Source organism: Calliopsis andreniformis, chromosome 9 (genome assembly GCF_051401765.1).
Source record: "Calliopsis andreniformis isolate RMS-2024a chromosome 9, iyCalAndr_principal, whole genome shotgun sequence".
NCBI classification, from domain to species: domain Eukaryota; kingdom Metazoa; phylum Arthropoda; class Insecta; order Hymenoptera; family Andrenidae; genus Calliopsis; species Calliopsis andreniformis.
Window position 1 is genome coordinate 9,603,384 of NC_135070.1, and position 241,909 is coordinate 9,845,292.

A 241,909-nucleotide genomic window follows, 5' to 3' on the forward strand; every position below is an offset into this window, starting at 1 on the left:
AGGCCTCGACAGAAAGGCCGTGTCGTAAACGCTGAAACGTGTCAGTTGGCGTCGAGAAACGCATTATAGTATAAGCATCCTCCCGCGAGGACCACGCCGACGAGAGTCCATTCACTCGGACTGTGCTAAAGGAAAAGACGACGGCTGCTGAAACGATTGCGGTTTGCAAGACGGTTGGAGACCTGTGGTGGGGCAAGGATTTGTGGTAGGTTAGCCGAGTGACAGGTGAGAGGGGCCAGTGGTAGGAGAAAGAACGGGTTGTAGAAGCGAAGAGAAGCTGCAAGATGTCGGGGAGGATCGACATCGAGAAGCCTTACTGGGATCAGAGCACTTACGAAGGAAGGGCGTTGCACTTCCTTACTGTCACCAACCCTCTGAATCTGTTCGCCACTACCCAACAGCTGGAACGTGCTCGAGACATCGTCACTAAATACAGGTATTTAACACGTATGCGTATATAAATGACTGATATAAATAGTCGTCATGGTATTACTTTCATCCGAGGTCGCGCTCCAAATTTTGCTTTTTCTTCTTTCCTCGTACATTACACTTTTCCAAGTCGTTGTGATGGTTCTTCTTAATCGTTACATTAATACAGGAAAGGGGCCTCACTGGAGCAGCTGGGGGTCACAGAAAACGAACTATGGAAAAGCAAGTACCTGTACGACAGTGCTTATCACCCCGACACAGGGGAGAAGATGTTACTGATCGGACGCATGAGTGCCCAGGTTCCCATGAATATGATGATAACTGGCTGCATGTTGACGTTCTACAAGTGCGTAATCCAGACGTTACGTATTTCGTTAGACAGTGCTCGGTCTAAGGAACTGACAGCGGTTTATCACGACCTTGAACCAATTGTACCAACAGTTGATACGATAATCAGTTCACGAGAGACCTTTCACCCCGTTGTATTTCAAAATCCGCTCACGCGTGCAGCTTGCTCGCTTCATGGACTAACGATCGGGAGTCACGTTTTTAACGAGAACAGATAAAAGTGAGAGCGAACGATGGCGAAGAATTTAATTAACTCTGTGCAATGTTATCACGGAACGCGTACCCTAGGCACCGATCTCGGTAGATGAAATCGCGTAATGAAAATCGATGTACACGTGCAAATCAAGGTCGATAGAGACTGCGAGGGTAATTGTTATTCACGGAGACAGTCCTGAGAGGGGATGGGACGCTGTGACGAATCTGTAACCGAGACGACGCTTCATTTATTATTCTGCAGGACAACAGCGCATGTGGTATTCTGGCAATGGGTCAATCAGTCGTTCAACGCCATAGTCAATTACACGAACCGCAGCGGTTCCAGCCCGATCCCAACGCAAACGCTCCTGGCGAGTTACGTCGCCGCGACGGGAGGGGCTGTGACAACTGCGTTAGGTTTGAATCGACTCTTCTGCAACGCACCCCCGCTGGTCGGTAGGCTGGTGCCATTTGCAGCTGTGGCTGCTGCGAATTGCGTTAACATTCCCATGATGAGGATATCTGAGCTACAAAATGGCATCGAATTGCAGACGGAGGACGGTATGAAGGTTGGCAATAGCAAACTTGCTGCTAAGAAAGCTATTGCAGCTGTAACCCTATCTCGTATCCTTATGGCCTCGCCTAGTATGAGTAAGTAACGCTGGTTTTGCTCCTGAAAGAACTTCAGTTTGAAGTTTTTTCAAGATTAAAAAAGAACTGCCCAGAAATTAGTTTTGTTTTACGTTATGTTTGGTGTCTGTTGCAGTATTAGCGCCCGTTATAATGAACTACGTTGAACGAAAACGGTACTTGTGCAGAGCTAGATGGGCAGTTGTACCTTTACAGGTTTTGATTTGTGGTATCTGTTTAACTTTTGCTACTCCTCTCTGCTGTGCCCTGTTCGTCCAACGAGTACCCATCTCGGTGGACGCCCTGGAACCAGCAGTACGCGATGAAATACGCTCAAAACACCCCTCGGTTCAAACGGTGTACTATAACAAAGGACTTTGAACGATTGGAAAGACTGAAAATACAAAGAACTATATAGGTGAAGATATCATAAGTTGCAGTTCAAGATACGATGGTTCTACAGAGTCGCAACAGTGTACAATTTCTTCCAGAACATATCTCTCATGTTTTCTTTGCTAATTCAGCATTATAGTTGTAAGAGTAATCCAAAGGATTGATTACCATCGACGAGTCAATAACAAAGACAATAAAATGGTACAATAAAGGAATCATTTATTCTATACAGAGTTGCATTTCGGTTTAATTGTTCAATTCTGATAAATTTAACGTGAGGGATTGCTTTTGTGATGAGGTCGCATAAACATCGAATGCTCGTACTGGACGCGGGGGCTTGATCTTTCGACCATGTCTACCAGATTTTCTTTGCCAGAGACCACTTCTCGGTCGATTTCCCAGCTCTCGATTCTTCTGCGCGCTGCCGATAGGTGTCGATCCGTGTTCCACGTTTGACAGCCTGCCGACCGTCGCCATACACGTTTTGTGCAAGCTGAATTCCTTTTTGCTCGGCATTTTAACAATCACGCGGTCATTGTCGTCTTTTCTCAGTACTGTTCCAAAAGTTCCAGCAGCATGGATAAGAAAACCTCCTAAACCTGGATATTTCTCCACGCAATGAACCATTGTTCCAGCAGTTAATGCACCCAGTGGATAAGCATCACCATCATAGGCTCTGACAGGATTACGGGGGATGCCTTGATGGGTTTTAATTATATCGCCCACTTTTAAGTTGGCAGGTGCTAGGATATATTTCAATTCTTTACCATGCCCAACCAGAGCGACATAGGAAGTCCTGCACCCATCTTTGAAAATCTCCAAGACCCTTTCCTCTTTTGGTGGCTCATTCAAATCAGTAGGACCATCCCTGACCCACTTGATCCAATGGTATTTGTGTTTAATACCACCACCAATGCCCTTTGCTACTACTCTTCCTGTTTTGTGATACAAAAAAATTTATGTTTTAAGTTTCAATAGTACGTATTTAAGTTTTCTCACAATTCGCAATACAACCATAAACACAACTCGCAGAATTATGTACAGATTAACCAACAAACATTATTTGTTGGTTTATGTCACATATGAACTACCATCAAAAACTTCTTTTACCGACTGTGCTGCTATCACAATACTAAACAAGCATTTAGATTACACGTTTTACGAATATGAATGAAGTACTAATCTTTCCATATAAATTACTGTGAAATTACTAATTCTATCAATAGACAAAACCAAAAACTACGACAGAAGTTAATTTAGATATACCTGTAACTGGATCTCTGCCTCCTAGGTTTGTAACCTTCAAGGGTTCAACGGTATACTCATCCTTAAAATGGACGATTCTTCTGTAGCTTTTACCATCGACTCCTGGCTTAGGAAGCTTCACGAGAGTCCATTGTGTTCTTGTTTGTTGTACTTGAAACGACACCAACGCATTTGTGTTACAAATGTCTGTAATTTGCTTCACGAAAACACGACGGATCAATGAGATAGCAGACATTTTGATACAGTCTGATAGTGCTGCCATCTGAACACATTTCGTTTCTCACGAGGTCTGTTGTTAAAAGCGCGTTTGAATCGCGCGCGGTTACATAGATGTCGTTCGATATATTATTAGCGATTTTGATTGTCGAATTTTAGAGTGCGTTTGGAAACGTTTCGTTCTCTGTTAATTTTCATTTTTGCGTCGCGTGTTATCAGTTCTACTGCGTGGTAATTATTCAAAGTGTTTCAAATAGCTTCGTTACAACATAATAAGTGAACTGACTGCCAATACAAGCTCGTTTAATAACAATTTCGGTGCTAAGAAATGGAAATCTTTGACTGCGTCCAAACGATACCTCAAAGGCAGCGCAGTGCGATTGGTTATATTTGAATAGAATATGGAAACACTTGAAATGAAAACTAAACGGCAGCAAATTTGCAAGGTATGTTACTACAGCTATTATATTTATATGAAGGTAAAATATTCTTATTGCAAATCAATACATTTTTATTTGTGATATGTTGACTAGTCATGCATTAGTCTTTTATGTTAAGTTTTTTTGATACATGAAAGATAGATGGCAAACGTAGCCAACGCGCGTGCTCAAAGTCGATTTCATGTCATGACTTCCATTTTGAATATTACAAATTTTGATTTCTCCGTTTGATATTATAAGTGTCATATTTACTTATTAAAAATATTAATAATACCAATATCTTCTGCCGATATTTTCAATATTGAGAGTATTGAGTATTCTAAATACAAGGTGTTAAAAAAAGGGTTTAGAGCTCTAATAAGGCCATGGATTAAAAGTTTGGGAGAGACTATCATAAAATTAGTACCGAATTTCGCTTCAGTAATCCGAATAATTGTGAACAGCAAACGAATCTATAAACTCAGATTTTTCCTTATGTAATATAGGAACAGAAATAATTATTAAATAATTTGTTAAATCTATATTATTTAACGATTTATCACATGGATCGTCGATGATTCTTAATATTTAACTGAACTACAAATTTGATTATTTTGAAATCAGTAAAGGTATTCCGAAGTTCAAAGTCGAGACAAGATAAAGAAGACAATAACAAAACACGTAACCCAATTATTGTCTTACAAGTAAATTGTACAGTCGTACTATTTTGAAAAAAATTATTTCTGAGGTACATGAAAAACAAAATTTTATTTATTATCCTCTCTCAAGACTTTACCCTTCTTATTTTAACACCTTGTAAAAGAGCACAGTAAATTCTCCATACTTCATTATCACTATTGCACTTCCCCAAGAAGTACACATCACCTAATTACTGAACAACAAGAGTAAACATAACCAGAGCTCCACGAACCCAAATACGTGTCCGCTCTTTCTCTCTCATTGATCTCAGCAATCAAAGCTCCACTAGTCACACACATAAACTGAAAAAAGAATACTTGAAACAACTAAACTAACAAAAGAATACTTCAAACAACAAACTCAAGTAAACCGACCCCGCCAAACAATCTCGAAACCACTACCTCCCTCGGCCTTCGATATCCCTCTCTTCAATCGCATCCCCGTAGAGGCGAGCTCTTTAAAACGCACCTGACAACTAGTAAAATGATCGTAGGACGAGCGAAGTAAGTAGTTCAAAGAAGGCCGCGGTCCCTGAAGGAGTAGAAACGCGGCTACGCGGCCGTCCCTCGTGACGAGGGAAGAACGCTCGTGGGGCGCGCGGGTATGCGAGGGGTCGTCGAGAGGGAGGGGCGGAGAGGGGACGCTTAATTGGCCTGGGGTAATTATTTTATTAAGTGAGAAGATGGCGGATGGAATGCTAAGAGAGAGCATGCTGGTGCGGTCTGGCGGGTAGGCTGGCGGTTGAACAGAGGGGCGGGGAGGGACTGGCTGGTAGAGGGGGCGCGGCGGGGGTGGCGGGCAGGTGACGGTGTGGAGAGCGTTTAAAATACCTCTACGCGGACGTGAATACCGCGGAGCCAGTTCCCCGTGTGTATACGCGGTCGCGAAACTTTGCAGCGTGTTCGTGTGCACGCGTGTGATTCTCTCTCGCTTCGTGTCGCGCACGTTCATGCGCGCCTCCTACCACGACCCCCGCGACGCTGGAGCGAGGGCGATGGAAAAGCCGCGAGGAGGGCGGAGTGGGAGGAAGACAGAGAGAGGGAGAGAGAGAAATGGGGTGGAGAAGGGTGCTTGCGCGCGCGTTCAACGTTTCTCTGTTGGTCGCGAAGGAGGAACATCTATTATCCTGGTACATAGGCAGGCGGGGGATGAGGGGTGGCTCGTCGAGGGAGGGGTGCGGGCAAGAGTAGTCGAGCGGCAAATTGTCCGCCATCTTACCCACCTTATACCTTATCTCACACCCTCGCCGTAACCACCCTTATCCCCCTTCCTCCGCGGTCTCCTCCTCCAGCCGGTTCTTCTCATCCTACACACCGCTCCCAACCCTCCCTCCCGCCATCCCCCGAAACCTCCAGCTTGCTCGCTCTCTCGCGACGCTCCCCGCCGCGCTGCCGCCTCGAAAGCTTTAGATTACCTACCCCTTATAAGCGCTCGTGTTGCCCATTTATTACCACGACTCTCGCGACTGCTACGAGAGACCAATCACCTCCTTGCTACCCTCCTTTTTTGCTCTCTCTCCCTTTTCTTTCCACCGTTCCTTCGTCGGTTCACGCTCCTTCCGCCCACCCCCTTCCCCCACCGTGCACCCTCCTCCCTAGTTGTTCGTTTATTTCCCCGCGCGCGTCACGCCACGGTTCTCGTTACACTTAACAGCGTCGCGCAGAAGTCGGGTAACGCGATTAGGCGAATTTACAGGAAGCGGGAAACTGCGCGTCGCCGCGACTCCCGCCGCCGTGAGACGTGCCAGGAATATTTAAGTTCGATGTCAGGATTTCGCGAGGAGCACTCGAGAGTGTCTTACCTCCTTTTCCGTCTCCCTCGCGCAGCTGATCCAGAAACGAAAGCGGGACAGGGTTCACTCGAGGCGTTATAAACGGCTACGAACACGCCTCGCGTTTAAAACTACCCTCTGTCCCCGTCCAAGGGAGGAGGCGTCCGTTTATCAGGTCGACGCGGGGCTTCTCACCGCGGCTGAGACACTTCTCAATATTGGTCGCGCGGGGAAAGTTCCCGGGTGCCGGGGGTGGAGAAAAAAAGCCCGAGGGAGGACGCGGAGGAAAAGAACGATGGTCTCGGTCGATGAAACGTTTCCGCGGGGACGAGTTGCGGATGAACTGCGCGTCGGGAGAGAGGAAAAAAGGCGGGAGAGACAAGAGGCGGCGGGAAATAAAAAGTAAAACGGTCGGAAAAAAAGACGAGATAGGTGGGAGCAAGGGGGTGTGGGGGGTGGTTGAAAAGTGCGCGTCGCGGAGATGGCATTTCACGTCGTAAAGTTTCGCAAGCGACCGCGGAACGGATACGAGGGAGGAAGAAGGGAGCTGATAGAGCGCGCGAGATGATTCCGAAGGAGAACGAGCCGATTGGGAAGCGGCACGCTAAAGAGAGAAGCTCCGTTGACGGGTGGTTGCCTCGGACCTGTTCTCGTTCGTTTCCTCTCAATTCGTCGGGCGTAGGAGCGCTCCTACGGAGCTGGGCGCGGGAGGAGGGAATCGAGTCTGATCGCGGGGATGAGTGAGGAGACTGCTAGAGGGAGAAAGGAAGAGAAAGAGAGAGTGTAGAAGCATCGAGGGTGAACGGTGGAGGCAGAGGAAGAAAGACAAGGAAAGGGGGAGAGAACAGAGTCGACAGGGTGAGAGGATCGCCACGAGGAGGTGAGGAGTCAGGAGGATGCGGTCGAAGGAGGGTGCAAATAATAACAATAATCATATTTCCCGGCAACATGGCCGCTGAAAGAGGGTGGCCGCGCAGCCTGGGACGCGTAGGAGGGAAACGAGGTAGGGATGAGGCAGCCAGCCAGCCAGCCAGGGAGGGTTATCATAATATTACAAACCACCGCCGCAGGGATGTATCTATACAACCCCTCGCCCTCGCCATCCACCTCTCCCTCTCTCTTCCTCTTTCCATCTTTCCCTGTCCTATCGCCGCCCGTGTCCTCTTGAATCCGCCGTTTCGCTCGCTCCTCGCGGATATTCACGTATTCATCGGGGCTACCTAAGTCCTCGCGCGCGATTCGCGCGAATCCTCGCGATTGTCACGTTATACACCCTCTCACACCCCCCACCACCTGCGGGTCGGTTGTATCAGCTCGTTCCGCACACCCCACGTCGTCGTCGTTCCCTCTGAATACGATCCCCGTAGAAAATGTACATCCTGCGACACGATCAGCTTTTAGTTTCCACGCCCAGCGCCAGCTCTCGTTCGTCGAAGATACCCGCTTCGACGGAACCTGTCCGCGGCTACCCCCGCCCACACCCTCGCGGCCCACCGGGCTCGACACGCTCCGAGAAAAATAATTACCTATAAATCCGACGGGGACGGGTTCGAACGGTTTTCAGCGCGTTCGCCCGCGGCTTCGCGCTTTTCATCCGCCGCGAAGGCATTGTCCGCCATCGACGCCGCCGACTCGATTGTCCTCGATCAGGGAACCGAATTAGGATTTTTTTCCCCGCCTGCCCGCCCCCACGACCGGCTGGATTTTAAACATTCCTTCCGCCAGACCCCCAACCCTGTTTTTGGTTGGAACTTTTTTTTCACGTCGACCGCTTCCCAGGGAAGTTTGAATGTAAAAGTTTTAACGCTGGAAATTCCGCTGACTCGCTCGACGGCTGTTTTTAAACATTCATCGGAGACGAGCACCGATGAAGATGCGTTTCAAAGGGGAGGGTTTGTGAATTCTACTGAAGTACTTTTGTCTTTGACTTTGGATTTAGGAGATTGTGTGGTTTCGTGGTTTTTCGTTTTGAGGTACGTGATAGGTGGTTTGGTGTCTGAATATTTCTGTGGGAACTTTTTGAATATTTTGATAATGGTATGTGTGTACTTAAATAAGTGTACAGAATATTCTTTGAATATTCTAGAATTTGGAGTTACTATGCGGATATAAAATATTGGAATACTTAAATTACGAGTAATCTAGGCAGTAATCATCTACTTAAAGATTTCTCAGACTTTCTTGATATTACCTACTCTACTGATGTACCTCTTGAAATTAGATGACCAAAATAATCTTAGAATGATCCACTTAACAATCGAAGATCAAGGTCCATCTCCATGGCCATAGAAGTGTTCTACAATCTTGTGTTTTAAATATTAAAGTCAATTACATTTAAATCGACAATTACCACAGACGAAAAAATCTACTCAACTTACGTTTATCTTAATATTTTTTTAACTTCCCATCTACCACAATTTCAATCTTTTCTTTGACCTCTGACATCCCCTTTTGAACATCCCAGTCGCTTAATCTTCAAACCATTGGTCCGTCAGCGTCAACCGAAAAATTCGTGTAACGTCCTCAAAGGACAACACAAATATCTCCTGGCAGACAGACTGTCTGCGGAAGAGCCGGTCAACTTAATTTCATCCAGATGTTCAGGAACCTTCGAACGGTTCGTTGACTTTCCCGTGCTAGGCATCACCCCTTTTAACTGCTTCCTAGACGTCCTTGTCGACGAAGTCGAGAGGATCGTCGAGCAAATCGCCTGGCTGGGAGCTGCGCGAGCGAACGAGCACGCCCGTGTTCCACTTAGGATTATTTCGTTCACAGCGAGCGGCCAGATGCGGACACTTTCGAGCGGAAAACTAGGTGTTACGAAGTAATTTCGCCGCGGCGCGGGTCTCCGCGCGATACGGCCGCTCATTCAGCGATAATTATGTCATTTACCGGCTACGGCTGCGCCGCGTTACGGAAATTACGAGTCTCGCGGCGCGGCGATATTATTCTAATTATGGAACACGCCCGTTTCAAATTGCGAAAGTAACGGTCCTATTTGCGCGTTACTATCACGAGTAACGAGAGTACAGACTGCTGCGCGCTTGAATACGATAGAACAACGAGCAAGGGTTGATTGATAAATAAGGCGCTCCACTACGGTATTCTAGCGAGGGAAAACCCATGACTATCATTATGCGGTAGTCTAGATTTCTAGACTGTTGGACAAATTTCATGTTTGTTATAAAGTATGATAATTAAGTTTTTAAGAGTACTAGTGACACTATTGATCGCATGTTGATATTTTATCTATGGTACATTTTACCATTCGCACCTTTTAGCTTCATGAAGTTTATACCTTTATTTAGTAAGTTAAATTTAAATTGAAGCGCTAGTACGAAATATATAGTGTGTCCCAGATCTGGTAGTCCAAGCGGAAAGAAGGTTATTCTACATTAAAAAATAAGTTTAAAATATAGAATAAAATTGTTTGATATCGTGCTTTGTTTTCGAAAAAAATTGACTTTGAATTTTAGTCGCGTACAAGTGCACTGAAGTACAGTTTTAGGTATTTCAACGATAAATGAGGGAAAGAAAATGCTTCTCTTGTACCATCAGTTCTGGGACACCCTGTATAAGTTACACAAGAGTATAAAATACGAACAGAAAGTAAATGTAGGAACGAATGCTTAACAAAAGTCATATTAATCGACCAGATTTACTCGAGTCTTAGATTTAAATTGTTTCTCACCCTTCTTAAGATCCAAATGTGGCACCCTCGTGATTGTTCCCAAAATTAAAGGAAGTGTTGAAGGATTAACGCTACCCATCGGTTAAAATTCGAGCTGCTCTAAACGAACCGAGAAAAGACAGAATGTTCTGTCACGAATGAGATATCAAGATGAATAGTACACACAAAAAAATAGTATTCATTATTTCTTTACAAAACGCTTCCTCCTATCTCTTCCCAAAATGAATATCAAAATCAGATCAACTTTTCTCTTTCGCTTTCTCTAGACCCATCATCATCAATCTTCTCTAACATTACACAATTACATCAACACAAATCATAGCGAAATTCCAAGAGAAAATAGTACCGCCGCTCAGGTTCCCTTTGATCCACGATCTTCTTCAATTTGGCGCCACCTTCCCGAGCATCGATCCTCGAAGGTAGGCCACGCGCCAACTCCGTTCCGTCTTCCTCCTAATAGATAATTAATCTACGGAACGACGTCAGGCGTCCATTCGAGCCTATCCGATTATCGAATGCATTAAAGTCGACGCATCCAGCTCAGCGACAACGCTTAACTTCGCGTTAAGAAGATTAAGTGGGGGTGCCTTTACTCTCGCGAGCTCTCCGAGGTGTTCTGGCGCGAGCCAGGGGGTGCCGAATGCAAGACGGTACACGCGTAAAATTGCTGAAAGCCTTCTGGGACTGGCTGCGGAGGATCGCGAGCTATCGAAGACGATGGCGGAAAAAGAGGCTGATGCCGAGGATCCCGAAGCGAGTAGTACCGCGAGCGCATCGGTCTGATGGGTGGCCCATGGAGGCGGGGGGGGGGGGTTAGGTCGAGACCGAGGATCGACCCCCCGGGTAAGAGTGGCGAGATCGGAGGCGGCGTGAAGGGGGAAAGGAAGCACTTAAAGAATTATCCGAACTCGCAGGAGGGATGGGATTCCTCGCAAGCACGTGCAGCCTTTCCCAGGCCAACACCTAATACCTACTAATACCGTGCCGTGTATCTATCTACCCTTTTACCGCTCTGACGCGAGTCCTACGAGGCCAGGACTACGGAAAGAGTAAGTAGGGTCGTGTTTAGAAGTGGATACCTACGTAGCGGCGAGCTGCGGACCAACCCCGGACCACCGAAAGGTCGGCCAGCATCCACGAATCCTTGAACCACACAGAGGGGGTACACCTTTTCGTGGGAGCAACGATTGGTCACTGGTAAAAAATACTTTTGACCGTCTTTTGGCTTTTCCTCGCGTCCCGTGGCTGGCCTACCATTTGGAAGTCTCTGGCCTCTGCTGTTGGCGAACCCTCCAGAGTAGCGTTTCTTTAATTCTTTGTAGAGGAGTTTACTTAGAAATTAGTAGTAGTAGTAGCAACAGCTATTGAAGTGTTGGTTGATAGTTAACTGTCTTTTAAAAAAGAGATAGGTTTACTATAGTTTGAGTATGTGGTACAAATTGATATTTATGTTTTACAATGTTTTTGTATACATTTGTTCTTCTTACCTCACTTGAATTCATATTATTTTATGAAATCCCAGATATACTGAAATTAGGGAAAATATTTGCAAGTGAATTATTTGGCTACATTCTATATTCGTATCTTAGAATTAGCATTACCATATTTTAAGCAGTTAATCATAATTTAAATGAAGGAAATTTGTATAATGGTGTCAATCGGTGATACATTTACATACTCATTTCAAAGCTGATCTTCTTAAAAAGAATCTGGTTCAAGTTACAGCCTCTCTCCGCTGACACATTGATCTCCAAAACCTACAATAATTCATCTCTGTACTCTCAAACAGAGCTTTACCGCCTCTCAAAACTTTAGCCGCGCTCGCTCCGCCCGCAATACTTCCTTCAGCAACGACAAACCGAAGCATTTAGAGAAGCATGCAAATTAAATCGGACTCGTCCTCTCGCCGACGATTCCCTTTTTCCTTTTACGAAAGTCGCAACTCCAATCCGTTTACATTTACTTCCAAGAGATATCCCGTGGCCCGAAACTCGGAGCACCTGGCACACCGAGCGATCCTTCCTCTTCTAAGCGTCCAAGAGGCCTCCCTAATCTTCTAATTTTTCTCGAACAACGTAGAGGCAAATTATCGCGGTAGCCCCAACACACATGTTGCCTCGCATCTGGAAATTCCAGGCGACCGAGAGTCTAGAGCCAAGCTGGGTTCCCCGATCGGGCTAATTGTCTAGCTTCTTCGTGGTATTCCGCGTCCCTCGCGGTATCTCGAGTTTTTCGACAGCGAAGCGAAAAGAGGGACGCGCTCGGGCGACGCACGTGTTGCCGACGCATTCTCCGACAAATTGACTTCAGACCTCGACGCGGACCGTGCGTCCTTCCCCTTGCCACGGCAAGACGTGGCACCCTCTGAAAACGATTCTCTCCTCTCGACCCACCGCCGACCCATGCCCACGGCGACGCCTTTATTATTAGCCGCGGCGAAGCTAGTTAACCGAGTTAGTTAAGTGAGAATTATTATTTAGCCGTCCCGTCCCTTCTGGCCCCCCCCTCCACACCATCTTGGCCACCACGTCACGAGCGAGTGAATGGAGTCGAGTCGACGAAGCGCTAGCGTAAGCGTCCCACTCCGTCGTCGCGCTTGTCGTCGCCGCTTCGTCTTCTCCACTCGGCGTCTTATTTGTCCAGGAGGGCCGAGGTGTCGAGCACTTTACGATTTCCGACTACTTTTCCATGCCGTTTCTTTCGCGCGTCCTCGACCGTATCCACTACGGTGTCGAGCAGCCGACTATCAGCTGCCCGATGGAACCGTTTCTTGGGTATTTAGGGAGCTGGAATTGTTGTTATATTCGGTACGGGCAGGATGAAGGTTTCTGTGTTTTCGCTTGTCTTTCGTCGATTGGTAGTTATTGGTTGTAATAGGGACGATTGAGTTTGAAGGGTGGTTGGTGAGCGGTGTTCGTCGGAGGGATGGGATTGGAGGCTTTGGGAAACGTAGTGTGGGAGTGAATAGAGTGTTTGGAAAGAGAATAGTGAGAAAGAGGAGTTTGTTGAAGGAAAAATTAGGAGTTTAATTGACACTGTAATCAACATAGTAAGAGGTAAAGCTTGAGTTCTTTTCCATTCGGTTACTACTGTTTATACGAAATGGAAGTGTGTATTTGGATTCGGGTGTGATACGTTTTGAATGAAAACTCACTATTGTGCAGTCTTTTATAGATTTATATTCTTTATTGTAGATACTAAAATTTTAAAAATAATAGGTATAAAGTATAATTATGAAGTTAAATATTTTTTACAAGTAAAGAAGTTATTTTAAAGCTGTCTAGAGAAAGTACTATTCTTCTACTTCGACTCATTCTACATCATCGATTTTCCATAGCTCTATTAATTTAAGAAATAATGCTATTAAATTTAAAAGATACCTATACTCAAAAAGGCCTAATTGTTCTCGCGCCGTGCTTGCACTCAACAGTACAAACTGACATTTAGATCTAATACTTGTAACGTAGATTTCTGTACACCTTTTTCATCAAGAGATAAGTTATTTCCTCAGAACGTATAGCACGTCGTCTATAGCGAAAGGGTTAGCGGTTCACTCCCAGTGTTAGTTTTTGTAGAGTACCCATCCATTAAGTCTCATTTAATGCTCAATTTAGGACCTGTTTCCCAAATCAGCTAAACGGTTTGACTATCACTACTCTTGGCGAATCACTATCCCCTACTAAACCTTCGTCGAAGGAAATTCCACAAACCCCATCCTAATATTTTACCCCGTTCTCAGTAATTCCCTCCTCCCAACCAATCAAAGTTCCTTTTGCCCACTAAAGCTACCCAATCTCGCAAACACCAGGAAAGAAACCTCACGAGGAATCCCAGAGAAAATAGAAGCAAAGTCCAAGGTGAGAATTGAAGTCTATCCCCATTAGATTCGCCTTCTGTTATCCCGTTTCCCGAGAAACGCCTTGAAACGCGGAAATACTTGTACCCACTCGCTTAGTTCCACAAAGTCTCAGGCAACGTTCGCATCTGAGGAGTTCACGGTGGAGCGAGCCCGAAAGGTTACAGATTTCCCTGGTAACGATCTCGTTGCGGCATCGTGGCACGATTCAAACTTCACGTAAACGTTTAAAACACCGACCACGAGAAGTTTGCGCTTCGGCTTATATCTGGCTACAAATTGCCTTTCGCTTAAGAGCTAATTAAGAGACGGTCTGGTTGCCCGTCGGGAGACGGTTCCGCAGCCGGAGCAAAATATCTCTAAACTCTGGCGAACGTGTCCTGACCCTTGGACTCGAGAGTAGTAGAGAAAGACCCTTCGTTCTACCTATACAGACGGACCGAGTAATCGTTACGACGTACCCCCGTAGACAGATAAGAGCATCGACTGCTTCCGCCTCGAATTCCTCTCCCTCTGTTCAACTATCCTCCCCTCGCCTTCACCCCACCTGGTTCACCCGCCTAGAAAGCATAGAATCCTCTCAGATTTCCCGGAGTCGACTTATCCCACGTATATTCCTAAAAGGGCGGGGTGATCCTCGATGAACCGTGATCGGTCAGGCGGATCCTGGGAAGAGCAGCGACCAGCCTCGACTCATTGAAAGCGTGTTACGTTCGATTTAAGAGTTACGAGCGACCCGGCGTTTAGAGGACCGTGAACCGTCGCCTGGTTTCTGCTGAACGATCGGCTACTCCCACGCGAGTCGCCTCCCTATGCCGACTAATCTGATAGATTTGTGAGAGACTCGCTTCAAGGTGCCTGTACCGAGAGCAATTTGCTGGTTATTGGCGAATCAGGATTCTGTTGGATCGTTGCGATTACAGGGTCTTTTATAACATGGGAGGTGACTTTGGGGCTGAATTCAGCAGAAAGGCGTAATGTAAAAGTTTCTTTTGAGTGAAACCTGTGTTTTAGTTAGGCGCCATTTTTAGGTTTCAGTAAGGGTTCGTTATACATATATCTCAGGGTTGACTACATTATTTTTAGAGAGGTTAATTTAATTTGGAGTAGCTGCTGGAAGGGTGATGATGTTAAATGGTAATTTAAACGACACGGAGTGTAGATATGTTTTAATCTTCAACTTACAACTAGACATAGTTTTTGCTGCTTGCAGATGTTCATGCCAGGTTTCTTTGTACATACTTCTCCAAATTTGGTGTTTTGTTTGTTGGTGTAGATAAATTTAGATAAGTGGATCTAGAATGCAAGTTCATACTACTTATATTTTTCACAAACAAGTTCCTAATCAAAATCGCACAACTTTAGGGACTCTGATTATAGAAGTAGTTCAAAAAACAAAATTCGTAATTTTTAGTTATTTAATTAATTCAAGGTTCTTACCTCATATCATACATACATAGGTACTTCTCTCCCAGTAGACACTAACATTAAACAGCATCTGCCAATCACAATTCTATAAAACTTGGCTTCTTTCACTCGAACTAAAAATACGTTCACAATCATGGAGTAACAAAGAATTCTAGTACAAGTATATGTACTTCCCCTCTCGACCAGATAATGTTTCCAGCTTCTCTAGATCTCATAAGAACGGTTTCCTCGTTCTATCGAAATCAGATACTTCAGTGATTTCGATCAAGTTTCCATCCAGATTACCCCCAGAAAAAAAAAAACTAAAATTATCTCGTGAAAAATCCTCGAGTTACACCCCCCGAATGAAAGCAGCGAACAAGAATAGCGATCGCGGGAGGCGAACGGATAAATTACCGGGCGAGATTGTCCGGAATGAAAACAGGCAATAAAGATATCGCCCCGTGAAAAGGGGTGGGAAATGACGCTCAGTCGGGGAAGCGTATCCGTGTTCCCTGTTCGCGGGGGAAAGGAAATTTTCGCATTCATACGAAACGTCGTTGCGATAAAAAAATTCGTGCTCTGGGCGGGTACGGTGGCGCGATGATGCGAGCAGAGGCGCGCCCGTACACCGGGGCTCATATCGTATTAATAGGCAATCCGGACAGCCGAGGGGTGTCATAAACTCAAACCCCTAATACTCGCCTAAACTACCTCGGTTAAATAATGGAATCCCTATTCCCACCCGCCGCCAACGCCTCCGCGTTTCTCTCCTCCTCTAGCTATTCCCTTGTTCCTCGCCTACCAACGGGGCGGTGGGAGGCTTTGTGTTTCTCGTTGCGGCTTCCGAGAATATCCACGGGATATCGTGTCGCAGCGGCGATGATCACCGCGCAAATTAGTCGCCAATGCTCGATTACTCGAGCGTCTTGATTCACCATGATTGACATCGCCGATTCACGGAAACACTGTTGGTCGTTCAAATTCGTGTCTTCTCTAGTTGTGATATTTTAGAACATATGAAAAGTTGGATGATACATAGATGGAGAATGTGAAATTGGAAATTAGAATACTGGGTAATGATAATGAGAGTGCAAATTAATTGTTGATGTTATCCAGATAATTATGATTATTGCATCTTGATTGGTTGCAGATTGATTTCATTTCTATTGGGAAATAGGTGTCTTCAGTTTGCTATAGACTTTCTGCATTTAATGACAGTCTTAGGAATTGTTTATTTTTTCATAATTAGAATAAAATAAGAATTATTTTCGATAAGAAACAATAAACGTACTCAAGGAAATAGTTACCTGTTCCGTAAGCACCTAGATACCTATCACTTTATAAACAGACAAACTACTCTACAAATTCAAAGACATTGAGTACATCATATCACCTAACACGTGTCCTCTTAAACGAATAACCCGCATCAGTTTAGCTCTGATAATACAATCAAACAAGGAGACTCCACAGTAGTGCAGTAAGGGGAACTTTACGACTTCGCAGGCAACTAAATACAGAAACAGAGATTAGGAAAACAGTAGTACATACACTTTCGAGTTTATCAGAAACAGTCATTCGTAAAACAAGACCCGACCACGAAACACAAATCCCCGCAAACCCGCGCAAAACATTCTCAATGTCCACCCCCTGCGAGTCTTCCACTCGGCACGAGCGATTAGCTAGCCGCGTCTGGACAGGGACCCATGGCGAATTCGACGATCAACGCGTTAACAAATGCCCCAGGAATCTACATCGTATTAGCGAGCAATTTCGGGCCGCGTCCTCGTCCCCGTTTCGTCGTCCCCACGTACCAAACAACCCCCTGGCTCCCTCCGGCGAGTCGATCGCCGATCGTTTTCTAATTTGTCGAGCAAACACTCGCGCCGAAACCGAATAGGTTAGCGGGTACAATCGAGGAGCCGCGGCTCGAAAGGGGGATGCGTCCACGTGGAAAGGGGAAGAGGCAGAGGGGTTGGGAGCGTCCGAAGTAAGTACCACCGAGAGTCGCCCCACTCCAGCCCCTCATTTGCACGCATCTGTGCGAGTAAGAGTTGGCAGTTTGTGTGTACGCGTGACGAGTAAACGACCACCACCGAAAACAACGAAGGATGGTCGTGTGTGCCCTACGCTGCCAGGGGGTTGCTGCAGGTCGACGTCGTCGTCGTCGTCGTCGTCTCGTTGACGTGGATGTGTACGCGGGCCCCACTGCACCACGGGTAACAGAAGGCAGATCTCTCCCAAGAGACTCGACGCTTGTTTGCGCTGCTTATCATCAGTTCCCATTAATATTAAACCGCATTCAACGAACGAACAGCCCGCCCCAGCGGCCGCCGGCCGATGTGTACCTAGCTTGAACATGTACATACGCGCGTGGTTTACATATATTAAACGCGTGCGCGAACCCTCGACAAACCGTTCCTGCGAACCTAGCGTTTGTGGAAAGGCAGACCAACTTACACTCGATGATGGTCATTAGCACGAGATTAGGGACGATTGTTCCTTTGGCCAGGGCTATTTCGTCCGCCGTGGAAGAATTAAGTGCGGGGGATAGTGGAGGATATAATTGTGGATTTTGGAGTAAAGACAGCTTATGTCTGTATCAAGTGTTTGAATATTATTAGTATTACTTCCCACCTAATTTTTTAAAGTATCTACTTCTGGATCTATTGTCTACTTAGATAAGACATAAGTAGATATAGAAAAGTAACTACTTGTAACTTATAGAATTCAAGGAATTAAAATGTTACCACTGTACATAAACATAAATCCAGCTACTCTTCTCAAAAACAAAAATAACAACAAATAATGAATGACTTAAAAAAGTAGTAGCGATACCAACAAGCGTATAGCGTAAAAACTCTGCAAATATAAATCATCGAACCTAGTCGACAATGGGCTTCAGTTCAAGCACAGAATAGAACGCTACATAAAGCAGATAGAGAAAAAGTTGGGAAACTATAATGAAAAATGAGAGTGAACGGATGAAAGGAAGTGTCCATGACGGAAACCGCACGTTACGAACGATCGGGCCGGGAAATCGCCAGGGGGTGGGTGTAGTCGATGCTCCTGTTCGAGGCGCGTGTGCTAGCCAGCGAGGGGGGTAGGACGGTGCTCAATTTTCACCCTTTGTTTAATCGCCGGCTACGGAGTCGACTACATTAATTTAATACCCACGCGTGCGCGCCAGCCCACTCGATCCTGAAAAGGGGTGGTCGTCTTATGTACAGCACCGAGGGGCAAGGGGGTGGATTGGATGGTCGACTGGCTGGCTGACTGGCTTCGAGCGTTTTTGCCCCGCGATCACGGGGCACCTGTTTGGCCCTTTGTGGCGCTCGATGATTTGCTTCACCGGGGGTGTACAAAGCGTCGAGATCCAGAGGGTGGGGAAACGTTTTATCGACGCACGGACGAAATTAAGTCTCGACAGGACGGAGAGACAATTCTCGAACAGCTTTTTAAAAATAACGCTTGAGCAGAGCGCGAACCTTGCTGCTGGATTCTGTGGTGGCGTGGGTGGAGAAGGGACCAAGCGTATGATTTGTCTTTCTAAGTTTTGCGTGAAATTGCTGCTGGTACGTTTGGGGGAAGCTATTTGGGAAGGAATGATTTTTTAATGACTTGTGGTAGGGACCTCGAGTCACTATGAATAGCATTAGTAGGTTTTTTAATTGCTTTGGAAAGATGGGCGGGAGAGCTGATTAATGGTTTCGTATGATAAAGTATAATTAACAATTATAGATAGTCCTAGATATAGGTGCTGAGATAATGAAACATTTGTTTAATATAGGAAGCTGAACAATATTCAAAAGAATACTATGTCCATTAAAACTTGCGCAAAGTTATTTTTCCAATACACCTTCTTCTGTGAATCATGGTCTTTCCTTTGACCATTTCTCCATATCTTCAGATGCAGCAGAGGCAATCAAATGTATTCTTCTCAGTATTACATTGCATGTAAAAATGGTCAACCTTTATCAACTCTAAATTCTGTTCATCAAAAACTCCACACATTTCCCTTGAAAATTATTATAGTACACATACTCAAAGAATCCCCCAAGCTCCACTTTTTCTCCGCCATTTTTCCACTTTACCCGAACGCAGCGTCTCACCCGACGGCAATTTCCGTTTCGGAAAATTAATTCTCAAGCAATTATCGGCAACGATGGGTCCCCGGCTCGCAGAACGGAAAAAACGATGGCGCAGCGGATCGCGTCTAAAATAAGGCGAGTCATCTGCTGCGGAATCCGTGCTCCGAAACGCGTAATAGAAACCGTGGAGGCTGGGAGGATCGGACGTCTCACTCGTCAGCAGCGGTGGGCGGAACTGCGATCGCTTAGAGGCCAAAGGACGATTCAATTAGAATCGACCAGAGCAATCCTGTACTCCAACTGCTCCCATTCACCGTCCTTCATCCCTCTCTGTCCGTATATACCGTGTTACTCTATTCGATCGAGCTAGCAGACTCCCTCGCGACGATTAAAACGCTGCTAGGGATACGCTCGTGGGGAAAAAAGCTGCGGATAATGACGGAAAAATAGGAGAACCGACCTCGACTGCAATCGCGGCTGACGGAGACAGAATCTGTTTCGCAACGCAGAGGCTCGTTCGACACTGATGCGTTCGATAATCAAGAATCGACCGTATCGTTCGATAATGCTCGGCCCCTGGGGTGAATATTTCACGAGCGTTAATCGTATTTTCATAACCGAACGTGGGATCCCCATTGTTCGCTTCGTCGCTTCCGTTCAACGTTTTCGCAACTATATCTCGCGATTTCACGGCCTTAAACGTTTTCGTGGAGCCCCACGGCGCGTTCGCCGATTACCGAGTAAAAGCGCGTAAAATCGACAGCCCCCCGATGCCTGGCAGTAAAAATCTCCCTGGCGTTTAACGAAACCGGCCCTCGTGAATAAAAACGAGCGACATCAATTTTTTGAGATGCGGAAAATCGTTCATGAACTTCTAGTCATAGAGTCATGTGAATGACTGGACATGCGGTGTCGGAACATGAACTTTTTTGTAATTAACACTGTGATTAATATTTATCTTAATTGCATTTTGATAGTGGTTCTGGATTGGAGGTTCTAAGTATTTCTGGTTGTAAGTGAAGTAGTATCAAAATTATGTTTTGGTGTTTTAAAGGATTTTTCACATTCAATTTTGTGGTTTCATTTTACTCATTTATTTATAGGTACTCTGAGTTTTTGCTTCAAGGATAAGTATATCATCTACTTAAATATACATTGAAAAATAGAAATGAAAATTTAAAGTTATCCATACATTTTTAAGAAAGTTTGATAAAGTTTGATAAAGTTGGTTGTTCTCTGCTTGAAGAAAGTTATCTCTTTTTAAAATTTTTGTTGTATTAATGTAATTTCACATATTCTATATTTCTATACAAATTTGGGAAACATCTCACAGACAGACACTGGACAATAAAAAGTTCATATGCATACATGCCCTAAAATATATACTTGTTAAATTACACACTAACAAGAGGCGACAAAATGTTCCTCACGGTTGCCTTAGTGCAAACATACCTTAATACTCCAAACTTCGCTTATCCTAGTATACGAATATCATAAAGTACTTTCATCCTATCAAATCAACCCAGATCAAACCTCTCACATACCCATAATTTTGTGATCTGGCTCATCCCTAAAAAATAATCGTCCCAAGTGGAACGCGTCGACCATCCTTTGGGCGACGACGGAAAAAAGGAGATCTCAGTAGCCGCGGTTTCTTGGTCGTAGGGCGGCACAAAGGCCGCTGCTTGGCACCGTGTCTCGTAACTTTCAATTCGTCCTCGCGTGTCTGAGACGCCGCCACGCCGGAGACGTCTGAATTCTTAACGACTGTACGCGTATTAACGACGCGGTCGGTGGCAATTTCGCGCGGAACTTACGGCCGCGGCCCATCGCGGCTCGTTAGTAAAAATAATCCCTGCCTCTGGAGGGCAGAGAGGCAGAAGCAGAAAGAGGAGGTGAACGGTAGATTGGTCGCGATGCTCGTCGGTCGTTGAGGGCCTCGAAGGGGGAGGGAAACGCGAGCGTGAAAGGACGCGGGGCAAAAACGCTCAAGATGTACGCGAAACGTAAACGAACGAGTCTATAAGTCCGCGTCAGGTCGCCGGGCGCGAATAAACTTGGACAGTTCTGTCTTAGCGGCCGACTCCTCGGCCTCTTCACCCCTCGGCTCGCCCGCTCGAACCTCCACCTCCTCAGCTTCCAGTTGGACGTTCGCCTCTTCAAAGTGTCAAGTGACAAACGGTCCCGCTACCGAGTAGGCGTAGTCGTCGGGGTGGATATAATTTGTCAGGAAATCACCCAATTAGCCTCCCAGTTATGCGGCCCAACAGATTTAACCAATTAGTTTAGCTATGCGAGCCCTAATACATTTCCACGCCGCCGCCGGCTACCAGCCACAGCCGTTTCGCTCTCCCCTTTTCTGCTCGCGCCTCCCTCTGTCCTCCTCTGCGCTATTCCGTACCTACAGCCATCTCTCGCCCCCGTGTGCGCGAATATTACATCGCTCTGTCCCCCCGCCGATCCGCGAAGACCTCGGGGGCAACCGCGAGTGTGCAACCAGCCGACGGTGGAGACGTATCCCGAGTATATCGGCTCGATCGAATTGTCCCGTTGCGTTCACGCGTTCTGCACATTCTGAACGCGTTCCGTGCGCACCACGACGCAGGGGAAAGTGGTTAGTATCTATTTATAGGGTATCGTCGCGCTCCTGTGCGTCACAGGGACGCAGGGCAAGGGAGAAGGACGGTATACAGAGTCGAGAGGTGAAGCAATTTGTCTCCCTAATGAGATGTCACCCCATCCGCGCCCGCGCCCGCACGCGCGACTGTGCAGCCCGTGGCCAGTAAGGAGACGGTCCACGGCGAAACCGATCGAGCAGAAATTACCCAGGTTCCTGTGCCGTCCTTCCGCTTTTTCTCCGAGTCCTTCGTGCCACTTGGCTGTAGATGACCTCTTGCTGGTGAACTATGTTGTCGAAGAAGTTATTTCCTTTGGTTTTCTTTTATGAGTTGAGTGGACGTGTTACAAGCGATTTTTTAATTTGAAAGTTGAGGTAACTTGAAGTCTTCATATGGATGTTCAAACGATGTGACGTCTAATATTATATGGTTTTTTATTTTTATTTTTTGTTATCTTCTGGCGTTACTCAACTAACTGAAGGCTTTCTGTTTCTCCTTTGGAAGGGTTTTATTACTTTATTAGGAAGGAGTCTTGTAGTGTGTATTCGTTTTTCTATCTTCATTTACTTTTTCTCTCTTCAAATAGGTTCTACAGACATCACACAAGGTGAAGATCTGAGAGACATATATGAAGTGAATATGATGGATGTTATACCATTTCGTAGTTGTGTGCAAATAGATTCTGCTGCATTTTCCTTATGTCGTGCGATCCTGTAGTGTCACAGTGAATAGAGTTCAAGAATCACATCTTTCACATCACACCTCAAAAATGGAAAAAATATGACAAGAAAAACCTGTCGAATATATATTATACAACTTCAATTGTAATATACCACCAAAGTTGAAATCTATTCATGTGAGAAGATTTAGATCCCAACTCATTCCTCCCTTCCACATTTAGACAAAATACAACGAATAAGATTATCCTACAACTATCTATAAATAACAACTATCCCTTTCTACTGTACGTATAAATAGACACCAACGATTGAGGTATGAAAGTCGTAACTTTATCCACTAGAATAGCCGCTAATTGGATCCACGATAAACTTTGAAGACGGTCATCAAGTTCGCGATTCCCCATCTTAAATTTCAAACTCAATTTCCACACCACTCTCTGGTCTGCGTGGCTACGAGATACGACAATTTTTTCCTGGACTATGCGCGACTGGGCTCACTCGTTACCGTGATTTATCGAGGATACTCGAGATTCGAACAGGGACTCGTCAGGGTGAAGGCGCTCGAGGAGCCGTCGGCCGCGCATAAATATCCCGTCATGTGGCAAATCGGCCCGATAATAACGGCCGATTAGCCACAAATCGTCGCCAGAATTCGAACGGCGTTCCTGGTCGATCAAAACGGCCACTTTGCGCATTCCTCGGGAGAAATGATTCTGGCAATGGTTAGATGGCTTAGTATACATCTTAGCGTTGGTTTCTGTGACAGTGAAACAATGTATCTTTTGATGAACATATATGAGTCTTTGAATGATTGATAATGTTGATTTTAAATACGTAATTATAATTGCATAGTAGTAAGAATGTCTGAGATTAATCGTATATGATTGAACGTAACACAGACCGATATTTAGGGATTAGTTTAGGCTTGGAGATTGATAGAACTTGTCGCATAATTATTTTTCACTTTGGTATTTTAGGTATGCATACTGATTACCCTTTGAAAGTTACAGTCAGTATTCTCCTTTTATAAACCCTGCATTAGAGAACTTTTATAAACAATAACTCTAAGACATCTGGAAGCCATAATATACATATGAGTAGCTGATTATGACTATTAGCACATGAATTTCTTAATTAATTTATTAATCGAATGTTACAACTAGAATACTTTAACGCACAAGTTTATTGTAAAAATAATTCATATAATTCTTAATTTCTTACAATATGTTATTTAAAAATTCTACTAAATACTTTGTATATAATTCCACGCGTAATTCGAGAAAATATTTCGAAAATTATCATTTCTAATATCTATACTAAACTTGAAATATTTTACAAAATTTTGTAATTTTTAATATATTTGTGCACTTCTAATCTCATCTGAAAATAAAATAACCACAGAATTCCCTCTTAATTCTCCCTTATTTTATAGACTTGAATAAAAGCTAACAAGCTGAGAGTCACAAAATATTCTGCCTCAATTTGTGTCATATATCACAACTTATTCTGCATACGAGCAAACGCTCGAAGTTTTTAAGCTACACGTTCTGGCCGTATAATAGAGACATTTTCCACTCGAAGGGGAAGCCACGGCGAGAATTAATGAAGGAGAACGCCGTGTGACACACTGGCGCAGCGTTAGCGCTAGGAAAATTAAACGGATTATCTTGAATCGCGGTGTGTTTCAACATCACTCCGTTCGTTTAACCTTCGCGGGCAATTCTGTGATATTTTGTAGCTCTTCTTATACTGTAATCTCCGTGTCCCTGTAAAAGCAGCCATTTGATCCTCTCCGAGATCAAATACGCCAATCCGTTCTCGCAAAAGGCCTCTTCGTCTGTTTTCTTCTTGAGCTGAAGCACTGAGTATCTCTGTTCTGGGTCAGACATCTGGAATCACTTGTTTGGCACACAAGAGAGATATGATACTCTGCTGAAACTTTGTTGTGCGGAGAAGATAAATTATCGTGGTACTTAATTAGATCAAACACTTGTCGTTTCATTTCTCCGACTAATTCTTCCGCAAATATGAGAGAATTTCAGTGAGAAGTTTGCCTTTTGAACATTCTACATATAGAATTTGGAGATTTGTTACAGGGTATTCGATATCCCTTTGTATTCTTTTAGAAACTTACGTTAATTGTTTTAGTTTTAATTATCATAGCACAAATTTTGCATTTACTCGTATTGCATGACAAATACATACAGATTTTCAATAATTAATCATGTTGTCAAATTGTTGGACCATTGAACTTAAATTTTACTCAAAATTTATTAGGTTCTCTGTTAATGTCATATTAAATACAGACCAGGATTATAAACCTAAATAAACTTACACATTATCTATATTAAAATTACAAAAAAATTTTAAACAATTCCACTAGTGTAAAGGTTTCGCTTTTTGTCTGTCACCGAGTTTCCATCGACCACTGAACTTACCCTATGGACGTACTATTACTGTAGAAGATCCTCCTGATTCTCGTTTACAAATTACCCTCGAAATGAACCCAAAAGCCAAATCAGCCCGCAGAGGCTCAGGAGCACCGAAACCCAAGTAGCATTCACGCTCTATCGAATTCCAGACTCCTTCGATCCGAATCGCTCAAAACGCGCTTCATTAGCGACAGATTAAGGCTCGCCATCGAGCACAATCTCCGATGGTCGAATCCGAATTGGGAACCGTGAGATATACAACGCGTTTAGCTGAGCCGTAGCCGAGAGCCGTGCAAGTGGATCAGATCGCAGTTAGGGAACGCAAAGGAGGGAATCTTTTAATTTGACGCACCATAAAGCACGCCTAGCCAGTTTCCATGGGATCCCCGTGCCTCGCCAATGGTGTGACAGTTGGTACCTACATTGTATATGATATGGTGCCGTGGACCCCCATGGGAGGTCACGGGTGACACCGTAGCGTGTCGTATCGCTGCAATAATAACGCGTAAGCGATACCCTGGCCCTGTCTCTCGCCCCCTCCGCCCCTACGAGGCGACCCCTAATGCGATATATTATATATGTACCATCGACGTCCCTTTTACCGCGTTCTACGCGCGTAAGCGAGCACGTGGGTGTCCCCGCGCGTTCCGACCGCGTAATCACCTCCTTTGGGCCCTATTCGCACGCTTCGTCCTTTCCGAATCGTCCTCCTCCTTGACATCGAATTACCCGGAATGCTGCGCCGTCATTAGGTCCATTATGCTCCCCGTTACGGGTATTGTTCGCGATATCCCGTGCATAAGGCCGTTGGTAGATCCTTGGACGAAGTGGAATGAGAGGGAGAGAGGGGGTGTAAAGTGCGATACCTTGGCGGATTGACCTATTAATCCTTCCACGGATAAAATCTAAATTACTGGCATTAAGGGGTTCCACTTGCTGATAAAGTTTGCTGGGGGTTCTTTTAATATGAGGTGATGAAAAGGGCGGATCGGAGGGAAAATTTCAAGGGTAGATAAAACAATAGGTGCCTAGTGTATTATTTTTTACTAGTCTACGTAGAATGCTTTACAAAAGCTGGAAATTAACTGGTTGAACGAAATTTAAAGAAAAATTGAAGATTGGTGAAGACTATTTTGTGAATATAATTCATTAGGAAACAACTTTCTAGAATTGTTATTAAAATTCCTTAGGAAGCAGACAATAGTTTAATTTTATTTAAAGTGATATTATAACGTTGAACAGTGGGGTTAACGAGCTCAAGAAAATGTGATTTGCCTAATTCTCCGTTTTCCCTGCGACCATGTGTTCATTCTCGCACTATCCCCTAATGATGTTAACTCGATAAGCTGTGGCGCAATAATCGCTCGCAATCGAGCTTTACTGAACAAAGCAGGGCTCAATAATTAACATTAATCGCCAGCCAATAGTCTATAGGAAATGTTAATTGCGAGTCAGTAATCTGCAACAATTAACGTTTACACGATTATACGTCAAATGTCATCGTTATTCTACTGCTACATCGCGAATGTGGAGAAATCTTCACGAGAATACGAGTAGCTTAAAAGTCGTAAAGGTTTATAGAATACTTGTATCTTCTTTTTATTTCGGCGCAGAAAAAAGATTTTTCTTTCCTTCAAGGAATTTTCTATTACAAAGAAAGTCAAATGTAAACGAAAACTATGCTTCCAATTAAGAAGATAATTAGCCAGTATCGGAAATAAAGCCACCACTAGGCACACGAGTATCTTAGCGCGCTTGTCGCTACGGTTACTGAAGTATAACGCTCATACATCATTCTGTTCTCCGCGAACCTAATTTCCGCTCGTGTCACGCGTAATTTCATCTACTTTTTCACGACTTCCCCGATCTCTAATTAGGGGTAAACGATCAATCACTCGGCTTTGGAATGAATCAAAGTGGAACATTCTTAATGAGACATACATCACGGATCGCGCGGCTTGTACGTCTCCATCCGACTCAGTTACCGTGTTCAGACGATCCTTGATTGAGTAGAAAGTAATTACTAAATGAAAAACTGAGACCTTTTCACGATGGACTGAAGGAAATATCCAGGCATCGAGTCTATCTTATTTTTCGTACATGAGAAACATGGCTTCCCATCTCAATATCTTCTCAGACACACATGTAATCCTAAATATAAATGAAGAGGTACATGTTTTATTTACTATTCCATGTAACTTTATTTTATGATAAGAGGTGAAGGAAATTCTGCGATCGTCTACTCACAAGAAACATAAATATCTTATGTTCAATTACAAAAATTTCGGATTATAGTTAAGCTTCCTATCTCGGTTCACAGAATTCCTGATTTTCAAGCTCTCAAATATTACAATTGCGAAATCTCACAAATTCTCGAAATTTCTAAACTGTATTAAATCATTAACTGTTCAAATTCTCAAATTCCAATCCAATTCTTGAAACAGAGCCACCTATCTGCTCATGAATTCAGCTGCCAACTCGAGAAACGTAACTCCAACCAGGCGTGTCTGTGCTACCAATTAGTAAAACAACCGAATGTGCCAAGTATGTAAAACCCTTAAACACGAGTGCTCTAATCTCCAAAGCTTGAGAATGTTCAATTAATGCCGAAGCATTCGATCTCACCGTGCCACCCCTTCAGCGGAATCGAGCGCCATTGTATCGACACCTGGAAAACGATTCCCGGTAAACAGACCGCGGATGAACGCGGAGAACCGAGGAATATTCCAGTCATGCGTCACGGGGTTAAGGAGAGGGCGTGCTGGCCGCATTGATTTACGTGGAAGAGGACAGGACGTCGAGAGGAAGACCATTCGGTGGGTCGTGGGGGGGTTAGCGGTGGGTGGCGGGAGGGACGAAAGAGAGAGAAGCAGGTGGAGAGAAAGGGAATCGTAGAATCCGAAGCCACGTAATCGGAATAGTCGATTCCAACCCCCCTGGTTCCTCCGTAGGCAACCCTCCCCCTCCTTCGGCTCGGATCCTCCCTTCGTCCAGGAGGGAGACCCTCTCCCTTTCCCGACTGCCCCCTTGGTCGCGTGGATACGTGGTCGAACCACCGCGAGGATACCGTATAATTATCGGATGCCAGGTAACTCGAACGCTCTCGGCCGGTTTTAATTGGCCAATTATCGTGGCGCGAATGGAGGCGGCGGTGCCGTCGGTCCAGATAGGCGTGAAACTTTTGGGGTGGCCACGCACACAACGAGCGACAACACAACGCGACTTTCCTCTCTGACGAGTATCTTTTGGCATCCCTGGGCCCCTGCCTACGGGGCTCGTGCAGGGAAGATCGACATCGGCACTGTTTCTATGTGCCACCGTGAGGCGTGTACGTGAACAAGGGTCGTGAATGTATGCAAGCAAGAGCGAACGGAATCGGGATCAGAATCGGGAGCACGAACGGGCGCAAATTGGTCACGGCTGGTCTGTTCGATCTCCGTTCCAAACTACCCCTCCAGCCACCTTCTATCGTCCGCCCTCTCTGTTTAGTCTATCGCCTCTTATTCTGTATTTACGTCCTCTTCTATTACCCCCTCGATCGGCATGGGTTTATCTTTGTCCTTCGGTGTCCCTGTGTCTATCGACCTATCCTCCTCTAGCGACACGATAGTTCTGTAACGCTGTCTCGCTTCCACCCTCCTCCTTTCGACGGTCTAGCCATCTATCTATCCGCCTAGCTTGCTCCTCGACTCGTGCACCGTTTCGGAGCTATTAGGAACGCTCGCCTAAACCCACATCACTTTGGCAGGTAGAGGGTAATCCGGCGGTGTGCTCACCTGCAACCTCGCAACCCTTCCGCCTCGATTCCTCGATACTTACCGGGCGGTCTCTTTTTTCCTCTGACGACGATCAAGCGAGACGATGAGTTTGAAAGTCGTAGGTCGAGCGTGACGCGAACGGGGGATTTTAAGTTGCTGGTTACTCTTCATCCACCCCCACCGTTTCGACGCCCCCTTCTCTGCGCCTCTGCATGGAGAGGAGATTCGAGGTGCATTCACACATTTTGCAGCCTTTTATTCTTCGTATGACTCCACTGCGAGATGCACCTTGTTCGCGAGACTTTTTACGATGCAGTTTATTTTCGAGATTCAGATCATTAAGAGAGCGTTGCTGTAGGTAATTTTGAGGTAGTTTATATGCAGTACTGGATTTGTAGCTGGAAGTAATAGAGAATTTTAGTGGAAAAGGATGCGTAGTAGACTGAAATTGGAAAGTAAATATGTAATACTTTTTATCAAATTCTGAAAGATTCTCATTATCTTTCGGACCTGTGACATAAGATACATTCATGTTTATTCGAAATATTACACCTTACTCAATACTTTTTTGAGAAAACAAATTCAAACTGCTAGTCTAAGAACAGAGCTCAGGGAGCAATTTTTTATATCCTATACACTTCTCACTGTGAATCCAAGTCAGTCACTCATATCGAGGTAATATAAAAATTTGTAACCTCGCTTTCTATCACAAACTTTGAAATCTCCCATAAAACAGTGTCTTCTACTTTTAATCCCAAAAGAGGAATCACAATTGTCAACCACTTTCCCGATCCCCCATCTTGTATACAAATTTATAAAACCCCTATACGCGTCGACAGGAAAGCATTAACGTATACACATTTATCCAACCCTTTCTCGTCTGCAGAATGAGCAGTGCACACTCGTAAAGTTAGATTTGCCATTTCTGAAATACATTGTATATTATTAATTATTTATTCACGCTACTCCGCGAAAGCTCCTCGTCCGAAGAAGGCCTTTGTCAGCGACAGTCGAAGCGAGCAGCGGCAGGCACGCGAGCAGCTATGCATCAACGCGAGCGCGCACGAAGTTACATTGTCGGTGTAAATTTTTAATTAAGCCTCTGGTGGCCGGCTGCAAATTGAGCTGCAGCCGGCGCAGCAGCATTCAATGCAGTAAATGCACCGTGCACGCCATACGTGTCATTTACGAATTAAATTAATTTGTTAGTTCTTATGCGGTGGCCGGGCCGGGAGAGCGAAATAAATTTACGATAATGCTCATTAGCCCCGGCCGCGCGCACGCGAAAATTAGTGCGCGTATACTGTACCAGCGTGAAAATCACGAGAAAGAGGAAGGGAGAGAGAGACGACGCGATTACGGCCGACGTCGACGCCGGAACATCTGTATTTCGAAGTAAAACGTGCCCGATAAACCAGCCTCGAGGATTATAAATATTTGATCTGCTTCATTATGTTATCGATTTCTCCGTGCGCGGCGAGAGAGAGAGAGAGAGAGCTGCACACGGACCTATTATTACAGCTTATTAACGGGGTGGGAGTTACCGCGGACGGTCGAACGATATCCCAGCCGCGTTTTCACCTTTGCTTTTAGTAACGGATATCGTCAATTTTTTATTGACTCTCGCCAATTCATAGTGCAACTCGGAATGACTTACTGCTGGGATATGGCTTGCTGGTGTATTGAATGTACCGTGCATGGCTACCCGATACGGAGGAGAAAAACAAAGAGTTAGAGAGGATATAACAACTAAATACAATGAAGTCATAACGCATTGATTGTTAATCCTCAGTTTGCAGAACAACAGTACTATAGAAAAAAGTTGTCATAAAATACATAAATATTATCTTATTTCTACCATCGCTTTTAATTAGTAAAATATTCGATTGTAGGACTGTGTACAAAAATCGCTCTCCTCCAATTTAAAAAATTTTGCAATATTAACAAAGAAAACACTAAAGTACATCAAAATTTACGAAAATAGTCCTTTTGCTAAAAACGGAGCTTACCGGTTTTCGCACCGAGCTTTTTAATTGCTCGAATATAAAATACAGCAGTAGACGATTTCAGTCACTAGCAGCGAAAGGTTACCCAAATAAATCGATAACTCGAAACAGAATTAATTATACAATACCTTAACTAGGCTCACTTAGACTACGTGACACCGCGATATCATCAGTTCCAAGAGAGGATCGATATTGGATTCCCAGGAATTACGCAATTTTAAGACAACGAGGCGCGATCAAGGGTCCTCCTCCACCGTCTAGTCGTTAATTGGATCCCTCCTAACAGGGAGGGGTTTGCGTAACCTTTCCGACGAGTCGAACTATTAATACACACCGCGTCCCGATCGTCACGTTTGATCGGCCATTGAACGATCGGTCGACAGGTCGCCGCGCGGCACACGGAGGGGGTTGCTCGTCAATTTCGTGGAAAGAATCGATCATCGACGGCGGGAATAGCGGCGTCAATCTCGCCGAACGATTGGCCCTGAGCTGACTCGATGATGATCGAAGGGTAGCCTGGACAAAGACAGAGAGGGCAGCGAAAGAGAGAGGAAAAACAAAGGGTGGGGAGGGGTGGTGTCGCGCGATGGACAGAGAGAGAGACAGGAGGATGGGGGGAGGAGGAGGGCTCGGTATTGCAGGCTCATCCGCCGGTTACGTTCGATTGGCTGGCAGGGCGGTAGGCCAGCAATTACCTAAATGGTCGGGTAAACAATATCCGGTGCGCGGAGTTAAGAGCGGTGGCGGTAGCAGCAACAGCACCACCGAACGCGAACAGCGGCAGGAACGTCGCTGGCTCCTCTATCCATCGTTCGGTCGGCTGGTCAGTCGTTAGTATTGGCCCCGGTTCGCCTCCACCCTGAGCCTAAGAGAACGAGGAGGAAGCCAAGGCGCGAGAAGAAGAGAAGGAGTAGCAGGGGACAGAGGGGGATGAGAGAGTGAGAGCGGTAGATACCCAGCCGTAGCCAGCACGATTATACTCCCGGCACGATTACTGTACACAACGATCCCGGAGGCGAACGATGCGCCGCCCCCACCGAGCGTACACGCCAAGATCATCGACAAACCCGGCGGCGTTTCACGATCACTAATGCCACGGAGCGTGCGGCTCCTCCACACATCCTCGGGAAACGTTGAACGATGGCAACGTGCGTGGAGGGAAAAGCGTTCCTCCATCGACAGAGAGTCGGTGGTGGCGGTGGTGGTTAAATCAAAGACAAACCACTTTAGCCGGTCGGATCGCGGGGGAGTGGGGTGAGAGTGGGCCGGATGAAGGAGGAGAGGGAGGAAAGGTAGACTCTGTGTGTACATACCCGAGTATCTGGCGAAAGCTCACTCGTGGGGCCGCGAAACGTCTGCACGCGGCTCACGGTTACGTGTTCGTGCTCATCCATTCAGCGGAACAGCTCTGTCTGGGTGCGCCTCCGTGATCGTGTACGTTCGCGGGCACGCGAACCCACACAGGAACGGTCGGCCTGGCTCGGACACCCACCACGAATAAGGGTAGCACGTGTGTGCGCGCAACCCCCGGCGATACCCGACCGTGCACGCCCATTGGACCGTGGCAGAGGTTTCTGGTAAGCTACCAGGGGTTGGACACGCCCATCCGAGGCGGAACAACCCCCCACCAGATGGCTTCCGTGCTCTCCGCTGGCGAGACTACGTTCCTACGACGGCTCCTCGGTACTAATAATACGCCGATATACCACCTATTCAGCCACCATGGCTCTACGTGCAAGTCCCGAGAGCAGCTTTCACGGGACGCGCGCGGCGTCTGACTGCCAAAGACGCTGTTAATCGCGCGACCACGCTCGCTCGGTCCACCCTTAACCGATGTTTTCGCTCGATCGACGCTCGTTATTGTCTTAGTGCCCGCACCGACGACCCAGTGAAACGGAGACGCAGTACTGTTGTCGATCGTAACCACGAGAGAACGTGAACCGTCGGTGTGCCAATCGAACTGGAACAGTGCGAAGGATCAGTGATGTTTGGGGGTGTACAGTGGCACGACCGCGCGGTGTTAGTGATGTCCCCTGTTGGGGTGCTCCTCGGCCAGCCTCTCTGAGCGTCCACGGTGTGCAGAGAGAACGACGCCGACGGTGCTCCTGGTACGACGCGGAATGGAGCGTCCAGGGGTGAAGTAAAGAGGGATCGCGGTGTTATGTGGAGGATGCAAGAAGGCAGGACCGTGTCGCCTTTAGGACCGGTCGTCCTACCGCGCGAGGAAGCCGAGATGCGTGCGGGCCTGTCGCTGCCGCCTCAAGAAAGGAGGCACGTGTTGCTCCACGTACGCGCCGGCGAGCCTTTCGTGCGATACGACAACGTGCGCCAGCAACACTCGCCGTCGACCTCGCCGATCCTGCGGCCTGTGGACAAAGACCAGTTCCACGAGATGGAGACCCAGGTCAGGGAGAAGCGGATGGAGACGGAGGTCGAGGAGGAGGAGGAGCAGGACGAGGAGGAAGAGGATGACCCCGAGAGGAACGCTACTCCTAGGAGGAACATCGTCGAGGACGAGGAGGACGAGGAGGAGCAGGAGGAGGAGGAAGAGGAAGTGAACCCGGGTAGTCGAAACGGGAATTACCAGGAGGACGAGGACGTGGAAGTAGACGTCTGTCGCGACGAGGTGGACGAGAGCAACCCTAGTAGCCCAGTGGACCTCACCGCCCCATCGTCCAGGGGCACCGGGTCGGAACAGTTCCTTAACCCTTTCGCGGGCCGCGGCGTGCACCCTTTCTCCTGTGTTCAGAGCGGTGGCCAGGCCGCTGGCCACGGGACTCCAGTGTACATATCCGCGCACGCCGCGGCTGCCTCGACCGTGATGACTGTCTGCACGTCCGCTAACGCGGCCAAGACCACTGGTACTGCGACCAGCAACATCACCACCACGGCCAGCACCGTTCAGGGCAAGAAGAGGTGTCTGGCCTTCTCGGTGGAGAACATTCTGGACCCGAACAAGTTTACCGGCGGCCGCGTCGTTCACAACTCGGTTCAGCATCGGCGGCATCGGCGGGCCGATAGCGTGCACGAAGGTGAAACCCTTGTTTCTTTTACCGATTTGGATTACGCTGATTGTTTCTCTTCCCAACGGGACTGTTGAACGTACCATGGGAAACAAGGTTGATAGGGTTCTTGATCTGGTAGGTGGTAATCTGTGTTTGGTAGAAGTGAGTTGGTGCTGCTTTCCTTGCTTTCGTTGCTTTGAACGAGAAAAGAAGTGGGGTTTGTAAATGACTGTGGGTGGAAGGAAGCATGATGAGTGGAAACATGTTTTGTATCTGTAGAGTGCTCAGTGAGGAATAGAAACCATATTCTGCGGTCTTTGACTGTCAAACAGATCTCTCACTGCGTTCCTTCCACCCTTGATAGAGTCTAATGCCTCCAAATTTGGACAGAGCATTGGAACACTTTTTTTATTCAATTATTATGAACCCAAGAACTCCATGAAAATAGCTTCCATACAATAAAGTAAGTAGTTTTGCTGATTACATTAGTCATCTTCAAAGCAAACATTAAAGTTCACTGTCACTATACATCTGATTCTCTCATAGTTTCATCAACTTTACTCATCAGAATAATTTCTGCTAACAATCAACTAGAGTTCAAAAGTCCTCAAAATATAATGGATTAGCCACTGATTAAATCATATACGTATAAAAAAGCCACTGATCGATCATTTCATATTTCATCAGAAACACTGCTTCGGACAAGTGTCCCCGCCAGAATGTCAACTTCGAAGAATCTGTTGCTTCCGAATAACTTTAGATAGTTTCGCAAAGTCCCCTAATCCCCGGGGTTTTTTCTCCTCGAAACCGCAGCTCGCATCTTTATTGCTTCCTCCTTGCTCGCGCGTCTTCCGACGTTGTAACCGTTCGCCAAAACACTGGGCCGCCCTTCGTCTCGTTCATTTGCGAACATATGGGCCTCGTCTCGCGCCCAATCCCGTGATCTTGAACGATATTTTTTCGTCTTCGAGCCTGCGCTCGCTCGCACCTCGACACCGCTCTCTCGCTTCTTCCTCGTTCTAACTTTAGACACTAGAAGGATGGCTTCTTCCCCGAGCGACCGCACGATTTCGGCCGTTTCGGAGTTATTTGCGTGTACGGGGATTCCTACAAAAGTGACGATGTAGATGTGCTACTCGGAACACGGCCACCGCAGCCACTAAAGCGATCCATTTGATCACGAGCCGCTTAATCCTCTCTTCTTACGGTTCTCGTAAGTTGCATGTGCTGGGACCAATTTGTGTTAGAGAAAAAATATCTTGCATCGATCAGTGATTAAATAGTTATTCGAAAATCGGTGAATCTGTAGTTGTTAAAGAGCTGAGCTGTTTTCTAGTAGTTTAAGAGTCGATTAATTAACAGGGGAAATATAATAATTCTCTTTACTCAATTTTGTGGGAAATTTGTATGAAATTTTTACGAAATACCGTATATCAAATAAATCGAATTTTAAAGAAAGAAATTTTGTATAATAGAAAGTGAGAACTTATTAAGATAGTAAATTACTCTTTTTAGGTTATTATTATTCCCGCAATTAACGCATGTATCCAAATTTTAGACTTACGCCACTTGTCAATTAAGGAACTCATATATAGCTCCCTTTTAGCTCGATATAATAACGTTAAATGACTGTCCTAATTAATTAATTTTGCCTAATGGAGAAGTATCTCTGAGTAATGAATTGATTCGTCTTTCCTGGTTAATAGATTAGACCTCAGAAAATCAGTACAAATTACCTACAGTTATCTACACACAGTGATTGAGTATCTCTCAAACTTAACTCACTACCACTGGTTTACAATCACAAACTACCATATTCAATATAGTTATCCAATCATGAAAATAATTTCTCGTAACTTTTCCCAAAATCATAAATTGTTTTCTGAAAAGCGCCCAGCGCAAAAGAAAAAGATGTCACGAAGTCGTTTATTAAATTCTTTCCCGCAAACGATCTGGTCTAGCGTCTGCCGCGAAAAGCTTATCTCCTCGCGATGATCGAATCCGTGGAGTCGTACCGCGCGCTCCCAATTTCACAGTTGACTTTCAAATTTAATGGAGTCTGGCGGACAGATAAGAAGCAGGAATCCCGTCCGCCGATAAGGCCGAAGGAAGAAGCATCCGACGAAGGGGGTGAAACGACGTAGAAACAGAGCGAAGGAAGCTCCAGGGGGTGAGACGGAGGGGGTGGTGGGTCGCGGGGGTGGCCTGTCGGAGCGTGACAAATTGGTCCGCTAATCTGCGTTAACCAGTCCTTGAACCCCATCATTATCGTCCCTTTATCCCGGTACGGGACACTGGCTGCAAACCAAATCAACCGACAGCCTCGCGTCTTCCGTCATCGAGGGAAGAGGGCAGGGAAAAAAATCTCGTATCTGTTCAGCCGTGGTCCGAGCAGTCGCGGGAACCTGAATCGAGAGGCGAACGAAACTGGCGTGGCTTGGAGGATCGATGAAATCGGGATTACACGATCCTCGAGCCATCCATCTTCCCAGGGTGGTCAGGCAACCCCTATTAAAAGTGCATCAGAGCCAGGCGCCGATCGTCGAAATCCGTTTCGACTGCTTGCGAGTCCTCCAGCCGACTCTTCGCCCCCTCGATCGCGGCAAATCCACCGACGGAATAATATCGTCGGTTGTTATGATAATCGCGCAGCATCGCGGCGTATCGCGTCGCATCGCGCCAAGCCGCCCAGAAAATTGGCTCTTCTGCATCATAATGACTTCTCTCTCTCCCTCCTCGTGCCCGCCGCGCCTGCTCCACGCTCTTCCACGCCGCGCCCCCTCCATCCCATCCCTCGCGCCACGCTGTACCCCCGCTCTGGTCCCGGAGAAATTCACCCCCTCGGGTTCACGGTTCGAAATCTCCCGGATTTTCCGCTAGGTTTCTGGAAAAATTGTAATTACCGGTCGCCACGGCTCGAAATATCGTTAAACGTTGGGTACTCTTTTTACGCTTCTGCCAGTGGCGTTTTTCTTATCAGAGAGGGCAATGATATTGGGTTCGCTGGTTGAGGGAACGACTCTACGACTGTGACGAGTCTTATTGTTCCGATTTTTTATGATTTCGTTGGTTTTGCTTGTAGACTGTTGATAGAATGATAATTTGGCGTTGTTTATTCTTGGGTCTTTTTTGTGAAGATGAATTGATGAGAAGTGGATGAGAGTTTGAAGGAAGATAAGGTACGAGTAGATAGGAGAGGGATAAGAGGATATTTATAGGTGTTTGAATACGTTGTTTTTATGATATATTTGATAGGTTATGTAATTGGGGAAAGTTTCTTCAACTTGTTCCCAAAATTATAGGTACTTTCAAAAGTTAAATACTCTTTAAATAGAAGATGATAGGTAACAAAATATAATTATAATTTGAAGAATCCTAGATTCTCAATCAACTCCAGTAACTCAGGAACCTTATCAGGTTATTGATATTCCCCCAAACACTAATAAAACGATTCTCACCCCTCGATTCATCCCCTCAAAATAGTGACCGCTTTCATTCGATGATAATCTTCATACATACGACCATATGCTTCCAAATTGCGAATTTTTTGTCACACAACCAAATATACTAAAGTATGTAGGTCTATACTTGATCCTGTTCACACTTTTCACTTCATTCCATAAGCGACACCCGTAATCCCCACGAACCATTATGACCAAAACAATAAAATACAATAGCCCAATCGCCTAAAACATTCAAATTTCATTTTCGTCCCGCCGGCAGATCGCTGAAAAAGAAACAAAGGTCATACAATATCGCGGGAAGATTAATAGCTCGGTCGCCCGGTGTGTTTATTCCTAGAACAACTTTCATCCGCCCATTAGATCAATCAGAGTCGCATCTCTCATTAAATCCCGTGAGCGTTTTCTCTGTCCGCCTCTGTTATTGCTGGCGAAGGGCCGTTCGTCTCGAAATCGCGCATCATTCGTACCTCTATTAACGTTTCTAGGCTTCGATCCAAGCGGGCGCGTTCTCGCATGCTTCGTCAACGTCACCGACGACCACGGGGACACTGTTTACCGACCTATTCCCTAGCCGCGCCACTTGCCGTCGAACGTCGTCATTGTGCTTAATGAGGAAAACCGAAATAAGTATTCGTGACTGCATCGACCGGGCATGTTCACGAGCCGACGTCCCCTGTGCGCCCTTAGCGTGGCTCCCTGGGGACGAGCGGTCCCTGGATCGTTTCTCTCGCACAGAAGCCCCGCGATCGAGTTTAACGGAGAAGAACCTGAGCGAGATAAATGCCTGGGACCGGGTTCGACACTATAAAAAGGCGATGGAAGCCGATAAGGGGCCATTATGGATATGTCGACACTTAATTGCCTGAAACATTTCATGATTGAGTCTCCTGGCTATTGTTATATTATTAGAAGAGACGAATGTGTCTCTAGATCGCGGGACTGGAGTCTCGAGCGCAAGTATCTTTTGTAAGGAGCAAAATTAACTTTTGTACGTAATATGGGACATGAGCCATATCTTTAAAAAATGAAACACGACAAAGTGGTCAATTGTAAAAGCAAAGAGAAGATTCTTCTCTATTACTTTTGCAGTTTGGCCACTGTGAGGCGTTTCATTTTTTAAAGATGTAGCTAATGTCCAATTTTAGGTGCTGTCTGACGCTAGGATAACTCCCTCTACTTTGCATACTCTGGAGCAACCTACAAATAACATGATCATATTCATTTTTTTTGCCTTGATAATTCAAATGAAAGAAAAGAGAAATTGGTAAACGACAGTACTACCCCTGGTAAAGAGTTTTCGATCAAACCCAACAATATACAGTTATTAAAAAATATTTCAATTTCTGAGATGTAAAATGCTATTCTATAAATATAAAGCATATGGGAATATTAGATAAGTATGGTACACTAGTATTTAACATTTCCAAAACTACGATATTTTCAACTAACTTTCCATTGTTGCGTCTGATCGAAAACTTCCTGCCAGGGGTGGTAGGCTCACCTCTTACTAGAAGGATCTTGAGAACCCCCTAAAGAATACTATCATAGTCGATTCATCGCACAGTGTTTCCCAGTAAATACATAAAACGTCATTCACTAAATACACGCAAACTTGGGTACCCACTTCCCACACTCACCCCACGATATAAATTACGCGATTCAATTAGAAGCAATCAGTGCAACACGCGTGGTCCGGTCGGAAGGGCTGAAAGGTAGCCGGCCAGCGCGGCGCGACAGCGGAAATGGGCGAAGAAAGAGGAAGCAGAATAAGGAGAGAGGGGTAGCCGTTCGGCGGCCTGTACGATGGGGCAAGAACGATCGCGCGTTAACGAGATACAAATCCCATTACGGCGTAAACCTTCTCGATCCGTCGCCCCCTACGGACTTGCAACCCCCGGGCACAGTGCTGGGCTACGGGCTATGGGCCACGAGCCACGCCAATTCGGATAAAGTCCCATAGCCGTTCTCTTTCCTGCTCTGTCGTTGCTTGTCCTTTAACCCCTCTCTCTCCTTCCCCGATATACCGCGTCCTATCCTCTCTATCCGTCTCTTTCAATCTCTGTCTCTTTTCGATTTTATCCGCCAGCCTATCTCCCCCCTCTCTCTCGGCCACCCCCTTGGCCTCCCAGGGGCGCCCCAACCTCCACGGACCGGAGCCAGGGAATATCTGTCCCCGGGACATCTGCGTGCTGATTGAATCTCCAATCTCCTCTCTCATTGAGCGAACGATTGGCCGCTCTTTCTCTCTCCCTCGTTCCGCGGCCAGGATCCTCTCTATGGTTCGCGCGTTTCAATCGGCTCGCGTTTGGCTTGGTCGACACCGGTCTGTCGATCGGCTGCTCGAACCGTTTCCGCCTACCTTTTCGCGATTACCGCGTCTCGAGCAAACAAAAATTAAATTAAATGTGCCTCGATACCGCGCCGCTCTGGCGTTTTTGGGGGCTCCGCGCCGACACGCTCGTTAAACCGATTGCGGCGGTCTTGGCTGCCCTATCTGAGGCCTGCTAGTGTGAACCTATAGGTATGATTAACTGTGATAGCTGCTGATCGTAATTTACTTTTCTTTGGTTTCGGTTTTTATAGCCTTACGATTAATAGGGAATATATTGAATAGAGTGAAGACGTGTACAGTGATGGTAGTGAAATATTTATTAATTTTTGTATTTCTTTCTTCTATATGCTGTTTCTTTAATTCGTGGTGGGTTTGTGTTTGTTTTACTCGTGCAAGTAGAATAGTAAAGTCTGACTTTAGAGGAGTAAACATTTCATGTGAAGGTGGAGGTATAAGAACATTCTTTACCTCAACAGAAGGTGTGAATCACAAGATGTACAGTAGGGCTATTAACTGGATCTCACTTACTCGCTGTCGTTTTTATTTAAGGCTACGACTATGCTTTATGTAGACATCGACTGAGACTTAAACTGTGATTTAATAGTTATCTAATAATCTACTAAAAATAATACAATTAGCTAGTAAAAGGATAATTTAAGTTTAAGCATAGCCAGCTCCTAATACTAGCCATGCTAATCAAAAACAGCAAGACAGAGACACACAATGCTGCGTACTCTTTGTATCAAGTGTAAAATCGGACTCTCGCAGTGCTGCTCTTTTTCATTCAGCATGCCTAGTACTAAAATCGGCTGTGGTTTAAGCCTCTTAAGTCTTAATTAAGCTAGTCAATCGGGACCCTATTGTACAGAATGTTTGAAAGCTATAGATCAAAACTTCATCAACGAATGGACCTCCATTAGTTCTGTGTCCCACAGACTTAGCCGACCTATGTACATAAATTCACTGGTTCTACCAATCCAAAGCAAAATCAACAAGCCCAGGAATCCTAGATTCACTAGTAACCTTAGTTCCATCAAGTTTACAACACCTACTCTCAATAGCAACACATTAAATCACAAAGAACATACCCAAGCATATTCCAGCGATGAACGCGAGTGCTTCCATTATCCTCCACGCTTCCAGCAGGGCGTGAAACAGCGGCTGGGTTCGCGTTACCGTTCCGTCATAGGTAAACCGACACCCACCGCGCAATTTTATCCCCCAGTATAATCAATTTTCGTCACACAACACCGTATCGCTTTCCTTAGCCACTTATCTCCAGCGCCGAGACGCGATTTCGCTGATCCCTCGGTTATCATTTTCAGATGGGGACTCGCGGGGCGAGTTCGCCTGCGGCAGCGGCCAGGAGGACGAGGAGGGCACCCCAGACACGGGGATGGAGGACATGGACGAGGACCCCGAGGAAGAGGAGGAGGACGAAGACGTCGAGATGAGGGTGACGGATCAGGAGTCCTCGAACGCTGCCAGAGACGGTGGCGCTAGCGGCGCCAACAATGTCTCAGCTTCGAACTGTAAGAAGAGACAGTCTTCCTCTTCCTCGTCGTCCTCCAGCAGTGTCCAGACGCAGGGGTGCCAGGGTCAGAACCAGAGCGGACAGAATGGCAACGGCGGTAGTGGTAGCACAGGTGGCAAGCCTAGAAGAGCGAGGACAGCGTTCACGTACGAGCAGCTGGTCGCCCTGGAGAACAAGTTCAAGACCACCAGATACCTGTCTGTCTGCGAGCGACTCAACCTGGCGCTGTCCCTCTCGCTGACGGAGACCCAGGTGAAGATCTGGTTCCAGAACCGACGAACCAAGTGGAAGAAGCAGAACCCTGGTCTTGACGTGAACAGCCCCACGGTGCCTACCACGCCGCCACATCCGCCGCCGTACGCGCCAGCCTTCCTCTTCGCCACGCATCCTCATCAGCACCCGCTGCCGCACTCCCACACCCACCCACACCCCCACGCCCACGTTCATCATCCACCGCCAGTGCCACCGCCGCCACCTGGCTATTATCACCCAGCAGCGCCACCTTATCCACCGACTGGCCCGACATTCTTCGGCCACCACCTGTCTGCCACCCCCGCGACGGCCGCTGGCCCTCCACCCACCAGCACGCCATCCTCGACGGGCCTGACGTTGTCGTCGCATCCACACCCGCACACGCACCCACACGCGTAGCAAACTCGACAATCCTCCGCGCGGACGTCGTCTTCGCCTTCGTAGTCGGCGAGGAGAGGGCTCACATCGACGGGGAGAAGTATGGATTGCAAGGAGAGAGAGAGAGAGAAAGAGAGAGTAGTTCGTATGAGAGTTGATATGTTGTTAGTATATTGATGCTGCTGTCTCGGGTGGTTCAGAAGCGGCAGGACTTCTCGATTCTTGATGAGGGTGAGATTGGGGATGAATGCTGGAGGTACGTTTTTAGTTTGAGTTGATACTGTGGTGGTGGTGTAATTTAGTGTGATGGGGTTGCTATGATTTTGTTATGAGAAAATGATTTATAATAGTGTACAGTCTACAAAAAATTCAGGACATCTTAGCTTACTGATTTCTGTAAATTGAATATTTTAGAAATCAAACTTATCAACTCCGATTTTTTGAAACTTTTCGTTTTATCGCTGAAGCACTGATTAATTGTGGATTTTTCGCAGAACAAACAATTTACATTTATAATTTTATTTAGTCTTTTGAAATGATAAAATTATATGTGTAATATGCAGAGCCACTTTAAAGAATTTAAAGTTCTTCATCTAGGAATCAATATCTCGGGAACAAAATTTATTATCGCTTGAGTAATTCACTGTAGGTACTTTGCACTTCTAATTCAATTTTAAAATTCACTGTTTATCGTATCACCATTTTTCTCAACTTGTTACTTCATGGAGTTGATCAATTTGTTATCTGATTGAGTAACTCAGTTATGCATAGATATTTTTCGTGAAGAACCTACAAAATTGAGTTAGTATGAATACTGTTATTGAAGTTCAAACATCTTTGCACAACTGGTCCCTCTGAGTAATGGTTTTCGGTAATCAAGTACAGAGAGTGCGCAAACACATTCATTGAACAGTAATATCTTTACCTATAAAGGAGATTTAGTTGTCTATAAAAACATAGAATTCTTAGACTCTTGAGAGTCCAGTTGTGTAAACCTGTTTTGAAACATCATTAAAAGATTCATATAGTTCTACTAATGAGAGGATACACATATTTCCGAGTTTAAGGAGGGTCCAAGAATCGAGGGAATACTGCACAGAGGTATATATACCGAATTACTTCTGGAACACCCTGTGTAAGTATAGTTTCCTTACACAGGCTTCGCGATAAAATCGTCGAGCTGCTGAATGCACAGAAGTTGTGTTTGTTAATTATTATTTCATGTGAGAAATAATGATTTCGTTAATTTTAAGTATTAACTCTGAGGGAGTCTGTAAAGGAAGGGTTGCGAAATGTTTTACGTCGAAACTGATGGAACTTAATTTGATTCAGCCTATAAAGAAGCAGTGTAGAACATTAAAAGAATATTAGCCTTTGATCACAATGCTCTAATTTCCTATTTAATTGAAACACAGATTATTTTCCTACAAATCTCTCCATAAAACACACTCCTACAAATTTCATAAAAAGTACCAAACATAAAACATTTCGCAAACATTTCCATCAAATGTAAATACCCTTTAAAAATAACTTCCAAGTATCTGCCTTCACGCAGCTCGACTAATCTGCACCCCTCTTTAGTTTCACAAGAACAATATTCCTCGCTCTTTTGTCTTTCACTTATTCGCACTTTTTTCATGACATTCACCCCCATCTAATTTATTTCGAAAACCAATGAAAGTTCGTGCCACGACAGCTCAACAACAGCGACACCGACGCGAACGTTATCGTCCAATGTACAAAATGACGGTGTCGGCTGTCTGTTCAAGGCGTTCGAGAACTCGTCGGGGCTGTTGATCGTCCCACGAACGTGGGTCGCTTCGATAGGGTAATCGGTTTACGCGGGGGTGACGTGCAGAAAACGAGCGTATCTCTTGGAGGATATTGTTGGGGCATTTAAATTCTCGCCTGCAAAGGGAGAGGGGAATCCGTCGTCCGAGCGGAAAGATAAATACGCGGTGATACGTAAACGAAGAATAACAAGCGCTCGATTGCAAGGACCGCCCGTAAACCCCAGCACGTCCATTCGGATATAATTAAAAAATTAAACGGGCAGGGTGACGGCGTAAAACCCGCCGAAGCACCGCGTTCCCGTTTATATCGCGTTTCGATCCAATATCCCCGATGACGAAACGCGCGTGCGAGCAAAAAACTCTGCGTATATGTGTACATTCGTGATGTGAAAATCGTACTTCTCTCCGGGCGAAAACGCGGCGCCGAGCCTCGTCGTTCTTTGCCACCATTGTAACATATTCCGTTATGGTCGCTACGAAAGATGGATATCGTTCCAGGGACGAAGTAGATTTTATCGGGAGAGGAAAAGAAACGCTCGTAGCTGTAAGGTGTGAGTGGGTATCGAGGAGAGGGTGCAAGTACGTGAATGCGTGCAGAACGAATGAGCGCAGAACGGATTTAGCCAGCAATTTTTTGTGCTGAACGCAAAACTGAACCACCACGTCGGAACGCAGTGGTACGTTCCTGTGTAAAATAAATACCGTACGTTACACTCGTAAGCCTTTTGCTGGTAAATGCACGTTGATAATCCTGCAGCATACGCACGAACGAGACGGAAGATCGATTTTGATCGCTGGACCTACATAGACGCAGCCTGAATTTTTTATTGTTTGTTGATGCTAAACGTTGCTGGTTTATCCTAACGATTTCGAGATAAAAATAATTCTGGTTCGATTGGATGCTGTTGCTTGTTCCCTCGCTGATTATTTATTCGGAGTGCTCCGTGGTGCAGATATTCCATTTTCAAACATTTTTAGTTTCATTGAGTTACTGTTTATCGAAGTATTCCTCAATCCTGCAGCATGTTTTAAGTTTCTCCTTCCTGGGATTCTTCATGATAGTCTAAAGTAACTCATAGTTTTCTTTAAAATTTGGAATACTTTTTACTCAGGGTGTTCGACAACAGGGATTAGAAATTTTAAGGAGTGAGACTACATGCAAAAATAGAAGGAAAATGAAGATTAATAAAATTATGTTTATCGTGTTGATTTAGAATTATAAATAATTATTGAAAAAACGCCTACAATATGCTTGAAATGTGTCTGACTTGGAGCTTATTCTACTGCCGACGTATACTAACCAGATAAGATACAGAGAAATCAGTAGAATAAGTCTTAAGTCAGACACAACAAACTCAAGAGATATAGTGCAAAATCAGTAGAATAAGTCTGAAGACAGACACAGTGAAATTAGTAGAATAAGTCCCAGGACTGACATTACATGAATTTTAAGTGTTTTCTCAATAATTAACAACTCTCGTATGAGGCCTCGAACACATTTCTATCATTCTTAATTCTCCTCTTATTTTAAAATGTAGAATCACCCCTTAAAATTTCTGATACCTATTATCGAACACTCTGTATACAAAAACTCTTACATATAATTACCGAACCTCCACTCAAATAATTATCTTCTAAATGCACACCATTCCAATCATAGACGTGTCTCAAACTTTCAAATTTTTGTTTCCTTTTCAGGATACCCAACTTTCTACAATTTTTAGAAACCACCATTGCATTAGCAACCTCACCCAGCAATGAGAGAATCTTCTCTCTCAAGATCCTTCACCCTTTACTATTCCCATTCTTCTCCACAAACACCTGCAGATCCGCAAATAACTACTTACAAATAACTTAACAAGAGTTCTCCTAGACTCCCTAATTTTCGAAAATCGTCCCTAGTGTCGAGCTCGAGGCGATCCACCATCGCTCAAGGAACACCCCAGTGTCCAGGGACTCCGTTCACAGGATTACAATCCTAATTGTCCTCCAGCTACGACCACTTTCGTCCGCTTTTTCTTTATCAGCCCACGGGGTTGGGATCGTTCTCCCGTGCTCTGGCGCGGCGCACGAGCAAAGTAGTCGGACATTTTCGTGGAAGTGGCGGAGGAAGGAGGTTGCTAAGCGAGCTCAGCCATTAGACGGCCGGATGCCGCAGGAATATTCCTCGCTTTGAGACTCGTTTAGCCTTCCACGCGTGGTTCGCGACGCACAAAGCTGCCCTGTCGTCGGTCCTCCCAAAGCCAGCCACGTTCAATTGACGGAAAATCGCTCGCGCCTTGCTTTGATGCCGAAATTAGAAGCTTGCCGAGCGAGACGGCCGATCTACGAGACGCGCCAATCTCGCCCGTAAATTACTGACCAACTGAGATCTTCTCTGGAGACAATGGAGACTGTAATAACCATCCAGAAGTCACGGATGCACTTGTGATTGGGTTACTCTGTATTTCTGATTTGCAGGTTTTGGTACCGAATGAAGATGAGGTTTATTTAGGTATGAATAATTGAGGAAGATGCAAGTAGGGAATAAAATTTGGAAAAATAGTTCAGGATTGAAGAAGTGGTAGAAAAAATATAGTGATGGAACTGAAATCTATTTACAATGTGACTGAAAATTAAGAAAAATTTACATCTAGGAAGGAGAACACTACAACGTTTTAAGGATAATTTTTGTTTTATTTTGGACTTCGAAGATAAATATTCGTAGATCTATTTTTTTGCCACTTCTGCAATATCTATGCAGTAAGATATCACGTTTGTGAGGAACCTAGAATCTCAATGTGATAACATTTGAAAATTGCATTGAATTGGTTCTTGAACTCTTGACCCCTTACGGTTTTTCAGCCTTTTTATATCTGTTTTACCTACTATAAAGCAAGCTGACAAATGACTGACTCGGATGGATGACGTTCCGACGCTGGACACGTAAAATATAACCTGATGCGTTCCTATCATCGTCGAACATCCATCAATGTTAATGAGAAGGATGTTTAGAACGTGACCCAGTGTTGTCACGTTGATGTCCTCCCGCAGAGAATTTTTATCCTCATTTTTCGGTTGTCTGGCATGATACCTGTCGATGTGTCAGCTTGAAATATTTTTATCAATGATAGTCCAAAAATATGGCATTTTATTCAGTCACCACATCACGAAAATAAAAATCTATCGATTGAATTATATTCATGAAAACGTTTACTTCGGGATAAATGGAGAAATATTTTTATTTTGGAAAATTGAATGAGAAAAGACAAAGCACCTATCACTTTTCTATAAAAATTTCCAGAAAAGTATATTACAGTAAGAACACTCCTCAAGTTCATTTTTGAGAGTGCTTCCTTCTGACAAATTGAGCTTAATTATAAACAGACATTATTAGATATACAAGATGTTCGACGATAGGTGTCAGAAATTTTAGGAGGTGATTCTACATGTTAAAATAAGACGAGAATGAAGGTAGACGAAATTGTGTTTGAAGTTTCATTTTCGAGTTATTAATCATTTAAAAAACAGATGAAATGTGTCTGACTAGGGACTTACTTGATTCCCTTCGTGTGTTAGTCAGATCAGACACAGTAAAATCAGTAGAATAAGTCTTAACCTAGACACAACAAAGTCAGTAGAATAAGTCCCAAGCAGATACAACGAAATCGGTAGAATAAGTCTCTAGTAAAACACAGCAAAGCCAGTAGAATCAGTACTAAGTCAGACACCACGAAGTTGCTAAAATAAGTCCCACGTAAAACACAGCAAAGTCAGTAGAATTGGTAACAAATCAGACACAACGGAATTAGTAGAATAAGTCTCAAGTCAACCAATAGAATCGAGTCAAGCACCCCTTAAGCGCCTTCTCACCAAATAATAATTCGGAAATAAAGCTCCATACATAAATTTGTCTATCTCCATTCTCCTTCTATTTTAGCACATAGAATCACCCCTTAAAATTTCTGACACCTGTCGTGGAACACTCCGTATGTAGTGCATCAATATGCACCCTGCTGGACCCCTACATTTAACATTACCCCCAAACTAAAGATGGAACAGATGAAACAATCTCGTGGAACCATCCCACGTCAATCTGTTAATCGTCGAAAGGTAGAAGAGGAAAGCCCATCATCGAAGGATCCTCAAGCGACGGTTAAACTGGATCGCGGGGCGCAAAAATTAGCCTTGAGAATCGGTCTTATCGTCCGTTCACCCGGAGACAATGAGAAAGCGTGTCCCCGCTTTTAAGGACACTTCTGGTCCCCCCCTCCCGTTTGGAATTCAGGCCTCCTTTATCTCGACCCTTCGAAACGATTGCGTTATCAAGACCCGAGCCAGGAGGAAGTTAGATCGACGCGAACGGTAATGCGAAAGGAGAGTCGAAAAGAAAGATCCTGGAAAGGGGGCCTAGGGGAGGGAAGAGATGATCCTGAGTGGAAGCAGAAGAGGTGGCTGTCGCTCGGCCGCCGGACGATTCTCTCGAATTAATTCTTAGGGGTGGATTTGGAAAGGGGCTGCCACCGCCGTCGCCTGTAAGGGGTGTGAGTGGAGCGAGTGGACCGTGAAATAACCAACCCCCGCGCGACACTCACACTCCCCCCCTGTTCGGGACCTACGAGACAGTGGCGTAACCTCGTCCTGGACGCCTTCTGCACCGTCCGAGATTCTTTTCGAGGACGCTTAGCCTCGCTGAGAACATGAGGGGCGCTAATTAACGATCTGTCTCGGGAACTCTTAGTGCTCGGGAGCAGTATTTCTTAACCGTGGCTCATTAGCATCGCGAATTAACGATCACGACCACTGGCGACCCTGGGTCTAGACTGAAAAAGTTGGAGCAAGGATGGTGACATTAAAGAGAGGAATTAGGATTATTTCTCTGTTAATACTAACATGATTTTTGTTTGTTGTTAATGCTTGAGGACAAGAAAGGTATGTCAGTGTTTCTAGATGAAAGTATCAGGTATTAAATGGATACTTATATTGAGGAAACCTTAAATACACTGATGACAGTATTATACCATAATATGGTGAAATCGTTACTATTTCATTGGAAAAAATTATTTATAATAATATACAGAATATTCACAATTATTTAATGTTTTAATTTCTGTATGTTTTTTGGTTTTTTTTCCTTCTAAATATTTTATTATATTTTAAAAAACTCATCATACTAAGAATGAATATCCTTAATAATGGACTACCTGTCTCTGATATCAAAGTATACGCTAACCATTCAAGATAAAGCCACTTGAAGCTTATATTCTCAGGATTTTTTCCTTAAAAATATATAAATTATCCATATCAAAGTGTTTACAATTACATTATCAGCACTTAATACTTGAATCAAGACTGAAAAATAGTCAATGGATTCATGAAAATTTTATAGTAAAGAAGATTAGCTCTTCAACAACAATTAAATCTTTCATAATCCTTTCATCATCGCCAAACAGGAGAAACAGCCACGAAAATCTTCGAGAACGAGACTTTAGAATCGAAGTCACTGATTATCCACGGTCAACCAACTATTCCCTTTGTACCAGCTCTCTCCTTCATCCTTCCGCTGCAGCGACCTCCGCCACCGCTCGAACATCGCGCAGTCCTCGTACTCGTGCACGGATTACCAGTTTGAGGTCGTGGCGTAGCACGCATCGGAAGCAGCAAGGCACGCCACTGCAGTCAGGTTGTTCCATTTAAACGTGTAATAGCTCAACGACTGTCGATCCTGTCTACGAATACGACGATGGTCACCAGTACGTCTATATCGAATACTGAGAACGCAATTCTAGGGGATGTCGAGAAAGGGGACAAGCAATCATTAAAATTAATGAAGGAATCTCGGAGACTAATGAAGCATGATTCGTTATAACAAACCAAAGAGTCATAAAAAGACCTCTATTTTTACTTAGAATTAACAGAAATATTATAGGATTTCCTAAGCCACACCAGTCGTCAACATACATTTTTATCGTTTCATTAATATCAGAACATATTCTGCCACCAAGCTTGTATATCCCAACATTTTTAGCTCCTTTTTCCAGAGCACATCTGTACAATTCCCCTTCGAAGAAATCCGGTCTTTCATTAAGGAAACGACGCATTCGTAAACAAGCGAAATCCGAGTGGAAAATCGAGCAATATTTTTCCAGGATCCGTTCACAGTGGAGGGTCTTTGGCGATAAAGTCGGTTCTTACCGTTGCCTCCATCGAGCGTTCGTAGTTAAATCGGATAGCGGGACTGTAGACGAACAAAAGCCTCCGCGAATCGATCGATTGGCTGGCAGCCGTTATCTTTCGCGTCCGCGCTTCTCTCTTTCCTTGTTCAGCCCGTTCCGCTTGTACCCCGTCGCGATGCGAACGCATCTCGGTTGTCTCGTGCTCCTAACGAGATCATCGAGGATTACGGACCTCGGGGAACTCGCGTCTTTTCTTCTGAACCACAGAACCTTCGGGGGACTCGTGGCAGGGCACAAATTGGCCAAACCCGACTAACAGTCGGCGATGGTCGACGTAAAGTGTTGGTAATAACTTGGATTTGAAGTACAGTACCGCTGGTAAGTATTCGAAGGATTTCACAAATTTGGAAAATTATAGATTTATTGGTAGCAGCTGATATTTGTTGCTTAGACTAACCATTAATTACTGGTAAAAATACAGTGACTGTAATTATTGTGTTCTTAATTTTAAGATGTAATAAAAGTACAAAACAAATGTAAAGAATGTACGTCAGTTACTACAGAGGAACTTGTATTTTTCTCAAGATGTGATACTGTTTGAATATTTATGAGCGGTACTGTACGAACAATTATAGTGAATGTAAGCAGCAATTATGTAGTAATAGTCTATCTCTTCGATCGTGGGAAGGATTTGTGTATCAAATGCGTGGATTTTAAGTTGAGTGTGGAAATGGTTGAGACGTGGTAGGTGGAGTGTTGCCTTAATACTCAAGTTTGCTAATCTCTTCCTCTCCGGCTGGAGAGTTTAACTTAGTTCCGTAGGACATGATGAACTAGCTAAATTTATTGGATGATTAGGGAAAAGTAAGGCAAATAGTTGGTTATATAATAAACTTCGAATATACGTCTGACTAGTTCGTCCGTTCGAGTCGTAATCTACTTCAGTAGCAGAAACTCTGACTGATACAAATTAACTGAACTCCACTAAGATTCAATCATTGATTTAACAGATCCCAATCTACAAATAGAGATATAAGTCGAAAGCCATTCAAACAGGACACTAAGGGTTGCCAAAATAAAAAATATCAGGGTACCAGTTTCATCACAGACACTTTGAACTACAATTTATCTAGCAATTTCGATCTACCAAACGCCAAGGTAGATACTTCAATTACACAAAGTCACAAACAAGTCCAGCCTACTTAACTATCAATAACATCTATCTAAATCAATCATCCACGATCATGAAATCTAAACGTCGAAGGCTCTTCAAACATGCACGAACACAGCACAAAACGGAAGGCAGAATAATTAACAGAGAGCCTATCGTGACCCAAAGTTGCAGGAAAAATCGGCAAGGAAATTGGTAAAATGGACGTGTGCAAGCGTCTATGTGCACTTTCACCTTAGCCAACGGTAGCCCGTGTCGGTGAACGTTCCCGTATCTGGCTGCACGCACACAGGCCGAATCCGGCCAGGCAGGAACGGAATTCGGTTCGACCTCAACAGTGCAAACAGAAGCATTGATTTCACCGCTTTCAAACACCCCCTAGCAAAGCGTCAGTCGCTCGAGGGGGGTGGCGGTGGCTGTGGCCCCCATCCCAGGGCGTGTGCACGTGTGCGTGAGGGACCTGCGCGTTTAGACGCGGCACAGCGTCGGCTGTGTGCACGACGACGAGGACGACGATCGACGCTCCTCGTCGCCGATGCGGTTCTAATAATAATGCTAATTGAAATCAGCACGCCTGCGAAAATCGACGGTGCAGCCCTTCGGGTTTCCACGCTCGAGTAGCTGCCGCCTCGGATCGCCTAGCCGTCTTTTCGATCTCTCTGCCGCGTGTACATTCAAGAGCTTCCCAAGGACGAATGTCTGCCGCACAAATTGATGTAACGAGGTATATCCTTAATTATCCTATTTGAGGGAGCTTCGGTACCCGAAGACTCGTTGTTGGAACACTATCAGGAGTTAAATTATAGTAATTAACTTGCTCAGTTTTCGTTGTAGTGTATCAGTTTTGAATGCTCTTGAAATGATTCATTCGGTACTAATTGATTTTAGGAGGACCCTGATTTAATTAAATTATCTGATTGTTAGTGTCGCCAAGGTTAAAGTAAGCACTCAAATTTATTCATTGGGGCTAGGGAACATTGGAAGCTAGTAGGCACGAACTATGAGTTTTTTTAGAGATATATACTTCACAGAAATAACCCTTATTTATATATTTTTCTTATTTTATTTACCATTGACTGAAAAAAAATAAGGCTCGTGAAGAATAAAATTTGTATAAAGAATAGTACCATTTTGTCTGTTCTGGTAGTTTTAGTGTTAACGCTTCCTTTTCGTCCACAGCCTTCCAAGTCTATAAGCCTATATAAAAAGTATCAAGAACACAGAAAACGAGCCTTGGTTTCGAAAACGTATCAAACTGCAATCTACAAAAAGTGCACACGAATACATCCCAAAGTTTAGATCGCAAATCTAAGTAATCTCCAGCAGCACAGGATACACCGACGAATGTATCTGCATATACTATCAAAAGCTCCAGAATATCTACCGTGGATCTCGCAGCTTACACCGAAGAGCCTCACCCAACATCAACAGAACAGCAATCCTCGATTACATCATTCCACCCCGCTCCATCCCCGAAAACTGACCCCGATTCCGAAAATTCCTTAGTCCAGCGATTATCAAGCTCGAAGAACGTGCCGCGCGATTATCCCCCAGCGTAAAGCACAAGCTCAGGCATTCAGCTAAAAACGACGAATGGAGCCGCGGGTCGGCGAGTATCAAGCATGTCGACAAGCCTTGGCCAAGAACAATGAGCCATGGGACCAGGCGTCGCAACCCCCCGCGCACCTTGCCGCGAAGAAGAGAGCAGTCAGGGGTGGCAATAACCCGGCTGGCTACGGGGGTGGTGTGTGGGGGTGTTCCAGCTCGGATAGTCGAAGCGGCTGGCGGACGAGGGGCGAGCGGGGGCGAGTGGAGGGGCGGCGAAGCGAACGTTTAATAAAAGATGCGCAGAGATAGCGCCATTACCCCGGCTTGCATTATTTACCGGTGCGAGGCAACTCTCTGGCCGCGTTCCGCCGCAGTCGCGGCGTTAGGTAGGCGTGTCGAGTGTCCGACGTGTGTACACGAACCATCGCCAGTGTGTTCGTAACGATCACGGATGTGTATGCAGCCGCGTACCTGCCGCTTCATCTACAACGCCGCGTCGTCTTGGTTACATTGCCAATGGGAAGAATAGGGGTGCAGGGGTGGCCGATGACGACAACGATGCTGCAGGATCGTAGGAACAGCGGTGATCGTTGATTTCTGGAATGATCGCGATGAATCTGCGGTACTCGAGGACAGAATGGTGGATCGAGGATGGGATAGGATTCTTCAGAGCGTGGATAATATTCAGGGCGGAAATTTGGATATTTTGGGACTTGAAGGGAATTTGGGACACGATTGGGTAACTATTGTGGAATTTTGAAGAGGTCTGTGAAGTCTTCCAATGAGGTGTTGATTTGATGGAGTTTAAGTGAGAAAGAAATATTTAAGGTAATTTATAAGAGTCTACTGTCTACGAAAGGATAAACCTGTACTACTTACAATACAATATGAACTTGTTTTAGATAATGCAGGTAATTTAAAAGAAACTTTGGAAAAGAAACTGGCTAATTGGAAGCTAAAAGTAACTTGGTGCATAAAAATGAGTCATTATATCATGTAATGAACACATTCGAACTTGATTTGATTTTTGTCAATACTCAATTGTAGGAAGATGCGAAGCGTTGCGTATAGATGTCAGAAAATTAGGTGAAGATGAGATCCCAAATAGGTTAGCGGTAATTCCAGGAATAATTATTGAGTTTACGTGACTTTAGGGTTGTAGAAGGGTGCGGATTATAAGGACGATTCTCGGAAACTGTGAGCAACTTTGAGGGTGGGTACTTTGTGTCCTCTGAGGGTGGTTAATGTGTTCTGGTAACTATTATCACTGAAATCATAAATAACCTTATAATATTTATTCCACACCCTGTAATACAATTTCAGAACTAATTATTCTCTTAATAATCCTTAGATAATCCTGTATAAAACATTTCTCAATGATACTCAAATATAACAGATACAAATAAAAATATCGTACACTCGCAATAAAATTTTCACAAATCAAAAACATGAAATTCTTAAGAGACCATACCTTAGCTCTAATTTATCTAAAACTGTATTGTTTATAGGCTCATATCATCAGCGAATAAGTATGTTAGGACAATTTATCTAAGCAATCTTCCATAATTATAGACTGCACATTCACTATGTAGTTCAGAATAAACAAGCTTTCTAGTGATATAATCCGTTTGCTTCAGCAAGTGAAAATGCATCCTTGGGGTACATTTTCAGGTGACATTAAAAGTCACAACTCTTGCTGCCATGACACTGTACAACAATGTAACAACACAATAATATTAGCATAATAGCATTACTCTCATGACCAGAAAATATCGCAATTTACTGTCACGTGAAATCGTACCTTTATTACAGAATTAAAATTAAAAATGATAGTAAATCAGCGTATTAAATAATACTCCACACAATTGCCTGAAAATTGAAACAATTTTACTAGTGACAGTTTTCTCGCCAAGGTGTGATGTGTTCTCAAGCCCCAGACTCAAAATCCCCTTTCTCCCTCGACTTTCACTTTACCCAAAATACCACCAAAAGCGATGGTAAAAAAATTCCTTAGAAGGGAATGGAATTAAAAAAAACAGTCCACACAATTACATAACAATAAAAACAACTTTACTAGTGACAGCCTTCTCGCTAGAGTGTGATGCATTCTGAAGCTCCTCAAAATCTGAACACCCAAAATCCCCCTCCTGCCTCCACTTTCACTTTACCCAAAATGCCCCCAAAAACGATGGCCGAAGTTCCTTAGGCAGGAGTGGAAGAAATCCCATCCCCAGTCGCTCGAGAACCGCCGTGGTGTTCTACGGCCAGAAACCGTCGTAACGAGGAGCATTACTCCGAGGGATGGAAAACACCGTTAATTACCTCCCGCTGGGCCGTTCGTTATCTGCCGGACCTACCCCTGTGCGGCGGTGGTGTGCGGTTCGCCCAAATTGCCTTCTCACTTCCTGGGCGAAGATCGCCGCGATTACGCCAGGGATCGTTGTTTCTCTTCTCTCTGCACTTTGTTTGTTGTTTCGCCGCGGAGGAACGGACGAACGGGGGAGGAACAAAGCGAGGGGACGGAGAGCATAGCGTGGGTGGACGTGGGAGCGCGGAGGGTGAGCGAACTGCGAGCGTGCTCGGGCAAGGGGGGGGAGTGGAAATTCGGAAGGAGCTGCGGAGGGAAAATTCGACGGCGAGGCGGGAGGGGGTGGTAAGTAACGACAGAAGCCGAGGGTGAGGGAGGAGATACAGAGCTCCCGTCAAGGGCAACGAGAGGGCCGAAACAACCCTCGGTGATGAAAGAGAAGGGGCGGGAGGAAGGGGGAGGAAGGAGGTTCGAGTGGAAAGCCGAAAGGCGAACTTGACATTTATATCGGGGATTCTCGGCTTTACACCGGCGAGAACCCTTTCGAGGAGGTTACTGGGCTGGAGGGGTCGCGGGAAAGGGGTGAAAGTATGGGGTGCTCGAGGAGATCCTTCCTCATGGGCTCCATCGCTTCTTCCTTTCTTACTGCCCTCAAACTCGGGGAAATTATGCCCGGACAGTTCGCAGTCGAGGGAGCTTCAATCGAGCGTGACGTCGACTGGGCGCCATGGGAAGTTTCCGTGTCGATGGCGATCCTTGGGAACACGGTTAATCGCGGTCCTCCCTTCTGTTCGTGGCTTTCTCTAATCGTATTTTGTCTTTCACGAATTATACTCAACTGATTCCTTCTAGTTGGTCATTCTAGAGAGCACGTAATTGAAGTGTATTTTACCGAGGGTGAATATTTTTTAACTGATCGTTGATAATAAACTCCTATGCAGCTTTATGTAGTTGAATTTTATCTTGAAATAAGGAAACGAGGGATACACAAGTACAAATTCTCATAGGATAACAATACGCCTCGTTATCAACCTTAAATTTTATTTTCTATGTTAGGTAATATCGAAAGCAACCTTGTTTATATAAGATATACATATGACTAAAATGTGTACCTTCCATAGAAAATGAAATTTACGGGAGAGTATTATTAACTGTAGATAATACAAAATACTGTGTTATGGGGTAACGATAACTACCAACAGTCAATGATTTTTAGGCGCTGATGTCACCACCATTCAGTATGGACGAGGTATGTACTTCAGCGAAGCTACTGTGGCTAAGGGGGTTGCAGGTTGAAGCTGGCTGGTGCTGCCATCTTTAAGGGTGAGTTTGCTCTCATGGTTACTCTACTAGAGGGGTGTTTTACCCACAGTCAATATTCATATACTTTGTCAATGGTAATAGTCTATCATTAGAAGCACAGACGAGAAGGCGAGTATATGAGATAGACTAAACAAGCAGTGCTTTTTTCTATCCCACACTTTTGGGTCTCTAAAGTCCCTTCACATACATAGATATAACTGCATATTTAAGAAGTGATAAATTTCAGAATAAGTGAATGTACCTTAGTATTTTTGCGTAGAAATCTTTACTCCACTAAATTTAGGCATACAAAATGAAACATCTCATTTAGAATATATATTGTCAGTCTGCTATAAGCTTTTTTGCAACGATATATCTTTTATAAATACTATTTTCACTTATTACTCGAAATTATAGGAGATGAACAAGGAGGATATTTTAGTAGGACAATTTGTATATTAAGTGGTATGGTAGAAATATTTTCTCCTTTGCTGGCATTACCAGCGCCAGTGATATAAATGACATATTTCCTACAGTCACTGCTCGAAAATCGCAGAGGGCGTTCGAAACCCAGTAGTTTTTCGAGAAGTCGGTATTTTAGAACGTGAGACTGACTACTGTGAGACATAAAAGTCTATTAAATGTTCGACCTATCCTGTATGATCATCTGTGGTTAGAATTGTTAGAAGATAACAAACTCGTAAGATAAAATACGACTGCGTTGCTTATCGACTTTTTGTGGTTGATTTCTCACGCGTTTAACTTGCCCACTGTAGAGTGGCGTTAGGTGATAATCTTCTAAAACCCTTGATTTGCACCTCACCCCCAAAGTACATAGAAAGTGCAGAGAGAAACGGTGAAATTCCAACAAGCGTTAAATTTTGTGCGCAGACGGCCACGAGGACGTATTTTTCTCGCTCGTGCTCGCGAGGATTTATTTACCCCAACCTCAATAAATTACATTTAAAAAATATCGTATCGCTGCACTAGCCTCTAAAAAAAGTAGAACGTAGAGGAAGTACTAAAAAAAGTTTGAAAAAGTGCTTAATGCACTTTTTCCACTAGTGCTGGGACTATTTGTCAGATTTTTTCTATTCGAAAATCCCCAATCTCCAATACACAAGTATTTGCAAATTTTTATTTTTTAAAAACTATCAAATTATTCAAATTTTATAATTTTTGTTTTTATTATTATTTATCATTTCCAAATCATTGTTTCTTTGAAATTGTTTAAAAGAAATTAGACCGTCAAAATTTTTCTTCTTAATAAATATAAGGAATAGACATATAAATTTTATTTTCTCTGGTTGCGTAGAAAATGGTTAAAAAGATGAATCGATTCATTTTATTCTCAATGATTATTCTTTATGATTTAACATTATACCTTATACTAGTGGTTGTAAAGCGAAACAAGATAAGTCACATATTTATATTTCCGAGATATCGATGTTTAAAGTTCTGAATCTTAATTCTGCAAATATTGTGAATTTGCATTCTATTACATTTATTTTTTCTAAAGAAATAAGGTTTGTATAATTCAATTTATTTCTTTTTAAAATGTGAATTCTATCTTGTTGCTTCCAGTCAATGCAAAACCTCAAATTTTTTCCAAGTACAACATATAACGTTCTGCCCTGCAGAGACAAAGATTTCATAAGTTTTCTTAATTTTAGACTTATTTTTTACTTATCAATACCTTTACCGATATAAATTACACTTAAAAATACACTTCTAAAGTAACACCTTTACACTTCTTGTTATTGTGTATACAAAATGGCTCCCCCATTTATCTTAACAAATGAAATTAAATTTTCGCCGTGAAATAAATTCCATTTCAAGTGGTTCTTTCGAGCAAGTCAACCTTTCACTCCACAAAGAGCAGATCCAGCCAGAAGTTCCACGAAATGGTCAACCGAAGGTTCCCCAGTATCCATAGAGCCCGATTATGGAATTCGAACAGTCCAAGTCACAGCGCCGATATTCGCCGAATGCAGCAATCGCGCAAAGCGAACGCGTCAACTTTGCCCTTTTTCGTTTTATTCCGATGCGTTCGCGTTTGAGACGTGCCCCCGTCTCTGTCCTCCTCCTTAGTCGCAAATTGGCCCCGGCATTCTTTTCTTTATCATTGAAAAAGTTTCCATTATACGAGAGAATTTCCCCGTTCCGCGCGATACCGTCCTGAATAGGCGATGTCTCCGATAATAAAAGAATGAAACGGGACAACGGGTCGCGCGACCGTTACAGAGAAAGAGAGTTGCATAACAAGAGGCACTGCGGCGGTATCACGGAAAATCACGAACGGGGAACAACAAATGCATTTGGCGTACCTCCTAATGAGGTCGTTTAGCACACGCCTCTACTCGTCGGTCTCTGGAGGACAGTATTAATGAATCGAGAGGGAGCGTCGACGGGGGAGGGACGCAGGAGATACGAGGGGGGAGGGGGGAGGGGTGGAATTGGTGCAGTGCGTCGCTAGAAGTGCATCGCACACGCGACCTGGCAAAGTGAGCGCGTTAAAGGCGCACCGTTTTCACGTGCAATTAGCCTCCTTCATCGGCGACGGATCGATCCGCGGAGAAAAAGGAAAGCACGAGCTCTTTTTCGACCTTCGACGTCTCTGTTTCTGTCCAAAAGAGCACCCTCTATTGCTCCGAGACAAACGCGTCGCGAGAAAGAACTGGTTTCGCGTTTACTCGAAATGCGATCCAATTTCTATGGGGAATTGATTCTGTTTGTTACGAGAAATAGTGAGCTTATTGCACGCGATGGTTTGAAGGATAATTCTGAGTTAAACGATTGTTAGAAGCGGTGGAATTCTGCTTTCTCAGTTAAGCAATCATTTCTGGAACAACTGGGATTACAGAGAGCAGACCAATTTCACTTTTTGTTTAGATATCGTACCTTTTACCGAGGGAAATGCAAGGTACAATACATTATCTTAAATACCATTCTAGCTTGTTCCAAAATAACTGTAGGAAATTACGTACACTTCTGTTCAAAAGTATTACGACACTGGATCACAACGAATGCCTAGAAAACATTAGAAAAGTATTAATCAATTTTATTAAATATGAAGTCTTTTGTTTTGTATCACAGTGGAGTATGTATTTGACAAATATATGTACTCGTGAAATGTGTCTGACTAGGATACTTATTCTACTGGCAGCGTGCATTACGTCTGACGACGCGCGACGTAGCGAAATAAGTAGAATAAGTCGTCAAAGTATGTCAAGTCAGACACATTTTATTTTAGATCTTTTTTGAACAATTAATACTTGGAAAACGGAGCCTAAAATGCAATTTTACTGCTCCTGATTTCTGTCTTATTTTATCTTCTAGAATCACCCAATCAAATTTCTAGCACCTGTTATCGATTACACTCAGTGTATTTTCGTTTTGATTTTATTATACATACTCGAAAATAGTAAAAAGAGAAGATTTCACAACAATCCTTCATATTGCAAAATTCATTGCAAATAGACGTTCTAATACTTCCAAACGAAGGTGTACGCTTAAAAAGTTCTAATCATCAACCACCAACTCATGCTCCGGAGCACAAATCAGCCTCCTTCAAAGCCATCCAATCTAAACCACCAATTTCCTTCGATAATCGAATCCCAACCCTCCGCGCGAACGAGCTTGACATCAGTACCGCGACAAAATGGCGGGTTCGGGAAAAATTCATAAGAATCCCGTGGGGGATCGTGCCGAACGAGCATGGACGAAGCTTCATCGCGCGATCTCCCCCGTTTTCATCTTCTTCTCGGCTGCCGTCAGCGGGATAGGAGTCCTCGGGAATCCGCGGGAGCCATATCGCCTGGCGAACCAACAGATTGGAGCTTGCCGCCTTAATGCTTCTGGCCCGGGTAACGCGGCGGGTGACAGGGCAAACAAATTTATAGGTCTCTTATCCGAAAGATACACGGGATTATCCCCCGGGTCGCGCGCACTGCGGCTCGCCGTAGACGCCGTCGTGGGGAGGGTAGGGAGGAGGGTCGACTCGAGAGCTCGAAAAATCGTAAAAACTTTATATAACTCGGCTGAAGGAGCGGAAGATATTCAGCTGCGGGTGGCGAGAGGGAAGGGTGGTTGGAAAGGGGGCGAAGGAATAGCGACGGGGGTTGGCCGCCGACGGATCCCCGTGGAGGGGTGGAAGGAAGGAAAGACGGTTACCAGAAGCCAGCAGCCAGCGGGGTTTGCACGCGAGGGTGGTGCTGAAGCGTTTCAGAAAGAACGGGAAGGAAAGTCACGGAGAAGGGAGGGCCCCGATTTCAGAAGGAGAAACGAAGATTATCGGGGAGAGAGGGAGCGCGAGGATGGAGGGAAGAGACGAGGGAGAGGAACGGAGGAACAGAGACGGAGAAGGAGGTCGCAGGACGGCAGGGGAGGGTGAAAGCGGCGCGTAGAGAGAATAAAACCACGGGAGGAGGCCGAGAGGGAGCAGGAGGCAAGGGTCGATTCATTCTAATTCGGTTGTGAAGGCTACAGCTTGTCCAACAGCTCTGTAGTATCTGTGGGGTGGCTGCTGGCTGCCACTGTTGCTGCCAATGTGGCCGGTGTACTCACTGTTCCTCCATCTCCGCCCCCGTTGTCCTCTTCGTCCCTCTACCCCTCCGCCCCTCTACCCCTCGCCGCGCGGCTCTATCTGTCTCCGGCGCCGTTGACTTCTCGCCCTTCGGGGAGGGAATATTTTTCAGGAAATTTCCGTGCCCGGATGGATAACGCCGGCGATGATACTTGCCGCCCCAACACGTACCACAGAACTTTCCGACTTGACAAATTGCTGGCGTCGTTGTCGCCCCTATTAGCAGAGCGAATGAGGATTTCTGGCGGGGATGTTCTTTCGTTCGCGAGACGGCTGCTTCCGCGATGCGCATTACGGTCAATCATTGTTTGAATAATTCTACACGATGGGCAGACCTCAGACCGTGTAGCCGACGCTGAACTTATCGGTACTTGCTGCTTGATGGGGCGAAGGGAGGTATTAGATTTAATTGGATGATGAGGACAGATTGTTTGGAGATATTTGTTACTTTTAGTGTTTAGTAAACACTGATATTAACTTAAGCTAATTTTAGGTTTTCGAGTGGAAGTACGAGTGGGCGATATTTCTTTTTCAAGAAGCTTCTGTTTAGGAACCCCCGCTGGGTTAAGGATACGGTTAATACTTTTGGAAATTGATCATTTATTTACCGTGTTTGAGTTATATCGATGGCATGAGGATTCAATACTATTGAAGGTTTGATATCATGTAATTCAAACGTTTAGATTGAAGGGGATTGACAAAATTATTGTTAAATTTAATTAACAATATTATTATCGATAATACCTAGTGATCGTGTGTGGATTCCTTCTGAGAAAATGTATACATTACAAATTCGTGGTACGTCTATAGAAAAGATTAAATTGAGTATGAAGCAGTAACGAAAAGATTCGTTTATAATATACTCATCCTTAATGCGCACATTTCCGATTCCATTTTGCACAACGATCGAGATCACAATGCAAACCTTCATCCCATCGCTTTTCGTTCCCCAAATCTACAACCAGCAGAGATAACCCTATCTCACATGTTACGTAGCTGATCTTACATAATTTTTCATCCAATGATATCAGAGGGTCGAAGTTACAGGCAATAGTAATCCCATGAATATACAAGCAGTATCGTGAAGCCTGGGAAAAATTGAGAAGGAGCGAGGAGGCGACGGGGCAAAGTATTCTCAAAGCATTCCGCGAGACCGAGAGCGTATACGTTGGCTGTTTACGTCGATACGGGGCACAATGTAGCCTCTCGCCGCTCGTTTCCCCCGTTCCTCCAATCTATCGGGAACTTCTATCCCGTCGACTTTCCATTCTGCGCGGAAAAACATTCCCAGGGAAATTTCAGCGACCGAAAGCCAGCGGCGGTGACAAGTAGCGCCATAAATAGAGCCGATACGACGGATACGCGACTCGTTCCCCGTTCGTTCCACCGCGTGCCTTTACCAGTCACCCCCCCGATATCTTTCTCTGCTTTACACCGCGGCCTGATCCCTGTGAAAATCACCGTCGACCATCAATGGCCGGGTATCACCGCCTTGCAGCCCCTGTTCCGCCTACGCGTCGACGAGCCCCGCAAATAAACGCGCACTAAATAAAAATTACAAGCGAACCGTGGATCGTGCTCAGCTCGGAACGAACTCGAAACCACTCTATCTGCGATATGACAGCTTGTGCGAGACGTATTTTTTTGCATTTTTAATGCCACATACTTCGCGCAGAGCTGCCATGATCGAACAGCGGCTCGCGGATCGTTTAACCCGCGATTCCGAGCAATAATATTTCGAGTTTTTATTATCGGTCAACTATCGAAAATACGATGTATTTTTATTTCTCGTCCCTCGAAAATCGCTATCCACCCACTGGCCAGTGTTTTTTTATACTAACACGATTTACAAACCATCAAACCGAGTGATCGTGTAACTACTGGTATACTATTTTTTTTCCATCGTTTTTCCCCCCCGACGTGAAACACCGTCGAGTGATCTTGTTATTGACAATCAACTGCAAACGTTAAACTGACCGGCTGCGCGGCAATTATCGCGCGGTAAAATATTTCGTGCGTGTTCCAACGAGCGTGCTAGAAATGGGATGCCTGGCTCGCCTATTGCTGTCTATCATGCGATAACTGATCAAATTTTGATCCGAATTCGATTTCATCGAGGCAGGAGGAAAATGGAAATTATTGCTCTATAGATGGCTTCAGAGAAGAATTATATATAATTCAATTTACTATTATTCAAATTTTTTGTGTTAGATGCACATTCAAATCCTACCTATTTTGCCTCGAATTTATTCTTCACAGTGAATGTAACTTTAAAAATCAATCAAAATACCACCAAAAACATCCTAAGTCCTAAAAGAATAAAAGGAAATACTGTGCATTTATTATAATCTTGAAACCAGTTCAACTCGAGCCAAACACCCACAAAAATAAAACTTTTTTTTTATTTCCGATTTTTAGGTTGGTCGTGCGTCCAAAACCGATCCAATTGAAGAGGCACTAAGAGCGACTCAAAGCAAAATCGAAGAATCAAAACATAGAGAGGGGGGTCATCGTCATTCAACAAAGGTTCCTGTAGTTAGAGTTGATCGATCGCGACGATGGCATCGTACGATGATCGTGGCGTCGAAAAAGCGGCGAACCGCGTAATACGGGGGTGGATGTCGAAAGGATGCCCGGCTGGTGGACCATTAAAAGGACGAAAAGGAGTCCCAGAAGGGATATTGTACCGGGCTTTACGCCGGCCTACAGATAGATGGATGGATGCTGTCGCACCTACGACACCCACGGCTCCCGTGCTGGTTTTGCTTCGGTGAGCCCACATGTCGTCGACAACGGCCAACCCCCAACGAGATGGGAGCACGAGTCGCGCCCCAAATGGACCATACAGGGAAATGTATAGAGATGGTCTAATAGGAAGCAACCGAGCGCCAAGTGGTTTCCCGCCACCCGGGGATAGAAGCAGATGGAGCACGGGGGCCAACTATCTGTCGGCATTTATCATCGATTAAATTGTAAACGCCGGCTAGCTGCGTCCATCGAGGCCATCGACTGTGATACTAACGCAAGTTGTCTTCAGGGTAAGTGGCAAATCGCATAATAATGTACCCCTTCAATTGTGAGACGCCATTATCTGGTGGTTTTTGGGTGAGGCGAGTGATGGGCAATGATGGAGAAGTTTCTTTTAGTTTTATATTTTTATTCCGAAGGATTTTTGTAGTGGCTACGGAAAATAGTTTATTAATACTTTGAATGCACATTCTCAATCTACTTTTTTTTTTTTTTTAATTGTCGATTTGGAAAATGTATCGCAATTATTTAGTTACACTGCACAGAAGTTCACTTGAAAGGAACGCAGTGTAAATGCATTTACCATTGCACTCTGAATTCCCCTTGGAGCTACTTAATTGGTTCACCCAAGTTTCCTTCTCCACTCTAGAACACATATCTTCAAATTTCAGTCTATTAATCCAAATATCATGAAAGTTACAAAACTCTATATTAAACATACAGTTTCACTAAGTTCGCAAATTCCATTCCAAAAATCGCCAGCCATCATCCCCAAAGTAGAGCACAATATAATCTCAAGTACGTGGGTTTCAATTGTTCACAGTCTTTTATCCACTCAGGATGAATGTTATTCAGATCATTATTCAGAATGTTATTTATTATAATAGTAGTTTGCTGAAGATAAGCAAATTAACCATCTTAAGAATGCTCTCACTTTAACATCCTTTTCATTATAATATCTACCTCATTTTAATAAGCCAAACCAATCGAGTTCAAAATCATCTTAAGTTAACACGTTCAGTACTGAAAGTGTCATAAGAATCATCAAGCGTGCTGAACCATCCCTACGTGTCATGTCTAAAGCTGGGTCTACACTACATGTTATATGACACACTTGTATAACTTTTTAGAAAATAGAAAAGAGAAATATTATACATATCTCTCTTTTCTGTTTTTGGCAGTTTAAAGGCCTATTACAGCCTCAACAAAATTTTATATATCAATTGTCTGCTTATCTATTAGATAGAAAAAGGAGGATTGTCCAATCTCTAATCATCCTTTAGTTAAACCGACAAAATTGTCAGTCGTGCGCGCCTATCCATAAAACACCACAAAACAAAAGAGAATAAAAAGCAAGAAAAGGTTCCACTACACCAAGTAGAACTCTCTAAAATGTCCCCTACTGAACCTGTTAGCCACAAACCTATTTCTCCAACTTAACAAATTCAAATAGCGACACGATAACACCGTATCGAATTTGCCGCGAAAATCCCGTGAAAACGATATCCAGCTCGTGAAACGAGCAAACCAAGCGCGTTTTACAGCGGTGAAATTACAAATTACGCCGTTGAATCGCGGCGAAGATCGATTCTGACGTGCGGGAACCATGGAAAATCGCGGAAATGATCGAGCGTTGCCTCAGGGGGGTTGCGCGGAGGGTAATGGAAAAGCGCGAACGATCGTTCCGGTAATGACGGTAAATGTTTTAAGTATATAAAGGGTTTCGCTTCAATATCGTTTAAGCCGGCCTATACTGCTAAAGTGCAGTTTACCAACGCGCATAGAGAGAGGTCAGTTTCGCGTCGAAGCTAACCGCTCTCTCTCCGCGCTATATCGCTCCAGGCTGGTGTATACCCGTGTGGTTTCGCTCGTTTCTTGTTTCGCCCCGGCTAACTCGGGCACACGGACCGTAAACTGCGCTTCAAGCATCCTGCCAGGCCGTCTAATAACCGTGGAGCAACGTGAAGGAGCGAAGGAAGTGAGGGGGGACGGGAGGGGGTGGATAGTTCAGATAAAGCGTCCCTCGGAACCGCGGGAAATGTTTTTATCCGTGGATCGCGTTACGCTCGCCGCTACTCTGCTCCGACGCTCGCATCTCGCTTCCGTTTTCGGTCGTTAAGGTGGCCTGAAGGGTGTGCATGGCTCGTCGACGGCTAAGAGGGTGGAATCGCCGCGCAAGGTGGATGGTGAATTTTTAAACGATACTCTAGCTCTTGATACGATATTCTTTTTACGCGGAACCTGTTAACAAGACGCTCTCCGAGACACAGATTTTTCGGGAGGGAATTATTTTCGAGAGTGCTTGTGTCCTTTGGTGATAATGTGAAAAAATGGTTTAGATGTGGGGGTTCTTTTATTTTGTCGGAATGTGAGTAGTATTTTGAGGATTGGGAAAGTGTCGAGTGTATAGGATGCTTCTGATAGACTTGAATAATGTGGAGTAAGTGTAGCTAATACTGGACAGCACCCACTGGACGTGTCTTTGAAAGATGAAACGCAACAAAGTTGGCAAACTGAAAAAATGATAGCAGAGAATCCTCCCTTTATCTTTGCTGTTTGGCCATTTTGTTGCATTTCATTTATTAAATATATAGCTAATGTCCAATATTTGCTACTGTCCAGTATTAGATACACTTACCCTATTTGATAAAAATGTGGTACTTGACTGAGGATTTCTTGAAATTTTTAAAAACTGCACAAATAGTAAATATATAGAATTCTTTATCCTGTATGCGTTATAATGCTTCGTTTATTATTTGACAACTTTTTTATCTATCTAAATTATAACATTATTCATTGTATTTTGGAAATGTTTTTCGAGGTATTATAGAATGAATTATTTTATCACAATCAAAAAATATTTGAATTTAAAATATATTATACATGATATTCACTACACAGTACATCTCCAAAAACAAAATCTTTTGTTTGATATACATTTTTATATTACAAAAATTTCGATTAAAATGAAATACTTCGCATTGTTACATTGGGTTAAGCGACAGAGTTTTATACGTACTATATTTCCTTCGAAACCTCGTCGGGGAGAAATTTTAGGACAAATATTGTCCAAATATTTTCTACTTAATATCACGCGCTGTTATTACACTTCGGCAACGCGCGGTAATAACTAAAATAAAAAACGAAAGAAACGAGTAATCCCGGAAATATTTTCAGCTGAATTTGGACATGGATGGACAGATTTTAAAAACAGAAATGATTTATATTTCTGCAGATCTTGATTCGTTACAATCGCTCCAACCATTCGAAACATTACAAATCCCTCGAGAATCTGTAAACGCTACAAAATACCATTTCGAATTGTTAATCATTTTATTGATAAAAATCTCTCTATTATTATTGCACAGTGAAAGAGAAAACAACAAACCAGAAGTGCTAACAAAATAGTTTAATTTTCGTAAAAGCTATAAGAAAAAGAAGAAATTAATTAAGTAAGACAAATCGAGAGAATAAAAACCCCGCATGAAAAATGTAAAAAAATGAAATCTAAGAAACGCCAAAGGTCCACTAAACGAACTTTAAAAAAGCTCACATAAACTTCACGCGTCCTTAAAAGCAATTTTCCCTAACACCGAAGCTGGTACGAACAAAAATTAGCTACCTTCTTTATCCATTCTTCCGAACAAAATCGCCTTCTGTACTGCGGCACAGCGCTTTCAGTTCTCCGAGAATGGGCCAAAAGCGAGTCGGGGTTTGTTAGAGGTATCAGATACCAATACACGGTACAAATGCCTTCTCGTTTGAGTAAAGGACTCCCTGTGAGGTGTAAGTGGTGTAACTCGCCAGTTTCAAGAAGCTTTGGAAGCGTATAAGGTTTCTAATATTGACGGCGTGTAGATGGAACAGAGGAAAGCGACACGGTGCGTCTGTTTACGCGTGAAACAGCGAACAGTTATCGCAAACTAAGGACGCGAGATGTTTGCGTTGGGTTTCGCAAGGCTGACGCCCACGATCCCCCGTGACACGTTTTCCTGTTTACCGAACATCCACGAATAAATATATTCGCAGAAAATGCGCGTAAAAAGGTTTCCACGACTGTAATCAGTTCGCGTTGCGAAGCTGCCGACGTTTCATTTTTCATCCCCACGCGTACCCATTGTTCCTGGAACTGCCTTGGATCGTTCCTGGTAAAAAATGCGCTCTGGAGAGCTCATATTATTTACACGCAACTCTTCCCTTGAATTTTGCAACCCTTTGCTTTGCCTCGATTCAATCTCATTCCGTCTTACTTGGTCAGAGTAACGTAGGTGTATCTCGGATTTATCTGAAATTTTTTTGGTGCTTCTTCCAGAGTTATTATTTGTTCTAAAAACGTTTAAAATTCGTGTGAAATGTGTCTGACTCGAAACATATTCTACTGTCAGTGTGCATTAATCAGACACAGCAAAGTCAGTAGAATAAATCTTGAATCAGACACATTTCACGCGCATTTTAGGCATTTTCTCAACAATTCATAAGTCGGAAACTAAGCTTGAAATGCAATTTTGTTTATCTTCATTTTCGTCCTATTTTAGCATGTGGAATCGCGACTTAAAATTTCTGACACCTATTATGGAACACCCTGTATAGTACAGCAACGTCGAATAGAAAATGATTAAATATCTCTGTTCAATAAACAATATACCGTATAACTAATCATAGACCAAGTATATATTCACTATCCCCAATTCAGGGGTTAATCTAAACGATCTACTAATTTTACTTTATAGATTTCATAAAATTTTCACACTCCAGAATTTCACAAAATATTTCGTAACCACTTACAATTATTCAACTCAATACCAACAACAACCTCCAAAAAGAATAAAACCCGAAAGACACTTAGTATCCCCCAATCACTCAAAGCGTCGCCGAGAAATCAAACTACAGAAACAACTACCAAAGATCATCCGCGGAGCAGCTTCCCTAACAATATCTCAGCCACCCTACGAGCCAAAAAAAAAAAGGAGAGAAAGTCGTAATCACCCCTCCCAAGCGAAACTCGAAGCCTATCGCCCGGGACGCTCGGGATTCCAGTAGAAATCAGTCCCAACCGAGCGTCCCGTAATACACTCCAGCTGGACAAAAGCAGCAGCAGCAAGAAACAAAGGGGAGACGATCGCGCGAGGACGTTGAATAGGAGAAACGGCAGCGCGATCGTTAAGAGTAGTAGGAGGAGGCAGGATCGTGGGACGTTTAGTGGGCATAGAACGGGAACAATCTCGCGGCGCAAAGTAAGCCTCGACAGTAGGAACGTCGACGGAGGACGTTGCATACACGCAGCGGCGAAAAGGTACACCACCGAAGGTGTAGAGGCACCGTCGGTGGGTGTGCGTTTGTTTTCTTCTGTGTCGGTGGCGCGGAAACCGAGCGGAGGCGATGGAGAAGACGAGTGGCAGCCCCGGGCGGTGGTCGTTTCCCGGGCAAGTAGCCGGAGTGGATGGATAACTTGGCCATTGTGACGAGCGATGGCCTCCAGCAAGAGTAAATGATTGCCGGGGAAACGGATACGGCGGAGAGGGTGCCGGCGGGTCTTTGTTGTTTCGAATAACCGAAGGGTTCTTCGATGGGGCCCATCGAAACCACCCCCTCGCCCGCGCCCTTCCTCCCTCGCTCATCCCCCCCAGCCTCCTCCCCTCTCCTGACACTTTGGCCGCTCTCTTTACCGCTATTATCGGTAATTAGAAGTACCCTCGTGGCCACGCGACCATTTCGGCCCGATGAGAAGCCCCGCCACGCGATCGGTAACTACTTCGCTAATTCGGGGGAGGAAATATCGGTGAAACATTTGCCGGATGGACGGACTCGCGGGCGAATTAATTGGAGGGCGATATCGTGATTTGTTTGCGCTGTTGCTGGAGATTGCGATGCTGTGAGAAGGGGATGTGTACTTGGATTATATTCAATTTTGTGGATGTATCATTGGGGGGCGGTGGAAATGACGTAAGTTGCATGGTTTTGTTTTCGAGATATTGGCGCTTAAAGTTTTCAACTTCAATAGTGTCTTATGGACTTGTGTCATTTTGAACCCTTATTTTTAATTGAAAACTTTTTTTAATGCCTTTTCTTCTTTCTAAAGATACAAATTCTATATTGTGAAACTGAATTAAAGCGTTAATTTGAACTTTTTGAAAATGTAACATAAGTCGTTTTGCATTACAGCGTTCAGATATATGGGGAGAAGAATGTGTAAAGGGAAACAAGTATCGTATTTTGCTTATCGGGAACATGGAATTTTAAGGAAAATCTGTGTGTTCTGACCAAAACGTTTTCTAGTAAAACATTCTTATAGTATGCTCGAATATCGAATTACTGCTTTATCACCCTTCATACGCTATAGTACCATCCCTAGCAAAAAGTTTTCGTCCAAACACAACACTATGAAGTTATTTTAAAATACAGTAGTTTTTCAAACGTAAAATGCTATCGTATGAAGAGATGAGTTTGGTACGATAGTACCTTACATTTTCAAAAACAATATTTCTAAATAATTTCGTATTCTTACGTTTGACAAAACTTTTTGCCAGGGATAGTAAAAGACAGAGTGGGAAAAATACCACACCTCCAGTGAGAATTTCATACAATTCAATTGGCCAAAATTTTAATAACCTTTCGTGAGCAAAATGCGTATTTATCTGTGAGAGTAATTCATTTCGAATTTTTCGTTTCCTCATCAATTGAGATGCAGAGAAATGCCAAATTATTTAACACCCAATTCAGAAATTAGCACATGTAATTCCTAATAATACTCTACTTCGAAAAAGCTACATACGCAAAGGATTATCGTGGCAAATGACATAAACTAATATCCGCGAAACGCCCACAATGCCGTCGGCGATGAAATTCCTTTATCGGAAAAAAATTCTGTTTCTGAGGCTAGAACGTTAATATTCGAGATGAAAGCTCGACGCGATTCCCCCACAGGATACAGACAGCTTTCGTTCAGTCACGCGACAATTATCTGAACCTCGCTGAAATTGCATTAATGCGTCCACGCGTTTCATTTGCATGATGGGTAAACTTATCGCCGATACACGTCCTTCGCTGTAATTGGAAGCGAAATGTACAGGATGATGCACTTTGTTCGATCGTTTCAAACGAACATTAAATTGCATATTATATAAATAAGAGATAAACAACGCGATATTCGCTAAATAAAGTGTTATCTCCACCAAGTTCTGAGGATCAGTCACATAATATGAAACCCTCAGTAATTTCAATTCGAAGTTACAAAAATATCATAAATCCCAAATCATCATAGAACTCAGAAAAAAATAGAACCTCGTGTTAAAAAATCACTTTACTCATACAAAAAATTATATTCCACCAATGTTTATCACTCAAAATACTTTTCGAGCCTCTTCTTCAAGAACTTCTCTTTCGATCTGAAATATTAGGCAAGTCGCTTTCTGAGTGACCTATTAATACAGTCCCAAAATCATCCCCCTGGGCAGCCGCGGGGCTTTCATCAGAAATGATTTTCTTTATTCCACAAGTTTTCCCTTCGGACGACCTCAACGGCGTGATCAAAATCCCGAAAGAATTCCTCCCCCCAATTACCCTGGTTTTCAAAAGAGCTCCACTGCCGCAAATACGAAGTTAATATCCGAGATGCAAGGCCGCCGCGATTCCAGCAAAAAGGGCTGCGCGGACCGTTTCAGAAACGTAAGACCGCCGCTCGTGGATTCGCGAAATCGCATTACTGGCAGGGGCAGCCAGCGTTCCTCTTATCCGGGAATACGCTCGATGTGTTGTGTTATCGATAGCGGCCACAGCTGGCGCAAAGGGCGGCGAATACTTTGAGCAGCAGCGAGTCTTTGATCAGGATCTATCAAAAGGATTGGCCGGCCCATTGTGGCCCGCGTTCCGCATCGGTATTACTTGCTATTGCGATCAGAACGGCGGCTGCCTACGAATATTAACGTTCCGCGGGATGCAGCCCCGGTTGCACAATGCGCCAGCCAATCTCTCTGATAGTAGCACGAGAAACCTTTCCCGATCCGATATCAGGCTAACTAGTTATCGAGCCTCGGCTTGTCTGCCTTAACTCGCCCTCTACCGCGCCCGCTTTTATCCACTCCTCGACGAAGCGTCGCGACTCGAGTCGAGGCGGAAAATTGCAAAGTGTCCTGCATGTCCCCTGCCCCTAATGAATCGCTCGTCTGCGCCGTAGACGCACTTTTCGCAATTGCGTTCGGTGAATGCGGCGAACCGTCGAGGAGAGCCGCTTGTCTGGCGCTTTGAAGATGCTAGTCAATTTCGAAGTCGACAGCGTTCAGTGATCATCGTCTTCGCAGAGAAGTTGATAACGCTGTACGTATAGACTGTCTTTTTAGTTTTTTTAGAAAGATGATCGACCTTAGCTTTAAATACAAATTTGGTAAAATAGATGAAAAAATAATGACACATTGAAAGGTTTGAGGATATATCGGTGTTTTTTTTCTTGAAAAATTTGGATTTTTGACTAAAGGTAGTTTTCTTGATTTGAGGAAAGTATGAACTCCTTCGTGTTTTAAGTCTCAAATTTGTACAGCTCAGCCTCGTTCAGTAGGCTTCGTTTGAGTCGAGCTTGTATATCACAGCTGTGAGACAACAGAAAATTGTAAACTATTGACTTGTTCACATTCCCAAATTGCATAGAATTAAAAAAGCTAAATACATAGATATACTATACGACATACAGGTATTCAGTAAATAAAAATTGTTCTGTGCAACCCCTTCATTCATGAATTAAAGTAATAATAATATTACTAATAATAATAATAATAAAAGATTTTATAAAAATATAGAATTTATAAATATAATAATACAGAACTTCAACCTACAGAATAGGTCCTTAAAATAGGCCCAAAGTCCACCATTGAAGAATTAACGCTGTTAACATTAAAAGACATCAATCTTTATATTAATAAATCGTATCGATTCTTCCCCGCAATCCAAGCTGAAAATTCTAGACCACCGATCCCACTATAAAAATGCTTCGACATCATTCCGCTCCGAGAACCGCGTTCCACCTTCCCTCGAAGCAGCTTATCGACATCGCTATCAGGCGCGATTGTGCTTCACAGCTCCTGACCACGACCCTTTCGCCCGCAACTGCCCCTACAAGTGGAGATTCCGATACGATGCGCGAACGAAGTTTAAAGAAAAGGGAAACAGAGCGATGGGGCGGTGACCCGGAAGGGGCCGCGGAACCACGAAGGGAACAAACAGCCAAGAGGAGCCATGTTAATCCAAAAAATCGCGGATATCACCGGTAACGCCGACCGAACAAAAGAAGGAGAAGAGCAAAAGGCAGGAGGGTCGTGGCGCGGGGGAGGGGACGGTGGAACACCGACGAGGAGGGTGAAGAAAAAGGAGGACATCCTCTCTCCCTTTCTCAGTCGCCGGCATAAAGAGCGTGGAAACGCGGCGCGGAGATGGGAACGCGGATTGTGCGAGGCGAGAGAAGGTGGAGCAAGAATCGAAACTCGGGGACTTTAAGATCCAGTCGATAAAGCTATTAGCATTTAGACGAGCTGTCGCCCGGCGTCTCCCTCGTCCCTCGCACCCCTCCGCCCCCGACGAATATCTGTACCCCTACTTGGTGGTCCTCGGTTCCCCGCCCTTTTTCCCGCGTCCTCTTTCTCGCTTTTCCAACGCTGGCTCCGCCGCTGAAATGCATACCGATGTATCACCATCACCCGCGCATTCCACCCTCCAGCCGCCGAATCTGCCCGTGTGTACACACACCACATCGCTCTCCTCCCTTTCCTGCCCTCCCTTTCCGTCCTCCTCTCTCACTCTTTCTCTCTCTCTCTCTCTCCCTCTTTCTCTATCTCTTCCTCGCTCTCCATTCGTCAGCCGCGGTATCGGTACGAGGACTCGCGCACACCCACACGCAAGCGAGAACCGCAGCGACTCCACCACCTTCTATTACCAGCGGATCGCGACGAGTAAATGGTAGAAGAAGAGGGCCGGTCAGGGAGAGATGGTTTAACGCACGAACCACCCCCTCGACCGACGCGCAAAGGTGGTGCGTTACATCCTGTTGCCGGCGGACCACGCGCGACCGCGCGCCTCCTCCCCCCTCCCCAAACACGTTCACCGACGAAAGCTGGCTGGTCCATCTCCGACCAGAAGATACTTATTAAAGGCATCTCTGCCGCGAGCACCACGGCCGTTGCCGTGGAAACCTGACTCGACCGCACGCGTGTACGTGTACGGAGGGGGCGAGGGTGTGCACGCGATATGACGCCGCGACCGTGAGCCCGGGACACGTGGAGGGTGGCCTCGGTGTGCGTGCTGATCACACGTTGCGGAGGAACCGAGGGAGGACAAGACGAGGGAGGAGGACGAGGTGGAGGAGGAGGAGGAGGACGTGCACACGTACCCACACAGGGGCGCGCGTGCATGCGTGTACCGCGGCGTTTCACCGTCGAGGTAGGGGTGAAACAACCCTCTAATAGCCGGGGCGGCGCCTATACCCAACCCTAATAGCCCTATCTCACCCTCCTCTATCGAGCTCCGTTCCTCCTCGGAGCCATCCTCCGCCGCGCCGACGTCTCTCTCGCCCCCTTCTGTAATTTTCTCCTCCGTCCCCATCGCCTCCTTCCTCCGAGTGTCTCCTTTTTCCCTCGGTTTCTCTCATCTTACTCACCCACCCCTCCCCCGCGACGATTCTTCTCGCCAGATCCCCTTCGTTTTCTGGCCAACCTCTGGGCCCCCTCAACCCACCCTGTCCTTTTCCTCCTTCCGTTTCCTCCGAGTGTCGTCCTCTCGCTATCTCTCCGCCCTCTCCACGAGCTCTACTCCCCCCTTGCTGTTTGTTTATCCGATGCCTTTTCACTCTCTATTAGTCTCCCGCGCTCCTACATTTTCTGATTAGCCGGATGTCGCGCGTATACACGCTTTACCTACCGCACCCGATTCCGCGCGCCGGCTTTTCTTTGAACCGGAGGCAACCAGAGCCATCCGATCGATCGCGCCTCCCTCCAAACACCCCCGCTCGACCCCTCTGCGCCGAGCCGCCACTCACCCCTTCCATCTCTTCTTCTCTCTTTATCTCAGTCGCGTTCCATCTCTTCTGTCCCTCCCCTCGACCCCCTGGGTCCCTTCTCTTTCTTTCTCTTTCACTCTCGCCCTCTGTCTCTTTTTCTCTCTCCCTCTCTCTCCCCCTCCCTCTCTCTCTCTCTCTATTTGTCTCTCTCCTTCCCTGTCTCTCTTTCGCCACGTAGCAGAGTGGCATGTGTGCGGCTCGGTTTTTGCGAGGCTCGCGTTCAACGATTCGCGTTTTCGTTTTCCCGCAATGAACGGTCCTTTGGCAACGGTCAACCGCGCTCGGACGGCCAGAGAATGGAGCGGCCAGGGCTCTCTCCACGAATGTCTTTATCTCGCGCGGGAACCGGAGCGGCGCGCGGCGCGGGCCTTCCTCTGTCCCTCGCAAAGGAGAAAACTTGATCGCCGCCCTTTCACCGGCCCCGGGGTGGCGAATAAAAATGTAAAACGCGCGAGGATCTTTTTTCCCTCGTTGTTTTCCTTTTTCCCTTTCTCTCTCGGGCGCTTTTTTTTTCGAGAGGAACGGTCTCTTTTAGACTGATCGCCTCGTTTGACGAACCTCTGCGCCCTTCGTTCTGCTATCGCGCGGTCTTCGAAATTTTTTATGACGGAGCTGCGGTGGTTCAGCGTGAGCACGCGAGAACTGGTACCGATGGATGGGGGGAGAATTTTAGAGTGCTCTTTTTATTGGGGAAGTCTGGTAATTGGATCTTTGGTCTGGGTGGCGGGGGTTGCTGGTGATGCTTATTTGTCAGGGCTCTGAGATTATTTGATCTTCCGATGTGGTAGTTTCTGAGAAATTATCTTTGTGGGAGTAAAGAGTACAATAGGAAGTTCTTTACTTTAGGTGAGGTGGTTTTATTAAAACTGATAGGGACGTTTCATTCTCTTCTTCAATTGTAGTATGGATATTATTATAATTTATTATTGTTCAATATTAATTGAATTTAAAATGAAACTCTGAAAGCGGTTAAGTTAATGAGATTAGTCGACTTCAATTCTCATCATTTATAATATAAACACTTAACAACTATTATGCTTTAATTAAACGAAAGCCTATTGAGTAAATTTTGTATGTTAATTTACTCCTAGTGTATTAGAGAAACTATTCTAACGACTGATTAAATCTCTCTGAAGCTATTGTAAGAACCTATTTCATATTATATCCACACTTTCAGTAGAAGTAGTCAACGCTTAAGAGGACATCCAAGTTCAGTCAAAAATTACGACACCTGGAACAAACGGTTCAACCTCCCTTTGCATCTGGCAGCTTTCGAAATCTCCAGATGATGTTTACCTTCCTAAATGGAAGTCGATTTTCTTTTCACAACAGATAACATTCAAACGCGTTCGGCCGTGCGCAAATAACGCAGTCACAAACCACCCCTTTTAGAGATACGATCAAGGGATCGCAAAGTCGAACTGAAAAGGGTGTTATTCGAAAAGACATCGTATAGGGAATGTTTTCTAACTACCCTTAGCATTTTTGCACTGTTCTTTTAAAGCAGAGTGTCTATTTTGCGAAATTCAAGCACACATTTTCAGCTAATTAAGCTATAAGTTTATCAGTTTGTGAAAAACGTGTGTGTAAACTACTTCTATAATAAATACTTTTCTTAATTAATCTGCCAATCCATGTATTTACATGGGTGGGCAGTTTCCTCTGGCAGAGATTTAAATCATCATTGGACCTTAATTAAAGGAAATTAAGAGAAAAACTTCAGGAAATGTATAACTCACAATTCATATAATATCTTGTAGGTAATAATAACTTGGTAATTATCAAAATTAATCTTCGCAATAATTCGTTCCTCCACAATTATAAATGTATTTACTGCAGAAAAATTCAAACTCCATATTTTTAACTTCCTCGTAAATATCCATAGAATATCCGTCTACATCAAAATTTTATCCATGTTTAACTCTTAACTACTAAACCTATTAAAACTTATGTAAGCACTATTAGCGATCTCAAACCGCTAACGTTTATTGCATTAATATTAATATAAACTTTTCAAATAAAAAGTCAAAATCAACTGTCCTGCATTGAACATCAATAATGAAAGAAGACAAATGAATATAAATAAGTAATTAATAGTACTCTCACAGGTGCAATAATAGTTAAGGGTTAAAGTACACCCGAAAACCCGCAACTCTTATCTCCAACAAAAATTTTCGAGCGCGTCGACGTTTCATCAGCGGTCACGAAACAGCAAGTTAATCTAGCGATCGATGAAAGCGTCGAGGCTCGCGGAAAATCGAGCTCGATTTAGCCCGTCCGCATCCCAGAGCGCGTAGGTTGGAATTTTCCGAATCGCGGCGGGGCAGGAGGGGTCGCGGGAGGAGGGCTGGCAGCACGGAGAAAATCGAACGAGTAGGCGTCGGGACGACGATTCGCCGGAGCGTCGACGAGCCGCTCTCTTGCACCTTTCTCCCGGCGTTTTTTCACGTGCGGTTTCATTTAGCCGGGCGGCAATATCACCGAGACCCAGTCGTACCTTCTTTCTCCCAGCCTCTTCCTGTCTCCTCCTTCCATTCATGCCTCCTCTTTGTTCCACTCTTTCTTTCTTTCGCGCGCGTAATCATCGCGAGCGCAAGACTCCATTTCAGGCGACCAAAGAAGAAGAGTTTCCAACCCCTGCCCCAACCCCCGCTCGCCCCTCCCCCGGTCGTCCCTGTTTCTTGCTCGGTTTGCCCGAAACGGCCCGAAACGCAAATCCACCGGGGACTACCTTTACATAAGCGAGCGCGCGCGCGAGTTCTCTCGCGAGCACAGGGAGCGAGCGTGCACACAGACGCTGCCTGGTGACGTTCAAAAGTTTCCACGAGCACACCCACGCTCGCAGTTTGCGGATTAATGCGAAATGGAGCCGGGAACATTTGACCGTTCCTCGAGTCGAGGGCCGGGAAGGAAGAGGAAGAAATTCACCGTGGCCTGATGACACACGGTCATTCCTCCAGTTACTCTTGGGAACAAAGTGGATGGAGACGCCGGGGAAACAGTATCCGATGGCGGTGTTTTCGAGGAATTATGGTGGGGCGAGTCGATGGATTTATCAGGCGACCAGGATGTGGGTGAAGCGTACCTAATACTGGACGTTAAGCTGGGTCTACGCTACATGTTATGGAAAAAGGTTATATCACTTTTTAGGAAGCAGAAAAATTACATATGTATAAAGGAGGGTTTACACTATGTGTTGTATAATAAGGTTATATAACTTTTTGAAAAACAGAAAAATAATATGTGTATAAAGCTGGGTCTACACTACATGTTATGTAAGAAGGTTATATGACTTTTTAGGAAGCAGAAAAATTACATATGTATAAAGGTGGGTTTACGCTATGTGTTGTATAGTAAGGTTATATAATTTTTTGGAAAACAGAAAAATAATGTGTGTATAAAGCTGGGTCTACACTACATGTTACGTAAGAAGGTTATATGACTTTTTAGGAAGCAGAAAAATTACATGTCTCTAAAGCTGGGTCTACACTGCAGAAGTGATAGCAAGGAATCCCCTCTTTACTTTTGCAGTTTGACCGCTTTGTTGCGTTTCATTTTTTAAGGATATAGTTAATGGCCAGCATTAGGTGTCATAAGGTATTAGATGCACTTACCCTGGTGCTTTCTCAGATTTTCAAAGTTTGTGAGCTAATTTAAGATTGATTCTGAGATCGTTTTAGTGGACCAGCGTTTGGGTCTCCAAATGGGAAGTTTGAGAAGTAAATTAATTTGCTAAGTGAAGAATTTTGGTTTACAGGAGTACTCATGTTGAAGACGTACCTAATTATAGGTATACGAGGATGGTTAAATTAACTCCTCGGGTAATAGGTTAACTAGAATCCAGGATGATTAAACTTTTTATACGCAATTCACGTAAGTTGTTAACTTTGTTAGATAGCATGGACTACTTCGATAGGAAAATTTGATTAGGACTGCCAACTAATGCCATTGAAACTTAGTATGCCTTTCGACTATCCCAGTAATGTAGTGTAAGAAAATAAATAATGTCGAAAAGGCATAAACGGATTAGGGCTGGGACCCCATAATAGTTTTATGATAGGGCCTTGTGATAATAAAATGGAGTGGTGGTTCTTGGGTGAGTGGAGCGCAAAAAGATCGATCAACGCCATTCCTTCGCTAGACGTTGTAGTGAACGCAAACAGTGTATACACTATAGTGATCGTGAAATCATTTGGTAAATTCTTATGGCATCGAATTTATCATTCTTTTTAAATTTTATAAATCTGTAAAATATCCTAAATTGTATCATCGGTGAACTTTAATATCCACCAAAAATCTCTTGTAAGTGTTAAGCTTGAAACACAATTGCCATCACAAATTTTATTGAAAGATTATTGAAACTTTATAAACATCCACTTATTATAGTGGATATTTCAAAACATGCGAACATTATTCCAGGGAACAAGTAATGATATTAGATAAATAAAAGTGATTTTACTATCTCAGTTTGTAACAAAATATTATCACAACATTACAAAAATGCATATAACTTAGTAACAAAAGCAATTCGAATGAATATTTATACGTGTAATTAAATTCATAATGCCTTGCAACACACTGTACAAATATCGAGCATTACAATTTCACTTATTTTTACTAATTTCTTTAAAAAGGAAGGAGTAAAAGTAATCGAAAAATCAAGGGTAGATTTCTTACGCAGAACAACCCTGTGATTAAAACGTCGACAAAGTGAAACATATTCCAGCAATGGCTCGAAAATTTACAGACCTTTCTGGTCAGCGCGTCGAGTCGAGGTTTCGTGCGACAATGTGCGTGTATCGCGCGTAAATAGACAGCATCGAGACAGAAAACGCGTCTGACCGAGGGGTGTGTGTCGAAGCCTCAAGTCCCGTGGCTCGAAACTACGACTTTTCGTGGGCTCCCGTGGCCAAACCTCCATCCGAGGAATTTTTCTGGCTTCGTCCCGGTCCAGCTCGAGAACCGTCGGGAATACACCTGGAAAATGTATGCGGAAAAAGACAATGGCGACGCGGAGGGGGTGGGGGATGCGTAGAAACTCCACAGTCACAGCGACTGGGGTGGCTGGAGATAATTTGTCGGAGACGGTTTTTGGGGTGATTTGTCCCTTTGCGACCACTGTAATTCTGATATCCCATTCAACTTTGTATGATGCCATTTTAATCCAAATGCCACTCGACCAGAACACAGATGTTTAAAAAGAAAATTTATTTAAATATCGATCTATTAAATATCGAGTATTTTAAATATGATTTCGTTACTAAAGAAAACTAAAACTTCTGTTTTGGTTATCATTTGCATTAAGGGAACGAGACGCATTCAGTATGAATCATTGTCTATTTCAATCAATTTGAGCTTAATTACGGCGCGATTCGTAACAGGCTGATGCATGAAACTGCAAAGGGTTAAGGGAAAAACGTGGCGCGCTCTCAAACGGAAAATCGTCTCGAACGAAGCGGATCAATCTGAAACAGTGCGGGAATAGCTTCTCTTGCTTTTATTCCGCGTTTTTATTGCTTTTACACGAAATGCACGCGTTCTATTATGGGATGCGCCGCAGTGTTTCCCCCGTTCTCGCGGAACGAATATTGAAGATTGCAATTTTTTTTTCTTCTCTTTCCGTTTGTCAAAAAGCCAACCCCTCCCGCGTGCTCGTTTCTTTTACATTCAAGGCAGGGCTTTTTTGCTCGATGGACTTTTTAATTAATCGCACGACGTATCGCGTATAATTATTATTCGTTTATAATACAGGGGTAAGGAGAGAAATGTGGGTGTTTGTTGCTCGACATGAATCGAAGCATCAAGCATTTTGATGGGTGCTCGCTTTCACATGAAATGATAACGCGCTCGTAAAATGTTGGGAAAATTTTTGCTTTCCTTTGTATTAATATTATATTCGCATCGCGGCGTTAACGAGCCACGGCCTATTTTGTAACGAGTATTGTTTATTTAATTGCGCGACTCATAAACGTACCGCTGCGTATTTTTCGTTAAATTCCCCCTTTTTTCGCCATCGAATCACCTGGCAACCGACCCTCTATTAAAATAATCATAATGCACTCGTTGGTAAATAAATCCACAGCCACTGTACCGTCGCAGAATAAGAAATGTATAATTTGTTCCTGCAATAGCTCGTTTTATCCCAACGATGAATCGCGGCTGGACTTTTACGTTTTAATTACACAACTTTTATTATATGCGCAAAATTTAATTATTGACACTTTCAATTTGATACCAATTACTTAAGAATACCCTATCTAAGTTAAATTATTCAAATTTCTACCTACAAGCTTCCTTCTTAAATCTATTCTGTTATTTCACAATTGTTCTGCACTTGTATTATTTGGAAAAACCAACCCTCTTGTAAGAAATCTTATCTTTATCAGCGTCCATAAAACGCCAGAATTATTTCAACCTCTCGAACTTCACGAGCACACCTACAGGGAGGAGAAAAAAGCACGCTCGAGCAACCCTTAACTCTCGGCGTCTCCTACCCCGAACCACACGGAGGCTATTTACGAAAGTTACCTAATTTGACCGGCACGATTGTCCTTAGGGGATACGCTCGCCCTCGTCCATTAACACTACCCCCCGGGTGGTCGTCCCCGAAATTTAGATCGCATCCCCCGCGTCGCCAGTCAAAACGTGAAAACGCCATTATTGACCGCAACATAGCGCGTGGACCCTTCACACTGTATCGTCCTCACGATTTTAATTCATCCAGCTTGGGCCGTCCCTCCTGCTTAAAGCACTTCATCAGATTTGCTTGATCTATAGATTTGAAGAGGCAATACATATTATCATTGAAATACTAAAATATCAATCTATTAGTTTATAGAATTCTTATGAGCCACTTAAGATACATAGAGAAGCGCCTTTGTGAATCAGACAAAGATATCTTAGAATACCTAAGATATTATATTATAACTTATATTATCTAAGATATATGTAAGATACATGTTCTTGAATATTTAAGAATATAATATAATATATCTTAGATATCTAAGAATATTTTAACACAAAAATATTAACCTTTAACTACTACACCTATTAAAACTTACGTAACCTCTATTAATGGTCTAGATAATGGGAAATATATACCGACAATAGTAATTAAACACTCGTCTATTTATTTATTATTTTCTGCTAATTGATTGCTTTCTAATCTTTCAAATTCCCCGAGCTCCAAGAAGAAATGGAACGCTCAAGTGATCTCTTTTCTTCAGCGAACCCTAAAGACCATTTCCGTATAGAAATTAGTAGACTGACACTAATTTCCCTCGAATCGAATGCTCGAGAGAGCTCCGTTTTCCCGCTGACTCTCCGGACCCGTTTCGATCGATCTTCGCATGAAGATTAGCCCGACGGAAGTGGCCCAAGGGCGAGGGGTTGCTCCGCCCGGACGGAGACAAAGCGTCGACGAAAATGAGCCACCGGTTCTTCTTTTAATTCGCGTTTACTGTGAACGGCGTCAAGTAATTAGTCGCTTACTCGCCGGTTTTAATGTAAGGTATTAAAGCTGGCAACTCACCCGAGGCTTTTCTTCTCCGTTGCCTTGTTCCACGACCTTCTGGGTCTCCTCGTTTACCTCCGTCGCCATTATGTACCTCTCCCTGCCGCCAGTTTTTAAGCTGTGACCGTCGTTAATCGCTTGTTATCTAACTGCTCCTCCGATTCCTCTTCCCTCCTTTTCCCTTTTTCTACCTGTCAACGGGCGTAGCTCCCTCGTTAAATAGGTATTATGTCACGGTTGTTAAGCTGATCGATCTTTCCTTGCCTCCTCCTCATTCTCCTCCACCTCCGTTGTTATTTGCATTGTGCGCGCGCGGGTGTCGCGTTATGAGTGTTCGATCACGCGATTCAGAGCTTAGACTCGAGCGCTGTTACGGAATTTGGACGGAGTGAGAGGCACGAGCTAATCGGCTGGAGCAAATTGGTTAGACCATTAAGCTTGGCTGATCGATACACTTTGTGTTGTATATAAGGATATTTTTATGGAAAAGTTAAATTATTATTATTATACTATATAAACGAGTTACAGACTTTTGACTTACACATTCACTTACTCACTCAAGAATATAAATAATAATTTATGGATCTTAATTAAGGGAAACCACTGACGTTGTTTTCATAATATGAATTAGGTATCTAACTAATACGATCGACGCAATTATTTTTTCCAAAGAGGATACGATGTGCTTTGACATTAAAAAGATTTTGCTTTTTTAAGTCTCTGAATGGAACATGGAAATTCAGTTGCATCATATTTTCTAAGCAATTCATTCTGCCGTTTAGTATACTCAAAGATCATATTACACACAATTCTCCTCTTCTCTAGAGTTATGTAACCTAATCTGGACAAGCAGGGTTGATAATTACGACAAATAATTCCTGTTTATAGAACGATCTTGATTATTAGATAGTTGTCAAGGGAGCGACCACGCTCAACCATCACCGCCGTTCGACAGTCATCGATCGAATTTCGGACGTAGAAACGTCAGCTCCAATATTTTATTCATTATTATTATTCATTTTTACTTTATTTTAGTAATTATTTTATGTAAAATAAGTCAGACATAAAGTTGCAATACAAAAATTCATACATTAATATCTAAATTCACAATCCATATTAAACTCAAGTAGTATAACCCGAAATAAAGCCGACGTAGACGTAATCCTGAATCTACCTCCCAATCCAATTCGATCACAAAAATTGATCTACCTTTCTCATCACACGTCAACTAGAAAAATAATCTTCAAAAACGATCTTCTACACTCCCATTTCATCCATCCAAAACGAACAGAAAACCTGCCCCCAATAGCCTCGAATAACTCCCCAAAAATATCCCAAAAATCAAGTCCTCCAATTTGGAACGTCCCACAACCCCCGCGATCCATCCCCAAAGAACGTCCATGGGACTCCCCAGCCAGGCGACTCCAGATCGATTCGAAATCGATCTCCAGGTGCTCCCGTTCGAGTAAAGCGAGCCGGCGCACGGTCTAATTACTCTGGCAAAGGAGGCTCGCGCGCATAAAGCCCTGTCGGAACGCTAATACAAATCGGCCGTGCAAAAACGCGGCGATCATTGTTGCGGCTCAGGGTAAGAGTATAAATTTCACAGCAGGTCGGCGGCAACAACCGATTCTCGTCGGCAACCGTTGAGTCGGGCTGGCGCGGCTCGTGAAGGAGCGGGAGAAGGAAGAGGCGGCCAGCCATCGCGAAAGAATACCGATTTCCGCGTGAATCGAACGAGGAACGAGGCGGACGGATCGACAAAGACGGACAGAGGACACGCTGCGAGGGGATGCTCGCAATATTCAGCGGCAGAGAGAGAAGGGGGGCAAGCGAGACTCACGCAGTTCGCGGATGAGTGAGTAGTTCTCCCCGGGAGTATAATGGGACCCCCCGCGGTAGCTTACCTGCATCATCGACTAATCACGCTGGATAATAGGGAACAATGGCGCCCCCGTGAAAAGTGAAGCATACCCACCACTTACCTCCCTTTTCACCCTGCCATTTCTGTCTCTTCTTCCGCTATCTTCTTACCCCCTCGGATCTCTCTATCGCCCCGACTCGTCTCTCCTGAGATCGCTACCGTCGTCCTGTCTCCCTCGACCCTGCCACCTCTCTCTGTCGCGCGCCCCCCTGCCACACGAAGAGGATATAATCCTCTTACGCACCGGGCACAAAGTAAAATACGGACAACACAAGGCGGCCCGCTTGGCTACCGTCCCTGGTATTACGCGTAGGCATCAAGAAAAAGTGTTTCTCCCTGCCGCGGAAGAGGGAGGGACGTAGCGAGGAATCGACGCGCGGAATTCTTCGACCAGTGGATGCTGCACCCTCCCGCGAAATCTCTTAAGCGAATAACCGATTTGGGTGTGCGAGCTGGAAGAAGGTGAAAGCAACGAAATTCTATTGAAGAAGCGGCGCCCGTTCCTGGGAGTGCGAGATTAGAATTTCGGTTCATTTGAGCCTTGTTGTTGCGTTTATTTTTTAAGCAGTGGCTTTTTAGAATCTCAAATATGTTTTTCTGGATTTGTTAATGGGTTGGTAGTATTTTTGGCTCAATTTTAATTTGAGCGCTACGGTTGGCTGGTCTGTTTCTTTCATCAGTTTTCTCACATTAAATTCTAGGTCACTATTTTTTTAATCTTGCAATAATTCAACTCTTCTAAGTCTTTAATGACTAATTTTGAGGAAATTTATCAAGGATGTCTCTTTACTCCCTACACAAGGATAAGTTTGAGTACATGATTTCGTCTCTTCTTTCTCCATCCTTATACTTACTTTTTTAAAAGTTTATCTTCAATTTTTTTACGAAATTCTATTACACCCATCTCAAACTAAATTTGAGCACATTATTAGCTTTCTCATTCTGTTTGCGCTTCTACGTCTTCTTAGCTATGTTCTCAAAAAATTAAGCTACTTTCTTTTACTTAACATCATTATCAACTCAAACTAAATTCTAGATCTCTATTTTTTTCTTTATTTTCTTTGAACTTCATTCTCGTGCTCTTATTTGATTTTCTTGAGCTGATCAGTGGTATCTCGTTATCTGTCGCTCAAAGGTTGACAGAAATGTATAGCTCGCATAGAAGAAGTCGCGGCTCCCTTTGTCGTTCGCATTTGACCCTTCTGCCGCTGGCTGTGTAATCCTACTTTTGCGCTACTTTCCCTCGGTTCCGCGCGAAATCTAGACGCTTTGAGGCGCTTTTGTGGGCTTCCGGCTGGGTCCGCGAGCGTAGCAGTCCATTATGCCACGCACTTTGCGCGTTTTGTCAACTCGACTCCTAGAGGATCGTTAAGGGAGCTCTACGGTCTCGTTAGCGTCCTCCCTGCTTCAAGTATTGTGGGCACGGCGATCGTTTTATTAAAGATACAAAGGCTTTCGTGTTAGAGGTTCTACTTTATTAATTGTCACGTTTGCGCCGAGCAATTTGCGACTTCAAACTCAATACCACGTGAAATATCAATTCTATCCAAAAAAGAAATAAAAAGAAACTCTTCAAAGTAGAGCTAATCTTAAAAAAAAATGTGCAAAAATTCTTACACAGCTATTTTTACTTAAAAACATCTTACTCGTCTCCTTTGTAAGTCCTGTTGACCCTTCAAACCTAGTCTTTCACAACCTCAGACTATTTTCTACATCGACAAAAAGTATGAAACTAAGCTTACCTCAAACATTTTCCAAGAATTCGCCACAATATTATTCTCCATCTACAAGAACCTGATCTCAGCGCTACGATCGAGTCCTTCATTTTCCGAGAAACCGGAATTCTATCAGATACTACACGCCAAGACAGAACGCGTGCATTCACACGGACACCTGTCATTCTTCAAAGAACCGATATCCAAGAAATGCTCTTCCGCCCCCGCGGGTCGATAAAACCTCGGCGGCGAGGAAACAACGGGGAGGCGAAGGAAAGAGCGACGCGGCGGGGGCGGGTATCGCGACAGAATCGCGCTGGTCCACTCTTAATTTCCGTCACCCCAGCGCGTATTTAAGCTCGCGCGAGTAGCAGCGCAGGAGCAGAAGGCGGTAGGGGGGCAGAGGGATTCCGGGGTTCCTGACTCGGAACGAGAAACTCGTCTCCTCTCCCTCCCCTCCCTCCTCTGTAGGCTACGTGCTCGAGGTACTTGCACGCACGAATACGCGGCTTCTGATACACCGACGCGCATAATGCATGTGGTTATGCAGGGTGAGCGAGAGGGGGCGAGCCCGAAGGCGAGAGAAAAAGAGGGAGCGCGATGGATGGAGGTAACTAGAGAGAGGGAGAGAGGGTGAGAGGAAGGGGGAGGCAGAGAGAACCAGTAGATTAGGTGGGTACATCGCGCGACTGTGGCGAGGACGTTGGTATAGAATACGGATATAGGTGGTACGGCAACTGCCATCGTGCCACCAGAGGGGGGTAGCTAGGAAGAGGAGACGAGCTAAAATGGGCGAGGAACGGAGGGGTGAAGCGAGGAGGGAGCGAGGGGTGTCGAGGGGGGTAGGCTATAAAGGCTAATTGGTTAAAAGCTCACCGCTGGCTGCAGGCTTAAATCAAGATCTTGGAGTGTTATAATGGATAAGTAACACGGCCAGGCACGGCCACCACCGGCGAAGTTGTGTGTTATCCCCACCCCCCCTCGGGGGTAGGGTAGCCTCGCTGAACCGCCGCAGCCACCCCTCCCAGCCGTAATCCGCGGGATCGTCGAGGGCGAGTATCTTTCGAGTTAAGGACGACGCGGCTCACGCGATTGGCCCGCGCCCACGGCTACCCCCGTGCAGAATACTCTCTGCCACGAGTCATCGATCGCGCCTCCACCCTATGAGAAATCGCGAGATCCATCCCCCACGGAGGGCCGTTTGCTCCGCCCCGCCCCCTGCCCTTCCAACAACGACACCCCTTCCGACAACTTGCAGCTTAGCCGTCCTCCGCCTCCCCTCTACGCGCGCGACCACCCTTCCATCCCCCCGTCCTCGTCCCTCTCCTTCCAACCACCCCTTCGTTCGTCTGTCCCTCGGTAGTCTATCTATCCGACGCGCAACTACCACCCCGTGACTCTCGAAGCGTGACTCCACGCGCTCCGTCCTCCTTCCTACCCCCGTCTCGATCTTCTCCTCTCTCTCGCCCCCTATATCCCCTTCCCCTTCGTCCCTCCACCCTACGCACCACACACACTCTCTTTCTCTCTCTCTCTTTCTCTCTTTCAGTCTCTTCTCCCTTGGTCCTTCCTTCCTTCCCTCCTTCTCGCTCCCTCTCCGTCTCCGATGTCTCTCGGCGCGCTGCTCTAGCTGCATGCGCGAATGTTCGAGTAAGGCCCTCGTTCGTGTGACCTGCGGTTTCTCCGGCGTTTTCCTACCCTTAGTGCGAGCACAGTGCCCATCCGCAGTCCATCATACCTCGGTCGCGACACGCGAGCTGTCCGCCTCGTCGCCGCTAGTTCGCGCGAGTGACTCCATCGCACCGTCCTCTGGCGGGCCTTCCACGGTCAGCCGTCGCGTACCATCGCGTGCCGTCGAACCAACGGTGGTGACACAGAGCCGCGACGGACCGTGGCCGCATAGCGACAGTCGCGGGGTGAACGAACCAAGGAGCGATCAGGATTCGGTTTGTCGAACGAGAGGAGCCCCGATGTGTGATTAACGATTCAGTGGAGGAGAAAGTGACTCGAGGAAGTGGCACGGTGTGTTGCTCGCGGCGGTTTTACGCGCGACGTGCTCGCGGACAGACGGCCAGAGGGGAGGTGAGGCCGAGCTCGGGCAAGAGAGCACACGGGTGTGCGTGTCGGGCTAGTAGGCGGCGGTAGAAGGAGGCATCGCGGCGTACAGACACACACGTTCCTCCGAGAGGGGGTGGTGGTGGTTGAGGAACGAGAGGGGTGGCGAGAAGGGTGACTCTGGAAAGGGTGGGCCCTCCAAGTGTCTTGTCTCCTATCATCCTGTCGTCCAGGCTATCGCTTACGAATGTCGCGCGATCGAGCGATCCGTCTCCGATCCAGGGACGTCCTGCCGACGGAGGCGTCGCGATCAAGAGTCTAGTCTCCTGTGAGAGCCAGCGAACGGTGGACTCGGCCTGATATGCGGCGCCTGGAGTCGCTCCGCGTGTCGGATAGACTCTCGACGTCCGTCGGATCGTCGACGGTGCAACCGACGCGCTTCTGACGGGACGGTGGGACGCGAGGACGCAGAACGATCGTGTGTGAGAGAGGTGAGCAGTCGAGTGTCTTTGGTGAAGGGACAGGAGCAGTCGGGAGCCACAGTGCAGTGCTCGGCGATCCGTGAACCGTGGACCGTTGGACGGGCGTCGACGATGTCTGGCGAGACGGAGATCGAGGTGTCCGTGGTGTCCGAGGAGGACCTGGAGCTGGAGGGCTCGAGGAGCAGCTCCACGCCCGCGGAGCTACTCCTGCAGGAGAAGAACGGCAAGGCGGGCTGCGGGCTCAACAATCACCACTCGTTCGGCTTCGACGTCGGCAAGCCGCCCCTCAGGCCCGCCTGTAACCCTCAGTACACGTCCTTCAGCATCTCCAGCATCCTCGGCAGGCCCGAGTCGCCGCCCGTCGACTCGACGTCCACGGTCTCTGGCGAGAGGCAGTCGTCAGACGTGGACAGGAACTCGCCGCCGACGCAGAACTCGCAGAGGATCGGCTCCTCGTGTGACAGCCCGAACAGGGGCCTTTCCTCGCCCACGCCTTTGAGGTTCGCTAACAGCCAACGCAGCTCGACGATCGGGCATGGGATCGAGGCCAGGAACAACGCGACCAGTATCGGTATCGGGTGTGCAACCAGTGCTACCAGCCCTGCGTCCACGTTCTCGCCGCCCAGCGACGCTGCTGCGAACCCGTTGCTGGGACACCAAGCGTCAGCCGACTTGGCGATGCTGTCGAGGTATGTCCTATTTGTAGCGATATTCTGTGAGGTAGGTCGATGGAGACTTGTGATGACGCGTGGAGGATGGAACTGAGGGAGAGTATCGTGTTCGTTGCTCTGCTTTCGTGCTGTGATCAGTGATTGGTAGAATCTAATGGTCTATTGTTTTATTCGTTCATGCTTTACGTGACTAGTGGATGTTGCTGTTTGAACAGTCTGCTAACAGCTGGGAACACTTGTTGGGTAGTGATAGTTTGCGTTGTTGCAGAGATAGAGTATTGGAAACCTTGTCAACAACTGGATGTTGGAGTACTATTCAGTGTGCATTGAATGAGTTTTTCAACTTTTTTCTAGTGATTAAGGGGAAGTATTATGGTTCGCGTGAACATGTTACGTAAAATACTGTTGTAGAGATATTTATCTTGAAACTTAGCTTTTTTAATCCGAGCGCTAGGCCGCCATGATTGCGACACAGCTGATCACAAATGTGAGCTCTGTTTCATAGAAGAGAGAGGATTATCCTTTTCAAAATGAGTTACATTGTATTTTAAATTTATATTTTGCATAAATTTCGAATACCTACTATAGCGATCGTTTTTCGAACATCGATTTTTAATTCTAAAGGAAACAAACAAGGGGTGTCAAAGGAAACACGATCAAAGTTCTTTACACGTGTTAAGAGTCTACTGAATCATTTCCTTCTGTTCTGTGATGTCGTTTATTACAAATTACTACAAAAAACAATGATTTTTTATTTAAATGTCGTATTAGCGAATCTTCGAATTGCCTATCTCGTTAATTAGACAATTTCTCTAGCACAATTGTAAACAATCTAGCAGGTGTTCCACATTCGCTATAGTTTAAGAAGATGTATGTAATTTCACAGATTGAATAACAGTAATACAAGCCAGAATAATAGTATACCTATCACATCAATTCAGTTATATATATTCTTGTACAACTAACATTTCGAATTAACGCGTAAACGTTGTTAAATGAATGCTGTCAGTGTTTACTAATAATGAATAAGCATGCACAATCAATTCTATATCTGCACCGCAACGTGGTCTAGCTATGCTATTCATGATAACTATTTCATCAATGATTCCGCACCGCTGTGTATAATCTTGAGACTGACCTCGACCTAAATTTTCACATACTTTTGACCTACACTGTTGTCCCATATTTGTGAAATTAACGTCGACTGATTGTGTCTATGAAGGCAAAGAAAAACAATTGCGCTTCGTTTCGTTGCTGACTCTGAGCAACACTGATTAGAACTTTGGTCTCAATTTATTCTGAAAGTTCCTTGTTGTGAAATTAAAAGGAGTTGATTTCAATATCAAGAATACAGATTTAATTACAGAAATTAGTGTTATATAGAATAACAAGAAATCTATCACTGGGACATAGATATTTGGCTATTAGAAATATATTTTTTAGATAATTTGATAAGTCTAATTACAAATTCAAATTAATAATCAAAATTTTACTAAGTTACTGTAAGTTCTCCAATCCTAAATCACCGATATCTTAAGCTAAATTCTGCCATTGCATCAACCGATGGGAATACAAATCCAGTCCCCTCCTCGAAGGAGATCATATTTCTCCAAACAACCTATCTGTAACCTAAGTAATAATCGCAAACACAATAATCCCTGTCTTCAAGCTTCGCACCAAACAATGCTTCAAGAAACACTCAATCATTCCCAAGAATACCATCTCTAAACACTCTGACGAACATCACAACCACGCGTGTCCAAAGCCCTCAGGAGTTCGTCGAGTCTTCTGAATGGCGCAAATCAAACCCTCGGACGTTCCCTGAAAGGGCACTATCAAAGGTCCTCGTGCACGGGCAAAGAGACCTTGTTTTCCGTCGGGCGACGCGTCGCGTTCCGAAATTAGAAAGCGAGGCGGGCAAAGTGAAAGGCGGTATACGCGGACCGCAGATGAAATTTTCGTGGGCGTGAGTGCTCTCGGATCAAGATACACGGGAGCACAGGGGCGGGGAGGTATCAGAGAAGAAGCAGGAGGGGGTGTGTGATAAAGTAGCAGGGTGCAGGCGGAGAGCGCGTGCGGTGAGGATTATATTATGTGGGAATGGTCCATAGCGAAGGGTCCGTAATGGGCCTATTAGGCTGTCTCATTTAATAACAACCGTAGCAACAACCACCCTCCTTACATTACTTACGTTACTTAGGGCCGTCCCCCGTCTCTATATCGGATATATCTGCGAGAGGAACCCGAGCACGGATCACGCTGGGGGCTGCAACGGGAGGGTTCGAGATGATTTTATCAGATTTACACTCCCCCCTTCCGATTGACGGCACCCCCCTGTAACCGGCTGCTGCTCGCTCTCTTACCAGCTCGATGCCTCCAATTGCTTGTTTTCCACCCGTTTACCATTTGATTAAGTCCCACTCGTGCGCGCCATTAGGATCCCGCGTCCTCGATCCAGGGACAGGGTAAAGACTTCCATGGGGCACCGCGGTGACACGGGTACGCAGGGGGTGAGCCTGGATGGCCAGTCTCGAGGGTCTCTCGATGAGCTCAATGGTTCTGTCGATTTCGTATCGAAACGCGATAGTGTTTTGTTTGAGGGTAGGGGGATTTTTCGTGTACGATTACTGAACAATTGGAGTTTAGGGAAATTAGAGTGTTCCCTGTTAGACTATTATAAAGCAATCTGTTTGTGTAAGATATTGAGGAATGGTCTGGAAAATTTTTTAATATTGTAAGTTAGTATGTATTGTAAGCATTATTTAGTAAATGGAAATATTCCTATTTGTATAAATTTTTGATACTTTTGAATTCTTCGAAACCTTACTTAGCACACTGTTTATTACCATCACGTTACATGTTATAAATGTAGTTAATAATCTTTTAATATAATATCAGAGCCGATTCTATCATTAGGCCTTGGTGCGCCAACCTAACTCATAAACAAAGAAAAGATAGATTGATAAATCTTCTCTATCTTCTAACTCTATCAGAATACTGTTTAATTTAATATAAACTAAATATTATCTAATTATTATAAATATATATACTTAGTACTAATTTAGTATTTAGTATCATTTTAGTTTGTGTATAGAGGCGCTTAAATCCTCTTTGCCTAGAGCCATTAAATAATCTTGCACCAACCCTGTATAATATCAAGAAATCAAAGAAATATCTATCAACAGTAACGGTTTCCCACTTCTCTCAAAATTAAGAATCTAATCGAAAGGAATAAAAATCACGATAGGATAAAAAGAGGCTGAAAAGAACCCACCAGCGTTAAGTATCTAATAATGGTTCGAATAGCAATATCGACGAATCTCGATCTCCCAGTCGCAAGATAGAGACCAACTTCCCAACAACTTCTGAATACCGCAATCTCGACGGTTCTCAACCCTAGAATAGCCCGAGCGGACCCTCGAGGCCCCAGGACATCCTCGAGGCAAGAGGATCGAGTATCGGGCGCGCACGAACCACGGAAAGTAGAAAAGAATCAATTAGGCGGCGAGTGCATAATACATCAACGGATGAAACGCTGGCATAGTCGAAGTTAAGGAGCCTAAGGCCTCTCCCTGGAGGGAAACGGCCACCTATCCCGGCCATTTCGACGCGGCCCCTTACGTCTTCCGCGGAGGAAGCTGGCAACTTCTAGGTTTGATTTATTATTCAAATCGTCCGCCTACGGAATATCCAGAGGAGTCTCGGCCCCGCGCAAGGTCGGCTAAGCACGCGAAAAGCTTACACCGCGAAATCTTGCGCCGTCTCCAGGACGCTTAACGCCCCTCCGCGTCCCGACTGCTCCCCTCAACTGCTACGGTAATAGCATTTCCCAGGGAGAAGAGATTTCAGCGGAAAGGATTCCCGTGTAGGATATTATCCGAATTAGACGCTCCGCGAATTTCACCTCGCCCCTGGTCTGTCCTACGCGACGACGTTGTGTTTGCGGAAGCGCGTTAAGCTCCGCTCGCGGTATAAGCGAGCCGAAACTGGTTCCCTCGGAAGGGGCCGCGAAGCATTGTCGAGGATACTGTTCAAGGTTGCTAATCTGGCAGCACTGAGATCTATTGGAGTAGACCTTTTTTTCTGTATGAGAAATTTGCTAGAATGGAGGGCTGCGTTTCGATTGACTCGAATCACTTTTCTGGGGAATTTCGTGAAGGTCAATATTTGCTGTTGAAGTGAAATTGAGATTGGGAGTCGAAGTGATCCTTTGGTGGACTGATCCTAGATGACATGGAAGTACTGTTAGGAGATTAGAAGTTGTCAGTGAGACGGCACAGGGGTAAGAAGAGTGTTTGGTATATGCTTGATAGGTGTGACCAATTCAACCAATAAGGGAAATGCATGTGTGCTATCTGCATGTATTTTTCTGCACAATCGAATCCATTGACAATTTCTGAGCTCCCAGGAATACTTTGAATCGCACGCAGAGGCGACTGGGTACGTTCATGTTCAGACATTTTGTCATTGTTTACTGTTGGAACTACGTGCACGTGTTCCCCTTGACACTTGCGATCTGGGCACTGATTTTGGGTTCTCGGAATTTATTCTGAGCGCACGTGTCACTCTCGTCAGTCAGTAGAATGAGTGGTTGCATGTTTGGAACGGTTTCGTACTGTGAATCTACAGGGTGAACCATTTGAAGTTTAACACGTGACTGTCTCCTACATTGTAGCTCGTTTCAAAAAATTGTTTGAAATAAAACTTATTCTGTTTCGGCGAAATATCTTGATAGTTACAAATTTTCTCTAGGTGGACGTTTTATTTCAAACATTTTTTGAAACGAGTTGTAGTTTAGGAGATAACTATATGTAAAACTTCAAATGGGTCACCCTGTATAAGATTCAACAGTTTCTTCTAACTTTCTTACAACATTTAGATCAGGATATGTCAATCTCTTTTGGCTTAAGACTCTCTGCCGAATATTGGTCCCTTTCTTTCTCTTTTTCTATCCCCATTTTTTCTTGTCCCCATCTTTCTTTCGCCGAAAATTCGATGCTACCCCTAGCGAGCTACGTCGTCCTCGTTGAGAAACCCTAATTCAGTTGCACTCGTTTTACTCAATATCACTTACCTAAATTTAGTAGGTATATATTAATTTTAGGATTACTAAATTCTTCCAATAGACCACTATCAATGGGTCTCATTCCTGCATTACCAGACCCAGTAATTGACTCGCTCGAAACGGAATCACCTGTCGCCTCGTCAGCCAGGCAACGTCAGATTCAAAGGGTACCAGAGCGAAACCGCGTTAAAACTAACTACTCGCGGCTAAATTAATCAGAACGCGCGGTGAATGGAAACGCGTCTCCCGTTTATCCTCAACATTTTTCACACGGCTCCAATCTAATTACCGCGTGTTTATTCCGAGAAGCGGGAAGCAACAAATGTAACGGCGTAGAGTCGAAAAAAAAAAAAGAGAAACTCGGGTGGAGGAGGGGTAAGAACAGAAAGATATCTCGCCGAGATCTCATTGAAACGCGAGGATGCAGGAAGGATCGTAAGAATATTTTTTTTTCCCTTTCTATTTTCGACGCTGCTCTTTCTGTTCTCGCGTCAGCAAAAGTCACGCAGGCCTCTTTTGCAAAGGGGATGCAACGATATTCAGTAACGTTACCGCGGGCGCGCGACGTCTATATGGGCGCAAAGATCCCTGGGCCGAGATAATCCGCGACAGAGTCGGCCTCGTTAATTACAGCGCCGATGAATGATTCGTTAATTAGCGTGGAATCGCGCTCCAAGTTTCAAAGGAAAGTACGATAAAGCCCATTGTGTATGATCGCCCGTTCGAGGGCGATATGGATGTTCAACGTCGGAAACAAATGTGGAATGAACGGTAGCTGGGAATAGACCACGAATAATAATCGTATCGAAACACAGTATCCCTCTTTCTCTGGTTTCCACCCCTTTCCTCTGGCTTGCGCCCGTATATGTATGTATCTCTTCGATTCCCTATCATCCCCTCTCCTTTTTCTCTCCGACTTTCGTCGAGGCTGATGACGCCTCTATTCTTTCCTCAAATCGAGAACCTCGAAAGAGACGGCTACCAGGGAAGTAGTTCAAAATAATGGAAACATGGATGATACGTTTTTTATGTCCTTGTTCTTTTAGATAATTCTTCGATAATTGAATTCAACGTTTTTAATAAGTTTTAATGGACACGCTGAATTTCTCGTCAGGTTCGAATTAAATCACGTCCAGTGGTCGAAATATCAATTACACAAAGTGATTTGATATGTAAAAATGAATGAAATGTGCGGGATACAATTTGCCTGTTTGAGCACGCGTTTTCAAGGAAATTGAGTCTGAAAGTGAGTATACCAGTATGTAATTCGATGGAATGCAATTCGACAGGTTTCACCAGAAATGGTTCGTATTCATTTTGAATCAAATTTGCTTTTTCCTCTTTTTATTAGAAATACTGAACGTTTCTCAGTGATTAGAGGTATTCGTGAAGAGTGTAGCTCGTCAATCGCGCGCGGACCACACCAATTTTCAAACTCAATTTCATCGAAAATGGAATCGTGTGTAAAAAGAAATGTTAGATTATACTTTTTATTTATTTACCATAGAATTGCATTTCTTGCATTCTATGCAATACACTATGGTTGTATAACATAAGTACACTGAACTATACATTCCCTAATTTTAGCTCAAAAATAGGTACACAAACATTTTCTAATTCATTCACTTAAAAATTTACCTAAGTGTATTACATATTTTTCCTGTTCCACCCACAAAACGTTATATACAGTTTGTATTTTAAGATTATAAAAATGTATAAAGCGGTTCGTATACATTATAGGCTACTACTTTTCTTCTTACTTCACTCCCTGTTACAGCTTCTTATCCCCTTAACAAGACTTTTTAAGATTACATAACTACCTGTAGTCTCCTTTATACTACTTAGATAAATATTTTGATGAAGTAACATTAAATCTTTAACATTTTCCTTGTCTTCTACGTTCCACTTTTGAGTTCAAATTTCATAACACTAAATCTGAATTCTTATCAAATAATTTTTCTTTCAAAAAAAAATTGAGTTCAGACATGTTCAACAATCGACAATTTTTAAAAACTTCTCAATTTTCCACTTTAATCTAATTTTGAATTCGAAAGGAAATGTTTGTTTATTCCTAATTAAGGATCGTCAAGGATCGCTTGAAACTCGTTTAAATGATTTGTCGTTTAAGGGCTGAAGCGTCCCCCTGGTCTGACAACTTTTTAATAAGAGAAGAAATTCTCGCGATGTCTGACGTAATTAATTCCCAGGCGAAGGGGTCGTGTCCTGGTCGCGTTCTAAAGCCAGCAAGCCGTCGTGTTAAAGCAATTAAGTTGTTTCCTTGAAATCCAACGGAATGAAGTTGTCTCCTGACGTGTAGGCGCGAGCATAAATCCTCCACTTGGCCTGTAACAAGCAACGAACGGAGCGAAGCCAAGCAACGGATTTAGCCGAGCACTTTGAAAGCCAATAACTCATTGTTGGGTCATCGTAATGACACTTCATGAGTCAGTACGTAACCATGAGCGTAGCCAGTCGAATCGATAAAAACAGAACCTGCCTGTGTGTCAATACGACACGATCCCGTTATTTAACTAAATGGTACCGAATATATCACCTATCGTCAGCCCTTTTAAATGTTCCGCAAAATCTGTAAAAAGCTGAATTCGGTTTCTAAATAAAAGGAAAATTACACATTTCTAGCGAACCTGTAATACGATGAAGTGCACGATATTCATCGAATTTCAAATTTCGATTAAATTTCTCCTTCGCAGAAGTGTATACCATAGAGTTCGAAACGAATTATCATTGAAATTTCGAGCGACACTAAGTCCTCATCGAGTCTTCGTCACATAATTTAACACAGAGTCTCAAAAACTGAATTATCAACCCTCCGAAAGCGAGACCCCAAAGAGACAGGAAACTCGAGCGTGCAAAGGCTTCCAAAAACGCTTGGAAATCCGAAAAGAAGCACTGCTCGCGAGCGATTGCCCGCCATCATGCGCGATCGACTTTCTCCTTCTTGTCTACGACCCGAAAGCAACCCCCCGCTGTAACGGTACACGACGAAACGTATCGTGTTACAAGCGATCGTTAACCACGGCATAAAGAGTTTATATACGAGAATGGCACTTACCGCGCGCCAAGCAACGCGAGCTAAAGGTGGAATAATAATCAATACGTGAAAAGGGATAATATGTTCTCCATTGAACGATGGGTTACGACGGGATACGGGGGGAGGTAAGAGGAGGGTGGAAGTTTAACGGACAAATTGGCCGTAGGATCCCGTGGCGAAAGAATCCAACCTCGTGCTTGACCAACGACGCTGAATCGATACAACAGCGTCGTCGGTTGACGCTTCGATTCGACTCGATATTCACCGTCGCGTTTCACCAAAGCCGTCTGTATCCGATTAGGCAGACGAAGAGCGGGGAGGTGGGGGGTAGGTTGAAGGTGGCGGGTTGGGTCGGAGTGGCTTCGTAATCAACGAGTTTCCTCTCGCGGACACTCGATCGAGCCAATAAGATCACCGAAAGCGGCGACGATGAAACCGTCTGTGAGGAAGAAGAGGCGAGGGACAACAGCGTCGCGGAGGATCCTCGAACGAAGTCGAGGACCCTCGAGGAATCGATCGAGCGAAGGAGAAGTGGCTCGAGCGAGAAAGTTGCGCCGAAAGAAAGGAGAGACCCTCTCCATTCGGCGTAGCCTCCTCGGGCCATTCATTCCGTTGGCTACCTAAGAGGAGACATAAGCCGCGCAAGAATTAGGCAGAAAAAGGTGGAGCACGCTCCTCGAGCAGAGTGTTTGGTGTTTATACCTGCTCCTTGGAGAAAGAGCCACCCTTGGATGCTTACAAACAGGCGGTTGTCAGATTTCTTTTATCTTTCCTGGGGCATCTGTGGGCTACTCCTCCTTTGCGTTTCCTCCGCTCTCGGCAGCTTTTCTTACGCTGCCACCCTCCTGGATATCGATGCAAGACAGAGGGCAAGGATCGCGTGTCGTTCCTGGATGGAGCCAAGGTGAGGAGCAATTATCGTGCGACACGTATTAGCTGGCGACTGATAGCTCCTTAACAAAGCGAGAAGCTTTTAAGCCTCCCGTTTTCTGGGCGGTTCGCTGAGGGATGGAGATTCCTGGCGAGATATTCTTTGCTCGTGGGTAATTCGCTCCCTTTTCTTTTGAGATTTCGGGACTGATCTCAGATTTCGAGCGTTTAGACTAATTTACACGCCCTGGGATTGTACTTTGCGTTTGAGGGAAAACTTTGGGCTCTAATTCCTGTGTGGATTGTATCTACAGATTTGGGGTCTGCGATGTTCTTCAGGGTAATATGTAAAAGTACCTAGTTGAAGAGGTCCTCTTTTTTCTTATAAAATATTTTAAATTATTTGAAAATTAAGAGATTTAGAATCATCGTTTGTTGCAAAAATATTAGTTCTATAGGTGTACTTTTCTTCAATTATCTTTATTTCTTTGTTCAATCGTCTCTCTGTTACCCTCAGTTGAATCAGCCTCGCCGAACATTAGTAATCGATGCACTTAGCAGGTGTTTATTGATCAGCACGGCTCAAATCAGTGTCTCGAAAAATTTGAGAAGCCTTTAGTTCATCGTACCCTTCCTTCTAATAACACGTCACCACCTCAACCAAAAAACTCATGTAATCAAACTCTGATTAACGAAATCTAGCCTTCATCGTGAACCCTATAACCAAGTCTCTTTCACCTTGAGGTTTCTTTATGTTTGTCAAATTATATGACAGGAACGTGTGAATTATTAGATAATATTATTTACAATTTATACGTAGTAGATTTATAATTATTAATAATAGTAAGATTATTATACAATTGCAAAAAATCTTAGTTTATATTTTCTCTTGTGATAATGATGCATATCCTTTTTAATTGGATTACTATCTACTATGTTTTCTAAACCTTAGAGACAATATTACATAATTTTCACTTAACTAAAGACTACTCACTGTTTTTAAACAAGAAATCTTGTTCCTAAATACCCTTGTATATCCCACTTACAATCTACCATTTCTAAGAATATCCACACTCCCTTAGACGAATATGCAAATCTAAACGATGACAAATAGTAAATGTCAAACACTATGCATTTCCTAATCATAAGAATATTTCCTCATAATCTCCCTGCAATGCTCACGACGTCCTGTAGTCACTTAGATCAACCCATTTCCCCATATAAATTCCTCATCAAATGAGTCATTACAAATACTAAGAGCGAACTCAACAATCTCAAAACTACTTTTCATTTTATTCATTTTTACAGAAAATAAATAAAAACTGTTTTTCTCGAAACTCATATTGATTCAGTTCGCCCTCACTACCCTGCCTCGAATGCAGTGTAATTGCTACGTCTTTGTAAACAGAAACATTAGCCACCTTAATATCCCTGAACTGTAGCTAGAGACAATTAAGGAATCCCACGATATCCGATGTATCAGCTCGGTCGAGGAGCTTCTGCACGGAATCGGCGACGATCGTTGTACGAGCAAGAGGAAAACGACGATCAGATCGTTGGGCTTGGTGGAAGGCAAGCGAGCCAGGAACAGGGGGGAAGCGGTACGGCTTCCGAAGCCTCGGCTTCTCTGCTTCCACCGCGTTTCACGCCAGAACCGAGCTACCTACCTACCTACATTTCTGCCGAACTAAATCGTCACCGCAAATCGGCGCTCGCGTCAAGTTGCTCCGCGTCAAGCGGTCGCAGCTGCACTTTAGCCGCTCGCTGGATCAGGAGTAACGATCGCTCGTACACGGACGTTGGCCGGCTGTTACATGCGACCCGCTGAAATGGCTGGCATAATTGAGAGCTCTGCTCGTAGATACGCGACGCTCCGCTCTCTGGGGACAGGTATATGTACTCGTTGAAAGAGCTGTAGAATGAGCTTTATTGTTTCCTTCCTCGTTCAGAGACTTCTTAGAGAGATGTACAATTATTGGACTCGATGCAATCTTTTTTAGCGATTTTTTGAGGCGGAGAAATACTCGATGGAAAAGGCAATATTTTAATTGGGGGACTAGGGGGGTTTTGGATTATGGATTAGAAGGAAATTCTGAGTATGGATTAGAATGTTAGAAATTATAGTGGTATGGATAAAGAGGAAATTAATTAGCGTAGAGCAACAGTGATTAAGCTTTTGATGAGAAAAATCTGGTTCTTATTGGGTAGGTGGAGGTTTGACCTGAAATAGTGTTTGATGAGAAAAGTAATTTAGTTGTAATTCCCATTGAATAATTATAGATCTACTTCTATTTTGTAATTTCTTCAACCACACTTAAGTTTATTAGAATTTACAAATTCTTCATTTATTATCTTCCTTCTTTTTCTTACCAACAAAACTCTACTTTAAATTATTCCACCCCTCTATCTTTCTTCCTCTAAGTACTTCAGCGTACTCTAACAATATTGACCCACAAACGAGTCACAAGTTATAAGCTCTAGTATTCTTGAATTGCACTTGCAAATACCTAGCATTCCCGCCAAGAACTCTGTCCATAACCCACCTCCCCAAGACACATATTCCCAACACCACCATTCCCATATCCCCAGAATCTCCATTTCCAGTACATTTACTTAAGAACCTCAGCAGCAGATGCCATAGGCGAGCACAACGGGCCCCAATTGGCCATAACCAACGAGCAAAAGCAGCAATTGTACCCACGACTCGCAAACACCGCCACTCGCAAGAACACCTCGTTACTTCGTTCACAGTGAACGCGTGTCCTCCCGCGGGCAGGTACAACTCGAGGATCGAGCGAGGCAGGTACGACTCTCGGTTGCAGACGTAAGCGGATTTTCGCTGTTAATAACGAGGCTAAAGGAGAGCCTGGTGTCATTGTTGCGACGCAAGCGTCGCCCTTAATAGGCATAACACTCGAAATTCCTTTGAGCCCGAGGACCAACTAGCAGATATTAATGGCTTCCAGAGGAGAGGAACGCAGGGGGTTGAAACGCTCGAGCACGCTCGCTCCAATACACGCGATTCTCTCCCCTCTCAGCCTTTTCTCTTCCTCTCAGCCCCGACTCGTCGCTCTGCCCGAAACAGAGAATGGAACTCGCTTCCGCGCGGCTGCGGACTGGATAAATGGGTTTGGAAACATTTGCCAGTTTTTCGAGAGAGAAGACAGGTTCGAGGCTGAATCGCGCTCTCGACGCCTCGGACACGGACGCGATCCGCGCAGTGAGCTCGACGTTCAGCATTCAGAACGCTACGGCCGCTGTTTTTAATCCAAGTTTTTTAGCGGTGTTTTATTTAGAGCGCGGCTTTAAACGGCTCGCCTGGAAAAACATTTCCCCTGACGGTTTCACTTTTACGGCTGCTCCCGTTGCCTCGAAACGATCCGGAAAACCCGCGAAAAATACGACCAAGTGGCTCGCTTGTTCCTGAATCCCCAGGACCGTCGATGTTAATCGAACCCCCCCAACCCCTCTTGGTCTCAGCTCCTTCGCTTCTTTTTGGAATCATCAGGTTGCGGGAAATGCAATGGAGGTTTCTTTGCATCGAGGTAGAAGGGCTCGGTCGACTGGGCGGAATAAACGTTGATCGTTTGAATTCTACGCTTTTTCCAGGAGGAAACTGTTACTGCACTTTCAGTTTTATTTACGCGACCTAGATACTAGGAATTACTAAATAGCTTTTCAGGCTATTGATCAAGGAATGTGTAATAGCTTGTTTTAGATAATTGTCCAGACGTGATGTAAAGAAAGTGGGGAATACACTGTTGGGAAAGTATTTTTGATTACTTGTACCTAGTTTTCGTTATGTGGCAGGGTAATGGAGAAAAAATGAAAAGAGTATAAGTTACGTACTCTTAATTTCAAGGTATGAATTTCAAACTTTGAATCTCAATTGTTTGTTCTTTTAAGGCAAGAGTCTTTTTTATTCAATTTTTTCGTATTTATTAACACAAAATCTATTTTACAGACTTCTATTCGAGGATAAACTCAATCTTCTTGAAATTGTAACTTTAATAGCTTACAGCCACAAATATAAGTACTTATACTAATTTTTCAGTCAATCTAGATTCTCTCTCTTTAAAATACAAAAACAGAGTATGCATCACAAAGAAACCAGAAATGGAGTAACCACAGCATCCCATCCCTGTGGTGGAGTTTGTATTTACCAACCCTGAATAACCAACACTTTCTAACCGAAAACATGAACCCACGCCCTGTGTTACCAAAGGAAATTTTAGCGCCACAGTACAACTAAACACTAAAGTTCTTAACGCATCAGACCACATCAGCCGATAGTATAAAAAGTAACAAAGAACTAAGTGGTCCCATACTTTTAACTGTACCTCTAGCTCCCTTTCCCACAACTAGCCAAAGCTACTCTCTGCTTTCAGACTGGGCCTGATGTCGTCGCTGATAGCGGGCCGCTACCCAGTGGGCATCGGCGTCGGCGGCGTCTTCTTCCCGTCGACGCTGCAGCACCTCCACCAGCAGCAGCACCACCAACACCATTCGAGGCTGGCGGCTGCCTCCTCGGCGTTGAGCAACGCTGTCCAGGTCACTGGCCAATCGGACATCGTCGACGCCGACGGCATCCGCGGCGTCCTGCCAGGCGGCGGCGGTTGGCCGTTTCCATGGAGGCCGACGCACGGCCTGCAGACGCTCGAGCATCCGTCGCCAAGCGACGTCGTCGGCACCCTGAGCCGCGTCAGTCCAGCTTCCGCTACCTTCCCGCAAAGGGGTGAGTTCTCGATGAATGGACTTTGTATATCATCGGAGGGGCAAATGATAGAGGAATCGTGGGAACAGAGGGCAGTGGGACACTTACGACGACTTGTGGGTACTGGACTACTGTACACTTGGGCGTTGAGGGTCGAGTAACCCAGAGACGCCTATTACGGGGGTGGGCTGGCAAGTTTTGCCTTTTATGTCGCGTGGTTACGGAGCGTAGTGAAAATGGGATAAAACGAGTTCCATGTTGTCACGTGGCATTGTCCTTCAATGTACGTGCCCTTGAACGAGCTGGGGAATGTTACTTAACCTTGAGGGTGTACGTAGAGTCTCTTCCTGGTCTGGGATTAGCCTCTGAGAACGAGTTGAGTATTATGTGGAATTGAGTATTCGGGTCGTTTGGTTTGATTTGATTAATCGTTGCGGTTTCGGGAGAACTGTAGACTCGATTTTTTCGAGAGTATTTTGGTTACGTGGCAGTGGATTTCGTTTTACTCTCTGCGGTTTCATGATCCAGTATGGGGTCAGGCATCTCGTTTCATGCAATTTGAAAATTGTGTGGAATAGGATTTCTATCTGGAAGCTCTTCGGAAATGATTTTAGTTCAGAAATGTTTGCATTTACTGTATAGCTTTTCTTCTCGTTCTTATTACACTGGAAGTAATTAGAGTTTTTATTAGCGAGAGTTAAAGTTTGTGTCAAATTCAAAATCGATACATCCATCACAATTTAATTCCAGTAATTGTAAATTATACAGGAAACATGCACAACAGGGGAAATTGCTAGAATATTCAAACACTTTATATCTACATAATTAAATAGAAATACTTCCAATATCGTTTCTCAAATACAATACGAATTGGTAAAATTGGTAAAGTCCTCAAAACTTAGAATCAAATAGCATCACTGTCTATTGAAAGCTCTTAACATTAGCCAGACCATGAAGAGCAGTGACCACTAGAACAGTAAAATCCAACTGTAGCAGTCTGACATGAGAATTGCTTTCTTTAATCATATTCATTTAGCACATTGTACAGATATTTTAGTACTTCTTAATTATTTCAGAACTGCAATTTAAAATATTCCCATATTTTATCCCCAATAATACATTATCATACATATAAATATAGTAATCTACAAAATTAATTATAAATTGCAAACACTATACCCTACGTTGAATCTAAAATCAGACGAAGCAATTGTCAGTCGAGCTATCAGGACTTCGTCCTTCTGTCTCAAGGTGCGAGCAATAGCCAACTACTATGTAGTTGAGTATTTTGGCGAAGTGGCAGGAGTAAAACGATCGGCGGGTAAGGCGATCGACGTTGGTTTGTCGTGGTGGAAGCCCTGGAAGCCGTACTACTCGTCGTCCACTCTCGCGTTTATACACTTACGCGTACAACGTGCACAGAGACCCTCGCCTTACCCTTCTCTCTTCATCCCTCACGACTGCACGTCTTGCTACGTCCGTCTCCATCATCTCGACCTCCCGCGCAAAGACGATTCTTTCAAGAATACCATCCCCTAGTCGTTTCCAGGTGGCTTCGAATCAAACAAGCTTTGGTCTTTTCGATTCCTCCTTTTTCTTCTCAGTGAATGGCTTGTGGTGTATTCCTTCGTTGATCGAAGAATGATTGGATTTAGTAAGAGGAAGAGGAAATGATTGTCAGACGGGCAAAATATTTATGAGTAGAGAAGTAGGGAGAGATAAGGGTGCCTAAAGTTTAGATTATAATTAGATCCAAAAGTGGTCAATACACTCCCATGAAATTGGTATCTATTAATGCTGATTTTATGTGGAAATACTTTTCCACGTGGGAAATTTCAATACGAGCGTTTTCTTTATTTTCGTAAATTATAATTATTGTGTGTCTTCGACTATGGATACTTCTTTTTGTACAGATTCACAAGTTTATAGTAAGTAAATCTGTGGTTGTAAGGCAAATTGACCTAAGTCACATATTTCTGTTTTTAAGACATTGGCATTTAAAGTTCTCATCTCCAATACTGTCTTATGGACTTGAGCATTTTTGAACCCTTATTTTTAAGTGAAATATCTAGATCTGAATCAAGGCCTTAACTCGAATTTCTTGAAGATGTGACATAAGTCGTTTTACTTTACAGCCACAGAGATATCGTATGCGAGACTTGTGAATTCGCAATAGATCTGTGAAAGGGGAAAATCGAGTTTTGAGTGAAAAGCGTAATGCAGAGGAGGCGGGAACGACAGATATTTCAGCGAGTGGTACAACACTGTTTCCACGCGGGATCCGAAGCAATTATGCCAAATGGATAAATAGAATATTAATTAACGCGACTATCAATCGACTACGTATTGAATGCAACACCATTCGAGGTGAATTGACGGACAATGTATGCATGTATCCAGTCCACGCGATACACGCTCGAGAGAATTTATTCATCGTCAATACAACAAAAGAGATCTCCTGCTCGATCCTGTGTTGGTCGACCACGAGAGGAACGCTTTAAAGAACCAAACAGTTAATTAGTGCACTTAGCTACATAACTACTACACATTCGCAATCCTGGATAAATAGCACGAAATCATGCCACTGTATTGCCTTGTCACTCACTACTGCTGTTTATCATATTGTACAACCATCCGATTAAATTCATTTAATTGTTGAAGATCGAGATGTACTTTATGAAATATTATAAACGTACCGAGTGCTTTAAAGGATGACATTAATTTTCTTTAAATTGTTAAAAAGATGGCATTTTTAATGCTGCATTTGTGTACTTCCGTCTTCTGCTTACTTTTATTTTTAAATGGAACAGGTCGTCTTCCCCTTTAAGGGTTCCTGTAAGGTTTTTTACTTCCACCAGTTTAAGGAATATTAAAGTTGAAGTGGTAAGCGAACTCAGCTTTGTAAAAAGATAATTTTTATGGACGTTACAATCTTTTTTCTTCATTTACGGAAATAATAGAGTTTAAAAGGTCCATAATGGCCAGCGGAGGTAAAAGTTGGAGCACGATCGCCAAGTGGGGGGACAATGGAACGTGATTCTCGAGGCCAATCCGCTCGATCGATGCAGCTTCATTGCTTCAGGCTGAACTGCGTTAAAATTTATAACACGCTCATGATAGCATCCATTTAGCCATCTGCATTTGCAGCAATGATCATAAACTACCGATCATCGGCTGGGATTCGAATGTTTCTACCTCCAAACATATGTTTCCATTACCTGCATGCTCGCGCGTGTATATCGACAAATTAAGACGTTAATCGATATCGATGAACCGCCATCTATTGCAATCGATATCACAGGTGAACGTGTCATACTTTATTCGAAAGACTTTTTATTGATATTTAGAGTTTTAATGAAAAATTTTAGTTGTTAGATTCTTTGTTCTTATTAGGTCATTAAACATCTTATTAGGTATGTTTAACCCTTGAACATTGTTCAAGATTATTTGACTTGATATCTTAATATCTTTTTAGTAAGAATTCAATCTAGATTAAATTCATTGACTTTTAATAATAGTATTTGAAATACACATTCTTATATGAAAATACAATTTTCAGTAAATACCCTGTTCTTGAAGTGTTAATATTGCAATTTTGGGGTTAAAAAACGTTAAAAACTAAACGTGGGTAAAACTGGAAAGGTCATAAATTTATTCACAATTTACAAAAATATCAATCTTAGATACATCTCTCAATGCGCCCTGTGATGGAGTTCCTGAATTCAATAGTTTCAGTAGTATAGTCAATGATTCCACCAACTTGGACCTATTTCTTCGAATCCATTGCATCTCTCAAAACGTAGCGCACTATTGACTGAAATGATCAGAACCTGAATCAACGTATTCCCTATACAGGGTATCCCAGAAATAGATGACCAAACTTTGGCATCGTATTCTACTCTTCCTAAAGATGAAAAAAGGTCATGTAAACATAGGTCTAGAAACTCCTTCACTTTTTGATATATAAATAGTTTTTGTTTGTGAGAAAATATTTAAAAAATACTTGTAACATATCCAAAAAAATGGTTGGAAACGTTTTTCTTATGCAATAATACATCCTTGACAGCGACGTTTGAGAGACTGTCGAAGATGCTCAAAACATTCTGGTGTACATATTTCAAACTCCCTCACATGCAGCACCTTGAAAAGGGAGAAAACACTCCCTAAACGCCCTTAAACAGGGTGATCCTCAAGCTAGAAGACTCAAACTGATACCACTGTGAAAATATCGCAATGGGACTCTCTCGTGACGTAAGAGGCTCACAGTGCCCTTATGCGCTGTCATATTCTCATGACGGCACTGTCTTTGAGTCTCCAAGCAAGAGGATCACCCTGTATTTATATAACCCCTTTTCATCCTAAACAAGAATACAATAAGATACCAAAACTTGTCCTCCTACACCTGGAATACCCTACACACAGCAAATTATTACTATATCAACATCAAAGAATCTATACTCCCTTTACTCACCAAAACCCCCCTTCGTGTTTCCACAGACGACCTGGACGACGAGAACGGCGAGGATCGCCTGCACCGGACAAGGAGTCCATCGACAGGCGACGAGGGCCACGACGACCTCGTGGAGCAGGACGACTGTCCCGAGGGAGACGGCGAGGGCGAATCGACCAACTCGACGAGCCTCCACGGCGGCAACGGCGGCACTGGCGGTGGCGGGGGTGGCGGCGGGGGCGGGCAAAACAGCGTGCAGGTCGGCGTGGACGGACGGGACTCGAGCAGCATGAAGCGAAAGAAGAAGACGCGAACGGTGTTCTCGCGGTCGCAGGTGTTCCAGCTGGAGAGCACGTTCGACATGAAACGCTACCTGTCGTCGTCGGAGCGCGCCGGTCTGGCCGCGTCGCTGCGGCTGACCGAGACCCAGGTGAAGATCTGGTTCCAGAACCGTCGTAACAAGTGGAAGAGGCAGCTGGCCGCGGAGCTGGAGGCGGCAAACATGGCGCACGCCGCCCAGAGACTGGTCAGGGTGCCGATACTGTACCACGAGGCGTCCGCAGGGACCGGGACGTCCGGCAGCGTGACGGTGTCGGTGGCGGCGACGCCTGCGGCCGCCGCTGCGCCAGCGTCGGTCGCCACGTCGGCGCTCTCGCACTCGGTCGGCGTCGGGGTCGGCGTCGGCGTCGGCACCTCCTGCCCCCCCACCACCGCCCAGCCCATCTTCTACTCCCATCACCATCAGCACCACCATCATCATCCAGCTCACGTGCAGCCGCACACCCTCCTCCCCCACCAGGTGCACCCGCAACCGCCGCCGCCCCCACCGCCCCCGCCTAACGGCCAACCACCCCAATCCTCCTCGCAATAACACCGTCCGGCTCACGAGACCGTCGGCCCGCCGCGACCAACCGACGCTCACGCCGCCCTGTCCTTCTCGAGGCTCGCCACGATCGCGTTGTCTGGTTGAGAACGAGCTACTCGCGTGGACCCTCGCTGGTTCGGAGGTTGGACGATGTATACGCTGCTTTAGAGCTTTTCTTTTTTGTTTCTTCGTCTTACTTGCGCTCGAGGTCTCCTCGCTGTCTTGGGTTTCAGGGAGGTCTGAGGGGATTAGGTAGGCTGAGGGTTGACGGAGGTTTTTAACTCGCGAGAGGTTCTGGTTCGAGGAAGGTCTTGTATATTGGCTCTTGGAAATACTGAGTGTCCTAGAAGTGATGGTACAAGCGGAAAGGGGGTGATTCTATCTGACAGAGTAAGAGGAGAATGTGGGATAGAAATTTTTGATATAACGCTTCGTTTTGAAGAAAATTGATTTTGAATTTGGAGCCAATGCAAGAATATCGAATTACAATTTTTAGCGGTTGAGGGGTAAACGAGGGAAGGGGAATGCTTGTAGTGTTCTGTATAGACAGTCAGTGGTCAGATCGAGAAAGTTGTTGTTCGATGACATCATGAGGTAGGAAGGGAACTTTTTATATGAGGTGAATATTACTACACTAATCAGTGATTGCTAAGAATTCCCACTCTGTTCGAAAAGTTCTCTTTCTAACTTGTAATGTCACTGGATAGCAGGTTTCATACCATCCTTGCTTGTGAGTTAAGATGTGCTGGGTTTCTGTTTCTAAAAAATTTGATGGGAGATACTCTGGGATTTTCCAAAAAAGTACAGTATTTGTTCAATATAAACTCGTGTCAACAGTGAGAGTACTGCATGTAGAATATAGTATTGCCAGATACCGGGACAAAATGTCTTCCAGTGACGCCATAGAGTAGAATAGTGGGGGTACCGCAGGCAACACAGTCAAATACCTTACGATTCTCCCACTCTTCTAGCCTATGACGTCACTGGAAGACATTTTGTCCCGGCATCTGGCAATACTGGGAATACTGGAAAACGCGATGTATTCATAATCTCTTGCGAGTTAAGACATACTAGGTTTCTATGTTTCTAAATAATTTGGAGGAAGATACTTTGGGGTCTTGCAAAATGGTACAGTATTTTCTCGATGTACATTCATATCAGCATTGAAGTTGTAGGATGTGAGACACAGTTTTAAGATAAATTCATAGGTTGACAGATCGATTTTGCCTTATGAGGGAATAGTTCAGAGACATTGTTTGATTGCCGATGAGTTTATATCGAGGAAGTAATGTATCGGGGATGTAAATATTAGCGTGCTTGGAACATGCTTAAATTGTGCAATATTTTAAACAACGTACAGAAATGAGGAGAATCCTAGTATTTTATTTAATCTCTTATTTAATGTTGAGACACTATCTAATCCCCTCAATTTATCAGGTCCTATCAGTAGACTAAAGACTGCATCAACAAATCTAAAACTACGAAGACGATTTAGTTCATTCACACACAGCCTCTCACTATTTTTTCCAATTATCTGCAAATACTTACAAATATTAAAATCATTTTTAATACAGTATATTCGATTAAAGAAGTAACTCGTCTTCCATGGTTGACAAATCAAATGAAACATTTCAATTTACTCGTTTAAAATATTTTGTATCAGTATCAAAACGAAGATTATCAAAATCTGTCCAACTTCCCACCACGTCTGTCCGCCAGGACTTCCGGTGCCGAGAACAACGCTCGAATCGATCGTTCGGAGGCGCTCGAGTTTCCGTTTCATCGTCTCCTCAGAACGGTCTCGTTTCTCTCACATTCCCATGACTTTCAATTCTACGTTTCGAAGCAAGCGCACGTTTCCGTTCAAGCGGGCTGCAGCGTATTCAAATGGCGAGATGGAAGAGGCGTTCGTTCGGCGATGTTTAAGCATCGCTGCGATCCAACGCGACTAGCGACTTCCGGCAAGTCGAACACTGTAATATAAGTATGTATCTAGTCTGTCAGTTGATAAGAAACTCGTGGAACGATTGTATTTAAGATATTTTGAGCGAAACGCGCGAGACAAGCACACTTCTCTTCTTTCTATCTAAAATTCTCTCTCTATCTGGATTTGTCTGTCCCTCTTCGAGTCCTTTTTTTTCTTTTTAATTCCTTGTTTCTTTCTCGTTAGACTTGCGCGCGTAGAATCGTTTCTACGAAAGATGGACGTGTTCCGCGTTCGAAAACCGGGGACGTTGCAAAGGCGAACGGAAAAGAGAAGAATGGCTGAAGTGGTCTCTCTGTAAAATTGTAATAACCGCGACATTCCGCTAAGAGATTGTAACTAATTGTTAGGTACAGGAAGTAAGACACAGGCAGGGTTCCTACGACATATTCTACCTGTTGTGATAAGCATCTAAACGATTAATTTTATTAAAGGAACGGTAGAGTCAAGAGTAACGGCGTCTCCTTTGCATTGTATCATCTCACATCACCTTATCTTATAGACGTCAATTAAAGACACGCCGTCGTCGCGCCGTGTTTTTGTACGGACATTTGTGATCCGAGATCTCGAATTATTGTACAGCCGATCGTTTCGTAATCGCTAATAATGATCGTTGAACCATACATTGTGAAGCTCGTTCAGAATCCCCTTCTGCTCAGACCCTTGTCGCTTTCACCGCCATTTCGAAGCGGTTTGATGGCCAAGACCGCGAAGTCGCCCTCTTCATCTTCGTGCATCACAATCTTGGAATAATATAAGTTCCAAAAATTCTTGGAATTCGAACTTAAGGAGGTTCCAAATCATTTTTGCGAAGCGCTTATTTTTTTATCTTCAGAAATATCTGACACAGAATGATCAAAAAATTCGAGTCTCCAAATTTAACAAGGGTATTAAAAACGGGTTGAAAATCTAGAGGAATTGGCTCAAAAAAAAATTGAGAACATTCAAGGCGCCGCGGTCAGAGGTCAACGAACCCATACCCCTGTGTCCCAAGATACCTGGAATTCCTAAACAGAATTTCCTCCCCCTTCAATAGGCTCAATAACAATTTTCGGGAAACCGATGGCTACCCACACAAAGTGACCTGACTCGAGCGAGTACAAATTCTGAATAACCTCGGCTCAGTCTACGCGAAAACTCGGTACAGTAAACATCGCAGAGCTATTTCTGGCAAAATTAACCAGTAATCTCCTGACTGTAGATGTAATCGAATCGACGTGTAGTGAACAGTGATCCTTAATCGTCGTGGTGCTCATCGCTGCGCGTATAACCGTGTTTGGCTATAGATGGAAGAAAATTTGAGGGATGATTCTAAACATCAATATAAGACAAACATTAAAAATTAATTTTTGAGTTTGAACCTTCGTTTGTTAATAATTTGTAACGATGATATGTATTGATATGATGCGTATTTTTAATACACAGCTGCTGCTGAATTCTTTTGCTATCGACTTAGACAGTAGTTCTGCTGCTAATCATTTCTTTCCATGACTTGACTCCTGACATGGACTTCGTTGACAATGGTGCTACACTATTTGCCAAATTTCAAGTGAATTTCACGAATTTTAAAATAAGTACTTATAGTTAATTTCGAATATTTCGATATTTTTAATTTTCATCTCATTTTGATATTTAAAATTTCTCCCAGAATTGTTCGCCACCTATAGCCGAATACCTTGTATAGGGTGCTAAAATCAGTGGTATATACATCCACGGGATAACTCTACGTAAAGAAATAAATCGACAAAATCTTTTGATTTGAGGTCTTATCTCTAAAAAATAGTATTTTGTATTTATTTAGAAGAAATAAAGCCTCAAATTAAAAAATGTATATTTCTGACTTATTTCTTTACATAAGTTCACCGCTTTGAAAATCATATCGGTTCTCATATTTTCGTGAATTGATAATATTTTTCTAAACAAATACTTTCGATGATTCTACTATAATCAGAGATAAATAGATTTGATAATTAAGAAAATTCAGAATATTGTGGTGGAAGTGCAAATTTTTAAAAACAAAGCAATGATTGTTTCTTAAATAATGAAAAGTAATATTAGTCAAAAAAAGAATTAAGCAATTAATAGTAAAAACAAATTACACACTTTATCATATAATGACTTACAACTTCATCTCATTAATAATAATTTCTAAAAGTTCAGACAGGAGGAATCATGCAACTGTATCGCCTAAATTTCCTTGTGAACTACTTATTGTATGAAAAAACATTTTAAATGAAGTGATTCAGTATCGACAGGAATATACCACAGAACAGAATACTCTCGATACCATACAGCTTCCGTTTGAAATATTCTTTCCTACGTCGAATAATTTACAAGAAAATTCATGTAATACAGTTGTGTGACTTCCCCTCTATACATAAATTTCAAGCTATAGACTAAAGCTTCCTATCAATAATCACATTTCACAGATACAATTTTTCCTTTCAAATCAACCCCTCTAAATTCTTTCGTAGCATCTTCAGTACAACCTACTGTTTCATTCTGATATCCATACATAAATAGCAGCAGAGTGAGACCGCAGAACAACGATTTGTAAAAAAGAAAATACGCGATGATCGAGAATCCGCGGGAAGTGTTTGGCGCGTGTCGGATGGAGCAGGTCGAAGCCGATTCAACTGCTTTGCTCGCGAAGAGGAGCGTGGAGGCGCCATTGGTGGTGCGCGCGCGACCACGAGGGAGCACGGACGACAATGCAGCGGCACCGCCACGTTTCTGCATCCGCCTACACACGGCGCATATCCGAGTAAGTACGCGCACGTAAGTACGTGCACTTCAATCATCGTTCTCACACCCCGCCGCGCGCCATCGCACCTTTCGCCTCTTTTTCCTCGCCTCTGATCTCTCCACGAGCCCTTTCATCCGTGGAGCGATTCCATCCCCCGTCGCACCCCCCTTCGACCTCCCTAACCGCCTCCGCGCGCGCCATCCCCCTCCTCGCCACCCCCTCGAGTTTCAGTTTTATTTCGCCTCCGCTGTCCTTTCTTCGCCGCCCTCTTTGCGCCGTTTACCGTCTTCCTTTCTACGACCGAATCCCCCTCCGATACACACCCACGCCATCGAGCAACGACTACGTTTAGAGGCGCCTTTTCGACGCCCTTTGGGAGTCGATCATATCGAGGCTACTGTCTACGTATCTGAATCTGCAAGCTCGCGGTCGCGTTTGAGATCCGATTGTGCACTGTTAGCAAGTGTCCTTCGGAGATGAAACGACGTGGATGGAGCTGCCGCGGAGAGGTCGCAAAGGCAATTCTGGGGAGAGTCTCTGTTGTTGATGCTGCGAGTGAGAATATTTGTGACTGTTCTCTTTTCTTTTTTCTTTCTTTTTTTTTTTGTAGTTATTTGTAGGCCTGCAGGTGTTTGTGGGGAAGAAAAGGGTGTAGTAGGGTGAAGGATTTTGAGAGGAATTTAAAGGTCTATTATTGTTGGGTAAGGTTGCTGAGGCAATGGTATTGCAAAAATTGTGAACAGTTGAGCGTTCTGAAAAAGAATTTTGAGAGAATTTTTATAATGTGAGACACGTCTATGACTGCAATGGTGTGTACTAATGGAATAATAGACGCGCTATATATCTATTCTGTAAGAAAGATACTTCTTCTATTCTATAACAAAGGTAATAGAATAAATCTTAAATCAGACACAGTGCCGTCAGTAGAATAAGTCTCGAGTCAGACACAGAAAAATTAGTAGAATAAGTCCCAGATCAGACAGAAAAATTAGTAGAATAAGTCCCAGATCAGACATAATACAGGTATTTTGCAAAGACAGTTTAAAGTTATTCAAGTATACTTAAATAAGATTAAACTAGAAAATGAAGAAGTTAATAACTTTAATAAACTTACTAAAAACATTTCATATATTCATACCTTAAAAAGCAGTGTGTATCTAAATAAGTAATAGACACAAGTGAAATAATGCCTAGACAAATAGGTACAAGAATCGTTAAGTTCCATCTAACTTCACAGAATATACCTAGACCTTAACAAGAACGTACTTCAATAGGTAGCAAAAGTTCCAACTCCCGCAACTCACATTTTACAGCACTTTCCCTTTAACAACATCAACGACGATTACCAGTTTATTCGCCACGGTCATAATCACGCATTGATCGTGAAATATTTTAGTCCGCGGAAACCCCGTGGAGAATGGAAACAACTGAACACTGAATCACATCGAAGTGTAAGCGATGTCGAAGACATTAGTTCCGCATGGTCGACGGCAACGGGTGGATTAATCGCGGCTCGACTGATTAAACACGATTTATATCGGCGTTAATAAGCGACAGCATTGGATATTTAAAGCGGCTCATTAACTCGGTAATTGCGATGAAAGCGCAGCGTCGATCGATCGATTTCAATTTCGTTGCTTTTTCCCTTGCATGCTCGCATCCGTTGCGGAGCAACGTTTTCTCTATCGCTAATAAGCCGATTGGAAAATTCAGCCGCTCGTCGATATTGTTCCTGAGAAAGCAAAAAAAATGGCAGAATAAAAACTGCTTCTTTCCATTCCATTTGTCGCGAAAAAGAGAGCTCGGTGGGGTGGATTTTACCTACACCATTGATGCATAGTCAAATGCCAAGAAATTTGTGCCAGTAACGGATTATGAAATTCTGGGACACAGTTTGTGGTAGATGTAGAGTTTAGTAAAAAATTGAAAAGGAAACTTTGGTATTAGGTGGACTGGAGAGATCTAATGAGGAGATATCTTGTAGATGACTAAATAGAATTCCTATGGAAATATATTATCCTGTTATTGAAAGATCACAGTATTAGTTGATTACTTTAAGAGCATCTTCACAGTAGAACTACCAAATATTAATGAACATTTATTCCTCACGATACCGATCAAAGTGATATCTCTATTTTTGCGAAAATCTACTATTCAAGATAATAGTATTTATCGATGATTAAGAGTAACTTAACATTTTTAGAAATAAATAGTACCCTTCTTTGTAAATACTTTAGTAGCTCAACTGTTATAATCTCTTAACAAACATGAAACTTTAAAACACCCAATGAATTCATGTATCCCCTCGAAACGATAAAAAATTGAACCCTTGAAACGATACAAAACTTTCAAAAGTTTCAATTCAAAAATTACATCTCGTTTCACTCGAAACTACAATTTTTGCGCGAATCGTTTTCCAATACTTTCAACAATTTCCAGGTGGTTTCACTGAGCAACTCGTACAAGTTAACCAAATCTCTGCCTCGCTAATAACAATACTTGTCTACTAGTTTTTCAAACTTGTAAATTGACAGAGATCGTGTAACGTCGATTCAGGTAGCTTTTACAAACTCTGATCCCCAAGCACCCTTCGATTAGCCTCTGACACGCACCCTCTTCTCAATAAAGAGTCCTCGGATTCGAAAAACCGTGTTAAGATCCTGTTTTCCTGGAATCGAAAATTTACCAGCTCTCATTGACGGCTGCAATCTAGAGTCGAGTTGCACACCTCCCCCATTGCCCTTCCTATGCGCTTGGTCCCGAGGTAATTTAACACGCGTAGGGGATGACAACGGTCTCGAAGCCCCCGTGTCCTCCTTCGAGGTCTCCCGTAAGTGACGATCGTGTTACACCGGTGAATTCACGAAATCTTTGGAAGAATCTATTCTTCGGCTGTCCCTTAAGTGATTGGTCTCATTAATCCTACCCTGAGTTCAATCTTCTTTCGAGTATTGTCAGGGGGAGGTCGAAATGCTAGCGGTGTTATTTGGAAACGATTTATCAATTCTAAAGATCTTGTAGTTTTTTCCTGGCTTGAAGAGAATGCCTGGGTTAAGTATATTAAAAACCATTTGAGTGTGTTAGTAATAAATATATATATTATATAATACAGAGTGACCAAGCTAAAGCAGGCCACCTTAGTACCTTTGTTTTTAGTAACACGAAATTTTAAAAAACTAAAAAAAATGAAGCTACACAAAAGAGTGTTCTTCCATGATATTTCTCCTTCTCCTATTTAAGTGGCCTGCTTCAGCATGGACACCCTGTATATTAATATAATACCAATATATGTTAATAGTAGACTCAAATGGTACTCTAAATAAAGTGTTTACTTGATGGAAGTTTGTAACCTGACGAGGGAATTTCTTTTATTTGATTATGTAATTATGTGAATTTCAGAGGTGTATAATGGTCTTATTGCTGGTATTTTTTCTCATTTGTTTCTAATAAAGATTTATAGAATACTTGTCTATATCTCTGTGCTCGTACCTAATTCTGTACCTTCAGATTAAAATCATTTATAGAAATAGGATTTTTACACATAAGCTGAGAAATTATTTTTTTATTCTTTATTTATTAATATGTAAGACTTAAAAAAATTTTAAGCTTTCGATAAAGATTCTTTTTTCTAACAACGATTTCAATCTGAAGGCACAGAAATATAGACAAGCACCCCAGTAATAGGATATACTATAGAGTTCTCCATAATTATTGAAATATTGCACTAATGTATGCCCTCAAAACGGGAGTACGCATAATCAAAAGGAATTTGGCCTCGATACTGGGGCTAAGTGGCCCCGTATAAATACGAAACCCCCTCAACACGGGAAACAGACCATGAATATACACTCTCCACTCGGCATCGAGGACCCCTCGTTTTTATTCCCCTTCACCGCGCCATTCTGGTGATGTTGTCTCCCAACAAATCTCATGATCGACTCAACCGTGGCATCAAAACACGAATTTCCAAGTCTACGGGGGTCCTGGACCCCCCATAGCGGCCATAGGGTCTGACGCCATCCTCGTCGAGGCGTCAGCTTGCCGAAAGAAATCAGTAATTCCTAATGGTCGAGCATTCGTCGTGACGCAAGAGGGGCTGTTCGTTAATAAATTAAACGAGATCCTTGATCCGATTGAGGGAAAATAGCGTGACCATCGAAGAGGCCTCTGCTTAAACGCACGCTGGTAGCCTGGCGTGTTCACGCAAGTGCCGCGTAATTCACGTGATTCGCGATGAAGAGCAATCGATACGGTGACCCTTAATTGCTGTACCACAGAAGGCGGCTCATTTGTTTAAAGCTTCATCGTCCAGCTAATCGAGTTAATTACCGAGCTGATAAAGGGCGACGACTTTCACGACAGCTGCGCGGCGAAAGAGGCCAGGCGATGCAGATGACGGTGTTCGAGGAGGCCACCGCCAATTTATTGCTGCCATTATCGCGGACCTGATCCCTTTCGTGACCGTTATTATCTGCTTCCGTCAGAGGCCACGACAATTACTCTAATGGAATAATTTTTTGTTTTTGGAAAATCTATCTGTCGCGACACGGGACCAAGGTTTCCGCGACCACACCCTAAACCTCGCGATCAGGAACTCGTTAGGACAGACACGACACGGCTTCTCGGGGTGAAGATGAGTGGTCTGGAATTGGAGAAATTCCGGGGAGAGGTGCGATAGCGGGAAGTCGATTCCGAGGGGTTGATTGCAGGGCATGCCGCTCGAGAGGGTGATTACAAGGTAAATCTTAGTTGACGCGTGTGGGGTGGATGAAGGGTTCGAAAGAGTGGAGAGCTTTTTCCGTAATAAAATTGAAGATATCTGATGATCAGATAATTAATAGTTTTCTTTTCATACATATTGGCACTGAGTTTCTGATACAGAAGTTTTTAGTCTGTTTAAATAAACCTCAATAATTTGTATAATTATAAAGTTCAGAAATAGAGTGGAAGAGCTATGAATAAAAATTTGAAATTTCTAATAATTGTGAAATGCAAGAATAATTATTATTACATTGACTTGAAGATACTGTGGGTTGGTTGTTATTCAGGCTAAGGACCTTCTTTTCTTAATTTACTGTGTATTGTTAATAACTGTCTTTGATTGTTATCTGCATGATAGCTATCTTATTTTTTTACTTATGCAAAGAAAGAAGATTTATCAATTAATTTGAAATAATAAAACAAGTTGAATTAAATCTAGATATAGATGCTTAAAGCATCCAATATCAGAGTAATTTTACGAGTCATACAATTAAATCTTTGAGTACTTGAGTGTATAAATACCTTAGTCCACAAGTACTCCCCATACCAGTACTTTAACATCTATGTATAGTTTCAATTTTAGAATACATAGATACTACCAAAGCAAATACTCTAGTGTAATATCACAATATTACGAGTACCAAACACTTGAATACCCAAGTACTTCCACATAAGATCACCTAGGCATTGAATACCAAATTAGCTACTCCTTAACTGCTTAGAATAATCTTGACGCTTTCAACCCTTTACAATCTTCTGGTCTTGCTCTCGTTTTGAAACCTTTAAATGCTGTCAACCCTTTGCACTCTCCCGCTGCTTCGACCACAAAAAGTCTCTTTTTATCAATAACCCAGCGAATGAAGACGTTCAAAAGCGTAAGTCTTTGAAACATCCATATAATGTGCCTTCCAGACGTCTCACGGACATAAATTTCGAAAGTCTAACACGTACACTGTTGGATATTTTTAAGACCTTCAAATTATGTCATAAAACGTTCAGCCATAAAATGGACATAAAATAGACGTCTTGAAGACATCGCGTGCTATACGTGACCGTGTCATTTAACCCCCATTCGCAACCCCACCCGCCAAATCGCGCGACCGCCGAAACATCGCGACCCTCGAAAGTCGCAAAAAAGGAGGCGAGGTCGGGTAAACGCGAAGCAAGTGGAGCGTCCGTTGTTGGACACGACGCAGTGGAATGGCCGTTCGTCCCGTATCGAGGAGAAGGTCCGAGAGCAGGCAGAGGGACTGGTTCGGGCCCTCGGTCACAGAGAAGACCGGCTCTGACACGACGACAAAGCGAAAAAAGCGAAGCGTAGAGAGAGAAGGAGCGGGAGCAAGAGCGGAGAGAGTCAATGGGTATAAGCACTAAGCGCGTAACTATAAAAGGAGCCGGGGGTTGCGAATCGTCGCTAGATTAAAAAGAGGCTCCCTTTTTCGCTTGCTCTTTTATGCCTGCGCCCCCCACACGCATCATGCGCCTACCCAACGTTTCCACCTTCCTCGCGTACTTGTACACACGCGCGCGCACACAACCGGGGTGTTTAACACAGAAACGCGACGATGAATCCGTACACAATCATCTTCTTGTGCACGCGCACACGTTCGATATCTCGCGACTGTCCGCTGTAAAAAGCAATTCGATCTGGGAGCACAGCGTAAGCCCTACTCTTTCGATGCTCTGGTCCTTTTATTTCCAGGCCCGCGAGCGAGTGTGTATCTTCCTGGATTCGACTTGCGGGCCTGCTTGTACGCGCTCAGGAAATGCAGATCGATCGGTAATACCCTCTGGAATCCTGTTTTGGCATGTTTTTGTTTTTCTTTTTTAAATAGTTAGTGGGTTCCTTTTTTGGAAAATTGCTGGGGGCTATAAATGGTTAGGTACTGATCGAGAAGGAAAATGGCGTACTAGGGTGATGGAGAGAAGGATTAGAATTTTAGAAGGTGAACAATTGCAAAGATACAATAGTAGTGGGGTCTCGGTTAATCGGATAAACTTAGGTTCCTCGAATTTTTGTAAAATTTTGCAAAAATGACAAACATGTTTCACTTATATTCCTTACAATATTTAGGGAGAAACCCTTATGGGAAAATTTTAATACAGTACTGTCTCGATACAATTTCACCGCCTGTAATCAGTTACATGCACAAGGAATGTAATGAATTTATTTCTTTTTAAGATAAGTTTACGTCTGAGCTGCTTCAATTTGCCTTCTCGAAGCCAAGCACGAGGTAAATTGAAACAATATTTCCAAGTTCGTCGAACTTGTATCGAGACAACACTGTACCTCCTCCCTTCCTCTGCTCTTTTATTTTCACTCTATACCTCTCCAACATAAATCAACACAATAAATCAAAAGTTTATTAAGATAAAGTTGAAGAACTGCGTTTAAATATTATTCACCCTTCAATTTTCCCGCGTAAAGGAAGTATTATTCGAATTAACGAGCAGCACGCTCTCTAATTCTTGCCCTCAAATGTACATCTCTTTCGCTCGCTGACGAGTGTATACTGCATACATATACGGTGAAATGTGCGCGCAGGATGCATCAGGTCGGTCGCATATGTTGAAGAGCGCGCACAATGCCGCGTGATCGTATTACAATTCACAATGCGTCCGCTGGTGGGTCCAATTCTGAGAGGGAGGAGGAGAAAGGGAGGGAGACGGGGTACTAATCAACCCTTTCGACGAAATTTCAATCGACATTCTCGCGGCTTCGCTCGGTTTTGCGACGTATCGCCGTTCCATTTTGCATTCGTTGAGCTGATTACGTTGAAGAGCGTGCACCCCGCTAATTAAATCGCGCGGAACATGAATTTTCCCCTCCTTTTATTCCATCACTGTTTTCCACGCGTTCTAAAGGCAAATCTCTATTTTCTGACTCTTCTCTTTACATTTCTTCATTGTAGAGGCATTAATTGCGGCTGTAATTACACGATGAGAAATTATGTGGCGGACCACGTCGATTTTCACTCGCGTTTTTAAATTTCTCTGGGAGCATCGACAAGGCCTAGATTTTAATTATCGTGCTGCATTTATTGTTAGTTTATTGGTTTGATGAACACGGTATTACCGTTTTCAATGAGAAGATTGTAAGAAATGAATTTTTAGGTTGTAGAAAATCGAAGTAAATAAATATTAATAATAATACATTGAATATCAATATCGAGTACCTAAATCATAAAAACGAAATGAATAATTTCATAGGCATTAGCTTAGAGTACTTTTCGATTCCTAAAAATGTAGGTATCACGCCTCTCTTGGCGAAGTGTCATTAAACGTGTCCTGAAAATTTGAAAAATCTTAAAACCAGGATATTGAGCTGCTTCATACATATTTCACAGGACAAAACGAAGGTACAAGTAACCCTTCTAAAATATTTTCGAACTTCCTCGAGATTCTTAAAAGCTTTTAAACATTATAACATTAAAATCTTTAAACATTAAATATCCTGAATCCATTAAAGATCTTTAAACACTTCGAAGCTATTGAAAATCTTGCTTAAAACGTCTCTGAGGAATTGCGATACCTCTCAACAGTGCGATAAAGATTTCAACAAAACTTTCAAGACCTCCAGAATTTCAAAGTCCGTCTATTTTAATCTAGTAAGCCAACCCTCAGCTTTTGAAGTCCATTAAAGCGCCATGGTTGCGTGCGCGGGGTCCATCGACGCTATTAAATTTTCCGCAGTGCAATCGACAATTAAAAACCCGCAGAGTGTATCGCGGTAGATAAAAACCACCCCGAAGCGCGACCTCGAGCTCGCCAAGTACTAGCATCCGTTTCCCTCGGCCGCCACAGTCTCTCTCCCTCCCTCGTCTTTTTACACGACTATAATTATCTGGTCTGCCGTTGTCTCCCGCGTTGATCCTGAAACGCGAGCGGAAAGAGATCGCACGCAGCAAGTAAATGGATGGATGAACGGGGGCGAAAAAGGGTGCCTTTGAGCCGGCCGAGTCTCGTCGCTGCCAGATTAATTAACGAAGCGCTCGCCCGGGGTCCAGAAAAGGATCAACAACACCGATACCCGAGGATACCGAGGGCTAATAGACAGGTGGTACTATCCATTTGACCATCAGTCTGCCTCTCGATTGGTCTTCGACGCTTCGGCGATCGTGGATTAATCGTTGCTCCAAGTCTAGACTATCAGACAAGCAACTCTTGTGCTAGACAAGCTAGACAAATTTACTCAAGTTTATTTGTTGATCATTCGTGTGATCTGAGATAATAAAGGAGTATTGTATTCTGAATACCTTCAGTATATTTTATGAAGTTGGCTGTAATTTTTACATACAGCAATATTTTTTAATGAAATTTAACAAAGTTATAGCTTAATGTATCTATTTTTGAATAATATTATAAACTATGTGTAACATTAAGTATCTTTCTTGAAAAAGAATTTTCAAAGTGATTAGTGATTTGTGACTAATGGTAGATTTGTCGTTAGGAGAGGAGTACGAACTTGCATCAATCGAGAGTAATTAATTTGTAGCATTAAACGAGGTTTAAACTTCTCTTTTCCACGTCTGTGAGCATTGGCGATGCAGTAGAACACATTTTATTTCTCTTTCGCAAGGGTGACCGTGTCAAAGGTTCGGACACGTCCATCTAAGTAATTACTGTAGCTTAGGAGCGTCACGGTTGGGGTCGACGATGTTGATTAAACGTGAGATAAGATACAACTGCTCCACCTTTGCACGGCTCGTCAGTCGTGGCCTCTATCCCCTCTACCGTGGCCCGACGATATTCCCTTAATCGGTTGAGTATTCGCTTATCAGAGCACGAGTCGTGTTTTGAAGAGCTTCCTGACTTGAACGTCTGTCCAATGCTGGACTCATTCTACTTAAATCGCGTTAGTACTAAAGGTACTTCTATCGTCTGTTAATTCAATGTTAATAGTTGTTCAGAGATACTGCTGTATATATAGGTGCCTAAAAAAACATAGAGAATTTGAAAACGTTCCTCAAATCCATCAAAAATTTCTTAAAAGTTACATATACGTGAGGACCTAAGATTAAATAAAATTATAGAGCATCTTGAAGCTCAGAACACTCTAATCTCATTATCTGAAATATACAATCAGTTTGTAGATTTAATCAATTCTAAACTTCACCTTAAATTCAGCCCCCTGTGATTTTCCACTTTTACACCCCCCATTCTTCCACAACCTAAATTTTCCAGTGACAATACTTTTCTTCTACAGAAGATAGAAAATAATCTCCCTTATAAACTACAAAAAAATAGCAGCCTCAATTTTTAGTATTCTTAAGTTTGCCAGTCGATCTTCCAAAACTCCACCCTCAGCGTTTAACAAGTAACCCTCCCCCGAAAGCAAACAAAACATTCAAGTAGACACAAACGACGCCCACCCAGCCCTTCGGTAAAATAATTTCTCCGCCAAAACATCCCTCTGAAATATAGAAAAAAAAAACCATAGAAGAGCGTTCAGTAGAGGGGTGATGCGCTTTTGGGGGCACAAAAGAGCGGCGCGTGCCCCGTCAATTCGTCAAGATCGGCCATGCAACCAATGACGGAGCACCGTCGAAACAATCAAGTCGGGTGGCGTAGACCGATTTCGAGGCTTCGCCGCGCGTCGACGCGAGGCAAAGACGAAAATTAAGTCGTCCGTTTCAACCCCCGCCCTGCCCACTAATAGACTCCGTCGTGTCTGTTGCTCGTGGGGTAAACTACCAGCGTTGACCCTACTCTCGGCGGATAATCGACTGAAAATAACCCCAAGAGACATCCAACAGGACCACCATCGCCACCCCCCTGGTTTCACCGACGGTCCCTCTCGAATACAGGTCGGTGCATCTGTTCCGTTTTGAAAGGAACGAATGACTCCGACAATTAGAGAGAGGAGCAGCGGCAGAAATCCCGGCGAAACGCTTTGCTCGCTTGCGTGCACGCGGTGCTTCTTCTTTTCTTGCTCATGGTATATTCACGATCGCGGAGATTGCGACCCCCTCGGTCCCCCTCCGCCCTCCCCGTATCCAATGCTGCTGGGGGCTGAATCGGGCAGATTAAATCGGACGGAGGAACGATTACGTCGCGTTTTCACGGAGGTACTGAATTTCCTGAGAACCGGGGTTCTTTTTGTTGTGGTTCTCGTGCCCCATCGTTCTTATTGAACATTTAGCTCAATCTCCTTTGGGAACTGGAGATGTGCATACATAATTTAGTGTGAAGCATTTTAGAGGTATTGCATGATTGGATGAGAGTTTGGTAAATAGTAAGATATTATTATCTGAGATACAAGGTTTATAGTTAGCTTGCAGTTTAACTCTAAATTTTGTACATCAGAGCCAGACTAACTCAGGTCCAGTTTTTTCAGAATCAAGCTTTTTACAGGATCTTATTGCTTTTTCTTCTTTTTATTAGAATAATAGGAACTTAGTGAAGTTACGTTATGAGTGAAGGAAATTTAGAAGTATAAACTACTTTAAATATTATGTTAAGCTTTTCAGCTCTCCTGAAAAACAACAAAAATGGACTTGGGTTAGTCTGGCTCTGAGGTACAGAACTGTAGAAGCACTCTGCAAGTGAAAATACGAGGAATATATTATTAGAAAGTTTGACTTTCCCAAATTAACTGGCTTCTATGCATTTTATAACTGCTGATTAAAAAACTGTTTAGAAAAATCGCCCTGATCTAGCACTTTAATTAAATCGTACAAATAACACAAATATATTCCAGGTTCAAATTAAACCTAGCTCACTCTTCAAATCGCTACTTTCAATCATTTTTCACATCGTCTCTCTAAAAGCAGTCGCGCCCTTTCGATCTCAAAGGCAATCCTCCCCCAAAAATTAAAAAAAGCGAACGATTCGCCATAACACAAACGAAACTCAAGAACCCCTATCGCGTATCCATACAATTTTACCAGAGGGAAGGGGGTCATTCCCGCGGCAAAGATACTTGTAATTAAAGGTGCCATTTAAGCGGGCTTTGACGTTCACAATGGTCCCGACGTAAACGACGCGCGTCATTGTCATCTAATTCGCGCGGCGAACGGCCAATGGCCGTCACAAAAGGTGCATTTAGCTAAATACAACGCGCTAGCTCGTTCGCCGCATTGTTTTCGCCCGGTTTGAGTGTGCACAATTAGATCACGGCTACGAGATTCGTTGCCCCGCGGGTCGGTTGGCTTCGTTTCAGGTGCACACACATATGCACGAGAGGGGGACGGGGGAGAGGGCGCAGTTTGAGAGCGTTGGAGGGTGCAGCGCGCTCGGTGGCGTGTCGCGAATCTCTTTTCATCGATCTGATGACCACCTCGTCCATTCGTGTGGTAAGTGGATAGGCAGGGGGGCAGAGTCGGTGCCTTGTCCGGGAGCCAGCTACACAGGGGGTTCGTTCGTTTAATACCGTCCCGAGCTTTTTTTTTCTCCTGTGCTGACCGCTAAACGCGCGCGGACACGCGCTGAAAACGTCTGCCCACGAACGAGGTTCCCTGTCGGCTTGCATCGGAGGTATCATACATGAAGCTCAAAATGAGAGAAACGCGTCGAATTTTGAGGATAGTTCGAACCTATATGGAGGGGTCCAGATACAGATGGAGGAAATTTAGGGGGTGATTCTAGACGTCGAGTTAAACTAAAATGAAAAGTAAAGAAATTGTGTTTGAGTCTTCGTTTGAATAGATATGTTTGCTCAGAGATGTTAAAGAATGCATTTTAGCAAGTTTTTATCTGTAGATACTGAGGTATATATACACTAACGTTCATAAGTATTTGGACACATTCACGTTATTGAAATATGTAAAATGCATCAAGTGAAATTTTGTAATATTGTTTTGGCTACGAATCTAATCTCAGACAATTGCATAGCGGTATACTTCTTAGTATGTGTGCGGGTCAAAATTGACCCATCTTTGGCAGTGACTTGTTGATAATTATAAGCATTCAAGAAGCCAGTGTCTACCACAACTATTGACGTAGAGTGACTTTATATAGGTGGTGGAATTCTACTACTTTCACCCCTAGGCAATGTCTATAACTACTTTATAATCTGATCCCTGCTACAAACTTCGCTTCATGTCATTCAATTTACATACCAACTTTCAGACGATTCACAAACACTTATAGTTACTAAATGAAGTCTCAACCACCCTTTCGTTATTCTTAATTTTCGTCTCATCTTTTTATTTATAATCACCCTTGAAATTTGTTCTCACCTACAGTCAAACACCCTCTACATTACATAATAAAGTTCCATAATCACGGGGTTCACGACCCATTCGCACAGGCTCAACTAAACCTGCCTAAGGTGGAGGAAAAGTTCCTCAAATCGATCACTAAGATTTAACCAACTATCCCAAATCGTATCCCAACCACCCCAATCCAGTTCCAATTTCCACGTAACGACGCCATAACACACAGGTTACGGGCCCTGGTCAGGCCACATCGTTAAAGGGAGCACACGTCAGCCCCCTAAGATACCGAAAGGAATTCGACGAGCACCGTCGCTGATCCGATTACACGATCGCCTTCGAATGCGCTCCGGTAACCGGAAGGCCAGCGTGAAAGTGCTAAACGAGCAATAAGAAAGTAATGGCGATGCTCAAAGCAAGAAAGCCAGCCCCTCGCAGCCGACATGGGCGAGCAGGAGGGGGCGCGAGGGTAGTCGGAGAGGGATGGAAGAACGGGTACCGCGCGCAATTACGGATTTTGAGTGACAGATGCTCGCCCAGTCGGCAGTCGGAAGATTAAAACAAGTAATCAAAGCCCCGCTAGCCACCCCGGGATGGATATGGATGGATGCATCCCCCTCCCTCCGCCAGGCAGAACCCCTCCGCCCGTGTCTCCTCGTTTTCGTGGCCGCCACGTTTCCCTCCTTCGTCGCTGCCTCCCTCCCACCCCCGTCCATCCCCTCCGTCCCTGACGGCGTCGAACCGCCGAGGGTAACCCCCAGCTACTATAATATCCACCTATCAAGCCGCGCTCTGAATGCTCCTTTAAGAAAATGTTCCTTTTCGCGAGCAGTCGCGAGCTGGGAGGTTATTAGACGAGCTCCGCGAGAGGGAAAAAAACGAGGGTGATGGTAGGGGGCTCGGCGGAGGCCAAAGAGGCTCAAACGACGAACGAGCGAGTTCTATTTCACGAGAAACGATAGTGGATCCTCTTTGACGCGCGCGCTCACTTCGATCGCCGGTCTAACAATAACCGACGAGTTGGCTCGCTCATTCCTTCTGCTTTTCCTTCTCTGACGGCGAACGACGCGGAGGGAGGCTAATGATGTTGAACCGACTCGATGGTTGTCTTGTTATTGGCGCGATAGAGTGGCTCGCTTCGGAGTCGTTTCCTTCGGTACGCGGGATCGTCGGGATTCGTGGATTAGCTTGTTAGCTGGGGATCATCGGTTAATTCGGCGAGGAAATTTGATGGGTGTTCTTCTGAAAGAAGAGGGAACACAGGATCAGAGTTTATAAATGTACATTTTGGCATTAAGGTGGAGGATTTGAGATAGAGAAATAGAAATTTTTAAAGACATTAGAATTTCAAATTATTCTTCATGTATGCGTATTCTACTTGATAAGAAGAAAGGAATTTTAAAAAAGAAAAAACATCTGAAGAATACATCGTTTTCTTGCAAAATAATATTTCAAATCCAAGGAATCAAATTGCACGAATTTCTCCTGAAGGCAAAGTATATCTCTACTTTGACTTCTCTTTAGTAAAGAGGGATGAATCTTCTTAAATAATGACAAACTTTAAAGATCTTCTGCAGCAAAAAAAATAATTCTCCAAATGTAACTCCTTCTCGTTTCATCTCCTTTTCGAGCAGACTGAAAGATGAAACAAATGTAATTTACGCATTTACTAAATCATATTAAACGATCTTTCCGTAAAACACTTCTCTTTTGTTTCTAAACTAAAGTTACCTCGCGCTCTAAAGTCATATCCTAATACAATACAGGCTAGAGAACAGCAGAGATAACAGAGACAAATGTTAAGGTCGTTTAAGCGTTAGTTACGGGCAACAAGAGGAGCAATTAGAACGGGAAGCCGTACGCTGGCAGCCCCAACAATCGCGGGGGTGGAACAAACCGGCGGCGATAGGCGACTAGGAAGTCGATTAGAACAGGAAAATCCCTCCGCCCCGGCGACGACATAATCCATGGCTCGCTCTTAATCGGACGGACATTACCGACGAATTGGCGAGCGTCAAAAGGAAAATCGATACCCGCCGTCCTGGCGAGGAATCGAGCGAAAAGGGGGGCGTAGGAGGAGGAGAAAGAGGAGGAGGGTGAGGAGGAGAAGCGTGATTCGATTCTGCAAACTTTCCGAAGGGATGAATGCGAATCAATGGAAAAAATCTATCTCGCTATTGTGGCCACGGTTTAATCCGTAAGCTCCTTTCTGCGATTCCAGCCGGTTATATTCAGCGTTTGCTGGACCCCCGTTTCCATATTTTCGCTTTTCCACCCGTCCAAAAAAAGAAGGGAATGTATCGCGACAGGAAAAATCACTATCTAACGACGATATTCGTGAATGGGGAAAAAAAATTCGGCCGTTCGCATCTCGAATCGGGGAAAAAGTGGGTGGAGAACACGTATTTGGACTTTTTTAATTATTTGGACGATGAAAACAAAGTCGTTCTGCCGATTGATGGTATCCACTTCGGGATTAATTGAATCCGATTTTTGAGTTGCAATGGTCAAATAAAAATTTCACATTGATAATATTTTTATGCTAGAAGAATGAATTTTATTCTACATTTTGTTTCCATATTAATATTGTAGTACAAATTTAGTTTGAGCAATTCTCTAACTCTACGTATCAGTAAAGAGATGTAATCCCTTCTTATAACAAATAGATATGATACTTCTATTGTTTCACTTAGATTTCAAACTTTCTTTTTTTCAGCATTATACAATAGAATCATTTATATCTGCTCATTGTCAGTATATATTCTATATGAATTAAGCGAGTACAATTTATTATATTTTTTCACAGTAGATCATGTCATTAATAAAGCAGCCAGTATAAATGGTTTCGATATATGTTGAAATCCTAGGGTTAATTTCAGTGCCCCAAAGACACGAATCGCGTCTGTTCTCTGAAATATGTTTAATCTTGAGATTTCGGCTCGCAAAGGACAGGATTGGATTTTGTAGGGCGAGAGAGGATGAGCCGTTTATCTCGGGCGTCGCTTTTCAGTTTTTCCCTCCCCATTTCCCATCTATCTTACACCGCCTCCCACACCCGCGATCCTCTTCTCCAGTTACTTTATCCCTTCCTTTGGGGCGTCACCGGCGACGGTATCTCCTTCGCGTAATAATAAGCTCTCTCTTATAAATTTATCACAAGCTTGAAAATCAGTTGCCTCTTGAACTCCTTTCCCTATCGAAACTACAACTTAATTGGACTTTCTTGTTTCTACGCCTTCAAGGCTGCAATCGCCCCCTTCCTTCTCTCTGTGAGTCCTTCAAATTTACGTAATAAACAAATTATACAATAAACTGGAAGAAGATGGTAAAATATGCGCATATATTATTCGATTAAGCATATTTCATGTCATTCTTGAATACGAATAAAACATGAAATCTAATCAGTGTTGAATATGAATAGAAAATGCAATTATGATGTCAATGAAAGGAATTGAATAGTACAAATATCGTAAGAAAAGAGTTCATAGGCAAACTATTTTACTATTGCCCAAACGATTGTAGTCAGTCTTCGTGACACCCCCTGGCCGCTCTTCACGTAAATCCAAAGGGAAATGCTTTTGTAGGGAAAACGCGGAAAGGAGAGGGAGTAATCCGGAACGGACTTTGAAAGATTTGACCCGCCGCTCTATTACTTCCATCACCACAAAGAATCAAATTAACCAGCACAAAATTGCTGCTCCCCTCCCGTCGTGGCTCCACGGAATCCACCCTTAAACCCTCTGTATCGCGCGCACATACATACTGGCGTTCACGCACCTTTTTCTATCCCTCTTGCTTCCTATTCGAGTACCGCGAGCCCTCGGTGCCCTTTGCCTCTGATTGAAACGACTCCCGCGCGCACACCCTTCCCATTGTTGAGAAAACTAAAATTCTGCATACGAAAAGCTCGATTATAAAAACGCACTTAGTTTAATTTCTGCTTTTCCTTTTAATACTAGGATATCGATTTGAAGTATTGTATTCTAAGGCAAAAACAGAAAAATATTGTAACAGTTTAGATATTTATTTATATATTAATTTATATTACAGTAGATTATATTATATAAAAAAAGATGTTACATTCTAAGCTTAATTTAATGATTCAAAGTACTCCTTGCTATCCTTTGGGTTTGGCTTGATAGTCTTCGATTTTGGTTGCCAATTAGCTGGGCAAACTTCTCCATGTTTCTCGACAAACTGGAAAGCTTTGATGAGCCTCAGTGTTTCGTCTACACTTCTGCCAACCGGCAAGTCATTCACAGTAAGTTGTCTGAGGATACCATCCTTGTCTATGATGAAAAGTCCTCGTAAGGCAATTCCAGAGTCTGGAAGGAGGACACCATAGTTGGCTGATATTTCTTTATTAAAATCACTAAGGAGAGGATAACCCAAATCGCCGCCAAGGCCACCCTGTTTCTTCGGAGTATTAATCCATGCTAAGTGACTGAAATGCGAATCTGTAGAAACGCCTATTACTTGAGTGTTCAAAGCTTTAAACTCAGATATTCTCTCACTGAATGCTATTAATTCAGTTGGGCATACAAATGTGCTGCAAATTACAAAATAAACTCAATTTTCTGATTAAAATAACTCATCTTTGACTACAATTGATCAGGAACTTACAAATCCAAGGGATAGAAGAAAAGAACCACATATTTTCCCTTATAGTCACTCAATTTTATTTCTTTGAAGTCACCGTTAACCACTGCTGTTCCAGAAAAGCTAGGTGCAGGTTTCTGTATCCGTGGACCAGAAACCTGACAACAGAAAAGCTTAGAACCAATGTGAATGCTGCGAGCACTTTCTACTAATGTTGGACTCTGAGCTTTCATCAAACCTGATGTTGCAGCAAAGGCCTGCAATTATTATAGACATGCTTACTTTAAATATTATTTTCTCATTACATAACATACACAGCTCATTAAATATTACTTAAAAGTGAAGTAAATCTTCTGCCTTCTTGCTTCTTGTCTCTAAGTAATAATTCAAATAAACTGCTACTATCTTCGGTAGGTTAGATAACTCACCTTACGGGCCTGAGGACGCAAAGACATTAACAGGCGGAACATTGTTAATGTACAAATTACTGACTATGAAAACGCAGAAATATTTTAATTAAATAGAAGCGGGACACTTGACCACGGTAAATTACAAAAATACTTTGTTTCACAGTAAATATCGAATAGAATCTTGTATCCGGCTTTGAAGGAGGTTATGTAACTCACTTTTTATGCAAATGCTGCATTTTAATTCAGTTAAACCCAAAAAATTACTGAAGTCGTTAAATCAAGAAGAAGTTTCGTTTCACACTTAATCAGTGAATTACTGAGAAAATAATTAATAAAATGTTACAAGTAGTTCGCACATCAATGCGCAACATTTGCAAAAAGATACTAATCAGAGGGCAGCATATGTCAGAATATTCAAATGACTTTGAAATCGAAAATTCGAAGATATGGGTAACGTTATCGACCAATACTGACGGACTACTAAGTTCTTTAAATAAACAAAATGTTAATCAATATAATTATATTTTATTCAAATAACAACGTTATAAGTTTTATGTTCATTCTTTGTCTTAAATGTGGGAACATATATCTATATATTTATATATAAATTCAAATATATATATAAATTCAAGTTATGAACGATAATCGCTGCATTTAAATTAGAAGTGTCTGGTTTTTCTTACAATGGAAGATATCACACTATCTATTGATAAATAGTATTTAACATTCTAATTAAATGGCGACCAATTTGTAAGTTTACTCATTGTAAGTAAAACCAGACACAAATTAGAAATATCAGATTCTTCTTTACTTCCGTAGTGTTTAAGATTTTTGTTAGATGTGACGTTAACGCTACTTTCCAATAAAAAAAATCGAGTCTTTTACCTAACAATATTTCCCGATTTCGCAAAACGAAATCAGAACACCTTAATTCTTGTGTGTATTTTCAATTAACACAAATTATTTTCATGTGTAACTGTAACATGTACATATTTCGAAGTTTTACTACAGAAACGCGGTACACAGCTCTGCTTACACCATATACAAGATACACAAGTCACATATCATACTTAACGCATCAAAATCCTTTTGATATCTGTCTGAAGACAGTTTTGTTCACAAGGAAAAAATGTGTTATCCAAGCAATGACAGAACGACCCGTGTAACCTTAACTCAAGAACCTCTTTTGTTCTTTTATCTTTTAATTGGAAGCCGTGGCAGTTACACTGGGTGCGGGTGTTGTAGCAGATGTAGATTCCTCTGTTACGATCCGACGATTCTTCTTTATCCTCTTCCATTCGCCATTTGTGTAGTTCATCTGGAAATGCGTCTCAACTAACATTGGCACAGTCGTGCCATCCGGTTGAGTCACCTCCTCAATATTTTCCGACAGCATCACCGTAACAATGTTGCCCAATTTCGGACAGGGATTATCTAGATACATAAAGTATAGAGTTTTAGATAAACATATAAACACAGACCTAATAATTTTGCAAATGAATACATACCTCTAGAGCCAGCCATAAAACCTAGAATAAGAGCTTTTTCCGGTCGTGTCACCTTATTGGCTGTCCTAAACATTTCTTGTGCTTCCAACATTTGTTCTCGCTAAAAACATACGCAAGAAATTCGTGACTTTATCATTCACGTGATTCGATGTAATATATTTACTCAATTTTTTGATGAAATGCATATCGCAAGAATCAATTATCTTAGTATCTATATTTATACACACCGTAAGGGATAATCCCTTTCTTGTGTTAGCAGCCGCATTAGCAGGTTGCGCAGTAGTTTGTATACGTATCTGCGTAACAGTCTGAGCCGGTCTGACTGTTTGCACACCTACAGGTGTACTTTCTACTGGTGTAATAACTGTTGGCGTTGTAACTGCTGCTGTTGTAGTTGGAGTTGTAGGTGTAGTGGGTGTTGTAGCTGTATAATAAAAAATGTCATTATTTACGGTATAGCAAACATACGTAAATATTTGTTGCGTATAAAAACGTACGAGTTTGCGGTGTAGTCGGTGTTGATACTCCAGTCGGCGTAGTAGAGGTATTATAAGGTTGCACAACCGCCACAGGAGTAATTGGAGTAGCAGGTGGATTGATTGAAGCCAAGCCCTGAGCATACTCTGGTGTCGTTGAGGTTTCTGTTGTAGGTGTTGCTGTCGATGCTACAGCAGCCGCTGCCGCTTGCGCTTCCGCAACTTTCTTTTGCTGTTCTTCCATTTCCAACATTTTCTTTCGTTTCTTTGCTTGAGCATATCCCAGCGGCTGCTCGTTAATATCTAGTAACTTAATACCGCGGATTCTACTACTAAGAGGCGTTCTGTTAGTCATAGAAGAACTTGTGAGCGATGGAGATCGAAAGCCACTTGTTGGAACTCTGCTAGGGATACCTTTTAAAGGTGCTGCAAATGATATAGAAACATTATCTCATAGTTCTTTGTATATGTTTTAAAAAGTAATATTTATGATAGAGATGTAGATACAACTTACTCGTATCTGTCATTTTTCTAGGCATTCCTCTACTCCTTACAGGCACTGTAAGAGCAGTGCTCTTTTTCAAATTATTTGCTGCATCCGTACTCTTCTGAAGCAACTCTGCCCTCAATGCAGCACTTTTCGGTTTTCTCTTTAGAGTGAAATGCTTAACCGGTGCAGGTTGTTGACCAACCACAGAAGTAAGTGCAGTCTTATTTAAATAATGACATTCTAATGGAAGCATAGCAGGGTCATTTTGTTTTTTCAATAATTTTCGAAGATCATTGACTAGCTCTCCAAAAATAGGTCTGTGTTCATCTAAGTCTGTGATGTCTGTATTCAATGAACCCGTAGAAGGGAAAGTTTTCATTGCTTCGGATAACATTGATACCCAGAGCTCACTATCCAGTGATGCCACTTCAATGATTTCTTCCAATTCCACTCGCCACTATACAAATTATAATTATAATTTAGGAGTTACATGTAATACTTTTATATATTTTGAAAAATTAATTATATTTTACTAACAGTACTGGTAAAAGAATTTTAGAAAATTTAGATAATATCCTTTTATACAACATAATATTAGTCTTATGTGGAACATATCTGTTTACTAAACATTCCAAAAACATCCAACACCTAAATAAAGTTAAATAAGTGGCGGGCCTGCAATGCATGCGTGATTCCGACCAAATATTTAGCACGCGCAAGTTTTCGTTGCAGATCCCGCAAATTTATGCACAAAGAAGACTCTGCTCTAGATTTTTCGTGAATGTTAAATATTTGGTACCGAACAAACTGTGCTTACCTCTTCGACATTCCGTCTTGGTATGTGGAAAAACGAAAGAAGTAATTTGAGCTTGACCTGCGTCTGTAGATCTGGAAAACAGTCTTTAATGTTCCGCAAAACTTCTGCGTTCAGTTGCGAGCAAATTGAACTTCCAGTCCAGCTATCATTTGACGTTCCAAGCTTGTTATGAAGCCACAACGACGTATCACTATCCCTCACATTCGCCATATTGGAGTCGTTTGTTTCTCACATTTGACGTACATTGCCGTGGTGCGCCACATGTTATTCCCGCCATAAATAACGCGACGTATGTTCATTAAATATATAAATCATAGAAATGTGCACGATCATCAGAAATACTTGTCTACACTTAAATTGTATACACATGTACAAAAACAAGTGGAAGAGAATTTACTTTTTCTCTAAGCGCATATTGAAATACTGAATGGAGAGTGATGCAGCAATACACAGTAAGTGCAAATCTGCGTTGCATTTGGGACGCGTCAACATGAAATATCGTATTGTTTGTCACTATTTACAAAAATGCTTTGCTATGTCGCCTTACGTTCTATGTGTCTGTGAATAATGACGCGATATCGTGTCATACACGTAATACACGACGTAAATTAAAAATTATGAAATCACAGAAGTTCGCGCGGAATCGTGTCCATTGTACTCACGGTCTAACAATAAGACGATTGTCGATATTGGTCTTCTTAAATCAGAGTTTGATCTAAGTAGAATAAATTCTGCCACAAATTACCAAATGAAAATAACGAATAAAGTGAACAATTCGTGAAATTCATGAATAGCAACTCTTTTCTCAAAAAAAGGAATAAATAAAAAAGAAAAATCAGTGGAGATGAATATAAATATAGAACATACTTATAAAACAAAGTTCATATAATTTATTTATTTCGCATAAAATCTCAATATTCTTTTCATTGTTCACATGTAACAACATTCGTCGACTATAAATTATAATAAAATATATGTCCTGTATAACCAGGAGAGTAACAGCAGTACTGTAAAAAGGTCATAAATATTTATTGACTACAACGATTGCCATATGAATCTCGATACGCAGTACGTTAAATGCAGTTAAATCGAAGGCACCTACGAAATTTTAATTCCTAGGATATTATTGGACATACCGCATAATAGCACGATATCGTAATAATAGTATACGTTCGAGTATTATGCGCGAAAAGCTCGCCTCACGCTGCTTCAAATTGCGTGCATTTGTATCTGTTATTCAGATATTAATACTCATTTGCAGTGAAAATGTTTTTTCTATTCGGTTCAGTCGGGCACTAGGGGATAGCGCGAGAAGACTTTGGTAAAGATTTTGAAGATATGATGTACCCGGTTTTCGTTGCATTTGTAATAAGATTTTTCGGTTTCGGCGGAAGTGGAGGAGGTTTTGGCGATTTCGTAGCGTTCGATATCCGACTATCGAAAGTTTCCAGAGTGTTTGTTCGGGAACGAGATCCGTTCTCTAAGATAGTAGTCCGATCTCCATCCATTAAGGACATTTCCAAGACGTACGAGCCGTCTTGAGACTTACACTGAGTTTCCTTTCCAGCTACTGACGTAGCAAATCGTTCGCCAGTGTTTCCATTTGTCGGTACGGCCATCATGTTCTGATCGTGTCCACAGTTTTGCCGATCGTTTAAAGAGCCATAAAACTTGGAGTTTGCTTCGCTACTGGAAGGCATTATCCTAGGTCTTCGAATTTTGTTGCGATCCGTTGGCTTGCCATTCTCCTTGTTCTGATCAGTAATTTCATAGCTTTATGGGTCGAATCGCAACATAATAAAAGTTTCAAGAATGGAATATATTTACAAAAGACACGAGATATTTCTACTAATAGAATATTCTATCATCAAAGCTGTAGATTTTTTATAAATAATGTGACTTTTCATTTACCTTCAAAAAATCTGGCAGCTCAAAATTGATCTCTGTTCCTCTCTGGTCTTCCAGTCTGGATCTCTGAGCACGTTTTAAACCTTCATACAAATCTATTAACAGAATATTAAACTCATCGTTTTAATGATCGTTATTAATTGCAAATGACGCAACGATTGAATATAGTTTTTTACCTTCGCCATCAAATTTTCCTGGTAATTGCAATTTTACTCCATTCCGCCATTTTGCTATTAAAGGAGGATGAGACTTAGTAGTTTCTTCAGCTGCAAAATTGTTCGAGCTACCCTTTTCGTTTAAATGACATTTGGATTTTCCCTTTGGTATGCATGAATATGTATAAAAAGGTTATAATTAAACTACGTATAAACAAATTATTAGAAACTATTTAAAATGTTGGTTAAACGTTTGGATGTAAGCGTTATGTTTCAAAATAAGGAAACAAGGAATTTTGTAACACTGTTATATTTCTCTACCAAAAAAGTATTTTGTTGTAGAGAATGTATTTCCAAATTTTTAACCAATTTTTTTGTAACACCCCAAAAACAATAACATATAATACATACTTTCTTTTTTCCATGCATCGTAGAATCTCGGAGAAAAAATTTGCTTGGTAGAATAGAAGAGCCTTCAGAACGTTGGTCGTCAGACTAAATGTGAAATTGTAAAAAATTAAAAACTAGAGAAACTTTAGCCTGTAATTTGCTTAGTTACTTAACTTTACATTTTCTATTACCTTACATGAGCCTTCGTTGTATTGGTATTTACTTGTACCTTTGCCAACTAAGAGCTCTTCAAATACTCTGTTGGTGATCTCGTCTAGGGTTGGTTGACTATGAGGTAAATCGTGCGCATACTTAACTGTGTGTAATTCTTTTTGCGAATCTGTGATAATAGAATATTATTAGTCTTAATTTCTAACAAATTATACTTTCGTACTATACCTTCGTCTTTTATATTTGTCAAAACCAATCTAGCAGGGGCGTCAATAGCTGGCATGTCCATACAAATACAGTGATTTTCACTCCACATAGTAACCGTATCCAAGTTAAAACCATATTTATTTAAAAGTGGCTTGAGTACTTCCTTCAAAGTTCTACCTTTATGCGCAACAACAGTTATCACACGCCGGGAAGGTAAATCTACTTTTAGTATTTTCGTTGGAACAACTTCTACTTCTTGTCCAGCCAGCAGTGATGATGGATATTTGACCTCTATCATCTAAAAATATGAAAAATTGAGAACTAATATAACATCAAATGGTTATTACAATGAAATGATCACGAATAGGTATTGAAAAGTTTATAATCATTAATTGCTGATTGCAAACACCACCGAATGTGAAATATACATATGCGAGAGCTTAGTTCATGTATATATATGTGTACATACAACTACGAAAGCTGTGCCAAAAATGCATGCATGAGAGTTATGACTTAAAGATGTAACTTCACGCGAGCATTTCATACCATTATCCTACATAACCATTTCCCTTCTTGTTTTTATCGAATAGTATTTATAGTTAAATATGAAGAAAGTATGAATTTAGCGAATAATTTGGTTAAATAGCAAAAATGTATCTGAAAGCAAGAAATGAGCACATTCCAGGTCCTGCGCTTACCAATGTTAATGAAACATTAATCTTGTTAGTATTGAACAGCAAGTTCAAAGAATGCGTTAAAATAAAAACGAGAGAACACACAAACCTCGTCTGTGGCTAGGATTAGAACGTCATAGTTAGAGTATTGGAGAGCTCTTTTATCAAGGAGGCGTGTAACCACATCTTTAATGCTCTCCGTTTGGCTAGTTGGTACAACCGTAGTCGATCCATCGGGTAATATTACCCGACACAAACCGGTACATTTGGCGCGAACTTCTTTCATTTCATTTGATTGTCCTTCGTAGGACGATAAGGACTACAAGTTACACATACAGCAACTTTATACATTCAACATTAAATGAATATTTAATAATTATTTACCATCTATTATCTTTATCAACGGCGCTTCAACTATATTTGTTTTACAAATACCCTTATTGTTGCAATACCAAAATAAAAAAACTACATTTACTATGCATACAGAAATAACATGTATCACAACAAATTTATATAAAGATTTCTAATAGAATCAATAGAAAACAACACTATTCTCTGGTTGCATTTAATCACTACATAGTGTAGAGAAAGGCCATACTTACATGTTTGTGAAACGATTGTCTTAAAGCCAAATCCCATGACGCTAACGAAGATCTGCTACTAGATATAGAAATACTGTCGTCATTGTTATTACCTTCTGCTTCTCTTTTCATAGTCGTGAAACTTTTATATATAGTTTCACTTCTATTAGGAGTTTTACTATATTCAGACTCCCCACGATCTTTTGATTTGGATCTAAAAATATGCTTCTGTTAAGTTACTGAGTTCTATAAAAATATTTCTTATCCAAATTAACTCATTTTATTACCTATTTTTCCTATTCCAAGGTAGAATGGATTTTCTACATCGATCTTCAGCATCTGAATGACTTTTTTTTAATTTTACGCTAGGTGAATTGGTAAGAGTTAGATCACAATCTTCTGCTCCAATTACAGAACTTCCTGTTTCTATACAACGTCGATATAGATCAGACCTTAAGAACCTTGGGTAACTGTCGAATTTCATTAAATTGAAAACTTGTTTTTGAGCCTGAAAATAACAAATATTTTAGTTTATTCTATAATTTTTATCATAATATAATAATTTACAATATGTAAGAAACAATTTCTTCACCTGTAAAAAAAGATCTGCAGGTGCTTCTGCAAGAAGATCTTGTGTTATCTGACCAGCTGCATGACTATCAACATTTACTGGTTCAGCTGCCGTATTAGACAAATGTTGTTGATAAATTTGATTAGCCAACTTGCGTCTTGTAGTAACATCTTTAGTATCTTTGTATCTTTCACAGGCAGCCCAAAAATAGATATTTTCATGACTGAATTCCTTTTTCAAGAATTCCTTTAACAATAAAGTGAAAATAAGAAAAGGTATTTAGATAAACATTTATCTTTATAGTAGTGAGATTAAATTTTTACCGCAAATGTTTGTAATCCCTTTGGATCCTCCAGTAATTTTTCAAATCCACTAGCCCATGCATGTATACTTTTGCAGTCAGTGTTCTTGTCACACAATTCTGTACTACCGTGCTGTGTTGAAGAAACATTAAAAAATTATACCTCATTGATAAACGTCGTTAATCAAAATTAAACGAGTCATAAAGGGGAGCGACAGAATGCGCGCGCGAACATAACGATATGAATTTTACTTAATCCTTCACTTGATAAATTTTTTATCATAAAGAAATTTATTTAGCAAAAAGTGTCATAGAAAAGTTGACAAATTTTTTTTATTCAGAACAGTTATTCTCCATTACTACATATAAAATAAATAATAATACTATAATTATGTTTCTTAGTAATTCAGAATTACTATAAAATTTGGTCATTTTGTTTTAATGAGAAAAGAAATTTAGCATTATATTTAATATAACAGCAACAGGGTCCATTATTAAGTTCATTACTATTATCGTTCCAATGTCTATCATTAAGGTCATCCTTTTCATACCGAGAGACAATATACATTATTAATTAATGCGACAGGAAAATCCTAAACCAGACTATACCTTTTTAATCCTCTAAGTACTCAGTTATTTACAAATTGAAAAAGGTATTTCAGAATTGTTTAAGGATTCGACCCGTCCTGCATTCAGAGTGAATAAAAGGGTAGAGACACGCATGTTTCACGATTCTCACCGATTGTTACAAACCGGACGTTTTCTACGTGCGCGTGCACAGATTTACGTACCGAAGTGTATAAAAGAGGTGGAAACAGCGTGGGAACGAACAATATTCTCACATGCTGCGATAATTTCGAGAATCTTCCTGTCGTCATCTTTTTCCGTGTATTTCGACAAAGATACTTTATCTACATGCCATTCCCACCCGTAAAAGTCAAACAATTACGTTGCATTGCAATGAGTAACTGATAGACTTTAAGGTAATGTCATATCGATTCAAAAGAACTGAGCTAAGAGGAAACGGTGGTCAATTCTTGGAACGACGTTTAAACGATGCAATAAATCGACGTATAACATCGAGTTTGCGTTATCGATCATTGATCATTAACTTCGTTAACTATTTTATTTTATTGTTAAGGCTTCGTTTTATTAACTATTTCGTTGACTAGAAGAATTCAACTAACTTCAAGAATATTAAAAAATACATCGCCAAGAAAAAATCCAAGTGGAAGACTCTGTTTCTTCTAGTTTTGCACGATAAAATATTGAACTCATTAAGACATTTTAATTTACAAAATATTCAGCATTAAACTTTGTGAAAATTTATATAGGCGTATAAGATTAAAAACAATGGGGAAAAAATATTTGAAACAATTTTCATTTAGTAGACAAGTACATACTTCACAGAGTATGCTCGGTGTAAAAGAATCGCATCGTCCTAGCTCAAATACATTAATAATCTGACCAATAGTGTGCAGTTGACAGCACCTACGAATCGTTCCACACGTTTCTGATTGCATGTGATTGATTAAATTAAAGACACATCTAGCATAGTACGATATTTCAAAGCCGATCGTACGCCATTTCAACACGAAACTGTACTTAAAAAAGCGCACCAAACCAGGCTTTGCCATTTAATATTTCTTAAAGTAACAACAATCTATGCCTAAAAAGTAATTTCAGTATTTCAAACCCTAACGCTGCGTAAATCATGGGAAAGAGTCCGCGTTACACCTGAAGACCTCTATTCATAAACCATAAAACGACGCTTTCGCGAGGCACGATATATTGACCGTCTTGTTCCCCACGTACCGATTTCACTACGGTGTCCATGTCGTGACCGAAGATCGTATTCCTTCGAGCAGCCGCGCCACGATCCCATTTATCGAGAGGGAAAGGGAAAAATACTTGGAATAGTTATTATCACGAGACTATGTTCCCTTCGAATTGTTCGTGAAAGAACAACGCTGGTGCCCCGTACACGTAATAATAAGGGCTCCGCCCAGCTGCAACGATGCACCGTTGACAATTGCGATTCCGCGCACGGTGTTCGTTGACTCGGTGGTCAGCCGAACACGGCGTACACCGACACAACCGACACGATCGACCGATCGATTCGCCGCGATCGAACCGACAGTTCGCACGATCGTTCAATAGGCGAAATTCTCTCGAACGGCGCGGTTCGACGAACACTGTGCATCAATCAACACCGTCATAACCACTTATGATCAACAACGTCACGTTCATTTCGTGCCTCAACATGTCACTCTCATGTGCACACTGTTAACTAGCATACGTGCTCGCCCGTACACTTCACTTCCTTCTCTCTCTCTTTCCCTCTCCTCGATTCGATTTACACGATCGGTCGGTCGGTTGGTTGGTTAGCTGGTCGGTCGGTAGCTCGCTCGTTCGCGCGAACCTCAATCTTCCATTCACTCATCCGCTTGCTCGATTCCTCTCCCGAGTTATTCCCCTCGCGTCCCAAGCGCTCCATAAACCCCATCGTTTCTAGCTCATGCATCCACAGCCCTACCGTCTCGTTCCTTCTTTCGATTTCTCGTTCGTTTACCCGCCTCTCGCCACAAGAACGCAAGTTCGAAACTTAACTCTGACTTGTACTGCCACATATTCATAATTTCGGTCTTTTGGTTGACTATATTGATTATTTCTGCTCACGTTATATAGGTAAATAATTGGAAAATATTGAAGTAACAGATATACGAGACAGAAAATTTCCGTGGATGAATAAAATGAAATAAATGTTAGCGTGTAGAAAGTTTATGGCGATAATATTTTGATATCATGAAATTATAAATTCTGAAAGTTTTAAATTATGAAACAGAATAAAACAGAGTTAAATAAATCACACTTTCTGTTTTTCTATTATCTCTCTGATAATAAATTCTTTTAGAGTACGATAATAAAATTCTTGAAGCGTTCGAAAAGTGTGAATAACGATCAGTGATCGATAACTTTTCACAATTTTGTAATAACATGTAATAATAGTAATATAAAATGGTATAAAATTTAAATTTTAGTACAAAAAATTTAAACGTTATGAAAACAATGTATCAGCGGCAGCATGCATTATAATTTAAAATAAAGGATAAAGTATATCTTACCAAACAAGTATCCTGCACACAAGTCCCAATGTTTCGGATTTCCTGTAGACTTCCCCATGGACGTGAGTTATCCGATTTATCCGAATAAGTTTGGCAAAGGGGGCGAGCATAATCCATGCTTGTATTTAAATCTTCAAAACTATGCACTAAAGACTTGGAAATACCAGAAAAAACTTTTGGACTGAACTTATCTCGCGTATCGTTGTCCACAGAACCCATAAATCCTAATAATCTTTTCGATCTCATAATAGTATCGTCGGATGTCTCGACGTGATCTTCCATGCCGTGTAACATCGCAGTGGTACAAACGGATGCAAGAGAACCAACGGACGAACTAACCAACCCCTGCTCAACAGTAGAAGCAGATGGTAATGGACAGGTGGGCAAAGTCCCCCTCTTCGTTCCCTTTTGTATGTCAGAATACACGTCTTGATTCTCGATCGTCGCTGTACATGAACTCATTCCGTTGCAGAAATCGTTAAAAGCAACACTTTCACGAGACAACTCGATATTACTTTTACACGTGTCTTGTTCATTTGTTTCGCTCCAACATGCGTTAGACACAGCCCGAACCGTCAATCGCAAATCAACGTTGCTGACATCGTTACAGTACATTCTCGATGGATGTTCACTGTCCTAGAAATACATTTTGAGTTCATTTGAGAAGATTCTCTTAAAACTAAGTAAACTAAATCTATTTTATTTTGTCATAATCATTTTCAAATGTTTTTATATTGTAACGAATTTGAATAGACATATTAGCTTTAATGGATTTCAAAATTTGAATATATAAAAAAATTATTCATTAAAAAACGGAATATAGCAAATATTTGCTTAAATTTAAAAAATAAGTCACTAATACAGATAAAATTGATTATATTTGTCAAGTACATACATGTATGTATATCTTTTTGTAACATAAGAACAGTTAAACAAAATACAGAATTGCAATAATCTCTATTATTAACATACCCTGTAGTCTGAAGCAGGACAGCATCTCCTTCGAGAAACATTATGCACCATATTTTTATCTGAACGACTTCCACAGTCATCTTTAAAACCAATCCCAGAATCACTATTACTTGAGTGTGCAGTCGAAGTGCTTAAATTACTTGGTTGTGGAGAAGAGGCATCCTGATGCCTCCGCATTTCATTATATGAATTTGTATCAGCACTTGTAGAATCTGATATGTACAAAGTCTGTATAGCACCAATGAGACCATTACAACTATCAGGGAATTCTTGACATACATTTAACTCTGAAGTTTTGGTGCATGTAAATCCAAATATATTACATGCACTAGAATGCACAGCATGGTCAATCAATTTATAATAAATAGTAAAAACATGGCATGAGTTTGAGACAATATTTTCCTTATCTTTCACAGATTTAGTTAGTATGCCAAAATATTGTTTATCTTGTTCCGAAAAGGAATTACAAAATATTATTCTATAAGATGGATATTCTGCTATAATACGATTCTCTGAATTAGTGAGCTTGATATTTGCTACGTGTATAGTTAAGAGCACTGTGGTAGGATTTCTTTTTTCAGCTTTTAATCGTTTAATGCATTTCCTTAAAACCTGAAATAATAAACAATAATCAATTAGTAATTTACATAACGCAGATAATTAAATGTTTTTCCAATTTTATTCTCTTTCAAAGGTAATGACAATTAATATTATTAGATCCACGTATTACCTGCATCATCGAGGACGGATGTAATTGATTTGGAATATCAATTGTTCCAAGGTATCCAACAACTGTTCTGTGCACTATCTTCTCTGAATCTCTTTTGTGTGAAGTCGGTGGCGGTGGTGGAGGAAGTGGGCTAGACATATCCCAACGATAATGTAAACCATAATAATTTGCTTGATCTTGTGATTCATTTTGTGTCCTCCCCGTTGAATCAAACATAGCACCACTTTGAAGATCTCGCACAACTTTAGCAACCCTACATTGTAACTGTAGTGCACCCATGTTACTCGTACGTGGTTTATGAGTATATTTGGGCTTACAACGTACTGTTGCTACTCCTTCTTCATCCGAAGAATCAGAATAGTAATTTTCAGCTATTTGTAATCTCAGAATACCCTTAGAGCGACCAATCAGTTGTACAACATCATCATGAGGCAGTTTGCTGACATTATGGCCATTGACAGATACCAAATAATCACCGGCACGTAATCCGGCATTTTCTGCTGGACTCCCTGGAACGATGCAGCTCAAGATACAAGGTTGTTGTCCTGAGATCGTGAAACCGAATCCTTTCGTTCCACGCAACACCTCCACTGTCCTTACGCCGTAATTCACTCGCTTTTTCTTCCTTCTGTTTTGGTGCATTCTCACGTCCTTTTCTCATATATTCTTACCGAGTCTATCGATCGATTTATCATTGAACACTTTCACGGACCAGAAAAGCTCTCGAACCATTCTCGCCTAGTTTAAGTCCATTATCGAATTCCTTCGATTTTTTTTCAGGGAGTGTACTCGAATGTTTGAAAATGAAAGGACTTTCTTCTTTCAGAGCACGATCAAGCACGTTGATCATCGATAATCAATTTTAATGCAAAATTTGTTATGGGTCGTTTACACTACACAACATTGCGACGGCGTTCTTTCAGTGTTACTGCATCTTTTTCTCCTACACTATATATCACTATCGTTAATAAACTTCGAAACATACTTTTGAATATTTTTGTGACACCGTATGTTTCCCAGCAGATTTAAAGTCAACGCCAACTGGTAGATAATTTTCATGCATAGTACAAAATTCAGGGAATTGTAAAATGTTTTGATAGTCCCTTTATTCCTTTTCTTCTATTTCCATCCTTTCACTCCCTCCACTTCTACCTTTCTTTCGTTTACAACATTGTTCGTACATACCTGTATCCATCGATTCACACACTTCCGGTGTGTACAGGCATGTACACGGTTAAATATTAGAAGTTCAATACCAAAATGTTTTTTCTGTGTGAAATATTTCAGTAATTTTATCCTCCTTTTTTTAGTACTTCAGTACGTTATTGATGTAGACAAATCAGGTACCTGCAAATTGGTATTTTCGATTTTTTCTACAAATTACTCTTTGCATTACCGTATTTTATAAATTTAGCATGTTTACTTATATTTTACTCCGAAAGGAAGACGTAAAATACATTTCGATAAATTTTAATTAAAAAACAAGACTTTTATTGTAGTTTAGAATAATTAGGGCAAACGTTTTCATTAAACTTTCAATTTGTTTCACTTTCAAGTAATAGATTCGTTTCACTTTTGTCTATTTTAATACGGTAAACTCAGGTAAGCTTGAATCCAACAGGTGTGATGAATACATATGCGATACAACTTCGATCGACGAAATCGATCGATGTAAGTATGTTTGGTTCGGATAAAAATAGATCAATTTAAAATAGTTTTATTTTAAACACGTAAGTATTATGTTAAGACAATTGAAGAAGAAACATTTTTGAAAATCGTATGTTAATTGTATACATGTATAACAACTTTTTTTATTTTGTGCTGAAGACCAGTTCTGAGGATTACATAAGATTGAGTATATTTCAAGTATAGGTTTGAATCTGTTTGAATTAAATAGGTAATTTGGAATCATGTATGTATAAATACTTTGAGAAACGAATCCCAATACTTTCAAATGGATATTATGGTTATAAATTTGACATTCTTTTATATATTTAAACTTGTGTAATGGATACTCTGTTAGAAATTTTATAGTCTTGTAATCTAAGAATCTGAAGCTTTCAATGTTAATTTTAAAAAATTAAAAATTCTTTTGAATCTTCATTTGAAACTTCATTTGAATACTTTGCAGATACAAATGTAATATATGTATAATATTGTTTTGTCAATGATATTCGAATTCGATAAATTGAAATTGAAATTTTGAATTTTACTTAAATTTGAGTATATATTATATTGAATTTATTCACAATTTTAGTAAAAATGACTATATTTCGTGGCATATTTGCTCCACAAACTGTAGATATTATGGTGCGTCATAAAAGCATGTAACAACGCAGTATGTGTATACACTAGTACAAGCCATGTGCAAAGTGGTGCTGAGACGTTTTAAATTTTAAAACGATGTTCGTGATAATATACTATCCTTAATTATTTATATTTGACTTCTAATGGATAAAAAATATTAGAATGCTATTTGTTCACTTTAAGTTGTAATATATCAATATATAGTAGAAATAATACCATAAAACAAGTTTTTTTAAGAAGGTTAGGTTAGACGATTGTACTAGAATTATTATTACGTACACGAAGAACTATTCATTTACAATGAGTGAAATTACTTGGAAGGTGGTAGACAATACTGTGGAAAGCAGAATGATAAACTCTTCTTTGATACATAAATTGGTACCATGCAGAAAGTTAAAGCGCAGAACAAAAGCTATGAACACACGGATGAAGCAGATTCAAAACATAAAAACTTATAGTCAATATATTAAAATGAAGACATCTATTCTTCGAAATGTGTCAGATGATAGTGATACAGATGATGATGAGAGTTTCACTGATGATGACTATAGCATTATATATAAATCCGATATATCTCTGGCAAATTATGTGATGAACATGTCTAAAAAAAGTGCACTTTCATGCGATGTAGAAATAAATACATCAAATAACAATAACAGTACATCTAATAAATTAACAAAGAAGGTAAAGACCAAAAACTCTAACAGTAGATCTTCTAAGACAATAAATGTAGGTTGGCAAGATGTTATTAAAAAGAAAGCAGAAGGTGTATCCTTCTCTTCAGGGACTGCAGAGGAAAATAGATGTTCATTGGCCTCTTCATCTTCTTTTCCAAGAGATGATATTCCAGAAGATCCAGGAAAGGATTTAAATATATCTAATAATAAACAATCCTTTCAAAATAATATTAAAGAAGAGAAAAATGATGTTTCAAGCATCAGTGGAACATGTATTGCAAAGGAAACTTTGGATTCACTTAATGTAGCTGATTTAAACGAGGTAGCACAGAATAATAAGGCAGAAAAAGAAATAAAAACTGATGCAAATAAATCAATAGAGCAACCAATGCTGTTGGAAACAGAAGATAATGAAGAATCACAATTGGATAAAAATCATAGTAAAGAAATAATTAAAAGTCAGAGTACACCAGAAAGTGTAAAAAGAAATTTGATATTTACATTGAATGATGAAACTATAATTCAAGAATTTAAAGAACCTTCTATTTCAAAAACAGACCCAGATCAAAATCTTACTGATCAATTTTCAGAGACACACACAGATCATAATCTTATTGCTCAGTTAAAGAAAAGTCCAAATATTAAAAGAAAATCTGTGAAAGAAGAGAAAGATAAACTATTTTCTTCAACACAGACTTTGTGTAATGGCAACACAAATCAACCAAAGGACTCAGGAATTGATGAAGATACCGAAGAAGAATTTCCTGAGCGTGAGAAAAAGATTTGCAAGAAAATAAAAACAGAGATTGAAGAAGCTCATGAAAACTCACAAAGTACTTCCTCTAGTTTGGAACATGAAAATAATTCGTTGACAGAAATTACATCATTGCCTTTTGATAGCGAAAATCATGATGGTGTTGATAATGATACATTAGACAAAGTGAACATTGAAAATACAATATCATTGCCAATTAAAACTGAAGATATAAACAAAGAAGATGAAATTAAAGATATAAAGAAGGAAGATAAAATTGAAGATATAAAGAAAGAAGATGGAATTAAAGATATAAAGAAAGAAGATAAAATTGAAGATATAAAGAAAGAAGACAAAACAGAAGATCAGCAAAACAAAAGAATAAAACAAAAATCACAGCCTAGAGTTACTCATACAGAGGTTGTTAAGAAACGATATAGAATAGTATCATGTAATACATCATTATCCGATGACTATAAAGATCTAGATATAAATACAAAACATTCTGGTGATGAAGAAGTATTGGAATTTACAGAAGCAGATCAAGCTATGGATGATAGTATGTCACCTTTAACTAAAAAGCGGTTACAACAATTAAGACGATTAAATTTAACGGCAGACAGTGAGTCTAGCCAAAGTGAAGATGATGATAAATATTGTAGCACAGAAAATATGAGAAATAAGTTACTCAAAAGATCTAAAGAATCTTCTAGCAATGAAGATGAAAACGACGATTTTAAGCTAGTACTGGAAGAGTCTTCTAAGAAACAGAAAAGATGTAAAAAATCGAAAGTAAAATCCAAGGAAGAAGAGGCTTTGTGCTCAAATACAGTATATGAGGAACATGAGAAAACATCCAGCAGTGAAACTCCTTCTAAACATATGTTAAAGTTTCCTCCTAGAAAAGATTCAAATAGGATCTTAAACCACAATGAAAGTACTGTAGAAAACTTTTTCAGATCTGTCTCTCATTCAGATAATGAAGACAACAATTTGAAATCATTTGATAATACAGATTTATATTCACATAAATTGAATCATTTAAATGGCACAGGGAATGATTTTCATCAAAGCAAAAATGAAAAGGAGTCAAGGAAAATCAATCTAGACACTGAAACTATGACAGAAATTGCAAATAAGGAGTTAAGGATACAGAGACCAAACAATGTATAAATATAAACTTTTTATTCACTTTCAGATATATTGTTTTTTGTTTGTGAATCTTTTCTTATAGTGTTTTTTATTTTTTATAGTTACAGGATTTTATAGAAGAAGAAAATCTAGTTTCTGAAACAACTATACCTTCCTTTAAGTTTAAAGATATACAAGATGAGGATGAAGTCTTTGTTGTAGATGTTCCTTCTGTGGTATGTGAATTTTACATGTTACATTATTCTGGTTAAATATGAATATATTATAGTTATTATATGATATACAGGTGTTTGAAAGTGAATTAGTGGGGAAAAGGATAATTTTAACAAGAAATAAATTAAAACTTGGGAAACAAAAATATAGAATTATACATAAAGATGTAGATCATGTATCTTGTGTTTTTGGTACTGGTAAATGTCGCAAGCCTTATAAAACAGGTACACATTGATCATTTTACAAATTTTCTTTAAAATAATGCTAAGCAAAATTAATTTTATATATCATTTAATGAATTCCCTTTTGTTTTTAGTTAATATTAAACCAATAGCAAGGATTGTGGCAAGTGAAAAAATAGCTAAACCATCATTTAAAATACCAAATCAAAGTGATACAATAAGTTATACAGAAGATACAAGTGAAGCTGAAACGGATGTAAGCTTGTCAAAAAAAAATTCTAAGAACAAACACAATAAGTCGTTTAAGGTAGAAAATTAAAACGTGATTGAATAAAACAGGTTTATTGTTCAAACGTCTTGTATAAAAAACACCAAGCTTTTTGTAACCACCTTTCTAATACCTATTGTAAATATATATATATATATGTGTATGTATCATTACAAGGAATTTTATCTATCCTTTTTTAATAAAACTTCAATGAAGTACCCTATACATTTAAACAAATTTATAAAAACAAATGAATTCGAAAATTTCTTGAACAGTTAAATGTCTCGAGAAAAAAAATAAAAGTAAGATAAATACTATTTGTAGGTGCCTTTAACCAACTTTTACCCCGAGAAATGAAAAAGTAAACGTAAAAGTGTCACGCGCTGCCGACAACAGTCGACTGTTACCGATTACTACCGACAGTATTAAAGAAACAAGGTAACCAAATAACAGCTGTCTGTTTTTATCATTAAAGGAAGATAAACGTACTTAAACGCATTGGTCTATAAATCGGAAATATATGTTTATTATTTTACGATAATTGTTTTTCTATTCATTAGATTATTAAACAAATTAATTTATCAGCCTGTCACTTAAGGTAAAACTTAAAAATGTTATGTTTGTTACTTGTCACTGTACGTATTTCTTTTTTTACAAATTTTTATAATAAATTCTAATAATGTAATAAAATACCTAAATATAATCAACTTTAATTACCATTCCTATTTGATTCATTTTATCATTTACATTACTTATGTTTCATCCTTAGATGAGACTCTATTTTAAAGTATGGTTTTAATGTTAATAACAGTTATTAATTCAGAAGGATGGCTACTGCAACTATGAAGTTAATTGAAGAAGATGTGGAAGGTGGTGGAAAGGAAATGGATATGGATGGAATTGAAAATGATTTTGCCTATAATAACAATGTTCATAATGCCAATATTAATATAAGATTAGGTAATTATTAGTATTTCACAATAAACATTAACAATATAATATAAATAAGCAATTATTCAATTTGTACAAGATACTGTTTTACCATAAATATCTCTTTAGGATTCCTTCGAAAGGTATATGGCTTGTTAAGTATTCAACTTTTGATAACGGTAGTAATAGCCGCAACATTTATGACATTTGAACCACTAAAAGTATTTATACAAGAAAAGTAAGATATTCAATAACATCTACCTTTAATATTGAAGATATCAAACAAATTTATTTTTGTATTATATAATTCTAGTTCCTGGACATTACTTTTGTCATTTGTTACAACTATGGGAACCTTAATTGCTTTATATATAAAGAGAAGAGATCACCCAGTCAACTTAATTTTGTTAACTATATTTGTGAGTACTTACCTTCCTTCTGGAATATATATTTTCAATTTTTGAACAGTAAATAATGTATATTTGGATAATAGACATTGGCAAAAGCTTACACTATTGGAATAATAGTGTCAATGTATGATGTGGCTACAGTTTTGGAGGCCCTCTTCATAACATTAACAGTTATGATAGGATTGACCATATACACATTCCAGAGCAAGCGAGACTTATCAATCTCAAGTTCTGGGTATATTTTTCATTTAATTTTGCATCAATATTGTGCTTACTATAATTATGAATATTTTATATTAATGTTTAACATTTATAGGTTGATTATTGGACTTTGGATTCTATTACTTGGTGGCTTTATGCAAATATTTATCCAAAGCACCATATTTGAATTGTTATTGTGCATTGCTGGTGCAGCATTGATGTCAATGTTTATTGTTTTTGACACTCGTTTAATAATGCATACTTTATCTCCAGAGGAGTATATATTAGCCACCATTAATATTTATCTCGATGTAATTAATTTGTTCCTTTATGTCTTAAGAATTCTTGCAGCCTCTAAACAATAGATCTCTGTTTATTTTCTTCAATTTTGAATATGCTACTTTTATTTTTTTTTAATAAAGAACTTTTAATTCAATCATTAATTTAATTCTTAAATAATTGAAGTTTTAATCGTTTAATATTATGAAAAATGTCAAATAGAAATTACAATGTTAATATTTTTATTCAAATACATAAATGGAATATGATCTACATTCACGAGGTTTCCATGGCTGCAGTTGATTCTTCTGTGTATTTTCCCTTGTCCTTACCCAATGCTGCAAGCCTACCTTTGCTTCGCCTGTCAATAATCTTTTTGCGGTCTTTATCCATCTTTAGTTTTACAATAACAGTCTGTAAAAAATCAATTAAAATTATCACATGCTCAAAAACACATCAAGGAAGTTAATATTTAATGCAATATCAGTGCCAATATTTCTGCAGTAAAAAGACTAAGCTAGACAAATCAATTGATATACAAGAGAACCCTGTATGTTAATATCATTATCTGGCTTCATGTCTTCTTCTACGTGAATGGTTTAGATCATCATTTGTTAAGAAATAATAAGTATATTTATAATATAGAAAAAATACACTTACCTTGGATGGGTCAATACCAACATATACATTAGCAGTGTTAACTTTTTCACGTTGTATTCTTTCAATGTATATGACAAACTTTTTCCTATACACTTGAACAACTTTGCCTACTTGTTGTCCCTTATAATGTCCACGAACAACCTTTAAAAAAAGAGACAAAATCAATAAGAAGTTAAATATAAATGTCTCACGAATGTAGTTAAAGCGAAGTTGTAAGAAATGAAATTCTATGAAACCATACTCCGAGATTTTTCCCAAGATTAAATTAAATCACATTTTACCTGCACTTCGTCGTCCTTGCGGATGGGCATAGAGCGAACACTGTACTTTTGGCGAAGCTCTTTCGAGAGAGGTGCTGACATAAGCCTTCTACGTATGTGAGAAGGTGCTGTAAAATGCCTCTTTCGATTTTTCCTTCGTGAAGAGGTAACGAGTCGATTGTACTTCATTGTTGCTGGTTACCTGCACACAAAAGATTATTGTTTAATAAGACAGCCTGATAGTCAATAATACAGATCATGAATTTTGGTAAACTATAGTGGAAATCACGTGTCTCTCTCAGATACAAACAACGAAGAGGTTAACAATTATGATTCAAGTTAAAATTTTTATCCGTATTTTAATATGAAAAATATTCTCATCTGTATGCTGGAGAATAAACGATATAATTCTAGCACGAATTAGACAAATATAACTGCTCGTTTAAGTCCGATTGAAATCGATTCAGATTTCATCGAACTCACCGTTGACGTTTCGGTACCACGGTCTTAACCGGAAGAATATTTCCCTTTCTGAACGCCGGAAAGGTAGGAATTAACCAGCCTCGCAGTGAGAAAATTCACTAAGTCACTAGGATTGGTTAGTTAAATGCGTAGTTCTCGTTATGTAACGAGATAACGTTAAGTTATATTCATTGTAGTCTTCATGCGGGTTCAACTTCAAACTTTACATATAACGAAGTAATATTTTGTTAAAAAATAATCTTAATATTCGTCTCGTATAGGAAATTCAGTATTGGCGTAGGGTTATATGTACATTCCCTAGGCTTTCCTAGGTTTTTTCCATTTCTCTCGAGAAGGTGAAACTTCCATCGTCGATAGAATACCTCTTACACGTTACACGGGATTATACGCTCCGCATACTTGTGTCATTCATCGTCAACAGTAGGTGATTGTATCGTTTTAAGAGCACAAGAATACCGTTTCTATACTCTGGTATAAATATTGCAGTAATGGGGCTATTCATTTCACAAATGTATTCAGCATACCATAAAAATCGAGTGAGTACATGTTCTATTTCACCAGTTTATGTATCATATTTATTGAGCAAAACATCTTGTTTATATTTCTATTCGGGGCATAGCGTCACGCCAGCTAACATTGAGCGCCATCGATGTATTCTTCTTTGGAATAATTTTTCGTTGAAACCATTCGAAATTTCCAAGCCCTGAATCGTGTTTTGTTATAACTGATGCAAAATTGTTTCTTTTCGTCTTATTTTCCTACATTTTTATCATTCGATTTCATTTGGAAGCCATACACTATACACTTATTGTTAACTGTATATTAAAGTGAAATGCATAATCGATAATTATCATATTCAGTAGTGAACAAAAAATAAAACATTCGTTATTAGCAATTGTAGGAGAAGATTGACCTTGATTGTAATAAAACATAATAAGCTGCATACTGTATCTGCTCTTTAATTTGTCGAGTCCTCTATCGCCGTTACGATAGTTTGATTAAAGTACGTTACTTTTATCAAAACGAAAATGAAAACAAATACATATGTTCAAGATCACTTCATATTGATTAAAGTAGATTCGTTAGACAACAAATGCTAGCGATCGTGGTGCTTCATGTAATCCGATTTAAGATCGGTCGCAAATAGGAGATCAGGTATTTTAACACGGCAACGGTTTAGCATGGTGTTTGAATAAGACGAAAATATCAAGCTATTTAATTAAAAGTAGAATTATATACATTTTATTTCGAATAAAAAAGGAAAGTATTAAATAAAAATAAATGTATTCTTTATTTAAAAGAATATTTAATAATTAATAAGAAGTACATTTTTATTTTAATTTGTAGAATTAAACCTACACGAGATTTAGAAAGGGAGGATTAAATGTATACCGAGTTAAATTTAAATCTAGGTTTAAGAAATAAAAATAGATGTCAAAATTAGATCTATGAAAAAGTGTTTCTCTAAATTTGTAGAATTTATTTTAGTAAAATTTATTTTATTTTAATTCTGATTTATTTCTTAAGGTATTTTTTTTTTTTTTTTTTTTTTTAAATCAATCACAGAGCGTAATCTACGCGTTCGAACTATATACGGATACATAATCCTATGGTATATTCTAACTATATCATATATTGTATAATTAAAAAATATATTATACTACATATTTCACTACGTTTTAGGAAACCGAAAATTTTTGCAGTATTTTACATTTAGCTATTTTAATAATAACAACATGTTTGGTCATTTTTTTCTTCTTTTCTACAATGTATGTTTTTTTCTTCTAGGTCGAAAGAACAACGTGCAGGCTCATCTCCTAGGGAACAGTTTGTTCTACAAGAGGCTTTTAAGGAACCGATTTTTGCCGATAATTTTTTTTCGACAATATTTGACACTCATGTTATAAATCAATAATTTGTTAGAAAAAAAAACTATCCAAGTTAAAAAATATAGTAATTCCCAATTTTCGGACAAATAAGGCAGAGTAAGAAAGTTCAGTGAACCGTGAAAATGGGATCCACGAAACAAGACAGATCGCTAGGCAGCGGGATATCTTTGCCGCAGTGGATGAAAGGAAAAATTGATAATAGGTACGCTATTCCTTTTCTAGAATCATTTTCGATATTGAACGTATACTAACTCTAGCATGTATAGAATTATAGAGCTTCACCATACTTTTTAACGCTACTGTTGACGAGCAAAGGGAAGATTTAGTCTTTAGAAGTAACACGGTTTTTACGAACAGTCGGTAAATTGAGTTCCGTCGATATGATGAACTAAGAAGAGTTGATTTTTTATCACGCATGTTCAATTGTACACTCTATCGAGAGACGATATTTACACGCGGAATTTGGCTGAAGCGAACGAACAGTTGGTTGCATTATATCTGCTATTCTTAGACATTAGAACGGCCTACCACTCTTCACATATGATGCGCCCTCGTGGCTTTCTCACACACTTTTGTTAACGTTCTTCATAGCACTTATATTGGGTTTTACGTGTCACAAGCTCTGACGAGTAACATCTCTTTTTCGTTCACGCGCGTGTGACGTACGTTGTCGCGTAGAACGATCGAGCTAGAGGATATCGCGACGATTCGAAGTCATTTTGACGTGCATATTGGTCGTCCAAAAGCTTTATTAACTTAGGATCATCGTATTGCTAGTATACCAGAGTTTTAGAGCGGCGTAAAATATGATTTTCAAATGGTAAGATATCTAAAACTCGAGGAATCTGTCAGTGACCATGAACTGCATTATACGTCAGTGAATTGGTGGATCTATAGTCACAACTTCGTAATCAGTAGTATGATTCATGGCAAAATTGAATAGTATGGAATTTTTATTGTTATTGTTATGTACTTCTAGCTGTGTTCGTTTTTATAGATATGCGAATGTATTTCCGTTAAAAAGTTACTAACTTGTAAATTTATTTTTTTGTCATAGTGGATCATAAATTTTTTGTTGATATTTGTTAAATGTTGCTTGTTCTTATTTTTTGTTCTATTTTGTGTAGATTCGATTTCGATGACAGCACGTTTAGTCCGCCGTCCCACGACGACAGTTTCTTCTATATACGATACCCGAAGACTCAAGCTCAACGGTCGGTACAGCAGGAATATCGACAAGTGAAAGAAGTTCTCAACGATCAAAATAACGCTTCGTCGACAAGCAAATTATCGGAGAAACAGTCTGATTTCGACTCAAAAAAGAAGGAGATTGATTTCAGCAAGCATCCATTGCCATGTCAACCGTTTGTACCAACCTCAGCTGCAAACAAAGGTATCAAAGCTGATTGCGTGTGTACTGAATAAAGAAAATATTTATTTGAGTTTATATTTGGAATAAAGACACACAGTGAAAGAGATTAGTGAAACAAAAAACACAAATAAAATTATAATGTACACGGTTTTTACATTCTGACATACAAAAAATATGTAGTAACTAATCTTAAAGAGTTAAGGAATTGACTATAATGTCAATAAATATTATATGAATACAAAATGCAGATTATTTAGCATTAAGTTGGTTTAAATTCTAACTTTTATTTTTGTATTTCTCGGTATTGCATTTCTTAAGACTCTTTCTGATATGTAAAAGTCTGTTGTTTTTCTCATGAGTCTCAGTCACATGTAACAATTTATTTTCATGAGTTTTGGGATATAATATCGAGGGTGTAGGTTCATCAAGATAGTGAAACTGAACATGTAGTACTTCAAGAAATTTATTTTCACTTTATTTTTAATAAACTTTTAGTTTCTTCTTATTTCTACGTTTCTTTATTTTTGTTATAGGCAATGACAATAAATCGAGTACAAAGATCCCGTTAGCTGGAACCGCAAGAGCGAAATCTCAAGGGGTGGACGATGGATTTCACAGCGAACCAGCGCTTTGCGGAAAATCAATCGTTCTCGTAGCCAATCAGATAATGTCTACCAAATTCCAGAAGCAATTAACGGCCGAACAGGCCGCAGTTCCGCCAAGAAGGGGGAGCAAATCCTTACCAGTAACCCCTATAACTTCGCCTATAGGAACTCCGGAAGGCTCACCGAAAGCTCGTCGACGCGTTCCTTCGAATCGGTATTTCACAGGTCCGTTCCTTCCCGATCGAGAAAAATATCAAGGAAGTTGGATCTTAGCTAGCATATTGGGACAATCTAGGGAAATGGTAACCCCGAAAATCGACGAAGAAGACGAGGCTAACATAGAGGTACCGTCACCTCCACCGAGATCATTGAATCGGAAAAAATCTATATCATCACAAAATCTTACATATGTGGGATCTGAAGAAAAATCTGCTGGAAAATCTAATGTAGTCTATTCGAACATATTCCAAGCAAAACCATCTGAATTAAGAGAAATGAATTTTTGGTCTCCTACTTCTATGTAAAGTTCGTCTTCTGATCTCTTAACGTATTATCTAAAATTTACATTTAAACCCTTTTCGTATTAATGATTATTTTGTCTTATTTTGATCTTAAGAGAAAATCTAAAAAAAAAAAAATTCATTTACGATATCATATCATAAGAAAGAAATTGGTAAAAAACGGAGCTATTTAGATATGCTATTGTTTAACTCTCCTTAATGTTCTCTGCTCATTTGTAGTTAAAATTTTAGAACAGTGTATTGTTTATCGTATTTTTAGTTATACCGTTACGCGAATGAATCTCGCGGTCGAGAATTACTTTTGGTAGGTATTCTCGACGTAACAAATATACCGTAGAAAAGTAGAGTTTGCGGAGCGATTGTTCATTTTTTCCTCGAACAGTGAAATTCTTGGAAGTTAATTAATTGCAATACATCGCTTACCACACTTAGCCAATTGTTTGACTTTATTTAATTTTAGATAAGATAAAAGAAATAATATTGTATTATGTAGATTAATATGTTGTTTGTCCCGTTTACGTAAAATGTGTGTTCTAGAAGTTCAGAAAAAAGGATGACAGCGACTAGGCCTGTATTTTGCCGAAATTTTATCGTTTAGAGAATTTTGTTTAAATCTAAACTATTCGAATGTATTGGTGATTGTGGAATAACCATTTATAAGAGTTTTAGTAATCGCAGCACTGTGTCCTAATATACATACGATCACAATCTTAATTATGTAATTTTAATTTTATAATTTTAATTTTTGTATTAATTCTTTATATCTGGGAATTTATAAAATTGAGAAATTCATTAAAATCAATCATTCATCAATGTCACGGCGGAATCTTTGATAAGAACAATTCAGTATGTATAACATCTAGGAAGCTATCAGTGCTGTCGATACCGTAAATAGTATAATGTCTGAGTGATATGTTACAGCAACGAATTAAAAATTATTAATTCGTTTTGTTGTAAACATGGAAACGCACGAGGTTATTAATTACAAAGTTAGTATCGGGAACTGTATCGTGTTTTATAGAAAAGCAATATATCGAAGGAGCTTTTCACGCCAGTAGACTGTCTTCAATGACAAGACATGGAATTTGTCGAAATTTGTTCAAAACATATTATAATATTTACGAGTCTCTCTGCTCAGCAACGAAGTACCTAACTGTCTTGACTCGACTTTATTATATACGATATGTTTAATTTCTTTTTTAATAATCATAAAATTTTTAATTCGTAGTGAAACAAAAAATGTTTTAGGTGGAAACAGAAGTATATCTGAAGAATAAAAAAAAGGTGGTTCAAATTTTTGATTATACTGGATTGAATTTGTAAAACTAATACACCCTATGCATCGTCATAATACACAGTTTGGCTCCTTTTAAACAAAGTATCTCAAGCTGGACAATGTATTTCATTTCGCAACGCTGTTAATCTCTCTTTTTTTATGTCGACAAGCTTCAACATAACGTTTCTGACACGTAACAGAAAAGAAAGAGCGACATCTAAAAGTGTTCTATTAGAAAACGAAAAAGAATCGACGATAACTTACCCAAAGTATAACACGTTCCTTTGCCTCCGGCGCTTATGAAATCGCGGAGCTCTTGGCCGTACCTATACTGTGCTACACTTTGCCAATGTCAATTGCGTAAGTCCTGCAACAGAGAGTCTGATCGTGTTCCCATTCACTTCACATTTACGTTCATTCCCCATGTTACTTTCCTTTTGATCTTGATCTTGAGCATCAGGATCATTTTTTTTTTCTACATGTAAAACCTCGTTTCGATACATCAATCAATAACGTACATCGATAAATCAATCGATACAAATCATTTCTCTTCATGATTATTGATTTTTATTGAAATTTGTAAGATGTACTAATTCGAGGATTTTTTAGGATTTCCATGGATTACACGTCTTAGCTCTACAATGCTCTATTTAGCAACAGACCACGATGTATGCATAAAATGTTTTATAATGTATGCGCATAAGTTTAGATTCGAATTTAGCGCAGAACAATAGTGTAATAATTTATATAAATTTTTATTGTATTTGCCTCCCTCTTAGCAGGGCTTAAAATTAGCTTAGCTTTTGGTGAAAATTGTTTTATGTACAATATTGTATTGAAACAAATATTTTGAAATTTAGTATAGCATAACTTAGCTTAGCTTTCCAGTGGATTCTTGGTTTAACTGGTTCTAAAAGTATGCCCACATATTATGAAACATACGCATACTTCTGTAGAAGATTACGAGTACAGAATGTCTCTGCAAAAAGTTTATACATTTGGTGAAAGATGGTAAGCCTTGATATACTTTCATTTGCCTGACTTTGTTCAACTCATTCAAGCCAACATTCTCTGTGTTTTATTCTTTCAGTAGAATGGAGTATGGTCATTACTGTACCTTGATTGTTCAGAAACACCTTAGCCGTCGTTTTCCGTATCGGTGATTGGGCGTGGTGTACCCAGACCTTGATCCAGATACCCAGATTTAAACCCATCAGATACCTTTACCTTCAGTTTCGTTCAATTAAAGGTATACTTTAACTTCTTACGCAGATGTGGTCATCTGCAATATACAGAAGATAAAAGATTCACTTTTGTTTAAAAAGACAAAAAAATGAAACATATTAAAATTTTTAAAGATTGATAAAGAAGTATTGCGTTCTCCGAACTTGTTTTCTAGAATATGTATAGTTTCTATATCACTTAAATCCATCGAGGAATTCACTATATTTTACACCCATAATAGAAAATATCATCACGTCTTAATTTCGGAAAGTAACATGTATGTTTAAGACTTCTCTGCAAAATTTTCCAGCATGAAGAAAATAATATTAAAGGGTATTAATTATAGATATTAATAAATTATTTTTAGTCTCAAGTTTGGTTCACAAACTGATCAACAATTAATGTGAAGAATGATGTCTATTTAATAATTGATGAGGAAAATGAACACTAATTCATGTTCAATTCATGAAACATTTAAACACACATCCTATCTTCTGGTTCACGTTGCAACTGTCGAGTACGAACGATGGACCAATATCGTCTGCGATAAAATCTGTGCACGATCCCCGTGTAGATCATGTTTATTCATCGTATGATCTTGCTCGATGATTAAATCGTAACTCTATAGCGTGCTTCAATAACGAGACATATCATCCGCAATATGAGATATATCCACGTTGAGCAATTGAGTGAGTGTATCTTCGTCCTTCAACCTGCGTTTGTCGGTGTCCATTTACGTTTGAATGGTAAAACACGACAATTTTTCGACATTTTATAATCAAGTCATCCTCTTAAGTTGTCTATTATTTCTTATTTTTCTTTACATTATATAACTTCATTTCTTCTTTCTTCCCTCTTTAAACTTTAATTTGATGATGTATGAAGATGAGATCAATTTTAAAATAAGCTTCAGGACAAAGACTTTTTTTAAGTAACAGAAGCTTCAGCTAAAGGGTTACTAAAAATGCTAAGAAGTTTTTCAAATACAAATTTCAGCATATAAATTGAATCTGGCCGTTTTCACAACGAACTCCAAAGAATCGAGTCCTTCGTGGGAAAAAATGGCATCGCGAGGCAATCAGCTCGAGTTCAGCGGGGTATCAGATACGTTCCAGCTGCGTGTCGCAATGTCGGCTCGCTATGAACCGTTCATACAATATGCTCGACACCCGATACCAAGTTTTCGGGAAAAAATATATTTCAAGTCTAGCTAGGTTTACTAGAGTTTGCATATAAATACCCTGTCGAACTTGCAAACTGCATCCAATTCATTCGTTGCTTCTGTGCAATAAAGAACAACCAACAAACCATCATGTTTAGGGTAAGTTGAAGAAGTATTCATTTAGTCTGAAGAAACTATGATAGGATACATATTCATTAATAACAAAGTTGATAGACATGCAGAAAAAAGGAAGAGAAATTTAATTGCATCAACGATAGCTATACCCTTCATACGATATCCAGTAAATCAAGAAAAATAGGAAAATAAGCTAATAAATTTAACAATATCTGATTTCTATAGTATTACTTTAACGCTTATTAGAGAATCGGATAAAAGTGTCAGACCATCAAAAGTCACAAAGATTCCAAACTAGACAAGAGAAAGGACACAGAAATATTATTAAAATACATTTTTATTCAACCAAAACGTAACACAAAATCTAAAAGATATAAAATATAATTTTTCAGTTCTTGGTGATCTGCGGTTGCTTGTTGGCCGTCTGCCAGGCTGGCGTGATCGGCGGTGGTTTGCTCGCGGCGACTGCACCTGCAGCTGTCGCAGTGCAACAAGCAGCCCTTCCTCTATCCGCGGCCACGCTCACGCTGCCCACCATTGCAACCTCCTCTTCTAACGTGATAAGGGGTATTGGTAACTTAGGTTCAACCATTTCGGCTGCCGCGAAGAGTGTAGATACGCCATTCAGTAGCGAAAGGAATGCAGACGTGCGCGTTAGCAATCCTGGAATCGTGACGGCGACCGCCGTGCCCGCGTCTGTACTCACGGTTGCAAATACCGCCCTAGCAGGTACCTGATCATTAGGTGCCGATTCACTCATTTTTAACAATCACTGCTGTACAGAGGCGCAGCCATGCCTGTACACGCATTTTACCAAATATAGGGTAAATGTACCTAAAACTGGAGACCACCTATATCTTTAAAAATATGAAACGCAACAAAGCTAAACTGAAAAAGTGATAGCAGGAATCTCTTCTTTACTTTTGCAGTTTGGCCTCTTCGTTGTATTTCCTTTTTTAACGATATAGCTAATATACAGTATTAGGTGCACTTACCATATTTGAACTGGAGAAGATCGGGCGCTTGGCAATCGCTTGCCGACACGCTTCCTTTACGCACTGGAACTCCTTGGTCCGCCTTTCTTTTTCCTTTTGTTTCGTATTTTCAATTAGTCTTAGTCCTGCCTCCTCCTGTATCTATTGCATATGTATTTCAAAAGCGACAGTACTCAAAGAAGTACCTGTGCTTTTCAGGAAAAATAGAAAGGTACTTATGAGCTTAGAAAAAAGTTACTTACTCAATTAATTTTGAAAATTGAAATTGGAAAGGACAGAATTATTTATCTAATGGAAATTATTTTATTTGAGTAATTCACTTGGGGAATAGTTACTTGTTATTTTCTGAGGCTTCTTCACAAGAAACCTATCCATCGCCACGCACCATCGCGTAATCTATCTAAATCCGTTTAACGTGAACTATGCAATTGACTTTCTAGTATGGCGTGCCATTTCACATATGTAGCGAATACGTTAAATTTATAGATTGTATTTGAAAATTTCTTTAAACAGATTTCACAATTTCATCATCAAGTGCTGTCACTTTTAAAATACATGTTCTACCTACGATGTCTTTCACTTCCTTCAGTTTACCTATTCGTTCATCCAAGCACATCACGCTTTATAGTGCGATTAGTAGTTTGAACTAGTTCTTATTTGTGACAGAAGAGTATATTAACGATTTTTGATTTTTTGTTAATTTTGTCCCACGATGATCCACGACTATCCACGATGATCTTTGGCAACGTAATTATTGGGTTCCTATCCAGCTCCATTGGCTACAGCTGCCGTTGCCGCACCAGCTACCGTCCTCGCACCTGGACTGACTACAGCGATCGCAGCCGCTCCAGCCCTCGCTGGCTTAGCTCCTATAGGACTCAATGGTTTGACGCTGAACGGTTTGGGTGCACTCAAGGTTCTCTAAAGGCAATATTAAAACGATTACGGATGTCGAAGAAATTTCGACGGAAGTCTTCGACGCTATCATTAACCACGCGTTTAGTGTTCACGGAAACTACGAGTCGTCATTGTTAACGCGGACTATCTATGTGTCACAGAATGTAATAATCGAACACCGAATAAACTTCAAATCGTTAGAATACCAAGACACAGTGCTTCCAAATGAAACCTATGTTACAGCTAGATGTGGCGTCGTATCGTTGACTAAATACACCATTAAACGGCTATGATAATTGGTATTTCTATTTTATTTATTATAAGACAAATGTCCCAGTAACTGGTTATGTCCTGGTACCTGGGCTCTAATGCTAATTTTAAGTTTAAATTCTAATAAAAAGCAAGTACTACTGATAGAAAACAAGGAATATTATCATAAAATAGCATGTTCGATTATTGGGATGCAGTTCAAGAGCTGGGAATATGCAGTTTTTGGTTCTTCACTTAGATATTGGGACATTTGGCATCTTAAATATTTTCGTTAAGCCAGCGATGTTGAACTGTACATTGGACATGAATCAGGTTTTAATTAATAGGTCTTAGAGTTCTGTATGTCTACAATGAGTAGAAATCTCCCAGTACAACTCAACAATCAGGACACCACTGCCTCTCCAGACGTCATTATTAATATTAAACATATTCCAATTCGTCGAAAGGAGTTTGAGTTGTATCAGATATTCACCATCCTTCGTTATTCACTAGCCAACTACTTGACCACTCAAAACAAATCATATCAATATTGGGACAAGGTAAAGGTTTACACAAAGAAGTACACATACATATTTAAGGTATACTATTATTTAATAAATAGTACTAGACAAAGACTTGAAATACAAAAAATTCATCATGGTAACAAACTGTGACGAATCGTTAAACAGATGCGTAGGTCCGACCAGAGAGCGAATTAGTAGGAGTAAGAGATACCAATTGGGCTGCTGTAAGTCATGTGTGAAACAGCTACTGCTGGGGAGTAAGCAACGCCGAGGAGACTGGCTGGGTGGGCGGCTGCGATCGGTGCAGCCAAGGGTGCAGCCAAAGGTGTAGCGTGTGCGGCGTATGCAATCGGAGCAGCATGTGCATAGATAGCTGGGTTCGTCACACGGATGTCAGATTTGCTCTGGCTGGAGAAGGGTGTAGAGATGGTCTTCGACTGGGTCGCGATTTGCGCCAGGTTGCCCGAGCTGCGGAGGATGTTGTCCGACGTGGACGTCAGAGCTGCGGGGGTCAAAGTGTAGGTAGGAGACGCTAGGTAGCCAGCGTTGCTCACTGCCAGAGCGCAGGCGAGGACAATGATCTGAAATAACAAGAAAATATATACAATATCTATTATAGTAAATATAATATAATATATTATAGTAAATAGTATAGTAAACTTTATGTAAATATATATAGAAATATGTGATAGGCTTCTATGAATCTATCTCTAAATCGTGATCGACGAGTCGTAAGAGTTCTCTTGCGCTGTCGTACGATAGTTCTGTATATCGAACTCTTAGGATCCAACACCCACCTTGGCGAACATTTTGAGTCGAGGTTGGAGAGGATCGGTTGATTCGTAGACGATGTACGAAAGCAAGTGCGTATCGATCGTTTCGTAGCCGAAATCTTATATAGCTCGGCTAGTGAGCGAGATACAGGGGCCACAGGTGGAACCAGGTGGGGTACAAGGGCGTGTTTCGAGCGTGGACCGAAAAACTTTCGCCATAGAAATATACGTGCAATCGTTCGCGTGTGCTTTTCTGCGCCACGCCCGTCCCTCGTTTTTTTCTCTTCCGACAAAATCATCGTACGTGTACTTCCCGACCTTGGACTAAAAATTCAAAGCCGTCGGCTGTCCGTCTCGGAAAGAAACGGCCGCGATCCCGGTTACTTTTGTCTTTTTACCCTCTTGCCAAATCCCATGACGGAATTACCGATTCGGAGGATAAGGCATCGTGTCGCATGGTCTCTATGCGAACTTTCGAAACGTGGCGTTTACTTTATGCACGATTCCTTTGTGCCGCCTTAAATGGCACGAAATTATGTTTAAGTCGGTTGTACTGAGATTTCGACTCGTTAAGTTCTCTTACATTTTTGCGGCCCACATAGCACACGACGTCTTGAAAACGTCTATTTTATGTCCATTTTATGCCTGAACGTCTTATGACATAATTTGGACGTCTTTAAGACGTCTCATGAATGTCTTTTAAGACGTTATCTTTTACTGATTTATAACTTTGGAGGTTTCAAAGATGTCTTTTGGATATTTGTAGGACTTTATTGGATGTCTTTAAGATGTTTTTAAGACTTCTCTGTGCTACATGGATTAAGCCTAGAATATAAATGCTCGTTATTTTTAAGACTGTCAAAGTTTCTGGCAATCTGGTATTTTTTATATTAAGTAATATTTACATTAGAGTTATCATATTTCATTTTCTATATAGTAATTAGTATCAAGCCAGTCACTGATAATCAAGGATTAAGATTAAGAGAAAGACATTTCCCGCCTTTTTCTTCATTTTCCCGCGCAACATGTGTCGAGAATCGAGATGTGCCGACGATTAAACGTCCTCTATACACATTTTTGGCTAACTTCCTCGTAACATACCGGTATTAGAACCACGAAAAACGTACAGAAGTGTCAATGAAACCTTTTTTCAAAAAAAGATCCTATTCAATATTGAAAAGAACACAGAAGCAACAAGTGAATCCTCGTGATTAAAACTAAAGTCCAAAAATATGCATCAACAATTTGAAAGTTTAAGAAATCGTGGGAATCGCTCAGACTTGCGCAAATTTGTTCAAGATTCGAATGTTGAGGAGGTAAACATTGAAATATAAACAATAATAAATAATTGTCATTAACAGTAATGAATATGTAAACTAAATGAATGTTAAACAGCTCGTGAAAGTAATACGCAGCAGTATTTGCAAGACAGATGCACCGAAAATATTTGACGATATTTTGCAAGCGTTTTCCGATTCAGAATCATGTCAATCGAAGCGTCGTAAATTAGTTGAATCTACACTGAAAATTTTAGCAAAAGCAAAATTATCTACAAGTCACGTGGATGCGATTGTCAATCGTATAATTTTTGATTTTCCGAGATACTCGAAGCAACATCTTGTTAAGTTAGTCGATTTTTGTCTTGCTAGTATTCGAAACGACGATGATGAGATACAGAGGTAAAATAATTTATACTTTATAATATCTTTACTCCTGAATATACTGTAATTTTTTAATAAAATCTGTTCATACTAGTTGGAAAGATTTGTTACCTGTATTATTTGAGGCATTGGAAAATGAAAAGTATATTACTCGAATAGATACAGAAGTCTCTGGAGCTGAATACAAATCATTGACTGTTAAAGAGATATGTAGTTATCATTGGAATGCAGATCTTCTACCATCTTTAGCAAAAATGTTTGGGTAAATGTTCTTGTAAGCTTAGGTAAGCAAATATGCAAAAGATTAATCTAATTTTTCCTTTTAAAGGGATATGTCTTTGGACAAAAATAATCGTAATGAGACACTCAAAGCACTGTGTCGAGCTTTACCTGACTTATCTCTAGATCAAGTGCCTCCTTTTGTATATCAGGTATTAAAATTATGTAAAGATCGAGACAGCCAATACCTCTTAGATACTTTATGTAAATATTTTGAGTCTTGTTATTCAAAAGCAGTACCACCTGAAGATAGGGATAGCTTCGATGATATTGGTATGTAAATAAAAATATATGGGTCAATAGAATAGATTATGATTCCCTTTTTATTAATATTTAGGTGTATTGAGTATAAAAGAAGTGAGAGATGTTGAAAGTACTGTTCTGTACCATGTATATCAAGCAGCACAATTAAACCATGACAATATGAAGGATTTTATTCGTTATCTTAAAAACATATCTCATGCTTCTCAATATACATTACAGCCATTTGTGCTTGCTGTATTATTGTCAATTTCTGATATATATGAAGATCAGGTAAAAATAATTTTACTAGATAGGAACTCTTTGCCTTGTTTTAAAATTTATTGTCTGTTCTATTATACTAATCATAGATGCATCTAACAGATATTTGAGATACTGAAAATGGCTATTATTAACAATAATCTTGACAAAGAAAGAAGACAAAGCAGTGCATGGCTAAGACAACTTATACCCTCTTCTTGTAACATAATTGGCGTTATTCGACAAATCATTGAGAGCAGGTGACAAGTCAATATCCTTTTCGTTACCTACATGCCTCTATTACTGTCTACTTTACTTACAGCAATAAAGATCGACATTTAGTATTGAAGGGTCTCATAGGACTAGCATTTATGCTAATGAGTACGGATCAAAAGATGAAAAATAATGCGACAGTTGTGTGGCACATAGGGACAGAAATAATTCAAGAAGTAATTAAAAAGCGCCACGAAACTGTTACAATTGTGTTACAAGAGTTAGTTGATAAAATAGTAGCAGGTGGTATACCTACAAATCACTATACAGGTACTACAAAATGAGATTCTTGCATAATTTAGCTAATAAACATATTTTCAGTGTATTTTATTTAAGCAATGTGTTTTAGATTGTTTAAAATACGCCTGTCGTGAATTATCAGTCATTGTCTTAGACCATCAAATTTGGATTGTGACTCTTCTTGAACGATTGCTGTTTTTACCTAGTATAGTTGCTAGTCAAGTTTTATATGCCATTCTTCCACTGATGCATGTTTCACCCAATATACGAGAAAATCTTCTTTTAACTTTAAGGAAAGCTTTGTACAGGAAAGGTACACAGAAACGACAAATGGCAGTTACTGGATTTCTTGAAATGTTAAAGTACTCAAAGATGCATTCTCTAAGTGGCTTTAGACTCACTCAACGTTGTAACCCTTCTAGTTATGCTATTAGCTCTAGCAGTAGATCAGCATTAACTCAGGTAGATAGGTTTCAAGTACATGTTCAGATGGCCATTATCTTTACTACAATAAAGGTATAATCATTTAATTGCATTGTACAGGTGACATTAGAATCCAATACACAACGAGAAAAGTTGCATGGAGAACATGATAAGACTTTGTGTTATGAAATACTAGATATATTGAAAAAGAGTTTTACATATGAGTTTGAAGTCAGATTGCATTTATACCAAGGTCTGGACGATCGTGTGTTTAATTTTCAAGTGAACAGTAGATTAATATTTAAATATGTATATCTTGAAATAATTTTTAGGCTTGCACAGTGCTATAGAAAAAAATCCTGAGATAACAGAAAGTGTATTGGACATGCTTCTTTCACATTTAAATCTCTACATCGAAGAAGATGACGATGTCTTACCCCCTGTTAAATTTGAATTGTGCTCAAACTCTAATGGGACAGAAGTAGTTCTAGAGGAACCTATTGCAGAATTAATATTTGCATTACAGAAAATATATATCGCTATGATTTCGAGAAAATCGAATACTTTAATCAAATTACACGATATTTTGGAATCATTATGCACAAGAATGACAATTACTGAACTGGAACACTTAAATCTGGTAATTGGAATATTAATGTCGATATCAAAATTTTTTTGTCTTTCTCACATATTGTTATTTCAGGGACATGGGACCGATTTACTGGAAGATTTTTCAAAATCGCAGATAAAATTTAAAAATCTCAGTATGGCAATCATGATCTACGAAGCTTTAATAGCATTTCGGGTGGGAGAATGGTCAAAAGGTAACAGAGAAAACTATTCCAAGATCAATGATTTATTCAAAGGATATACGCGATCGGTGGACTTTATTAAAACGGTAGAATATTGTGCTCAACTATTTTCTTTTTTTTTTCTTACATATTTAAAATTCAAGTTTTTTCTTCCTATTGCTAGCAATCAACCAAAATAAAGAGAGTTGATGGTGGTAAAGGAAAAAAGGATAAAGACGTAAATACTACAATGAGAAAGCTCATTAAATCGAACAATATTAAAATTCCTAATACTGTTATGGACTTGGAAACAATTTATCAATGCTTGTTGCTTTTATATTCGTGAGTATAATATGACATCAGTAAGTTTTTTTATAATTACTTCGACTCGTGTGTAAACAGGACACCTCCTTCAACTCAAAGTGGTTTTACTATACTTCGAGAAAACCGTAATTTTTGTCTCTACATATTTCAAACATGTGAGCAACTTTTACAACGAATGAAATCATTTATGAATGATATTTCTCAAACGCAAAACAGGCAACACGTTGATACCTATATCAAAATCGGAGGGTGAGTTAAAAAACGACAGACTAGTGAAAATAACTCATTGATACCTAACTCTTTACTATTTAGGTTACTTTATGAATACTTTTTATTAGAGTTAAACGAGACACTTGAAAATGATGAACAGGTGGCCGTACTAGCCTTGCAATGCTTTAAGGAAATCAGCTGTTGCATATGTACATCATTTTCATCGGAGTTGCCACGATTTCTCAACGCAATTTGTAAGTAATATTAATAAGTTCATTCGGTATATAATTTGTATGAGTAAACAAAATTTGCTTCTTTTTGCTTTTACTATTTCATAATGAAGTACGATTGGAAAAGACTTCAACATCAAACGTGGATTCACAACTACAAGATGTTATTTCTTCTTTAAAGACTTATTTGTTATCCTCGCTGGCTGAGGAGGAAGATGATACCAAAAAAAAAGTATCATTCTTATTATTACAAATTGTAGAACAATTTGCATATAAAATCAATTTTGAAACATATAATCCTGAAAAGGTTAATAGACTGATTAATCATAATTCATATTCTATTTAATGTGTTTTTTGTATACGAAATTAATTTCGTTTGTCGCAAAAGATTCTAGAGTACGCCAAAAAGATGACCCAAACTGAAAATGTTCAAACTTCTATCGTTCCTGCTATCGCTCAATTTTTGTTGCGCTTAGACGAGTATACACAGAGCTATGGAGAAACATTAAATGATATGTGCCTGGAATTATGCGAAAAAGTTGGTACTATCGATGGTGTAAGTGACGATGCTAAAATCATGAAATACTTTTTCTTTTATCTTTTGTTTTTAAATCTAAATTTTATTTCATTATCAAAATAGAAAGAATTATCAGGAAATGAACAGTACAAAATCATACGCGAAGATACTGCTATGCAAATTTACAACGTGTTCAATGAGTGTATAAAAGAAGGACTAAATAATGCTTCTTGGTTGCTGCTGCGATTAAAAGCAGAGGACATCATAGCCAGAGCATCTGGAACAATAAACGAAAATTGTAAGTACGAAGTGAAAATTAGAAGATTGATGTATTTAGTACAAAAATTCATTGTAACATTAAAACAGGGAACGATAACATAAGAGAAAAGGAACGACATTTATGCAAACAATTGTCCTACTTTATACAAGTGCTTCACACATTAGCTACTATATCGATCGAACCAGGGTCGTGCACGGATATTACATTTAAAAATTTACAGTCTTTATATCATTTACTTGGGAATCTTACAAAATACTTTTATGCAAAATCGAATGGACAAAACGCAGCATTTCAGGCAGTCAAGTATGTTCAACATAAGTTTCACACAGAAGTTAGAAATTTAGAATGTAATTTTATTGATTTTCTACAGATTCATTCAAGTGATACAATTAGCTGGCAAACCATTAAAATCCGCCTTTTACAATTTAGTGACATTTGTTGAGGTATTAAACTTAAACGTATTCTCTCTAATCGAAATAAACACAAAACTACAGTTTGATTGATCATTTCATTCTATGTATTTGTTTAAGGAAAACCAAAATAAATCAAATTCGAAATCTGATACGCACGCGCAAAGAAATAAAATTCTGAAGGAAACTAAAGTAATACCGCGTGTAGTTTATGAGATCGAGCAATTCAATAAAGAAGTATTGTTACTTGGTAAAAGAACGGGAGTAAGTATTTGATATGAAAGTAACATGAACTATCATTTGCTAAATATTTAAATTCTTTCATATGCTTTTGATCAGATACCACTGGAAAATTACATGAAGCATAGTGTGACAAGAGACTTTAGGATTAAGAATCCTCAACTAGTAGAGGGCCTAGAGAAATTGGATGTGAGCATGGTAATATCGCGTATTCTATTCCTATACTCTGTAGCACTGTATCATTCTGTTCATTGTGTTAAAAGATGCCTAAAGGCTGTGTATTATATAGTCTGTTAAATCTTTCTAACCTTGTTAGCTTACTCCAGTAAATTTGGAGGACACAGAAACTGAAAGTAGTAACTTGAATCTGGATGAGTCCAATGCAGATACTGATGAGGAGACACCTTCCAAGAAACAACGTATGACAGAGGATTGAAGTAATCTTAATTTCATACAATTTCTCAAAGTTTGTACTTTCAAAACACCTATGATAAACTTCATGTAAATGCATTTGTCATTATAATGTTCACTTCTTTCACCACTATATTATAATTAACATTACTCCATTTGCTTGAAAAGCTACTGATATTATTTTTTTCACTTGTGTCTTTCACATTTCACTTTTTATACACATGTTATGTAAATAAAAAACTTTGCAGTAAGGCAATATGGTAATCCTATGCTACAAAGTCCAATGGTCTGTTGAATCCTCCTTTCCTATTCATATATTGTCTGTACTTCCTTTTCAGGATAACATGCACAGCACCTACGTCATTCCCATCAACCTTTTTACCCTTAGTAGTATCAAAACCACAGAAACCCATCACTCTCATCATTTCTTGTTCCTCTGGCGTTTTCCCTTGGAGATCAGCTTCTGTAAGACATAAATTTAGAAAGTTAACAGATAATTTTCTAACTTCTACTTTGTTTCTGAACCCTTTGCTCACCTGTGATCACTGGACGTTCTGCTGTGGTAGGTTTCAATTTAGGCTTAGGTCTATCTCTTTCTCTTGATCTTGATCTACTATAAGAACGTCTATGCCTATCTCGATCTCGATCACGATCTCTTTCCCTGTCTCTGGATTTCACTCGGTCCCGCTCAACAGATCTGTAATAATCATAAATTCATATGAATTCAAATTCAATAAGGCCAGAATATTTTATAATCGATAAAATATTTTATACCTTCTTCTTCTTTCACGAGAACGCCTTCTTCTGCGATCTCTGTCACGTTCTCGTTCTCGCTCACGTTCTCGAGATCGGTCTCTCCTTCTTGGAGAAGGTGTACGACTACGTCCCATATTGTATTTAATGTTGCATTAACGTAATAAGAACATCAGAGGTCATTGAATTTTTATACAATTTTTTCCGCAAATACTTATCTAGTTTGAAACAAATACATGTATTTAATGAATGAAAACATAAATTAGAAAAAGGTTATGTTTACGTTACAAAATATACTTCAAGAAATCTGCAAGTATCGTGCAACGTTTTGTAAAAAATGTGATTATACCATACTGTATATAATAAGGAGTAATAATCAATATTTTCATATAAATTACTGAATAGTAATAGTCACTCTATCCATAATTATTTAGAAAGCACTATTGCAGACGAAGTATACAATAGATATGTAACCTAACCTATTGTACCTCGACTATCTCTATCCTTCTCTCACAATCTGTCCTTGTCTAACCCAGACCTCTACTACTATTCTGTGTTCCTAATAACAGCGGACCAAATATAATAAGATAACATAACTGAAGTTGGTGGCTACTGTACTAAAGATCTCTGAATGCAGTCTTTCCTTATCTATCAACGACCTCTGTTAGTATTCTATATTCCTACTAATAATGGACCGAATCTAATAAGCTAACATGAACAAAGTTGGTGGCTACTGTATTAGAAACTTAAAATTGGAAGACCTACAACAAGTATTCTTACCATTTTCGTGTCGCATTCAATGTTATCGACTCAGTGTAAAACAAAATTACAGCGCTACAATGGGTAGGAATTAGAAATTCTTCCTGCGATTGTTTTATAGAAAATAAATTTCAAGATAGACCTATGGTATTATACATCATCGATGAACTTCATGCAGGCTAAACAGTAGAGTTAATTTCAGTATAAGATGATCTACAAACTGGCAATTGTTATTTAATTAGAAGTTGTTTCAGTACTTGTGTATTATTGCAAGTAACTTAAACTTTAATAGAATCAAGTTTAGTCACATTTATAAAATTTTATGATATTCGTATATGAGTACACGTGTGGGTAACATTAAAAGGATCAAAAATTTAAGAGAAGCATTATTGTATTTATTCGATTACAAAAAGAAATCTGTTCTCTACATGTTCATAAAATAATTTAAAAAGTCAAGACTTACTTTCATTGTACACGTGTATAAAGCAACAGAACATAAAAATTTCTGTATATAAAGATCTCTCAAAACGATGACTATTTATCGACTGAGCAAACGTTCAAATAACGACAAGAGTGACTCGTAAAAATTACACAAGTTTGTAGAATGTGACGAAATATATGCACTTGGATATTGAAATTAGTCGAGTAGCTGAAGGTTCAGAGGGGACGTATATACTTGGATAAAAATAGAACAGAGGAATTTGCATCGCGAACTTCTTGTTCGACTGACTGCGCACGGCTTGGCTGGCTAAAGCTGCGACACGCGCTATTTATATCCGTTTATTAGATTTGATCTTAAACGCGAGCGTAACTGTTTGCAAGCGAACACATCGACATGTTTCTCGTCTGATGTCGATCCCAAGCTCGAGATCGACCATTGTAATGATTCAATGATAACGAAAAGCATGCGACAGTGTATTTCATGCGAAAAGAACTTCTTCGCGAGAAGAATACCGGGAGACTAAAATATGCTTTCCAAGATGACCACTTACAATTATACCGAGATCATTTTGAGGCGACTCGAAGCGGAGGATATAAGAGGCTGTCGACCATTCCCGAGTCGCGTCATTAAGTCGCAATCGTTCAGAGAAGCGGTGTCAGCCTTTCATTAACTGATTTTGTTCGTCCTTTTTAACGATATAATTACGTGTAATAAGTTTCGTCGACTGTAGAAAGAAGTCGAAATGGTAAGGATTTCTGTTATTGATAGTGATCATCGAAGAAAAAGTGACAAAAGTGAATCCATATCGTTGAAGTACCTGCTAGTGGTTATTAATTAAGTTCGTGTGACTTTGGAATCAGATTACGAAAGAGAAGAATTATAATTTTTCAGACCAACCTATTATCAAAATCTAGGAGAAAATGGTTATAAAGCAAATTTTTAAATATTGAATATCACCAGTCTGTTATTAACAAAATTTGTTAAGGTCTATTTTCCAAACTTCTTTCTAATTTAAAATCGTTTTCTTTAGTGATCATTTTTTCGAGTGACAGAGCATTAGCTACATTTATTCTAAAATTGGTACATTCTCTTGTCTCCTTTATTTTGCACGCGGCAAAGTTTCGTAGACAGTGAACTGGAGAAAAAGAGACATCAAAAAACATTCCACAAAGAACATCTCGTTTTTCCAGCGTGAGTGTATATCCATCCACGTCGGTCAAGCTGGCGTTCAAATTGGAAATGCTTGTTGGGAGCTTTATTGTTTGGAACATGGGATACAGCCAGATGGACAGATGCCCTCAGACAAATCATTCGGTGACGATAGTTTCAGTACTTTCTTCAGCGAAACTAGCGCAGGGAAACATGTACCCAGAGCAGTTTTCGTCGATTTGGAACCCACAGTGGTTGGTAAGATCAAAGAATGACCTTAATTAGTATTTAACTTGAACAAACAATAATATGATTTTACTCATTCGCAGATGAAGTACGAACTGGACCATATCGACAACTCTTTCATCCCGAACAACTGATCACCGGCAAAGAGGATGCAGCAAACAATTATGCACGTGGCCACTATACCATCGGAAAAGAAATTGTCGATCTAGTCATCGATCGAGTACGAAAGCTGGCTGATCAATGCACAGGACTGCAAGGATTTTTAATCTTCCACTCCTTCGGCGGCGGTACTGGCTCAGGGTTTGCTTCTTTGCTAATGGAACGTCTCTCCGTGGACTATGGAAAGAAGTCTAAATTAGAATTCGCGATTTACCCAGCGCCACGAGTTTCGACAGCGGTTGTGGAACCGTATAATTCTATCCTCACCACTCACACAACGCTCGAGCACTCCGATTGCGCGTTTATGGTTGATAATGAGGCAATTTACGATATCTGCCGGCGTAATTTAGATATCGAGAGGCCAACTTACACTAATCTCAACAGGCTAATCGGACAGATCGTTTCCTCGATAACTGCTTCGCTGCGATTCGACGGCGCCTTGAACGTCGACCTAACCGAGTTCCAGACGAACTTGGTTCCTTACCCAAGAATCCACTTTCCCTTGGTCACTTACGCCCCAGTGATATCAGCTGAGAAAGCGTATCACGAGCAACTCTCTGTGGCGGAGATCACGAACGCGTGTTTCGAGCCAGCGAATCAAATGGTCAAGTGTGACCCTCGACATGGCAAATATATGGCTTGTTGTATGCTGTACAGAGGAGACGTCGTCCCCAAAGACGTGAACGCTGCGATAGCGACGATTAAGACAAAGAGAACGATACAGTTCGTCGACTGGTGTCCGACTGGATTTAAAGTCGGTATAAACTATCAGCCGCCCACAGCTGTGCCTGGCGGAGACCTAGCCCAAGTACAGCGAGCAGTCTGCATGTTATCTAACACGACGGCTATTGCCGAGGCTTGGGCTCGTCTCGACCATAAATTCGATCTAATGTATGCCAAGAGAGCTTTCGTGCATTGGTACGTTGGAGAGGGCATGGAGGAAGGCGAGTTTTCTGAAGCACGTGAGGACCTCGCGGCACTGGAGAAAGATTATGAAGAAGTTGGACTGGACTCGGTTGATGTTGAGGCAGAAGCTCCTGATGAATATTAACGTTACATGTGCTAGTCCTCGATTCAATACTTTCATTACTCTTAGCTTCCCAAATAGCACATGACGTCTGTTTTACGTCCATTTTATGCCTGAACGTCTTACGACATAATTTGGACGACTTAAAATTTACGCCCATAAGACATTTTAAAGACACTTTATGTGAACGTCTTAAAGACTCGCGCTTTTAAACGTCTCATGAATATCTTTAAGAAGTCTTAAGAAGTGAATGTCTTTAAGAAGTCTTAAAGACACTAATTTGTAACTGGACATTTTTAGGACTTTACTGGATGTCTTTAAGGTGTCTTTGTGCTATATGGGTTTTCGCTCGTTTGTCCTGTATTTTTCTTAGATCCTCATCTTTGTTTACTATTTTTATTTTTATCAATGATTATTTTTACAGTTTTTATTATTGGTAACTTGTCGATAAACCTTAAAGATCAGACGAACGTTTTTAGTACCCAAAAAGTAACTAAAAATAAGATTTTGTACAGCCTACATTAGAGAGGGCGGTATAATGTCGCTGCCCTCTGTAGATACAATAAAGTAGAATATAAGTTTATTATGAAGGCGTTGTAACTGCGTAATAAAACTTGAACAAGAAGACGATGAAAGGAAGGCATAGGAAAAGAAAGGGAATGAAGAGCCAGCACATATAGAGATATTTAAAAAATGCTCGTTATATCGATACAATGGCGCATTTCATTCGTTCTATCGTCGTTAAATTGTAGACGTAATTTTGTTTTATTGCAATTACACAAACGGGGCTGGGGAGGCGAAATTAAATAGCGGATTAAATACATCAGCGCGACGCCTTAACAAATTAAAAACGTAAAAACATTAACAGTACAATATAGTTTCTTATATCGTAGACGTAATGCGATGGCAGTCTTGAGTCCTGGAAAGATGCTGTGATTGTTGCATGATTACTTCGATTTCCGATCGATCCTATTTTTTTCCTATTTCCCTATTTCCTAGATTTTTCATTCGTCTCCTTGTATATGCTCTTTTCGACACGCAATTGCGATCCTCGACTCTTCTGTCTCGCGTTTTAATCCTCATTCGGTACTTATTCTTCTATTTGCGATAAGCTTTTGCTCGTGGCAGTGTCTGCAAATATAGAGTAAAAAAGAAAGAAGAATTCAATAAAAGTCTTCATTCAATCATATTAAGTTGCTGCAGAAATTCTGTCCGCTAGCGTACGTTTATAAGTTTATATGAACGACGATGTGGACAAATCTTCTGCAGTAACCTAATATATTACGAACAAATTATTTAAAATTTTTCGCGCGTATAACGCGGCGACCGTTAATTGTTTTTTTTCTTTTTTTCTTTTTAAAGATGGCGAACGACGGGCGAATCACGTGAGCGAAAATGAGATCGATACCGTTGGCGGCAACGATGACTTGAACTTAACCTCTAACTGGCGACTAATAAAAACGGCCTCTAAGTTGCATCTATGCGTTTTACACAGCGCCAGCTCGTCTACACTAAGAAAAAAAAGTAATGCTCAGACGTAGAAACCCCCTGCCTACCTTCATTTCTTTGTATGGCTTCTTAGTATTTCCAGAAAGCAGGAATTAACAGTACGCCGCGAATCGACAGTCCAGACGATCGATAAGACAAGTTGTCTCGCATACTTTTACCAAATATATTAAACACCGTCTGAAGACAACTCGCTGCTCGATTGGTTGCAGAAAATTTGAATATTACCGACATCGAAACAATGAGCATTCGTGAAAAGAGGGACACTAAGAGTTTACGGGGTTCTCAAAACGAATAAAGAATTATAATTGAAGAAACACATGAAGACCGATTATATGAAAGAAAATCGACCCTAACAATATAATTTGCTGATACGTACCAAAGTTAGGACTACCTACGCCTCGACTGGCTTCTTCTTTTCTTTCTTCTTTTTTAGGAAGGACGGTGTCCTAAGGCCTTTCTTCTTCTTCTTTTCCTTCTTTGGCGATTCCTCGCTAACGCTCACATCCTGCGACATGGAACCCTTAACACGGAAGGTCCCAACCGTAACCATAAACCTTTTTGCATGCACATGCAAGCAGCCAATTTTTGCTAACATAAAAAGGAGACATACACGAAATACATGCACTCCCTCTTTCTCCCCCTCTCACGTATTCAGTTTCATTCACCCGCTCACACACACGCACATACATACCAGTTTTCCCCTCTCCCTAATCATTTAATGGTTTTACGTAATACCCATTAGGTCATCCGTTGATTCATGCAAGCGAACACTATCGGCAGACTAGCACTTCTGTAGCGTTATGAAATAGTTAATGAAAGCACCGTTTCTGCATGATTTCCAGAAAACGTACTTGACCATGAAAGATGAGACCGCGAAAATGGAGACTCGAGAGTTACTTCAGTCGAGTTTTGCGATGATTTCTCTGCGCTCGAATTGCACGGCGCGAATGAACGCGAGTTGTGCAAAAGACAAAACTGTTGTTAACAAGTAATTCAGAAAGCGTAACATCATTTTGCGAAATATCAGTCACCGAGAACGACAGTGTTTCGTGATCGCCTTCACACATATGTTTTGCGAGTCCTCGAGCCTCTTTATTGCTCACGAGCATCTCTTGCTGTGCCCTGGCTTTGTGTCAAATATGTAATTAAACTGTGGTTGCAGTAAATAGTAAATTAGGTGAATTTAACTGAACTACAGGGTATATAAATTATTTTTTAAAATATAAAAAGAATATTGTTCTTAACGTGGGCTTTGAACAAAGCTCGAGGACAAGAGTCTATAAACGAGTACGAGCAACAAACCTCTTTGCTGCTTTGAGAAAATGTACTGTGATGCGCATCTGAGTGATCGCCATTTACGGTATTTTCTCCTGAAACATAAAGCATGAGATGTTACATGTGGCTGCAAAGAATCCACGCTTGACATGGACAAACACCGCCAGGTATTATTCATAGCATCCAGGGGGGCCATTGTTAACAGTAAGAGTGCTAGTGTGCAAAAGAAAACGAATCGTCAAGACTAAAGTGAAACCTTACCTTAAGTAAGCTTTTAAAAAGCTTATATTCTTTTATATTCTTCTACGGGAAGAATATAATTCACTTCGTGGTGTTTTTCCAATTTTTAATGAACATATTTATTAGCAAACAACGTACGCCAAGCGTACAAGTGCGAAATACAAAAATAATAAAAAAATAGAAAATTGGACGATAATAATACTGTGAGTAATCTTTTCAAGAACAAAACAATAAGTGCATGGAAGCAAAACACGATATAAACAAACAGTGTCCAATGACTTACAATTAATATAATGTACTCTACATAAATACGTAAATAAAAAATAAAGAAAACAAAAAAAAATTGTTTTGCAAGCCTATAAGAATATGAGAATTATTCACTGTTATACAGCAAGAAAAGAAACGTTGTCGTAGTTTAGTCGATGTAACACGCAAGTATAAACGTCGATGCAAATACAGTGAATATTAGCTTTTTTAAGTAGTCGATTCAAAAACAAACTCCGATAAAACAGCACTTGAATCTCTGTATGAATGAATCGTCATGTTTGAGAAAAGTGCTGTTTGGCTGTTCAACTGAGATACTTCAGGGGAGAACAGTCGCTTTATATTTGCTACATCGTCGTCAGAAAGTTCTTCATCATTTGCATTGTTTTCGTCGTAGTCATCAGAATACGTAAAAGTTTCATCGCAGCAATTTTTCTCAATTTCTTCGAAAATATTTGTCTCGTTAATTTTGTCGTCGTTGAGTTCTGACAATATCCTCGATACTTCCTTTAAACTTGTACTAGTTTCAATTTCTTCAGGTATAGGCGGTAAAGAACCCTCTTGATTAGGATTTATATTAGGAACTTTTGGACAATATATACATTCATCGCATAATTCGTAAGATTTGTAAGTCTGTGCCAGATTGCATATTTCACACTCTATTGGTAATTTAATATTTCTGACATCTTCGTTTTCGGATGAATTAGTTAAACTGACATCGTGTTCCGCGAAATTTGTACTTTCGGAGCTTGAAGAATTCGATGGTAATATCGGTGATCCTAACATATTGCAACAGTAAATATCGTCTTCTTTCTCGCTTGGAATATGATTTCCAATCTTGTCTGCAGATTCTTCCACTTTTTCAATAACTGCTTCGGAGTTATTATTTGTCTCGATTCGAAAATTTAATTCAAAAGTTTCCATATCAATTTCTGTCGACTTTCTTCTTGCTACTGTACAGAATTCAAGAATAGCATCAGCTTTGGTTGCTATCTCCTCCTCATCCTCTATTTCCCTGGAAACTTTATTAATCGCTGTAATTTCAGTACTTGGACAAAACTCTTCGATCGATTCATTTTTACAGTTCGTCAAGTTGCTCGTTAATTCTGTATCTTCATTAATAATAGAAGCGTTCTGTGTTTCTTTCAATTCTACGTTAGCATTATCTTTAGCCTTCTTAGAAAAATAATCTAAGGTCTCATCACTTGAAATACTGGAACAGTTATTTTCACTCGTATCATTCGTATCTATCACGTGGTGAACGATTTCTCGTATAATGAAAACATCTTCATCAAGCTGCTTAACAGGCAAATTCTTACGACATTTCTCGTTTTCCTTAGGGTCATCGTCCTTTAAAGTAATCGGTGAAAGTGAACGAACGATCAGAGGTGACGATGAACGCAAAAATTTATACTGATCGTTTAATTTGTCATTGCAAAGGGTACAAACTCTTTGTAAAATCTCTGCCACGATACTAGAAATACTAACGTATGTATCATTAGCATTAAGCTCAGCGATGATTTCGTTTGCACTATTGCTGATTCCTGCCCTAAAATATTCATCGTTAGTTTCGGCTAACTCGAGGATCGTATCAGCAGGTAGCTCTAAAAGATCGGATCCACTATTAGAACGAGTTTCTGACTGATCATTATCAGCGGAAAGGTTTTGTGTAGGGTCAGGAGAGACTGATTTAGACAATTCATCCAATTGATCAAGCCAACTGCAGTTGAAAGTTTCATCAAATGTGCGTTTTTTTTCGTCTAATGCACGTTGTCGATCACAATCAACATTTTGTTCTTCTTTGGTTTGCGCAGGAACCTGATTACGTTCACTGTTCGTTTCTAGAGAAAGTGAGGGCAATGATTCTCGTAAAGTCTGTTCGTTGGCGTTTTCTTCCGAATCAGAATCTATAAATGGAGTTAAACTATATATTCGACTCATGTCTGCAGAATCTAAACTGTACTTAGTTGAGACCTCGAAATTTCCATTAGGCAAAGTGTACAAATTTGTCTTTGATGGAGAAACTGTTAAGTTGATACTATTCACGATTTCAGTGATCTTACTATAATCAGGTGTTTTTCTGTCCTCTATGAATTCATCAGGGGTCGCCGATAAATTGGTAACCTTATGATCACGATTATAAGATGAATTTTTGTCATTTTTCAATTCTAAATTATTTTTGCTCTCTATTTTCTTTGGTGCTTCTTTTTCTTCAAGTTGAACGGGATTCGTAATACTTTCGAAAAATTTGCGTTTCAAATTGACCAAAGAGTTACTGTTGACTGGAGGTGTGTAGGAAATTATTACAGGTGTCATGCGTTCAGCGATAACGCTACTTCGAGTGATTTCCAAGCGCGGCTCATGCAGACGAGGTTCTGAAGCGTAGCAGTCACGACGAGTACAAATAATAGGAACTTCACTTTCGTTTTCTTGATCATGTTCGTTTTCGCTATCACTGCAGTACCTGCTCGACGAATCACGATCTGTAACCACATTGTCCAAAAACACCACAACTACATTTTTTAAACGTTCTTTTAGCTTTCTTTTCTTTCGTTTACCTTCTTTCTCGGGGAGACAGAAGATACTTGTCGCGTTATGATCACGGATGCTCACACCTGTATATCTAAAACTATCGCGATTACTGACCTACACTACTAATCTATCGGCTTCTTGAAAATTTCTGCATTATTCCTATGACGATTCGTGGTTGTTAAAAAAAGCAGTACGTGATACAGTGCAAAGCGTTTATGTACATTGTGGAATAAAAGAAAAATGAAAAGGAGACGAAATTAATAAAAAAATTCTGATAAACATGAACATACGTAAGGTCAGTGAACATGCGGATACGCGGAGGTGTAAAACATGCACGGTGCAAGCGTTAGTGATCATAAATATAAAAAATTAGAATATAAAACAGTGAGTAAATGTATTAGTGAGTTACAATGGTTTTAGTATTATTGATTGAACTTTGTGCGTCGTTAAAAAGAAATTAGAAAAAGAAAATGAAACGATACAAAGTTCCCCCTTTTAACCATTTGAACCACATTCCCCTTTCTTTAAGTCTCAAGACGATTTTACCTTTGAAAAAGCAAACGATCGCTTGGAACCAAATGTTAAGGTTATGAAACTTACCATCGCTCAACACAACCTCGGGTTGGCTCGGTGCAGGCACTTGTTTTGTTTCTATTCGCAATACTCGGGGTTCTACAAGAGATTGAAGATGAAGTTCAATATATTCCTGTATATTTCAAGAGTGTAAAGAATGTATGAATGACGAAAAATTATTTATTACCGTCTCTGCTTTCTTCTTCCGTTTCAGAAGTCACTGATACTGGAGACTGGATGGGACTTTTGGCAGTGCTCGATTCGTGCGTTGCGCGGCTGACATTATACGACGACAAAGCCTCTGATTCTGACTGTGACTCATCGTCTTCAAGAAGAACACAGGAAAGAATTAATTACGATAAAAACATTTTAGATAGAGTTCTAAATAATTCTGACATCTAAAGAATTAGTAAAATAAGGGAAATCTTTATCCGTTACTCACAAGGATCACCCTTCTGTTTACGTTCGACTTCCTTCTTATATTGATCCAATTCTTGATCCGTAACAGCATCGAATGGATTTTTGGCGTATGGCGTTTTATAGACCATTGCGTTGTGTTGGAAACCTCGTTGAATGATACCTTTGCTAGCTGCTCCTACTAGAACCACCTGCTCGCCCGTCCCACTAATAGTGGCGTCCTTTCATAAACATTTAAATAAACGTTCGTATTAATTTATGAATGTAACGATTAAGTCTTTTATCTTCCTAAAGAAAAGGAAGATACTGGAATTAAACGAATAGATAATTATGACTTCAGAATTATCCAAATAAGACGTTACCTGCATCTTCTTAGCTTCTTCCCACGTGACACCTTCTAATATGTGCGACTGTGGTCCAGCCGATATCTTGTCTGCTCTACGATAATCTTTAATCTGAAAAAGAAAGTAGCTACTACCCCTGCTTTTTCCTATTTATCTTAACAATTATTAGAGATTGGACAAACGGGTACTTACTCGCTCGTAAGATACTTACCTGTTGTTGTATTTGCTTAAATTCCTTCGGATTGGTATTTTTCGGCACGAATTGTAGAGCACTGTCGATCTTCACCGGTGTACTGCTATGGGTCGGCGAGCCGTCTGATACCCACTGCACACAAAACCAGAACATTAGTCGACCCCCATCATTAAATTATCAGTAAATTCGACAACCGATTTAAAAGCATCGCAAAATTTGATTTCTCTCGTCCTATCTGCGTATGCTAATGTGTGCCTGCTCTGCTGGTCAGGTCTGGGTCAAGTCCCATTACCACTATACGTTACCACTATATGTACGTTATATGTTCTCTAGTGTAGATACGTGTGTGTAGGTGATGCCACGATTTTACGAATCGTTCGTGCATCGAATTTGAGAGTTCGAGTTCTTCGAGATGTTGTCTTCTGTTCATCGATCAGAAAGAACAATCGTTAAATGTTTTCTACTGTCTATCGATCCCGTTAGTTTCATTCTCTATTTTCCTTTTTGTAGGGTCGATCGATCTGGTTTTGTAAATGCAGTGGGACACGAAGAATCGAACGTTCGTCGTTTCGACGATTGACAGGCACACATTCATACACAGTTCTGAGCAACATTAAAAATCGCTCATAAATTCGAGAAACATGACTGCGAATTCAAACTCGTCGAATCGCAAATCCACTGAACGATAAAATTCTTATCTTTTCTAACCCAATAAAGTATCATGCTATACCAAAATAGAGAAAAGGTTTTTTTCCGAAAAATTACCTACATATACATGATGAAACAGTAGACATATATTTATTTAAATATCAAGAAGCTACAAGAAAGAGGTGCAGTAAAATTGATTACTGATGACAATGATTTTTTTGATATTTGAAAGACGCGCGATATATTATTGCAACAAGTCCTCAGTCGGAATTACGTTTTACGCTAATCATGTAAGCTGCCTCGTTCAGGATTTCTAACACTTCGATATATGCACTACATCAACTTTTCAATCGCGCGTTCACGTTCTGTTGCTCTCCTTGCTTTTCAGTGAATTACTTAACAAACAATTGCAAGCTGGAATGTACCAAAAATATAGAAGAATGTGACAGGCGTGTGTCACAGACAACAAGCGATACGATGCAACATGGAGGAACACAGTTGTTCGTTTATCAACACTATAATACATATGACAACAGATATTCGAAGAGATCCAAAGGATCAACACGATTAAAAATGACGACTCTCTTAGACAATTTTCACAAAGACAAGCAATATTTCTGAAAAGTTACACATATAATATCTCTTCTCATTTCGAACGTCGCGATAATTACTTTCCTCACTAGATAAATATTTTTTTTAAAGAATCAGGAATGTAACAACATGTGCATATGTAAAACATTTACGAAACATCGATATTGACTCTTTTAGAATAGTACTAGTTATAATATTACTTGCAAGATTCTTTTCCTCTTGCATAAACTTTAATTACTCATAAATGTATTCGTTTCTTTCCTCCTTTCTCAGAGATATATTCGATCGCGCCTATTCGTTTTTGTTCTCAAAAGTGATGACCTCTACCTTCGTGATTTTTTTCGGATCAGGAGTTCCTGTCTCGAGTATTTCGACCTTTTGATACACATTGGGTGAGTTCAACCAACGCGAACGATCCGTGCCTTTACGGCCACCCTTCCAGAGTCTGAAAGAAAAAGTTTAATAATAAAATTAATAAAAGCTTTCTTTATTTTTGTTTCGTTTTTTTCTCTTCGTTAACCAAATAAATGTACATACCCCTGTTTGTACAGTTCTTCTTCTTCGAGCAAATATCCCAAAGACGACACTGCAGGTGGTACTTCGACGTCGTTGCGGGGTCTTGGAGGTTCTCCCTTTACCAATGGATTCCTATATATGTAGCCAGTACGGAATCCCTATAAAATCGATCAAAATAGTATCACTCGAAAGTCAAACGTAATAAATTGAATAATAATAAAACTTTGAATGTTTACAGCATTATCCAACATCCGCATAAGAGCCTCAAATTCAGTTCCGCCGATTCGCCAGCGCTTTTCAAGCTTCTCAGCAAGAGCTGTACTTTCGGTAGTCTGACTTGCTTGTTGGGGTGTAGGTGGTTTTCTCGAAGCCTCAAATATAGCTTTCTTTGTTTCTTCAGAAATAAGGTTTAGGTTATCAAGACCGGCAGGCATCAACTTCAATTGCGTCTCGCATGCTAACACCATGTTGTACACGTTGAAAAACGCTTCCTCAACGCTTTCTCCACAACAAAGAGCACCGCGATTCGTTAATAGCATGACTTTGTTTATAGGTCCAAGATTTCTGGCTATTTTCTCTTTTTCCTCTGGTTCGAAGGATCCTCCCATATACTGATGAGTGCTAATGTCGCCTATCACTATGCTCTCTTGTCCGATTGGCAGTAATCCACATTTCAGTGATGAAATCTACAGAAAAAGAGCTCTCCTTTACACTCTATATTTCGAAATTAGAGGTACAAATTAACCCATTACCTATCGCAATGGTTATTAGAAGATTGAAGCTTTTTCTCAATAGTACTTCCGTTTGCTATTAACATCAATGCAATCAAGTATAATTACTTAGACATTAGTATCGAGTAAAACACACATAGGAAGGACTAATGTGGGGAAAGTATTAATGCAATGATAATGGGTTAAGTAATAAACCTATTAAGATTTCCAACAATTACTGAAAGCAAAAAAAAGATTGCTCCCTACTTACAGCAGTAACGGACGGAGTCGTAATATGAACGATGCATTTAATGTCGGGTCTCGCAGCATGAATCGTCGAATGCAATTGAAACCCTGTCAAATGCACCCCGAAATTAGTCGTCCCTTGCTCTACAACAGTTCCTTGCATATCGACTTTCACTAAACTCGAGGCGGTAACTTCGTGGTAGAGCAATCCGTACGGATTGACTAAAAAGTGCTCCTGATCCTGGTTCAAGCGCGCCGTGATTTGTCCACCGACGCCCTGGGTCCAACCGTAAAGGTCAAGCAATCTGAATACCGCCGCTAGTTTGCAGCGTAACACTTTTTCCCCTTTAGCATAGCCCATACTTTCGACACCGCGTATATCGTTAATTGGTAACACACAATTCGAATCTGTAACAAGATTGACGAATGGATTAATGAAACATCAACTTTCACGTCTAAGCAACTTACTTTTAAAAACGTTTCCATTGAATCGAGCACCTTGGGCACCCATCATGTCTGAAATTTGTTGCAAGAGACCGGATGGTCCAGCACCGTCCTTCATTTGCGTCTCAATAATTCGTTCTAATTCCTCGCGAAATAATCGCGAGTTCATCATCATCTCCACTCTCTTCCTCCTCTCCATTTCTCTCATATCCTGCAAAAACATGAAAGAATGTCGTTTTCATGTGTCCTTTTAAGAAGCGAATTCGAGGAAATCGTTTTGAGGCTTACCGCATCGATATCGGCGGGCCTCATCTTGCTTTTCTCGTCTTCCGTTAAACCGTCCACTACTCCGTTCGTGTGTGGCTCGGACAACGGTTGCTGTTGACTCGTGTCCGCCATCTTTGAGCTTTATGATACCTCTCTTTGTTTAATTTCCCTCTTCCTTTCTTTTTATTTTATATTATTTACCGCCGTTAGGTTCTTCCTCCTCCTCCTCCTCCTCCACCTTCAACCTCCGCCGCCGCCACCACCTCCGCCACCGCCACCTCCCCCTCCTCTTCCCTCTCCTTTCGTTGGACACCGACTAAAACAAATATTTTTCTTCAATTAATAACGTTGACTTATGAAAACTCTCCATGTAATCGTGCAATCAAAGCGAAAGATTACGTCGAACATAAATATAACATTTAAAAAAGAAAAAGGTAGGGGCCGTGTACGTTTACTAATTATGTAAAGAAGGCCATTTGATATTTTTATAGAAATAGTATCGATCCTTCCTCTCCTTTATGTTCTTCTGCTTTTTAACCGATGAAACGAATCACGTTTCATCCGCTGATGAATGCCTCTCAGATGTTATCCGATTTCAAGTATAAAAGGGGAATGGAACGTCGGAAAACCGGCAGAAGTCAGCAAACGATCAATAAACTCGCGGGTAACAGTCAAGTGTAACGCAGCGTCGAATGCGTAGACAGCAGGGGTGACTGACGATAAGAATCCCTAGAGCGACTGAAATCGTACCGCTCTTTTTCTCGAATTCTTCCCATGCTTATTTATATCACACTCGCATCTCTTCGTTCTACGTTTTTTTCGCCTCTCTTCCTCCCTCGTTTTACAGTCCTACGATGCCTTTCTGTTTCGATTCTTTCAGAAAATACGGAAACAAAGAGCCCCATTCACAGATTCGATTTTTTTCTTACAAAAAACTACGAAGAAATGCAGCGGCAGCTTTTATACTATATATACTAGACTAGAAAATATTTTCTGGAAATTCTATGAGCGGAATTGCATAACCAGTTATCCGATAACACATATTCTTTTCAGATAAAAAAGATTGATAACCAGGGAATGCATGATTCTCCAATATTTATTACTGCAGCACTGGTTGTAACGAGATAACGGGAACAGCAGATTGCAGATGTGTCGTTAAGCCACGTTTCTACATGTACAACCTGTGGCATAAAATATACTTTACGCCAAGTTCTTGCATGTGTGGTATGCAACAAGCTGTGCATCTTCAGCCAACTCTCACACGTGAAATGACCGATATAATGTATCTTAAGCCATTACTCCACACATGTGCGCACTCGTAATATGAAAAAATTCAATTCAAGGTTATATGTATACACCAAATGATACAGAACATACATAAGATGTACTGTGCGTTCTACGTACGCAAGCATGACTTAAATTTATTGTGCAAAGTACTTACACTATTCACTTGGAAATGTGGCTTAAGACAAATTTTCTGTGCGCGCCATATTTAAAAATCAATTAATTTGTACGGTTCCAAGTTTGGAAATTATAATTCGTATTATGTATCCTGCACGTGAAAACGTGGCTGTAAGGTCTAAGTGCTCGATAGTGATGCATTAGTGTCGGAGGTAACCGTATTTAACGTCTCTCACCTCGGAAGCGCACGCTTAACCTGAATTCACAACTTCCGCGAATTCTAATCTAAACGTGCAAATCGCGAATGCCATCGTCTCGCACAAAAATCAATTCAACCGGTGCTTCGTCATCGTTATTACTAGCCTCTCATTAGCATCGTCGAATGAACGGTTCCATTGTACGTGTGTACTAGTCAAAAAAAAAAACCCTGCTTGACAATCTTCGTTCGCTGAATGGACTCTTTAACCATTTACCTCGCTTTACTGTACATTTTCAAAAAAACTCATAGAAGTCGTTAATTTACAGTGCTAATTGGAACACAGAAAAAAGCATTTCTAAAAAGCTGTCTATCGAACCGTGAAAGTTTTTTCGGGTGACGTCATCAAAGGTTTCCAAAAGAACCGCGCAAACTCCAACCGCGGTTCAAACACCAGATTCGTGTCTTAACGAAAGCAGATAGTAGTACACCGTAACCACGAGCAGAGCGTAACGATCGATACACTTTTCGGCCATTTCTTTTCCACGACTCGCGTACCGCAGCCAGCTCGATTTTTACGGGGGATCGCGAGCTCTAGCGTGAAGCAGAAAACACCAACGCGCCACGGTCGAGGGCGTTTTTATGGTACTGCATTCGACACTCCTTGTAGGACACTTTCCGCGAAAATCAACGAGGAAAAAAGAAACAGTTCCGTATCAACATCTTTGTACCTGGTCCAGTACGTAATTCACCGTGACTAAATAGCGCAACTCCGACAATTGGTGCTCATCAGCGCTATTTAGCGGTGGACACCAATTGAACAACGCTTGTTAGATGCTCGCAATCACCGGTATTAATGACAATAATGATACCTCTTCATTGCGCTAGAAGCGCATACACAATGAGCTGAAAGATTAATTGAATTTGCTGAGAGGAATTAGAAATAAATATAGTCAGTGAATATAAATTAAAACAGATATAAACAGTCAGTCAGTGAATACAACGTCGAATGCAAGTCATACCGAATCTGACTTTTATCCTGTGCGCGCGCCTTTCGCGGAAATATACTAAATTTAATATTTTACGCATCGCCGAATAATTGTCAAGTATACGCTGACTCTGCCGTGCCCGTTTAACAGTTGAAACTATTATTCAGCGAGTGAAAGCGGTTAAAAATAGAATGCAGAAGGCATCGGTGTTTGCGCTTTCATTCCCTGGAAACGAGAAAAAAAAATGAACCGATAAGACATCGAACTACCAAGATAACGTGGCCTGAACACATATCGTGGCGCGAGCTACTTAATGCGACGCGTCCGCTGTTTCTCGACCCGATGATGTCATAACTTAAAACGTAAAGCCTCGCACTATCGTCGCGGTTGGGCGGTACCACGATCGGTCGATGGAGCACCGTGTCACGTCATATTTCCAACTGAAAGAAACCCGCGATTCTCATCGAACACAATCAGAACGATCCCGATCATTATGCTCTACTTACGTTTCACCTGAAATGCACCGCAGAAAGTTTTCTAGCCGAATGGCGGGTACGACAGTTATCCGCGCACCCCGTGGTCGTCAAATATGTAACGAGACACCAACCGCGGCAATAAAACGTTCGCGACTAATCGTTGTACATTACGTGAAAAATTGCTCGGGGTAACCGGTAAATCGAAACGAAGCGTCGTGTGTTGAGATCGGTAAGGGGGACCGCGGAGACAAACCGACACACGTATTTACACAGGCACATACACAAACGATGAGACAGTGAACGTACGCACACAGGTGAGCGTGCCTTCTATAGAACCGAAACCCGAGAGAGCAGCCAGTTTATTTCCAAGCGACGATAGATTGCGCGCGGGCGGTAGAGTTGTTGCGAGAAGATACGCTTATTACTGGGAGATGCGCTTCGTTCCTTACGGATGGACTGTAAACTAGATTTCTCGCGGGAAAATTAAAAGCAATCCGAAATTCCTTCGCCAGGCTGTGGGCGTGTAGCGCGATGGGTCACGCGCGCACGGGTCGCGTCCTACGTCGCGTATTCGAGTCTACGAAGTAATATCGAGATCATAAGGACGTCGAGACGAGCTCAGACTACGGATATTCGTGCGAATACGCCCAAATGACCAGTTTAAACGTATCGATTGACGCAACTGTCGAAGAGCATTCAAGACATGCACGAACGTCGAATAGACAAATGTATCATTGCGAAACGATGTTAACTTTTATTTCGGTTGTAGCCCCAATGGTCCAATCGACGCAGCCGTATCAACGTAGCCCGATCCACTGTATTCCACTAGCTCGCAACACTGAAAGGACCTGTCGTTGATTACAACAAAGGATATCCCGAACGGATCGATTAGACGCGTACACGAAGAGAAATTACCACAGGCGTTGGTTCGCGAATCCTGACACACTTGACTGTCGTTACCCTGCGTACTAATACTGCGCCACAAATGCACAAAATCCCTCGAACACCATAAACCCATAAACCCCGGCAGGATTTTTACTTTCGTTCCATTCTTTCACCATCGTGCACGTAATTCAATGAAAGATTACGGGAACCGAAAAAAGTGAAACAACAGAATGGCGTCGCGTTCCCGTTCGAACCCAATCCTCGCGTATTAAAGGAGGTATCCTGTCTTTCGCCGGGGGAAAACAGGAGGAAAAGAAGGTCAATGATTTAACAATGCAAATGGCGATACAGCGGCGGAGAACGATGGTTTTCGATGGCGTAACTATCGCAACAAGTACCGAAGACAATAACCTTTGGAAAGCATACGCGGGTCGATGGTAGGCGGAACGAAAGCAGGACGGTCCGATAATCGGCGATCGAACGGTAGGAACGTTCACCGACACGTAAGAAAGCATCAAAGATTGCCGCCTAATCGACGACACACCCCTTACGCTACGTCATTCCTGTCAATTATTCGGAACCGCGGTTCTCTCTCGCGTCTACGCGGCGTCGCGGCGACCCGGAATAAGTCCGCGGACGAGCAGCGGCGGTCGTCTTCGTTTGTGATTCGTAATCGCTTACCTAGCAGAAAATCGCCGACTGTCGTCGAACGTTGTGGTATATCCGTATCCGTTCGGGGAACCGTTCGACTCGCTGTTCGTATCACCGAGCGGTCGTTCCGTTCGGTGGACAGCTTCCCCGCCCCCGTCGCCGTCGATGCTCTTCCGGCGGCTGGCAAGCCTTCCCCGAGCCTTCTCCACCTCCTGATACTCCCGTACTACCACCACCACTAGGCACTACTACTTCTGCCACCTCCACCTTCGCTTCCACCTCCACCTCCTCCGTTCGTCGGTTTTCGTCGGTTCCCACTTACAAACTATGCGCCCCAACGTTTGCCCGTGCGTGGCTATCGTCGCCACCGGTTTAACCTATCGTTTTCCACTTTTGTTAGGGCTGCGCAGGAACCTCGCGAATTCTCATCGTCGAACCTGCACCGCGTTGTTAGACGTAACTGAACGCGTACGCGGACTGTTCCCGTTACTTGTCTTACTGTTACTTCTTCCTGTTCTACCCTACATCTCCTGTTCTTTTTCTTCACCTAATTCTACACGGAGTACGCGAGACGTGCGCACAACACCGCTGCGCAGCCGATTCATGAAACTTCAGGGCGAACGTAGCGAGGAGTCGATTATCGAAGCTGCGTCGTTGTTGGGGCTATTGCCTAGCGACCAATAGGAATATTCGACGTTTGGGGGACCAATCGCGTGATACGCGTGTCGTGTTATATTGTTTATATTGGTCGTAGTTGGTAAATATGAGTAATTTGATGTCGTATTGAATTTTGATTTATTTCGTACGGGAAAAATATCGAATATCAAATCTGAGGGTACGTGTCTACTTGAGAATGTAATTGGCACAAGTTGTTTTTCACAGTTTAATTTAGTTTAATTTAATTTAATGCTGTCGGAAAGTGACTATCATCCAAAAGTATAATTTAATAATATAAAGCTTGAGTAAAGTATAGAGTGGAGTTATTTTAGAAAACTCTCCGTGGTGGACACGTTTTCTCGCAGAAATGAGTTCTAAATATTCCTTAATATGAATATTATGAACTACAGAGAATTAATGAATACTAAATATAAATGAATACTACTGAAATTAGAGAATATGTGCAAAACTTTTTTGAAAGTTTAGCTATCAGGAGTTTTGCGATACGCGTCAGTCTTTAAAGCGAGTTTCCAAACGCATCTTTTAGGCATACTTTCATGAAACAATTCGCTACGCGTTGTTCCCCCTCTTCACGTTAAGTTTGCATTTGTGTAAGTAACACATACACACGTGGTACGAATTCGTACATTTACATTACCTGAAAACGTAAAAGGCGTGGGGGAATATACCTCTCGATCTTCGTAGATGCCTGGAAGTAAGCTATAAAATACCGATTTGTGTCCATTATGTTACGAAATATTATGGACGCAACTATTGCCAACGGCACGTAAAATGTCATCCTCCGATATAATTCATAAATATAACAAATTCATAGTACATGTTAAATGTATGACGTATGTATACATTTCAGAGGCAGTTTACATTATGAGACTTAACTTTTTCTTATCGTTATTGCGTATCGTTCTCGTTTTTGCATTATCACTGTTTTTTTTTTAGCAATATATCCATTGTTACGAAACCACGATAGATTGTGCAGTGCGTATATCGGTGCAATATTTTCCCTACATACATACGTGGATTCACTTGTTTACTGGAATTTCTTGTTTACTGCAGGCATACGTATACATACAGTACGCCTACATAGACATATAGTTTAAAGTATGGTAATATGTAAGGGGAGTATTTAACTATGCTCTCCCGTCGTTGTGACGCAATTTCTTGATCTAACAGAATCCAATCTATATCATTACTTATGCTAAATAAAACCACGACGACAAGACATACTGTTAAATTATTGAAACAAATTTAAATAAAATAAATTGAAGCAAATTTAGTCAATTGCTATTGTACTATATACCTGCTTATTGTTCAAGAAGACTGTAGTCCCCTGACTATCGGTTCGTATCAGTTAAGAGAACATATCTTTTCCGCAAAATTTTTATCAAACCAAACGTCAGGAACAGCCCCTTGGCACACATGCCTCAATAAAAGACATTAAAAAGATATCCAATAACGGTCAAGCGTTAACTCTTCACGATTGTGTCTGTTAAGATAAATGAACCTTTCAATCTGTATACCCGTATTCCCACGCGAATGGAGTATACGTATGTGTGCATACTTTCTCGCAGAAAAATATTCTGCGATAAAAATTTGTATACGTGAATCAACGTCGTTGAAATGAATTCATCAGTCAACCAAAACTGCCTTTTCTTTTCTTATTACATAAGAACCTGTTGGACGTCGGTACTGAATCAAACGTGAACGGAGTTCCAAGCAGTATCGATGTTCACATTGCAATCCAGTCAGTATTAGTTTAGCCTGGGACCAGACAACAACGATTTCCGTTTTTCTTAAGTCGTTAAGTTCGAGCGCATCGTTATCAGTAATAAGTAGTCAAATATAAACTTCAAAATCAGTTTGTACCACGAACCGTAATTTAAACATGAATTTATTTACATCGCTTATACGAGTATGTACGCATGAAAAACTTCTTATTCTACTCACATAGCACCTAAGGAACGTCGTTCTAATAGATTTAATCGAAAAGCTTCCATAATGTATGGAAATCGAAAGAAAGCATTTTAAAGAGATTTTACTTGATTACGTGGCATGTGGATATCGCGATTTTGATAAAGTTTTGTTTATAAAACGTAAAGTTAATGTAAAATAAAATTACTAGTATAAATATATAAATATAGTATACTAGTATAAATCACTGTATAGTATGTACTGTATTTGCAACATGCAATGTACTAACATATTGTTATTATAATTTACTGTACGATTAATAGTAATATGATATTGTATATTGTAATATTGTATTATATTATAATATTATACTGTACTAAATATAAAATAGTGTAACACTATTTAGAAATATATAATCTATTGTGAAAAAATACAATACTGTTCGTGTAACTCTATAATTAATTATGATACAGTTGGGTTAATAACAATAGTAGTGCCCATTGTTTCGTCTATTGTACATTGTCCTACTTACGAAACCGATAGAAGCTTTTATCATTTTCATATATATTAATTTTATCACATATATATACTATATTTACGATGCGTCTATATTGTCGATCGTTATTCGCTTTATTAAATAATCGCGAAAAATAATTAGTATCGTTTCAAAAACTTCAGATACCGCGGCAGGTGTACATTAAGAGACATTTGGGGACGAGTACATTGCGATTGAATAGCATTCCAAGACCATTAACTCAATTTACGGAAGATGAACTTCTAATGAAAGACAGTGGTAATTAAATTTATGTTCTGGCCAAATAATTATTTCGAACATTGAAACTGTATGTATTATTTGTCTTAAACATCAGCGTTCAAAAATCTTTTTTAGTTAGTAGATTAGCAAAGGAAGAAATCAGCCCATTGGTACGAAAAATGGAAAAGGAAGGTAAAATAGACGAGGGGCTGGTACGAAAACTTTTCGAAAATGGTGTAAGTAAATAGCGCAATTGCTTGTATCTATTCTATTGCTGCAATCCAAATTTATTTTAATCTAGTATCTATATATTATCTTTGTTTTTTCCTTGATAATGTGATCTTAACAACAACCTGTAAAAACATGCAATTAACATACATGTTTGTGTAGATATGTACAAATTTTTATTCGTAATATAATTAATAATTGATAGTTAATGGGCGTCGAGATACCAGAGAAATACGGCGGTACTGGCAGCAATTTCATGTCAACGATACTGACCGTCGAAGAAGTGGCAAAAGTTGATGGTTCGGTCGCTGCCTTAGTCGATATTCATAATACACTTGTCAATTCATTGATCTCCAAAGTCGCCACGGAGGAGCAGAAAGCAAAATATTTGCCACGATTAGCTCAAGATTACGTAAGTAAAGAGTATAAGCACATACAATGTGATAAATCGTGTCATAAACAAATACACATTCATGATAAAATACATTCTGAACAAGTGCAGCAGTATGACTTTATTTTTTAAACTTTTTCCTCTTCTTTATCTTGCAATTTGTCTTCAGGCAGGTAGCTTTTGCCTTACTGAGCCCAATTCGGGATCGGATGCTTTTTCCTTGAAAACCGAGGCGAAAAAGGATGGATCTGATTACGTAATAAACGGCACGAAAATGTGGATTTCGAATTCCGATATCGCGGGATTATTTTTGGTCTTCGCGAATGCCAATCCTTCTGTTGTAAGTTCAAAGCTTATTTTTTTGTGATTTTAAACAGATAAAGTTATGGGAGTATAATTTACGAGGTTCAAGACCACAGAGGTCTCCAAACAAAATTATCGATACGCGTAACGACAAACTTTTCGAATAGGGGTACCGAGGCATTACAACGTTCTTCGTAGAACGGGATACGCCTGGATTAACGATTGCCAAACCCGAGGATAAATTAGGAATAAAAGCGTCAGGCACCTGTATGGTCCACTTCGAGAACGTCAGGGTAAACAAAATTATTTCGTGATTGTGAAAAATTTCGAGTCGACGACTAAACTAAAAATTCCTTCACGCATTTATTATGTATTTAGGTTCCTGAAAGTAACATCTTAGGTGAGTTTGGCCATGGATACAAATATGCTGCTGGGTTCTTGAACGAAGGCCGAATCGGTATAGGAGCACAAATGATTGGTATAGCGCAAGGGTCTTTAGACGCCACGATTCCCTACACATTGGAACGGAAACAGTTTGGAAAAGATATTTTTTCATTCCAAGTATGTGGAAAATTATTAAGAACTTCTCCTGATACAGAGCAAGCATAAAATGTAACAAACGTTTCTTAGTCAATGCAACACCAAATTGCTCAAGCGGTTACGGACCTTGAGTGCGCCAGATTATTGGTCTACAATGCAGCCAGATTAGTCGACGCTAAAAAGGATGTCATGAAAGAGGCTGCCATGGCAAAACTTGTTGCTTCTGGTAAGAATTTTCTCGCTTTTCATTTAGATAAGAATTATGAATCTTTACAAGATCTGTAATAACATAATTTACAAATTTTTTAACATAGAAACGGCTCTACGAGTTACTGCAAAATGTATTGATTTTATGGGTGGTGTAGGATACACAACTGACTTCCCACAAGAAAAATTCTTCAGAGATTGCAAGATTGGTACTATTTATGAGGGTACCAGTAATATGCAACTGTCAACCATAGCCAAGTGTATTCGCAAAGAATATTCATAAATTTTATCATTTTTATTGAGAACACTTTATTTTGTACTTGATTTAATACATTTTTTTCTACTTTTCATAAAGATTGTTTTTTAGTAAACTTGTCTCTAAACATATATATATTCCTATATTAATATTTCACGTTAAGATCACTTTGGATCATCGGGTAATTTAAATCCAACAAGATCTGCAGTTTCTTGAATGCTCCTTTCACCTCTACCAGTATAACGTACTTGTATTTCTTTACATATTCTTCGAGAACTCAAATAACAAAGGTAAGTTTCTGCCAAATTGTTCAACTCCTCTCGTGCTTTACATAAAGTTTCAGAGGTTTCTCTGTGAGCATGTGCTTGCTCTAAAATATATTGCACCATAATATTGTTCTGTACCTTCTGATTCGATGCGTTTTGTCGAATTTCTTGCACAAGAGAGCGAATCAATTTTATGTTAGGTTTCATCTTTGATACAACCTAAAACAAACAAGATAAATTGCTTGTTAAATTACTTATTGAAATAGTTTACTATATATTATTATTATTTATTTAAACTTTCTTATAGAGTAGATTTAGTAGTCTTTTAGTATAGCTCAATATGTATCATAGTTCAGTAAGTGTTAAAAATTTAATAAAAAACTAAAAACATAATTACAATTTTTAACATCTGTTTCTTCTATATGCTTAGAAGCCAAAATAGTAGGGTTCTTCCCTTTCGTTCCAGAAACTCTGGGGTGCTGAATTGATACTTTGTTCAAGAAAAAAGTGAATATTTAATTCACTAAATATTTCCTCATATGTAAAACTATTCTGCAAAGTAATTTCTGTGATATATGGTCGAATACGCATTATATACTCATAGGGATTAGATTCATACTGCATATCATAAATGATATTTTGAAAGCTAGTTGACAGAAAAATGCAATTCTTTAAATTTGTACTCCAATTTGCATAAAGAAAATTGTTAGTTAACATTATTGGACAATGCGGCATATAAACCAATGTCAAATTATCTTTAATGATTCGTTTCCCTTCCTCATTTGTTGTTATAACATTGAAACCAAATCGCTTTAGAAGTTTAATTTCTGAGTTAAAAAAAGCTGGATCATATATGTATACTTGAGAACCATAGAAGTTCTTTAAAGATAGAAGTAATGCTAACTGATATTTGGAAGTCCTAAATGAAGTAAAATGACCCAAACCATAACACAGTATTTCAGGTATACCATTTGCGTTCAAAGCATTCAATGAATCATTCAAGGAATGGAAAACATCATCAGCAAATGAAGAATTTTTTAATTCAACTTCTGCTTCGAGTAGTTTTCTGAAAATTGTTTTAAAATATCGAAAAATTAGAATGCATAATGATTTATGATGAATGAGTGAATGTCTGCATACACGCAAATAATGAATTCACGTGTATACATTTTAAAATACTAGCGATATCTTACCCAAAATGTATATCACAAAATTCTGTCTCATTGTCGGAATTATTGTCATTAGATTCAGGCGTATTTAAATTATTACATCTAATTCGAACATTAGCTGCGCGTTTCTTTCGATAAGTTACAAGTTGGAACTCGTCAATGCCTGGCATTTTGTTCCTATCTCATCTATTTTCGCGTGTATATAACTTTGGGAACCTTAAGTTACTTGTAAGTTACAAAACATTTGCTGTTACACGCAATCATTTCTTGTGGGTTATTTTTTAAAAATATCACGTACCTTCGATTCGTCTGTAGATACAACCTAATGTACACTAACCACACATTTCTCTCTTGAGCTAGAATACAGATTTAGTATAGTACGCTTGTATATATATTTATTTAGTCAAATAACATTCTTATGTGTGTATAGTTACATTTTCTGATTCATGAAACGTAAAGCTCTACTCCCACATGTACCTATTGTATGCACCAAATAGAAATAAATAGGCGTTTAAAGTGTTTCTTCGCGTAAGAATGCGACTTAAATTATCGAGTCCGATAGATAGCGTTGCTGTATCATAAATGACGACAGTTGACAATAAGTCGGTTAGATGTAGAAGCTACTTTTTTCTTAGTTCTTTTATTTTCAACGTTATCAAAAGCTTAACGTATATATTATGAATAATTTTGAAATTTTGAAAAAACTTTTGTACTTATCCGAATTTTGAAATATTGTATCATTGATGAAATGTAAAATGTCAATAAATTAATATAAGAAAACTAGAATATTAATCGAATAAGCCATATAAAAAACTGTTTTGACATAGTTACAAGAGATCGAATATGTTAGTAAATGGATTCTAAGTAGTTCAATTCAACTTAAACATATACTACAATATTTCACGATATACATACAACCTTTCGTTCCATCATCTAAATTTGAATCAAGGACTTATCAGTTGAGGCAATTTATTTAGATACTTCTTGTAACGCAACGAAGCAATAGAATAAATGAATTTTTAAACTGAAGAATTACTAAAGTTATATTTCTTTATGAGCTATATTTGCATACGTAATTGAATAATATAACAAGAACTTGCTTATATGTATGTATAGTATGCAAATTTAAAGAATTTTATTGAATTATAAACATAGTTAAACAAATATCATGCACTCACGTTTATCGTACACCGTATTTAGATATTTCAAGGCGAAGGAAGGAATTTCATTGTGAATATTACAATTGCCAAGACCGAGAACTCTTATAACGTGTTCAGTAACAAGCACGCGGTGCGTGCTCACATCCCGCATGCAAGCACTGTGGTATTCGAATAACATGTAGACCGAGGAAGTTTACCTTCTCCCTTCGTTGGAAAGAGTTTCGCGCGGGTTGTCTCACAAAGCCCCTCCTAACACCAGGAGATCATGTCACGAACGTTAGCGACATCTGGGCGGTCTGGCCATTGCGATATTCCGTCATACCTTGACTTTCGCCCGTGAGGAATTTTTTCAACAGGAACACATGCGACTAACAGTAATTTCATGACGCCACCGATAGAAGCGCTAGTGTACAAAACGCATACTTCCTCACATACGTGCACATGCAGCTATGTAATACACAAGCTTTGACTGCACGAAAGGCGAGTACCCCCACCTGCATGCACGTTAATTTTAGGGGAAAGCGTAATAAGGTTTGATCCATCCAGCGAATGAACAATGGAAAGATCGCCTTTGTATACTGTATACATGTGAGAGATATGTCAATGAAACGAGCGAGCTGCATAAAAGGTGTCACCCATATGCACGCGTAAAGGAAATACGCTATTAATTTGAATTTTGGGGAAAACGGTGTCACTGTCCGGTGATTACGCTGTAATATGTACAGGTGAGGTTAGAACGATGGGACAGTGCGTTATTTAGTACAATTTCGAGGCGGCAAGACGCCTGTTGCCATCAGGGATGGGTTCAGACTGGTAGTCCTACCGAAATTTCCGTCCATGCTGGAGTCAATGAACCAATAAGCAATGGAAAGAGGTCGTTGGGGGCCAATAAGGTACTGCTACGTCACAGAGGTGCTTAGGGCCCGCGCGGCTCTTCCTCGAAATTGTGTCTTTCCAATCCGCGGCTAACATGACTCAAATGTAGGTACCAGAAGTTCCGCTGAATATCCATCGATCGTTTATGCGCTCCTACTAACGAGTCGGTTAAATTGTTGATTATGTCCATTCTACCCGCTAAATACAGATTACTGGAGGCTGCGCGTAAATTAGCATACGTCTCCCAACGTATGGGAGATGAAAGATAAACCTCGATGACGAATAGCGATTCAGAGTATTTTAAGCAGTGATCATGCTGTGTCGTGTATGAATACCAAATGCATGAATCTATTGAACATTCTGTTAGAAGTCAGTAGATGATTATATGAACGTTCTATTACGTGCAATTGTCCCTTGTTATTATATAATAGAGATAAAAATAGTTTTAAAGATTGAAAATTAATTCTAATTTTAAAAAGCATTCTTAAAATCTAACTGTAATATGAAAAGGATATCGATATGAAATATTATAAAAGTCATTGATATGATAACGCTTTGAATAAATGACAAACGATTCTCTATTTCATCATGATTCATGAACTTTACATAAGAAACTAAATAGTTAAAGAAGTTCCTATTAAATTTTAGCTACGCTGTAATTTTTATATATTATTATATAATTTCTTAAATTATTTACGAAGGTAATCATATAGAGGTGTTCCAGGATTTAATGATTAGCAATCAGAATCATTTAGGCTCAATCAGTTGGTGCACTGTAGCAGGGAAGCATGACTAGACTTGAAGTCGAGCTGAAGAAACTGCAGATAAGTCTGAGGTCTACGTAGCCAACTTTGCTCGACGATACGAACAACAAATATGTGTGAATTGAAATTCATTTTAAAAGTAATACGACAACTTATAAAAACTCAACATTAAAAAAGAATATGGAACTATAACACTTTTGTAAAGAAACTCTTTCTTTGCATAGAAACTACTAAGTACATTTTAAAGTCGAATAATAAAACGTTTGAGAATTATCAAATCATACTACTTACAATAAATTATTATTTCTATAAAGTATCTAATGTATAAGATACTTCTTGGTTAAATTATATTTTTCTTGCCATGGAGATAATCCATAATTCAGAGAGAGGCAGGAGCGACGTGTGACACAAGGCGAGTCAGCAGATACTACGGTGACTTCCTCACCAAACATGTTATGCTGATCCAAGGAGGGGCTAAATGAGACAACCCGCGCGAATGTCGCTCAACTGTACGAGAGAGGAGAAAGGTGATTCATTCATGTTATCCTGATATTTCGCGTCTTCTGTGCGGGATGTGAGCACGCACCGCACTTCAGTGCAAAGAAAACGTAGACTTGAAATAATTCTATTTCCTCCTTTTGTAATGGACAACTTCTTCACATGACTCGTGTATTTTCTATGCGTTATGATCGTACATAGAACATGAAACTGAAGTAAAGTATAATACACATATTTTATAATTTCAAAGGAAAAAAATATTGGTATAAGTATATACTTGTCAAAAGATAATATGAATAAATTGAATCAAGAATAAATAATATTTAAAATTCATATTTACAAAAAGAAGTATAAAAATTGACCCCGACGTGATTTGAACACGCAACCTTCTGATCTGGAGTCAGACGCGCTACCGTTGCGCCACGGAGTCTACTTAGTTTTCGATTCTTAATAGCTAATTTTCTGTGAACAGATAAATGTAGCATACAAAGATATAAGAAATATTTGTCCATCATTATAACATTTTTGAATGGTCAAATAAATAAATAATGACAAATGACAAGTATTTAATGCATTTAAAAAATACAAATTTGTATTCCATATAAAAATTTACTTAGAGTAGTTTATAATTTTGTAATATTGTACTTTTTTGTATAAGTATACATATTGAAAAGATAATCGGTAAATGATATTGATATCTCATGTAGGGTGTGGTTCGTAGTGGCATCTTCAGAATGAAACACGGATCAGGTTAACATGTTGTCGAGAAGCATACTTCCACTGTGCTTTTTCAAGGGTGTATGGAAATTATTATTTTTCGATTTTGCTTACCCTTTATAGAGGAATGGATGTTTAATAATCGACCCTGTTAACTGAAATGGTCAAGAATGGCTAGCCCCCAATGATAACAATAGCAACAGGACTACATCCATTTGCAGGAGCATAGAATTTGATACACATAACCTTACAGATAGAGTATTCCTATGTTTCTCAAATCTTATAATTATTTGAATCCGTATTAATTCATAAAGATATTCTTAATTTAGACGTTAAATTCTAGCATGTACTTGCATAGAAATAATCAAATGGAATTTCAAATTAACATTGTTATAGTACTCTGTAAATATATATATACACTCCTCCTAAAAATTCTTTTTGTTCTTTATATTGTGATATCAAAAATATAATCTAATGTTACAGAAAAATAAAATTTGACAAAAATATATTTATTAATACCAAATATTAATTTTAATTTCTATCACTCGTAGCGTTGCAATATTCTTTTAAACTAAGTCGATAATATTGGAAGTGACAAGAAAATGGTAAGAGAATTCGCGAGTTCTCAGGAGTGAGCCCAGTGCTTCAGCTTTATCGGTCTGACTACCGAGTGTAGACAGCTGTAACAGATGTCGTTGTTTGAAATGCATTGCGAACCTCTCATTGCAGCATGCACTCCTAATAGGTGTGAACCACGGCGCCGCGTGCCGACGCAACCCATTGAACCTTCAAAGAAATCGCAACCACTGTCTTCTTCTCCTGACTGCGCGCTACCGCATCGTGAAGGTTGCACGGAACGCAGCCACGAACTATGCACTCGCCGTTAAATCGCTGCGAATAAGTGCAAAAAGTAAATGTGGCAGCGGAGGGATTCGAACCCTCGCCTCCGAAGAGACTGGTGCCTTAAACCAGCGCCTTAGACCGCTCGGCCACGCTACCGTTGAAATCTCAGTTTATTAAATAGATTATATGTATTTCCAGTATAAAGTCGCCTCGATATATCACACGTAGCTTTATACATAAAATGTATTTAAAAGTACGAAATAAAGATATTATAAAATATAGAATTATTCTTAAGAAAATTGACTTCAGAAATACTTCCATTCGATAAATTAAATTTATATTACTGAATGCTTGATTTGATTAAACAGTTGAAACTTTCACTTTTAATAAGACTACGGATACAAATATCCTCTCAGAAGCGCAACCACAGATTTTGCTACAAGAACTTCGAGCAACATTGTACAATATTTTTGGTTGGCGTTTGAATGACTTTTTAAGAACGTCTTCCAAAAGATATCGACGGAGGTGTTCGCGTGTGAACCAGGGTGGGTGGTGAGTAAGTGATCCATATATAGAAGCGCCCCCACATTCACTAACACGAGCACACACCTGTCACGCATATATACGCAGCACGAGTGCCGAAGCGCACACTTTTTGTGCTTGAGTGGCTTAAGCTCTGCCGGCTTGACGGGTTCTAACGTTTTGAGAATCGTGAAAGAATATCCGTGAACAAATCCATCATGCCTGGACGTCCGCTTTGGCAGGTAAGCCATGTTAGACAGACTGTCAGGTTCTTTACGCGTCCCCTACATGGCTAGTAGATTTTCGCGCCATAATAATATGGCGATATAACGAGATCACTTAAGCTAGGTTTACATTAAGCGATTTACAGTCGGACAATCGAGTTGATCAATCTAAAGTCGATAAGATTGTCCTTTCAACTTCGTTGAAATTGGTTTACACAACAACTTTGATAAACTTCAGGTTGAATAATTCGATTACCCGACCAAAAGTTGCCTAATGAATACAGCATTACCGTAGCATTACCGATTGGTATAATATAACCTTTAAATTACAACTTAATTCGGTGATAGAAATTTAGAAGGAAAATATATACTGATCTTGTGAAATAATACTCATGGATGATTGAGAGCGTCTATTGCAGTTGAAATCACTAACAGTAACATCTTTTGAAATTACAATTCATACAGCGTTGATATTTGATATCGAATAGTTCTATGGCGCTATGATTTTTATTTGTGGAAAAATTGTCTGTTTACTCACGTTGCAAATTCACTGTAGTAGTTTCACAAGAAGTGTCAACTTCGCAATTTTATGGCTCGATTATAGGAAATTCACGAGAACACTATCGAAGGGTTCCGAATTTCACACACACGCGTGATATCGTGGGAGGAGAAATTTCTTCCCCTTGACACACTGAAAAGCCATCTATTTTCAACACATCTGACTCAGCATACTTCGCATTATTTTTATGAGCTTTCATTAAAGTGTTTCTAATTCTGGGAAGGTTATAAACCATGAATCACTCGATGTTCTGTTAAAATTAAATTTGATTTACACGTGGGAACACTACCAATCGCTTTAAAGGTACGAAGGACGTTCCATTTGTCGTTTATACACGAACGGTTTTAACTTTAACGATTTCTAGAGAAATTTACGCACGATATTAGCAGTAGAACGATCTATCGCGTATCTTGTTCATGGTGAAGTTAGCTACAAGCTCGATCGTAGCATTATTGAAGACTGTTTCACATCTTATAATATTATAAGTTACCACCATATAAATACTTAATATTGCAAAATTTCAAAACATTAGTATGAGATATTTTCTTCATAATAAACGTTAACACTTTATTCAATTCAGAAAAACAATTTAATTTTCAAATGTTCAAACTTTTCACAAATTTCCATCACGAAGGAATTTCAAATAAATTTCTTTCTTTATTCAGGCTTCATGACTACATGTGTTTTAATTAACATAATTATTTATCTGTGTTTATATACTTACTTAGAGTTACTAATATCAATTTTGATTCTTGCTTTAATGCAACGAGACCAATATTAAGAGTGTACGAAGAATCTAGAAATAATTTAATTGCGCTGCATCGTGCCAAGATAAGCGAAGATTTGAAGAAATTTTATGAAACGACGAATGCATTGCGTTTCGCAAAAAAGAAACGAAGCTGAAAAATTTGTGTCGCGATGACGGAACGAGTCCCACGGCAAGGTTTATTTACTAACAAGTACCTCGGTATTTCCGTGGCTGATGCGCCGAAATTAACTCGCTCAATTCGAGGGCGTGCTTCGAGGCCTCTGCGAGCGAAATGGAAACTGAAACGAACTGGAACGAGCTCTTAAAGCTGTGCAGCCCTCGACAATTCGTCTAATCTTTCAAGATCAAGATTTTATAAATATAACTTACAAATATAATTTTATAAACTTATAATACTTACATGATATTATTAACTGTACTCCTTCTAACTCAAACAAATATAAGGAAATGGCTAAAAAGATCTTGTAGTGTCTTTCCAGCAGCATTTTTCTTTCAATTTAATTTTTTTACTATTTTTTAGTAAATAAAACATTATAAAATATATTTTGATTCGTAATTAAAAGTAGTATTAGGATGAAAATATCGTTTTCATATATTTTGCAAGTCACGTAACATAATGGACGATATCGTAATACCAGACTAGTTATTGCTACATTAGTTGCGGAAAGAAATGTGTATTAATGTCTTGGGAATTTGGCAAGGGTCTATCTGACGACAGAAGAATTCTCAAATTTCACGATATATTCTTCTCCCTTATTTTTCTGACATTGTATGAAAAATAAACTTCTCGGTACGTGTTCTAATCAGAGGCGCTCCAAAGGTAGTCTTATTCTCTCACAAGCGTGGGAGTTGTGTCACATGATGTACGATGGAGGAACGTTGTCTTGAGTAACTAGTACATGCATTTTGTTTCGATTATACAAAATGAATTACATCGACAATGAGACAGATAATAGAAAATAGCAGCGCTGCTTCTTTATTGAATACACTTGTCGTTTACATTAGCAAATTACGATAAGGCACTTAGAAATTTTAGAAAAAAAAAAAGATTACCAGTTTAAGATAATAGAACAGATTTATATTTTATACTACAGGTTGGTGTAACTGCGAGACCCTGCGCTATTGCACGTTTTTCTCCCTTTTAACGAGATGATAGGTAGTGACAAATGCATTGTTGGCACCTAACATCGTGTCACATATTCGCTTCAATAAGTTTGCATGAGAAGTGTCGACTGAGTAGTAAATCTTATTATTTATACGCTTAAAAAGTGTGTGCATTTATACACCATTACAGCGTGTATGTGTGTATATGTATGTCTTGTAGTATACGTGTATGTATTTGTATTTGTACGAATGTGTTGTAATATGTCACGTGTTGTATGTAAAGTGTATAACGTGTAGTGTACAAATAAAAAATTATAGTGTACAATGCAAAAAACACTTTCTACTTGGATCTCGCAATTACATGCGCAAAGAGCACAATAATTTCCTAATTTTCACATGCCTTGTCAAGCAGAATTTTTGTACAAACTGACGACAAAGGGAATCTCGAATTGGTCAGGTTCAGAGATCGATGGTAAGAATGGTGAAAGAATATGTATACCTATGTGTCGTCAGCAACACGTTAGCACGCGTTGCATGAAAGTGTTTACATGTGTCGAGTGTTACCGAAACCACCGTGGCCAGATTGACTGGCGCCTTTGTTGAAACCCATTTGCAGATTGAGATGGCCTTCGCTCGCTCGAAGTTGTTCTTCTGTGAACTGTCGTTTGTTCTCCTCCGCCATTTTCGGACCAAGACGTGGCCCAGTGTATTCGGGATGTTTTTGCGTCTAAGTAATCGAGAAAACGATGCAATAAGCACCAAAATCTCTTTCTGATTTCAATAGATCGGAATTTTGAAGTATCATTTTATAAGCACTTACAATTCTACCAAGGGCATACAAGCACAGCGTAACTTGAGGGATGTTGCGTCTCTCGAAGAGATCGGCCGTCTGGAAGATCTCTTCCTGTGGAACTCCGTATGCCTTGATAGCGGCTTGGAATCTATTTCAAAATAAACGTGTCAGTTCATTGTCGAAGCAAGTAAAATAATAGTATTGTCCTGACTGCACTTACCTCTGAACGTTCTCCATAAGCTGGAAGTTGGTTCCTCTTTCCTGAATCTTCTTCACCGACCCTGGCGCTATTTTGTTGATAAGCTTGCACAGGATTACTCCATCCTTAAGTATGTCTTCGTAGTTTCCAGGCGGAAGTTTCTCTCCTAAGACGGCCTCGATCCAGGCCATCACCTCGGTCTCCTGTTCCTTGTTACGAGCCTACAAATAAGGGAAGTGTTAAATATTTCAATTATCAACGAAAAACGTAAATATAGTACTTCTAGATCTAGCTAGGGACTATTCGATTATTTTAACGAATATTGGTCCATTGAAAAGTCTGAGATCAATTGAATATCGAATATCGACTTCTCAAGAACTCGCGGGATCGATCCAGCGAGGTGTTGCCCTCGAGCAATTTAAAAATGTCTGGCGGTTGAACGAAAATAGATCGCGACGGTGTTACGTTACCGGGGGCATAAAACGTCGAAAATAAAATACGTCGGCCGATTCGTTGGCTTTTATTAAAACTGGCAAGAAGCGGGAACCCGTTCGATAGTCGGCCACCTGTTTCCGTGCCGTGTGAATCCCGAAAGTTTCACTGATTTTTGGTAACGCCGCCCATCGGACGAAATTACGCTTGGCAGCTTGTCAATGATTTTCTGCTTCGATGCTTTCCTTTCAGACTGTCTACGAAAACGATTCCGATTCTCTAGGATTAGAAAAGTGTTTCTTCGATTTTGAATGTGTTCTACAGGATCTGTTGACCTGGTCTGGTCTCTTCTCTCTTTTGTGTTAAAGGAAGCTGTGCAGTTCTACAGAGTCCTAATCAGGATCATACTATTAATCTAAGTTTGTTAACCTGTTTTTGGATTAATTGTTAATTCACGATGCCAACTAACAGACCAATTTTCAAATGCCATTTGGCATTCCCTTATTCTTAACAGATTAGTATTTATAGCAGAAATCAGCCTCGACACTTCGCGAAATTTGAACCGTGTACGGTTCAGCGTTCGCGTTTCATCAGCTACATTGATAAAATCGATTTCCTCTTCGCTGTGAAAGGACGCTGGAATTTCTAACGATTAGATATTTCTATTCGATGAATTGCAGACGATCTACAGCTCCTTCGCAGAGATTTCCAGCTTATCTGCTAAGTGTCAGGCCGTTTGGGAGCAACGTGTTCCTCATCGAACACACTTACGTGGTATTTTAAGCTCCATTCTCAAGAGGAGCGGCGTTTTCGTCTGTTCAGATCAGTATCCGTCTTTTTCGAGGACATTTCGTGAACGTGACACGTGGTGCAACGATTCACTAAATTTAAAGTTACGGTGATACGATGCCTAGCATCTGTGCACTGAGGATGAACCTTCAGACGCAAAGTACGAGTAAATGACTCTCTGGGTGCCCTCTAATTTATCTTGCCCAATTAGCCATTTTTTCAACCACTGTTCCCGAGTTTCGACGTTTACACGATGTCGTTTCAATGATTTATTGTTAGCTATTCGCAACGTCGTTCATGGGATAATTTTGTACTAGGATCCAGATGTTCAGACAGTGTGGATTTGAAATACAGGGAATTGAATTCGATTTAAGTGAATTACTAGAATATGAGAGTTGCTTTTGAAACTTACATCTATCTTTTGAGATATAAAGTTCGGTTTTGAAATTAGAATTTATTTTTAAATATGAACTCACACCTACTTTATCTTCTTCGAATCCCCGATATTATAATTCTGACTTCTCATTTGAACTCACTTTTTTCAGTCATCTTTTTTCATCATTAATAGGAAAATTGAATAAAATAAAAATAAAAAATAAATCTCTATTATTTAACTCTTCAATGATAGCACATTTTTATCATAAGAAATACTGTGCAAGGGAAAATGAGAATTATATTATTAAAAAGTTTGTATTTTTTAAGTTAAATGGCTCATGCATATTTTATAATTATTGACAAATTATTTAAAACAAATTTTCCCACACAGAACCATAGCACGATTCATGCTATAATGCATTTAACATTCATGTAGAAAAACAAGAGTCTATATGGTACTTAGAGCTTGTCGTCGAAGGGTCAAAACTGTAATATTCTCCAAAGAAATATTTCCTTCCTTTTACAATTTCAGTGGCTTTAGAAAATCTATCCTAGCCCACAACCCTGTAATAGCCAACCTACTAATGTGTGTCCAGACAACTTTTTAAACCACTGTTTTCGCTCGAAAACACCACGACCACAGGTGTTACGTAAGGATATTTATCTTAGGGTATAAATACTTCACTCTGCGCGTGGCAAGGAAGGAGGCACACATCAAAGTCTATCGGCAATACAAACCGCCGTTTCAGAATTGTGCCGCGGTTCCCGCTGCGTCAATGACGCCGAAACGCCGCGCATTCGCGAACCTAAAAACGGACGGTTACGAATCCACCGCGATTTCTTCGCGTTTTCAACGTTACCCTTATCGTTCTCCTTCGACCTGCAACTTTGTTCGCCCCCCTGGGCGTCAAGATTAATCCAATATTTTGGGAATACCGCCAGAACGAAATAGCCCAAGGTCTACCGTAATTAGGATGCTACGAATAACCGCGGCTTTCGGCATCGCAACAGAAAATTATTAACGCGACAGCTGGTCGTGTACTCGCTTTGTCAGGCTATTAAGCATTTACCACCATGTTACACGTGGTGTTTAGCGCGCAATTGATAAACTATCCCTTCGTTAAACGTAGACCGAGGAGTCGACGTCACGATGGTTGCTGATCGTTGAAGACGTACCGGCATGTTTCCTTCTCTCCCCTTAAGACGATCGCTGTCGAACACTCGGGGCCCGCTTTTCCGACGGATAAGCGACTTTTGAACGATGACGCTGACCAGAGACTAAGTCGGACGCCGTGCGTCGCGACGCTATATGCCGGTCTCCCCTCCGCCGTATCCTTTACGCCGACATTCAGAAACGAGTGTTTTTTGGCCTGTTGCCCATTGGGTATTCCCACACCCCCGCCCCGGTGGACAGATCTTGACACTGCAGCCCCAGTTACTGGATAGAATGAGAGGACGATTTGTAACGTATTTAGCAACTGATTGATTGTCATGTTTTGATTTCTGGTCCTTTCCTGTAAAAGCGATGACAGTCTTCTGCAAGATTTTGTAGAGTTTGATATCGTCGTTGGGTCGCTGAAATCTTTTCCTAGTTTTGATAGTAGTTGTAGTAGATAGGAGAATCCGTCTAGGAATACAGATATCGTAAAAAATTTAGTAGATAATATACACAGTGAGTATTGAGAGGACTCATGAAGAACTATTATTATGTAAAACTATAAATTGACAGATATTTTGAGAAGATTCTTGAATGGAGCTATAATAGTAACAACTAATAGTAGACAGTTATTGCTTAAGTAATTGCAAAAGTTGTTACTTCTTACTGTTTCTCACAAGCGAATTGATGTTAGCTTTATTAAAGATTTGAAACGCCTACGAATGTAATTTCACTCATCTTAGTGAAGTACAAACTGTAGTGGTGCAAGTTTCACCGTGAACGTTCTGTGAAGCTTCCAGATGTAGTTCAAAGACCCTTTCGTTACACATCATAACTGGTTCACAACCATGGGTCACGCATACGAGCCTAAGCTGCTTATTTTTGCGTCTAGCTAGCCTCTTCGTCTTCTTCTTGACCCTTCCACGCGCCATCTTCCCTTTGAAGTCAGACAATTCTCCGAGCATATAGTGTTACATTTAAACATGAACTAAAAAATCTTCTTAATTATCTTTTAAAAATTTAAGTAGATGTATGTATTCCTTTTAAACAGATTATTAGTACCATTGTTGATCTCAGAGATCCATAGAATAAATAATTAACATGTTCACTACCACCATGACGTATCGATTCTGATATAGATACAATATCTTTTGACACTACTTACGTACTTACCTACTGCAAATGTGAAAGTATATTCATTTTATAATCATATGAACAAATCAAATCTGTTCTTTACATACATATAAGTAGTAGAATTCTAGAATACATATAAGTAGTAGATTTTTCGTAATCTACTATGCTAGCATACATGTTAACTAAAATTCAAAATTAAACAAGAAGTTGAAGGCGTAAGAATTTTCCGTAGGAGTTCGATGTTCCATTAGACTCCAAGCCATTTTTGGCCTACAAAAATAGTAAACGGATGCTCGACAGACTATTTAGAGGGCGTGTATCACCGATTATAACTACTTGTCGTTATTGTTGATGCTGACGACGCGATGTGTTGGGAATTCCGTCGAAGTGGAAAAGTTCGAACAAGTGGGTGTGTTTTGCAAGAAAAGGAGAAGACTAATCTATCCCGTGGAAAGACGCCAGATGAAAACGCCGATAAGCGAGCTGCCGTAATTTCTGGACTTTGGCCACTTCGAAGGGTGAGGCCACCGCCGAGTTTAGATTCCTTCAATCGACGCCGTTTCCAAGTTTATCGTAATGCAACGTCTTCGGTCTGGAACGATTCTTCTTTTCGTCTTTCACTCGTTGAGCTCAAGTTACTTAAGGAAAACTGAAGTGATGTTGTCATAGAAATTGCTTCCTTTATGAAGACGACTTTGATGAGCTGAAAGCAAAAAGTTCAGGAGATATGATTTTGGACACCTAAGGGAAAGAATAGAGCAAGATTCCATTGTAAGGCGTCGTTGCAAGCGTACTTAAGGAATCACCTCCTTTTCTCCTGTTCTCCTGACACGATACATTTTCAGCAAATACTTAACCGATCTTCACTTACGCTCAATTGCAAATAATGTTTATGTTTCGTATCTGATGAAAGGAAATGTTTTTCTTATACATGGAAATAGGATACTGGAAACTTATATTGAAAATCTGTTGGAGTACTGTTTCAAGTTGTTAATGAAAAAATTGATTTGTTATTTGAATAGTTCTTCATGTTGACCGAAAATTCAGTTATGGCAAAAATTTACGAGTTTATAATGAAGATATAATAGATCAAGGTAACCTATCTTTAACGAGATTTAAATAATTACAGTTTTAATTCCACTGGTAGGATTTTTAGTTAAAAAATTATTTTTTCTATTAGGTTACCAATTATTAAGTTCTTTTATTATGTTTTCGCAACGTTCTCGTACCTTGTTAGATGTGAATATATATTTTTATTTCATGTGATACTTGTGCTTACTTTCTTCTTAATTTGTCGACCTGCCGCTAGGTGGACACGAGGGAAACAAGTTTCTCGCAGCTCAAATTCTTTTCTGGTGTTATTAGTAGGTCTGAGAAACTGCGTATCGTTAGCTTTGCGCAGTGGCGATATCGTAACCAATGAGGTTCTACCGAGGTGCGATTATTGCTAGTTGAAAACTTTTACCAATACCCCGCCATGACGATGTGAAATACCATCGGCTACGGCAATTTTTGAAAGTTTCTGCGGAAACTGATTATTTGAATCGAACATAAAATATCGTTGCCTTTTGTAGTTCAACATAAAAAAAAGTTGATATAAAATATTGAACTCGCCCCTCATTTTTATTTTATAATAAGCAAATCGAAGTGCAGAGAACTTCAAAATATATAATGTCTTCTTTACCCTCCATGCGTGTATGATATTAAAATGGACACCTTTTCTACACCATTTTCAAAATAAAATGATTCCATGATTGAGAATCAAAGATTCCAATGGGGAGGTCTGATGAAATTACGAAACTTAAAGAACTGCAATTATTTGCAAAATCTTCAAGATTTAACCTCTCATTGATTATAATAAAGAATCAAAATTAAAACTATGTTTCTCCTATTCTAATTACAGGTTGCTGGTAAACGAGAGGCAAGCCAGGAAGCTGAGGCTCAGCATTGGATCGAGACAGTGGTCGGGGAAAGATTTCCACCAGGTGAGATTAAGAAAAATACAATATTTGAAGAATCACCTCCCTTCTTTTTTACACCCATATACCTCATGTGATAATGTAACTGGAATTTTTCACAACATTGAATCTGTGCACCCTTAGTATATTTATTCGACAGAATCACATGATCTCATGGAAGGATCTGACCATATACTTGATTGAACTTTGTCGATGACACCACTCCCTTGATATATGCGCCTATCATGCATGAATTCCTGTTCTTCGGAGGTGGTGCGGTTCGAAAAGCGTGTCAATATCACCACCCCCGTTCAAGAACCGCGCGAAACTATCTAAAACCCTATAATTGCCGGATAGGAATGTCAGGCCGCGTGACGTCGTAAAGGTTAAACTTGTTCGGGCAGGTCAGTTATTTAGCCGTCTTACGTCTGGAGTGGTCTGTACATTGAACTCAGAAATGTATAGGAACTATTTCATGTCATGAGTACACGTGCACTTGATCAGATGTTTCTGGATTGAAAAGATAATAAGCAAAAATCGTTGATATTTATAAATAAAAGTATTGTTAATGTCTTAGCCATAAGTAAAATTTATAGATTTTCATTGTTATTTCTTTTGGGATAAAATCGTAGACACCTGAATGGAGGTTAGATTCTGGTGGAAAGAGGGTTGTCGACCGCAATTCCTAGGGGTAGTTGTACCCTTCCCGTTTTACATGTTCTCCTAGTAAAACGCGCGCTTTGTTACGTCACTCGAGCCACCCTATTGAACTGGAAGTAGGCAACAACCCCTACGTTTAACGTGCACCCCTGGTTTGAGAAATACGCCAGGCGTCGACGCAATCGTCATATTGGGGATTGCATGTCTTACTTCGCGCAAGGGTCAATCCTATAATTCTATGGTTACAGTACCTGTATAAAGAAATATATTTATACAATTACATTTTTCTAAGCATAATTTATTTTACCACAAGTTGTAATATAAACGATATGAAAGAAATATTTGTTTTCTTAAATAAAAATTGATACTGTACAAGAACTGCAAGAACCCCTATTGGAATCGGTGTAACGTTCATGTTGATTGCTGTTACCCTGGTAACATGGAGGGCGAGACGGAGGTGGTCAAGTAATGCCAGTGTTTTCGTCGTACAGACTTCCAATTCTGTCATTATCAGTCATTTACTTTAGCTTTTCACAGAACTTCCTAACTATATAGGAATTTCTTTAATCGTAATGAAGCTTCCTTGACCAAGCGTAAGTCTGATTTTTATTGATTTAGAAATTAGAACTCATTTATCATAAACATGTTGCTTCATGTAACCAGAATGAAATTAGTTAAATAGTCCAGAGTGTTGTGGTAAAATGTTTCACAAGATATATATGTGAAATTTTTCGAAGATCATTCTACTTGTAGTCTTGTACTGTTTTAATTTGGTTTGTTCATTTTTAATGAAGATCAATATGAAATTATTTTCAGAATACAACATTTTCTTGGTTGTCTTTTGTATGAAATTATTACAATTAGCGTTCTCTTAAAATTCAATGTGTCAATAATTTCACTTTTAACTTTTAATAATTGTATAAAAGTGTAGATTGCTGCAAGAGTGTCGCGCGGTAAGAGTGCTGCCTAACATATTACGCGGAAGCTCTACGCAGTGATGCGAGCCGGGTATTCGAAGCTTTTGATGTTATTGACTCGCTTAAAATTGAACTTGGACTACCGTCATTCAATTGCTACCGTGGTCAGTCATTTCTTTTTCTTTCTCGATCCCGACATCACTGACCCTAACGACATAACGTGATTGGAATGTTACATATTTCAGAATCCTCGAATGTTTCGACTGTGATGTTAGCCTGTTCCTGGAAGCTCGTGAGGCATGCTGGGCACGACCCTCGTGTGACAGTCTGCATTCTTTAGAATATTTTTTGAGAAAGACTGAAGAAGCACTCCTATCGCATTTGATCGTTTAAATTTCTTAAAAAATATTGGATATTGAATTCAAGATAAGCGAATGCATAAGGCATAAATCATAAGATACCTCTCAAGATTGATCAATATATCGAATAAAATAAAAATTATATGAATACAAATTACTATTGAAAAATTAAATTTGTAAGATATTCTAAAGTTAAGAGTAAAATCTCTGTCTTATAAATAATTATAATTAGACGTAAAGAGTTATATTTGTACTCGTAATTACTAGTTCGCTGTTAATTATGCAACAAGGGAAAGCTTCCTAGCCGAGTGTCGTTAAACGACGTTTAACAATCGCTAGCCTGCCGACGACGTGTATTGATTTAGCGTCATCTGTTCATCATGTTACGTCGTAAGGACGCCAATGTATCAGGGCCGCATACAAGACCTTAGATAGTCAAGTCACAACATCGTACCGTGTCATTTCTTCTCCCCTCCTTCTCGTCCACCCTTCGACTTCCTCCTCATGCATAGGGTGGATCGGACACTGAGATCTTCTCACAGTAATCAAACGTCTCTTCTCGTTCATTACGCCTTCTGTCCTCTTCTACAAATCATTCCCTTGTGTATCGTACTCATTCGACACAATCCCAACTGATAAGATTTATTGTGCCCTGAAGTGTAAGGTTGCACGAATCGTCTCGGAATTGTTGAAAACATAGCTTAAAGCTTGACAGGGGAAACGTTAAGGGCCTCGAGGAAGGGAAATGTCAGTCATCTGTTCGTCACGGTGGCACAAGTAGCTTGCTCGCACCAGGATACCAGCAGACGTTTGAGGGATTTATAGCTTCCCCGCCACGTCGACGTCACGTCCATAAACCTATTTTGTAGCATTCCAGACAAAAGTCCGCTTATAAATCAAATAACCCTTTCCATCCCCGTTTCGATAGATGTTCGAAAGGTCCACGTGAGCTGTCGATATGTCGAACAGCTCGTCACGTAACGTTGCGTGACGTCACGAGAGCTCGTAGCTACTAGGGTAGCAACGACGACGGGTAGTAGATGAATTTATGACCGTCTCACCCATAGGGGGCTGTTGCTCGTGTGTTCGTGCGCCCCTTCCAACGGATATGTCGAGAAAATAAGAACGCAGCTTCCTTTGAAATAAGTCTTGTCTCCGTAGACAAAATGCTCCGCGAGAGGATGTCGACGGATGACAGTTGTCCGTCAAAGGGTCGTCAATGACGTCATTCTGAGACAAGCTTACCAGGATTGCAGCCTCGGGGTAGATTTACGACCAGATGCAACAGGTGGTTGCCACTGGCTGTTTTATTGAAGGGTGTACACAGAGGGGCGTGTTCTATTTTTATCAGTAAAGTATGACTGTGTATGTACCTATTTTTGGCTGGATATTAGTATGAAGAAGAGAGAATTTCTGCTATGCAGGCATAAGTAAAAGTACTACAGGACGAAGATTCGTATTAATAATTATTTACTGTGGCACTATGGGGGGAAGAATTAGAAGATGGTGCAACGTGGAAATATCGGAAAAGCGGATTCTGCGTACAAGGAAACACTTTCCCGCGGGACCTGTTGCACACCGTTGGTCGTAAATTCAGCTCGTGGATGTTGTCCTGGTGAAAACTGTGCGTTTGACGTCTTTATGACATGAAAGTGACGTTAAATCGATACCAAGCTGGGCAAGCGCGCTCTTTGAAGTTAGAAGCGTCTCCCGCTTCCTGCAGATTCTCACTGCGACGATGTGCTCATTAAAACTGTCCACTATTTCACTTATTCTACCTATCCAGCTTCGTGTACTTCAACAGCCATTAAAAAAATTGAAATTAATTACACGTTGGATTCTGTATTGCAACAATATCAATCCCACTGAATTATGTTCCTTAATGCACAATTATCAGATAATCACCAATTGATATCCCCTGCTCAGATACGTCGCATTAAACCTGTAGCAATTAAAGTATAAACATATACGCGACATATGCGAGTGAACAAGGTGTGCCCGCGACGGTTTATCGGTTTTACGTCAAATTGTTGAGACATGACGATCATGACGTGTCAACGTACCAGGATAGTATTAGGCGTAGAAACAATCCCGATTCACCAATACATATCGTCGTAACTCCAATATTTTTTCGACGGATATCGACACGAACGAAGATAGCAATAAGACACGCAACGTCTGAAAAATATCAGGCCAGCATCACGTGACTCCGTCTGGCAATGCACGAAAGAAACGAGGGAAGAATCGCCAGGGGATGCGGGTCAGGTCTCAAAGGCGTTCTATCGATTTTCTGTCATCTTCTCGCGTTTACGACATCTCATCGCGTTTCGACGCTACCAGGAATGTATCAGCATGTCACGCTTGTTTACCGCGTCTGCCTACGTCCGATCCAGAAGCTGGATGCTGCTGTCGTGCCCGGCTGTTGCCTGGATATCGTGGAAAAGCGAGAGCTTAGCCAGACGTGTTTGACTCGTGTTGTCGAACCGAACACGTTATGTTTGAAAAGTGACGTCTCTCTCTCTGCGAAGGATTTTCATTTAAATTATTTCAACTGTAACTATTCGGTGAACTATTATCTGTATGCTTGCGAAACGATTAGTTTAGTTGAGAACAGAGAATCTAATAGAATTAGAATAAGTCTTTTTTTAATTTTTTATTATTAAAGAGAGTGGATTTTCCTGATTGTCCTTCTATCGTGTATGTGGAGTGTACGTACTTGCGTTCTAGGCAGGTATCTGCGTTCGTACTGTACTTGGCGGCTTTCTGGCTTTCTATTTCAAGTTGATGGCTATTTGTGACTTAAACTTTACTAGTTAAAAATGGATTCACGGTTAATTGAACGGAGGTTGGCAGAGTAACTGAAACGGATCAGCTGTCGAAGGCTCGTCAATTGAAAATTCAAGCACACGACCAGTTTTGTACTAGGCAAACAGATTTTGGGGTAAGCATTAGGTGCCGCCCCCTTCACTGTGAAACCACGTGACACGTCGTCCTTGCAGGATCAGGATAGTAGTCTTTTGTAACAGCTGTGTGAGCTGTTTCGTCCAAAATTCTTTCAAAACAAATGTGTAGCGCAGCGATTGATTTGTGAAATATTGTGACTTACAGAATTTATTATTTAGAACTGAATATGCTCCACATTGGATCCTCCATTCGTATTTTCAATGTGTATACTGTTTGTATGTATGTAGTTTGCATATGGATAGGGGCCACAGCTGGAAAGCTACTTTACAAGCTGTATATTTTCTTAACTTTCTTAGCCGTGGTTTTCATTCTCATAAACGCTGCGTATCTCTGTTATTAGTATTGTATTACTATAAGAAATACATTATAATTTTTAGTAATAAAGTATGTGTTAATAAGTTTTATGCAATAATACAGTGTATTATAAAACAAAAAAGTTGAACCAATTTAAGGAATTTTTTATGTGAGTAATGAAGTTACTTATGTTACTTCACATGTTGTAACATTTGTAATAAATAATATCAGTTACGTACAAATAGTAGATAATTACTTTCTCAAAATTATATAATTAGTATTCTCACGAGAAGATTTCCATATTTTATCGTCAAGTACTTATCAATACCTACATATTACTTACTGGTTAATGCATATAAAATTTCGTGTTCTTCAACAGCACATCAAATACGTGTAATTTCTTTAAAATACTGGTCTTCTCTAAAATAGCTGATCGATAAAGCTCTATCTGATTATAATAAATAATGAAATATACGGACATTTACATGAACTTCTATAAACGCTAAACTTATATTTTCAGCAACTTTTGCAACCCTTTTTCCAAACTTAACTTCATAAAAAAATTTACTCAACTATTCTTGACTATTCTTAATCTAAAATACTAAGGACCTAATAACCCTATTCTAAATTTTACTATGTAATAAATATTTTATTAACTGATTCATGAAAATTATTAAATGCATAAAATTACTTTAACGCATAGGTCCACCTGTTACATACACTAAAATAACGATACTTTATATGCATCACTATACAATCATAATTTGAAGTTACATGAACCAGAGCTCCACACAGAGGAGCTCCAACCGTGTCGACTGCAGCGCTTTCTTTCGCGCACCACTTGCATGCACAATTTACGAATCCAGTCACCAGGTAGCGTGCCGTGTCGATAGGTTCGATATATCGAAACGTCAACCAAACAGGGGGGGGGGGGGGGGGCAAAGTTGGCATAACGATACAAGGCTTGACACCGTTGTCAGCTAACCAGCTCCTGCCGGAAGCTGCGCTCCTGGCAGTTCGAGATGCAGTATGTCTTTCGAATGGCGACGAGAGCGCGTCGCGGCGAGAGCCACGACAACGGGAAGACAATGATGGCGCTGATTGAGACCGTCAGCGGAGAGCAAAAAAAAAACGGTGAACGGAAGACGGAGGCGGTCTTTCCTGATCCTTCTGTCGAACGGCAAAAAATGCCATGCCCCCTTGGCGCGCCTCTTGGCATAATGGGGTTCCATGAACGGGTGCTGGTGCACGCAGCCTCTGTTATTATTTCGCGGGCAATCTCGTCCGTTTGGCGGAATAGACAGTCGTGTGGGAGGGAGGAGGGTGAAAAAAGAGAAACGAGTCTGTCGTTTCGTTCGTTTTGAGGGCCGATAATCGCGCGCTTGGAATGAAAATCGATGACTGACATGAACTGCGCATGTCGCGTTCCCTCTGCAATATTTAAAACTCACGCTTCGTTGCCGCGGGGAGAGGAGAGGTTTGTTTTTTCTGTTATCCTGGTGCCAATGTGGTTCCCGGCATTCTTTCCATTGTTCGATCACTTTTCGCTCTTCCGTACTGACCACTGAAGGTTTCTTTTTTTTTTTGGTAGTAGAGCCACTTGATTGCTGGGTTTAATAGTAGAAAGAAAGTTAACGTAGGATTGGGATTTCTTGAATATTAATGTTTTGAAAATTGTAATTAAATATGTTTGGTACAGCATGTGTAAATACGTGTGTTCCAGGCGTGAGTTATGAAGATGCTTTGAGGGATGGTGTGTTGCTTTGTAAGCTCATGAACAAACTGCAACCTGGTCTCGTCACAAAGATCAACACCTCTGGTGGTGATTACAAGATGATGGACAATCTTAATCAGTACGTATGACAAGAATTAATGGAGTGTTTAACGTTACAAAGATAATTGTATGTTGCTACAATTACTAATTCTTTGTTTATCAAATTCAATCAGAAAAAGTTGAACTGAAAAATTCATAACACATTAATGATCACAAAACTTTATAATAAAAAAAGTTGTGCACAGATAACTATTAAAAATGATTTACTTTTGCAACTGACTAATTTCATTTATTAAACTATTTACATAACGTGCATGCAACTCACATCATCTGTACCATGTGAGCATAAAATGGACAGCCGTAATCGTGCAGTTAAGCTTCCTTCGATCTTATGCTTTCCTGCTGTACAGTCGACTTTACGCAATCGACAGTGTTTTGCTTCGAAACGACTCTCGACTACAATCTATCGACGTCGAGAGCACTCGGTCAAGCGACTCTAGGTCAGAATCGAGAAATCAAACGATGTCTGATTATTGACCTCGAATCGCTTCGAGACCGTTTCCGTACAGTTGCCGCGAAAATTCAGCGCGCCACCTTCCTCGTATCACCTGAGATCCTGATAAATAAGTATCAACAAAGTCTGAGGTCGGGACCGTCGCAGTGAACTTCGGGTGGATACAATGGAGTGGCGATCCAAGGATTTGTAAATGAACTTGGACAAGAATACTTAAACATACTCCATATACGATTCACTACCTAATTATTTCTAACGAATATAACACGAACTAATTTCAAAAGACACGAAAAAAAAATGCTTAAACTGGAGCAATATTTGTATCTTCAGACTTATCTTAATGACAGAATGAGGAAGAGAAAGCGCAGCAGATTGCTAAGCACAGATTCAGTAATTGACTAATGGAACAAGAATTAACGTTCTTGAATTCAATACCTAACCAACATCATTTCTACATAAGTTCTCCTCTCAGTAATTATAAATTAATCATAGTATACGATATTAATAATTATAATATGCAGATCGAGAAGAACTGCGCTATGACGAATTTCGAACGCGTAACATTTACTTACAATTAGTTAAACTGAAAAGATGTTTAAAGTGCCACGATAAGACGACTGATGGACAGTGCTGCGTACACGACGTTTCGTGTATCTGACCGCGGTGTCGCGTGCGCATGTCGCCAATTGGCGCGTTTTCAATGTACGAGCGCTTTCCTGAGTAGTGGGGCAAACGATGCGCAGCGCGGCCACTCCGCGTTACTCCCTTTTCATGCGGGAAGTAGAATTCTAAAGGAGGTTGTTCAATGCATGATACGCATGCTTTCGTTCGTTCCTGTGTCCCCGATAACCGGAGAGCCCGTTAACACTGGCCTGCCTCACATTTGGCGTATCACAACCCGCTTTACAGCGGTATTGACAAAATGGCGGATCTGCGAAGGAGCGTTCCTGCGCTCCAAGTCAATATATTTTAATTAGAAAGCTTTTTAGTGCTGCAAATCTGATCTTAATTTACTAGATTATGAACGATAATACTTCTACTATGATATAACGCCTAAATTTGATGAATTAGTTGCAATATGATTTGTAGATTGGAATTTTTCTATTCTTTAATTTTTCGCGATATTTTTAATATGCATTGATTTACTTAGGTTCCAGAAAGCTTGCGTGAAATACGGAGTACCTGACGTGGACCTGTTCCAAGCTGTTGATCTCATCGAGAGAAAGAACATAGCGCAAGTGACCAATACTATTTTCGCTATAGGCCGCACTGTAATTATTCTTTTACCATATTCATCTTGTTAGAATAATCTCCTACGATCTCGAACAATAAGGAAGTTGTGTTCGTTTGTAGACCTACAGGCATCCAGAATGGCGTGGTCCTTGGCTTGGACCTAAACCAGCAGAAGAAAACAAGCGAAATTTTACAGAAGAACAATTGAGGGCTGGCGAAGGACTGATTGGTCTCCAAGCTGGAACCAACAAAGGCGCTACTCAAGCTGGCCAGAACTTCGGTGCCACGAGGAAGATTCTACTTGGAAAATAATGTCAATACTTTCTGGCGCCTTTAACCATTTTTTTCTAATAGTTCAAACTTATTTTTAGGTACATTATATATTATTTATATCATGTAGAGTACAATTAATCATATTAACAAACCTTTTTAATTTCATTGTTATATGCTACTTTGTACATCGTAATATATGAAATAAAAGATTCTCATTTAAAAGTATTCTGATAAAAAGTTTCTCCTTTCACAATGAAGGAAATAGAATATTTAATAATTACGCAATAAAATAAAAAAATACACACATTGTAGAAACTAAAAATCAAAAGCGGTTTTATATATGTAGTAGCTATAAGGTATATTGTATGTATGTATGTAACATTCAGCAGCGTATATCCATTGCACACCAAGCAGTACATGACACTGAAGCATGTCGAGGAACGAACACATTTTTAAGGTCAACTTGTGAAGCACTCATGTATGTTCATCCTTGCTTGCGTACGTACGTAGAGAGACACGTACATGACGAGGAGGTACGTACGTGACGAGCACGATGAGTGGGCGTGACGTGTACGTACACGCATTACACGCATTCCTTGAGCGGTTTCTACACCGCGAGGTTCCCCGAAGATCAGGCGAACATCTTGTGCTAAGAACGTCAGTGGTTATACCACTATTCCGCGTTTTTCAGCTCGTGACTCAGTCGATCAAGAAATTCTCCTATTACAAGTTATCTTACAATCAAATACACGTTTATTATCTATTAAATTGTAACATAGACATAATTAACAGCTACAATTAATTGTTTGAATTTTAGGATCATTTTATAAATGGACCTGTATACGTGAAACTTATTACGTGTTCTGTTGATTGTCATATTTCGAAATATTTATTGATCTTTATGAAGTTTATTAAGAATTGAATAAGTAAGTTCCATGAGAAAAATTGTAATGATATTTAGATATTGAATATATAGTATTTCATTTTTTACTGCCCATTCTATCATGTTTTCGAAGCGTAGTAGTAGATATCGAATGAATAGCGAGAAAATCTCGGTGTTTCTCGGTCCGAGAAATGACGTATTAACGGGTCGATCGTGGGGCAGGCCAGTTCTTGGGGACCCCCTGTGATAGAATGACAGAAATTGAGAAGAGCTTACTTGTCTCAATCCTAGAAAGCCTTACACTTCTTACGTTTTCTGTATTTCTAATCATAAAGTACGTGTCGGTAACTGATTTTCAGGAAGAATAGAAAGGTTATATATTCCTAGCTTCTAAATTCTATATAAATTCTATAACTTACAAACGAAAGTAGTCTTACTGATTACAATACAAGAAATATTTAATGCAGAAACCATCTTATTTGCTGACACATATCATTTAATCAATACTTGGCTGTCAATAATAGACCAAATTAGAAAAATGTGACAAACTGCAAGAGCAGATATATATTTTATTATTTTATAATATTCTACAAAATTTGAATCACAACTAAATGGGTAGTAATAGTGACTTTATGAGAATCTATAGAAATTATTTACCATCAATATTAACAAAGCAAAAAATTAACACAATTAGTAAACGTAAAATTCATAAACTATTGTAATATTGGCGAAATAAACTACATAATCTTTTTCATTTCCTTTAACCTCTAATTTGAATCATTTTTAAGTTAAAAGAATAAACCAAAGTTAAATGGGTACTTGCATCTGTTATTGTAATTTTTCTGCGTATTCCGATTATAAAGAACTGTGACCCATGTCCATAATTGATTCACAGAAAATGCATGAGTACAATATTTGAAATTAAAGAAACAAACATCTCTGAATATTCTGGGTTTCTAATTAGAAAGTACGGTTTTATATCCGGCTTGTAGAAGATATAGTAGGATTAAGCAAGTTAAGAGCCAAGACGTTCAACTTTCTTACATATTCTGTGTTCCTAATGAAAGGGGAGCGCTGCGGAGTGGCCGCTCCGCGCATCACTGCGCCCCACTATTCTTCACGCACTCGTAAACCGCGTACATACGAATCATGTTCACCTTTTCGACCCTTTCCGCCCACAATTCCGCTCGCGTCTATCGCTGAATGTGAATAACACAATCGATAATCTAATAGTAGGGACGCGTAGTTTTCGCAACGTTACTTTTCAATGGGGTATATTGATTTTCTTTCTCACTGAACGATGTATCACTTATCTATATAAATATTTCTTAAATTTTTGGAAGATAATTTAACTGCATACAGAAGGTCACGTAATGATATTAAGAGAAAGTAAAATCTATATAAAACACGATTCGTCTATAAATTTGTAATGAAAATTAGACCACATCGATTGTCATGACCCTTGACGATTTATGATTCGTAATATTAATACCTACTTATTTTGAGGTGTACTCATTCAGTATCACGGGTGTATGGAACTATGCTATATACAATGCATAAGAGAGTAATGAAAATGAAGTTTACATACTTTTAGTCATCGCAGATAGACCACTTTAATGCCGCAATGATAACGTTATATGTAAAAAGATGTAGATATAGATATACTAGTGGAAACCTTAACGAAACGATAATGAACAGTGCAATGTTAACTGCTCTCGTTTTGTTTAAGAAAGTTAAGCATGCGTATGCAGTCATATGTAGGTTCTGACCATAAGTAGGTACAAGGTAGTTTCTCGTCTTTATGGTATCCTGCTCGTGTGGAGTTCATTGGTACGTTTCCACGGTGCTCCGTACCGTAGCACCCAATGCACCGAATCCGAATGACCTAGAAACTGCTTATCCGCCTTCTATAAGGATCGCAACCTCTTCGATACTTATAGTCTCCGAGTAAAGAGTCTACTCTAGTCGATCGACAAAAGTGTTTTGCGGTAGTAGCATTTGACACGCGACTCAAAAAATTCGTGCTACACTAATACAGACACGCAGCTCTTCTGATTTCCCTTACTACATGTATCATTGCATTTAATTGATAATACTCTCAAAGCTGTATTTATTGAGAACGGATTTTCTTGTCTGTACTCTGTAATCAACATACTAAGATTAAATTTGTGTCGTGATTCACGACTTTTTTTATTATTTATATATAAAATAGTCCTATAGCTGTGCAATCGAGTTTCTTTCATTGGGATTGCGTTCAAACACGAGTAGAGAATCAAGTTTGCAGACTTTATCGACTTTGATAGGTGGATTGCAGATGCTTCCCAAAACCACCGTGTTTGAACGCAGAGGACGCAACAGAACTAGCAATTATTCAAGCAGTCGGTATTCCAGTTTATGTGACGCAAATTTCCATAAGATGATCGATCTATTTTATACATCGTCTGTGGTTCTATCTTAAGAGTTTCTATTTTTATACCGGCGGAGGACTGATCTTTCTGCCATCTGTGAACCAATGAGAACATTTTTTATGCGAATTGTCTCGTATGTGGGTCTGCTCGTATGCACGACCTCCACTTCATATTTGTGTTCTAGAACAAACGGATGGTTGTGTCTATGATGTGCCGTGCAAAAGGTATTTTGTGCACCATTGCTCGCTCGAATAGTAACTGCGTAACGAGGATCATTTATTAACAGATACGATGCGCGATAAATTGATTGCGGCTTAGCTTGCGCGGGCCAATATCACAAGCCGATTATTTGTTCAATATTTTACGTTTTATTGTTCCACTGTGAGCTCGAGTCTGGAAAGACGAGTAATATTCAAATACGATTACTACGCTTTCGCGTTTATTATATTTGAGGCGAAACTCGTATAAATTATACGATTTTCACTTTTTGCGTTTGTATTCCTTATGTGTTGGTTATTCTGTAGACAACAATTCACTGATTTCTATGTAATGGTAATTTTTTGTGCTGTAGATATCGATATTTATCGTATAGAAAAAAATGCTTTACTAATGTGTATATTTTATTCATGTATAGATAAATATCATCAAGGCTTCCAAAAATTAATAGAGTAGACATTAGGAAGATCATCTATTGTGTTCAGTACAAAATAATTGTGCAATATGATTACCAACTGTGGGGATACAGCTGATATGGCTGGTATTTACTGTTGTAATAATTATTTTATCCAAGATTTGAAAATTTCTTAATATTTACCAAATAATTATTTGTAGCTGCTTCGCAATCAGTAATCATAGAGGGTGTTTCTAGTACAGATAGTGTTGGTACACATAGTGATGTTTCTGGGCACACTACAATTTCTGGAAGGCCCAAAATGGATGTAGCTTGTGTCTTAGATCTCCAACAACCAGAGCATTTGGCTCAAAGAAGAAGAGCTTTGGAGGAAGTCAGACAAGCGTGCAATTTAGTTAATGCTAATATGCATCATATACAGGTATGAATACTGTTAGATGCTGTAGAAAGTACATGTATATTATTAGCTTTCTCTGTAGCAGAAATGATTCTGTGATTTAAAATTTTGTTCTAATTTCAAATTTATAAATATTTTTATTCGTTATTTTTTCAGTTTGAGAAACTTGATTTTGGCGAAACAAATGTACTTGATACATTTTATAATGCAGATGTAGCTGTTGTGGATTTAAGTATTCAGCTTCAACAGTCTGCTTTGTTCTATCATCTTGGTGTGAGAGAAAGTTTTGGCATGAAAGAAAATATTCTATTACATAATGATACAGACACTGAAACAACAATTAGACTCAAGGTAGATATCTGGACATGGTATTGTAATGGTTATTTATATGTAAATACTTCAGTTAAACATTCTGTTTTCACTTCATAGCTATCATGTGGCAGCTATACATTTGTTTCATATCGTGTGGTAGAATGTGGTTCATGTGTGGCCACAAATCCAGCTACTACTAGAATCACTGGAGAAGAAGCAATAGATCCAAAGCAACATCTTACATTGAAGCTTAAAAAATTATTTCAGGATGTTGAAGTACAATCTAAGTGAGTTTTTAGCTTTTTCACGACATCAATATTATATACTTCTCTTGGTCTACAATACAATATTTTTTGCAGAGCACATATGAAAGAAAAGTTCCTAGCGGATTTACGTAAAGCACGCGAAACATATTCAGGCGAAGAACTTTCAAAAGCTTTGAACAATATGCGCAAACGACTGGATGATCCAAATGTTCTGTCTGGAGAAGTCGTTTTGAATGTACTTATTTCCTTTCGGGAAATACAGGTAATTTTTAACTGATGCATTGATAAAACAGTATGAATGTAGATGACATACTAAATTTTGCTCTTGATATCTAGGATTATGATGCAATGGTACAACTGGTTGATGATCTAAGAACAATACCAACGCACAAAAATTATATTAACACACCAGCTATTAGATATTTGTATGCATTTGCTCTAAATCGAAGAAATAAGGAAGGCGATCGAGAAAGAGCATTGAAAGTTATAGAAAAAGCATTAGAGAAAAAAGAAAATCATGTTCCTGATATGTTATGCTTGTGTGGGAGAATATACAAGGATAAATTTGTAGAAAGTAGACACACTGATGAAGAAAGTTTAAAAAATGCAATTCATTGGTATAGAAAAGGCTTTGAGGTACAATACATAATTTTTTCTATCTCATAGTATAAAAATATTTTAATTAAATGAGTTATAATAAATGAATTTTTTATTTAGGTTCAACCCAATGAATACGCTGGAATAAATCTCGCCACGTTACTAGTTATAGCTGGGAACGAATTTTCAAAAAGCGAAGAGTTACAACATATAGGCATGGTGTTAAACAATCTCATTGGCAAGAAGGGTAGTTTATCAAGTTTAAAGGATTACTGGGACGTAGCTACGTTCTTCGAGATCAGTGTACTAGCCGAGGATTATTCGAAAGCTATCCAAGCCGCGGAGTGTATGTTCAAACTGAAGCCACCAAATTGGTACGTATCACAGTCATTGTCGAAATATTATGAATCGATATAAAAATTTCCAAATATTAATGTAAATATTTTGTTGATAGGTACCTGAAATCGACAATAGGGAACATATCGCTGATAGATAGGTTTCGTAAAAAGAACGAAGAAGCCGAGGTTTCACCAGAGGAGCAAATATTTATTTTTTGGATGGACTACTTTGTCGAAGCCACAAAATCGGAAGTTGGAGACAGTATACGGTTTCCAGTAAGTTGATAAATGGAATCGTTCTACAAAGGATCCAGTTTCCAATTTCGGGAGACTATGGCTTATAATATTGTGTTACCAAACCAGCTTACTTCTGTACATTTTGGGTCAAAGTAAGAATAAATATAAAACTGCTCTTAGTGCAGGTCCTTAGATTGACTTTAAAATGAGACAATTCTATAGTAAGATTAACTTTTGGTAAAAACGTGAATTAGTCACTGATCTTTTGTTTCTAGCTCTTAGTGCTAGAGCCTTCGAAGATCTTCATGCCGAGTTATGTGAATGTGAACCTCGGAGCGGAAGAAAAATCAGTTCAAATATGGAACATATGTTTGGATAGTATGAAGAACAATTGCAAGCAAGTACACGATTGGCTCTTCACCGCGAACATGATACGCAGCGTAAGCCTGTATAAAAGGGACGAACGCTGCCTCTTTTTATACGTTCACCAGAACTCCGACGATTTCCAAATGTATTTTCCATCTGTGCAATGCAGACAAAGATTCTATAATTTGATCTTGGAAATGACTCGAGATCAAGAAGGCATGGTCACAGATTTGGACGCCTACATGACTGACGATAGAATGAAGGTTCGTAGATACATTATTATTATTAAAGTGATTATATTTATCCGATGTTTGTTATTAAAATTCATCTTTTTATAGTTCGAGTACGAGTTAGATGATCAGAACAAGAGGATAATTCTCGGTAAAGGTACATATGGAGTTGTGTACGCTGCCCGAGATTTAAACACTCAAGTAAGAATCGCGGTGAAAGAGATTCGTGAACGAAATCTGGGGGATGTGCAACCACTGCATGAAGAAATTAAATTACATAGTCAATTAAGGCACAGGAATATTGTACAATATCTTGGTTCAGTAAGTGAAGATGGATACTTCAAAATATTTATGGAACAAGTTCCTGGAGGTACGCAAACAAAATTATTTTTCAGGTAAAGAAACATATTATACATTCGTTATTTTTATAGGAAGCTTGTCAGCCTTACTAAGATCAAAATGGGGGCCTCTCAAAGAAAACGAATCCACAATCGCTTATTACACTAAACAAATTTTGGAGGGTCTTAAGTATCTGCATGATCAAAAAATTGTTCATCGAGACATTAAAGGTAAATATTATGAAGTATATAGATTTTTTATTTTTATAGATATTATGTGTATAGATTTTCAAATTTTTATTATAATTATTATTTTCAGGTGATAATGTCTTGGTAAACACGTATAGTGGAGTAGTAAAGATTTCAGATTTTGGTATGTCGAAGCGTTTAGCTGGTTTATGTCCCAGTACAGAAACGTTCACTGGAACATTACAGTATATGGCACCAGAAGTTATTGACAAGGGTCAGCGTGGATACGGTGCTCCTGTAAGTTACAACTTTTACACGCATAATTTTTAGTTCATATTGCAAACGTATTATATAATAACTTGAATTGTAGGCAGACATTTGGTCTTTGGGTTGCACAATAGTTGAGATGGCGACTGGTAAGCCACCATTTATTGAGCTAGGCTCACCTCAAGCTGCAGTCTTTAAAGTAAGATATTAAAATTCCACTAAAAAATAATATGTTAATACATGTACACTAAAAGTTGTCTTCTTTTTTTACAGGTGGGGTATTATAAAATACATCCCGAAATTCCATCAGAGTTAACAGAAAGAGCAAAAAGTTTTATATTGCGCTGCTTTGAACCGAATCCAGATATAAGAGCAACAGCAGCTGAGTTACTGGAAGATCCATTTTTAAATGAGTACGTAATATATGTAAACAAGTTATTATGGAAGTAAATAGATAATTATTGTTTTTAATACATGTACACAGAAAAAAGAAAACAACTCGATTAGTGGCACCACCAGATTTCAGCCGAAGTATCTCAGTACCTGCTGACAGGCTCGAGCGTTTAGGCAAATCTGATAAAACGAACAACAACCACATTGTTTCTGCTGCTCCTATACAAACTTCACAGTCAGATGACAGGTAGTGTAATTGTTTTGCTTATGTAACACGTAATTTTATGCAAACGATTTGTCATTAGAATTTAGAAACATTCTCAGTCGTTTGTCTCGCTTTGTCATCGAACGCGATTTCATATGTCCTGCGTCAAAATAGCTTTTGTGCCAGTTGAAGCAATTTATAGCACACAATGTGAATATTATTTTTTTTTCAGTATGAATAATTACTTTAAGTAATAAATCTGAATACATTGCATTCAATGTATTTGAATATGTACTTTTTAACTCTATTATTTTACGCTGACAGTTTTATTTGAAGTTTTTATTTTACAAAGGAATACGATGTTTTTGAATAGTTATAAGATATTTTTATGAAATATTTATTATGACAAAATATAATCTAAAAGTGTTACATGCAGTGGAGGGTTGACAAAGTCAAGCCCTTTGAGGGAGCGCAGTCCAGCACACCTTCTGTCTCCCATCAGCATGCCTACTACAACCCTTTCTTTTAACAGGTACAGTACTAACGTCATAATCGGTTAATACTGATCGTAAAAAATATAACAAATAATAGTAGTACATGTACATACATTCTTAATAAAATAACAGTGTTAATTTTTGTTTTGGTATAAGTTAAGAGATTAAGTATTATTAATATTAATTATTATAATTAATTAATATAAAGATATTTGCAATGCTTTGTGTTGCTACACGTTTATGCGTTGTGGGCAATGGAGCTTCCTGTACATAATATCTGTGTGTAATTCACTATACGCTTTGAAAAGCAAAGAAGACCGATATATCCCTGTGCTATTTTAATCTTCTTCATAGTATACGTATATTTTCAGTTAATGATACTACAAATTGAACCTTAATATACTAAACAAGTACAATAGAAACATATTGAACATGTGGCTACATAGTACATCATATACATGTTTCTCAATCATCAGTTCTGACTATTCATCATCTTGAGATAGTGTTCAAAATATCTTCATGGCTTCAGTGATTGTTATATGTATTCAGGTTTATTTCCAATCAGAGGTTCTGCCAGGAAATATTCTTGCCCTTGTGACACGTGCATTATGCAAACTAAAATTTCACAGTATAAAAACGCAACTCTAATTGATGTTTAAATGCAAGTTTTTCTATGTTTAGTACGATTGGAAATACACCATCTATAGAGACAAGTGAAACCGATACAGCTGGAGCTTCAATGACTAGAAGAAGCTCCTCTGGTGGATTGTTATCACCAGAAGTAGAACTGGGAGGTAAGCGATTACTAATGACATCAAAATATTTAGGACATTATTCTCTAGTATTAGTGTATTAATTTTTTTGTATTTGACACTGTCAAACAGGCCAACCAGGTCAAAAAACTGGGGAAGAGCAAGAAGGTTTTTATTTACTGAAAAAAGATAGTCAAAGAAGAATGACACTTACTAGAGTCCTAACTCAAGATGAAGCAAAGATTTGTGAAGTATGGATGAGAGGCATACATCAAGCAGAAGATCAAACTGTTCTTCAACTGGTAACTATTTTTATTTTTTTATTTTTTTTTATCTGCAGTATTTTCTTTATTTATTCTATTTTTTCAGAGTCATTTAGTGTTACTAATGCGTGCTCTAAGGGATTATATTGCGGAGCAGAATCAAGAAGTAATCGTAACTGCCATTCGAACGTTAAAGGAAGAATTAGATTTCGACTCTACTGCCATAAATCACCTCAATCTGGCGATTTACCTCTTTCAAACTGCAGTGAACGAAGTTTTACGAATGCACAGTATAAAACCTCATTGGATGTTTGCATTGGATAATTTAGTGAGAAATGCTGTTCAAGCTGCCATCACTGTGCTTTCTCCTGGTAAGAAATTTTGTTATCGATGTAAACGGGGAATGATTTTTTAGATTTACTTTAAGATCTAGTTTCACACGGTTTCACGTTATCTGGTGATGTAGCAGATGTGTATTGTATATACGTATCAAGTGCGATACATATGGAGTGTATTATCGTGTCAACTCTAAAAATATCTCAAAGGAAAGTCATCACCAATAATAAGGGATCTCTTGTGAATCTAGAGTCCAGTAAGCAGGTTACTGTTCTCCATGAGAGTCACAATCCCTAAAAATCGTTTTGAAAGAAATGTAAAATCTTATCTGAAAATATTAATGTACATTGACATACACGTGACATTTTATTTTTAAATAGCCATTTTTTATTATTTCTTTAGTTTAACGGTGAGAAACGAAAGAAGTGTTTTTTTATTTAATTTCCAGAACTTGGTGCCAACTTGCTCGGTCAAGAACGTGTGCAGCCTGGCGGTCAAGGTCCAGAAGAAGGATCCACTTCTGGTGTATCAACTGTTAATTCCGTAAAGTCTCAAAAAACCGGCGACTTGATCGATAATAAATATTGGAAGGAGTATCGAGATCAAATGGGAGCGTTAAAAATGGAGAACATGAAATTATTTCAAGAATTACTCGAAAGTCAGAAGTCGTATCAGACTTTATTACAACAAGCTCTTGAGGAACAAAGAGCTCAAGTTAATCATTTGACAAGACTTTGCGAGACTATGAATAGGAGAATTATGAGACAAGAATCTGGGTAAGATCCTCGTTGATTTCATCTATTAATTTTAAGGGGTACAAGAAATATTTCATTTATCCTGTATTTATTATTATAGTTATAATTCTTCTATCTCTGGAAACGCATCTCCATATCAACCAGTACCAGTGATTGTCAGTGATGCAAATTCTAGTTTAACTTCATCCACAGATCAAGCTCTCCTCGAATGGCTGCAAAATCTTCAAATAGATGAAGCGTCAATCGAACGAGTAAGTCCTATTGACTGATATTAAAATATATTTGTTTTTAAGTAAAGAATGACACTAATCACTATCATTTACAGTTTATATATGAACAATACACACTGGAGGATATTTTGTGTCACGTTACTCGTGATGATATTCGCAGGCTTAATCTTAGGTAAATATTACAAATGGTTTTTTTAAGATTTGTGTATAAAAGGTAAGTGTTTGATTAACTGTTTACTTTTGTAGAGGAGGGATAGAATTGAGGATATGGCAAGCTATATTGAAGCATCGACAAAATAATGGCGACTAAAAAGTGAGAGAAAGATATTGAGTTGAATTAAAAGGATTAAGTACACTACTGAAAAATTGGTAAACTTCATGCAGGGTAAAATAGTTGTTTAATACGTGGCTCCGAGGGAATAGCATCGCTATACTGAGCAAAGTTGTTAGATGAGTAAGAAACGAAATATGTATGCATGTCCATGAACTGTGTTTCTTCATGGACAGTTTTGATTGCGCAATGATATTATTAGTTTATCTAGTAGTTCCTAAATACAAAGTATTTAATAATTATGAGACAGATGTGTATATACAACAAATTTTGCATATATTGATCTTTCTTTTTTTTTTTTTTAATAAATTTGTTACTGTTAAAGTTTAGAAACACTTGCAAGTATATTTAACGATTAAATGTTGCTGATCGTATGCAAAATTTGTATATTTGATTCAAATTTAGAATACTAATCTTGCCACATGTAAAAATTCGATATTGTGATTCAAAATATTGTTTGTTGTTTAATTAATGTTTGAAATATTCCACTGGCGCTATAGTCAGGGAAAATCAATACTGTTGAAGTAATATTACTTACAGAAAATTGCCTTGTTACTATCGTACAAAGATAAAGCAAATTAATTACTGTTGTAAATGAGAATTGAAGTAACTAAGTAAGTAATTGTTCAGGTGGTGCGTTTGTTGCACTTCATATCGGTATAATTTTTATAAGCTTTTACAATAATTTGGCTGAAATTTATAGAAGAGTCTACAAATACTGAACGATTTTTTATCTTCTATTATTAGTGAAATGGGAATTAAGATAATTTATATGCAATAATTAGGTTTGCACAAAAATATTTTTGGGAAGCAACAAAAGATGGTAGTGCCTTATAAATCAATATAATAGTACAAGAGAAGATATTTATTATGTGCAAATGATCACGTTTTGTTATTCTATTTCTATATTTAGCAACCAAGATTTGGACGTCTTGTTAGACGCACATGTAAAGGTTCATCAGACATGAACGTTCTTGCGAAACGTAGATGTGTATATAAACTGCTTATAATAATGCATAAGGAAAGTTTGTTATTAACTATACGTTTATAAGGTCTATTTAGATATGTGACAGAAGTCGTCGATTTTTGTAGATACAGGTTTTTACATTAATTGCAGATCATGTGCTTTGTTAATGTGATTTTTCACGGTGAATCAATGCTTCCTTTAAATACTGTACAACGTAACAGTGATATGTAATTCTATTTTTACACCAATGATCCAGCAAGTCAATTGATATAAGTGCCTAATTGCATTAGTTAAAGCTGCTGCTTCTCATACTTGAGATATGGACGCTACTCAAAATAATCAGGAAATTACGTCCTCAAATAATCTTGTTACTTACATAGTAGTTCGTTATGTAAAGTATTCAATGCAATCATTACGACTTTTAAAAGTTCAAATATATAAAAAAGGTAGAAGTATAAGTTGAAAAATTAATCGAAGTTTTTTACAGTAATTTATCAAAATCAAAAATATAATAGTAATTAGTTTTTATCGTTCAAACCAATTTTCTAATTATTTTGAGTAACGTTGTTTCATAAACACGAAGCAAAAGACTATCTACTGAATTGTTTCAACTACCTACGGCATACTTGCATCAAACTCTAAAAATCGACCACAAACACTGTCTCGAATAATCATTAAGACGTTCCCATTATTGTCTTCACTCACTGTACTTCTAAGACTAATCACTCTCGTTATTCTTCCAAGCTGAAATTTGTAATAAAGATTCCAGCAAACGAATGAGCTGTCGTCGTCTTTCATTTTTTAGTTCCCGTGCTTGTACACAGGGGTTCGAGGAAAAATTGCGTCGTTTAATTGAAATCAAAAGTAAACGAAGCTCCCCAGATGCGGCAGGGGTGGGAACCAAGGGTAAACGAGTACGTGATGGGTTCGAGAGGTCTGGAGGCGTTTCTTTTCTCCACCAGTTCTTACCGAGCGCCTCGCATTGGTATGGATGAGAGGTATTTCCTTCGTCTGGTCGCGATTCCCCGTTTAAAAGATAAGCCAAATAGATTCGCAGCTCATCGAACGTTCGAGAAAGCCCTCGTGTCTCCCGGGTGTCTTTTCTTTCTCCCTCGGGATTACCTTTCGCGATACGATCGAGTTAGAGAAAAACTTCCGTGGCGCGATTTCTAAACCTCTCGTTACATTCACTAGTGACTGAGTTGGGGGTGAAAAGCGTCGACAGAGGGAGAATTTAAATTTTCAGGGGAGTGTATGCACCGAGCAGACTTTGTGCAAAAATTGCAAAAGTTTCAGACACTTTGCGTCGATTACGAACCCGGGAGCAGTCTTTTTCATTTGCACTACAAAAAAGGCCGCGGCTTATAAATGCACCCTGCTCACGCCCTCGAATCAGCTGTTTATTTTCGCTGTTGAGACCCTCTGTCTCCTCCCCTATTCTCTTTCCTTGCACTCGTATGCACGCGTGCAATTCTAATAACGTACGTTCTTGCAACTGCTATATAGTGGATATTTTTAGCGAATCGTATTAAACGATTTTTAATTATTATTGATGCACATATAATTAACAATTCTTTTGTGCTCTGTTCTGCTCTCAGAAATTGTTCATTTTCTCAGACTTGGTTCGGACTATCAATATTATTGACAATATAATATTACCAATTTTCAATCTAAACGTTTGAATGATAAAACATCACGTACTTTATCGATATTCAACCCTCATATTTTCAATATTTTTTGATATTGATAATATTACTGACCGTGTGCAGGCCCCTATAGAGTACACTATATCTTAATTTTTATCTATTTAAAATTCCTAAATTTTTCTCATTTATATAAAATTAAAGTAAATGATTAGAGTCGAACGCCTAATTAGAATAAAAATTTCAAGTTCGACGTCTTTTTCTCGACGTTCAGACGCATGTAACCGTTTAAGGGAAAGTTACCTCTCGTAATTTCCTAGGGATAGATGAAAGCGTTCGCTGGAGAATCGCAAATAAAACAGCGCAAACATCGGAATCCCGACGCAATCGCAGCGAAACTCGAACGAAAAGGGGTTGTTCAGCCGCGATCGGGGTACAAATCCCAAGCTGTCTGGCCGGCCTTCGGTCCCTCTTCACCTCTTTCCACCCCATTCTCTTTACCTTTTAATTAACTAACTGCGCCCGGTGGAGTGACTAAAGAGGATCCTCGATTTTCAAGCAAGAGGCTTTCAGCGCCGTACGAAATAATCCATTTCCCCGAGCGAAAGGCTAAATAAGATTATCTCGTCACGTTTCGTGCGGTTCTAAGAGAGAAAAGGGAAGGAGATCGTAATCTTTTTCCCGGTTCCATCTAAATCGACGACGATTCTTCCTTGACGATTATTCATTAGGTTAAATCGAATTATAAATTCGTGAGTACCATACAGGGTGTTCAATAATAGGTGTCAGAAATTTTAAGGGATGATTCTGCATGCCAAAATAATATTAAAATAAAGAATGGTGAAATTACGTTTGAGGCGTCGTTTTAGAGACATTAATAATAGAATAAACGCTTAAAGTAACAGATGAAGTGTGTCTGACTACATACATGCTACTGTCTTATTCTACTGACGTCGCTGTGTCAGACCAGGGGCACGCGAACTAAGGCGCGCTAAAAGTAGAATGAGTCTCGAAGTAAGATACAGTTCAGACGCATTTTAGATGTACTTTTAATAACAAATAATTCTAGAATTAAGCACGAATTTACGACTAAAGTCCAGTTCTTTTGGAGCTGACTTCTCATCACGGAGGTTCCAGACGGGAAAAAGGAAGAAAATTGGACGAAGAAGCTCATCGATATGGCGACTAATCTAGCTCAGAAAGCGAGAAATCATTCTTCGCGAGCGTTTTCTTCGACGCAGACGAACGAGAAACTTACCGACGTTCCCTGGGGATTACGAGGAGAACAATGAAGACTGACTCTCCATCTCGTCGTTTCCACGGAGTGACACCTTGTTCGCAGGGACTAATTACTTTCGGCTTAAAATCCTTAATTTGTTGCTGAAAGGCCAGGGAGACGGGCCTTCATTCCCTGCTCTGATAAAATCCTTCTTTGCGTCTCCTCGCTTCAGTCTGCGCACCAGTGGAGAATATTTTTGAAAAGATAATTCGCCCAAAGGGGGACTGTACATGGAAAGAAGGGAACCTCAGACATTTTCATTGCTCTTGCCTTTTATATAGTACATTTTTTATCGACAACTCTGATAGCAGTCTGTCGAAAGTAATACTACCCCTGGTAAAAAGTTTTTGATCAAAGGCAAGAATACGAAGTTATCTAAAAATATTGTAGGATTTGAAAATGTAGGATACCACCGTACCAAAGTCATCTAATTTTCCCATATGTTTTATATTCATACGATAGCAGTTTACATTTTAAAAACTACAGTATTTTTAAATAACTTCGTATTCTTAGGTTTAGCCAAACATTTTTTGCTAAGGGTAGTAAAATTTGGAATCATTTGAAAGATACATCAGGTTTGATTCTCGTGTTAAGTTAGTTTATCGAGGTTTTCCTGAAACACTGAAAAGTCGTGAGAAAAGCCAGTATATTAAAAGAAAATAGCATCAAGTAGTAAGTAACAATAAATATCAAACTATAAGCTTAGGAATACATATTTAAAAATGTAAAAGTAGCATCATTTGTGTATAAATCTTAATTCTAAACAATTCTTTACTGTATCATTAATAAGTTTATTTCTTTTTATTAAACCCAATTAAAGGAGCGTGCAGCTAGACACAGGAAAAATGTGCCAGCTTCCGCAGACCCACTGGAATTAGCTCAACTTTTGGCGACTTCTGCGAAGGAGGACCCGACTGATATTGAATCGCGTCTGCACCCTTTCTCGTCTCTCATAACACGAGTGGAGGGGGTGCGAGGGAGGTCTACGAGGCAACAGATGTACCTGATACATATTCATATCCGCGCTCCACGACTTGGTGTTATTGTTACTGTTATTATTGCCAAAGCAGAGTCAGTCTGTCCTAATAGCTCCAGGAAAAATCTACGAGTCATGCCAGGTCGACCTGGAGCGCAACTCGACCGCGGTTAATTTTACGTCCCAAGTTGATTATTATTATCGCGACTACCAGGATCGTATTGGCCATTTTGTTTTTACGATTTCGAGGCTGCCTCCCTTGGGCTCCAGGAGCAGCTTTAAGCCTTTCATTCGGGGTAACCCTGGCGAATATTCGAAGTTCCAGGGGAAATACTTTGTTCCGCGGAGGGAAGCGCAAAAAGGGGACCGTGGGACGAAAGTTTGCAGGGGCGATGAATTTTCCACGGCGCTCGTCCGAAGTGCAAGTGGAAGTTTGGAACTTCTCCATAACGCGGCCGAATTAATGGCAATTAATGGCAGCGGTGTTTGTCGGTCGGCTGTACACAAGAGGCTGTTTGCGCAGCCAGTCTGGGCCCACAGAACGTGTAAATTTCCACTCTCGTTTTCGACCAAGAGCTTCGATCAAGAGCCCTTCACCTGCGCCGTGCAAACAGATTCTAATGAATTGGTTGTTACTCGAGAGCGAAAAGAGTTCAACTGCTGAGGGGGATCCGACTCATTTCACGGTGGCCGATGATTCTCGTTCCTTGGAATCCTTCTATTAACTGAGGATTCTGACTTTCCCTTCGAGGGGTCTCGTCATTCCAGAGTGTTGGAAAATATTTGACGTGTCGGCGGGCAATATTGCTGATTACTTGACTAAACATATGAACGTATTTGCCTGTGTCGATGATTGAGAAAGATTTTTAAGATCTGTTCAAATGGAGAGTTCGTAGGCTTTCGTTGCACTGAGTTCTTGGAATCTTTGATTTTTGATTCTTGAATTTTCAATTCTATAAGTTTCTCTACCTTTAGTTTCTTGAATTCTTGAGTCATTGTGATTCTGAAAAATCTTCGTCCCTTCAATATTTAGATTCTTGAGCCCTCTTTCTCAGATTCTCAGATTTCTCAACCAAGGAATTCACTTTTAGCTCTCAATTCTTGGATTCCAATTTATACTCGCCCTAATTCAATATACTGAAATTCAAAGAGATAATAAAACGTATTAGCGTATTCCCTATCACCAAAGAGAATTGTGTTCATCTTTTCAAAGTTGGACAAGCGACCACCACGCCGACAATCTGGCATTAATATCGACGTTGAAGGTTGAAATTGTCCACAGAGGTCCGTAATACAGAAAATCCTTTAATCTTCGACGATCTATTGTCCCGTACGCGTAGCTGAGAATTAGCGCTCCCTCGTTGCAGGATCGCGGCTGTAGCTGAATTATTACCAGCCGTATCAGAAGCTAGCATGGCTGGCGGCATCGTCATAAAGCGAGGCTCAAAATGTTCCGCTGATAATGCGATTCCATAACGAAATTATTCGGCATAACAGTGAAATCGGAGCAGAAGCGTCACTCAATGAAAGTGAACGACAGGAGGTACCAGGAAGCTCGCAAAACGAGCGCAGATGACAGAGACGACCCTCTCACAATTATTTCGAGCGTGTCATGCAGTCTTGACGAAAAACTTGAAGAAACGAGAAGAAAGACCTCGTGAAGGCTATGAATTATGCATGGGATGGTAAAAACTTTACGACGTGTTTACACAATCTCGCAGAGTAAGATTCCATTAGGCAGATTTTAATTAGGTGTACTTTTTACGGGCTTCTGTGATTTCTGCTTGGTTTCTTTTCTCGCTAGCGAAAAAAATATTTCAGTGATAAGGCAGGACGAATTGACTCAACAATAGATGCTACTGATAATTATTATGAATTCGAGGTTCATAATAGTTAAAGAATTATTATTATTATATAATTACATAATAATTGAGGAAACTGATTGAATTTTAATTTTCCTATCCAAATAAACTTATCTGTCTATTTATTAATTTCCCAAGAAAAGCTTGTGTCAATAGAAAGCAAGAGTAAAATCGTTAGTAAGTGGCGCCCCGACGTCCCCATATAAATTCTCCAGCTGTCAGATCGCGAAGCAGGTGTGGAGTGATCCATTCGAAAAAAGAAAACACGAAGCACATTTGGGGTGAGTACACTGTGAAATGAGCGAATCCTGAGTAAACTTCTCGTGGCTAGAAATTGAACGATCTACCCACGAACTCGACGAACTGTTCACTGTTCTGACGTGGTTTATGGAACGTAAACAGCACAGGAAGAACCGAAACTTTCGTTCCAACGAAAGAGAAAACCACGACCGAGGCTGGCCATCGTCTTCCTTCCGAGTTAGTATTTATTACTGGAGAATCGACGCGAACTTTTCGTTCGATTCAGTCTCCTATTTTTCCCTCGTTGGACGAGGGTCTTACTGAAGGGCGAGAGATCTCCGATAAGAAGGTGTTTGTACGCCGTCACGGAGCAACACCTCGTTGCTAGGAGTTGTTTTGTCGAGACTGTGGCCGCACCCTTCGTGATACACCAATTAGAATTTCAGAATGACAGTAATTAAATGTTGAATGAAGTACATCTGAAGATCTTGCAAGCAACTTCTCCAAGTGGTTTTCTGACTAATTGATGAAGAAAAGTTAGGGGAATATTTATAAAGTATGGAGATTTTGACTGGTGTGCTTCGTTGGGTCGCATTAAGCCTGATTCGCGCTCACAAAATTGTAGTGCCTGTTACTTGAGTCGCGTTAAGCCTGTTTTACAGCCACAGGTTTGTGTTTCTATCTTTTCTAATTCTAAGGTTTCTATTTGCACAGGTGGCTTCAAATATACACTAGCACATAAAATTGTTCTTTAACAATGGTACAATTTTTAAGGAGATTTGATTGACTAGATTTACTAAAGAATTCCGAACGATGGTATAGCTACGAAATTATTATCTAAACTTTTGGTGATTGACTTATTGTTTCAAAAAATTTGTTACAACATACAGGCTGTTTCACAAGAAGTGTCAGAAATTTTAAGTGGTGATTTTGCATATTAAAATAGGACAACAATGGGAGGTTTCGTTTCAGAAGAAAGAATCATTGCAAAAAGTGTGTCTGACTTAAGGCTTATTCTACTGCCTGCGTGCATGGGGACAGTCAGTAGAATAAGCCCCAAGTCAGACACATTTCACGTGTATTTTAAGCGTTTTTTTAACAATTAATCAGGTCGATAGTGAACACGAAATAAGTCTGTCGATCGGTGGTGATGGTTGAGTGTGATTGCTCCCCAAGTTTAAACACTTATAGTTCATGGTCTATACTATTTTTCATAATGAGTAGAATTCATAATTAGGTGCTATTAAAACCAACTCAAAATTATACAAAATCCACACCTATTTAATACCCAACCAATAGCACTAGAGTTTAGCTCCCTCAAGTTCTAGGGTCACCACCATTCACGACGATTCTCAGCATCAAGCAGCATCATCAAACAATCCTTATCACCAAAGAATCTTTAACAACCATCCCCCAAAAACGTAAGAGCCTCTTCCTTTGCAAACATCCCCTCCCCAGCGCATCGCACAACTTCTCTCCCAGTCCCTCCCCAGCGTCTCCCAGTCTCTTACGTCAAAGTCTTTCGCCCAAACCGCGAACCTCCATCAAACTCCACGAGTCCTCCACCCCAGACCGAGGGAGCCGCGTTCCTTGTTTCCCGTTGCAGCTTCGACGTTCTCAGGTGACGAGGAGCGTCGTGACGCGCGATAAGAGGACGTGTCGCGGGGCAAAGTGTTTCTCGAAAAAAAAAAGGTCGCCAGTGTCAAGGGGGAGGCGGCGAGAAGAGAAGCTCGGGCGGGCGAGGGGGTTGGAAAGCTCGCGAGGCGAAGGGGCGACGCGATGGGCGAGAAAGGAAGAGATACGACGTCAGCAGATCGAAGGCTCCGCTGTTCTGTCGTGGCTATGGGTATTGGAAAGCTCGAGGGAGGATGGGGAGGGCCACGGCTGCATGCAACCTCCGAATAATATCCGAATATTGGGGCGGAGCGCGAGGACTGCCGCGCTCGTAAACCCACGCGGATATGAATGCAGATAGCTCAATTTTCCGCGGCAGCCGCGTTAACATCCAAGACGTGACAGTTTTGTCGGCGACGGTTTCGCCACTTTGTTCGTTCACTGGGCCCCTCCTGCGCCTCCTCTCTGCAGGGGTGCTGGCTTGTAACGGGCCGTGGAAACGGGGTGAAAATTATTACTGCCGTTCGAACGTAATCCGCTTGATCCCCGCTGAAAATTACGCGAGACTGCAAAACGGCTATCGGATTTTGATACGCGTTATTGCGCGACTTGGGGCGGATACGGAGATGGTTCTGGTTTATGAGAACGTGATCACGTTTGCTGTTGACGACGCGCCAGCGACGAGCAATCGTTAACGCTGAATGATTGATTATGGTGTAGATAGCTGTCGCGCGTGGGTGGTGTTTGGGAATTAATACTTCAGCTTGTTTCGCGGTTTTAAGGGCGCTGAGGATGAACCTTGCGAATTAGATCTGTTAGGTAGATTTGTGAAGT

General features: G+C 40.5%; 23 protein-coding genes, 4 long non-coding RNA genes and 3 other non-coding genes across 63 annotated transcripts in view; 16 read left to right on the top strand and 14 right to left on the bottom strand.

The window, feature by feature from the left end:
- Positions 1–2,072, top strand: part of Sfxn1-3 (Sideroflexin-1-3) — a 2,109-nt gene extending 37 nt beyond the window's left edge. The window contains exons 1-4 of the mRNA XM_076385285.1: positions 1–436; positions 599–775; positions 1,235–1,623; positions 1,739–2,072. The exon at positions 1–436 is cut by the window's left edge and continues 37 nt beyond it. Coding sequence (XP_076241400.1) covers positions 285–436; positions 599–775; positions 1,235–1,623; positions 1,739–1,983 — 963 coding nt within the window. The 5' untranslated portion in view covers positions 1–284 and the 3' untranslated portion in view covers positions 1,984–2,072. The remainder of the gene's footprint in view (positions 437–598; positions 776–1,234; positions 1,624–1,738) is intronic.
- Positions 2,073–2,194: 122 nt separating this feature from the next.
- On the bottom strand, positions 2,195–3,496 carry Mrpl2 (mitochondrial ribosomal protein L2). Its single transcript, XM_076385286.1, has 2 exons — positions 3,262–3,496; positions 2,195–2,930 (listed from the first exon to the last, which is right to left on the bottom strand). Exons 1-2 carry the CDS (start codon positions 3,494–3,496, stop codon positions 2,242–2,244), a joined length of 924 nt encoding a protein of 307 aa, XP_076241401.1. The 3' UTR covers positions 2,195–2,241.
- Positions 3,497–32,907: 29,411 nt separating this feature from the next.
- On the top strand, positions 32,908–42,354 carry LOC143183017 (uncharacterized). The gene is made up of 2 exons (XM_076384391.1): positions 32,908–33,937; positions 41,032–42,354. Exons 1-2 carry the CDS (start codon positions 33,067–33,069, stop codon positions 41,889–41,891), a joined length of 1,731 nt encoding a protein of 576 aa, XP_076240506.1. The 5' UTR covers positions 32,908–33,066; the 3' UTR covers positions 41,892–42,354.
- A 45,667-nt stretch (positions 42,355–88,021) lies between these two features.
- Hmx (H6 family homeobox) lies at positions 88,022–107,900 on the top strand. Its single transcript, XM_076384901.1, has 3 exons — positions 88,022–88,896; positions 102,254–102,600; positions 107,077–107,900. The coding sequence occupies exons 1-3, from the start codon at positions 88,319–88,321 to the stop codon at positions 107,898–107,900; spliced, it is 1,749 nt and encodes a 582-aa protein (XP_076241016.1). The 5' UTR covers positions 88,022–88,318.
- A 21,644-nt stretch (positions 107,901–129,544) lies between these two features.
- Tpx-3 (thioredoxin peroxidase 3) lies at positions 129,545–130,928 on the bottom strand. The gene is made up of 3 exons (XM_076383929.1): positions 130,569–130,928; positions 130,165–130,397; positions 129,545–130,090 (listed from the first exon to the last, which is right to left on the bottom strand). Exons 1-3 carry the CDS (start codon positions 130,608–130,610, stop codon positions 129,631–129,633), a joined length of 735 nt encoding a protein of 244 aa, XP_076240044.1. The 5' UTR covers positions 130,611–130,928; the 3' UTR covers positions 129,545–129,630.
- Positions 130,929–131,751: 823 nt separating this feature from the next.
- Nelf-a (Negative elongation factor A) lies at positions 131,752–134,075 on the bottom strand. Its single transcript, XM_076384298.1, is given in 6 exon segments — positions 131,752–131,984; positions 132,059–132,158; positions 132,286–132,482; positions 132,556–132,960; positions 133,049–133,481; positions 133,842–134,075. Coding segments are annotated over 6 exon segments (1,602 nt in total).
- Positions 134,076–134,708: 633 nt separating this feature from the next.
- On the bottom strand, positions 134,709–144,268 carry Loco (regulator of G protein signaling family member locomotion defects). Its single transcript, XM_076385437.1, has 14 exons — positions 143,627–144,268; positions 142,897–143,508; positions 141,925–142,560; positions 138,822–138,932; positions 138,520–138,744; positions 138,215–138,435; positions 137,949–138,141; positions 137,456–137,665; positions 136,694–136,970; positions 136,486–136,634; positions 136,316–136,399; positions 135,926–136,067; positions 135,753–135,844; positions 134,709–135,595 (listed from the first exon to the last, which is right to left on the bottom strand). Exons 1-14 carry the CDS (start codon positions 144,266–144,268, stop codon positions 135,137–135,139), a joined length of 4,053 nt encoding a protein of 1,350 aa, XP_076241552.1. The 3' UTR covers positions 134,709–135,136.
- A 1,730-nt stretch (positions 144,269–145,998) lies between these two features.
- On the top strand, positions 145,999–149,391 carry LOC143183877 (uncharacterized). Its single transcript, XM_076385647.1, has 4 exons — positions 145,999–148,531; positions 148,618–148,731; positions 148,803–148,953; positions 149,046–149,391. Exons 1-4 carry the CDS (start codon positions 146,234–146,236, stop codon positions 149,228–149,230), a joined length of 2,748 nt encoding a protein of 915 aa, XP_076241762.1. The 5' UTR covers positions 145,999–146,233; the 3' UTR covers positions 149,231–149,391.
- A 56-nt stretch (positions 149,392–149,447) lies between these two features.
- On the top strand, positions 149,448–151,088 carry LOC143183880 (protein lifeguard 4-like). Of its 5 annotated transcripts, XM_076385655.1 has the most exons (6): positions 149,500–149,777; positions 149,991–150,139; positions 150,239–150,347; positions 150,423–150,528; positions 150,603–150,754; positions 150,836–151,088. In XM_076385655.1, the coding sequence occupies exons 2-6, from the start codon at positions 150,007–150,009 to the stop codon at positions 151,083–151,085; spliced, it is 750 nt and encodes a 249-aa protein (XP_076241770.1). In that variant the 5' UTR covers positions 149,500–149,777; positions 149,991–150,006; the 3' UTR covers positions 151,086–151,088. The 5 variants fall into 5 exon arrangements, with proteins under 5 accessions (XP_076241769.1, XP_076241768.1, XP_076241766.1 ...); XM_076385654.1 differs by having other exon boundaries at positions 149,448–149,617; positions 150,603–151,088; XM_076385653.1 differs by having other exon boundaries at positions 149,472–149,777; positions 149,949–150,139; positions 150,603–151,088.
- Positions 151,089–151,224: 136 nt separating this feature from the next.
- On the bottom strand, positions 151,225–152,546 carry Rpl26 (ribosomal protein L26). The gene is made up of 4 exons (XM_076385658.1): positions 152,403–152,546; positions 151,941–152,121; positions 151,660–151,800; positions 151,225–151,413 (listed from the first exon to the last, which is right to left on the bottom strand). Exons 2-4 carry the CDS (start codon positions 152,106–152,108, stop codon positions 151,276–151,278), a joined length of 447 nt encoding a protein of 148 aa, XP_076241773.1. The 5' UTR covers positions 152,109–152,121; positions 152,403–152,546; the 3' UTR covers positions 151,225–151,275.
- A 51-nt stretch (positions 152,547–152,597) lies between these two features.
- On the top strand, positions 152,598–158,083 carry LOC143183878 (uncharacterized). Of its 2 annotated transcripts, XM_076385650.1 has the most exons (5): positions 152,598–152,822; positions 152,889–152,938; positions 154,191–154,493; positions 155,419–155,684; positions 156,197–158,083. In XM_076385650.1, the coding sequence occupies exons 3-5, from the start codon at positions 154,414–154,416 to the stop codon at positions 156,790–156,792; spliced, it is 942 nt and encodes a 313-aa protein (XP_076241765.1). In that variant the 5' UTR covers positions 152,598–152,822; positions 152,889–152,938; positions 154,191–154,413; the 3' UTR covers positions 156,793–158,083. The 2 variants fall into 2 exon arrangements, with proteins under 2 accessions (XP_076241765.1, XP_076241763.1); XM_076385648.1 differs by having other exon boundaries at positions 152,598–152,938.
- A 140-nt stretch (positions 158,084–158,223) lies between these two features.
- LOC143183885 (uncharacterized) lies at positions 158,224–158,809 on the top strand. The gene is made up of 2 exons (XR_013002681.1): positions 158,224–158,425; positions 158,675–158,809. It is a non-coding gene; the product is annotated as an uncharacterized LOC143183885 (long non-coding RNA).
- Positions 158,810–160,470: 1,661 nt separating this feature from the next.
- Positions 160,471–162,768, top strand: Cpf2 (cuticular protein CPF2). Of its 2 annotated transcripts, none has more exons than XM_076385656.1 (3): positions 160,471–160,610; positions 160,979–161,315; positions 162,352–162,768. In XM_076385656.1, the coding sequence occupies exons 1-3, from the start codon at positions 160,602–160,604 to the stop codon at positions 162,504–162,506; spliced, it is 501 nt and encodes a 166-aa protein (XP_076241771.1). In that variant the 5' UTR covers positions 160,471–160,601; the 3' UTR covers positions 162,507–162,768. The 2 variants fall into 2 exon arrangements, with proteins under 2 accessions (XP_076241771.1, XP_076241772.1); XM_076385657.1 differs by having other exon boundaries at positions 160,979–161,153.
- A 321-nt stretch (positions 162,769–163,089) lies between these two features.
- LOC143183884 (uncharacterized) lies at positions 163,090–163,536 on the top strand. 2 transcript variants are annotated; one of them, XR_013002679.1, is made up of 2 exons: positions 163,090–163,326; positions 163,417–163,536. It is a non-coding gene; the product is annotated as an uncharacterized LOC143183884 (long non-coding RNA). The 2 variants fall into 2 exon arrangements; XR_013002680.1 differs by having other exon boundaries at positions 163,090–163,287.
- Cpf1 (cuticular protein CPF1) lies at positions 163,443–164,060 on the bottom strand. Its single transcript, XM_076385660.1, has 2 exons — positions 164,049–164,060; positions 163,443–163,832 (listed from the first exon to the last, which is right to left on the bottom strand). The coding sequence occupies exons 1-2, from the start codon at positions 164,058–164,060 to the stop codon at positions 163,443–163,445; spliced, it is 402 nt and encodes a 133-aa protein (XP_076241775.1).
- Positions 164,061–164,900: 840 nt separating this feature from the next.
- Fanci (Fanconi anemia complementation group I) lies at positions 164,901–170,921 on the top strand. The gene is made up of 22 exons (XM_076385740.1): positions 164,901–165,340; positions 165,420–165,703; positions 165,780–165,947; positions 166,014–166,237; positions 166,302–166,498; positions 166,589–166,725; positions 166,788–167,008; positions 167,088–167,440; positions 167,522–167,654; positions 167,734–168,041; positions 168,105–168,299; positions 168,377–168,534; positions 168,595–168,765; positions 168,829–168,980; positions 169,070–169,263; positions 169,345–169,512; positions 169,597–169,771; positions 169,840–170,056; positions 170,124–170,196; positions 170,284–170,427; positions 170,503–170,601; positions 170,720–170,921. The coding sequence occupies exons 1-22, from the start codon at positions 165,257–165,259 to the stop codon at positions 170,837–170,839; spliced, it is 3,975 nt and encodes a 1,324-aa protein (XP_076241855.1). The 5' UTR covers positions 164,901–165,256; the 3' UTR covers positions 170,840–170,921.
- A 5-nt stretch (positions 170,922–170,926) lies between these two features.
- Positions 170,927–173,122, bottom strand: Ytr (U4/U6.U5 small nuclear ribonucleoprotein 27 kDa protein yantar). 3 transcript variants are annotated; one of them, XM_076385718.1, is made up of 4 exons: positions 172,790–173,122; positions 171,589–171,785; positions 171,351–171,511; positions 170,927–171,277 (listed from the first exon to the last, which is right to left on the bottom strand). In XM_076385718.1, exons 2-4 carry the CDS (start codon positions 171,702–171,704, stop codon positions 171,081–171,083), a joined length of 474 nt encoding a protein of 157 aa, XP_076241833.1. In that variant the 5' UTR covers positions 171,705–171,785; positions 172,790–173,122; the 3' UTR covers positions 170,927–171,080. The 3 variants fall into 3 exon arrangements, with proteins under 3 accessions (XP_076241833.1, XP_076241831.1, XP_076241834.1); XM_076385716.1 differs by lacking the exon at positions 172,790–173,122 and adding an exon at positions 171,917–172,032; XM_076385719.1 differs by lacking the exon at positions 172,790–173,122 and adding an exon at positions 171,865–171,918.
- Positions 173,123–173,359: 237 nt separating this feature from the next.
- Positions 173,360–175,932, top strand: LOC143183909 (tubulin alpha chain, testis-specific). The gene is made up of 3 exons (XM_076385712.1): positions 173,360–173,513; positions 173,959–174,175; positions 174,247–175,932. The coding sequence occupies exons 1-3, from the start codon at positions 173,511–173,513 to the stop codon at positions 175,371–175,373; spliced, it is 1,347 nt and encodes a 448-aa protein (XP_076241827.1). The 5' UTR covers positions 173,360–173,510; the 3' UTR covers positions 175,374–175,932.
- Positions 175,933–176,095: 163 nt separating this feature from the next.
- On the bottom strand, positions 176,096–186,351 carry Hts (adducin 1-like protein hts). 3 transcript variants are annotated; one of them, XM_076385710.1, is made up of 14 exons: positions 186,140–186,351; positions 185,876–186,062; positions 185,433–185,815; positions 184,688–185,137; positions 184,473–184,609; positions 184,263–184,380; positions 182,715–182,828; positions 182,522–182,614; positions 182,185–182,380; positions 181,930–182,067; positions 181,770–181,841; positions 178,161–178,228; positions 177,235–177,363; positions 176,096–176,480 (listed from the first exon to the last, which is right to left on the bottom strand). In XM_076385710.1, exons 1-13 carry the CDS (start codon positions 186,248–186,250, stop codon positions 177,250–177,252), a joined length of 2,181 nt encoding a protein of 726 aa, XP_076241825.1. In that variant the 5' UTR covers positions 186,251–186,351; the 3' UTR covers positions 176,096–176,480; positions 177,235–177,249. The 3 variants fall into 3 exon arrangements, with proteins under 3 accessions (XP_076241825.1, XP_076241824.1, XP_076241826.1); XM_076385709.1 differs by having other exon boundaries at positions 177,235–177,378; XM_076385711.1 differs by lacking the exon at positions 177,235–177,363.
- Positions 186,352–186,402: 51 nt separating this feature from the next.
- On the bottom strand, positions 186,403–191,321 carry LOC143183365 (uncharacterized). Its single transcript, XM_076384891.1, has 4 exons — positions 191,242–191,321; positions 191,131–191,153; positions 190,747–191,033; positions 186,403–186,434 (listed from the first exon to the last, which is right to left on the bottom strand). The coding sequence occupies exons 1-3, from the start codon at positions 191,319–191,321 to the stop codon at positions 190,828–190,830; spliced, it is 309 nt and encodes a 102-aa protein (XP_076241006.1). The 3' UTR covers positions 186,403–186,434; positions 190,747–190,827.
- LOC143183917 (uncharacterized) lies at positions 186,447–187,909 on the bottom strand. The gene is made up of 2 exons (XR_013002688.1): positions 187,756–187,909; positions 186,447–187,670 (listed from the first exon to the last, which is right to left on the bottom strand). It is a non-coding gene; the product is annotated as an uncharacterized LOC143183917 (long non-coding RNA).
- A 520-nt stretch (positions 191,322–191,841) lies between the features above and the next one.
- Positions 191,842–192,643, top strand: LOC143183918 (uncharacterized). The gene is made up of 2 exons (XR_013002689.1): positions 191,842–192,227; positions 192,331–192,643. It is a non-coding gene; the product is annotated as an uncharacterized LOC143183918 (long non-coding RNA).
- Positions 192,644–192,674: 31 nt separating this feature from the next.
- LOC143183910 (short/branched chain specific acyl-CoA dehydrogenase, mitochondrial) lies at positions 192,675–196,079 on the top strand. Its single transcript, XM_076385713.1, has 9 exons — positions 192,675–193,303; positions 193,981–194,095; positions 194,192–194,292; positions 194,490–194,696; positions 194,845–195,015; positions 195,146–195,271; positions 195,357–195,539; positions 195,609–195,744; positions 195,833–196,079. Exons 1-9 carry the CDS (start codon positions 193,277–193,279, stop codon positions 196,006–196,008), a joined length of 1,242 nt encoding a protein of 413 aa, XP_076241828.1. The 5' UTR covers positions 192,675–193,276; the 3' UTR covers positions 196,009–196,079.
- Positions 196,010–203,581, bottom strand: LOC143183915 (protein FMC1 homolog). 23 transcript variants are annotated; one of them, XM_076385734.1, is made up of 4 exons: positions 198,595–198,759; positions 197,851–197,893; positions 197,715–197,772; positions 196,328–196,466 (listed from the first exon to the last, which is right to left on the bottom strand). In XM_076385734.1, the coding sequence occupies exons 1-3, from the start codon at positions 198,752–198,754 to the stop codon at positions 197,739–197,741; spliced, it is 237 nt and encodes a 78-aa protein (XP_076241849.1). In that variant the 5' UTR covers positions 198,755–198,759; the 3' UTR covers positions 196,328–196,466; positions 197,715–197,738. The 23 variants fall into 23 exon arrangements, 18 of the variants coding, with proteins under 18 accessions (XP_076241843.1, XP_076241840.1, XP_076241839.1 ...); XR_013002683.1 differs by having other exon boundaries at positions 196,419–196,466; positions 197,851–197,987; XM_076385737.1 differs by lacking the exon at positions 196,328–196,466 and adding an exon at positions 196,661–196,799.
- Trnaw-cca (transfer RNA tryptophan (anticodon CCA)) lies at positions 201,073–201,144 on the bottom strand. The gene has a single exon. It is a non-coding gene; the product is annotated as a tRNA-Trp (tRNA).
- On the bottom strand, positions 202,349–202,430 carry Trnal-aag (transfer RNA leucine (anticodon AAG)). The gene has a single exon. It is a non-coding gene; the product is annotated as a tRNA-Leu (tRNA).
- LOC143183912 (muscle-specific protein 20) lies at positions 202,901–221,501 on the top strand. The gene is made up of 5 exons (XM_076385714.1): positions 202,901–203,038; positions 212,234–212,315; positions 219,206–219,335; positions 220,921–221,041; positions 221,124–221,501. Exons 1-5 carry the CDS (start codon positions 203,015–203,017, stop codon positions 221,313–221,315), a joined length of 549 nt encoding a protein of 182 aa, XP_076241829.1. The 5' UTR covers positions 202,901–203,014; the 3' UTR covers positions 221,316–221,501.
- On the bottom strand, positions 205,299–209,357 carry LOC143183913 (myophilin). The gene is made up of 4 exons (XM_076385715.1): positions 209,217–209,357; positions 206,466–206,665; positions 206,273–206,393; positions 205,299–206,179 (listed from the first exon to the last, which is right to left on the bottom strand). Exons 1-4 carry the CDS (start codon positions 209,220–209,222, stop codon positions 205,997–205,999), a joined length of 510 nt encoding a protein of 169 aa, XP_076241830.1. The 5' UTR covers positions 209,223–209,357; the 3' UTR covers positions 205,299–205,996.
- LOC143184220 (U4 spliceosomal RNA) lies at positions 211,721–211,861 on the top strand. Its single transcript, XR_013002740.1, has one exon. It is a non-coding gene; the product is annotated as a U4 spliceosomal RNA (small nuclear RNA).
- Positions 221,502–224,777: 3,276 nt separating the features above from the next.
- Ask1 (apoptotic signal-regulating kinase 1) lies at positions 224,778–232,547 on the top strand. The gene is made up of 24 exons (XM_076385215.1): positions 224,778–224,791; positions 225,202–225,324; positions 225,399–225,619; positions 225,752–225,946; positions 226,025–226,194; positions 226,267–226,435; positions 226,510–226,809; positions 226,891–227,144; positions 227,225–227,384; positions 227,621–227,974; positions 228,050–228,311; positions 228,373–228,510; positions 228,599–228,765; positions 228,839–228,934; positions 229,009–229,148; positions 229,220–229,375; positions 229,770–229,865; positions 230,509–230,621; positions 230,712–230,881; positions 230,949–231,213; positions 231,627–231,954; positions 232,034–232,184; positions 232,259–232,335; positions 232,410–232,547. The coding sequence occupies exons 2-24, from the start codon at positions 225,288–225,290 to the stop codon at positions 232,471–232,473; spliced, it is 4,083 nt and encodes a 1,360-aa protein (XP_076241330.1). The 5' UTR covers positions 224,778–224,791; positions 225,202–225,287; the 3' UTR covers positions 232,474–232,547.
- The last annotated feature ends 9,362 nt before the right edge of the window (positions 232,548–241,909 follow it).

Bases quoted from the DNA above. Each gene is read 5' to 3' on its own strand.
- Mrpl2 (XM_076385286.1), bottom strand. From the start codon at position 3,496: ATGTCTGCTATCTCATTGATCCGTCGTGTTTTCGTGAAGCAAATTACA. The intron at 2,931-3,261 runs GTATATCTAAAT...ATCACAAAACAG, and splicing joins AGGCAGAGATCCAGTTACAG to GAAGAGTAGTAGCAAAGGGC.
- LOC143183017 (XM_076384391.1), top strand. From the start codon at position 33,067: ATGTGGAGGATGCAAGAAGGCAGGACCGTGTCGCCTTTAGGACCGGTC. The intron at 33,938-41,031 runs GTGAAACCCTTG...TATCATTTTCAG, and splicing joins GGCCGATAGCGTGCACGAAG to ATGGGGACTCGCGGGGCGAG.
- Hmx (XM_076384901.1), top strand. From the start codon at position 88,319: ATGTCTGGCGAGACGGAGATCGAGGTGTCCGTGGTGTCCGAGGAGGAC. The intron at 88,897-102,253 runs GTATGTCCTATT...CTCTGCTTTCAG, and splicing joins GACTTGGCGATGCTGTCGAG to ACTGGGCCTGATGTCGTCGC. The intron at 102,601-107,076 runs GTGAGTTCTCGA...GTGTTTCCACAG, and splicing joins CGCTACCTTCCCGCAAAGGG to ACGACCTGGACGACGAGAAC.
- Tpx-3 (XM_076383929.1), bottom strand. From the start codon at position 130,610: ATGTTCCGCCTGTTAATGTCTTTGCGTCCTCAGGCCCGTAAG. The intron at 130,398-130,568 runs GTGAGTTATCTA...TAATAATTGCAG, and splicing joins TGCGTCCTCAGGCCCGTAAG to GCCTTTGCTGCAACATCAGG. The intron at 130,091-130,164 runs GTAAGTTCCTGA...TGTAATTTGCAG, and splicing joins TTCTTCTATCCCTTGGATTT to CACATTTGTATGCCCAACTG.
- Loco (XM_076385437.1), bottom strand. From the start codon at position 144,268: ATGCACCAAAACAGAAGGAAGAAAAAGCGAGTGAATTACGGCGTAAGG. The intron at 143,509-143,626 runs GTAATACGTGGA...TTATTATTTCAG, and splicing joins ATCCGTCCTCGATGATGCAG to GTTTTAAGGAAATGCATTAA. The intron at 136,400-136,485 runs GTAATAGAAAAT...TTTCACATTTAG, and splicing joins ACAACGAAGGCTCATGTAAG to TCTGACGACCAACGTTCTGA.
- LOC143183877 (XM_076385647.1), top strand. From the start codon at position 146,234: ATGAGTGAAATTACTTGGAAGGTGGTAGACAATACTGTGGAAAGCAGA. The intron at 148,532-148,617 runs GTATAAATATAA...TATTTTTTATAG, and splicing joins GGATACAGAGACCAAACAAT to TTACAGGATTTTATAGAAGA. The intron at 148,954-149,045 runs GTACACATTGAT...TTTTGTTTTTAG, and splicing joins TCGCAAGCCTTATAAAACAG to TTAATATTAAACCAATAGCA.
- LOC143183880 (XM_076385654.1), top strand. From the start codon at position 150,007: ATGGCTACTGCAACTATGAAGTTAATTGAAGAAGATGTGGAAGGTGGT. The intron at 150,348-150,422 runs GTAAGATATTCA...ATATAATTCTAG, and splicing joins AAAGTATTTATACAAGAAAA to TTCCTGGACATTACTTTTGT. The intron at 150,529-150,602 runs GTGAGTACTTAC...TTTGGATAATAG, and splicing joins TAATTTTGTTAACTATATTT to ACATTGGCAAAAGCTTACAC.
- Rpl26 (XM_076385658.1), bottom strand. From the start codon at position 152,108: ATGAAGTACAATCGACTCGTTACCTCTTCACGAAGGAAAAATCGAAAG. The intron at 151,801-151,940 runs GTAAAATGTGAT...CTTTTTTTAAAG, and splicing joins GCAAGGACGACGAAGTGCAG to GTTGTTCGTGGACATTATAA. The intron at 151,414-151,659 runs GTAAGTGTATTT...GATTTTTTACAG, and splicing joins TTGGTATTGACCCATCCAAG to ACTGTTATTGTAAAACTAAA.
- LOC143183878 (XM_076385648.1), top strand. From the start codon at position 154,414: ATGGGATCCACGAAACAAGACAGATCGCTAGGCAGCGGGATATCTTTG. The intron at 154,494-155,418 runs GTACGCTATTCC...TATTTTGTGTAG, and splicing joins AAAGGAAAAATTGATAATAG to ATTCGATTTCGATGACAGCA. The intron at 155,685-156,196 runs GTATCAAAGCTG...TTTTTGTTATAG, and splicing joins AACCTCAGCTGCAAACAAAG to GCAATGACAATAAATCGAGT.
- Cpf2 (XM_076385656.1), top strand. The intron at 161,316-162,351 runs GTACCTGATCAT...GTTCCTATCCAG, and splicing joins TGCAAATACCGCCCTAGCAG to CTCCATTGGCTACAGCTGCC.
- Fanci (XM_076385740.1), top strand. From the start codon at position 165,257: ATGCATCAACAATTTGAAAGTTTAAGAAATCGTGGGAATCGCTCAGAC. The intron at 169,772-169,839 runs GTAAGTACGAAG...ACATTAAAACAG, and splicing joins TGGAACAATAAACGAAAATT to GGAACGATAACATAAGAGAA. The intron at 170,428-170,502 runs GTAAGTATTTGA...GCTTTTGATCAG, and splicing joins TACTTGGTAAAAGAACGGGA to ATACCACTGGAAAATTACAT.
- Ytr (XM_076385718.1), bottom strand. From the start codon at position 171,704: ATGGGACGTAGTCGTACACCTTCTCCAAGAAGGAGAGACCGATCTCGA. The intron at 171,512-171,588 runs GTATAAAATATT...TGATTATTACAG, and splicing joins TCTCGTGAAAGAAGAAGAAG to ATCTGTTGAGCGGGACCGAG. The intron at 171,278-171,350 runs GTGAGCAAAGGG...TATGTCTTACAG, and splicing joins AGAACGTCCAGTGATCACAG to AAGCTGATCTCCAAGGGAAA.
- LOC143183909 (XM_076385712.1), top strand. The intron at 174,176-174,246 runs GTAAGATCAAAG...ACTCATTCGCAG, and splicing joins TTTGGAACCCACAGTGGTTG to ATGAAGTACGAACTGGACCA.
- Hts (XM_076385709.1), bottom strand. From the start codon at position 186,250: ATGGCGGACACGAGTCAACAGCAACCGTTGTCCGAGCCACACACGAAC. The intron at 186,063-186,139 runs GTAAGCCTCAAA...ATGTTTTTGCAG, and splicing joins GGCCCGCCGATATCGATGCG to GATATGAGAGAAATGGAGAG. The intron at 185,816-185,875 runs GTAAGTTGCTTA...ATCTTGTTACAG, and splicing joins CAATGGAAACGTTTTTAAAA to ATTCGAATTGTGTGTTACCA.
- LOC143183365 (XM_076384891.1), bottom strand. From the start codon at position 191,321: ATGAATCGGCTGCGCAGCGGTGTTGTGCGCACGTCTCGCGTACTCCGT. The intron at 191,154-191,241 runs GTAGGGTAGAAC...AACGCGGTGCAG, and splicing joins GAAGAAAAAGAACAGGAGAT to GTTCGACGATGAGAATTCGC. The intron at 191,034-191,130 runs GTTCCTGCGCAG...ATAGTTTGTAAG, and splicing joins CGACGATGAGAATTCGCGAG to TGGGAACCGACGAAAACCGA.
- LOC143183910 (XM_076385713.1), top strand. From the start codon at position 193,277: ATGAATTTATTTACATCGCTTATACGA. The intron at 194,293-194,489 runs GTAAGTAAATAG...AATAATTGATAG, and splicing joins GAAAACTTTTCGAAAATGGT to TTAATGGGCGTCGAGATACC. The intron at 195,272-195,356 runs GTAAACAAAATT...TTATGTATTTAG, and splicing joins TCCACTTCGAGAACGTCAGG to GTTCCTGAAAGTAACATCTT.
- LOC143183915 (XM_076385720.1), bottom strand. From the start codon at position 197,218: ATGGTATACCTGAAATACTGTGTTATGGTTTGGGTCATTTTACTTCAT. The intron at 197,075-197,151 runs GTTAGCATTACT...TTTTTAACTCAG, and splicing joins TTTAGGACTTCCAAATATCA to AAATTAAACTTCTAAAGCGA.
- LOC143183912 (XM_076385714.1), top strand. From the start codon at position 203,015: ATGCCTGGACGTCCGCTTTGGCAG. The intron at 203,039-212,233 runs GTAAGCCATGTT...TTCTAATTACAG, and splicing joins CTGGACGTCCGCTTTGGCAG to GTTGCTGGTAAACGAGAGGC. The intron at 212,316-219,205 runs GTGAGATTAAGA...CGTGTGTTCCAG, and splicing joins CGGGGAAAGATTTCCACCAG to GCGTGAGTTATGAAGATGCT.
- LOC143183913 (XM_076385715.1), bottom strand. The intron at 206,394-206,465 runs GTAAGTGCAGTC...ATTTTGAAATAG, and splicing joins CTTATGGAGAACGTTCAGAG to ATTCCAAGCCGCTATCAAGG. The intron at 206,180-206,272 runs GTAAGTGCTTAT...TCGATTACTTAG, and splicing joins TGTATGCCCTTGGTAGAATT to ACGCAAAAACATCCCGAATA.
- Ask1 (XM_076385215.1), top strand. From the start codon at position 225,288: ATGATTACCAACTGTGGGGATACAGCTGATATGGCTG. The intron at 226,195-226,266 runs GTGAGTTTTTAG...TATTTTTTGCAG, and splicing joins GATGTTGAAGTACAATCTAA to AGCACATATGAAAGAAAAGT. The intron at 228,312-228,372 runs GTACGCAAACAA...TTATTTTTATAG, and splicing joins TATGGAACAAGTTCCTGGAG to GAAGCTTGTCAGCCTTACTA.